Source organism: Watersipora subatra, chromosome 10, assembly GCF_963576615.1.
Source record: "Watersipora subatra chromosome 10, tzWatSuba1.1, whole genome shotgun sequence".
Lineage (NCBI taxonomy): Eukaryota > Metazoa > Bryozoa > Gymnolaemata > Cheilostomatida > Watersiporidae > Watersipora > Watersipora subatra.
Genome location: NC_088717.1, coordinates 52,111,747 through 52,333,405, shown reverse-complemented (window position 1 = coordinate 52,333,405; position 221,659 = coordinate 52,111,747). Strand labels below are relative to the sequence as shown.

The following is a 221,659-nucleotide window of genomic DNA, read 5'->3' as shown; positions in this document are numbered from 1 at the left end:
CTGAGGCATGTGATATCATCCATACTGAGTCATGTGATATCCTTCATACTGAGTCATGCGATATCATCCATACTGAGTCATGTGATGTCATCCATAATGAGTCATGGAATATCATACATACTGAGTCATGTAACCCCGGGCATACTTAATTCTAGTATATTTATTAATACAGATATTCTTCACACTGACCACCGTACTTTAATGCTATAATGATCTGTATATCCTCTATAGATAATTTTTTAGCTGTCATAGCTTTGGCAATGAGCTTTCCTTGACGCAAAATAACTTTTTTAGTTTTTTGAATTTATTCTTGCAGTGTTATTATTGTTTTCATCGTTAGCAGCTTCAAATTACCGTTTGCCTTACATAATAACCTAAAATAAGTTACTGCTTTCTCAAACAAAATTAGTTTAGTCACACTTATGGTATGTGTCATCATTTGTATCCAATGTGTTATGCAAATGAAGGTTTATAAAAAATTTCAACATAGCATGATGCGCAAAATATTGTTTCATACATATGCAAAAGTTATATAATGTTTGTTTGCTTCCAAAAAAATAGAATTCTAGTCAAAACCTTTGTAAGAAATTTAGTCAACAAATCAAAATCTACACAATTTTTCACGAGTTGTTATGAATTGTAGCGCTAATAATATAAAGAATTGCAAATGAAGAAGTTTGAAGACATGTTCTCTGTAGGTGCTATCAGCTGCGAATATCTCTGCACTTTTATATCAAGCAGAACGCACATCTCATTAATCCAATACGATGAGAAACAATGCAGGCTAACTAATTTGACATGGTATGAGGCTGGCTAGCTAATTGTTTGCTGCTGAAGAAAATGAAGTTACATCTTGTATTATAGATGATCGATGGTCATACGCCGCTTGAGAAGATGATGAGATGCTAGAGCTATGCTGTCTAGTATTCCCAGTATCGTAGGTATGAATAACTAATAAGACCACTTAGTTGCTTTGAGCAGACACTCTATGAAAGTGTCCATGGTGATTTACACTTGCAAATTCTATTATAGTCTCGCAGTGTCTTGACTCTAACGATCATAGTGGCTGATGACTCTGCATGAGGTAAGTTGAGAAAAAGATGGAAAGCTTTGGTAACATTTAATTTAAATATACATGTATACTAAGAATGAGAAAGAGAGCATAAAACAGAGGGAGAGAGAAGGGTGGGACAAAGAGAGGTTTGGAGAAGAGAGAGAGAGAGAGAGAGAGAGAGAGAGAGAGAGAGAGAGAAAGGAGAGAGAAGGGTGGAACAAAGAGAGGTTTGGAGAAGAGAGAGAGAGAGAGAGAGAGAGAGAGAGAGAGAGAAAGGAAGAGAGAGAAGGGTGGGACAAAGAGAGGTTTGGAGAAGAGAGAGGAGAGAGAGAGAGAGAAGGATAGAGGGTGAAAGGAAGTGAGAGGAAGAGAAAGAGAGAGAGAGGGGGGGAGAGAGAGAGAGAGAGAGAGAGAGAGAGAGAGAGAGAGAGAGAGAGAGAGAGAGAGAGAGAGAGAGAGAAGGGGGAGAGAGAGAGAGAAGGGGGGAGAGAGAGAGAGAGTGAGAGTGAGAGAGAGAGAGAGAGAGAGAGAGAGAGAGGGAGAGAGAGAGAAGATAGAGGGAGAGTGAAAGAATCCTGTACTTGACTGTTTATAGTTATCTTTAAGCATGCTAGCATAGTAAATGAAGTAAAATATTTGAAACTTGATTTGCTCTGAACGTAAACAAATGTTAAAACCAACTAATTTACAGCACTTGAGCACTTGAGCAGTGTATATACATGTACATCAGGCAACTTGTAAATGCATGTATCAGCTGACCTTGAGCTTCCAGATCATCAGTGTGTCCAAACAGCTAAGACGTTTCATTTCTCTACTTCCAAACCTGATCAAAGGCACCTGGCACATATTCCAACTATAGCACTAGTAGAACTACCTAGTCTGAGAATAATCTTAATGCTGCTCAGCAACCAGGAAAGTGTTTAACTTTCCCTTCTTTTAGAAGTACATGAGTAAAATTATCACACCCAAATTTAAAGTTTGATGGCCCACCTGTTTTTATATTACCTAAATCACAGCTATTTTATGTTTTATTATTTACATTGCGTATAGGAATAGATCTTTGCTTGAAACACTGTTAAATGTCTGTTTATAAATAAGGGAAGTGAGCAGTGCTATAGTAGATCTTACAACTATCATGGGTAGACCATACAACCATCATGGGTAGATCATACAACCATCATGGGTAGATCATACAACCATCATGGGTAGATCATACACTATCATCGATCGCTTTTTTGGCTATCAAATGATAGTGCCAGGTATGTTTGTACTTAATACCTGTAGAACATTTTTTCTCTATTTTGATACAACTGGTACTATATACACTGTATGAAACTTAAATTAATTTTAATGAAAAAAATATGTGCTGGCATTATTTATTTCTACAAAAAACATAACTTTTTTGAAAATCAGGTGTTACGGTAACTAGTTTTACAAATCAGATTATGGTCACATGCAATTTTGAAAAATAGGTATAAAAATAATACATTATTTATTATTATATTCTACCTACACAAAGAGAAGTGAATGTACATGTGCATATGCTGTGCATTGCGCAGCTACTTGTGTTTCTTTCTTTGTACTTGGTTATGTGCATGTAAACACATGTTTTAGGTGAGTTTAGGCCGTGAGCTTGTATGTGAACATTCGTATGTTTTTGATACACATGTAAGATTTAATTGCTATACGCATGAATGCCGTGTTATCATATTACAATTAAAATATGAAGACAACAAATCTATTTTGAAGGCGTCAATGAGCACTCCACTTACAAACAGTACACCATGTATAGAGCTGGGTCACACCTGCAGCAAATTTTGTAGAACCGTAATTGGTTGAAAGGGAAGGCATTAGAAACTCGAGTCATTTTCACATGATGACTTTTGTTTACTTTTCATTTATCTGGCAGCGTGTAACTATCATTCATAAAGTTCCTCGAGAGCTTAACTTTGTTGAATGAAAAAATTTCCTTCAAATTTGTTATAAACCTAACAAAATGCTATTGTCATAGCTATAGTTATTACAGCTAAAGTTACTAAAACTATAACGTTAAAGCTATAGTTATCAAAGCTATAGACATGAACGCTATAGTTATTCAAACTATAACATTAAAGCTATAGTTGTTAAAACTATAATTATTGAAGCTATAGTTATTATACAGTGTTTAGCATATTCAACAACTGACAGAATTTAGGTAAGCACTTCAGACCGGACCCATTACTCTGTTTAGAAGCTCTCATCAAAGAAAATATTCAAGTGTTGTTTTATTTAAATGTTCGCAATGTGAAGAACACCATGTCATGTGACATGGAAGTGTATCTAGCAAAACTCTCAGCACAATAAAATTGTGCAAGTATTTGTTTATATAAATGATCAAATTGTGAGGAATCCATAAAAATACTATAACACATAAAGTATATAAATATATAATATACTTTAATATTTAAAAGTTATAATTTATTGAAGCAGTAATAAAGGAGCTTTAACTCAGCGATTGAGTTAGTCAAATATTACAGCAAATAAATCGTCTTATCATTTACTCATTTACTAAAATAAAACATTCAGAATAAATGAACAAATATAATTTAACAAAACACTCAGACACGATTGAGATTATTTGTTTAGGTTCAATATCATACTAGACAAGGAGAGGTTGTGGTAGGTTCAGTATCTTCAAAGTAAAAATGGGTGCTAGTAAACTGCTATCAACAGAGGACAGCTACAAATACCAGGAAGTAAAGAGGTCAAAAGGGTAACACTACTTTCACGTAGAGACAACTACTCTCCTTTGTGCACTAGTTTGTCATGGAACGCGGCGTGTTCAAATTATTTTTTTACTCTTGCCAATACTTACTTACACTTACCATATGTGTCAAATTGTGACACTCTGACACTTACACTTACCGGTATGTGTCAAATTGTGACACTGACAAACAGGTATGTGTCAAACTGTGACACTCTAACAAACAATACAGAGTTGAATAGAATCACTAGCTAACAGTGACATACACGTATGAGTTCAGCATAAAGGCAAACACCACTTGTTACCCATATTGCTGACTACTTCATCAAGATAAACCATTAAAAACTGTCTAGCAACATGTAAACAAACCAACACACAACAGTATAAGGTAGGGATAGATATGACACTAGAGAATCGATATGATGCTGCTGATTTCAGTCATGAGATTGCAAAGCTTTGGCTAGCAAAATGTAAAAAGCTTTCTTACAACCAAATAGCAAAACATACCAACTACCAGGGTATTTCAGCATTGACTGTTTTATGATAGGAGTACCCTAGCCGGCTCTTAAGCAAAGTAGTCTCTCGCCTGCAGAGCTGACCACACAACAGCCAAAGTGATGCCTTTGAAGTCAGATGGTAGAAGTAGTTAAAGTTCCTGGTTCATAATACCGTGTAATCAAAAGGCTTGAGTCAAGCTCATTTTTTTTTAATCAAACGAGACTGAAGCTTGCATGTGATTGAACAAACTGACAACAAATACATTATTAAAGTTATTTCTTCACAAATGAATAATTCTGTGATGATTCAAGATTCATTAGATGACCATAAAACAAAAGATTAGCTGAGGCGGCATTAGTTTTGTGATTTGTGAGTTCGCTTTTATCTAGTGTGACAACTCCTCACAATGATAACTGGCTAAAATTGCTTTTTATGAGGCGGCAACAGTTTATTTTAATTTTGTCTATCGGAATTTTAAACACTAACACTGCTCCTTAGACAAAAGGTAGCAGGTATTCAATAATGTTAAAAACCCTCATAAATACGTTAACAAAATAACTGTTTTAAAATGAAAAATTCGTGTACTTTGACTTGAGCAGTGACTTTTTACTCATCAAATCTAAATAAAAATTTAAAGGTTCAGGTCATAGCATGATAAATCTAAAGCTCTAAAGCTACAGCAAACTATTTATAACTATACTACGAATAACAGAATAAAAAGAAAAAAACAATGATTTAAGATTGCTACCGAAGTTCAGTTAATGTATAACATTCTGTATTGTTTTGTTATAACAAATTCTTGTCATTACAATAAATATTGGTAGATTTTGTGTTGGTTTGCTGAATTCTAGAGGTAAAAAAACTTAAATATATCTCTACAAGCTGCCTATGTAGTTGTGAAACTATGTGTGATAAGTTGTGAAACCCTCATAACAGGCTTAACTTAGTTCTAGTTGACTTAGCAAGACTTGACTCAGCTCTACTAGTTGTTTCAACATAGATTAGTATATGGTATCCCTAAAAGAATTTCAGTGTGGTTGGATCGCTTCTGGTTTTTCTTCTTACCATTGAGATTTCATTTTACGAGTGTAGTGTTGGAATCAGTGTTTACTTTGACTAGAAGGATGGTGTTGGCACGGATCTACATTGCAGTCAATCAGAGTGTTAAGTTCATGGGCTATCAGAGTGTTAAGTTCACTATCATTTTCATCAACCCAATCTTGAAGTTTTCGCATCGTTTTTTGCAAAAGCTCATATGCTGTTTTGTAGATTAATCTCTTCAACATTTTCGATCTCTCGTCTTTATTGGTCTTTTCAATGCAAATCTAATCAATTTTCAATCTAATCAATTTTCATATCCATCTTTTTCTGTAAACCCTGACAGAACCCATAATTTTTTTTAACTTGTTTGTAATTAATATGGGCATTAGCTTTCCTTTGCGTTTCTTTCTTTGGGATCTCACATTAAACACATGCTTTGAAGAACCATTAGAGAGTTTCTGTGTGGTGATCCTGCTAGTATGTTGAGTCCTACAAATGACTCTGAAAAAGCAACAAATCAATGATCATTAACATGAGCATTATTGATTATTTCGTACAACTAGTTGTATCATTCTCTTGTTACAAATAAACTGTAAACAACAACATTATTAATGCACATCTTTAAACAGATAATTTTTATATATGTACATGCGTACAATACGTGTATGCATACGTATATGTGTATACGTACATGCACACAATACATGTATGCGTACGCATATGTGTATATGTACATGCACACAATACGTGTATGCGTGTGCATATGTTTATATGTACATGCACACAATACGTGTATGCGTACGCATATGTGTATATGTACATGCACACAATACGTGTATGCGTACGCATATGTGTATGTACATGCACACAATACGTGTATGCGTACGCATATGTTTATATGTACATGCACACAATACGTGTATGCATACGCATATGTGTATATGTACATGCACACAATACGTGTATGCGTACGCATATGTGTATATGTACATGCACACAATATGTGTATGCGTACGCATATGTGTATGTACATGCACACAATACGTGTATGCGTACGCATATGTTTATATGTACATGCACACAATACGTGTATGCATATGCATACGTGTATATGTACATGCACACAATACGTGTATGCGTACGCACATGTGTATATGTATGCATACATATACATGTGTATACATATATAAATGTACACTTATATATACATGTACACATGTATGTAAATGTACACATATACACATACATGTACACATAGCAGTATATATACAAATCAGTTTACATAGTGCACAAACATAAAAACATGCTTGCGCCTATCTGTATGAATGTACAAATGCCCAGGTTCAAATTTATGAAGATATACATGAATGTATAAATATATGCTCATACATTCATTCCCAGTTGCTGATCAATGAACCATCTACAGCAGGATCCACAACAAGCTCAAGATGTGTCTTTTTTCTTTTTTACCAAATAAAAGCTTGCAATTATTTTTGTATATCTTAAAACAAGGCATAAAATATAATTTTGAAAAAGATTGTTAATATACATAGTTTGACTGAAAATCAGTGAGTGAATGTGCTGTAATAAATATGTCTGATATCAATGAAAAAAATTATGAGTAGGCTTTGATTTCACAATACTATCAAAACGCGGCTTCCTGCTACTTACAGTAACTCTTACAAGGTCATGAAAAAGAGTATTTGTAAATCGAGTTCTACGATTGTTTTTCACAAACTTCATTGCTGGAAACAACGATTCACATAAATAATTTGAATCAAAGCAAGTGAGTAGCTGTCTAGCTAAACTGGTAGTTATTGGGTACTTTTTTAAGCATCCAGGTGATGACCAAATAAATGACCAGACAAATTTCCAAAAAACTTTTCTAAACCAAATTTTACAATAAATATTTCAAAAAAAATTTTGACAGCCATCTTGAAAGATCCACTAAAAAGCTAGAAAGATTTGGATCCGGATCTAGATCCACCATTTGGCCAAAGCTGATCTGCAGCATTCATAAAAATATCTTTAAAAGTTCCTTTTCATTGCTACGCAAACTTACAGAGCCAAAAAATTAGTATGATTAACACTAACAGGGTATTACAACATGAGAAACTTGAAAGTTATTTGCTGAAAACTTATTTTTACTAAATGTTGGTCTCAGATGTTATGAGTATCATGGAAAGATCGAAAACATAAAATACAATTGTTCTCCACAGGGAAACGAGTGAGGATAATAATAATAATAATAATAATAATGGTGCCTTTTTGTGTTGGCACAAAAAGTAAATCAAATTAAATTTAATCAAATTAAATCAGCATTAAATCAAAGATTAATTTTACAGCAGAATATTCACAGGAGTCATGTCTTCTGTCAGCATTCCAAGAATTGTTGTAAGTGACACTCATCAGATTCAGAGAAGCAGCCATCTTGCAGATGCTGAAGATGAGATAGAAGACGTTTCTATAAAGAGGGGAAGGAAGTCACCAAGGCAACTCTGGAGTCAATCACGTCGGCTCTTGCAGGTGGGCTTGTTAATGCCTAACTTTATAGTAAGTTGTGGTTTACACTATTGAGACTTGGAAATATCGGACTTACCAGCAAAAGTATTTTATACTAGAGTGACCTGGCAACCCTAAGCTTTGTAATAAAAGTGCTTCCTAAAAGTGTTGCTTGGTAAGGCCAAACTTATTAGCTATGGAAACTTACTCTAGTGCCGTTTGGTAACGCCAGGAAAAGTAAGAAATGAAGCTAATAACACTGATGGTCTTTCACACTCGACAGAAAGGCTATACGATATATTCGCTGAAGTAATAAACATAATAATGCTTAATTTATGGCACTACTGCTTTATTGCAGCATTAATACATTTATTATGGCACTAAATAATTCATTAAAGATATGATATGTTTGCTGCCACACTAACATATTAATTGCAACACTAACATATTATATTGCAGTGCAGCACTAATGTATTTATTGCAGCAAAAGCCTATTTATTGCAGCAATAACATTTTTACTGCAACACTAACTATTTTATTGCAGTACCAATGTTTTTATTACAACAATAACCTATTTATTGCAGCACTAACATATTTATTTACAAAATCACAAAAAAACTTAGAGCTATATGTAGTATTTTTAATTTTTAGGTAGTTTCATTGCACACATTTTAGCGAACACGAGTGAAAATATGTACATGCATCTTTTCTATAGCTGTTCGAAACAGCAGCTTACCAACATGCATACATAAGATCACTCTATGCTGCTTTAGCTTACCGCTTGGCACTGACTTAGAAAACAGACAGTTAAAATTTTTTGTCAGTTACTAGAGAAATTGTTGAGTAAAAAGATTCTAATACAAGTGCTGAACAGTTTTTAGAACTTCGTTGAACTTTTAGGCAGTTCGTGCTTGGCTGCCAGGAAACAGGTTTGTACAGCCACGAAGGCGCCATTCTTTCCTGGAACGAATTGGCATGGCCAACACCAGGCAGTCACCTCGCAGTCCAAGTAAACAACAGCAGCAACAAAAAACTGGTATCATGAGGTAAGCAGAGGTGACATTCTTTGATGTAATTTAGAAGAGCTGGAGTCTATTTTAAGACACCAAGGCGACATAGTTCTAAAAGAACTGCATCTCCTAGATGTAATTTATTAATATTAATTAATTAAATTAATATTACAGAAAATGGCTTGAATATTTTTCAGTTTATTGATAACCACAGTAGGAAGATAGGTGTCAACAGGTGGTTGGATGACCAGATGCCATAAAAGATTGTAATAGTAACGGAGGAGTTATTGCGTACACTTATTTATCAGTATGGGTTAGAAGTTCTAGTAGAAGTGTTACCACTAGTTGGTGATAGCTCTAGCAAGTGTGTCTGGTGCACACATGAAGGAGCAGCCACTTAAGTTAAGGCAGTTAAGCGCTGTTAAGGCTCTGACTTGCAATCAGTAAGTCAGTGGTTTGAGTCACACAAGAACCATTAGTGGTGTTAGGAACACATCTAACCACAAATGCTCCGCTGCCAAATCTTTAGAGCAAATGGTCCTAAACGGAACGTTGGCTGCTTTTGAGACAATTCGCTATTGAGACTTGGCAGAAAAGCAACTGTAGTTGGATGCCTTCAGTTGAATGCACCGCCATTGGTACTTGCCTAAATTCTTCTATCCGAATAAAAACTCTGCCATGACATGAAGCAGGGTTTCTAACTGATAGCACTCACATATCTCTATCTTTTAATATTTAGAAGGAAGCTGTCATCAGCAATAGACTCAACCAAAGTGCCTTATTACCTCTGGCTGTTTGTCATATCTCTCGCTGTTCTCTACAACTTTACCATCATCATTGCTCGATGTGTTTTCGATGAACTACAGCAGCGATACACTAGCCTATGGCTGACTCTCGATTACATCTGTGATACTATCTATATTTGTGATATAGTTGTTAGATTTCGGACAGGTAAGTGCTGTCTTATAAATCTTGTTCTTTATAATCGGTTTTCTAGTTGTTTGACATAAGAATATTCGACAACTTGTGAATGACTAATTCTATTAATTAATAATTAACTTACATAACTTAGTTCTTATAGTGCATAAATCCTACTATGAAGGGTTCTATATATTAGTTGTCATCATTATTACTTGAAAATAACAGTTATCAATTTGGCCTAATTCGACATCTTTAACTTCTCTCTATCCCCTCTCTTTGTCTCTGTCTCTGTTTCTGTTTCTACCTCTCCCTTTCTCTTTCTCTGCATCTCCCTCTCCCTCTCTATCTCCCTCTCTCCCTCTCTCTCTCCCTCTCTCTCTTTCTCTCCCTCTCCCTTTCTCTCTCTCCCTCTTTCTCTCCCTCTTTCTCTCCCTCTCTCCCTTCTTTCTCTCTTCTTCTTTTTGTACGTTCAAACTTTTAAGGCTTGTGCACACTATTACTTAACCCAACGTTTAGCTGTGCGATTGACTGCAACGATTAGCTGCTAGGATGTCATTTTGCGATGTGCGCTCAACGTAATCATTGCCAGCAGCGATACGATGAACTCGCAACATGTTGCATTTAGACACTGATGAAGGTAACTGTTAGCATCTTGATTGGCTGTTTGTTGACAGCATCGGATCCGTATTCAACATTTATGAAAATGTGTGATTTTGGAAAGAGTGTTCTGTAAAGATACCAGACTCGCGATATCAGAAATGGAAATTTGTAATTTCTATTGGTGGTTGGTTTGCAGTCACTGACAGTTAATTGATCGTAGTGTGTACTCTTTTTTGTTGGTAAGGATGTCAAAACACGTAATTATTGCGGTCCATCAGACAGCTAAACATTAGCTTTCAACTGTCAAGTTCTGCCAGCTTCCAGAACATTAAGAAGGAGCATGAATATTGCATGCGAATTTCTTTTCTGATGGAATCAAATGTAAAATTGATTTTTGCCATTGTAGGATATCTAGAAGAAGGCTTGCAGGTTGATGACCGAAAAAAGCTTGCGAGAAGTTACATGTCAACTGGCACATTTTTATTAGACATCGTTAGTGTGTTGCCCACCGATATTGGATACGCTATTATGAGAAAGTTCGATGTTCCATACTTACGACTCAATCGCATTTTGAGACTGCCTCGTCTCTTTGAGTTTTTTGGCAAAAGCATGTCTCGAACCAACTACCCAAATGCACTAAGAGTGCTGCAGTTGACTCTCTACATTGTAATCATTATACACTGGAATGCGTGCACCTATTTTGCCATTTCAGATTGGATAGGTTTTGGCACCGACAGTTGGGTCTATCCTAACATCTCCATTCCAAATAACAAACGTCTTGCAAGGAAGTACATCTACAGCTTTTATTGGTCAACGCTGACATTGACTACGATAGGTGAAACCCCGGCTCCGCAAACAGATATCGAACACATTTTTGTTGTCTGTGACTTCCTTGTTGGAGTTCTTATATTCGCTACGATCGTCGGAAATGTTGGATCTATGATTACAAAAATGAACAGAGAACAGACAGAGTTTCAACAGAAAATGGATAGCATTAAAAGATACATGAAACTTAGAAAAGTTGACAAATCTCTCGAACGTCGAGTATTGGAATGGTAAGTACCAGCAAACTAAAACTGAAAAGTGCCATTGATACAAAAGTTTACAAAAAATACTTCTTTATCTTTTCTTTATTTTATTTTAATTTTGCTCTATTTTTTGCCTCATTGTCTAATTTGCTTTAAACGACATTGACAATTAATAAACTAGCTTGCATCTATCTGTCTATCTATTTCTATCTATCTGTCTATCTATCTGTCTATCTATCTGTCTATCTATCTGTCTATCTATCTGTCTATCTATCTGTCTATCTATCTGTCTATCTATCTGTCTATCTATCTGTCTATTTATCTATCTATCTATCTGTCTATCTATCTGTCTGTCTATCTATCTGTCTATCTATCTGTCTATCTATCTGTCTATATATCTGTCTATCTATCTGCCTATCTATCTGTCTATCTATTTGTCTATCTATCTGTCTATCTATCTGTCTATCTATCTGTCTGTCTATCTGTCTATCTGTCTATCTATCTGTCTGTCTATCTGTCTATCTATCTGTCTATCTATCTGTCTATCTATCTGTCTATCTATCTATCTATCTATCTATCTGTCTATCTATCTGTCTATCTATCTGTCTATCTATCTGTCTATCTATCTATCTATCTGTCTATCTATCTGTCTATCTATCTGTCTATCTATCTGTCTATCTATCTATCTGTCTATCTATCTGTCTATCTCTCTGTTTGTTTATCTGTCTTTCTGTTTGTCTGTCTATCTATCTGTCTATCTGTCTGTTGATCGGTCTATCTGTCTGTTTGTCGGTCTATCTGTCTATTTGTCGGTCTATCTATCTATCCATCTATCTATTGTAAAGGTTTTGTGCGCTGCCCTTTACTACTCCACCAACATAAGACTCAGTGTGAAGAGTATATACATGTAATCCGCTTTGTTTGTAAGTGGTTACAGTGAAAAGCATGCAACAAGCAATGATAGAGTCGCAGACAGCGCTGCCCTCTGCTGCAAATACCCCCCCCCCCTCTTGTTTCACTTTGTTGAACTGGACTCGGCTCAGCTTGGCTCAGCTTGGCTCGGCTCAGTTCAGCACACACACAGTCTATCACAGATTTAATTCAAGCAAGACTAAATTTGCTTTCTTTTTTAAATATAATTTTGACTACAAATATAATCTGATACACTTTTTATTGTTGAAAGATTTGGCTTATTGCTATTAGTTTTATATTGCCGAAAACATAGTAATCTATATTCATTAAACATAGAATACTAATGTAGAGTTTTGAAACAAAAATCGTGTCTCTGCAATTAATCAGATGCAACAAATATGTCTTATGATAGAAAAAACTAGAAATAAGCTTTACTGTGTTTGTAAAAATCTTTTTTTAGACAAGTCTATAAATTTACATCTCATGCTATTCTAGCATTATGTTCTTTTGACGAAAATCAGACTTTCGATGATTTGTAAAGGTTTTGTGCGCTGCCCTTTACTACTCCACCAACATAAGACTCAGTGTGAAGAGTATATACATATATTCTGATTTGTTCGTAAGTAGTTACAGTCAAAAGCATGCAACAAGCAATGAAACAGACGCAGAACAGTTCTGCCTTCTACTGCAAACATCCGTGATTATACGGTGAGGAGCCCCGCCTTCTGTTCCACTTGGTTGGACTGGAGTCGGCTGGGCTCAGCTCGGCTTGGCTCGGTTTGACTCAGCTTGGTTCGGCACACTCACACACGCGCACGCACGCACACACACAGTCCATTACACTATCTATCTATTTATCTATCTATTTAACCTCTCTAGCTGTTAAGATATTTAGTGAGAAGTGTTTATGCATGCAAATATGAGAAATTTAGTTTACTGTTTTAATTTAATTTTAATTCACGGTGGCAATGGCCCGTTTTAGTTTTGATCTTAAAAAGTTTCACATTAAATATGTTGGAAGGGGTTAGACAATCAGCTGACCTGTCATTTGCTTACAGGCTAAACTACATCTGGACGAGTAGAACCTTGCTAAATGAAGAGTCAGCCATTGGTTCACTACCTGAGAAACTAAAAGCAGAGATAGCAATCAATGTTCATCTGGAGACACTTAGCCGAGTTTCCATATTTCAAGACTGTGAACCTGGGTTGCTGGTGCAGCTGGTGCTTAAACTCCGTCTGCAGGTGTGTTATATCTAATTCGTACTCCGACAGTCTAGTGTGCTGAGAAAAAATGTCACATTTGCTAAAAAAACACAGATTATAAGTATCTCGACAATTACCTTGATAAACTGTAAGGTAGATGATTGGTGCAGGTGTTAAAGTATTGGTCAACCAAGTTGAAACTCATGGGTTCGAGACCCATAGCAAGCAGTACTTTATCCCAGCCTCTAACTGTGGCTTTGCATGGATGTGGCTCTTTTAATAGTAAAGTCTAGCCAAAAGCCCGGTGTTGCACGGGTAATAAATAATTACCTACTGAATTTGAGTATCTTACCTGCAAAACTAGATTTTTACTAAACTATTTACTTAGCCAACACTCACTCAGTTTTGGGCCAGCCTAACAATCGTTACGTGTAACAGTCGACAGTGCTAGTTATTAACCCTAAACATCGAAACAACCTAAATCTTATTCGATATAATGACTGTTTGCCTAATGAAACCATTGTATTCTGAGTAGCTTAATGGTTAAGTTTACCGCATCTAGATCTAGAGGTCTTGAGAGGAAATACTGTGCCAAACGAAGTTTCCATTGCTAGATTTTAATTGCTATAACTAGGCACCAGAGTTAACTAAATGACAAACACTGAGATTGTCTTTCATATATATATATATATATATATATATATATATATATATATATATATAAATTGTTTCCTCACCCCGGATACCCCGTATGGGTGGTAAATTCTGCTCTAACTCGGGTCTCCTACCAGAGACCTGGGAGTTTGAACACTCGCCTCAAGATCTTAGCTGTTCCCAATAGCGCACTTTTCTGCAACTCACCTGAGTTGATTGTTGTTGGTATTTGGGCAAGCCACATTTTATGCGCTGGTGTTATTGCGCCCAGTGCCCCAATGACTATTGGGATTACAGTTGTTCTTACATTCCAGCATTTTTCAATTTCTTCTCCAAGAGGGAGATATTTCTCTACCTTTTCTTTTTCTTTGCTGGCTATATTGTAGTCATTGGGTACTGCTATATCTATTATAGTAGCCCTCTTGTTCTCCTTGTCTACCACCACTATATCTGGTTGGTTTGCTAGGACATGCTTGTCAGTTCGGATGTAGAAGTCCCAGAGGATCTTAGCGCGGTCATTTTCATTGACCTTACCAGGAGCTTCCCTCCAGTGTTGTGGTTTATTAAGGCCATACTCCTCACATAGACTTCTATACACAACACCTGCGACATGATTATGCCGCTCAGTGTATGCGTTCCCTGCTAGCTGCTTGCATCCACTGATGATGTGTTGGATGATCTCAGGTGCATCTTTGCACAGTCTGCATCTAGGATCGTCTCTAGTGTGATAGATTTTCGTTTGGAGTTGCCTTGTTGGGAGCACTTGCTCCTGGGCTGCCATGATTAGCGACTCTGTATTGGCCGTTAGGTTTCCTTTGTTCAGCCACATATATGTCTGGTGAAGATTGCCAACCTTAGATATTTGTTGGTGGTAAGCTTCATGAAGAGGTTTCGTGTGCCAGTCAATTTCCTCATCATCAGGGCGTAGGTCTGTTGTAAGAGCAGCCGATTGAAATTCAGCTAGCAACTTATCTGAGATGGCCATGGAGGCTGCATATGCTTTGATGCTTTGCTCCTCCTCTTTCACTGTCTGCTGTACACTTTTGAGTCCCTACCGCCATCTTTCCTATCAAGATACAATCTAGTAGTATCAGATTTTGGGTGGAGTGCTCCATGTATGGTCAGCAGTTTACGAGTTGCTATACCTGTTTCTTTGATGGCTTCCTCAGTCCACTTTATTATGCCTGCTGGATATCTTATTACTGGCAGTGCGTAGGTATTTATTGCCATGACTTGGTTCTTGGCATTGAGCTGGCTCCGTAAGACCTGTCGAAGGCATTTCTTGTATTCGGTCATGGCTTTGTGACGTTCCTTGGCTTCGTGGTTGATGTTGCTTTGCATAATCTCCAAGTACTTGTACCCTTCTTCTATATCTTTGATGGTATCATTTGGCATTCTTAGGCCATCTGTGAGCATAGAATGGCCTTTCTCAAGAATTAGCCTTCCACATTTCTCAATACCGAAGGTCATTCCGATGTCCTTGCTGTATACCTGAGTGAGGTGTATTAGCGAATCAATGTCCCTTTCTTTGTTAGCGTACAGCTTGATGTCATCCATGTAAAAGAGGTGGTTTATCTTGGTGCCACTCTTAAACTGGTACCCATATTGAGTCTCCTCCAGCATATTGCTTAGAGGGTTTAGGCATATGCAGAAAAGCAGCGGTGATAAGGAGTCACCTTGATAGATGCCTCGCTTAATTTGTACACTCGCCAGCTTTTTGCCATTAGCCTCCAGTTTCGTCTTCCATTTGGTCATTGACATCTTGATGAATGCCACAAGAGCAGGGTGAACATTGTACATACTGAGGCACTCAAGTATCCAACTATGGGGAATGGAGTCATAGGCCTTTTTGTAGTCAATCCAAGCCATGGCAAGATTGGTATGCCTTCTCCTGCTGTCTTGACAGACCGTCCGATCCACCAGTAACTGATGTTTAGCTCCTCGGGTGTTGCGCCCAATTCTTTTCTGAGCACTTGTCATATAGTGACTCATGTGCTCTTCCAGTTTGTCTGCAACTATTCCTGAGAGCAGTTTCCAAGTGGTGGGCAAGCAGGTTATTGGTCGATAGTTTTTGGGAATCGGCCCCTGCTTTAGATCTTTTATCAGAAGTACAGTTCGTCCTTTGGTCAGCCATTCTGGATGGTCACATTGTTCTATTAGGCATTCCATCTGCTTAGCCATTCTAGTGTGAAGTGATGTCAATTTCTTCAACCAGAAGGCTTGAATCATGTCATGGCCAGGTGCTGCCCAGTTCTTCATACGCTGCACTCTGCACTTGATGTCCTCTTTGCTGATGGCGAGTCCTTGCTGAGCCACAGTGTGTTGATGGCTCTCTTTAAGCCTCTTCAGCCAATTTGCAGTGGTGTTATAAGTAGTCTCTTTCTCCCAGATGTCCTTCCAGAACTTTGAAGTGCTAGATCGAGGAGGCTCAGACATTGGCCTCTGCAGTTCACCTTTGAACTGGGAATACACTCTAGATGGATTATTGATGAACAGTTTGTTCATTCTCTTGTTATCCCACTCTTTGGTGTACCGCTTCAGTCGTGCCGAGAGTGCTACTAGCTGCTGTTTGGCAGATTCTAGAGCTTCTATTGTGGCTTCCCTTTTTGGATGCTCCAAACTGTGGTTAGATCTCTTACTGAGCCTACTAACTTTCTTGCGCAAGTCCTTGATCTTATTTTGTAGCCTCAGCTGCCAGGGTGGAATGGCTTGAAGCCTTGTTGGCAGTGGCTTAATATCCATCTCCTCCAAGATGACGGTTGCTGTACTGTAGATTAAGGCATTAGTCTCACTGATTGATCTTGTTGAGATCGACTCCATTGCCAAGTTAATGTCTTCTAACAGCTTCTTAGGTATGGCCTTGCTAACTCTTTGTAGTGGTACTCTGCTACCATAATCATTAGCTGCTGACATCTTGTTGATGATATTTTTCGCAAGCTCTCTCACCCTTGGGTGAGAGAGCTTGCGGAAAATACATGCATATGGATATGGAAGAAGACATGCACTTGGACCTTGGGTCAAGGTCCAAGTGCATGTCTTCTTCAACCCGTGAGTCAACACATGATTGTGTATGCGTGACAGTGTGTGTTGATATGCACTCCTCGTTAGTTGAGGTTACTTGGGTGAACTGTTCCTTTATTTCATCTACCTCAAGTTCCGATATGAGGTGCCGCTTGATTATGTTACTCCTCTGAGCTACAAGTTGCTTAGCGGTTAGTGGCAATTCAGGGCGCATGTTTATCCACAGTTGACGCATCCTTCTCATGTAGCCCCACTTTTGAGGTTCACTCATAAAGTAGCACTGCATGAGGTCCGTGTTATCAGTCCGAGTCCATTTCATCCGTTTTGAACCAGTAGCCCATTTTTCATTGCCCTGTCCTGGTTCAGCTAAAGGCAGCGCGGACCTTGTTTGACCGGGCGACGTCCGAGCCGGCATGGCTTTGGTTATTGCACTCATCATGGAGGTTGTAGACGTTATACAAGCAAGGGTCTTGTCCAAGGACCACCAGAAAAGTGCAGTTGTTGGGGTTTGAACCGAGAACCTAATGATTATGGGCACGATACCTTACCAACTGCACTATCTGTCCTGTATATATATATATATATATATATACTAGCTGTGCTACCTGGCGTTGCCCGAGTATTAAAAATTAGCTTATAAACAATGAGAAGTAATGAGAGTTGCTTGCCGCTTGCTATTAGCCTGGCAGATTGCCAATGGAAAATCTTAGTAAGCTAACTAATGACAATCACTTATGCAATCACCCTGCGTGGTATGCAAAGCTGCTAAGTATATACTCTCATATGCGACGTATATTGGCAAGTTATCAACTCGTTTTCTGTGGCATATTGGGTAGAGCGTCTGACTGGTGAGCGGTAGGGTCAGGAATCAAATCTTCTTTGGTACCAATAATCTTCTTGGATTGTTTATTCCAAGATTTAGCTATGCCAAAATGCATACCTCCGGACATTCTTTGAGAAACATATATATATATATAAATTGTTTCCTCACCTCGGTTAACCCATATGGGTGGTAATTTCTGCTCTAACTTGGGTCTCCTATCAGAGACTGGAGATTTGAGCACTCACCTCAAGATCTTAGCTGTTCTCAATAGCGCACTTTTTCTGCAACTCACTTGAGTTGATTGCTGCCAGTGTCTGGGCAAGCCACATTTTATGCGCAGGTGTTATTACGCCTAGTGGCCAACGACTACTGGAATTACAGTTGTTCTTACCTCCCAGCATTTTTCAATCTTTTGTCCAAAAAGGAAACATTTGTCAACTTTTTCTTTCTCTTTGCTGGTTATATTGTAATCATTTGGTACTGCTATATCTATTATAGTAGCCCTTTGTTTTCCTTGTCCACCTCTACTATATTTGGTTGGTTTGCTAGAACATGCTTGTCAGTCCAAATGTAAAAGTCCCAAAGGATCTTAGCGCAATCATTCTCATTGACCTTACCCAGAGCTTCCCACTAGTGTTGTAGTTTATTAAGGCCATATTCATCACATAGACTTCTGTACAAAACAACTGCAACATGATTATGCCGCTCAGTGAATGCGTTTCCGGCTAGTTGCTTGCATCCACTGATGATGTGTTGGATGATCTTAGGTGCATCTTTGCACAGTCTGCATCTAGGATCGTTTCTAGTGTGATAGATTTTCGTTTGGAGTTGCCTTGTTGAAAGCACTTGCTCCTGGGCTGCCATGAGTAGCGACTCTGTATTGGCCATTAGGTTTTCTTTGTTCAGCCACATATATGTCTGGTGAAGAACGCCAACCTCAGATATTTGTCAGTGGAAGCACCATGAAGAGGTTTCATGTGCCAGTCAAGTTCCTCATCATTATTGCGAATCTCCATTGTCAGAGCAGTCAATTGAAACTCAGCTAGCAACTCATCTGTGGTGGTCATGGAGGCTGCATAGGCTTTAATGCTCTGTTCTTCCTCTTTCATTGTCTGCTGCACACTTTTGATTCCCCTAGCCCCATCTTTCCGATCGAGATACTATTTAGTAGCGTCAGATTTGGGTGGCGTGCTCCATGAATCGGAAGCAGTTTGCGAGTTGCTATAGCTGTTTCCTTGATGGCTTCCTCAGTCCACTTTATTATGCCTGCTGGCTATTTTATTACTAGCAGTGCGTAGGTATTTATTGCCATGACTTGGTTCTTGGCATTGAGCTGGCTCCGTAGGACCTGCCGAAGGCATTTCTGGTATTCGGTAATGGCTTTGTGACGTACCTCGGCTTTGTGGTTGATGTTGCTTTGCATAATTCCCAAGTACTTGTACCCTTCTTCTATATCTTTGATGGTACCATTTGGTGTTCTTAGGCCATCTGTGAGCATAGAATGGCCTTTCTCAAGAGTTAGCCTTCCACATTTCTCAATACCAAAGGTCCTTTCAATTTCCTTGCTGTATATTTGAGTCAGATGTATTGGTGAATCAATGTCCCGTTCCTCTTTGGCATACAGCTTGATGTCATCTATGTAGAAGAGGTGATTTATCTTGGTGCCACTCTTAAACTATTAGCCATATTGAGTCTTCTCTAGCATATTGCTTAGAGGGTTTAGGCATATGCAGAAGAGCAGCGTTGATAAGGGGTCACTTTGATAGATGACTCGCTTGATTTTGTCACTAGCCAGATTTTTGCCTTTAGCCTCCAATTCTGTCTTTTGTTTGGTCATTTACATCTTGATGAACGCCACAAAGGCAGGGTGAACATTGTGCAACCTTAGGCACTCAAGTATCCAACTATGGGGAGTTGAGTCATAGGCCTTTTTGTAGTCAATCCAAGCCATGTAAAGATTGGTATGCCTTCTCCTGCTGTCTTGACAAACCATTCGACCCACTAGCAACCGACGTTTGGCTCCTCGAGTGTGGAATCCAATTGCTTTCTGAGCACTGGTCATATAATGGCTCATGTGCTCATCCACTTTGTCTGCAACTATTTCTGAAAGCAGTTTGCAGGTGATGGGCAAGCAAGTTATTGGCCAATAGCTCTTGGGAATCGGTTCCTGCTTTGGGTCTTCCATCAGAAGTACAATTCATCCTTTGGTCAGCCATTCTGGATGGTCACCTTCTTCTATTAGGCATTTTATATGCTTTGCCATTATAGTGTGAAGTGATGTCAGTTTTTTCAACCAGAAGGCTTAAATCATGTCAGACCCAGGTGCTGCTCAGTTCTTCATTAGCTGCATTCTGCACTTGATATTCTCTTTGCTGATGGTGAATCCTTGCTGAGCCACAGTATGTTGGTGGCTCTCTTTGAGTCTCTTCAGCCAATATGCAATAGTGTTATAAGTAGTCTCTTTCTCCCAGATGTTCTTCCAGAACTTTGAGGTGCTGGATTTGGAAGGATCTGGCATTGGCCTCTGTAGTTCACCTTTGAATTGGGAACACACTCTCGATGGATTATTGGTGAGCAGTTTGTTCATTCTCTTGTTATCCCACTCTATGGTGTACCGCTTCAGTCGTGCCAAGAGTGCTACTAGCTGCTGTTTGGCAGATTCTAGAGCTTCCATTGTGGCTTCCCTTATTGGATGCTCCAAACTGTGGTTAAATCTCTCACTGAGCCCTCTGACTTTCTTGCGCAAGTCCTTGATCTTATTTTGCAGCTTCATCTGCCAAGACGGAATGGCTTGACGCCTTGTTGATAGTGGCTTAATACCCATCTCCTCTAAGACGATGGTTGCTGTACTGTAGATTAGGGCATTAGTCTCATTGATTGATCTCGTTGAGATCTTGTTGAGATCGACTCCATTGCCAAGTTAATGTCTTCTAACAGCTTCTTAGGTATGGCCTTGCTAGCTCTCCGTATTGGTATCTTGCTTTCATAATCACTATCAGCGGGCATCTTATTGATGATATTGTTCGCAAGTTCTTTTACCCTTGGGTCAAGGTCATAGTGCATGTCTTCTTCAACTCGTGAGCCAACGCAAGATGGTGTATTTGCTACGTAGCTGCGATACGTGTGTTGATATGCACTGCTCGTTGGTTGAGGTTACTTGGGTGAACTGTTACCTAATATATAACATAGATGTCTAAAGCATTATCGCATTGTTTGAAAAAGTGCTCAATAGTAAAACTAAAGCCGACTAAAATCAAATTTGAGTAAAATGTACCAAAATAGTTAAAGCATTTTACTACTAAATAGTTTCATGCATAGTAGGTGCACTCTTCAGGTAAAATGACCAAAGGTTGGTAAAATATATAAACGCAAGCTAAGCAATTATAGTTTTAAAATAAATAGAATTAAAGAACACTATAAACGAATGTTGTACGGTAACAGAATTCATGTACTGTGACCCAGTCTGTGCTTTCGTGCTTGTCTACATGTCGATATCATTTCTACTCTGTTGTCTAATGTTGATAGCTGTGGCTCGTGAACTATATATAATTTTTTCCTTGACAAAGGTTGCAGAGTTTTGTAGACCGATTAAAAAAAGATGCATGCTTGAGAATTTTCCATCATTCTAGCAAACTATTTAGTAGTAAAATGCTTTAACCAGCTTAGTAACTTTTACTCAAATTTGATTTTAATATAGTTATTTATGTATATTATATATTCATAAATCTATATTATATATCTATGTATATATAATATATATATTATATATAGATTACATCACTTCTAAAAAGATTTATAGCAAAGAGGTGAGACCTTATTTGTATATGCACTCTGTACAAAAGTATAATAACTTTCTGAAGTTCGCTGCAAGCAAAGTCAACACACGTTATAGACTAATGTTAGCTTTAGCCTTGCTGCAGTAAATAGTGGTAATTGTCTACTCAACATACAGTTGTCTTCCCTGTTAATAAAGAAGTTAAATAAGAAAAAAACATATCAAGCATTTACAGCAGCCTTTCATGATTAAGAAAAGAAATAGTGGGTGGTTTGTAAAAGTATTCATAGAATATAACTTTAAGTTATTTTAAACATATTTGCAGGAAATAATTTAAAACTTTAAGTTGTATGGCATAATTTGAAAAACATTTCTGCTTGAAATAAAACTGTTGCCAATAAAGTAATATATATTTAAAACTGTGTTAGTTAAAGAATATAAAAACATTTAATCCAACTGGGCAATCAAATCAACTATCTGCTAACTTCTCATCAACCTATTTTATCGAAACATCTTTAAATATTGCCAGGGTTAAAACCTGTTCGGTTTCCAAATAGCCATCTACTGAAGTTTAGTGTAAACCTTCACACTCATTCATAGTTTATGAATAAAAATAAAACTAAATGTTTAGAAGAAAAGTTAACTTTAAGTCAAGTAATGAATTCAGCCTTCCTAATATTTCCCTTTTAAATTCTGTTCTACTCTGTACTGTGCTTTATGGTAACCTCTCATGCTAAGGTTTAGTCTAACAACATGTCAACTAGATGTCTGCAACTTAAACTCAATCTTGTGAAAAAATAAAGAAAACTTTCCCAGTTCTTCAGTGTACGCTTAGACTATCTGCATGGTTAGGCCACTTGACTACCACCTTATCAGACTTGCTAATATATCGTTAGTATCGAAACCTATTACAGTGTTAAAAAATAAAGCAGAAAGAAATGAGCTATTGCCACTTTTTTTACGCCATTCTGCTAATGATAAATAATTCTACAACTTGACAGAGTGTGATGTATATTGTGTATGCCAGACTAATAACAATTGGCAAGCAACTCTCATTACCTCTATCCGTTTATAAGCTGATTTTTAACACCCATGCAACGCCTGGTAGCACAGCTAGTTATATTTTATGTATCAATGTTCATAGTGAATAGCATCAGATGATTAGTTACTGCTAGAGGCCATTGATTACGTTTACACTATTAATACATACTGTAGTACAATACATACGGTATATATGGTATACCGTATATACATACGGTACATCAGTTTTATACATACAATACACATATCAGCAATATAAATACACATAACAGTATTATACGTATCAGTATTATAAATAACAGTATTATACATATACATAACGACCTTATATTCCTTTTTGCAGTTAATGTATCAATAACTTGTGATGTACGTAAATGTAAAAGAGCTGCCGTTTACCAGTTAGTCATAAGCATTCAACAAGCATTATATGTATATATGATAATATCATATATACAACTTATATATACAACAATATATATATCAACTTATTAAGTTGATAGGGTAAAAGCGGAACTAGGAAGTATTTATCAAAGTGATGAGTTCCACCAATTTATCTGTTGAAGCTTATATGAATAACCTTAGTGTTACCTGCAGGTGTTTAGCCCAGGAGACTACATATGCAGAAAAGGAGACATAGGTAGAGAGATGTACATTGTGAAGAAGGGCTATCTTTGCGTAGTGGGAGATGATGGTACTGAGGTAAACTATTCACACTAAAGCTGCTGTTGGGCAGCTGCCTGTCAGAGTGCAGACTAGAGAGAGAAGAAGAGGGTGAGAGAAGGAGATAAGGAAAGAGATAGTGTGAGAGGGAGAAAGAGGAAACGAGAGGGAGAGAAAGTAAGAGAAAAAAGGAGAGAGAAAGTGAGAGAGAGAAAAAAAAGAAAGGGAGTGAGAGTTGGAGAAAGAGAGAGATAGAGAGAGAGAGGGAGAGAGGGAGAGAGAGAAGGGCAAGAGAGGGGAGGGAGATGTGAGAGAGAAAGAGAGGGGGAGAGTGAGAGTGAGAGAAGGGAAAAAAGGGAGAGAGAGGGGTGAGAGAGAGAGGGCGTGAGAGTTGGGGAAAGAGAGCGATAGAAAGAAAAGAGAAAAAGAGGAAAGAGAGAGGGAGAGGGGAGAGAGACAGATAGAGGGAGAGAGGGAGAGAGATAGATAGAGGGAGAGAGAGAGGGAGAAGTGAGAGAGAAAGAGAAAGGAGAGAGAGGTGGTAATTTAAAGTTGGATACTTTTTTCTGTCACCTCTAGTGTTCATTTCTGTAAATTGAACCCCAAGCCACTGCTTGCGGGTAGTGTGCCCTGAACCTCTAAGCCACGGCTAGCGTAAACCACACAAAAGAAAACAGTGTTTACTCCTTACTTTAACGATTCCAAGTTTTCGTCATTAGTGAACATTCGCTCCCATTATGAGAATGCGTTTTAATAAATGCTGGCGTAGCCCTAAAGGAACTAAGTTCTCAAAGTTATAAGAAATAAGAAGACCTGTTATGTCAAAGTGTGCAGCATCGAGCGCCCATAACAGTTTTTTGAGAAAGTGCTCAACTTTACACCAAAAAATCTTGCAGTCTTACTGGGGGTATCGAAAAGATCGCCTAATGTTTACGTATTTGCATGTGAGCTGTAAAAAGTTTACTTCTCTTAATATTTTGTTAGATCATAGCGTAGAGAGTCTGCTTTAGTCACTTTATTAAAAAGCTAAATAGCCAAGCAGGGAGAAAGGTAGGAATTGCTATTCACCCCAACTTTTCCAATGAAATTAAGCTACATAAAAGCTGGTGAACAACAGCAAAAGTACTGAGCTTGTAAAAATACATGGATAGACAGATAATTATCATCACCATGTCTCACATTATGGTGAGAAGAGCAAAGATGTTGAGACAAGTGTGTGTCTGTGACTGATGACCTATGACCTGTGACCTATGGGTTTGTGCACAACACTATTAAACTATTTTAGGATATTTCTAGACAATTTTAATTATAAAAATAATTAGTTTTCATCTCTGATAGGAAATACTATAGATTTTTGATTGTATTTCTTAAAACACATACGTATGTAGTGCTGCCAAGTCATGCAGAGACACGTGCTAAGTAGATCTGTTGCACTGCCTGTAGATCCAAATATGGAGAAAATAATTTCTCCGTAGAAAAATTTTAACTTTAGTATTCCAGAGACATTGTTCTCTTTATATGGCTTGTTTTTAGGTATTTGCAACACTGAGTGATGGGAGTGTCTTTGGAGAGCTTAGCATACTAAACATCAAGGGGTGTAAGTCTGGCAACAGACGAACTGCCAATGTAAGGAGCATGGGCTACAGCGACCTATTTGTTTTGTCCAAGAGTGATCTTTGGGATGCACTAGCTGAGTACCCAGAAGCTAAAGATGTTCTTATAGGTGAGAGGTTCTGGCCTCGCAATCATTCTTTTGTGAAGAAGCACAGGCTAAGATTTATACTCGACTGCTTTACGTACCTTGACAATAATGCAAAATAGACAATTTTATTTCGCTGCTTTAAAAAACTATTCAAAAGCTGCATATGCTTATCTTTTTCCTTACGTATTTATTTTTAGCTGGAGAGTAATTAATTTTCTGAAGCTTGGCTATTTTGGACAAAGGCCGGCATTTTTTTACCATAATTTGAAAAGTATTGATCCGATTGGCAAAAAATAAAAATGAGATTGAGCTGCATATATTTTTCTACAACATTTTACAAAGTTCAAATAACAGCAATATAATATTTTCAATTTTTTTTCTCAAATTCAAGATAAACAATTTCAAAATCTGGCGTGAAATATTTTTTACATTCTATTTTCCTCAGAAACAATAACTTGAATAAAATTACAGCCATTATCTGAATCATCATATTTACTGCCACTTTTACTACCGAATGTGGACTCAGAGTCGCAAGGAGATAAAATATTTGCGCCATCTTCTGCACAAAGTCGAGATGCGCTTTCTTCATAATTCAGAATTTATAAATTCTTGTGTAGATAAAGGACGCCAGGTGCTGCTCAAAGACAAACTGATAGATGAAGTTGACAACCTAAAGCTCAGTTCTCCACATTCCTTTGAGGAAAAATGTCTAGAATCAGAAAGGAAGATTGCTACACTCAGGGCCAGGTACTTCTATATTCCATGTTTGAATATAAAAATAATAAAATAATAATATAATAAAAATGGCGTCATTAGCTACAGATGACTTAAGCCAGCCAGCTTATGAATAAACTAAAATCTATACTGATAGCTGTTTAAAATTTAATTGAAATTAAAGTTTTAGAGATTTCATTTCAACAAAGAATCTTATACAAAAATAGATGTCAGCTTGAAATATGAAAAAATAGACTTTTTATAAAACCGAAAATTTTTATATTTCTTAATTAATGCAATTCTTATTAATAAATATAACTACTTAATTTATGGTAGCACCATGTAAACTAAAAATATTCTGTTTAATTACCATTCATACTACCAATCCTTGTGTTTTATGAATTTAATGACAGGCATACAAGCTTAGTGAAAGTGAAAAGGTTGCAGCTCTGCTAACACAGCATAGGATTGAATTCTTGTTGTTTTTATCAAGTCTCTAGGTTGCTAAGCAACTGCAAAAAGTAGTAGTTTGCAGGTTTAGTACAACAGAATCATTAACACAGCCTATTTTTTAGTTGAAAAGTCAAAATATTGACTAATAAGTCTTGTTAATAATTTACAGTTTTTAATTTTGCAAAAATCAAAAAGAATTTTTAAGTAGCGTTATTCTCAAGGTAAATCTTGGTAAAAAGGAACTTTTACGAAGTTGATTTTAAGATAACTTCTGTTAAACTGTCTGTGGTTACAAACAACCAACTGTGTATTAGTTGTTGATGTTGTTAAATCAAGTTTGAATCCGACAGATTTCTATGTAAAACCATAAGTCTAGACAAAATGAGTGACTAAATATTTTCCAATGTACCAGGAACAGTACATTATTAAAAATACAAAGTGAAATTCTTCTTTTTTATTCAGATCACACCATTATTAATAAGAAATTTCAAATTAGAGTATCACAGTCACTATAAACTGCTCAAACTTGATAATAGAAAAGCTTTGTGAACAAGATTTGTCTAATCATGAAAATCTTTAGCGCTATGGAATTTCATGATTAGGCAAATGCTATCTATCTAACTATCTATCTATCTATCTATCTATCTATCTATCTATCTATCTATCTATCTATCTATCTATCTATCTATCTATCTATCTATCTATCTATCTATCTATTTATCTATCTATCTACCTACCTATCTATCTATCTGTCTGTCTATCTGTCTGTCTGTCTATCTATCTATCTATCTATCTATCTATCTATCTATCTATCTATCTATCTATCTATCTATCTATCTATCTATATCAATGATTTAACTATATAACTTTTCCTATAATCTTTAGAAAAAATTGTATAGATAAATTGTTCCTATGAACACAATGAAATTCACTCACACAATTGTTTTGCTGGGGTATTACCTAGCTGATCCTATTGCTTATAAACAAGTGAAAGAGAATTGTGGGTAATGTCCATGTACAGTTGTACAGTCAACTTGAATTTGTACGTTAGTGTTTGTATGCAATGCTGTATTGAAGTATCTTGACTAAATCAAATGCAAGAGGGGATTTATACGATAAATATATGTGCAACTTTCATTTCTCATACTGCACTACATTCAATGGCAAACTATAATAGTAATAATAATAAAAATACAATAGTATTATTTGCCAGTAGATGATCAGAGCTACAATAATAAAAGTGATAAATTATCTTTATATTAATAATACAATTTGTAATCTTACTATCAAAAAATAATAAAAAGATTAAAATAATGCTGCATAATAAGTGTTTGTCATATAATGCTGCCAACATTTGTATATGCGTTATTTTTAGTTTCAACAACAAATTTTTTTTACAATTGTCAACATCGATAGCTGTGTTACGAATTCGCCAAAGTAGTTTTACTGCCATTGCCAAGGAGTTAATTAATCGTCTAAAATTCTCTTGATATTTTAAATCAAAGTTTTTTACAAAGAATCAATCTATAATTACAAATCTCTCAAACAGTGCAGTAGTTTGCGTGAGTGTTATACTTGTGATCATTAGCATACCTTATTCAGAGTTCTCACCAGCAAGAGAAGACAACTAGGTAGACACAGAGCAAGCCGATGTTACTAAAACTCATATAAGTTCAAAGACAGAGTGAGAATTTTTTATTTAAAAGCTCTTGTAAAATTTTGCACTCCCTAATCACTTGTCCTTATAAACTTTTAGGCAAATTCAATCCTGTCAGGGCGGAGTTGAAATTGCCCAATTGTATTATTTTTCTAATGTTTTGGTTGTGAAGTTGGTGCCTAGGAGCTTTCCACAACTTGTACTGTTTGTATTCTGCCAATGAGACATGACCTAGTCATGGATTTTAGAGCCAACCATTTTTAAGGTGTTGTCTGCTCATTTAGTCTAGCTCAACTACTGCACTTCTATCAACGAGATATTTCTATGTTGCTATGGTGAGTAGGTTTTAAAAACTGACTATAAATAGAATGGTTTGTTATCATCAAATTTAATTGCCCAAACTAAATGTCAAGGATATGAAATGTGCGCAGTTCTACTAGCCACCAACAAACAAATACTATGATGTAGTAGAACTAACACGCTGACCAAACCCATTAAAGACTGAAACGAAATTCTGAATGTAATAAATACTTTTATCCTTGTATAGTCCACCAGCTAACTTGACACCAAGACCCGCTTGTATTCTAATGACACAATAATGGGTATGGTATGACATAACGAATGACATAACCACTAGGTAATAAACACAGAGACAGCAATCCATGAGACAGCAATACTTGTACACAGAAATGAGTAATAGTATTACATGTAGGACGCAAGAGTGAATGATATAGGCTTATAAAATAATACATGCAGGCGTAGGTTACTATATATACATAGACTACACTGAATTAGAATTAGTGAGTGCGACATGATGAGCTAAATCACATAAAAACAGCTTTTAGGCTTTCCTCTCATTGGACGCTGCAATACAGATTGACAAGTGCTAAGGATATCAAGACCATAAGCTATTTGATAGGAGCGGTTCCTTTAAAAATGTAGCCTACTACCTTTGACCTGTAAAATTATACAAAAATATCGATTGTGGTAGTCTAGCTGGTCTCAACTAGACGGTCATCACGACTGATTCATAATATAGAATGATTTGTGCGGATATGAACTCTCACAACCTGCTTGTAGATGAAACAGTTGGAACAAATAATGAGCTGAATTTCCAAAATCAATAGTGCAAAACTTGTTAACACTAAGAGTTATTTTCTTTGTCAACCGTGACATAGCAACTCCCAAAAAAGCAAGTTTTTCAAAGCATATTTTTGTAGCTTGCAACCCTGTAGAAGTTATACTTTTGCTCTAAGTGAATATCATGCCGATGTTCCTATGGGCGAAATTTAAAGTTTCTTTGTGTTCAAGCAAATTTTTAACTATGTTAGTTCTGAAGTTATTGCTGCCATCACTGTTACACATTCAGTCAGATAAAGGCTAAATGTTCACATTATTCATGTCCAAATAAGGACTTTTATTAGCTTGAACTTTTTGGAGTTGGAATTTTTTAGGTTTGATGAGGTGATAAGTGAACACGAGTCGGAACAAAAAAGGCTCCAGGCAAGATTGCTCCACCTTGAGAAGCACTGCATAGACCATATTCACCATAGCAACGCTTGAACCACCATAATGGTACTCTCTCAGAGCAGATGCTTGTTAGCCAAGGCTGTACCGAGTAACAATCACTGTAGGGCTCCTACTACTACAGATGAGTTTCATCACAGAAATAGCTCTCTGATTTACCAACAACCAATGAAATACCTGCAAACAATTAACCATGCTGCCAATTTTTGCCTCAATTTTTAGGATTACATCGTTGCTAGGTGACATGTAATTAGGCACCTAGCCCCTGACACCTCTTAGCCTTAGAACTGCCTAAATTTTAAAAGCTATCTTATAAATTCTTACCTTCTTTCTTAGAGAAGTTGAAACGGCTCATTTTATAAAAACCTAACATCATAATAAGCATTCGATTAAATAGCACTGTGAAGGCTAGCAAATTTTAACTCTGTGATTTTTGTTTTTTTCTTGTACTTTTATAACCAATAAATATTCCACTGCTTCTACACTAGTTCCGCGCCAAATAAAACCCGTGAAGTCAAAAAGATAAATGAAGAACAGACCCAGTATTCACCACTTTATTTCTTATTCTACATCTGTGTAAACTATTGATAATAATGTAAAAATAACAGAGCATGGAGCTCGCTTATAAATTCCTACAAAACTTAACAGTTCAGCAAAAAAACACATATTGGCAGCGCGACCGCTCATATATTGGTTAAGCGTAAATGCAATAAAATAAAAACCTTTATTAACCAGCCAATAATTCCAATAGACATTTTTGTTTTAAGGGATAGACACCAGACATAGAAGCACCGAGAGTAAGTAAATATAAAAACAATAAAATGCGCATCTGGAGTATAATAAGACAAAGTCTAAAATTCAATAAAATATAATGCAAAGGAAGTAACTGTAAAAACATATATTTAAAAAAAAGCTTGCTGTAAAAGCGATAGAGATAATAGAAAAAATAACAATAGAGATAAGACTAGAGATAATAGTAGAGCTGACAAATCACGCTGACGTAATGAGGCAGCTTAGCAGCGTGACTAGATAGAGGAGCGAACCACACGCCAGTCTGAAACTGACCTATCCGTGTACATGCTTGTGCAGTGGTATGATAAAATGCTGGACTAGTGTTGGAGACGGTAAGGACGAATAGCTAGGACAGATATCTAAAAGAATGTGTCAGTACTAGTACATATCTAACATAATAGCTGTGTCTAACATACGGAACAGAGTTAGACACTAGAGTATACTCCTGTGTAACAAATATATCTACATAACCCATATATAACAGCAAATTAAGTAGAGTATAGCGAGAGAGCAATACCTTGCACCATCATGTTAACCTTAACCAAATAGTTTATCAAGTTAAGATAACGCTTACCATATAACGTGTATCTTCCAGGTTACCATATAATGTGTATCTTCCAGGTTACCAGATAATGTGTATTTAATAGGTTACCATATAATGTATATCTGCTAGGTTACCATATAATGTATATATCCACTAAATTACAAAATAATGTGTATCTGCTCGGTTACCAGATAATGCATATTTGCTTGGTTACCGTATAACGTATATATCTGCTAGATTACCAAATAATATTAATCCGCTAGGCTAGCAGATAACTCATAGCCAACAGATATCACAAAGCTAATAAACATCTATGAGACAACTCTGTGTATATGGGTTGCTCTCAGGTCATGGGATCTGCTTCTTCCATCACCAGAACTTCGTACACGAAGTTTTTTATCATTACTACACTCGCTTCTAGCCCCCCGGTTCCTGATCTTTCTGCGCGTGTTGAGTTTGGGGTCTCTTTCCTAAAAAACCAAATAACTGAACAGTTTAGGGGGTTACCCCAACAAATATAGCAATGTGCTACTGCAAACTGTGAACGCACCAACGGCTGTCATTGCTAAGACAGGTTATTGAAACATACCAAGCCTATAGAATCAACTTTTTAAACCAGGGCCTTTTCTGATTCCCTAGTCGTATCATAAAGGAGTATGAGCAACAGAATGTTAAAACGAAACCTACTTTGAAATCGGGTACGCGATAAGCGTTTAGCTTATGTATCTTTAGTATACACAGATTTTATGAATCTAATAGAATCTCTATTGCACGCAGCAAACATTGTAAAGTAAGCATTTGGTTACAACCTATGACATCACAAAGCTATGACATCGCAGTACAATGACATCAGACCTCTGGACAACTGCTCTGTGGTGAATATTATATAAAATATTTCAATGCCAAGTCACAATTTTACTGTATAACACTACTGAGAAAGTTTATGTAACACAAACATCCCAATGAACAGCTAAACTGGATAACTTAATACAAAATGTGAATGATTCCCAAACTGCAGCCTTCTATTCTTATACCCTATTATTTGGTGATACATAAAAAATGAAAACCTCAGAATACATGTCCTGATCAAGAAAGTAAAAAAAAAACTAAATGAGTTTCAGATGGTGACGTTTTCAAAAAACAACAGCGACGGAGAAGAGGACATGGACATACCTCTGAAGAATGGACAGTCGAAAACAGTCTAAAATCTCTCGAAGGCTCAAGAATACTCTCTGTCCTGTCGATCTTAAAACGCCTGCTGTACCCAGATGAGCTACGGCTGCAGTCTGAACCCAATGTTCTCTCAAAGGTCTGACTGACTGCAGAGCGACTAATAATACAGAAGAATGAGAGTCTTGAGAAATACCTACCAACTTCTCATTAACCAATTAATGCTTAATATTTTCACTACCAGCCATGGCTAGCAGATTTATCAGTTAGGGGTGCTTGCAAAGTCCATTAACAGTGGTAACCTTCTGTATACTGCCTTAAACTGTCCAATCAAAGATATATTCGCTACATAAGATGAGTAGATATAACAAAAAAGGAACACATGGAAGAATCTTATCTCACAAAAAGCCTGCTGTTAGAAGACTTCTGGCGCACAAATACAAATATACCACATACACTACAGGCTCTGTATTAATCTCTACACATTTAAACCGATACATGTGTTACCTAAACTTATATGTATGTGTTGAACATCCTAGCAGATTATCGAACAATTAGAATTAGTTATTGGTTTACACTAACTGATTTTATCAGTGATTGAATTATGTTGCTGTCAACAAGACCAAGTGTGTTTAAAGATGTGGTTGCGTCAAAAAATTCAATTTAATGAAATTAAGACCCATAAAAGGCTAAAACATCAGCTACAATTTGATGCCATTTTTGTCTTTGTAGACCAACCCTGTCCAGAGATATATGCGTTTGAATGAGGCCCTCTTTTAAAAAGCTCACGTTCCAGCGGGTGCTTCTTTCGTGACGTCACAAGCAAGGTATCTGAAACGAAACCACGAGCGATAAATATGAGGTCGCTACGTTAGCCAATCATGAGCGCGAAATTTTTATATAGGCCGTAATAAATGTTATCACTCGTAAAACGTGTTGTCTGTGATCTCAAATTTAGGGATTTTACTCTCTTATTAAATCGCATGGACATCGATATTTACTAAATTAATCAACATCGTTACTTTAATGAATTACTCGATCGACACGTTTTATTGGCGAACAACATACGTACATGTAATAATGTTATTGTAAAATTGCTGTAAAGTTACTGCGAAGGTGACTCTGAGTTTTCTTGGCATCAGGTAGTTAAAGTTCTACGGAGGAAGCTCGGAGAATGGAGGTAAATTTATCTTTTACTTTGAGTCTCCTATAGAGTTTCTTGTTGAGTTTACATTCAGATTATATTTCCCTGTTTGAGGCTAAAATGTAATTTCCTGCGTGTGCGAGATACGTATGTACAGTAAGTTCTTGACGGTTTTTTTTAATCTTTAGCATCTAGCTATACAATGGCTTAGATTGATGAATATACTAAAGGTAATATTTTAGTACTCATTAATACATGTACTAATTAATAAAATTGTAACTTTTTGCTATCACTAATCATCGTTTTATATTTTTTATCGGTTCACCTAGCTACATTCGCTTCAAATTTTCTGTGGCATCTTTATCTAGTAAATTAGATTTATGATTTGACATTAGATGTTCACTTTTTCACTTGTAGAAAGTGAAGAAAATCGATTGATCAATGCAAATCTTTAATTTCCAGAACCAAAGCTTCGAATCGTTGGCTTGGCGTACTTGTGCCTTTGTCAAACGTTTATTCGTTTTTAAAATTACACTCGCAATCTATTTAACTCGCAATTTGGAAGCTGTCAATAGATACGCTTTAGAATGACATATCTATGAATGACATATATTTATTGCATTTGTTTTACTGATTACAGAATGTTTATGTCGTCCCACCAGCCGAAGAAACTTTGTCAGTGTGGAAACTGCCATAAAGGGGAAAGAGAGACTTGAATGTGTGCTGCATAAGCCATGATGTTTTGTTTGAGTTTGTTGCAGTAGATGAATTTGTCTTATTGTATCAGCTAATACTATGTGAGTGGCCACGACTTGATGAATATTTTTAATAAAAGCTTTATGCCGAGATGAAAATATTTTTGCTTGTAAAAAATATATAATAAAATAATATTGTTGGAAGATAATGCAAAACATGATTTGCAGAATATTGTAGTGAATTGGATATGGTATATGGATGTCCGCAGAACTGGAGAATGTGAGTTCAAATCCAGTTTGCAGCAGACTTCTCATCCTTAAAACTCTATCCCTATCTATATTCTTTTCAAAGACGTGGCTTGCTTATTTCACTTCGGTAGTATTCGGTAAGAATACTACTAGTAAGAAACTAGTACGTAGACGGTGTGGGCAATGATATACAGCCCCGCCCCAAGGATAGGTGACAGACATAATGTGGGCAGGACTTATGGGAGGCTGTATATCGTTAGTATGGGTAGCTGCAGAACTGTGCTGATACAAAGACCTCGTTCTACATAGTTGGCTTGACAGAATTACCGTAGACCGGTAGAATTGGTAGTCGGTACCCAAATGTTTACACAACATTTGGAGAAAGTGAGTAGAACAAATTTTCAATTTTCGTTATTTGAGGCCTTTGAAACATTCATAATAAGGCATCTGTAGCAGGATTTAAAATTTTATTCTAGCCAACATGAGCAAATACAAAATAAGATATATGCCAATAGAGCCGCGTAGGACTAGACTTTTATCGCAAATAGCCGATGTGAATACGAGAGATAGAGACAGGTTGTCTAACGCGTGACATCATTTTGGTCAAGTCTGGACACGTTTTTGTGGCCTGAGCGTTTTTACGGCGATCAGATTTTTTCGGTTTTAATCTTCAAATATCTTGGCAATGCGATCGCGTAACACAACAACATATCAACTGATAGAGAAAAAAAATGCTTTCTTTTAAGATCAACTTAAATTTGACGCAACCACATCTTTAATAAACTGTCATATTAAAGTAGTGAAGCAGGTTTTCCATATATTAACATTTCCCGAATAGTAAGTGAACCGTCGTGCTAGAACATACAATACTATCCAATACGCCTAGCTATGAGACATAATGATATATAGATTTTGTTCAGGACTAATTAGGACTTCAAAATGTATACGAAATTTTTAGATGCACTCTGTTACTAATAGTATTCTGAATTTGATCAGTTAAGTTACAATGAATTAGTCAATATATGAAAACTCATACATTTAAAATTCATTTGCAACATTCCAATAGAATGTATTACCTCTCAATTAGGTAAAGTATCATTAACCCTTTACAAATGTCGTCTAAAATATTTAAAATTCAGTTTAAATTGACTAATGGAATATATAACCTCTCACAAAAGTGCCAGTCAAAGTCACCAATGTTCAGACAAGTCCACAAGTATGCAAAAGTGTATCTAGGTAAACAATTCCTGACTGCAACGCACTGCACTAATGTTCACAATAACATCCCACCAGTAATGCATCCAAATAACCATCATAGATGACCAGGCCAAATGACCGTAAGACTGATCTTCAAAATACTACCAGACTAAATTTAGTATATATAATCATTTTATGAAAACAAACCCCCAGAATTTTGATGACAGAAACACCTACATTGCCCTAACTAAATGAGCACCGTCCGAAGACAGTCAGAATACCAAAAAGGATGATGAGTCTGAACAAAAATGTTGTATGGTCTGTTTAACCAGGAAAAACTCTCATATCTGTAGGACTTTTCAGCTCTTGCTCATTGTAGCTGTCTACTCCGCTATAACTTAAAACACTTGTAAAATACAGGAGCTGAAAGACTTCATTGACTACTTGTAAATTATGGCCAATAATAGCTGTGACTGGATTTGCATCGAGGTCGAAAAATAAACAAGAACGGATAGCCGGTAGACAGTAACTTGTTGCAAAATACACCATCTAACGACGATAATAACCAAGGCTACACAGACTATGCGCATAGAGAAACAGTCACCAAGCTGCTGGTCATGACCTTACCTTGACCTTTCCACAGGAAAGGTTACTTTGTTAACTTGAACTTGTAAAGACCCAGGTGAGTGATTTTTCTCAACAACAGACTGTTCCTGAGCTTCAGCTTTTCGTAACAACTGTTTTCGTCTAAAAGTGCCATGGGAAAAATAGATATAAGCTTCCATGATGTGATGGTTCTCGGTACAACTCAAAACACAAATAAACACGATATAATCTAGAGTTATGAATTAAAAACCGCACAACCTCATGATATTTCACAAGCAATGAAGGGCAAATGCAACACGGCCTACAAAACAATTCTTGGTGCCCCATAAGATAGGCTTGACAAGTAAAATGAGATTCACATAAGACTGACAGCCTTATAATGGTAAGACAACTCCAGACTGCTTGGCACTATCCATAAGAACCTGTTATAACCACCCAACTGAACACATTGCAACCTCAAAGCTCGATCTCCTCCTCACTTCAGAGCTCAACCAAAAAAATTCAAGTAGGAAATGCTTCTGAATTCAAACAAATTTCTAGTGGTCGGATTAGTTGAGTTGAACGATGCCGACTGAGAATAAAAAGGGCCGAGCGAAACCGAACGCAATCCTCAACCCGGTAAACTTCTATTCAACTGAGACTGTAAGCGAAGTAAGACGCGCACAATTTGTTCGAGTATTTCTTGCCTGTTTGATATTTTTCTGTTGCCTTAGCCCTTAGTAATGAGTTCAAAGACCCATGTTCGTTTCTTTTAATATTTTAAGTATTTTTCTTGGTGGTGCGGTGAACACGGATTGAAGTGCTTACCACTATTTCTTATACAAAAATGGGTTTCAGCTTACAAACAAACTCGTGCTCGACTACCAAACTGGAACAAAATATGGCCGAGCACTGAAGTTTCACTGCACTTTTATGAATCTCTACTCATACAACTTTTACCAAAGAAAAGAATTTAAAGGAAGTTTAAGATAGACTATCAAATAACGCCTCGATGATATAGGTTAAAGACAGCCTACTTGCGTTCCTGTCTTGCTATTGTCTGCTGACTGATGACTCCGGCAGCGGATGCTTTTGCTCTCTCCTTCTGTCTCTGCAATCTAAAAATTTTCATGAAACCTTGAATATCGTGATTTGATTTTATGCAAATAACGCGACACGCACTGGACATGGCAATGCATGATCAGATGTCAGGACCACAAGCAGTAGATAGAGCTTTAACTGCATATCTCAAAGACAGTCCATTATATTAAGACACCTTACAACAGCATTGTTCTAATCTTTTAGATTGCAAACATTTTATATTACAGAACTAGCTGTGCTACCCGGCGTTGCCCGGGTAATAAAAAGGTCCTTGGTCAGAAAATTGATTTGTATTTAACATATAACAACATTTACCATTCTAACTTTCCAACTACATATCATGAAAATAAGGTTTTGTGTAATTGAAATAAATTAAGAGAGGAAATAAAAACAACTGTAAAGGTTTTCAAACTTTGTTAAACAACTTTTAAACTCATATTTCCTCTCATCATAAGGAAAATGTTTCGTGAAGGTCAAATAAATTAGAAAAAAATAAAACGAATATAAAAAGGTTTAGATGTAAATGTGAAATAATTAGCAAGTAATAGCTAGATTAAGTCGGTTTTGCTATGATTACAATAACATATTATTCGGTAATGATACAATTAATATGAATTGAGAAAACAAAATAAATATCCTGAACATATAAAACTAATAATAAAAATTATTGCATAGAAGTGTGTGTATAAAAAAGGTTACTGTTCCACCAGAAGCTATCCATCAAAACTTTGAATACGACGATACAAAAACAATATACATGTAATTATTTGTGCGAGAAGAATTGGCTTTGATCCCAGATATAGTAATCAAACCTTACGAAAAATATTTCTTAACAGGGTCATCGCAACGCGTGGCTGCAAGGGTAAAATAATCAGCGTGCGCTATAGCTGGACGCACCTACAGATGATATACGACCAACTTTGAGAAATATATATATAGATATAGAGAATTAGCAATAGTACACCTGATTTTTAACATAAATTAATGCCAGATATAAATAAAACTAATAACAAATACATATGAAGATTCTCTTGAAAATGTTAATGTGAATGAATTTTTTAAGAATTACATACTTGTAAACTTTTAAAACATGAATTGAAAAATAAAAATTGAACTCATGTCCAGGTAGTTTAAGAAAAACTGTTCAAATGAGATTTTGCCTGGAAAACTGTGGCAAAATCAAAATTCTTAAAAAAATTATAAGACTATTTCCAACTAAACAGGCCTGCCTGCAGTCAACCATCTCACGTATGTACAGTGAAACATCAGTGCTCGGCCTTATCCTTACCTGAACAACTTAGTGCTGAAACAAATATTTCGCGCAAAAAAATGAATCAGAAGTCGAACAAATTTTTTGTGGTCGAACTAGAAACTTGTCAAATAACAACTAATTATTGACTAAATTACGATACGGTCCGGTATTGCTATCTTAACACCAATATTTGTGCTTAGCGTGCATGTGCAAACTATATATACGTGGCTAAAATTCTTTTACTTTACATGAAAAGTATTCAAAATGGCTACATGTAACAGTTGTTGATCAGCTTAGAATTTGTTTGGACACTAGACTGGTTGAGCAGTTAGGAAGAAGACATCGAGTCAAAAAACTCTGAAGAAAATAACATCTGGACAACCGAATGCTGAAGTAAATGAAAACAAAAGCAGCAATCAAATTGCAACTGGGAGCTGAGGCCAAGCAAACGATGCTTCATATTTCTAAAATGTTTCATTTTGGTTTCTGCATCAAAATGGTTACTTTTTATGTCACTTGTTTTGGAACATATATGTGTAGAATTAGATAGATTACTATTATATAACTTATAAATTTTCAAATTTGTCGCATATTACTTGATACCGCTAAAGCCCTTATCTAAACTGGGCAAAGGATGGATCTTCCCTGGTCAAAGGATAACATCTTCTATTGCACATAAAAGGCCAGTTATTGCTGCAAATTGTAGCAGACATATCAATGAATGCAATGAGCCTTTATACAACACTAGTACGCTTGCCAAATACACATTGAAAAATCGCCATGAGTAATCAGTACGTGAATAATTATCCCGTGAAGTGGTGAAGAGACCGAGTGGTGTATTAGTAGTGTGCTAGTCTGTGAATCTGACACCCCGGGTTTGATTTTGTGCAAGGCAATCTTTTTTCCTAGCGCTCTTACCGTGGCTTCAGACAGACAGACGCTACTCTTATTATAGTAAAGATTGTTAAACAAATTTATAAAACTCAAGTATAGTAATTAGGTATTTAGCTTAAAGGTTGACTTAGAACAAAATTCACATTACAGTTATTTGGTATCAAAAGATTCACCATGTCTTACTTTGCTGTGTTATAGTTGCAAAATACGTGAAAATGGGATTACAAGCGCTTAAAAGCTAAGAAACGAACAGAGGATCGCCGTCATCTAGATACTGCCGTAGATCGGAATCAGTTTATTTCTCTGACTAGGTCAATCCACTTGGTTATTGTTTTGAAACGTGATGTTCTCAAGTGAATTGAAAGTACAATATAAGTCTCAATATAAAACTTCTCATAGCACTAGTTTATGACAAACACTTCGGGTTTTACAGAAGAGCCCGTATCAAATATAGATGCTCGCTACTCTACAGTTTCGTTTCGGCTTGATCTAATTGTCTAGTCGTAATCTGATCATGTGAACCATACTTTCAGCCAAACAGCGCGAACAATTTCTGCAGCATTTTTCGATTATCACAGGTGACCAACAGGCTCATCATGTTTATCAGAGAATGACATGCACTCCTTCGAGCTAAGGTTAAAAAATTAAACAAATTTTCATGGTACGTTATAAGATATCAGTACTGAAAGTGACAGTATTACAATGATGATGAAATAGACGTGTAAGGACAATAGACACGGTTTTATTAAATGCGTGAAGTATATTTGTGAGAATATTTTAACGAATGAGGTTGCATGAAAGTGTAAAAAGAAGCCATCTTGTACATCTACGTCACATTTGAGCCATTTTGGAAAGAGATTCTAATCTACAGCAGTTTCGTGATGACGGCGATTAACTGTTCGTTTTTGAGCGTTTAAGAGCTTGTAATCACATTTCCACATATTTTGCACCTACAACACAGGAGAGTAAGACACGGTGAATTTTTTGATACTAAATAACTGTAATGTGAATTTTGTTGCCAGTCAACCTTTAAGGAAGAAGGAAGGACACCGATCAAAATACTTATCATTCTTATCATTTCTATAATAAAAGTTTAGTAGTAAAGTAAGTTTTTGAACAAACAAATTATAGTCAAGCAAAAAAAATTTCAAAATTTCAAAAATGGTCAAGCACAGAAGTTTCACTATATAAAAGTTTCACCGTATAAGGTTTCACCATATAATGTTTCACTGTATAAGGGTTGCTGAAGAATGTTAATATGAAATAAAAAGTATCTTGTCACAAATTGAATGTTGTGGTAAGCAAATAATAACTAACCTCCTCTTAATATTTTGTTTCCTTTGCCCAGTTATTCGTGATTCTTTTGCATACTTGAATGGCTCGACCTTGACTGTCAGTTCTGTGACCTTTGAAGAACTAGCTAGACGTGAAGGTCTACTATAAAAGTGAAACAAATCCAATATCGCAATGATACTGCACAGCTCCAAATTTTGTCAGAAGTAAAATACAGAAACTATAGAATGAGATCAGCTAGCATAGCAACTAGCTATGCGATTCAATGTACAATGGGGAAACCATGCAGAAGCTAAAAGTGAACAGCGTAAATAAAACAGGAAAAAATTCAGAGAAAGAACTAGTGGCTAGTCAGGCCCTTTTCACACTACTAACATAATACTCCAACATGCCTTTTATGTAACTTATTGGTGTTTAAACTCGATCATTAATCAACCAAAGTCCATAATATCTCTAACTGAAGATCACAACAGTCTGAATTAATCGAAAACCTAAAATGCTTTTCTCCGAAGCATTTTTGATTGTTGTAAGCGGCGCTCACGGATTATGTAGGCTACTTTGGTGGGTTACTGATTAAGTCTAAACACCAATAAGTTACCTACAAAGTTACTTACGCATGTTAGCGTATTCTCAGAAAACTACCAACACAGATAACAAAACAAGGAAGCTACACAAATGACATGTGAACTGCTTCTGGTTGATTGCAAGCAGATACTGGGATACTATATTTCAATGCAAGTTTTGAAACATTCGTAAATATACTGTATATTGTGCTAAATGATAAGCTATATTGTATATATATATATATAGCTTTTATTATATACAGTATTGTACCCGTATGCACATGCTAAATGTTCAATTGCTAAATCCGGTAAAGGCCTATACTTTTCACATGACTAATGTAGAGTTTGACATGACTTTGACATGACTCACGAGTAGGAAATGCCTCTACAGTCTAAATTTGTGAAGAGTGTAGAGACAGTTAGACACTTGCCTATACAAGGCATGTGTCTTGTATTGGCATGCAAGACACTTGTATGCACATACATGTGTATAGGCACACATGTGTATGCCTATTAACACATGTATGCATACACATACACATGTATGTATAGGCATACATACAGTGTATGCCTATATACAACAATAATCCCACGACCAAAAGAGCGGAGCGAAGTTTGGGAGTTTTTATGATAAATTCATGTGCACACAACTTACGAAAATTATTCATCAACAACGTCGCAAACCCTCGTTTCGAAATCTCATCAACAAATTTAATCATCGCTTTGTAGAGTCGTTTAAGTATAATAACGATACAAAACACATATAAACCTATTCAAATATATTACCAAGTCTTTGATAAGTGTCGACAGTATCTTAAAACTTACCCATCTGAACGAATTATACGCAAATAGACATATTTATTTGGCCGGAAATCGTTATTAAAACTTGCTAAGCCTAACTTTTATCAAAATTGAGACCGGAAATTGAGACGCCGAGCGTCAGAGAATAGAACGATTAAGTCGTGTGCATTTCACACAAAAAAATGTGCACATTTCACCAGTCTATAGCATTGTCTAATTGCCGAAGGTTTCTGTAATTAATGTAGGAGTACTGAAATCGTTTCATTTTTGCCAATTTCAAAGTAACTGACATTTTAGACACTTTTGAGTACTTTGGTATTCTAACTGATGTCCAACGCAGTGTAAGTAAAGGAAATGACGATGATGTTTTTTCTAACGATTCTTATGAGATTATTACAAGTTATAAGTTTGAATGACTACAGAACAATGACTACGTAGTACAGATTTTCTAAAAATCTATATAAATATCACAACTTCGTGATAATGTTAGCTATGACGTTTTGAAATGTAAACAAGATTGTGCATTGGTTTTATATTATTACTATATTAATAATATTGGTTATTCTAATAATATCAGTGCATTTTACTTCTAATATTGGCCAATATTGCATTTCTCGTACTGCAGGGGGAGAGATATAGACATATAATCTTTTCTTTTCATTATTGCTATTTGTTGTATATAATAAGACCCACACCCAGTAAATTACAGCTACCATTGCAGTTACCCTATGGCACTGCAGCGCCATTTGACTGCTAATATTGCATTTCTCAACCATCAGTACCCTTCTTTTTTTCCAATATCACTTTGGTCGTGGGCTGTATGACAGTGGAATTTCTAGTTTATCAAATGATACAAATATATATTGATGAACAAGTGACATAAACGAACAAAACTTATATTACATGCAGGAATAAAAATTAACGTTTTTAAAACAAAAAAATATTCCCATCGTTTGCTCGGATAGCTGCGTTGCGATTGTTGCTTTTGATGGAATGAACATCTTCTAGTTGTCCAATACCTTCCACAATATCTTCTGGCTTCAATTCTTCTTCTGCACAGCTGAACCAGTCGATATTAGCATCCAAACAATTTTTTGGCAAAGCAAAGCTTTTACGTGCTGCATTTAGTATTAGATGCAGAGCTAAAAGTTTGCTCGCTAAACGTGTAACCTTTGATCCGAAACTTGCAAAGCGGTTTTTATATACATGTTCTTCGAAGTATTAGGACCACGTTAAACAAGAAACTACTATTAGCCTGAGATAGTTAGTAGTTATTTCTTTGACGTTGCTTTCCAAGCTCCATCTACCATCATAAATTTAAGTCATTTTTTTTTATATATGTAGGCTAATTCGAAGTAGAAAAGCCGGGTGAAACAGAGAGCTACTACTAGCCTGAGACCGTGATGGATTATTGCTACGATGTTGCTTTCAAAGTTTTAACGAAAAAAACGAAAATCTTTGGAATTGGGCAACGAGAGAATTAACTATTATCGATATAAACGATACATTGTTAATACGATTTTGTGTACACTTTTTTACTGATCAGTTGATAACATGGGCTTGAAAAGATCAAATAATGTCAAAGGGGCGGCCAAATGGAAGTGGCTTTCAATTGGAGAGTGGCGGTCTATTTTTCCACCCTTCTCTCAGGGTGGCGGTCAATTGGAGGTGGCGTTCAAATAGAGGTGGCGTTCAATTAGAGGTTTTACGGTATATTACCGCTAGCTCAAGTCACTAGCTCAAATTACTAGCTTAACTTACTCAAATTCATTGGGTAAAGAAAATTAGCAAAATAAAACTACATTACCTGCCACTGTTTATAACCTATCTTTATCACCTGTGCAATGCTGGACATTCAGCAAGTATTTACTAGAGCATCAAAGTGAGATCAGAACAGCAAAACTTACTTTCTTTGTCGCCTCATCGCTGCCTCCTGACTGACACCCCCAACAGGTTTATCCACGGCCTGCTCCTTTGATCTTTGCACCCTAAAAACAATGTTTGTTAAAAGAATTGCTTAAAAAAAGTGCACGGAATCAAAAGGAAAAAGACTGCAATCTGTTCAACAGTGATGATATCAACTTCAAAAAGCAGTATAGTGACTGGACAACCTTTCAAGTCTCTGCTTCCCCTGCTGAGGGATTCTTGATTTATTCGCATACTTGCACGAGTCAACTTTAGCCCTCAGATCAGAAACATTCAGAGAGTCCCCCTCTGACCTATAAACCAATGAGTTAAATATAGGACAAATATAGGCCGCTACGACAAAAAACTCGGGCTATGCATTACTTATCTTACATCTGAATGTATGATACTACCACATTTAGTGGTTGAGTTAGCAGCAAACAATTTGTCTACTGTTAAAAGTTTTCAAATTAACCTGCCATGAGTTGTTAGAAGTTTGCAAGCTTTGAACGTTGAAAAGAGTGAGTGTGTTCTGAGCTTTTTTCATGTTAATACAGAAGTAGAGTCATACCTCGACATTCAAAAGCATACGGAAATATAGAAAAGCGTTGAGGCAAAATTTTGAGCAAGTTTTTACAATGAGTTACGAAAAGACTGAGGTGCACGCATGCAAACTGTTCTCTATGCGACCATAAAGTGGCCAAGTATGCGAGAGCTTTGATTTCAAGAACGTCAAAGCTCATCTTTCTCATCGAATCATTTTGAAATTTTTTTAAAAAGGTCGACCAAAAGTTATAGTGAATGCGAGGGAGAAGGTACCAAACTGAAAAATGATAATAAAACATTGAAGCGAAGACAAAATTAGAGTTTAGTGAAAGATTAAAATTTAGCTTTAAGTGTGTGTAAGTTAAATTCATTTAAATTAAATTCAAAGTTCATGTGATGTTACGTAGCGCCACAAGCATGTACCGAACGCGTTGCTGTCAAGTATCTCTCACTCACCGTTAACAGGTACCCTCTGTCTTGAAGGTAATAACTCCATACTGTACTGTAGATAGTAATGTTACATTTTATTGCAAAACATGATCCCTAAATAGGCATTGTTACTTTGTGAGAGTAGGTAGAAAATTACATCAATTAAAAACCTATTTTTTCAAAGTAATATAATGTTTTTAGGCATTTCCTCGTATGGCAAATAATTTATTTATATTTAGTTATTTTATATAGGAATTGTTACCTAGAGATACAAGAAAATTGACATGCAAACTCAGTCCTAGAACACATTAAGCTCCTGTCGAGGCATGACTGTACCACCTTGTCAAAAAATGAAATATGAATATTCCCAGCTAAACAAAACTAGGGAACAACAGACAAAAATAAATTTCCTGAAAATGAAGAAAACATTTAATAGATGGTGAGATCAAACCTTGAACCTCTGTAGCGGACTCTCTCATCACGTATGAAAGTCTCCTGTCTCACCCCATCATCCTCCTCTACCTTATCCACATGCGTTGTATTCAGTCGGCTCTTTGCAGACCGCTTACCTTCACTTCGCTGATTGGACCTGCTGCCAACAGAGCTTCCTTGACTAGACTTTCCTACACCAGTACACTGCGAAGACATGGAAATTATTTTCAAATTTCAGAGAACTTTGAAGAAAATCTATTAAAAGTTATTCCTCTACAGCCCTCTGCTTATCATTTGCACTGGAAATTGTTCTATAGTCATCATTCAGTTATATTAAAATCTCAAGCTAAAATTTCCATCTTTATTAAATCTTGTTCTATTGCAGAAAAACCTGCATAAATCACTTAGAGAGTTGAACTTTTACCATAGCCTCTAATATTAACATGATGTTCTCTGAGACTAGGTCATTTTGTGAACACCTTTACACAAACTCTATTTTTCTACCTGTCAAGTCCTGTTTTAGAGTCAACATCATCACTGAACTAAGTCTACAATCACTTCTAGTAATCTGGCATCTCCAGAGTATAAAAATATTTTTGCGAGATTTATTACACATAAACGCTAAGCTTTCACAGTGTACTTGCATCGAGAGTACTAGCTAGCAATAACCCAAATTATTCAAAACGTTGGGTTTCACCTTGAGTTGACCCACGGAGTGGAGCACACAGCATAAGTGATGACAATTGCTTACTAAAAAAGCAAGTACTTAGTAATAAATATACTCAGTGAAAACACTTCAACACAGAGACTGACAACAAGTATTCTAACTGCTTAAACAGGTGCATTGCTTCTATATATCAAATAGAATATTCAGCTCAGCTAGCAGTGCTTCAACTTTCAATGAGTAGAACATGTGAGCTTTTATATTACTGACACAAAGACTCTGATGACACAATGACACTGACTACACAATGACACTGACAACACAATGACACGGATGACACAATGACACTGCCGACACAATGACACTGACAACACAATGATACTGACGACACAATGACACGGACGACACAATGACACTGATGACTCTGCTGTTGAATGACTTGATTGGTGCCGTTAAAAGAAGGCCAACTTTGTAATAGTTTAGTCTTAGGGACTACAGCTAAAGATGAACTTGCATAAAACATTAGTAGATTTTATCAGAAAGTATCAGTATTTTTATATCATTTGCAGTTATTTTTGATGTTTGAGATGATCTTACTGCCAGGATATTTCAAGATTGAAATTGAAAAAACTTGATCGCGGTTGAAATGCTCAAATCAAGGGAAAGTACGATTATGATGCCTGTACTTGCAAAAAGACCGACAGAATAGAGATGGGTAATGTTGTAATTTGATCGCAACAACTGATATCAACTATAGCAGCGAAAGCAATTAGTGACGTTATTTCGCACTAATTTCTTCTGAGCTTTTTAATCACAATCAAGTTTGGTCAAGTTTAATCTTGAAACATACTTGCAGTCAGATCACCTCAGACATCAAAAACAATCACGAATGATAGAAACACACCAATAGTTTTCGATAGAATCTACTAAAATTTTGTGTAAATTTATCTTTAATAACATCAACTTAAAAAACACTCATCTGGTTTGTACTCTGCGTATTACCAACCTTTTCCTGAAAGCCTCTGCGGCGGTTACGAACAAGCTCTCGTGTTTGCTGCCTCCTTGCATACAAAGACCTGTTGAGCTGGTCTCGAGCCCTAGTGATCGATCGCTGACTTCTATTACCATGATACAAGCGACCTTGAGCACCTGAGGTCATGCTTGGCTGTCAGAAAAAAGGTTAGATCAGTGAAAATACATGAGTTGCCCAAAACTCAACAAGCCCTCTTGACATTAATATTGAACCATGGGCAAATGGAGTTAACATTCAAACACATAGTCTCAAGGCTAACATTTCATAGAGTTAACATTTTATATAGCTAAATAGCAACATTCCGTTAAACATTTTATCCGTTAATGCTCAATCTGGAACAATCAAGTTCTAGACCATTTCGGTATTTGACAACAGCAATGATTGTCTTACATTAACATTTATCTAAATTAAACACAACCCACCATCGATTGTAATTTTTATGCGCAGAATTTCAACTAAAATAAAACCTTGCTAATTATTTACTTGATCGAAAAAAAATTTTAAGTCAATAGTTCACATTAGTAGACCCTTTTTAATGTCCGATATAAAATTAAAATTGCAGATAAATTAAATAAAATCTACATTTCTTATTTTAATCAATTTTAATCTAGCCACTTCACACTGTATATTAATCTACACCAACATAATAATATATTAACAATATATACATAAAACCAAAAAGAAATAATACACACAAACATACATATTTACTAAAGTACAGCAACATACAAACTAAAGGGTGAGGAAATGCGGTGTAAAGTGTGAAAAACATAGCTTCTGATCTACTGGTAGAGTCAATTAACATATTTAAATGAATATCATAACATATGATTAATCAGTTTTTATGGTAAAGCTGAACATGGATGCAATACTATTATGGCTATAATGATAAGCCAACTAGTGTATTTACCTTATGAGACCTGTTCAGAAGTTTGCTTCCAGTACTGCTCGGGTTATCTAGAAAAAAGGAGTTACAAATTAGACAATACATAGACTGATAGATTACAAGTCATGTTTTTGAAGATGGCCAATGACACTACAAAGAGGCAACTAAAATAACTTGAACTCACCTGCAGAGTTAGATGAAACAACACGAAAACTTCGTGCTTTTTTCTCTTGTTCTGCCTTTTCTTTGTCCAACTTGATAATTTCATCTGTAAACATATGAAGTATGTAGGTTATCATACATCTTATGGACTACAAGCACAACAAACATGTAATGTCTTACCCTAAAATATAATTATAACACTACTGTACTGTTACTCAATGAGTCAATAACAATATATTGTTAGCTTGCGATGTTAAGTTGGCCTAAAATTTTTATTCCATGTTCTGCAAAGCGAGTTTGTGATGTTTTTTGTTGTGCTAGTATTTTATACAACCAGTGACAATCGTGAACAGAACTAGTAGTGAACAGCAGCTGAGTTATATACAGCCTACTGGTCTAGTAATAATAAAGCTAGCACACTGGTGATGATTACGTAACAGAGCTAGAAAATAAGTAGTGATCACATAAAACTAGTGTGTGAGTACCTAACGACTATGCAACACAAGGAGTGTTCCAGAACTAGTTGTAACATGTCCCTGTTTGAAAAAAAGTTTAAAACTTGAAAAATTGATGACGAGTCAATACAGTATGAGCATTTTATGTCATCCACTATTCGACCCAATCTTGCAGCATGCATTGTTGGTGGCTCCTCTTTTATGGGTACGAACCTTTCGCTTGCTATGTAGTCTGTCATACAGGCATAGCAGGCATCTGTAAATCTGAAGCAGTGATGTGTACTTGTAGCTCAAGTAGCCAATTAGGAGGCAATGAATCAGAAAGTGGTTAATTATGAGGCGGTGCATCAGGCTGTGGGGTACAAGGTGCTGGTAGAGGGTTGGCAAGATATAGCCACGTATTAATCCTGGTTTCAACATAGAACCTTCAGTTGTACAGCTCCGTGCTTTGTTAGCTTAGCTTTTTCAAAGTTGGTCATTACTAACGATGGCGCACACATGAGGCCAAAACGTTTGTTTATCACTTTTGCCATAAACAGTTCTGCAGGGCTTGATAAGGGATCACTGATTGGAGTGTCATGATATGTAAACAATCAACATGTGCTATCAAAGTTTGGCTTTGACCTTTTCAGAATCCGGGCATGGAGAATAGAACCAGTCAAAGTTTCAGCCCAAAATAATTACAAACAGTAGGAGCAAGTTCCAACACTTGAGCTGCAGTAACATTAAGTCTTGGTAGCACTGCGGTTTAACAAGACACAATAGTGTGTCCACAAGTAGAATGATTTTAGAAGCTACATACTTGACATCTTGATTGTACTTGAACAGACAAAGTAGCATCCGTTGAAGATGGCTAAGTGTTAATCTGAAAAACTTTTACAATAGTGATACCTATGGTTTGTAATTTGTGTGCACAGCAAATTGACAACCAAGTGTATGTACGCAGTTTTTCACAAGCAAACAGAATGTCTAAAAGTCCTCTTTATATGTTAGCATAATCAGCTTCAGCTTTCATGAGCGATATACTGAGAAAACCTCATGGCCTGCTGTCTTGTATTAAAATGACACCAAATCCTTTAGGGGATGCGTTAATTTAAATCGTGACAGGGTTGTTAGGGTCGTAGCAGACTAGCTTTGTAGCAGTTGCAATATCATCCTTGATGTTTTAAAAATCTTGCTGCACATCATTGGTTCAAACAAAACGGACATATTTTTAGAACACCTCACATCAAATGTGTTTTCTTTGGAAAGTTAGGTATGAATGTTGACATTAATAAACACTGACCAAAAAGGTCTATAGTTCCGGTTTGTCTGTAAAAGAAGCTATGTTGATGATAGCTTGCACCTTACAAAAGCATGAGCTGAAGCCTTGAGGAAAGATCACTGGTCCCTAATATTCAATTTGGGGTCTCGTCATTGAACATTTTTATGCATTCAATTTTAGTCCAGAAGCATGAGCTTTATAACTGTTTCAAGCAAGTTGATGTCATGATGTTCTTCAGTGGGTTCGTGAACTTTGACATCAGTACAAGGGTATGGTCCAAGTATGCTTTATAGTGCATGATCCATGTGCTCACAAGAGATTTCAGTGGGCGCTGAAACTCCAAATAGCAGCCGAACAAAGCAGTATTTTCGGAAGGGCGTATTGAAAGCTGTGAGAAGATGGCTTTCTTTTTTACAAACTTTTGTCCAACAGCCTGATTTTATATTGAACGTTGAAAAAGTAATCCATGCTTGAAGTAATGTTGTGTATTTTCCATGATGTTGTATAGTGCACATTTTTGATAAGATATTTATTAAGATTTCTTCAAAAATTTGAAATATTTAAAGCATTATCTGAGGGTTCGATTCTGCTTGACACCAGTGACGAGGTTGTGAGCCTATTCTGTAGTTTCAGGACAACATCTGATGATTCCATTGTCTTCCATTTATGGGTTGAGATATAGGTTGAGCTAAGATGATCTGTGGCAATGCTCTTAGAGAAAGATGTACTGGTCTAGCATTCACAGAAAAATTTAGAAATAACTCACTGTTAAAGATGTGGTTGCGTCAAAAAATTTGATTAAATGAAATTAAGACCCATAAAAGGCTAAAACATCAGCTACAATTTGATGCCATTTTTGTCTTTGTAGACCAACCCTGTCCAGAGATATATGCGTTTGAATGAGGCCCTCTTTTAAAAAGCTCACATTCCAGCGGGTGCTTCTTTCGTGACGTCACGAGCAAAATATCTGAAAAGAAACCACGAGTGATAAATATGAGGTCGCTTCCTTAACCAATCATCAGCGCGAAATTTTTATATAGGCCGTAATAAATGTTATCACTCGTAAAACGTGTTGTCGGTGATCTCAAATTTAGGGATTTTACTCTATTATTAAATCGCATGGACATCGATATTTACTAAATTAATTAACATCGTTACTTTAATGAATTACTCGATCGACACGTTTTATTGGCGAACAACATACATGTAATTGTAAAATTGCTGTAAAGTTACTGCGAAGGTGACTCCGAGTTTTCTTGGCATCAGATAGTTAAAGTTCTACGGAGGAAGATCGGAGAATGGAGGTAAATTTATCTTTTACTTTGAGTCTCCTATAGAGTTTCCTGTTGAGTTTACATTCAGATTATATTTCCTTGTTTGAGGCTAAAATGTAACTTCCTGCGTGTGCGAGATACGTATGTACAGTACTGTATTTACTATGTAGTACGTATGTACTTTTTAATCTTTAGCATCTAGCTATACAATGGCTTAGATTGAAGAATATACTTAAGGTAATATTTTAGTACTCATTAATAGATGTACTAATTAATAAAATTATAACTTTTGCTATCACTAATCATCGCTTTATATTTTTTTATCGGTTCACCTAGCTACATTTGCTTCAATCTTTCTGTGGCAGCTTTATCTAGTAAATTAGATTTATGATTTGACATTAGATGTTCACTTTTCACTTGTATAAAGTGAAGAAAATCGATTGATCAATGCCAATCTTTAATTTCCAGAACCGAAGCTCCGAATCGTTGGCTTGGCGCACTTGTGCCTTTGTTAAACGTTTATTCGTTTTTAAAATTACACTCGCAATCTATTTAACTCCCAATTTGAAAGCTTTCAATAGATACATTTTAGAATGACATATCTATGAATGACATATACTTATTGCATTTGTTTTACTGATGTTACAGAATGTTTATGTTGTCCCACCAGCCGAAGCAGCTTTATCAGTGTGGAAACTGACATAAAGGGGAAAGAGAGACTTGAATGTGTGCTGCATAAACCATGATGTTTTGTTTGAGTTTGTTGCAGTAGATGAATTTGTTTTATTGTATTAGCTAAAACTATGTGAGTAGCCACGACTTGACGAATATTTTTAATAAAGGCTTTATTCCGAGATGAAAATATTTTTGCTTGTAAAAATTATATCATAAAATAATATTGTTGAAGATAATGCAAAACATGATTTGCAGAATATTGTAGTGGATTGGATATGGATGTCCGCAGAACTGGAGAATGTGAGTTCAAATTCAGTTTGCAGCAGACTTGTCATCCTTAAAACTCTATCCCTATGTATATTCTTTCCAAAGACGCGGCTTACTTACGGTAGTAAGAAACTAGTACTGTAGTCGGAGTAGGCAATAATATTCAGCCCCGCCCCAAGGATAGGCGACGGACATAAGGTGGGCGGGACTTATGGGAGGCTGTATATCGTTAGTATGGGTAGCAGCGGAACTGTGCTGATACAAAGATGTTATTCAACATAGTTAGCTTGACAGAATTACCGTAGACCGTTAGAATTGGTAGTCGGTACCCAAATTTTTACACAACATTTGGAGAAATTGAGTAGAACAAATTTTCAATTTTCGTTATTTGATGCCTTTGAAACATTCATAATAATGCATCTGTAGCTGGATTTAAAATTTTATTCTAGCCAACATGAGCAAATACAAAATAAGATATATGCCAATAGAGCCGCGTAGGACTAGACTTTTATCGCAAATAGCCGATGTGAATACGAGAGATAAAGACAGGTTGTATAACACGTGACATCATTTTGGGCAAGTCTGGGCACGTTTTTGTGGCCTGAGCGTTTTTACGGCGATCAGATTTTTTTGGTTTTAATTTTCAAATATCTTGGCAATGCGATCGCGTAACACAACAAACAACATATTAACTGATAGAGAAAAAAAATGCTTTCTTTTAAGATCAACTCAAATTTGACGCAACCACATCTTTAAACTTTCCAACCTTTACGTCAAATGTAGGAAAAATGAGTTGGAGATCTTTTTGCGCATCTCCCGTTCTTTCCAACAGGTAGATGTCTTTGTCACCTTTTTTGGAGTTTAGAATAGTCAACATCTGACTCATCCGTAATGTGAACAGCGTTAAAGTTATTTGGCTTAGCAGTAACTTTTCGTATTATGCAAGATGAAGCATAACTCACAAGTTGAAACATTTAAAAAAACTTGATTCCGAGGAGTTGATGACTAAAATTCAAGACAAAGACCCTAGCTCTGTCAGGAATGTCATTACGCGTGATCATTGCATCAATGAATCTAAGGTTTTCAAGGTCATTGCCTGCACCACTTTCAAGTGTAACCTTACTGCGTCAGGTGCTTTTCAGAGAGCCCGAGAGGCGATAGAATGGATAGCGGCATACAAAAAACTATAGCTCCTGTATCCACATTACTTTTTTGTACTTTGGCCACTGCTGTTGCCAAATCGCTGAGGGAACAATGTCACATAAATATCTCCATTGAATCAGTTGTTTCACTGTAGAGTTACAATGTACACAGAATCCAGATTAAGCCCATGCTCACGATCATCAGAATGACCAGTAATGACAGCCTCCTGGCGCATGACATCACTGCGCTGTTGGGTATTATGTTTCCTTTACAAGCTCTTCCAAAGTGGTCTCTTGTGTCTCAAACTTTGCATGTGGTGTCATTGAGCCGAGCATTCATCTTTAGAATGTGATGGTTTATCATACCAGTGGCAGCTCTTTTTAGCATAATAATCTAAAAAGTTGTTTTACTTTTTTAGGCAGATGTTGACGAATTTTCATTCCCACTAGTTCTCTGTGATGCCTTGGTGAGAATCTTGGAGTAAGTTGCGGGGACCGCAGAAGCAGATAGATCAAGCCCCCACAATACCTCAGTCGTATTGATAGCTTAAAATGTATCTATATAGCAAAACATTGTTTGACCATGATATCCTGAGGTTTAGCCATGCGCTTGTGTCTACACTTCATAATGTTGCATCCATGGATAAGTTTGTCAAAAATTAGGATGCCATTGTGATGTAAAAACTCGTTTGTATAAAACTGTTTAAGAATAGATGATAGTTGTGTTTTTATTTAGTTTTTGCTTCATGTTGTGGCAATTTGTGCGATTCTCTGAATGAAGTCTTGTTTGTTAAACAGGTAGCCTGTCCATTCAAAAACCTTTTTGCTGTATCTAGATTGATTGACACACGGGACCTCATTTTTTTCTAAATGAGCGATTCAGCATGAGCACCTAACCAAACGTAGGTGATTCACCTCACCTGTAACAAATTTATGTAACACCAATAACTCTTTTCACTTTTTCTACCTTAATGTAAATCGTGAGTAAGCCTCGCTGGAAGCTCAGTCAACAATGGTTTGCGATCTGCAGGCATCAGCCATGATGAGTATCTCTGGTGTTGTAAAGCAGAAGCAACCAGAGCAGACAATCTGCACCAAAAAGCAGATGCAGACGAAAATGTCTAATATAAGCAGCAGCAGATCAGAAGCAATCCGGTACATTGTCAAGGGTTCCCTTGTTTTTTTTTTGTGTTTGCATTTCATACAATCAGTGACAATGAGGAACTGAGCTCAAAGTGAACAGCAGCTGAGTTTACACTGGTGATACTTGTATAATAAAACTAGCACAGGAGTAGTGATTACATAAAACTAGCACAAGAGTAGTGATTACATAAAGCTAGTACATCGGTAGTGATTATATAAAGCTGAGTTTTTAATGATCAGGCAACAAAAGCAGTGTTTCAAAATTAGTTGTAACAGTATCTTCAAGTAAATTTTGAAAGCATAATGAGAAAAATACTGTTGTGGAAGTCTGCGCAGACTAGCCACTTGCAAATGGGTTCTACGCACAAATTGTCTTACATGAGTAATAGCTCTCATGCGCAACTGTAATTGTTGCAAGCAAAGCGACTGGTTAATGAATATGACTCTTTATTACGCAAACTATAAGCATGAAAAGACAGAACCATTAGACACAATTCAATCAAGCGTAATGCTGAAATGAGTTTACAAATAATAAATACTCAAACAGTTACACTGGTAAATGTGAGAATGTCAAAATATATATGTACACACAAAGCTGCACAGAAGTGAGTCAATGTTACCACACTGCTCTTAATTATGATTAACAACTTAATTCGCAGTCTTGTAGTTTTGACGCTCGTAGTTCGTATCTCCGGTTCTGTGCTCTTTGTTCTTCTGTCTCACTAGGGTATCTTCTCTTGTTGCATATTCTTACCCCTCCTCTAGAACTCTGACTTACAGCTCCTTATATATGGAGTTATGTGATAGTTCATTGGCTTTTCATGAAAGCTGGCTTGCGTATTACTACGCTAATTCCAGGATAGCTTGAAGCAAATGGCTACCAGAAATAGTTGAGCTTAGTAAATCCATTACATTACAAAGATTTATAAACGAAACTCGAACAATTAACTGTCTTAATAATTAGTACTTGTTTGAGAGTTCTATTACATACCCAGTGACATATCAAGTTTGTCTTTATCAGGCATATCTGAATGTAGGACTGCTCAAAAATGGAAAGAAATTGATATACTAGAAAAGTTAGCCCCGCGAAGAGCGTTTTAGGTTATAAGCAAATCGCCGATTAATCAACTAATATGGTAGTGTCACAGAAAACTCGCCCTCTCGAAACAGAAATGACAGCGAACGCAACCACCTAGCCTGTCTTGACAAACTATTGTTTTTGGCGAAGCTGTCTTCCGTCAAGCGGGCGCACAGCAACAGCTTATCGTAAGAGGTACTGCACCTGATTCATCAGCTGCCCTTATAGAGAGTTGTTCTCTTCCGTCTACGCGGCTTGGCCGCGATATTATGTCGGTCGCTCCATTGGTAATCATAACGGATTTCACGCACAAATTTATGCAGAAAAATTGTTGTTGCTCGCCCGCTCGACGGGGGACAACTCCGCAAAACAACAGTTTGTCAAGCCAGGCTAGCAATCACCTGGAACAACAGAAGATGTGATTTTATTTACAAGCACAAATGCGTTAAAAAATTTTGAGCAAGTGCAAGGTTTTTAAAATTTTTAAAAAAATTTACATACATCAACCAATTTAAAATGAACGTTTTCTCATAGCATATCCGTAAACAAATTGCCAAGTTTATATGCATGGTACTTGTAATCGCCCTATTCTCTTGGGCTGGAATAGGTATCGGACGGGAACGAATCACCCGGCTACGTTCCATGTACCGGTATGTATTTTGCACAATACGTGCACGTAGATTGTTTTTGACTCAATCCTTATGGACGTATCTTTCGGCGCAGCGAATAGGAAGCAGTTTGGCACTACACGTCGATCAACTAGTGCTATACGCTGGAGCTCATGCGTTTAGCCCAGGGGTTTCACTCTCTTTTATTCATCCTCAAAAGCTAGTCTGAGATGTTATAAAATGCACCCTTTCCACTGACATAGACATTAATAAAAGACAACCCCTTATCACTTCATCACCACAGACTAATTGCCCCTTTTTTGCTCATAAATACCCCTTTCCACTATGTGGAAAGGGGTATTCATGGGGTATTCAAAGGGGTATATTTTCTTCAGAGTTTTATAGAATGGGTTGTCTGTACTTGCATCAGAATTTGAAGCATGAAGGCTTGAAAAACTTCAAGAATTTGATTTTATGCATTTCATTTTCCTGGTTCATAAGTAGCTATATTATATATTAATCAATAGGAATAAAATAGATACATGATAGATGGTATGTATCATGGGACAGCTGTGGCTCTGTGGTTAGTGCAGTGGCATATAATTGGTAAACCAGTGGTTCTCATCACAAAAGAATCATTGATGTTGTTAAAAGTGCAGCCAACCACAATTGCTCCGGTGCAAAACCCCATGCGCATATAGTCACTGAATTTAGTTAGTCAAGGTATTTAGTTCTGGGATAAATCTAATTCAGAGTAATGTGCCATACATGCATCAGAGAGGGAACAAATCTTGATGTTGAAATTAAATTAAAAAAGATAAAAACTTTATAACTATTCAATGACGTTGAAAGCAAATTACATCATGAGATAATATATAAATATAAAGACTACAATATAAAACAAAAAGAAATAAAACAAAGAACAATAAAGTTATGTGTAGATAATGAAGAATAAATTTATTGAATTATAAACTAAGACTGAGGTATTGCAGGTATTGGTTTGGGTTCTTTCTAACAGGTTTGTCCTTGTGATCATATTTGCTGTGATAAATAGACAAGAGAGCAAGGAACGCTCTTCTTATTATATTTATTTTGCAACTACTTTAGTTTTTTGCATATAAACTAAAATTATAAACTGATTATTTATGTATGGAATTATAAATTAAAATATAAACAATGATTATCAACTATAATTTTATGATTATAAAGTTATAATTATGGAGTTATAAAAATAAGATGATATTTTCTACTATTGAATGTTGATTTGTTAGTAACTCACCCGTTTTACTAGGAGTGGATGGTCCCCTTTACTAGGAGTGGATGGTCCCCTTTACTAGGAGTGGATGGTCCCCTTTACTAGGAGTGGATGGTCCCCTTTACTAGGAGTGGATGGTCCCCTTTACTAGGAGTGGATGGTCCCCTTTACTAGGAGTGGATGGTCCCCTTCTAGTGGCCAAGCAGGGTAAAATTAGAATGCTTTCAAATTGTGATTATGTCAATGTCATCGATAGGCCTACACTAGATACCCAGGCAATTGGATGATTATTTGGTGGAAAAAATTAAAAGCTCATTGGGGCTGAAAACTCATTTGCGGTGAGCAGACAATTCTATGCAATTAAGTTAGTAGCGGTAGTTTACTAGCAAATGATACAATTTTCCAGGAACAATGTTCAAGTATGTGGTCAGTGTTTATCTGCGTATACTAAACCTTGACATTATTAGATTAATAACTCTGACTAACAATGTTAAGACTATCATTTTTATAGAAATCGCTCTCCATAGATATAGTAAACCTTATATCTATATTTAGGGTTTACTATATTTATGTCGCTCTCATTTGAGTACGCAATAACTAACACCACTACCAAATTTGGGGTTACTTAACAATAAGAGAAAACAACTCCAAACTGTTATACCTAAGTACCTGGGCTACATTAGCATTGAGCATTAGAATGCAGACAAGTTGGTAATGAACTGAGTTTTGAAGCAATTAACATCTTAAAACTTTAACTAACCAGCATCAAGACCGTCCCCCAGGATTTCCATCACTTTGAATCTGATTAAATTTATATCATGGAGATTTTTAATACAAATTACTTCACTGCTTTCACGGTAGAAATCTCTGAATGCGTTCATTGAGAGCAATTGTCCTTAACCCTTTCACTGCCATCCATGTTAAGATTTAGCTTCCGGTCTACTGCCAGCCATTTTACTGAAAGTTGCCAATTTATCTGTGTGATATGTATACAATTATTTTTCACTTCAAACCTTATTTAGAACTTTTTTGTAGTATATTTTATGCTGGCAACATGTTAACAAATAGAGCTATGTAAAAAATACAATGTGTCTATACTATGTGCATTGCTAAAGCTATGCGAAGCTATGATGGCTACTATGATACTATGATATGATACCCTTACAAAACTATTACTTTCACCACCATCAGAGTCAGCGCTGTCACTTTCATTATCAGAGTATTTAATTAATACTGAATCTTGTAGAAGCCATATTACAACTAAAAAATTCGATCACCAGAAAGAAAATGCTCATTTTTGACTTCGAATTTTATGATCAAAGATTATAATTTGCTTGGCGAATATAGGCTAATTTTTCAAAGAGTTATTCGAACAACACTCTTAACATCTTAGCAATACTAATGATGTTGGTTATCTTGTCACGAATCATTAATATTCAGTTACTACGTAACGAGAGTTAAATTCGCAGAAATATGTCCACGGCAGACAACCTTATAGTTCGCATAAACTCGCGTCGAGCAGTGAAAGGGTTACTACATGTGAAAGTGCATTCTTGAGTTGCTTATTAGATGTTTGCGAGGTTGACTTTTAGGAACCATACGAAGCTTTGAAACTAAATATCTTTGGTGACCGATCAGAAGGCTTGAAGCATAGCCTATGTGTATGAAGTTTGAATGAAAACAGCCAAAAATGTGGAAACACATGGAGTTGGCACAGACAAATATGTTTGCACACACACACACATGCATGCACGCACACACACACACACACGCGCACGCGCACGCACGCACGCACACACACACAAGCGCATGCAGAGACAAGCGCCTGTGGTCACATGCGCACACAAAAAGTGGAGTTTATTATTAGCATTTTGGATCGACACTAAATAGAATAGAGAATTAACAATTGGTAAATTTCTAAATATTAGCTAACACATGCTCACAAAATTCCTCTTTTACCCTCATTTTCCGTAAACTTCAATTTTCTGTTGCACATTAATTTGTGCATCAATAGTATATACGTATATAAATGGGAATAATACCTGAATGGTGTGAAACAATAATATTTAAACCTGATGAAATAGACTTAATCTAGTAATCATAGGTTTATGCCTACAGCAATAATATTATTATAAAAATTATTAAAATATTTCTTTAGTTCAATTAGTCACAAATAGATCCTTATAAACTTGGAAATACTAGCTTAAGAAAATAAGATCCCAACTCAGTCATCGTAAGCTTGCATATGTACACAGGAACAATAGTGAGCTCTAATGCATATATATATATTCACTGAGCCAGGGCTATTATAGTAACGTAATCACTATATTGTCATCATATATAGCATATCAGGTTAACCAGTACAGCTGCAGGAGCACCCGGTTGAATTGTTGTCATTCGACATCTAAGATAGCAAGCCCTTCTAGAGCTGGCCATATAACACTTGTATACACGTGCCATGTTCGAAGCTCAAATCTGAATGAATTGCGTACTCTTCCATCGCATTTGCACCCACTAAATCTTGAGCTAAAACTCTCAAACAACATAAAAAAAGACGCAACGTCTAACGTAATGTTGTGAAAGATGTTTCATACCATTAATGTTACTTATCGTAACAAAATCATTCGGACAGATTAGCAGTATTGAACTGAGCAGATTTATAAATTGGCCCATCATATCACCTTATTTTGACCTTATCACCTTATTATCACCTTCACCTTAGTGGATTACAAGCCTACCTAAGGTTTGTTTGTATGTAGTTAGTAACATAGCACAGAATCTCAGCTTTCAGATGCTATATGGAATGGGTATTTTACTCAGATAAATAACAAATTATTGTTGATGCAATGCGACTATATACACACTTATGTTGAACAGGCCAAATTCCTCGCAGCGTGAACACTTTGGATCATGGCTGTATATATTTAAACCATGCCTGGGGCAGATAACGTAGTAGGCTGCTTCCTGCCTATATTGAAGTGTGTAACACAGTTTAAAAATCGATACATTAGTAACTTATTTAAAATGAGCCCTCAAATTTACCAACAACAACCAAAGTTTTTTTTATTAGTTAGTAGCGCCATCATAAAATGTGTCATAAAATCTCTCACTCGGCCATCACTCAAAGCAGCTAAGGCTGTTTATGGTTGTGCCTTGTATATAATAACAGATCTGAGCTCTACTAGAAGTCCGCCACAAGTCTGTATTGGTCTGCCTCCTTTTCGTTTCCTTACAGACTTTACTTTGAACAGTATCTAATACGGCAAACAGCTTTATCTAATATTTTGAATAGAGTCTGGATTAGGCAGGACGTTGACATATTTTGGGCAACAAAATCTATAATCGCTGAATTGGATGTGAATTCGAGTCAATTGTATGTCATCTTCTTCGAGGTAGACTAACCTGATATGCTGTCCCTAATGCTTTCGCTTTCAAAGAGGGACATTGTGATTTGTCTCTAACAGTAAGCTAATACCTAAGTCCGCATTTGATAATCTTTCACTTTGTGTATTTTCAAATCTAGTTGTTTATGTCAACCGCTTTCAATTTTAGTAATAACGTTCAAAACTTACACCTATATACTAATGTATATTGTTAGCTATATGTTCCTTTGTATTTGTGTGAAATATAACCAAACATTTAATTTACATTTTGATTCAAAATACTTGCATTCCCATTACTTCCTGTATTGATATTTGCATGTATTACTATAAAGTACTTCTTGTATCGATATATACAAGTGTATAATAATATACACTACTTCCTGTATTAATATTTACAAATATGTAAAAATTTACACTACTTCCTGTATTGATATTTACAAATATGTATTAATATACACTACTTCCTTCATTGATATTTACAAATATGTATTAATATACACTACTTCCTGCATTGATATTTACAAATATGTATTAATATACAGTACTTCCTGTATTAATATATACATGTGCATATTGATTTATACTACTTCCGGTAATGATGCGTAAAAGTATGCATAGATACAATAAAAGCTGTAATAGAAGTTTTGAAACTCCCCTCAAGTATTCTAAAAATCTAGTACTGTATATTGATGACGAAATCAAAATGTATACAAACCCAATGATAAAATATTACTTAGAAAAAAGGCATACTTGCAAGTAATCACTAATTAATTAGATGCGCATAGGGGTCAGTTGACTTACCAAACTCCTACACTGTTTTTAGCTCTTATGTAGGATGCCATGGCTGCTAATCACCTAATTTGCTGGTTTTTGCAAACAAGTTGTGGTAATATTAAATTTTGCCAAACGGTACTTTTCAGATGTGTTTAAAGTGTTTTAATGTAGGAGCTTTGGATACATTACACACTAGTAAACCGGCAGTCTTGCCTGCTGAGAAATCCTCAGGTGTAATAAGTATGAGCATAATTATTATGGAGAGCAGTAAAGTGATCCGATTATCTGTGGTTCGATTTTTGTGTGGTGCCATATTTTTTCTTAGCACTCTTAGGGTGGCTTCGGACAGTTGGATGGATGAAAATGAGTCTTATAACGATTACCTTATTTTATAGAAATACTAGCTGAATGCCCGGTGTTGCCCGGGTAATAAAAAAGTCTTTGCGCAGAAAATCTGTTTTTATTTAACGAATGACAAGATTTACCATTCTAACTTTCAAACTTGATATCATGAGAAAAGTGTTTTGCGCACTTTAAATAAATTAGGAGAAAAAATAAAACGACTGTAAAAGTTTTCAAACTTTTTCACATGACTGTAACTTTCAAACTTCATATCATGAGAAAAGTGTTTTGTGCCGGTCAAATAAACTAAGAAACAAAATAAAACAACTATAAAAGTGTTTAAATGCAACTGTGAAATAATTAGCAAGTAATAGCTAAATTAGGTCTGTTTTGCTACCATTACAATAAAAGATGATTTGGTAATGATACAATTAATACGAACTGAGAAAACAAAATAAAATTCTGAATGTGTTGAATTACTAATAGCAATTCTTGCATAGAAGTGTGTGTGTAAAAACAGATTACCGGTGCAGCAGAAGCTATCCATTAAAACTTTGAATTTGATGATACTGGTACTTCTCGATACTGGTACAAATGTAAAAATGAAATACTGGACTGTCTTTGTCAGGTACTTAGGCTGACTGATCAAAGAGAGAATGTAGAGACCATTCCTATCGGAAATAAAAAATACAATTGTCCATGTGAAAAGTGCTAAGCCTTTACAGATTTAGCTGTCGAACCTTGGGAAAAACTAGAAATAGGAGTGCAAAAGCAGATTTGAAATTGAAACGGTGCATTTGTTCTGAAAAGTGCCAATTAAAAAATAGGTAATGAGTAACAATAAAAAGAATCTTTTAAAACTATTTAAAAAAAGCTTTAAAAATTGGAAATTTAAATTAACAATTGAGCAATTAACAATATTATTGTAATATTGTGAATAAGAACTATCTAGATCGCTTGATTATATCTGCTTCTTCTGCGAATGCACAAGTTTGTTCAATATTTTTAATCCTCCTGCACTGCTCGCTAAATATAATCTGCTTTAGAAGTTAATTGGCTGGTTTGTGCATGCAAAGGGCCATCAGTGAAGCATGTTAGTGGATATAAGGTTTTATGTGAGCCGACTGGAGGAGCTATTTACCTTGTAATCGTTGAACTGTTTCAAACTGGTTTCATTACCTATGTACATGTATTTGCAAATCACATGCACTAACTGGTAGAGTCAGTCATATAACTAGACTTACATACTTGACCGACTTCCTCGCTCCCTCGCGCTGTCTTCTGCCTGCATTCATGTTCGTAACAATTGTCATGCACCCAATTGTCAATGAATACAATAAAAATGCAAACAGTTTGCTCAGCTCTATTGTTGAAGGCCCAGTTATTGAGTTAAAGCATTTCTGCTCATGTATCGGAGTTATTCTATAGCTTCAGCCCAGCTCGGGTAGTTGCTCTATTCGTGTGAGTTTTTGCAATAGACACAAGAGCTTCGACTCATGACAGCTCTAACTTCACAATATTTATGAATTAAGTTGTTGCGAGATGACTGGAGTCAGATACTCTCTCTGCTTGCTGACTTTCCTCACCGTCATTTTCTTACCAACTTACATCGGTGCACAAGGTTGGTTGGTTGCTTTTGGCACTTCTTACCTCATGCTTCTAGATACAGGCTGAAGGATAAACTGGAGAAACCATGTTAGCTGAGATTGTTTTCAACGAGTTTGAAATATATCTGGGAGCTCTTTTGTTTCTTGATGAGTTGTGAGAAACAGAATCTTGAGAACCTTTTTTTTGCTAATGCAGGTACAAGTTATGAATTTTGCTTAATATCATGATTGGCTCCACATTTTATTAAGCACTGCCAGGATACAGCAACTGGGTAAAGCTTAAAATTCAATGACTTACTGTACCACGATAGTATGGCTCTTTGACACGTCAGTTACAGCATGAACACAACATAATGGGAAAGTTAAACAGGGAGTTTTGAACTAAAGAGTCATGTCATTTTGGCAAAAGTTTTTTTTAGAAAACTTCTGGCTTTTGAAGAGCAACAGAAACTGATAAGACCATTTTGAAAATCTTCTATTGACCTTTTGCAAAAGGTCGTTCTTAGCCGCAATCATTTCATAATTAATTTCTTACTAACCATTGTAAAGTAAAAACTGAAACTTTTTTTGTAAATTAGCTTTTCAAATGTAGTTGGTGCTTACTTTCAATGAATGCTTTATCACAGTTGCTGAAAAGTGCCCCAATCATAGAATGACTCATCGTTAGAATAGAGAAAAGAGCTATTATTTCAGTAAACTATTGAATAGCTAGATATATTAAGTGTGATACTATTATTATTTTTCATACAGAACACACTATAAGGGATGAATCTTCTTTGCATACCCATCAGAATAAACTGCAGATCTATCAAAATAGATGTTGAGGTTAAGACTATTATCTTTCCAACTTTCAGCGTGTCTTTTTTTAGAAAAATGTAATGCTAGATGTCCGTCAGGATACAGTCGCTGTGCTACATGCCCACCAGGCACCTTTCCGTGCTATCCGACAGCATACACTTGTGACCTTATTTCTGACTGCAGTGATGGCAGCGATGAACGCAATTGCAGTAAGTAAAACCTCTTTATGACTGTTCAATATCACTGCTTTTCACAAAATTTTTGCACTACTAGTAGTTCCTTGTAGGACAATGTTTTTATTGCTGTTAATTCAGTCATTTCTCAAGTAAAAATGAAACAGTGCCAAGCAACTGATGTGCCATGATATATCTGTGTTAATTAGTTCTATGCCATTCAATAGATAAAACCAGTAAGCACCTTTAAACCAATTGTTTCAGATCATGTGTCAGTCTCCCAAAAGTGAAAAATTTGACAAAACTGGATAGGGCCGTTTCACCAAAAAAGAGAAATACATTGCATACTTGACACTTATGTAACACTGCTACCGTGCCATGCAGTAAGCTGCTACTAAGAGTTTAAAAGAAACAAATTGTGAAATGTTAACTTGGCTCGACACAAACTTTTAATTTAAGGCCGATAGTTAGAGGTCGTGACAGACTGTCGAATACTTTAGAAAGTGAGGAGAGGTGCGTTTAGATTGAGTGGCCAGGCACTTTTTTATGGCTGTTATGAAACTGCATCGTCATACTGCTAGGCAGCCCGGTCCTTTAGGGCTTGCAAACCTCATTGTTTGACTGGCTAACAATAAAGCAAATAGATTGCCTTTCTTCGATAAACAATATTTGCTCTAGCCGATTAGCAAGCAGGCGCTCCAACTTGACCGCATTTATTCTTAAAGATGGGTGAAACTACTGATGACTAGCTTTTTTACTTTAATTACTTATAAACAGCTTTTGTGTATCGAAGCTGGGAATATTTAAAACTAGTGGAATGCTTGGTGTTGCACTAGTATTAAAAACAGCTTATAAAACAGTGATAGGTAATGTATTGGCCTTGGCACTTGCCATTAGATTGAGTTTGAGTAATTGAGAATTTGAGTAAGCTAGTATTACTAACCTTACTAATAAGATCCGTGAGAGCAAGCATAAAATGACGCTGCACAATAACACAGAGCAGTATTTTCACCCACATAGTGACATATATCATCCAATGAATCTATCAATCTCAAATAGCTCAATGCTTTAGCATATCTTCTGGGGCATGGGACGTTCTGAGATCAAATCTTCTAGGATAGGGATTCTTCATTCCAATATTTTAATAACTATAGTAATAGCTACAGCTGGACAAACTAAACACACATGTACGCGCATGCACACACAGTCTTGGAGATTAATTTATATATATATACATGTATATATATAAATTCCATAAAATAAGTTAACCATCTTTGCTAGCTATGAGTGTGATTCAACAAGTACAGACACTTTCCACTCTAAAAGTTTTTATTTGAATCATATCACATTGTACAGTACCTTATTTTTTTACATAAGCTCCTTTCATTTCAATACACTTGTGCCAACGCTTTACTAGCTTTTTGACGCCACTAGAATAGAAAGTTTTTGGAGCTATGCGCAGCCAGTTTTGCGCGTACTCTTTGCCACCTTTTACAGTTGAAAACTGATAGCCACCCAAAGCATCCTTCATGGGACTAAACAGACAATAGTTGGATAATGCTCAAAGTATTATTGTCTTGTCAGAATAAAACTTTTATTAAAGTGCACAGTGTTTTCACTTATGAGTCATTTATGATGACTAACTTATCATATGAATCGCCCTCGTATAAATGAGAGATTTTTTGCTGTTATTTTTAATTTTATTGAGCTCATTAAAGCACAAGAAAGAAGCTATTCTGCTGTGATACAAGGAGTACACTGTGCTGCTAATGTCATGCGTTGTCTTTGAATTAACTGGTTCTGTCTTTCTTTTCATCCTAATCTCTGGAAGCTTCTGAACGATTTCTATTTCTTAATCTAAAGCTCTGAGGTTTACAGCTAATAAATTTATCATCATCGTTGCTGAAAATGAAAAACCACAAAACTCAATGAAATGAAATGAAAGCAGCCCCAAAATGCATCAAATGAAATTAGTGTAATGTTATCCATCTGCTTGTGGAGGGGCTTCATATCAAGTCTTTTACACGTGGAATGAAAAGTACGTAATGACCAGAAGATGATGATCCTTTCAAACAGCAAATATTAACTCAGTTGTTAAATAGAATGCTTTCCTGCGCTTGTTGAGTTTCATCATTATTGGCGGGAACCTCAATCATTTCAAAATAGGTCCTGAGGCTTAGCTATTATATACTAGTTGTTTATTTACTATAATGACTGCTATTGCAGGATATCACTCCTATTTTATCTATTGCTTTCTTCTACACAGAACTTTATAAAAGATTTGAATATGAATGATATGATATACAAAGACTCTTCCAGCTAGGGTTTCACTAATCTCCTTGACTGACAGCAGCGCCCATTCAAGTAGACACACAAGCACTATATACTGAGAATCTCCAAACTGTTTATCTTTTGATTGTATTTGTAGCCTATGTTCCCTGCATGAATAATGAGTTCCGATGTCTCTCTGGCCAATGTATTGACCAATCCCTAGTCTGTAATGCTGTGGCGGATTGCTTGGATGGGAGTGACGAAACAGAGCACCGGTATGTCTCCAAGTAAAAATAATCATATTACTTTCTCTTGTAAATATCTACAAAAATATTAAATACTTTAAGGTTTACTTTTTAAGTACAATCTTGAAATATTAAAGAATTCTATATTGACATTTTTATATGCTACTAATCAGTGCCCAGCTGCATTAGTACTGGCCAGGATGTGACTGGAATAACAAGATCTACGTTCAGTCAATTATTTTTATTGTAGTTGGGTAATTTGTAAGCCAACTTCTTTTGTTAGTTACAATACGTTTTCATGCCATTAGACTGCATCAATACCCCATGCAGAAGTGAGCTTCAATTTACTCTCTCGTTTATCAATAGCTCTAAAAAATTCCTATCTACTTAAAATCTGCATTTGCTTCTGCATTTCATTGGCTGGAGTTGATTAAAACCTGCTTCGTTATCCTGATAACTTTCTTATCCTGATAACTTTCTTAGTTGGTTTTTAAATGTATAAATTAATATAAACTACTTCCTGCAACGAGTCACTGATATACAAATATATAAGCCTACCGATATAAACTACTTCCTGTATTAATAATTTTACATAAATCTCAAAATTCGTCTTTCACTTGTCTGTCCGTTTAGCTATAGCGACAATGCTTTAGAAATCAAAAGTCTGCTATGCACTGGATTTGAACTTGGACTGTCCAGTTCTGCAGTTCTATACTATGGAATAAACTGTGAACATACTCATTACACATGTCAATCTTTCATGGCTTCAAGCTAAATATGTTAGCTAGCATTATGCTAGAACTATTAGCCAGGAAAAAAATGCTTAAACTCAAATGGGCAGCAAGACTATTGCGATCAGTATAGAGCTATAGTAGGCACTGCAGTCGATACTGTACGAATTGCCAATAAATAAACACAGTATACAGAAATAACCAAACACCTTTAATTAAGTTAGAACGGTAGATGTGTGTTGATTAAAAGTACATTTTCATTGCAAAAACCTTTTATTGTGCATGCAATGCTGGACATTCGCCTAGTACAAGTATATACTGATATATAGTAAATCTTGTATTGATATATACCTATATATATATATATATATATATATATATATATATATATATATGTACATATTGATATAAGCTCTTTCCTGTATTGATATACAGGAAATATATTCTGGTATAAACTGCTTCCTTCACTGATATATAAATGCATATAATGATGTAAACAGCTTTCTGTACTGATATATAAATGCATGTAATGATATAAACTACTCTCTGTACTGATATATAAATGCATATAATGATATAAACTACCTCCTGTACTGATATGTAAATGCATATAATGATATAAACTACCTTCTGTACTAATATATAAATGCATATAATGATATAACTACCTTCTGTACTGATATATAAATGCATATAATGATATAAACTACTCTCTGTACTGATATATAAATGCATATAATGATATAAACTACCTTCTGTACTGATATATAAATGCATATAATGATATAAACTACCTCCTGTGCTGATATATAAATGCATATAATGATATAAACTGCTTTCTGTACTGATATATAAATGCATATAAGGATATAAACTGCTTTCTGTACTGATATATAAATGCATTTAATGATATAAACTACTCTCTGTACTGATATATAAATGCATATAGTGATATAAACTGCTTCCTGTACTGATATATAAATGCATGTATTGGTAAACAATGCTATCATGGCTAGTTTACACATGCATATACTGATATACATCACTTCATTGACTGATATATATATATATATATGTAATATATGTACATATTTATGTATGCTAATACTATGATTAATATATACAGGCACATATATGTATAACAGTACATCTAGTAATTATGTACATGCATGTATAACCTTTTATTGGCATTGGTAATCATCAACAAAACAATGTATTTTATTACTTGCCAAAATAAAAAAAACTAATAAAAAGACAGAAATCAGGAATTATTGAGTGAGTTGAACAAACATTGTATAAAAGTTGATAATCTAATAGTATTGCGGAAAAGTCAGAATAATGAAATGAAAGTTGTAGTAACAGAAAGTTCATAAGCTGACAAGTACGATGGTGAATGTAGGATGTTGGTGTCACGAAATAGAAAATGATGTTTGTCGTATGTTTGATCTACATATGTGGGTCACATATGTAGGTCGCACATTCAACCCTGACCTACAAGGTTGAATCTCGACTCCAAAATATCTTGAGTATAACCTGAAAATTCATAATTTGAAATATACGACGGTGGATAATGTATGTTGAACGTAGTATGTACGTACTAAAATATTGATGAATAAGACATCTGCTGTATGAATTAGTTATGAGTTTTAAACATATAAATATTAATGCAGCTGCAGCTATTCTCCTATTCTACTTGTGTCAGTTGTTAAGCACTATGTTCAGCAATGAGCTCAACTTATACTCTGGTTTGTTCCCTCTTTTAATATACCGTAAAACCTCTATTTGCTTGCCATCTCTATTTGCCTGCCACTATAATAGAGGAAGGTTTGAAGGATAGAGTGCCATGACGTTCAATTAGAGGTTTTACGGTATACCAGCATACAACAGCAAGTGCAACATATACCATAGTTCCAGGATTGCTTAGCAGGCGTTGAACAACAGCTCATGTAACACCCACTTTATGCTAAGGCTCTCCACGCATGAAACTATGATATAATCAAACGAAAATATGTTTGTAGATGTTACAGCTATGTATGTGGGGCCAATAAGTATGCCTGTAGCATTGCAGGCTCCTGCATTGACATCGAGAAAGCTTGTGATGCAACCAATGACTGTCTAGGCAGCGAGGATGAGGTAATTACAAGTACATTATTTATCATACTTCAAACGTGTAAACATATTTGAGCTATACTCAGTTTTGATTGGATAATCCAGTCTTCTTTGGCTATTGTTCTACAAAAAGTTGGTAGAGACCAGAAACTCTACCAACTTGTTGTAGAATGTGTTCTGATTGCGCGTTCATGAGCCTACAATTCGGCTAGTTTACTGCTGGCTACTGTTTGAGAATTCTACCAATATAATCTACCAGAAAACCTTTAAGTGAACGCCACTATAAAGGAAATATTGAAAAATAGAATGCCATGACATTCAATTAGAGGGTTTATGGTAGCTGTGGGCTTGCTCAGGAAACTATAAGATACTTCAACTAAGTAAGATGCAATGATGCCAGGAGTGGCATTATAAAACGCAGGCAATGATCAGAGTCGAAGTTTTCTCTTGCTAGGTTTTAAAATATATCATGCTAAAATACATTTGTATGTGAAAATATAGTTAAACATGATTTGCTAAAAACATCTTTCTCATTACTTTACAAACATTTTTGATGGTTGTAAATATGCAAAATGTTTTGCTTCAAGTTACACTAGCTGGTGAAATAAGCATATATGTATTACTTCTAGTTTTAAACAAGTGGTAAGCCAAGAGATGCTCGCAAATTTTTTCCATTTCAATTCAGATAGCCAGCAAATGGGTGTTTAAGAAGCTGGGTCTTAGCAACCAGACCAAGTTTGAAGCCAAATACTTTTAACAACCTGACGAAAGATATGGAGCATATGCGGGTGAAGTGTAGACGAAATCAGCCAAATACCATGGAATCATATAACGTTTACGTGGCATAATAGAGGCATAGTGTTCACATTGACTAACAGACACATGTACAAAAACAACAAAGCGGATTTATTCATATACGCGTTGATATCAACGACATGAAATTTTTTTCAAGAAGTTCCATCAGTATAGAGCCTATCAGGAAAAACTGATTTTAGTAAACATGTTGACAACGAGTAGCACATGATAATCAGTCATTGGATCGTGACTTATCGATTAGCCTATAAGAATGCACTCTATTGACACGCTAGAGCTCTCTATTAAACTTCTGTTTGCTCTAAAAACTAAAAGCTGTTCAACACTAAAATACTATTCAACAACCAACAACGTCTTATTTCTTTAGCTTTGTAAAGGAGAGTGTAACAGCCGTGTTCCTCATCTTTTCTTTAAAGCTGATGAATCCAGTTTCAATAGCTCCGTCTATCATAGCGATGCAAATCGTCCCTTTTGCTCCATCATTTACGTTATATAACTTTCACAACTCTTCTGTTCACTCGGTGTCGTGTTACGTTGGCAGGTATGAGCAGGTTAACTAGTTATGTCACACTAAATGGTCTGAGCGTTAAAAATTATTTGATATGGAAACGCTCAGAAGAAAGTGCGAAGGAAATGACATCACTAGTTGCTATAGTTGATATCGACTATTGCATTCAACTTGCAGCAACTTTATTCTGCTGGTCTCTTTGCAACTATGAATGTCATAATCACACTATCGCTTGATCTGACTGTTTTAACTGCGATCAAGTTTTGTCGATTTTAATATTAAAATATCCTGGCAGTCAGACCACTTCAAACATCAAAAGCAATTACAAATGATAAAAAATGCCGATACTTTCTGCTACAATCTTGTAAAGTTTATCATTAACCACTGCGTGTATCTCTGGTTTGCATATTTACATATTATATGGCTATGGTGTTTGCAGGGTGGCTCTTGTTCAGTTTACAAGTGTGCGGAGCTAAACTGTGAGCATAGATGCCAAATGACTCCTGAGGGTGGGGAGTGCTACTGCCCACCCGGTTATGCAATAGACACAACTCGTGATCTACTGAATACATGCGTAGGTCAGTCGTTTATTTGTTCCTAAATTTCAACTAAATTGATAACTAAAGCAGCTTTGGCCGATATAACGAAACAAAAGACATGTTTGTTACATCTCTGATCGGTTAAAAGACAAACATGCACTCTCTGAGAATAATTTCTGTCAGCAAAATTTTCTCCAAGCTTTGCCAATACATTCACACATTGCATATTTTAACACCATAATCTTTTTTTACAATAATTCCACGATAAAATGTATGCCACTTTACTCCTTTTGAGTCTCTGGTTGTTTTTGCTTTAGATTTTGATGAATGCAACAGTCTCTGGCCCTTCTGTGAACAGTCATGTGAGAATACTATTGGTTCATTCATGTGCTCTTGTAACCCAGGCTATAGGCTAGTCGATGGATCCTGTGAGTTCCTAACAGAAGGTAGGAGCTGGTTTTTTTGGCAGTTTTGTTTATCAATTTGGCTACTTCTGATGAAATTTCATAGAAAAACGACTCTGTTATAAAAATCTGTGGTGAAATAATAAAAATCGTTTACTGTTTCTCTGCTTGTTTACCGGCCTCCTGATCTAAAGAACTTTAGGATTTCTTATGCAGCATGAGTATAGTTTTTGGGTATAGCATTCAAACTCGAATCATTTTACAGTTGTGGAAAAATTACAGCATTCGAATCACTTTACATTTGTTGCAGAATTGAAGTAGTTTTGGTCGTGATTAAATACAAATGTATTTAGTTTCCATAGAGTGATAGTTTCCATAGAGTGATAGTGTTATGACACCTGAGTGTGCCAGTGCTAAAGCGTCATGCTGCGTCAACAAACAGATCATGTTTCCATAGGGCGATACAGCAGAGTGATTGTTGTGTGGCGCCCTATGACAAGGCATATGTCGGCGTAGGAAGAAACAGGGAAGCAGGACCTGTCCGCATGCACAAGTGTAACAATAACGCCATTGGTCACTAAGGTCATTTCTATGGCACAAAGATGGCTGTTTCAGTTCCAAGCAGGAACAATGACGCAAGACAGAATGAGGGCGACACGGCTGTTTCTACGACGGCATTGCAGCTCATATGAGGATGTGTCGCTATGTTGTTACTGAATGGAAACTTAGTATTGATATGCAAGAACTAAATCACCGTCGCCTCATCGGCGGTAGAAAATGTACACCTCTTCTCGCATCATCAATGATGCGAGAAGAGGTGTGCATTTCTACACCCGTGTTAACTTCTCGCATCATTAAATATCCTTGCTTAGGTGAAATCTTCTTGAATGTTTAGTGGTATTAGGTTATGGTATCTGACTGCTCATTTGATAACAAAAAAGTTCAATGTTAAAACACATTTATTGAGTTCATCTGTTGTTCTATAATTAATAAAGCAGTTGTATATTGTTATAAGTGGCTTGTAAAATTGGCATAAACCTATTGCTTGTTGGGCACCTCAAATGATCAGATGCGTGCATTAAACAACTTGGTGCCGATACTGGTATCTGCGTCCCTGTAAAGCACTTCTGCGTTGATGCCATTAAGGATATGTTTTTAGCGAATGATAAGTGGCAGTAGGTTTGTTCAGTAATGTTCAACCAGTGTGCCGAGGCACACTAGGCTGCCATGAGAGATCATCATGTGTGCCTTGGGAAATTATAAATAAAAGCCATTTTTCGGAACTTTTTCTATATTATAATTGGCCAATGATTATACTGGCCAGTTATTGGCCGATTATTGGCCAAATGTTCTTTATTATTTTCATACAGTAGCACTCAGGACTCCAGCTGTTTTGAATGTTCAATGATTTTACGGAACTATGAAGAATTGAATTGAAGAAAAGGTTACGAATGGGCTCATCATGTGAGCCAACTTCCTTAGAAAACATTAATAGGGGTTAATGGTCTTTTATCCTACTTTTTCTGACTAGGAGTGAATGGTCCGCTGCTGGTTGCCAGGGAAGGTGAAATTAGTATGCTTTCGAATAGTGACTATGTCAAAGTCATCGACACACTAGATGCCCAAGCGATTGGATCATTAGTTGATGGAGCAAATTACAAGCTCATTTGGGCTGACAACTCATCTACGGTAAGCAGAAATTTCTTTGCAAGTAAACTAGAAAAAATATATCTGAATATGTTTCTGTATGATATATATAGCTATATTATATATAATGTATATATATTATGTATATCTATATTATACATATCTATATTATATATAGATATATATATTATTTAAAATCTATATTATATATATCTATATATAAAACATGTTTATATAATATATACAAGGAATATCTATGCAATATATATCTACGTAGTATATGTATTTATATAATGTTTATATACATGTATGTATAATATATATCTATATTATATTTATGTACTATATACGTATCGGTATAATATATATCTACATATATAGTATTTAGCATGTATTTAAAGTTATAAGATAATTAAGAACCCTGTTTGACTTTGGTTAAATGTAGTCTTTGCCGGTTTTCAATATCTTAACTTGAACGTTGCTTGGCTAAATATTTTTATGAAGTGTATCTTTTGACAATGCGTGTAACTTTCTTAATTTCTTAATTTCTGTATTTCTTTAGTTACCCTGCTTTGCTATCAATTACTCGACTCCAGAGCTTTCATACAACACATTGAATAAACTAATTAGCTTTTTTTATATAAAGACTACTGTGCTGCCGGCGTTGCCCGGGTATTAAAAATCAGCTTATAAACAATGATAAGTAATGAGAGTTGCAAGAGTCCCGATTAGCGAGATCAAATCCTCTGCTTTACGGATTATTTATTTCAAAATTTTAATATAGCTGGACATGTACAGCAGCGTCAAAATTTGAAAAAGAAATATATACATAAATAGAAGAAGTTGACATGCACCAGTAGAGCAGCAGAGGTGGTTAAATCTCTCAGTATCTGGCTTGCTGTCTACATTATGTTTTCATAGAGTAGTGTTGTCTTTTAGCATTATATAGCGTGTTCACGGAACATCATTTAATCAAAAAGTTTAAATTTACTGGAGAACTTATTGAGCATGTGATAGTAGTCACAGCTTTTTAATGTTATGGAACGTGATTTCACAGTTGTTCTACTTAACAGCTCAAAGAACTTCAAACTATGTTTATGTTTGTTGTGAATGCCTTGTTTGTGATGAATATTATTTGAATATCAAGTATTAGGACTATTAGATATTCAGATAACTCCTCTTGTACTAAAATTCTTTTAAAAGTAATGTATTATTCAGGCTAGGAGATCTGTTATAAAAAACAAATAAGAACATTAGACGTCATTCAGATAACTAACATCTTAATAATATTTGGTGTGGCTGCTTTTATTTTGCTATGAATTGTTCACTATGACCTTCATTAATATTTTGCATCTCCAGTGAATAATAAATTGCAAAAAATATATTTAAAACATGTTTTTTTAGCTCAAAATTAAGGAGATGAGTACATCTGGACAAGGAGTAGATCTGCCAGGGATTACTGAAATGCCTCTTGGACAGAGTTACAATAGAATCGCTTCCTTGGCAGTAGACTGGATAGCTCAACACGTATATCTACTTCAAAATGAGCTTCTCAGAAGTAGGTGCCCATATGAGCTTGTATAGAATTGAATTGTCTGCCTGAATTCGGGGACTACAGAAATAAAATGTCATTCATTTCATATCCAAATATGAAACCTGACAAGCTAATTCTATGCTCAAGTGCAAATCAATTCACAATAGTAATTTACTACTTTTTATGTTTGCAACTTACATGTATATCAGCATGGTCTCACCGTATTACTTTTCACTTACCTATCAGCCTCTAATAGTCTGCCAATATTGCTTCTGTAGGTTCAGACCAAGCCGTCAAACCTGAACCCATTAACTATGGACAACTACTAGTTCTAGATCTGAAAACTGGAAGAAAAAAGACTCTAGTTGGAGGCGGTCTATCAAAGTCCCAAGATATAGCCTTGGATCCAAATGTCGGGTATAATCTTATGACGATTTCCTTATAGACTTTGCAAAAATCAGACTTTGTTTCAACTTTCTCTTAGTACTATTGAAATAAGTCAGATATGTTATTGAAATTCAACTCCTAGATACAGCGAGTTTTGCTCTTTTCATCAGGTTTTCTCTCAGCTTTGTATCCTTTTTTACTTTTGAGTTCATACCTAAGGAATAGTTCACTGGCATTCTTCGAAGTGCACAGGCTATGTTTTGGGCTGATTTATCAAATGCATGTGTGATTAGTAGCTCAAACTTTTTGCTTGAAAGCATTTTGAAATCTGAAACATTTTGCACTGAAACTCTGATTAGCTCAAGTGTCTGGCAAATGCCTCCTGTTTTGCTAAAAAAGGTAATACAATTTTTACTATCAATACGTTTCCATGATGCGGTTAATCATTCAAACCTAACACTAGGCCGCATAGGTGACGTTTTCATATTGATTACAGAAAAATCATTGTCAGGGCAGACAAAGGACTTTTTTGACTTGCATCGCCCTTGACCATTTCTAAAAAACAATTTTTCAAAGAATTTGTAAACTTCTAACAGGCACAAAACTCTACCGATGTGTTGGGCGGAGTTTCTTGTTAAAGGTTTAATTCAGCAATTAAACTTTTAATTAAATTAAACAATTTAATTAATTAAATTAAATTAATTTAATTTAATTTATTTACAGTAGTTTAAAAGCCTTTTAAAATGAATTAAGTAGTATTATCCTTCATTTCTCAGTATCTGCAACAACGTGTAGAAGTTATAATGAAAGACCACCATCTCAACTCAAGCTTGTTTCCCTTCCAGGTACATGTTTATTACGGACTCAATTACCCAATCGGACAGCAAGGCTCAAGGTAGGATTTATCGGTATGCAATGGATGGTACAGATAAGATGATAATAGTGTCAGAGGACCTGATGTCTCCCCAAGGAATAGTAACAGACATCGTTAACCAGAGGCTATACTGGATTGATTCTTCCACGGACAAGCTTGAAATGTCCGATTACAATGGGCTAGGCAGGTCAGTTTCTTAGCAAGAAGTCATCTTGTCCAACCGTGTCTGTCTGATATACATGTCTAACTACAACGAGTGATTGCCATGGGTTTTATAATCTTAGAAAAAATACAAATATATGTATTTTTTCTAAGATACATATATTTAAGATGTCATATATACCTAAGTATCATATAAATATCATATACGATAAATATATACAATATTTTTTCTAATGTACATACATATAGTTGCATATGTTTACATATATATCTGCATGAGCTGCATGGATTTGTGCATACAAACATTTCTCTCAAGTAATAAAACATCGACCGTGGATATCATCAAAGCGTGCCACTTAAAATAGAGTTAATATAGTAATGACTGTACCTATCTAACCTATCTACTGTACTATCTAACCTATCTACTGTACTATCTAACCTATCTACTGTACTATCTAACATATCTATTGTACTATCTAACATATCTACTGTACTATCTAACATATCTACTGTACTATCTAACATATCTACTGTACTATCTAACCTATCTACTGTACTATCTAACATATCTACTGTACTATCTAACATATCTACTGTACTATCTAACCTATCTACTGTACTATCTAACATATCTATTGTACTATCTAACATATCTACTGTACTATCTAACCTATCTACTGTACCTATCTAACCTATCTGCTGTACCTATCTAACCTATCTACTGTACTATCTAACCTATCTACTGTACTATCTAACCTATCTACTGTACTATCTAACATATCTATTGTACTATCTGACATATCTACTGTACTATCTAACCTATCTACTGTACCTATCTAACCTATTTACTGTACTATCTAACATATCTACTGCACTATCTAACATATCTACTGTACTATCTAACATGTCTACTGTACTATCTAACCTATCTACTGTACTATCTAACCTATCTACTGTACTATCTAACATATCTATTGTACTATCTGACATATCTACTGTACTATCTAACCTATCTACTGTACCTATCTAACCTATCTACTGTACTATCTAACATATCTACTGCACTATCTAACATATCTACTGCACTATCTAATATATCTACTGTACTATCTAACATATCTACTGTACTATCTAACATATCTACTGTACTATCTAACATATCTACTGTACTATCTAACATATCTACTGTACTATCTAACATATCTACTGTACTATCTAACATATCTACTGTACTATCAAACATATCTACTGTACTATCTAACCTATCTACTGTACCTATCTAACCTATCTACTGTACCTATCTAACCTATCTACTGTACTATCTAACATATCTACTGTACTATCTAACATATCTACTGTACTATCTAACATATCTACTGTACTATCTAACCTATCTACTGTACTATCTAACATATCTACTGTACTATCTAACATATCTACTGTACTATCTAACCTATCTACTGTACTATCTAACATATCTATTGTACTATCTAACATATCTACTGTACTATCTAACATATCTACTGTACTATCTAACATATCTACTGTACTATCTAACCTATCTACTGTACTATCTAACATATCTACTGTACTATCTAACATATCTACTGTACTATCTAACCTATCTACTGTACTATCTAACATATCTATTGTACTATCTAACATATCTACTGTACTATCTAACCTATCTACTGTACCTATCTAACCTATCTGCTGTACCTATCTAACCTATCTACTGTACTATCTAACCTATCTACTGTACTATCTAACCTATCTACTGTACTATCTAACATATCTATTGTACTATCTGACATATCTACTGTACTATCTAACCTATCTACTGTACCTATCTAACCTATTTACTGTACTATCTAACATATCTACTGCACTATCTAACATATCTACTGTACTATCTAACATGTCTACTGTACTATCTAACCTATCTACTGTACTATCTAACCTATCTACTGTACTATCTAACATATCTATTGTACTATCTGACATATCTACTGTACTATCTAACCTATCTACTGTACCTATCTAACCTATCTACTGTACTATCTAACATATCTACTGCACTATCTAACATATCTACTGCACTATCTAATATATCTACTGTACTATCTAACATATCTACTGTACTATCTAACATATCTACTGTACTATCTAACATATCTACTGTACTATCTAACATATCTACTGTACTATCTAACATATCTACTGTACTATCTAACATATCTACTGTACTATCAAACATATCTACTGTACTATCTAACCTATCTACTGTACCTATCTAACCTATCTACTGTACCTATCTAACCTATCTACTGTACTATCTAACATATCTACTGTACTATCTAACATATCTACTGTACTATCTAACCTATCTACTGTACTATCTAACCTATCTACTGTACTATCTAACCTATCTATTGTACTATCTAACATATCTACTGTACTATCTAACATATCTACTGCACTATCTAACATATCTACTGTACTATCTAACATATCTACTGTACTATCTAACATATCTACTGTACTATCTAACATATCTACTGTACTATCTAACATATCTACTGTACTATCTAACATATCTACTGTACTATCTAACATATCTACTGTACTATCTAACATATCTACTGTACTATCAAACATATCTACTGTACTATCTAACCTATCTACTGTACCTATCTAACCTATCTACTGTACCTATCTAACCTATCTACTGTACTATCTAACATATCTACTGTACTATCTAACATATCTACTGTACTATCTAACATGTCTACTGTACTATCTAACCTATCTACTGTACTATCTAACCTATCTACTGTACTATCTAACATATCTACTGTACTATCTAACATATCTACTGTACTATCTAACCTATCTACTGTACTATCTAACCTATCTACTGTACTATTTGCTTGTGTAGATTTGCTTACATTTGTTTCTTTGTAATAGAGATTATAACATTTTACATAGATCCTCATACCTCCATTCTCAACTAACTTGATGCAAACTACCACTCATAGTCATTTAAAACAAACTTTCAGCCACAGTGTAGAACCTGACCATCAAGTTTATCCCTTGTGTTTTATTCATGGTAAAAACCTCCATGTCATCATTTAAAAGAACCTCACACCAACTTGCCAAAATGTAATAAAAAATGACAATGACCTGGTATTTTTTAAGAGATACATGTAAGTTCTTTAAGCAAAAACACATTTTCATTTGAAAGCAAAAGCTTTAGAAAAAGTTTTTGTTAGCCTGAGTGATACATTTTTTAAATCTGACTTTGTTTGTTTGAACATGACATTAACTGAATGCTCTGTGATAACTAAAATAGATCACAAAAACTACAGCTATATAATATGCTGTAAACATTAGCTGATATTTTATGTGTTATTTCTGCACATATTGCTGTGGTTTACACAGTGTACATTTCCAACTTGAATTAACTTTTGAATATTAAATTTTATATGTAGATGCAGGCTGTCATTTAGTACCAAAAACTAGCTAGCGGTATTAAGTAATGGGACCATACTAACATAGTAGATACAATGTGTTAGTACAGTGATATACTGCTACGAATTACAGAGACTAGCAAGCTAGTAGTTGATATTGTGGCTTGTGAACTGCAGGAAAATTCTGTTGAATGGTGGCCAAACTATCCCCCACCCGTATGACCTGACCATTAACGGCCACATGCTCTACATTACGGATAAGACAAAACTCGGTGTATTCACGTTAGATGTCCTTGACCCTCGTAACACACTCCAACTCACACAGCAACCTAGTAACTCCCTGAAAACTGTTTATCAAATTGACTACGCATCATTGGCTAAACAGACTACTACAAGTAAGTGTTTGTTTGCAAACTAAGACAGTGTTATTCTAATGTGTTAAAACACTAGAATAACACAACCTTAACACATTAGAATAAAACATTCTTAACACACTAGTACAACATAGCCTTAACACACTAGTATAACACATTCTTAACACACTAGTTAGTATAACACAGCCCTAAGACTGTGTTATACTAGTGTGTTAAAAATGTTATACTAGTGTGTTAAGGCTATGTTATACTAGTGTGTTAAGACTGTTTTACCAAATTATGTTCCAACAAAATTTATGGCTAGTAATTGTTAATGGTTTGTTTACTTTTTATACTTGTTGCAGCTTTTTTGTTATTTATTAGTTTTTATTATTTTGTTATTGCATCCAATATTTGATTTGGCTTGTAAACTTTTACACATTTCCTAACATCTGAGTGTTTAGGAAGTGAATGTATGGTATGCAACCATTTTGTTATTTCAAAACAGTTACATACTCACCATGAACTGTTGGCCCAGTAGTTTACATTATCATTAACTTCCTGACTATCTATGTAGTAAAACTTTGAAATGTATTCTACTCATTCTTTTCTAATCTGCTGCATATTATACTCATTCTATGCTGATCTACAGCATATTCCACTCATTCTATGCAAATCTGCATTAATATTTGCAGTTTCTAACCCTTGTAAGGAAGCTAGCTGTGAGCACTTATGTGTGCTGAGGCCTGACCCACTGGCACTCACCTATGAATGTCTGTGCGAAGATGGTTACTTGAAGGATGTGAAGAACAACAGCAAGTGTGTTAAGGTCGTTGGCTCCCCCACTCAACTGTTGCTGTATCTCGACACAGACTCGGTGAGAGAACATTTCCAAACACACAGAATAGGTTTACATACCACTGCGTTTCTATGCTTCAAATGGCTTGAGAGTCGCCTGCTGCTGCCATATTTGCGCCATACTGTTTCAGTGATCTGGGGTTCTACTATAGACTTTTTTCAAAAATTGGTAATGCTTCCCTCAAAACAAATCTTGTTAAAGCAGGCTGACTTTTGAGTCACAGTCACTTTTTAATTCAATTTAAATCAACTATTTGCACTAAAAAGTAGTTCATCATCCTCTTACGAGCAACCCATCCTTGGCTTGTAAATGTTAATGTAAAAGGAAAAATCAAACAGAAACGTTAGTGAGTAGCAGTAGAACATTTTCGTAGCAGAGACCCTTATGGTTGTGTGTTGAACTTTTTTTACCTTCAATGGGGAGAGCTTAGCCGAGTATTATTGATTCGGATCTATCTGCAGTGAGCATTTCCATGATGTATAGTTACTCAAACAGCAAATATCTTTGCACAAATTTATGACAATGAATTGGCATCCAATACATTAAGGTTTTACCAATTCTATGGTTTGAATTGGAAGCAACTCCGAACCCATTCAAAGCATAGAAACACAGTTTATGATTGACATGATACAAGTGCTATGCAAACTTTACAGGCCTAATATAACCACCACATCGGCATTACTACTGATAACCAGTTAAAACTCGTTCTTAATAGTTCTCTGACACAGTAGCTGTTGCGACTGACTCCATTAGCACTATGATGTTGTCTTATGTCTGAAAACTTTGATCTTTTCTCCTCGTGATTATTTCTATCATAACAATACAGGCTTATACAATCTGATGATCAACCTATATTTTGCACCCTATTGTTATTGCTATAGCTGACCTCAGATATATAATGCTGTATATATAATACCTATTTGCTCAGCTAAACTCTGTAGCTATGAAATTGAAACTATTTTTATGGGCTCATTTGCTTCCTTGTAATCGACAAGCAGACATTAAAGAGGAACTTGCACAAAATTGTAGGAGATTTTATCAGAAAGTATGAGTAATTTTCTACTATTTGTGATTGCTTTTAATGTTTGAGGTGATCTGAGTGCAAGGATGTTTCAAGATTATAATTGACAAAACTTGATTACGATTAAAACACTCAGAAAAAAAGACGTGCTAAAATGGCGTCACTAGTTGCCTTTGTTGCTATAGTTGACATCAATTATTGTGTTCGAGTTGCATTGTAATGCGCTTGTATTCTGTCAGTCTCTTTGCAGTTATAGAGGTCATAATAGCACTTTTGCTTGATCGGAGTATTTTAACTGCGATCAAGCTTTGTCGAATTTAATCTTGAAACACTCACCTTAAACATCAAAGACAATTAAAATGATAAAAAATAGCGATACTTTCTAATAAAATCTACTTAAAATTTTCGCTAGCCCATCTTTAACATATACAAAAGGTGTTCAGCTTTGCAATGAAAGCATATACGCAGCAGCAGGTAAAATTGCAAGCTAACTTCTTAATGATCCTTCATGTGTGGTGGCAGAGTGCCGAGACTAGCCGACTCAGCCACTGGCCTCACGACTGGGTCGAGTGTCGGCACAGCAGGAGACTCGGTCACAGGCAAGGGGACTCGGCCTACCGAGTCAAGCCAACAAAAAGCCGAATGAAGCAAACAAAAAGCCGACGTACTGATATGATAATGAGCCGAGCCAAACGATAACGCACGCATATACAGAGAGAAGAAAATAATAGGAAGACAGAAATAGCGGAGTCTCTCTGCATGTTGTTCACATGTACCCATATATAGTTGTGAAATATATATGTACATGTATTTATATTGCAGCTCAGTGTATTTATTCTTGTGAAATAGTAAAGAGAACAAACAGTTTCCATTACACCTGCTTAAAAACTCAGTGTTTTCTGACAATTAGATGAAAGGAAAAGGTAATATTTTCAAATAACACTGCTGATAGCATTGCTGATTTAGTTCACTAGTAGCCTTTTGCTAGTGATATTTGCTAGTAATTTAAAAGTATTTATTGTTGGTACTACATGTTTGTGTCTTTAAAGAAGTCTGAATATACATTGATAATGAAAATAACAAAATTATATGTTTGGGCTGAATAAACATCAGTAGCTCCAGCATCTATATGCTGCTATAACCCCGGTTCCCATATCGAATGCGAGACCCCAGCGGTAATCTTGCGCAGCAAAACACTTGTAGCGCTAGGCTCGGCGGCTACGTTCACATAAAGCTGCATCACTGTTGATCGCATAAACATGGTCGCTAGCCAAACTGTTTCAAATGTGCTGACCTTCACCTGTACCGTGCATTTTGGGGAGGTTCAGCCTGTGGGTCCTTACAAAAGTTGAACAGCGTTGAACTCTTGGGTTGACCGCCGGCAACTACCAGCTGTACTCGGTGCACAGGTGCACACTTCACCGCTGATAGCCATGCGATGCTGTTACCTGCGTATATAGGAACCAGGCTATAACAGCTCTTGTGGCAAATCTCAAAACCTGTTAGACATTCACAGCTTATCATATTTCGTTCTTCACTGCAGCCTATGATGACATTTTTTCAGGTTCATGGAAGAACTTTGGATTCAGTACCAGCTGATAATAACGAGGCCATCCAAGTCATCTATAACAAAGATTTTCTGGATGTCTCTTGTGTAGAGGCAGACACACTCAGGGGAGTAATATACTTTAGCGACAGCATTCAAGGAACTGTGAGGATGAGAAATTTATCCAGTGGTAAGATTAGTAGACATCTGGATAAAGTCTCTGTATATAGAAGATGGTCTTCAATTCATAAGACACGCAAAACTTCCCAGCACTTACCTGCTTATAATGCCCACAGTACTCGAGACTGTGAAATGACTCTATAAGTGTTTTACCCAAATGACACTGAATGTGTAAGTTTGGCTACCTAGAACCTCGCCAAGGCTGGTTCAAAACCATATCGCCATATGTCAGTGTTAATCTCTCAATACTTCGGTGATCGACTGTTATAGCAAAACTCGCACAAACCCATCCATGTTTGCACCAGCGAGTAGTCCGTGGCATAGTGTTCTTGTTGTGGTGGGGGAAAGGATGAAATTCTAGTCTCACAGTAACTATCATGTAATGAACTATCTATCGAGCAATCCGCAACAGCCAATCACCATCACCGATGTGGTGCACATGGTACAGGTTGTCGTGGATCCGCAACGAGCTATCGGGAAAGTTTGACAGCTTCAATCTTTTCCGTTGTATCTGCTTTGCCTTTGCGATGCCTTTGGTTTACGCTGCACGTAGTCGATACATGATTGCCAAGAAGACAATGTTGACATATGGCCATATAGCCTGAACTAGCCCTTGGTGCACAAATGGTTTGATCAACCACTCAAGGCACTGGTCTAGAACATAGTGGGTCAGCCAAACTCAATTTTACTGGTAGAAAGTAGAGTGGTGTGCAAAATAAACTGGACCCTTTATTAGAAAACTAAAATTCTTTTTTACAACACTGTTACGCGCTGTGAATTCAATCAATAACTATAAAAATATATATCAAATTAATCTTTATTTTGTTCTGCTTTCAATTGTGTAGACCAAATAGCTGTAAAATTATGTTTTCACATGATTATATAAGCTAAATTTTATTTTCTTAATGACTGAAGATAACAATCTGTATGAATATGATCACACCTCATATAATCCTATTTGTTTATTTCATGTATATAACTAAAAATAAGCAAGTATTTTACTGTAGTTTTTATTGCAGACTACAGCATTCTAGGAAATAAATTGGTGTTTAGCATTTAGTTGTGCTGACCTATAGTCATAGTCCAAGCAACATGACACTAAGCCTTTGGAAGAGTTGGGTTTGGTAGAGGTTAACCACCTGGCATTGCGTTCATCCTCAATGAATGTACACAGTGTAACCTGGTACAGTAGCCTTGACCTTCATTCTCTCAGTTTACAGCTACTTAAAGATTTACCAGTTTATAATCTTATTGTTCTTGTTGTACTAATTGATATTTCACAGGGTTTTGTAATCACTTTGTTTCAGTGCTTTGACTATATTCTTCATCATCATCTATTTAAAAAGTCTAATAGACATTTTCAGAGACATTTTTAATAAACATATAATAGAGGTGCGTAACGCTGCGACTTGAACGCAATAGTCAATATTAACAATAGCAACAATAGCAATTAGTGATGTCATTTAAGCATGTATTTTTCTTCTGAGCGTTTTAACCGTGATCAAGTTTTGTTGGCTTAATCGTAAAATATCCTGGCAGTCAGATCACCTCAAACATTAAAAGCAATCACTAAAAGTAGAAAATTACTCATACTTTCAGATAAAATCTCCTACAATTTTGTGCAAGTTCCTCTTTAATGTCTGCTTGTCAACTAGAAGGAAGCGAATGAGTCCATAACAATAGTTTCCATTTCATAGCTACAGAGTATAGCTGAGCAAATAGCTATTATATATACAGGATTATATATCTGAGGACAGCTATAGCGATGACAATAAGGTACAATATAGGTTGATCAGAAAATTATTGCTGACAAGATATCATGAGGTAGCCACAGCTCATAGCTTTTTGCTGATCACTTTGACAAAATAACTTCAGATTTTTTGATGGATAAGCTACTGAGTAAATTTTACATAGTATTTGACTTACTTGCTTCTGTAGCACTGTTGACTTACTGTAGCTGTTTTTTATGTGAGTTGAAAAAATATTTTTTGGTGTTAAGCTAAAAAATGTTAAATTAGCTAATATAAATATTTTGATAAAAAAATTTTGTTTCAAGCCAAGCTAGATGTTGCTCATACCATTTAAAGTTTTCAAAAACTACTGTTTCCACTTGTAATAGAATTTTTTGTCATGTTCATACTTTCCATAAGTTAATTCAATTATAAACATTGTCTCCAAAGTAAATTACAAGTATTGAATTTTTGCAAATGATTGGAAATGTGCAGCATTGTATCTCTTACCCCTTATGTTTTTTCTTGCAGGCGAGACAACTGACATGGCTACTTTATACGGCCAAGTAGAGTCGCTCGCCTTCGACTTTCTCACTGGATGGCTCTATGCAGCAGACGTAGAGTACCAGCTAATTTACGCCATCGATACAAAAGCTGATGAACAAGGAAAACATGTAGTTCTTACCATAGCCCAGGCTCCTTATATTACATCTGTTGCTGTTCATCCTTACAGAGGGTAAGGTAGAATTCTTACAGCAAAGTCTATGAATTAATTTTCTGTTTTGACATAAATGTTAATCTCTTGAATTGGAAAATCAAAAGTATACTAGAAGAAACAAGATAAAAATTTTGCACTAACTGAGACTATGGCTGGACACTGGTGAGCAACAACATACCAGCTTTATAAATTTGGTAATGATTTCATCATGATTGACTTGCTAATGTTCAATAGAAAGCAATTTTGAACAAAAAGCTGTTTCTATAAGTTAAACACCTACAAAATCGAATCTCCTGACTGCCATAATCACACTAACAGATTCAGAGATTAAAAATGGCAACTGCAAACACTTTACACACTAGCATAGCCGCTATTGTGTTTCATAAAGTCATCTAGGGAAGACTTAGGTCAATTTATGTCTTGCAGCAACTACCACTTTGTCATTGGACGGTTGCAAATTATGTCATAACCCTTTCACTTTAAAATACAACTGCCTTTGTATTGCTGTGCATGTACGCTTTTGAGATATACATAATGAATTATCCATTGCTGAGTAAGGGTAAGCTATAAGCTATCAATTAGCCTTTAGCGCATTCTCAAACTTGGAGTTATCTCCTATTTACCACTTTCACCATCATATGATCGATTGGGTAATTACCCTTATATTATAATTAGCTGATAGCTAAGGATAAATCTGTTAAAACCATTTTAGAATTTACTATACACGTTTGTTATACAGCAAGGTATCAGCTATTGTAGCCTGGAGCATTCACAATTCACCAAGGTCTCAAGCAAAATTGTTGTGTGGCTATATCGAGAGGTATATATCATACCTACTGCAAACAAGTACGCTATGACCTGGCCATTGCACCCATTATTTACCATTTTTAGCAAAATATTTTACGATTTCTTTAAAGCTGTGGGGTGTAGAGGGTCCACTACAATCTTGTTCACTGCTTCACGCTTGATAGAGCCAGCCACTTCGAGTTGAGAATGAAAGTGTATATAGGCAATAAGAATAAAGAGTTACAACAGAAAGTGTATTACACCAAAGCAGTTCTGCCCTAGCACGCTTGCCAATGTGGGATGTGTGAGACTCCACCATGCCCTTTTTTACTAAAGGGGATTGCCTCTGCAGATCAGTGAGTGGTGGCTGGTCCTTCCTCTTTTAGCTAGCTTCTTCTGCCTGCCCCGCTGTTGTTGGCTTCTAAGTCAGGCTGGCTCGAGTTGTCGGCCAGCCGATTTTTTCTCTAGAGCCCAGCTGGATAAAAAGCTGGCCAGCGCCCACCAAAGAGATCTAAGTGATTACAGCACACCCAGAAATTCACCACACACAAATCTCAAAATCTGTCGTTCAGTTTGTCCAGCTATAGCTATTAAAATCTAGGAAATAAAGATTTACTCGGTGCTAGGTTTGATCACGGAACCTCCCATTCACTAGGCAATAACCTAACCAATTAAGCTACACGATACGCAATGAATTCATTTGGCGAAGAGTCGCTATTTTGATTAAAATATGCATAGCACTCTGTATTAACAAGGTCACTAAAGCTTGCTTCCATGACTCTTATTAGTGAGTGGCAATGTGCAATTAGTCATTGGCAATGTGCCAGGCTAATGGCAAGTGGTAGGCAACTACATTACCTGTTTCTGTTTATAGGCCGTTTCTTAATATCTGTGCAACGTAGGCATTTAGCTACTAGTCTTATCATATGCTTGCAGTCAGCTGTTCTGGACCACTGGTGACGCGTTTGTTAAAACCTCCGCTCAGAAAAAGATCAGTGTTCAGAGGAGTAACTGCGATGGATCAGACGTGAATACTATTCTTACAACTGAATACCTGTACAGCCCCAGAGGTGAGTCTCTAACATCACACCAACCATATCACAGGATTCATATATTGGCTCTTGTATAGGTTAGATCTTTAGACAGAGCTTGTTTAAATTTCACCTGCTTCTGTGCTTCTGTTAAGTGCACTAGTACCCAGGTAGTCCTACGCACCATGAAAGATTGTCATGTGTAATAAGTGTGTACACAATTATTCCGCGCTGCAGCAAGCGGTGCGAATCCAAATATTAATGCACGATTCCTGTGGGATGCAATCTCTTTTCCTAACGCTCTCTGCGTGGCTTCAGACAAAGCTTCTCAGAGCTAAACTAAATTATTTTCATGAAATTAGTTTTGTTCCATGGCTATATTAGAATTTAAGAGTAATATCATATATATCTCCAAGTGTGAATACATTTGTACATATTTGTGCTCAGTTTAGAAAGTTATTGGTTTGTTTGTAGAATGAATAGATATACACGCTTTTATTGTAGTTTATGCTTTTCGGCACTTTTTTGTTTAAGTAAAAAACAGAGCAAGACTAAATTAATTTCATGACACTAGTTTTGTTTTATGACTATATTAAGATTCAAGCTTGTTAGAGACTGAAGAATTTTTAATACAGGAATTGCTGTTGACACGCAGAGAAGTCGTGTGTTTGTCGCTGACGCAAACCGAGCTTTCGTACTTAACTGCAGCCTGGATGGTGACGAGTGCAAGACTATAGAAGTTGAGAAGGCTTTCCATGCTGTCGCCGTGCATGTGAGAACAGGTAATGCTCTACCCCATTGTGTAGCGCTGCAGGTGGTGCAACAGGCTGCACTATGCTTGCTTGTAGACCTTTCATATTTATGTATTTTTTCACAGTTTAATTATCAAATGATTTTCAAATAATGCTCAGTATGCACAAACGGATATGAAGTCCATAGCGGGTGTCAGAAGTAAACTCCTCAAGCCATCAGTTGAATGGCAATACAATGACATCTCAACTGCAGTTTTATAAAAGTATCTCTTGTTGGTGTGCTGGTTGGTGTGCTGTAAGGGTATTGTTGGTTGGCTGATTGGCGAATTGTCTTGGTAGTTTTGATTGGCTGATTGATGTGCTGTCACGGTATTGCTGGTTGGCATATTGTTACAATATTGTTGGTTGGCTAGTTGATATGGTTCATTAGCTGGTTGATGTGTTGTAATGGTATTGTTGGTTGGCTGGTAGGTGTGCTGTCACGATATTTTTAAACCGTTGTTTAAAAGTCAAAAATAAATATAAAATATTAGCAAGTGATCTACGAAATGATCAAACTAATATTTTTAGTGATCATTTGAAACTTAAACAATTCTTTAGTTAATTAAAAACTGCCATTTTTTCTAGCAATGGTGCCTTTTTTACGCTTAGAATATAATATGGTATAATATAAGATAATACAATAAAATTGTAAAATATGGTACAGTTTGATATAGCATAATATAATACCACATAATTTAATACAATACAAAACAATATAATTTAACACAGTTTTTGTCACAAAATAATGATTTCTTCATCTACCCAGCAGCTAAATGGTGTCTGTTAAACATGCAGAGTAGAGAAGCCAACAATATTCTTAATGCCACAATTGTTATTAAAACACCTCTATGCGTGCTGTAAAGAAATGGTCAATAAGATTCTCTCCATCACAAAGATTATGTTACATTAATAGAGTCGCGTTTTGTCACACATCACCTTGTCAACTGCTTTGGCATTGCTTCATTCTTTAAACTATCCTCGAGAAAAGGTTACCAGACTGCTATTATTTCTGTTATACACAATTCATGGCCGTGTGGTGTCTACGGACTGGGCCACATAGACCTATTAACTATACGTATAGTTAACTACTAACTATACGTATAACCTATTAACTATACGTAACTATACATAGACCTATTAAGTATAGTTAATAGGTCTATGCCCGGCCATATGATTTTTAGGTGACTTGTATATCAGCAATGCTCAGGACATTAAGCAAGTGACCTTGGACCTGAGGGCGAGCATATACTCTGTCAAGCTAGTATTACAAGACTTGGACCAAAGGATGGGCGACTCCCTTAAAATATTTGACAGGAGTGACCAAGATAACTCGAGTGAAGGTTAGTTAACGCGATGTGCTGCCACAGCGCTGACTTTACCACGTTGGTAACATAATCATGGATAGGATAGGTCTTTACAAGTATTTACATCTTATTACTCTAAATGTGTGTTTTATATCAGTTAAAGGTTTTGAGATCTTTCACGCTTTCTGTCTTCAATTTTCATGTGACAATTAGAGGTTTTCAGCTCAATTCAACTGATGTGATGAGTACAAATTTCATATTACAACCTCTAACAGTTATTTGGAAAATAGTATCACTACCTAATGTTCTAATGTACCTAAGATGTACTAATGCAAAATTTTTATTGAATACATCAGAAAGTATGGGTATTATTCTATCATTTGCGATTGTTTTTAATGTTTGAGGTGATCTGAATGCTAAGATGTTTCAAGATTAAAATCGACAAAACTTTGTCGGGGTTAAAGCGCTCATAAAAAATAGATGTGCTCAGAGTTGCCCAAAATCATGCACATAGCCACGAAGCTGGCTGTCTCTTGCTCATATTCACATCGGCTATTGCTATTAAAATCGAGTGCTACGCGGCTCTATAATTTGGCATATATTTTAATTTATATTTTAATCTTTTCTCTTATTATGCCATTTATTTGATTTGATTGAGTAGTTGTCAGGGTTGTTATGATTTTTGGTATGATATACATGTAATTTGGAAAACAATTCTGTCTAAAATGAAATAACTGTCATTAAAGTGATAAAAATTTATGTAAATATGCCACTCACTAGCCATTGTGTGTCAGAAAAGACCATGTCAAAGGATGTAGCTTTGCTTGAGCCTTCAGCATCTATTCAAACCGAAGTGACAGGCATATTCTTGCTCAAATATTGCTTTCTTCAGCAACAGTTCAGTAATTGGGTCAAGCGTATATCATCAACTACTGCAGAGGACTGCTTGTTAAAAATGAAGTTAAGGACTCGCTTCTTATTCACACTATACTGCATTAAAATACAAAGCATACAACTCCTTATGCAATATTTTTTGCAGCATTTCTTCAAGTCCATATGAACATTAGTCTGAACAAATATTTTGTTAATTGTTTGATTCAAGTGCTGCAAAGTTTTTTATTGCCGTCTGACCCTCATATTTTTGATTGATGTTTTGATGAGCTAAGGCTATATTTTTGCAGGTTGGCATCCATGTACACGCCTCAATGATTGCTCTCACTATTGTTTCTCTGGATGGGATTTAGACAGCTCCTTGCTGGTTCGCCGATGTGCCTGTCCCAAAGGCTACTCTCTTCAGACTGTCACTCAGTGCGTCAAGAATGACACATCGATTCCTAGCAGGTGTCTAGGCTATGAGTGTCCTATACAAAACCTGCCCGGTAAGCTTGCTATAGCAAAATAATTTGGCTGTAGAAAAGTCATAATCATACATCGAGTATCAGTTTTTAACTTCGCAGAAAATTAAAATAAAACTGTCTTTCCCTGTAGACCAATTTTGTATGAATATACTACTTTTACAGGGCCCTGTCTGTCGGCCCATTGGGTTTGTGACACTTTCAAGGATTGCACTGATGGGGCTGATGAGCAGGATTGCCAGGCTCCTCGATCATGTTTTTCGGATGAGTTCAACTGCACGTCTGGCCAGTGCGTATCCATGGATTACCGCTGCAGTGGAGAGGAAGACTGCAGAGATGGATCGGATGAACAGGATTGCCAAAGTATGTCAACTGACAACCTTCTCTACGTTTCAAGTAGTCAAATCAATATTGAGATATATGAAAATGCTGCTTCTTTACAGATTTAGGATGTTCTGCCTTTCAATTTGAGTGCTCTAATGGAAATTGCATTGCTCAAAAGAAAGTGTGTGACACTGTCAACGATTGCGGAGATGGTTCTGATGAAACCGCAGAGGCTTGTCGTAAGTTTCTTTTTCTCCAGCTGCCTCTGGCATAGGACACTGTTTTACAGTATACAGTTTATGGTTTACTTACTCTAATACCTACTGATCTATAATAGCCCTTATTCGAATTTATCTTTCAAAAGTATACTAAAGATTACTGATCAAATATAGCCTTAAAATATTGTACAAACCGTATCTAGCAGGTAAAGAATAGGCGCCATACAGCTTGAATACTACTTCGGCTTTGAGATCAACTTTAAATTGATATTGCTATATATACATACGTATATTTATATATATATATATTTATATGTATATATATGTATACATATATACTCATACATGTATATATATTTATATACGTATATAAATATATGACTATACAAGTGGAAGTTCAGATCAATTTTCAGTAATTACAAGTTATTTTGTCACAAATCAAGATTGAAACTAAGAATTCAAATATATTCACTTTTCATGTTTTCATGGAACCAAATAAAATAGTTGGTTTTTTGCTTTCATTTTAGATTAGGCTCAGCAAGGCTATTCAAAGTTAGCTTAATCATTCTGATTAATTTAAATGGAATCTAGCAATATGTTTAAGTCGTACGTCAACATACGAGCTTAATGCTTCCGTGGACTGAGCTCTCATGTCAATTTTCTCTTGTCTTCATCCAATATTTTCTATATAAAATTACTAAACACAAATTAATCCACTCTCATACTATAAAAATCAAAATATTGCAATGAAAAATGTTCTTTTATTTGTTGTAATTCACAAAGTAACAAGTACCTATTTAGTGGTTATGATCTGCAATACAATGTAACATTACTATGTACAGTACTGTATGGAGTTGTTACCTTATAGACGGCTGTAGTGGCTAACAAAACTGTGAGAGGGACTCAACAGCAACGCTTTCAGTACATTAAAAATTTTTGTGACGCTACGTAACATAACATAAACTTAGCTAAACTAAAGTTAAGTTTTAATATTTTACTAATCATGACTCTAATTTTTCTTCGTATTAATTTGTTTATTATTTTTTGCCGGCTTGGCACTTTTGCCTCACTTTCACTATAATTTTTAGCTGGTGTTTTTAAAACTTTTTTAAACTCATCAAAAAAGGCTGAGTTATGCTGTTCTTGAAATCGGCATTTTGCATAATTAACTGCATACTCCGACATACATGTACTTAGTGGTCACATAGAAAACTGGCTTGTATGCTCATATCTCCAGGTTTATACATATTTGAAGGTAGAAACCTGCTCAAAACTTTGCTCGTTTCTCGATTTGTTTATATGTTGGGGCACTTGTATGTCTAAGTATGACTGTAGCCTTACTGAAACAGTTCTCTTTTAATAGGTTGAAAAACCTCTCAGACTTAATTTTAAATTTTAAAATTTTAATGGAGTTAAATTTTAAAAAGAACTTTGTTAAGGGTATTTCGGCTAAATAATATATTTTTATGGTGTTCTAAAACAGTTCTCTGATAATAGGTGTTTGTGTTTCAGTCATTACAGTTTGGTTCATTTTGCTATTCTCTATGATGGCAGATTATTTTCATCTGTTGTTCATGAAAGTGTTAGAATGCTGCCAAAGGCTGATCGTTGTATATGGCAGCAATACGCTAAACCCTGTTTAGTAGAATAATGCATAACATATAACTGTTTGTGAAAATATAGTCTAGCAACTCTGTAGTGGTATGAAACAGGAGAGAAACATTTAAAACTCTACAAGCACCCTATTACATGTTCTACCACCATTTCAAACGTCAATATCCTAAAAATGAGTGTTATTGATATTCTTCAAAGTTTTTGCGTTAAAACTTTGTTTCAGATTATATGGTTTAAAATAAAGAAAAAGCTCATTGTTGTTGAAAAAACTTTCACTACATTTTACAGGCTTTTGTGGTTACCTACACTAAACCGGTTTCTTAGACTTTTGCCACAACAAGAACAGCTCGTTTATTTGCAGCTGGTATGAAAGTGCAGTGCGTGCTATTGCATGCAAAACATTTTTTACTAACTGTATCTAACGCTGAAATACGACCAGCAACCTTTTTATATTTTTTAAACTGATAATTTATTGTACAAAATTGAAATAAGTTAGCAAAGTATAATTTTATTTAATCAACTGTTAATAGCAAAGTTTCTTTAAAATTTTTTACTAGCGAGTAACACTTTTCATGGAAACTTTCAATTTAAGCTGTCTTTTTAAATTATTAGGTGATGAGAAGCGTTATTAAGCTTGCTAGCACTTTGAAACTTTCTAAATATTTATAGAAAGAATCCTAATATTTATGAAATTAAAACTTGATTTGTTTTGTAGCTCCAGTGGTATGTCACTCGGACACACAGTTCAAGTGCGACAATGAGCGATGCATGGATAACTCGGATCGATGCAATGGCATCACGGACTGTCGAGATGGCATGGATGAAGCTTCCTGTAAGGAAATGCAGTGCAGTGGCAGCAGGGTATCATGCAAGTATGTCTTGCTGCTGACTCTAGCATCTACTTGTATTTTACTAGTAGTGAATAAGTTGTAAAGCATAAAAATAGGCAGTGCCAAATCAGAATTGAAATTTAATGATTATTGTAAAAGTTATGTTAACAACTATGTCAACTGTTATCAATTATATGGTTAACAACTATGTCAACTGTTATCAATTATATGGTTAACAACTATGTCAACTGTTATCAATTAAATGGTTAACAGCTGTGCCAGCTGTTGTCAGCTATATGGTTAACAGCTGTGCCAGCTGTTGTCAGTTATATGGTTAACAGGTGTGCCAGCTGTTGTCAGCTATATGGTTAACAGCTGTGCCAGCTGTTGTCAGTTATATGGTTAACAGGTGTGCCAGCTGTTGTCAGCTATATGGTTAACAGCTGTGCCAGCCGTTGTCAGCTATATGGTGAACAACTGTGCCAACTGGTATCAGTTATTTGATTACCAACTATAACAGCTGTTATATTACTAGCTATAATGTTAGCAACTATAACAGCTCGCTAATAAATCTAGTAGACTGGGCTAGTATATATATATTTTATTGTAGTGAGAAAAGTGACTATAATGATTTATATATTACTATAGTGAATCAATACCTTTTTGTTGTTTCTCACCATATTCTCTGGCATTCACATCTTTGTTCTCTTACCCATCAATGAAAATTTAAAAAAGTTACTCGCTGCTTTATGTAAATTTCTTTATATAAATGCTTTATGTAATTTCTTTATATAAATGTATATGCTTTATGTATCGCAAACTATAATTGCTTTATCTGAAACAAACTATAAATACTTCATGTAATGCAAACTATAAATACTTCATGTAATACAAACTATAAATACTTCATGTAATGCAAACTATAAATACTTCATGTAATACAAACTATAAATATTTCATGTAATGCAAAATGTAAATACTTCATATAATGCAAACTATAAATACTTCATGTACTGCAAACTATAAATACTTTATGTAATCCAAACTACAAATACTTCCTGTAATGCAAACTATAAATACTTCATGTACTACAAACTATAAATACTTCATGTAATGCAAACTATAAATACTTCATGTAATACAAACTATAAATACTTCATGTAATGCAAAATGTAAATACTTCATACAGTATAATGCAAACTATAAACACTTTATGTAATGCAAAATATAGATACTTTCTGTACTGCAAACTATAAATACTTTATGTAATCCAAACTACAAATATTTTATGTAATGCAAACTATAAACACTTGATGTAATGCAAACTATAAATACTTTATGTAATGCAAACTATAAATACTTTACGTAATGCAAACTATAAATACTTTATGTAATGTAAACTACGAAGAGATGAAATACAAAGCTAGTCTCGGTGTCTTCACTCATTTACTAATGCATGCTTTTGACATATTACATGTGGTGCTTGCAGTGTTTAACCAGAGTGACAGTTCTTTACCTATCCTCAATGACAGCGTATCTTAGTTGCATACACAACTGCGACAGTACACTTTACGTAGACTGTAATAACTAGGTCAAACCTGCTTTTGTATCTTAAATCTTATATACCTTGGTGTACTTTTGCACACCTAGTAAGATCTGACGGAAGTACCATAAAAATGAGCTGCTTCTAAAAACAATATCTCTGCAACATATTTTTGCATGCCTTGATAGCAAGAGTAATAAATTTCGAAGTGAAATTCAGAGATAATAATTCTAAAACTAAATGATTGCAAGGCAACACAATAAATATAGAAAATGGCTGCATCCGGTTTATATTTAATGCTTGCTGCTATTCTACATGTATCTCTTAAGTTGTGCTGACCTAAAACTCTGCTCAAATTTATTCTATTAAAACTCCATAGATTATAAATAACACAAATTATTTTTACATTATTTTTCTTAAAAGGATCCTTTAATCTGTCTGTTGTCAGTTATAGTTTAACACTCAATGTATAGTGTTGACTTCTTTGGGCCAGCTAAAAGCTAAAACATGTTCTTGACAGTACAGATTGTTAGGAGCTGACAATCGCTGTTCACTACATTTTTGCAGTGCTTCTAATCAGTTCTCTGGTGACAGATGTTCGTGTTTCAACCGTTGCAGTTTAGTTACCCTTGCTTTACTCTATGGTAGATGGTTTTGTTTATCCTTGTTATATCATTTTTGATATTCCTGGTGTTCTTATAGGCAGTTGAAAAAGGTATTTACAACTTTGTTTAGTGAATGTGAATTTTTTAAAAATAAAACGCATGAGCTCAGTTATGCAGTAGACCAGAATAAAGACCGATGCATGTACCATTTTCTTGGTAATTGAACAAATGCAATGAAAAAGCAGTAATCGTGTTGACCAGTTTAGAAAATTCAATCTGCTTCATGTTTCATAGGAGCAATGATGAATGCTATCGACTCTCTCTCAAGTGCAATGGCGAGTGCAACTGTAACGACTGCTCTGACGAAGACGATTGTCCTGAGGTGCCTAGCAATACTTGTGTACCTGGCAGCGAGTTTAACTGCACAGTTTCCAACCTCTGTATGCCATATGAGTGGCTGTGTGATGGCCAGGTAGACTGCCCTGATGGCAGCGATGAATCAGACATCTGCGGCACAGGTGCAAATCAAATTATTTTCTTGAGTAATAATTTCAATGCTTCAGGGCATTTTTATAACAACTTTTTACATTGAAATCTATTAAATTTTTGTTATCCTCAGCAGACTTAGTTGTCAAATAGTAAAAGGGGGCCAGGCTCATACTATATAAATACGCGTACCATAATCTAAATGGTCTTTATACCGGCTATTGCATTTCACAATTATTATGAACCATTTACGCAAAACAGGTTGAGATCTTCAGATAAAGAATTGTCATAATGGCAGAACATTAAATTGAAAAACTGATTGGTTGGCATGCAAATTTACTTTCGTCATTTTACCATGGAATGTACTAAGAAATATTACAATGTACTTTGTGATCCTTATTTTTAAAGGTTGACTTGCAACAAAATTCACATTACAGTTACTTGGTATCAAAAGATTCACCATGTATTACTCTGTTGTGTTGTGGATGCGAAATATGTGGAAAGGTGATTACAAGCTCTTAAAAGCTAAAAAACAAACAGTTAATTGCAGCCATTGTTGAGACCGCCGTTGTTTAGATTCTCTTTCCAAAACGGCTCAAATGTGATGTAGTTGTGCGAGATGGTTTCTGTTTACACTTTCTTGCAACCTTATTCGTTGAAATATTTTCACAAATATATTTCACGCATTTAATAAAACCATGTCTATTGTTCTTACGCGCCTGTTTTATCGTCATTGTAATGCTGTCACTTTTAGCACTGATATCTTATAACTTACAGTAAAAAATCGTTAAAATTTTTAACTTTAGCTTGAAGGATTACATATCATTGTCTGATAATCATGACGAGCCTGTTGGTCACCTGTGATAATCGAAAATGGCTGCAAAAATTATTTGCGAAGTATTGGGTCACATGATCAGATTATGACTTGACGATTGAATAATGCCGAAACAAAACTGTCAAGTAGCGAGCATCTATATTTAATACAGGGCCTTCGGTAAAACCCAAAATGTTTGTCATAAACTAGTACTACGATAAATTTTATATTGATCTTTGTATTGGCCTTTCAATTCACGTGAGAACATACGTGGCAAGACGATAACCAAATTTTGTGGTTATGTCATCAAAATAAAGAGATTCCAATATACGGCGGCTTTTCGTTTTTGAGCTTTTAAGAGCTTGTAATCACACTTCCACATATTTGGCACTTACAACACAACAGAGTAAGACATGGTGAATCTTTTGATACCAAATAACTGTAATGTGAATTTTGTTGCAAGTCTACTTTTAACTAATCTTTAGTTTTATTACCCATTGTCTGTCCATCTGTCCGTCCTTCTGTCCATCCGTCTGTCCATCAGTCTGTCCATCTGTCTGTCCCTCTGTCCATCCATCTATCTGTTTGTCTATCTGTCTGTCCATCTGTCTGTTCGTCTGTCTGTCCATCTGTCCATCTGTCTGTCCATCCATCCATCTGTCCATCTGTCCATCCATCTGTCGGTCCATCTGTCCGTTTATTTTTTTTCTTTTACAAAACAATATTTATTCTTCAATTGGAAAATTTTTTCTGAGCCTTCGATGGCTGATTAACTTAGTTTGTTATAGCATCAGTCTAATAAGCTGAATTTCATGGGTTTGGAACTCATACTGAACAAAATTTTAGTCGTTTTCTTAGTTGCAAGTTTAGAATTTTGTGACTACGTTAAAGTTGTCACATTTATAACGACCGCTATTGTCAAATTAAAATAAAAGGCTTTGACATCCGTAACTCTCTTTATCATTTCTGAAAATTTTAAATTTATTCATTAGTTGCCTTTTATTAATGACGAATTTGTGAGTCCTTTTAAATGAACTTCAAATATAGATGATTTTAAATAAAAAGAATTACAGTGGAATTTGCAGTTTACCTAATAAGGACTATATGTTTCAAAAATCCAGCAAACATGTTGTAGTTGTCCTTTGTCAATTACACAGGCTTTTGAATGAAAAAATGTGGTAATTATCATTTAAAACGACCAATAGTAACTAAGAAAAACACTTGGGATAATCCTTTCTGCTTTAACTCTATTTATTAACAAACTGTATCTTATTAAAGCAAATAAAAACCTTAAATACTATATGAACTTAAAATATAATTGTTTACAAGGTTCGAGTTGACAAAACAAAGCAAGGATTTTCTTTCGTTCCTGTCCAGTAGTTGTCTATCGTGTAATCTAAGTCATGTGATCTCTGACTCATTAGTAAACTCATGCCTGACGACCTTCAGTGTCTCACGACTTAGTAATACATGTGTGGCCAGCAAGTTATGCATTCAAATTAATTCTAATTGTTTGGTGGCGATTTAAAAGGTAGGCGATTTGAAAATCACTTCCATTTAAAGAAATATTGCCATTCGTACAAACGATATAATCGAGTAATGCCGACTTATCTCACACCTGATGATTTTCAGAGTGAGCGATACTGGAACCAAAATGCACAGGCTTTCTAGTCTTATAATATTAAGCTCATTTGATGACCTTCCATGCACACAGACATTCATGAAATAAATGTTTCTAATTATCATGAACACAAAACAGTTTTTTTACCGTATAACAAAAAAACATGAATAAAGATTAACAAGTATTCTGATATTAATAATAATAGTGTCGCGATATATATGACTATTAATATATATCGTGACATTGCAATCATATATTTGCAATATCGAATCGTCTGGCGATTTTCAAAAATTATGAAAGTGTAATTCAAACTCCTCAGCATGAATTTTCCGGTCAGAGTTTGAACTAGATTGCATGCATCTTTAATGGAGAGATGAACCCACTGATTGCTCATTACAAACGATAGCATTACGACATGTAATAATAATGCACTTTTCAGTCCTATGGACTTGTCATTTGTATCTGAGTCTTATGATTAAGTCCTTGTGTACCCCAACCGCTGAGCACACTGAACCGACACAGCGTTTGCGCATGGTCAGGAGCCGTGTGGTGCTGCTTTAATAAGTTTTGTAGGGAGTGCTTCTGACTAGTGAGCAGTTAATTAATCTACAGCTTCAGTATTAAAAAAAAGAAAACAATTGCCTGCTTGCATTGAGCGGATATAAACATATTTACAGCTCATGTTGGGCTGAATTTTGCATTGTCCCAAACTGATTATTTTATAGCAATTTCTTCTTCGCAATTGGCAGCCACGTTTGACCCATTACTTACAGCTACCAGGGCTTTAGAAATTGTATATCAGCGAACCCCTGATGGACTATCTGTTGAGCAATAATTCTAGCAACGGTGATTATTTTATTTTTATCAGTAATAATACCATAAGCAATAATAATAGTGAAAAATCATCTAACTCAGACTATGTTCAACTTTTTACTCATGATAGTGAAAGGGAGTCAAAAAGTGTTCAAGCTCTTTTTGCAACACGTTTTTAGCCTTTTTTATAGCATCATCTGATCTAACATTTTATATTAATCTTAGAAATAATTTTAAAACAACATTAACATTTTATATTTTATATATAAATATACATTTTATATCTAAATTTTATAAGAATATTAATTTTATATCATCTGATCTAACATTGATCTTAAGGTTTTCTTTATAGACCTGATGATTCAAAAGTTTGGACAACTTATACGCGCCATCGTTATATATTAGGTTTTACCGAACAACAAATGTCTCAGCAATAAAATAATTCGGTAGCAAAAGAGTTAGAGAATGTTGAAAACAGGGATGACTCTAAGGGGCAAAAACTGGCAGTCACTATTTATTCTGCATACACTTTTGCATACCCAAAATAATGTGTAATTGAGGGAACGAACTAAACAAATAACTAGTAGTCTTTCGCTTTTAGGCACATGCTCTCCTGACGAGTTTGCCTGTGGTGGTGGTGGATGTATATATGGCTCCTGGCAGTGCGACGGTTGGTATGACTGCAGTGATCGCTCAGATGAACTCGACTGTGGAGGTGTTGCAGAATTCTCCTGCCCGTATGACACCTATACTTGTGAAGGGGCGGTTTCTGCATCAGTATGTTCTTGCTTTACAAAACTCATGCTATATAGAACAACTTGCAATCTATAAAATTTCTCAATTAAGTTGTATTTATCTTCTAATTTTTTGATTTCTCAAGCTGTTTGTATTATCTAGATACTTAAGTTGTGAGACAAATAGGTAGATGGGGCTAGTGTGGTATTTAGATGGGCTACCGAGTTATAGGATCTAATTGTTTCTGAGAAACGACTACTTTGTCATTGATATCTTGAAAACAACTTATAGATTAATATCTATGATATATAATATGATATATATTAAAAATGTTATATTGTTGTTTTCAGATATATTATAAAACATTATTATATGTATAATATATATTATAAATAATATATCTCATTTTTTAATATTATCTTAATACCTTTAATGTATAATATACATAACATATCAAACTGTTATTTTAATGTATATTATATTTTATGTTATTATATATAAAAGTATATGATGATATTAAATATATATAATAATATAGTATAATATAATATTTATTACAATGTAACATATCTTATCTTTTAATTTTATCTTAATACCTTAAAACAACAAAGTGCGGCATGCACTTACACTTATATATAAAATTGTATGCATAGGATCAAGTTCAACGGTCATCTGGTGAAACTGTCTATCTGTGTCCACAGAAGCTGAGTACATTGCAGAGTTATGTTTATTCATATTTAAAACTTGTATTGATTTTAGCACTGTCTCGATCCTGAAAAAGTGTGTGATGAGGTTGAAGATTGTCCAAATGGTGATGACGAAGGTTACCGTTGCAGTGAGTACAACCGTATTATAATTTTATTATAATATAATTATAATAATCAGGCCTACTATAAGTTTTATCAAATGTTACTGTACTGGTTCACATTAGTAAGTTTGAAACTAATATATGGGACTTCAGATTTTTACTCTTTTTCTACCTTTTCCCCACTACTGTATGAACTTATACTAAAGTAGCTCTTCAAAAAGCTGTAGAAGTTATGCTCTTTTGCTATTAAAAATGATAGTTATGTTTGTAAAAGGTTCATGGCTGAGTTGAAAATGGTAATTAGGTAGGAAAATGTGGTTGTTATTTTGATATCCAAAATAATTGACTTTCCTGGCTATTTAGACTGAACTTGGAAAGTTTGAAGACTCAAAGAATCGTCAATGCGGTTTATTTCAATCACTATCTTGTATTTTGCTCACTAATTACTTTATTTCTGTAGTTTTGCCAAAAAGATTCTTCAAAATTGATTACTTGCTATCTACCTAATAGTTCTACCTAGTTTTTCTGGGCATTATAAGAATTGTTTCTCTCCGCGTGTATCTATGTGACCATTTAGCTACTGCACAAGATCAATGGCACCTTACTATATATGATTCACTGCATTTACCTACATGTACTACATATGATTTACCACACCTACCTACTGTATATGATTTACCACACTTACCTACTGTATATGATCTACTACATTTACCTACTGTATATGATCTACCACACTTACCTACTGTATATGATCTACCACACTTACCTACTGTATATGATCTACCACATTTACCTACTGTATAGGATCTACCACACTTACCTACTGTACATGATCTATCACAATTACCTACCATATATGGTCTACCTTACCTACTGTATATGATCTACCACATTTACCTACTGTATAGGATCTACCACACTTACTTACTGTACATGATTTACCACACTTACCTACTGTATATGGTCTACCTTACCTACTGTATATGATCTAACAAACTTACCTACAATATATGATCTACCACACTTACCTACTGTATAGGATCTACCACACTTACCTACTGTACATGATCTACCACAATTACCTACCATATATGGTCTACCTTACCTACTGTATATGATCTAACAAACTTACCTACTCTGATCTACAACGTAAGTCACTTTTTGACATTTTTAATATTTATTTTATGCGAAAATGGTCAAAAATTTAAGTCTGACTTGCAGTTAGTCTCAGTAATCAGCCAAGACTGCACACGTAACATGAAAAAACAATTTTGTCCTTTTTTTGCAAAACTCAATACCCTTGGAAAGTTTTGGCTGTGTTCAGTTGCTTGCTGAGTTGTATTTGCTTTTTCAAAATGATTAAATGTAGCAATTTAATCTGCAACAAACCCAAAAAAAATTTTTAGTGCTCTTATGAAACAAAACAAAAGTAACATGTAAAGAAGACAAGAAGCCTGAGTTAATTATTATGTATGATAGAGTTACAGCTGAGGTTCCACGGATAGATGGTTGATAAGACAATCAGGGTGCGTTGTTTCTGCTGTAGCTGAAGATTTGTGTGACGCTGACAATGGGGGCTGCAGTGACAAGTGCAAGCCAAGTCCTCATGGCGCTTGGTGTTACTGCGATGACGGTTACCAGGTTACTCCTGATGACCCCAAAGTAAGCAACAAAACAATAAAGGAAAATAATTCTTTTGATTGCCTGACATTGATACATTGATACGCTTAGTTCAACTGCTGCAGCTTTTTCAATACCTTTTTTAATTTTTACTAATTAAAATCACTATTAACATAAAAAACCACTTACCTATAACAGTTTTGCAGTTAACTTACTATATGCATGAACATGGCACGTTTGCAAAACCAACACTTTTCAAGCCTGCTATGGTGGGCTCATAAAAATTTTCTTTTACGGCAGTTATCTTCTCCTTCCTCAATAAAGTAAGGATTTTAGTAGAGCTTTGTTTCAAAAGTTATTTTTTGCTTCACATAAGTACACTCTGCATTCAGACAGACAATTACAAACTAACAAAAAATAAATATTGTAAGTATTTATTTGTTCAGTTTGATTTTGTTGTTATACCATTAAAAACTACACTAACAATATTCTTTAATAGAAAATTAGTAGATGTTTGAGTTTAAATCTTTACTTGTAATTTCCACTTTGTTAGTGTGGCTGTCTGTTTATCTGCCGAAAAACTGTATGTTTCCACATTTTATTGGCCGATTCTGTTCAAACTTCACATGCATATATTTTGTGCCTTCTGCCAGGTTACTAAAATATTTAGTTTCAAAACAACATGTGGTTCCTGAGACTCAGCTTCTTAAAAATCTATCTGCAGGCTATCTGATTGTAAATAAAAAATTTCAGTCTTGTAATAACAGTCTGGTAACTCCTAGAAAATTCTTGTCTGACTTGACTAAACCTTGTCTGACTGTGCCTCTTTACGCCTGAGCGTAGTAATAATAGCCTGAATAGGGTTAAGTGAGACTTGTCACAAATTGGAGTAGACGATCTGATGAGAGTTTAGCATTTGGTCCTACGTTTGTAGCAATGTGTGGACATAGACGAGTGTGCTGAAGATAAGTGCAGCCAGTACTGCTCAAACTTTGAAGGATCTTATAGCTGTGACTGTGACTCCAACTACGTGAATATTGTTGGATCCTGCTACGAACGACGTGAGCCTAACCATTTCTGTTGACATGTTAAAAAAATCTAAATACATTTATATAGCTGTTTCAATAACAGCGTCTTGCATACTAACAAATTGCCCACTGTTGAGTCGGCTGCTGTTGACCTTTGCTTGGAAACCAAATATTGTAGTTGTTTGGGTATAAATGAGAAAAATTTGAACTTTTACCCACGTTCTAAAAATTGCACCTAACCGAGATAATATTTGTAAACATCTAAGACTTTTCAATACTATGATGAGTAAAAGCTTTTATCACCGTGACCCTGCAATGTCAAAATATTGTCTCGTAACCACTTGTAACCCTATATTGCAGAATTGATACCATTAATTGCTGTAAACTCAAAATTATGATTAGAGAGTTAACTGATTTCCATACTGGTGTATGTTCACTTGTATACCAATGCTTGCATATTTCTGACATTCACGAGGTGTTCAATTCTCACTATTATGCTTGCTAATCCTCTGTATAATCAATAATCAAAGCAATAATACAGACTTTTTATTAAGGTCACATTTAAGTTTGTTACTCTTCTATCTTTGTTAAATAAGCTCTACTACATCCCTCCCTCTCTCCCTCTCTCCCTCCCTCTCTCTCTCTCTCTCTCCCTCTCTCCCTCTCTCTCTCCCTCCTTCTCTCCCTCTCTCTCTCCCTCTCTCTCTCCCTCTCTCCCTCCCTCCTTCCCTCCCTCTCTTGCTCCCTCCCTCTCTCCCTCCCTCCCTTTTTCCCTCCCTCTCTCCCTCCCTCTCTCCCTCCCTCTCTTTCTCCCTCTCTTTCTCCCTCTCTTTCTTCCTCTCTTTTTTCCTCTCTGCCTCTCTCCTTCCCTTTCTCCTCTCCCTCTCCCTCCTCTCCCTCTCCTCTCCCTCCCCTTTCCCTCTCACTCTCTCACTCCCTCACTCTCTTTCTAACAGTGCTATATTTGCTGCTTGCCGAACAGCAGGTAGTCTTACAGGTATGACTTCACCTAACTTTGTAGTGGGTTTATCACGAGCATCAGCTAAGGTAAACCCATCTAAGCCATCTTATGTTGTCATGGCTCATTATTGTAGCTCCACTGATAGCCTTCGTTCTCTCAAAATAACAGGTTTCAACCATTACTTCATCAGTGGGAAAAATTTGTGCAACTCTTTGTGGTTAAGCAACATATCATGTCTTATCACGTGCATGAGTGTTCAACTCGGAGTTGCGCTCTATCCTTAGAATGAACTGATACTTATAACCATTTAAAGAAGGGTAGTCCTAGTCTTAGGTTTACTTAGCATTGCATAGAGTCATTGCATAGAGTACCCCATGGAGTGAGAGATTATACTACAATCTTTTATACTTGTTCACTTGTAGAGGAGTTATGGACCGTAATGTTTATTGCTCACCAGACCTCATTGTGGTCTATAGACATGTCTGACTTGACGGCTGACGCAGAATCTATAGACCTTCCTTCAGATGTTTATGTCAATGCTGTCGATGGCAACTCACACACAGAGATTTTGTATTATACAGAGCTGTTAAGTAGAAGCATTCGTTCAGTAAAGTTCAATGGATCTGATCACAAAGTGGTAAATAATTAATTTTATGACTACATCCATGGTTATGCATTTTAGTAAACTTCAAACTTGTTACTAAAATTTTATCACTTATCTGTTTGCAAATCTATTTTTACTGTAATGAATTGCGTTGAACTCGCCATGGCAAGCAACGTATATCTTTTTATAACGAATATAGCCAGTACACAAATCGCCAAGTTTTAATTTCGAGAACATTTTTTGTTGATACTGTATGGCGAGAAAACGAATTCGCCCTAGGATGACGAAGACAAAAATCATCATGTTTTATAGAGTTGGGCAAATTTTTTTTTATAACAGGGCATCATAACCTGTAGGCGCAATATCTCAATTAATACGTCATTTACCTTGGGAAATCATAAAAAGGGTAGCACGTAGGCAGTATAAAAAGGCAGTACGTAGCAAGAGCGATCGAATAGTAAAAACCTTCGTGAACTTGTGATTAAATGATTGGATTACAAACATGCGGTTGCAATCTTCATGGATTCAAAACCAGGAAACTGTGAGCTTTTCATTTCAAGATCTTAATAGCTAAAGCTGGACACACCGACTTACAGAATCACAGAATAACAGACAAAAACACTGAGACATATATATGTAGACTAAGAGCTTGTCGACTGCTAATTAGAAAACCATGGCAGCTGCTTTGAAGCTGCGCATATTTTCTATACGCGAGTCACAAAAGCTATTTTGATTATTTGGGCCCTGTGAGTTTAACCTTTGAAATAAGCTTACAATTGAAACAACGATCTACAAAAGTTTATGTGTGCTTGTGTAGAATGAGCAGTTGGTGATTATAATTTTAGCTATTCGGGATGGGCATTGGTACGCCCGAAGACTTGGCGGTAGACTGGGTGTCAAACCTCATATACTGGACAGATTACACATTTGAGACTATAACCGTTGGCAGCTTGGATGGTGGCTACAGATCTGTTCTCTTTGGCAACAACATCACAAACCCACGCAGCATCGTTTTAGAGAACTCTCCCAGGTGAGATTGCTGACAGTAACCAGGTGCCATTGCAAATGCGGACAAGAGACAGGTGGCATTGCAAATGCTGGCCTGAGATAGGAGTCATTGTGAATTATGGCATGAGACAGGTGTCATTGCAAATGCTGGCATGAGACAAATGTCATTGTAAATGCTGACATGGGATAAAAGATCTGATATCTGCCTAAAGATACTCAGGACAAGAAACATCTAGTTTATATTAACCTTAATACGGTTAATATCTAGTGTTACCTTCTTATTACCTTTTTTAAAAACTACTAATTTTACATAGCATCAGTAAGTAAGAGGTCGATGACTGTAGTTGCCCTCTTTGGTTTTTACAGTGGCTACTGCAACCAGAAATTGCTGCTATTCTGATTAGCATTTAACATCGCAGAGCATAAGCACTTACTTTTTTTAGTTTTAAGCAATCACTTTCTGGTGCATTATTATCTAGCAGTTGTTTAATGTTACCAAGTTTGAGTCTGCTTCATTCACTCCGACCGCTGTAACTTCTATAATAGCTACTATAATACTTTGCTCTATTTAGTCCAAGTTTTAAACCTTGTCTCTACAGTAAAATACCACAACCATAGACACACAGAGGTCAATATGACTGCTGCATGCATCGGGATGTCTAAATGTATTCCAGTGATTCAGTAAATGAAACATTCAGCAAAAAATTATCCTTTTCTTTTGTTTCTTAAAAGGAAGTCAATACATTTTTGAGTTTGAAAACTGTAATAAAAATTAGCTGGCTTGTCAATTATTTATGGTTTGATTAAACTTGACTTTTCTGTCTCGCTACGCCTCTTTACAGCTGATTGTAGTGATAGCCTGAATAGGGTGAATAAGAATACCCTCACCTTGGGTGGAGCATTAAATTTTATAAGAATATAATAGCTGAAGCGAAAGAGCTGTTGTGGTTTTGTGGTTTGATATACCTGAACTGCAAGTAACAACATAAATAACTTGCAAAATCTCTATAAACAACTAATGAAGTCCAACTCAGACAGAGGACTGAGTGTAGCACAAAAAGCCCCAATCTTAAATTGCCCAAATATGGGCATATGAACAATTATATAAACATATAAAACATATAAACAAGCCTGTATATGTTTCTGCCTCCATCTATTAGCTAAACACCAGTAATTAGTTTATTTATTCAGCGTGATATAGACACAACCTTATTGTTTACAAAGCTTCCTGTCATAACATGAGAAGTGACCGCCATTAGGTGCATAGCCTTGCCATAAAAGTCTTTTTGAAAAGTTATCATAAAACCAGTCAATAGTTGTGTATACTCACTGGAAATGCATTTGTTGTAAATTGTCTGTCTGGGCACCACTTCCCAGGTAACAGCACATTTTTATACTTCCTTCTACTTCCTTTTCTTTAGCGTGCAATCCATCTGGTGGACAGATTGGGGATCACATCCTCGTGTTGAAAGAGCTAATCAAGATGGCTCTGGTCGTATCACAATTCTATCGGACAAACTTTATTGGCCAAATGGTCTAGCTATCGACCAGTACAAGAAGCGACTTTATGTCATGGACAGCAGGCTCGACTTCATCGATTACTGTGACTATGATGGGAAAAATCGGATTCGTGTCCTCTCAAATGTTGATGTAAGCTTCCTTTTGCTTTGTTAGTCCAAAAGGCATGAAATTGGATGTAACTTTTAGATTTGATAGCATTTTACATAATGAGACTCATTTTTTACATAACTAGTTAGGATAATTTATGTAATATAACATATATATGTTTTGATGTCTAAGAGATCTACTTCATCTGCGTCTTTTTAAAAACTGTAACCTTTTGTTATTTTAAAATCGACTTTTATCTTTTTTAATCTTGCTTTCTAAGAGTACTCCATATTAGTACTCTGTATCACCTTTTTAGGATTGAGGAGCAAAACTTTGAGTGTACGCATGGTCAATATTTAAATAGAGGTCATGTCATGCAGTTTTCTTAATGGCTTCAAGGCATTAATCCTACATAAATATTGTCTCATTTTTAAAGTACTAAAATAATTAAATAACTAAAATACTGTTACTGCACTTGCCGAGTTTTCACCTGTTGATGAGAAACTGCTGGATACAAAATACAAGCAAAACCTGTTATATTCTTGTGCCAAACAAAGAGTGCAATATTCTAAGAACTAAGGCTAATAGCCTTAGAGAGTTAAAGTAAAGGCTTCATCAGACTAAGTAGAAGGAATCAGCTGAGTCACCTTTTGCAGTTCTTTTGCAAGCTAGGCTGCTTTTTTTATTTGAAAATTGGTCAAAGGTAGAAATTGTCTAATCTTGATAAAAGGTTGATAGCCTGAGTTTGTTAACTAAAACCAGCTCTACATAATGGAGCACCTTTTTGACTATCACCATATTGCAATACAAGCAAAAACTAACAATCACTGGTGCAGAGCTTATCATGCATATCACAGTATATTTTCTTCTCCTTTTTTGAAAAAATGCACTTTTATTAATAAAAATATATAATTTTTATATATTCTAGCGCAATAAAAAGAGTTTTTTTCTTCATTGCAATAGTCAGCTATGGAAAATTGAGAAAGCAAAAACAACAACTATGATTTATGCCACTTTTCTGTTTAAAATAAATCTTCATTGCATATAGACAATAGATCATCCATGGCACCTTGACATGTTTGAGGACAACCTCTTCTGGACAGACTATCGGAGGCAGTCAATTGAGATGTGCAGTAAAACCGACTGTGCAAAGGGACAGAGATACGCAACAGCTGGAGATGGTCTCAGAAACTTGGCTATCGTTTCTCAAGGAAAACAGAAGCTATGTGAGTTGATACTTTGTTTGTTCAGGTAGGCCAGCCGCAGTGATTGCATAATGCTGTACGAGTTCTAGTTGGTTTTTTTGGCTTTAAAAACAGGTAGACTGTTCACTTGAGCAGCATTATGTCATAATGCATTACGCATTATGCATTACCAATGATTTAAGCATTATGCTTATGCCATTATGTCAGTGTACATTGCACATTATACATAATGCATTATGCTTATGCCATTATGTCAGTGTGCATTAAAAATCATACATTATGCATTATGCTTATGCCATTATGTCAGTGTGCATTACAAATTATACAGTATGCATTATGCTTATGCCATTATGACAAGTGTGCATTACAAATTATGCATTATGTATTATACTTATGCCAGTATGTCAGTGTGCATTACACATTATACATTACGCTTATGCCATTATGTCAGTGTGCATTACACATTACACATTATACATTATGCTTATGCCATTATGTCAGTGTGCATTACACATTATACATTATGCATTATGTTTATGCCATTATGTCAGTGTGCATTACACATTATACATTATGCATTGTGCTTATGAAATTATGTCAGTGTAAATTACATACAGTCAAACATGGACAACTCGAACTTCACGGGACCGAGCAAAAGTGTTTGAGTTATCAGAGCGTTCAAGTTATTAGAGCACTGTCACAAGTCCATGTATTTACTTATTTATTAGTAGATGCATGTATATATACAAACTATAATATAAATCAAAAGCATAAATGGCTTGTTTCAAATTAAATGCTTCTAATGTAAAGTTTAAAACTTTTTTATCAAAAAGTATAGAGATTTTTTTATCACTTGAGATTGGTTTGTTGTTTGAGGTGATGTTATTGCCAGGACGTTTTTAGATTAAAATTGGCAAAACTCGATCGTTGTTGAAATGCTCAGAAGAAAAGACATCTTTTACTTTTGAGCGTTTTAACCGAGATCACTTTTGCCGATTTTTCTTGAAGTTTATGCGAAGGTTATCTCACTTTTCCTTGCTTCCGAAGTACCACAGCTAAGCGGATGTTTGGTAAAAATCAAATTTCATCAAACCTTTAGAAAAGTCGTTGACAAAAATATTTTGCCGATGGTGGTAATAACGACGCCTGCGAATTACGAAAGGATGAGGTTTACCTCTATGGCTTGGAATAAAGTGATTTTCTAAAGCGATAACAACCGTCTCGGTAGCCGTTGGGCAAGAAAACTGTTCGAGTTAACAGAGTTGAGTTCGAGTTATCTAAAGCAATTTATCATTACATAGGAACGGACCAAATAAACCGTTCGAGTTAACCATGTGTTGGAGCTATCCGAGAGCGAGTTATCCACGTTTGACTGTATTATACATTATGTTTATGCCATTATGTCAGTTTGAATTACACATTATACATTATGCATTATGCTTATGAAGTTGTCAGTGTGAATTACATATTATACATTATATTTATGCCATTATGTCAGAGTGAATTACACATTATACATTATGCATTATGCTTATGCCATTATGTCAAGGTGCATTACAAATTATACATTATGCATTATGCTTATGCCACTATGTCAGTGTGCATTACACATTACACATTATACATTATGCATTATGCTTATGCCATTATGTCAGTATGCGTTACACATTATGCATTAAGCATTATGCTTTACTGATTATGCATTACAACATTGCGCAGTATGCATTACGATTTACGCATTATGCTAATATGCTTTACACATTATGCATTGTCAGTCTTTTGGTTGTTCATTTTAGACGCGAACCCATGTGCTTCTGCGAATTGTGCGCACATCTGCCTACCATCTCAACGAGCAGAAGGCTATGTATGTAGATGCAGCACTGGCTATACTGTTAATCCTTCAGATGAAACAAAATGTGATGAATGTGAGTGTTATGACATATTTGGAGTTATCATTCTTACTGAATGCATGAACTGCTAATTGGTTTTAGAAGTTGCAAGAGCTTTGCTAAGCAAAGGCTAGAAGTGAGATGATGACATACTTGCTTGGCTGTTTTAGCTGCTGAAGACTTCATAATGTTCAGTAGAGGAACTACGATTCTTGGACAACCTTTCAACAGCTCTGAAGAGCACTTCGATGCCTTTGCACCAATCATAGTCAATCAGACAAGTTATACCATGTTTGACTATGATTCTCGGGATAACTTTATTTACTGGGTTGAGGTAAGCACTAGCTAGGAGATGTCTTACCAATAGAGTGATTGACCAAGAGCCACCTTATTGTACCCATTGACTGATGCTGCTTGCGGGTGCAGTGTTTGAGTTATTCTCTAATCATATTACAGATGATCACATAATTAACCAGTTTTAACCAGTTTTAACCAGTTTAACAAGTTCAAATGCATGAAACAAAGTTTCCTTATCTTGGCAGTTACCACAGCACATTTTTTACACATTCTCATTGACACAGCTTGCAACAATAAATCTTTCACTAAAAGTTTCTGAATATCTAGTAAATCATGTAGTATCATGCAAAGTGTTTAAAATTGAATACAATTATTTTGTGTAGAGTTGGAGTTTTCTTAATATATCCAAAGAAATCTTATTTTGGCTTGCAGGAAAACCACACTAGACGAGCACATCTAAATGGAAGTGGCACAGAGGACTTTTTACCTCACTTGACATCAGGTCCTGAGGCTTTTGTTATTGATTGGCTGGCTAGAAACATCTACTATGCCGACTGGTAAGCAAAGAGAAGAATACTCCTATTTTAAAACTGTTCAACAAGACCCAAATTTTTTTCAAATTTCTTTTCAAAAGGGTTGGTGGCATGTGTAGTCAAGAGATATGAGCTATACATCATTGATGCTCTTTTCGCAAAGACTACCATAATGCAAGGTAGAGACAAATTAAAAAATCAAACTGCTCATATTATAGGTTACCTACCTAAAGCCGAAAGTTTTAAGATTTATCTGGTTATTATGACATTTCAACCTATGTCATTAAACATAACGCTTACCTTATCAGTTGAAAACTTAGTTACTTTGGAAACTCACTAAAACTTTTCAAATTGAATATTTTATAGCAACAATATTTTATATTGTTGGTAGCAATTTCAGAAGCCACAATGGATGCAAATTCATTAGCAATACATAATAGCATTATCGGAGATTCTCTGACTTTTCTCAATTTTAACAGTTTTACACTCAATTAGCATTTAGTAATCATGCATTCACACCAAAGTTTATGAAGTCATCCAATATGAAATTTTTTAACTGAATAAAACCTTATTTCTGTATTCAACTATATAGAATTAAAATAGGCCCTACCTCTTTCTGTCTACCATCAACCCTACCAATTGCAATGCTTCATTGAAATAGCCTCAAAACAAAAACATACTATAGCATCTGTCTTCAGTTTGACAACTTGTCACAGGTTTGTTTAATCTTAAACTAAAGTTAGTTTATGGATTTATTACTGCCAGTTACTCAGAAAAGACTCACAATTTTTTTTCTAAGATGGTCATGGAATAGAATTACTCAATTGTTTGATCTGAATTGGTAGTTCACTGTTTAAAAGTTACGCTCTCACTTGTAAATCTTTGCCATCTGCGCCTTAGCTAATAATATATTTTGCTAAATACAAAATAGCTGGCTGCACATCTACCGATAAAGTAATACATGTCAGTGCTTGTTCAAGACAGTAGGAATGTGTGTTTGATGTGGTCTCATTATATGTAACAACTTGCCGTAAGCAAACTTTGCTAAAGTGTTTTGAAATATTAAGCGTTGTTGTTCCCATATACTAGTGCTGCACGATAACACGGTAAAATTCCATATGACGATACATGTATATTTCAGGGGATGATTCTATATTTGGTCAGTTTTCAAGTCGATATGAATATCGAATTATTTAATCTGAATTTATTTTGCAAAATGGAGTTGTCTATTCTCTTCATTAGAACGAGGTGACAACTCTTATTTTTCAACTGATATTAAATAATATCCTCTCGTATCGTTTATGTTAAAGCCTAACACTATATATCGAAAGAAGACAACTCCAATGTTCGATAATTTTTGATATTCGATATATTTTGAGACCAAATAACCGAATGTACATGCAAAGATATCGTGCAGCACTACCATATACCCATAGATAAACTTATCTGAGAGAAACTTTTAGAAGTTGTTTAGTTTATAATTCCATAAACATCTAAAAATGCTTATAAAGGGCTAGAGGCCTGCCTATGTCTATTATCTACATTTGATGGCTGGTGTTTAACCATTAGAGACACAATCTCATTGTCTTTGTTTCGGTTACCGGGAAGCAGATCATATTTAATGTTTTTGCTTTTTCCTTTTATTCAGGTTCTTCAATACAGTAACAGTGATAAACCTAGACGGACCTGATTACTACAGAGCAATACTTCTTGGACACACAGGCGATATGTATGGAGTTGGTCGACCTACTTCTATGTGTGTCGATCCTACCAGAGGGTAAAAATTTAAATTTTCTTCTTCGCATGTCGATGTTTAGATTTATTTCTGACAGCACATCTGGTAATTATATGCTTCTAGTCTTTCACTCTCGGTGATTAAATACTTGCCGTTGAAAACTTACTCACTGAAACTCAAATTAGTTAGAAAACGGGCTTTTATATGTATGTGTATGCAGTAAAAAAAATCTATGTATCTATGTAATCTATTTATCACTTCTAACAGCGGGTAGGAATATTATAAATCAAGTTGACGAGATCATGTTAAGCCTCCTTTATGCTTGTAGAGAACAATTTATGATTTTACAGATTGACTAGTAAAAGTACCCTTTAAATTTTATCTTGGCGACAATTAGTAATTCATGACTCATGATATTTGACCACATTTCTTTCAAATAAAGTTAGTTTCATATTTTTGCTAGAAGGTATTTCTAAGTCTGCCTCAAAATAACCCCAGCTTTATAATAAAGCATATTGTCACCATCTGCTTGGGATAAATATAGTCATATAGTTTGTGATAAGATAATGTGCCAATATGATCAAGATAAAGTAATCAAAAGTAAGAAAATTTATTGATGCAAAATATGTGATGGTACAGTGTCAGATGTCAGATGTCAGATGTCAGATGTCTGATGTCAGATGTAAGGTTTAAATAGCCCGGACCTACCTGATGTGATAGTACAGTGTCAGATGTAAGGTTTAAATAGCCCGGACCTACCTGATGAATTCTTTAACTCCACTCTCACACATTAATGCACTACTAACAGTAAACAATATGATTAACCTGCTTCTTATCAAAAACTTTGTGGTTAGTAGCTAGTGAAGCAGTTAGCTGATTATTATTTAGCGAGCTGTTAGTTACTGAACTGTTAGTTAGTGAGCTGTTGGTTACTGAACTGTTAGTTACTGGACTGTTAGTTACTGAACTGTTAGTTAGCGAGCTGTTAGTTACTAAACGGTTAGTTAGTGAGCTGTTGGTTACTGAACTGTTAGTTACTGAACTGTTAGTTAGCGAGCTGTTAGTTACTAAACGGTTAGTTAGTGAGCTGTTGGTTACTGAACTGTTAGTTACTGAACTGTTAGTTAGTGAACTGTTAGTTACTGAACTGTTAGTTAGTGAGCTGTTAGTTAGTGAACTGTTAGTTACTTAACTGTTAGTTAGCGAACTGTTAGTTACTTAAAGGTTGACTTGCAACCAAATTCACATTACCATTATTTGATATGAAAAGATTCACCATGTTTCACTCTGTTGTGTTGTAGGTGCGAAATATGTGGAAAGGTGATTACAAGCTCTTAAAAGCTCAAAAACGAATAGAAAATCGCAGCGACACGAGACCGCCGTAGTTTGGATTCCCTATCCAAAACGGCTCAAATGTGATGTAGTTGTGTGAGATGGTTTCTGTTTACACTTTCTTGCAACCTTATTCGTCGAAATATTTTCACAAATATACTTCACGCATTGAATAAAACTATGTCTGTTGTTCTTGCACGTCTGTCTTATTGTTATCGTAATGCTGTCACTTTTAGCACTGATATCTTATAACTTACCGTAAAAATTTGTTTAATTTTTTAGCCTTAGCTTGAAGGAGTACTTATCATTGTCTGATAATCATGACGAGCCTGTCGGTCACTTGTGATAATGGAAAATTGCTGCAGAAATTATTTGCGAAGTATTGGGTCACATGATCAGATTATGACTTGACGATTGAATAATGCCGAAACAAAACTGTAAAGTAGCGAGCACCTATATTTGATACGGGGTCGTCGGTAAAACCCGAAGTGTTTGTCATAAACTAGTACTACGATAAGTTTTATATTGAGCTTTGTATTGGCCTTTCAATTCACGTGAGAACATACGTGACAAGACAATAACTAAATTTCGTGGTTATGTCATCGAAATAAAGAGATTCTAATCTACGGCGGCTTTTTGTTTTTGAGTTTTTAAGAGCTTGTAATCACATTTCCACATATTTGGCACTTACAACACAACAGAGTAAGACATGGTGAATCTTTTGATACCAAATAACTGTAATGTGAATTTTGTTGCAAGTCAACCTTTTGATGTTAGTTAGCGAACTGTTAGTTAATGAACTGTTAGTTACTGAACTGTTAGTTAGTGAACTGTTAGTTAGTGAACTGTTAGTTACTGAACTGTTAGTCACCTAACTGTTAGTTAGTGAACTGTTAGTTACTGAACTGTTATTTAGTGAACTGTTAGTTAGTGAGCTGTTAGTTACTGAACTGTTAGTTACTGAACTGTTAGTTACTGAACTGTTAGTTAGTGAGCTGTTAGTCACTGAACTGTTAGTTATTGAACTGTTATTTAGTGAACAGTTAGTTAGTCAACTGTTAACCGGTGGGCTGTTAGTCAACTGTTAGTCAGTATACTGTTAGTACTGAAGATTATGTTTACAGGAAGCTATACTGGATTGACATAGGAGCAACAGATGTTCCACAGAAAATAGCATCAATGAATCTGGATGGATCCGGAGCAGAGATTCTCTGGACTGACAGCCTGCATCATGTAGATGAGCTGACAATAGATATTGAGAGAAACCGCCTCTTCTGGACAAATGCTGGCATGCGATCCGTGAGTACACTTGTTTGTGGAAATTTTAATATTTTACATTTTACATGATTTCTGACATCTAGACGACTGAGAAATTCAGAGGTTATCAATAACTATTATCAATAACTATTCATTGATAATTATATTTTCAATGATCAGTTGAAGAGTTTTAGCATGAGCTCAATTTACAGAGATATCATGTGGTGAGTGCATTGAATAAACTGCTTTATGGTTAGACGCAGATTCTGTAGGCAGGGCTCAACTCAAACTGCTTCAATCGCAAGTCTTTCCATGTTTTTAAAAAACTGCATAAAGCGGATATATTAAAAAAGCATAACTTCTAAAGCTAGTGCCATTAAGGTTTTTGTTTTTTACTTGCAGTGATTTGAAATACAGTAATTTCTATATATTTTACAATCTCTTAATGGAGAGAAGCATAAATGAAAATAAAATGTTTTATTGCTATTTAGAGCCGTTAAAAAAGCAACAGCTAATCTCACTGTCAAGATTTTAACTTGAATTGTACCAAAACTCCCAAAATTTTGGCAGCTTCATTGTTTTACTGAGCTTTTAAGATTCAGTAGACACATTTAGAATTTACTCTTGAAAAGGTGTTTTTGAAGTTCTTTTTATGATTTATCTAATTTATACAGTTCAGCAGTTTTTTTTGTTGCCAAATATTTTTGTGTGCAAAAAGCTTTGACATTTAACAAAATTTTTTTCCAAACTCGCGCTATTATTTTTTAGTGAGAGTTTGTTTATTAATTTGCTTTGTAAATTTTAAACTTTAAGACTTCACACCCTTTATTGCTGAAAAATCATGTGTTATTAAACATATTTTATGTAGTGTTGTTACAAGAATGTATCAAAACCTGCTAAAGCCAAGTACATGTATTATATTTTATCTGACATTAAACTGCATTGAATTATGATGTTACCACAAACCACATGTTCTGTAAATGATCAAAAACTTTCGCTATTCCCACAACTTGAAAGCCTTAACAAAAATTTGCTTAGTAGGTCAAATATGACAGATTTTTTTTAATAAAAACAAACTTATGTCTCATTAAATTGTTTTTGGCAACTTGCCCAAGATCTGTCAAAAACTAACAAAGTTATAAACCCATTTAGGGTGCAAAACCTTTTTTTATCATAATGACTGCTTGATACTGGGCAAACCCTAGCAAACATGGCTACTAGGAGAATACACATAAGTAGACAACCATAGGTAAAATTACTTATTGCACTTAAAAAACTAATGGAGTTTATGAAAAAAAATAAAAAGCTCTTTGCATCTTGATCTCCTTCGCTATCACCATTTGCGTTTTATTTATAGAAGGTTACTCAAGACTTTATTGCATATTCTTTTTTATGACTATGATTTATATTATACTTTATTTAGCCCTTACATATTCACATGACCCATCTACACTTGTTGCTTATTATTTGTTTGTAGATTCAAATGTTGGATTTGAACAGACAACCTTTTCAACCTGTGAATGTAATTGACCGTATACGGAATCTTTCACATCCAATTGGAATTGCATACTATCAAGGCCGTCTTTACTACACCGACTACACTGTGCAGGTGATCTTTACTATATTGACTACACTGTGCAGGTGATCTTTACTATATTGACTACACTGTGCAGGTGATCTTTACTATATAGACTACACTGTGCAGGTGATCTTTACTATATTGACTAGACAGTGCAGGTGATCTTTATTACACTGATTATAGATAGCATACATGTGATTTTTACTACACTGACTACACTGTGCGCTTTACTTCAGTGACTACATCATGCAGGTGCTCTTTACTTCACTGACTACACCATGCAAGTGGCATTTAGTCTAATGACTATGCTATGCTGTACAGATGCTCTCTTTACTACATTGACCACTCTGTACAGATGGTCTTTATTTCAGCAACTATGCTGTGCTGGTGACCTATGCTCCTCTGACTGACTATAAGCTGCAGTGATCTTTAAAACACTGACAGCAAAAAGTAGGTGACAACCCAGATATAATCTTTACTACACTGACTACAATATGCAGGTTATGGTTGCGTTTACATAGCAAACACTCTCATAGTTTAAGCTTGTTATATGTCACCTTGTATTTTTGCAAACTTTGTAATTAAGAAAGTAGAGAATTTGTGAGTCGATTAGTTTATTTTGCATATTCCATTTTGCCTATTGTAACTGATAATCTCACCTTTTATAAAACACGTTAAAATTGTATAGTTTATTTCACAGGTTTTTAATATCAAGGAAATATCAACAATGTACAAAATTTTGATTTATTGTTAACTAGAGGTTTTTCACACTAGTCCAGCTAAGAAAGTTAGTATCAAGAGCTACGCTCAATTCATTAGTTTTGCTTCAGATTCTGGCATCGGTGTCAGCTGTAGAAAATGCCACGGACACTCAGACGATACGGTTTGGGATCACTGACCTTCACCAGATACATGTTTATGAACATGCAAGACACTTGGGTGAGTTCAAAAAACTGCATTAACCAGATAGATGCATGAAACTCAATATGAACAGACAAGCATGCACTCGTCAATGTGTGCTTTCGAGTTGCAAATACCCTGCATTCACATGATCACAAATTTTAAAATAAATTACACTCTTGTTGTATCTTCAATTGGCCAACAGGGTGCAGCCTTATAAAGTATTCTGATCACAATAGGTTCTACTAGCAGGAAGTACTCACAATAAGTTCTACTAGCATGGAGTGCTCACAATAAGTTCTACTAGTATGAAGTACTCACAATATGTTCTACTACCAGGAAGTACTCACAATAGGTCGCAGTCTAATAAAATGAGCTGAAATAGATGTGTTGCTTGATTCTTGTTAGCTTCTTTATTTCATTGATGTTAGCATTTTGTTGATCAGCTTTCACTTCACTTTTCAGCTACAGGAAGTCCTTGCGCAGAACACAACTGTGAGCATATCTGTGTATCAGATGCTCAGAATGTTTCAAAGTGTCTGTGCGGAGCTGGATACAGGCTGGTAGATGGAAAATGTGAAAGTAGGTCACATCTAACATTGGACTGCATGACATTATTTAAGGATGAAATCACAAAACTTTGAAATCTTCTGGTTGTTTATTATTTACACCGTTCAAACCGTACGAGCTAACTAGATTACAAATCAAATAACCATCAGTTTCTTTGTTGTATTTTACAGTGTATGAGAGCTTCGTTCTTGCCACACTTCAAAATGAAGTTCATGGTTACCCATTAAACAGCAGTGATCAGGGGGAGGCAATTGCTTACTTTGGCTCCGAAGGTGATGAATCCGCTGACGTCCATATTGCTCCTAATGTCAAGGAAAGGTACATACATAAAACATATATTACACATTCATAATGCTCCTAATGTTAAAGACAGGTACATACATATAACATATATTACATGTTCGTATTGATCCTAATGCTAAAGAGAAGTAAATACATATAACATATATTACATATATACTGATCCACTCTACTCTTTTTAGCAAAATAATATCTAACCATTTGTTCTGTCATATAATCTAACCTTGTTTGATGGGCTAATTTAACTTTAGACTTTAATTTTAAGATAGTTACCGTACATCATTTATAAGATTTGACTACAAAAATTTGAAAATTTTGCTGTTAGAAATGAGTTGAAATTACTATTAGTATCGTAATATTACTTATTATGAGCCCTAAATTTTACAATATACCAAAGGCTATTGCTCAAGATGCACAGCTTTAAGATTTGAACTTTTGTTCAATGTATAGGTTGGCTGAAAATTTTTTATTTTTAAACCTATAGTGTACTTGCAACAGTTAAATGGTTAATACATTGGAATAATCTTCACTATACGAGGAGCCGTGTCTGTTTGTTCGCTTGCTTGAAGCAACGCTAACAGTGTTAAAAAAAGATTTCACTGCATAAGGATCAAACCTGAATATGCGGTTTTCCAGCCAAGTGTACTACCACCTTTCTACGTACAAGATTAATTGTGCACGTAGTTATTACACATGAAAGTCTCCTACGTACAAGATAATTCATGTAGCCTGAGTGATTAAGTTATGGCTATTGCTTTGCAGGCTAGTCTACTGGACTGATCAATCCCCTAGCAGCGCTACCTACGGCATAAATGTCTTCTCTATCGACACTGCCGTGAATAAGCATCTCATTGGAACTAAACTTGGCGGAATAGCTGTGACAGGGATAGTGTATGATTGGATATCAGGTATTTCTAATAAACACCACCTCTCACTATATACTCTGCAATTTTATCGCAGCGCTGCTAGCAGCAGTAAAATTTTATGAAAGTTGGCAAAAATAAAATTAATTTACGTGACTATCTTGCTGACTGCAAATTTTGAAATTAATGCAAGATCTTGTGTATGGTGGATGTAACATAAAAACATGAATTGCGTTTAGTCGGAATGAAGCTTTTATATAGTAGTGATGTATTCTGACTAACTTATCTCTCCTAGAACTTTTTCTAGCTGGCAAACCTATTTGTAAGTGATTTAACTGCAGCCTGCCAGAAAGCCCCTACTGTATGTATATGTAAAGTGATTGGTTTTGTAACATAAACTATTAATTTACAGCTCTATATTGTAAAGGAACCTATACTCTGGCAGGTTTATGACTTGGCCATGTTGGAAGTCTAGACACTTTTCTTATTGCCACCAACTATAATAATTTAATATGCGATAATAAGTGGTTACAACTTTGACGTGTGATTTATTTTACCTATAAACAATCATAGCACAAAACGCAAGTGTAATATTCGAGTGCAGCTATGTCATTGTCCATGGGTAAGCTCGCCTTGTGTTCAAATCTTTTTCACTACGCTGGCCACTGCTGGCGTATTTGGAAATCATGTTCTGCTTGCTGACCTACCTCAGGGGTGGCTCTGCTGTTTCCACAACATTATTGTAACAAGTAGTTGTAAATAAAATGAAGAGAGATGTGAGCTCAACCATTAACTTTGTGGCATAATTGGTAAACACTGCAAGGCGTGACAACTCTAAATTTTATCCTTATTTGCTTTTTCCTTCTCTGCCAGTCACCTGTGCTCACAAACAATGTTTTATTATAAATGAGAATACGTTTTTTCTTTAGTTAACCTATTGTAATTAGAGCCATTATATTAACTTACAACTTCAATAGGGCAAGTTATTGTTATCTGCCTCGTTGATAACATTATTATTCAGTAGTGCCATTTAGACCAACAGAAAATATACCAGTGGGTCACCTCAATATTAAAATATCCACAATCTGTGGCTCTATGCATATATAAATATTTCTTCTGTTTGCGTAGTCTATTCTGTTCCAATGTCTCTTCAAACCAACCAAGATGGAAACATTACGTATTTTATTATAGACTAAATGCCTCCAGTGTTTAATTAGTATAATTTTTACCTGTTGTGTTATTTTTAATTATTTGCAGAGAAAAAATTCTCATTAATCTTACTGTCATACATTTGTAAAGCATTTTGATATAAACCCTTTTCACACAGGAACTAATCTACAGAAAAGGCGCACATACATGTATACACCTAAAAAGTGATAAGAACAGCAATATGCCTTTAAAAATACAATTTTTACAGCTGCCACAGCTTTCTAAAAATTTCTGTTACTATAAAATTTGGTGTTTCAGCTTTATTTTTTACTTTTATTACTACAATTGGCTTATAACTCCATGCTATTGGCCAATCACATTTACCCACAGAAGAGACAGAGCCATGTGTATTCTGTAAAACATGAGCATATCTCAGTGTTTCTTTTTGTAAACTACACTTACATATCGTTTTCACAGGGTACCTATACTTTGCCAACCATTTATCTGAAACGTCACTCATTGAGGTAATGAAGAAAGATGCCACACTTCGAACCATTATTTACCAGACAGTTACAGAGAGACCACACCAGCTTACAATTGACCCGATTAACCGGTAATTCTATGTCACTTTATACTAATTGTAAACTCTGGTTTGATTTCTAATTTTTGTACATCATTAGCCTTAGCCTAGTAAAGCGTAAAACCTTTCTAGCTTCTACATCTTGGTTAAATGTTGGGGCGTAATCGTTTTGGTGTTAGCACCCTGGTTTTATCACTGTGTGTACTAGAATTGTATCGCAAGCTGTGCATATACATATTTGCCTAAAGATGAATTTAAACAAATTTTTAGTAACTTTTATCAGAAAAATTTAATATTGGTATTTTCTACAATTTGCCAAAATGTTTCAAGGTTGAAATTGACAAAACTTTATCACGCAAAAGATGCTTGCAACAAAAATACTTGAGCAATGGCTTCAGTAGTAGCACGGCTGCCTGTCTCTCCCGCCATTGCTATCGGCTATTGCGGTCAAGTTGCTGCACTATACGTCTCTACTCTGTCTCTTTGCTGATGTGCAGCTATACGCCTCATAACTGCACTTTCACTTGGTCTGAGCATTTTAACTGTGATCAAGTTTTGTCTATTTTAATCTTGAAGCATCCTGACAGTCAGATCACCTCAAACATCAAAACAATCTCAAATGATAAAAAATACCGATACTTTCTGATAAATTACTAGAAGTTTGTGCAAGTTCATTGTCATTGCTGGTAATGATAGATGTACTATTAATGCATGGATATTTCAAGACATTATACTTAAAATACGGTTTCAGAAATAGAGAAAATCACTGTTTCTCTTTCTACTCAGCTCATTCCGTTAGACGCGTAAGTATATTTGTATGTGTGCCTAAATTAGAGTGTTGTCTTCTCTTCTTTAGGTATATCTATTGGACCGATATTGGCGCTTACCCTAAGATAGCCAGAATGCATCTTGATGGCTCCAATCTCACAGCCATAATCACACAGGGTATCTTCAGCCCCTCCACTGTACATTGTGACCCGTCAAGCAATAAAATATATTGGGCAGAACTCCAGTCCGGCATTATCTATAGCGCCAAGTAAGCTCTCCTACTTCTTGCTCACAACGTCTCTCCTTCTACCTCTGTTCCTCGCCCTCTTCCCTTCTCTCTTTGTCTTTCTTTTCTGTCTCTTTTATCTCCCTTCTTTGCTTTCACACTCTCTCCATCCTTTCTAACTTTTCTGTTTTTTTTCTTTCCTTTCTTTCTCTCTCTTTTCACTTGTCCCTCATACTTCTCTGTCTTTTCTTTCTCCCTCTTTTCACTTGTCCCCCATACTTTTCTGTCTTTTCTTTCTCCCTCTTTTTACTTGTCCCCCATACTTCTCTGTCTTTTCTTTCTCCCTCTTTTCACTTGTCCCCCATACTTCTCTGTCTTTTCTTTCTCCCTCTTTTCACTTGTCCCCCATACTTTTCTGTCTTTTCTTTCTCCCTCTTTTTACTTGTCCCCCATACTTCTCTGTCTTTTCTTTCTCCCTCTTTTCACTTGTCCCTCATACTTCTCTGTCTTTTCTTTCTCCCTCTTTTCACTTGTCCCCCATACTTTTCTGTCTTTTCTTTCTCCCTCTTTTTACTTGTCCCCCATACTTCTCTGTCTTTTCTTTCTCCCTCTTTTCACTTGTCCCCCATACTTTTCTGTCTTTTCTTTCTCCCTCTTTTTACTTGTCCCCCATACTTCTCTGTCTTTTCTTTCTCCCTCTTTTCACTTGTCCCCCATACTTCTCTGTCTTTTCTTTCTCCCTCTTTTCACTTGTCCCTCATACTTCTCTGTATTTTCTTTCTCCCTCTTTTCACTTGTCCCCCATACTTTTCTGTCTTTTCTTTCTCCCTCTTTTTACTTGTCCCCCATACTTCTCTGTCTTTTCTTTCTCCCTCTTTTCACTTGTCCCCCATACTTCTCTGTCTTTTCTTTCTCTCTCTTTTCACTTGTTCCCCATACTTTTCTGTCTTTTCTTTCTCCCTCTTTTCACTTGTCCCCCATACTTCTCTGTCTTTTCTTTCTCCCTCTTTTCACTTGTCCCCCATACTTCTCTGTCTTTTCTTTCTCCCTCTTTTCACTTGTCCCTCATACTTCTCTGTCTTTTCTTTCTCCCTCTTTTTACTTGTCCCCCATACTTCTCTGTCTTTTCTTTCTCCCTCTTTTCACTTGTCCCCCATACTTCTCTGTCTTTTCTTTCTCCCTCTTTTCACTTGTCCCTCATACTTCTCTGTCTTTTCTTTCTCCCTCTTTTCACTTGTCCCCCATACTTTTCTGTCTTTTCTTTCTCCCTCTTTTCACTTGTCCCCCATACTTTTCTGTCTTTTCTTTCTCTCTCTTTTCACTTGTCCCCCATACTTCTCTGTCTTTTCTTTCTCCCTCTTTTCACTTGTCCCTCATACTTCTCTGTCTTTTCTTTCTCCCTCTTTTCACTTGTCCCCCATACTTTTCTGTCTTTTCTTTCTCCCTCTTTTTACTTGTCCCCCATACTTTTCTGTCTTTTCTTTCTCCCTCTTTTCACTTGTCCCCCATACTTCTCTGTCTTTTGTTTTTCTTTTCTCTGCTTTCGGTTCTTCATTTTAGTTTTTTTCCCTCGCTTTCCATGTTGCCAATCTAATCCTTTTAACCGTCTCTTTCTTTTTTTCTTTCCTGATTTTTTTGCTCCTTTCTTCTGTTCACATTCTCTTCTCTTTACATTTCTTCTTTTTTCATTTTCTTATATCTCTTTCTTTTACTTTATTTTCTTTTGCTCTAAATTCTATTTATTTTGAATTTTATAAATAGTGTAAACTCCAATTTTTTGTTCTGTTATACCGTCAAGCTTTTTGAAAGGCTCGCTATGACCCTTCAATGCTGCTTTTGTTAAGGAGCAAAATTTGTTTCGTTACGCGTCTCTGTTTTGATTATTTACTGTTTGCTAGCAGACCAAGTTTCAATTTTAATACTTCCATTTAAAACATTTTATAATTAAAACTAATAACTTTCAAATAGTTTGATGCCCAAAAGTCATAAATTATTAGAAGATATATATTACTAGTATATATATAAATAACAAAATTATATAGAAGACTTCTTGACAAAATTTTACAACTACATTTACTAGCTAATACCGTGATCTTTATCTTTTAATGATATATTTTATATATAATTTTCTGCATTCCTGCAACAGTATTACTAGAAAAAGAGTGACTTCGTTATTTGGTTCCAAGAGTTTAGACAGTTTGGCTGTTTATTGCGAGATAGAGTAGAGCTAGATGTCCCACATTCCTCTGAACAAACAGTTTATTTACATGAGCAAAGACTGCCATCACATGACAATTGAGTCATAATTGTATGCTACAAGCAACCTGTTGCAAGCTGTCAATTGGTAAATCCACAAAGCTCATCCATCATCCATTGAAAGTTGTCTACTCTTTCTAGCTCCGATGGCACTGAAAGAGAGGAGCTCACATTTTCTTCCAGTGTTACTGGGATTACAGTTTTCAATTCACAGCTTATCTGGGCCGACTCTAACCATAGACAAATTTTATCTCTGCCACTGTCTGAACCGTCACCTGCAGCTACCGTCGTACGAGGTTGGAGAATGCAATAGTTACACTTGTTTGAAGGACCTTTATTTAGCAGCACGGAGTGTCTATACTATTAATGATGAGAGATATTGTTTATGTTTGATATGATTGTCCTAGTCGCCATAGTTGTATTCATGCATCTTGCTATTTGTAGAACTTTTTGAATTATTCTCTAACAGCGTGGTATGTAAACTACAGCTCTCTGTTTATAAAAAACTATGTGTATTCCATGTAAATATAACATATTTATATATATATTGGAATACACACAGCCAATATAAATAGGAATGTACTATATTTATATATATCATCTATATATAAATATATTATATTCCTATACATATATATATATTGTTTATGTGTATTTCAATATATAACCTAGGGTTTTGGATTGTAGTCTAATTATAGACTCGACTTTAATATCACAGAATTTCTTGTTTTTTTCTATGTCCTTGTTTGCTGCAGCTGCTGTATTGAGTTTTCAGCAGTTGAATAGACTGTATGTACTGATGATCATAGCTGCTATGTATATCTGTTGTACACTTACACTGAATATAATCTTATGACACACTATCATATGTTGCCTAAAGGTAGACTGAGAGGTCTCGTGGACATTGCCATGTTTGATGCGTCATTACAAGTAGAGGCGGCGTCTCCATGCTCAGACATGAACGGAGGCTGCGAGCAACTGTGTTTTGCTCAGCCGGGAATGCTGACTGCGCGTTGTGGCTGCAGCTCTGGCACTCTTGCTGGTGATCAAGCCACTTGTGAAGGTAAGTGCTACAGTTAAGTAAGCGACAGGAAAATGCCACATTTGCTTATCTTTTCCCTATAGCTACCTATTTACTCTCTTTAATATATATTCACTTTTCTAACCTGCTAAGTTAGTTTGGTTCTCTTTTTGCTTCTGCTGTTCTCATTTTCATAAAACATGCAAAACACAAAAAGCTTAGAATCTATAAGTAAATAGATTTTCTATTTTGATTTATGTTAAAAATAAATTGAGATTTGTCTCCACATGCACAGTAGCCCATTCAAATACAGCTGACTAAATCTTTAGAAACATGAGAGCTGTCGCAAAAGTTTGCAAATTTCTCTGTTTCATCCTTTTTGTGGAGTTTAAGGTTTTCTTGAAATAAGATAGAAAAAAAAGTTAAAACTAGTGTAATAAGAAATTTCTTTGACTATTCATATTATGCAACTATAATATAATACAATATGATGGAGCTTTTAATAGCAGAAATGCGAAACACAAATTTTTTCGCAACATGCAGTATCACACTTAATTAAACAGGATTTCATTATAGAAACTGCACAACTGTATCTCTTATTAAAAGGTTTTTTGAATCAGTATCTATGTAATTATTCTCATCAATGTTCTATTAAAACCTTTGATACAAAGAAATATGATTTGTGCATGATAATATATATTGTAAAAAACAAAAACAAATTACCTAAAAATTTTGACAAAACTCACCAATAAGCTTTAATTCAATGTACCAAGAGATTTAGAGCATTTCCACCAAATCTGGTGCAAACATATAAGCAGCTGGGTTGGTAACAAATGGTTATAATAATAGCAATTTTCCTCTCAACAATCCTTTCTTCATTCCCCCTCACCCTATAGCAAAGGATGCCTACGGAACACCTTTACTAGCTCTGCGCCTAATCTAGCAAAAACTACCCACTTGGTTTCAAATTAGTATATATTTACTTTACTTGAAATACAGAAGGGAACATGCATAATCATGAAGCAGTGAAACAACTGCGCCTATCTGTGTCTTTGTTTGGTCTTTATATAGCTGGTCGAGGGCTCTGACTCCGCCTCCTTCCGAGTCGATCCTGGATTGGTTATTGGGCTGTGCTGCCCCGCGTTGTATCGATCGTCAGTGTGTGAACTGACCTACCTTCCCCCACACTATTGTATTGATTGATATAAAACTACCTATTAAGTGATCGTTTTATAAAATACACAGATTTGATAACCACTAAATTTTCTTTTCTGTAACACACAGTAGAAATGCCGATCTTTCTCATCTCTATTTATAGATCCCCTTTGTCATTGTGCATGTCTGTGTCTGTTAGTTGTCATACACACTGCGTTTTGCAGTTGTTCCCCAAGAAATCACCCAAGAAATGGAAAAAAACCAACGTTTTTGCATGATTTCACCCAAACTTCATACGCATATGATCATTGCTTTCCACCAGGAGGCTAAAATATTTGGTCTCAAACCTCTGCCTGGTTCTTGATCACCTTTTAAAGTCCTTTTAAACACTTGATTAAAAACTCAAAAATGCACCTTTGCGTGCATCAAGGACAACTGCCTTCAGTAAACAGGTTCATGGGTTGCTATCATGAAAGCGGTGTAGCAATTTGCTTTGAGAACCTACATGCTTGCTGCCGGCTCTCTGATTGAAAATGAAAGAACTCATGGGCAGCGCTGGAATTACTGTCAGTCGGCGATAAAATTACGCGAATTCAATTGTTTTGTTATTCATCATATTATATATACTATAAATGTATTATATAATATATATATATATAGTATATATAATAAAAGTATGATTATATATAAATATATATACATGTATATTTATATATAATCATACTTATAAATCTCATATATAGTATATATATTTATATATAGTATGTATATAAATATATATACTATATATTATATTATTATATACCATAAAAAGGAAATCAAAAGGAGTCAATAAAAAGGAATCAATGTATTTTAAAAATATACTTGGGTCTGTCAAAATAGGAGAAATCATCTCCTCTTACAAATCATCAGTTTCATATTGTTTCAGATGTTGGAGAATACCTACTCTACTCTACTATGGAGGGAATACATAGCTTGAGTCTAACAGGAGACCTTTCTACGCCCACTCCGTATATTGAAAGGAATTTTGTACATGCTTTTGACATTGACTACAAAAGAGATCAGATATACTTCATAGAGTCGTCTTCCCCTGAGGGTATTTTGGCCGTTGGTCTAGAAGGCACAGGACTAAAGAACATTTCAACTAATTGTAAGCATTTAGAATGTTTATAGAAGTAGCTCGCTCTAAAATATGTAAATGATCCTTCTATTATGGTCGGGTAAGCTCTATAACTGCTAGCAGGGAGCTAAGACTAAGGGAGTTGAAGGAAGCCAGAAAGACGCCTTTGTGGCACCACACCACTCTTAGAATAACTGTTCAGTGGTAACCAAGATACATATATGTATTTCTATATAAGAGACATACAGGAATACACATATTTACCTTTGTGGCACTACACCGATTTCAAAATAACTGTACAGTGGTAGTCAAAATACATATATGTATTTGTATATGAGAGATATACAGGGATGCACATAGATAAAGAAGACACAATGGTGCTGTGATTCTCTCTCCCGTTGTTTCTCCTTATATGGGTACCATGGCCAAGTAAGCTCTGCCTTATTTCACAAACTGCTGGGCTGGTTCCTTTGTTCTTCGTAGCTTGAGTAGGGCCGAGTTGTCTTGGAGAGCTGGTCAATGCACTAGGCCAGCTCTCCAAAACAATACTTTCAGCCATTAGTCAAGCATTACTTGATAATAAATGTGGAAATGTTTACAGTTTTAATGACGACGTTGAAAAGCTTTATATATTTTAAAGACTGCTACACAATGCTATTCACAGCTGATCTACTTTTGTCAAAGTTTAAGGAATAAGTTTTTACTTATTGTCTTTAGCTAGTGAAGTAATGTATTCACCAAAGGTTTGGTGAATACATTTTGTGAGACTTATAATAGAAACCTTTTCATGATGAAATAAAGAATTTATAGAGTACAATTTTATTGCTGTACAGCAGCTGGATAAAGGTTTTTATATACAGTAACGCAAGAACTTTTCTTTAAGCATTATCTGCCGTTTACAACCAAAAACTTAATCTAAAGCAAAAGTTTAGTTTATATTTAAAATCAGAGCGGATTAATTTGCTGGTATTATTATCAGTTTTATAATATTGCCAGCATATTATTTTATATTTTGAGAGCTTTTTAATAGCTATTGTTTCGGTAGCAACAACTTGGTTAATCAAGCCAGAATTTTATCAACTTGATTGCCAGCTAGTTTTCAATTGCAGTGAAAATTTCGGGTAACTTTAATTAATGTATGCGTTATTTTAATTCATTCATGTGTTATTCAAAGCAATGCAGAGTGCACAAATGTGTAATGTTAATGTCTCTGATCTGTAAAATAAATAAATCTTCCACTTTGTTAAATTTTAAAATATGTTTTAACTTATTGTCAAATGAAACTTCATTAATTTTTTGTTTGGAACAGAAATTTAAGTTTCAATCAAGTAAATATTTAGAACCAAGGTATACATACATAAGCACCGCAACCTATGCAGCTTTAAAACACATAATAGTAAATGTGCATATCTCCAAAGCCTCAGCTCCAACTTTATTATATTATATTTGATAACTGGCAGCACGCCTGTCAAGTGTTTTATGAAGCATTTTAGTATTCAGCTTTAGAGTGTGATTATAAAAGCTAACACAATAGATAAAAATAGTTTAAAGTGAAAATATTCTAAAAATCTTAGGTATTCAGTTTTTTAGCAGGTGTTGCAAAAGAGGGAATTTTAAATATTTGGAATAGAAACTCGTTGGCGTTCTTTTAGTTGGCCGCTACTTTCTTTTGTCAGCGCATCTGTACGCGAGTCTTACGTATGACTGGCTCCATGACAGAATCTATTACTCAGTACTGGGCGATGATAAGGGCATCTTCATCATTGACTCGGATGGCAGCAATATTCACAAAATCTCCTCTTCCAATGCCTATGACATCGTTGTACATCCTTGTGAGAGGTCAGTCCAGTTATCTCTATGCTTTTTATTGCGTTTGATCTGTCGCCTGTATACTTACGCTATGATGTATTACAGCGAACAGATTATAGAAATTGGCTGTGAGTTTAAGTTATGACTCATTGTGAAAAGCTCACATCACCAAATGCTAATGAAAATAATGCCTGTAACAATAAAAGTAATGGCTTAACAATTTTTTTAGTTCTGGTACAGAATTGTTTTTAAAATTATTATTTTTTAAATTTTTGTAAAAGATTTCGAGTCGAGTCTTTACTCGAGGCTGGTTCACAATATATCCGCGTATGTCAGTGTAAATCACACAATACTTTGGTGATCGTCTATGATAACAAAACTCGTACTATCACAAACCCATCCATGTATACATCAGCAAATATTCCATAGTATAGCACTCATTATACAATGTGGTTGCTGATTCGATGAAGTACCAGTCTCACAGCAACGGTCAGGAAAGAAACTATAGATTGAACTATGCACGAGTCCAACCAGCATCGCTGAAATGGTACACAATGCACAGGCTGTTGGGAATGCTCGGCCAACTATTGAGAAATTTTGTGACAGCTGCCGACTTTTCAGACGCACATGTATCTGCGTTGTCTCGACGATGCCTTCGGTTCACAGTGCGCATAGTCGATAGATAATTGCCGAGAGAACAACGCCGACATACCGCGATATAGTGAGAACCAAAATTTAACCAAACCGACTGTTGCAACCCTCAAAGTGATATCAAACAGTTGTGGTAATATCAAGACACCTGTAATCAGTAGCTAGGTGTGTTTACAATAAATACATGCAGCCTTTAATTTTTCTCTTCCTGAATCTTTTCTCCTAGTATCAGAATAGTGAACTGTTATATTACAAGTGGAAGCAATAAGCTCTTCGCATTATTTCAGGCCATCTGGTTGGGCCGTTTTAGTCCTGCCAGCTGAATAGATTAAGCCCGCTTCCTAACCAAGCTGTCTTCCGTCACACTCTACCAAAGCGGCATTACTCAATTTTCTGCTGCAGGTACATATTTTGGAGCTTTCAAGTCATACGAAGAGCAAATTTAGCGGGCAATGAAGTTAACCAAATTGTCACGGATACTTGGTTTGTATATGGCCTCACCATAGACTGGATAGAGGAGAAACTATACTATGTGGACTACATTCAGGAGATCATGGCTAGAGTTGACTACACAGGCTGGTTTTGCAAATGAGTTTATGTAGCATGTTGCACCTCTGCAGCGTGTCATCTCTCCCTAGCATGTTACATTCCTATCATCTGTGCTGTCTTCGTATCATGCCATATGAGTTCGGTGATTTACATTTGTCTAGTACGCTACATCTCTGTCCTTATGTTGCATGTCTGCAACTCACTATCTTTTTAAAGCGTAACATATTACTGTAGTATGCGCTATCTCTGTAGGGTCACATCTTAATTGCTTGCCATATCTCTGTGACGTAGGTTATTTATGCATGGTACATTGTAGCAGGAAAACGCAATTCATTCTACTTGATTACGACAATTTTGTGCCTGTTTATAGTACTTAAAATGACTTTCTTCTAATAGAAAGGGAAATGAAAGCCTTTTGGAAATATCAGTAGTTACGAAGTATAATACTCAGAACAAATGCAGCTTTAATCTGCTGCAAACACTTGGCTTTAGATAGGCTCCAATCAGGTGTGATGAAGTAAGAAATCAGCATAGTAGCCATTCGAAGAAAACTTAGTAAATATATTGATTTTAAAGGATGTTAACTGAATCAATAACTCTGAATATCTCAATGATTTGTGTTTTGTTGATGTTGGCATTGGTATCGTACATCCAAAAGTACAAGCTGTGTGAGTTCACTGAGCTAGTAAGCAATGTCATTTTGTTTGCAGGTTTGAATAAGGAGATCATAATGACTAATCTGATGGTCCCATATCGGCTGGCTGTGTATAACGAACTTGTCTATTGGTCGGATGACTGGTTTGAGTCAGTGAACGTGGCTAACAAGTTTACAGGAAGTGGTAGGCAAACTTTGTATGAGAATAGAGATGCACCTGGTGGAAGCGCGTATGATGTACAAGTCTTTGATCGAAATCAGACCAGATGTAAGTGCTTCCTTCAGCATATACCATTACTCTCCTAGTAGCAGCCTTATTTAGTATAGTGGTAAAATCTCATAGTTGTTAAGTTTCCTACTCAGTAGAAGTTAATAGCTAGCAATAGGCTACAGTCGGTAAGCTGGAGCATTGGTTGACAACATTGGAAGGCAGAAAATAGTTTTTTAAATATTCAACGTAATTTTTCACTTTTCCAAAATGGCTTTTTTCATAAATGCAATGAAGTATTTGTGTGTTATAGTTTATAAAGCTTCTTAATAAGTGTAGCTTCTGGAAACTTTGGTTGGTTCCATCATCAATAGGGTTGAATTAATTGGTAAGAACGCGTCCCAACCCCAAACAACCAACACATCTATAAATTACAGACTACTTAACAACTCTGAGTGATTAACTAAATGGTTTTGCTTTTATATCGTTTTTCCGAAAGTTTCCAGATGCCTTCAAACCACTTTTATGTATATAAAGTTTTTACTGTGTATTTACCGTCACAAACTCTTTTCATGTGTTTCAAACAATAGATTTGTTCCAGCTGTTGTATATATATAGTGTTGCATTATCTCTTGCAGGTATGGCCAAAAACCAATGCAATTTTAACAATGGCGCTGGTTGCTGTAGCGGTGGTGCCAAGTGTTATTCCAGCAGTTCTGGTGCTGCTATGTGCAGGTGTAATGCTAACCATACTCTAGTCAACAACAAGCAACAATGTGTACCTGATGATAAGGCTAAGTGTGATGCAAATGAGTTTACTTGCCCAGATGGAACGTAAGTAAACTTATCTTAGTGAATACTCTCTATAGGTAAGATGTATTGGCAGCGTTTAACAGCAGCAAAATATGTATTTGTTAGTGTCGAAATAAGCTAGAGCCAAAAGTAAGTATAAAAGACTAGTACATAGTAGTAAATATGATAGTCTATTATATGGTAGTGAATATGATAGACTTGTATACACTAGTAAATATGATAGGCTAGTATACAGTAGTAAATATGATAGACTAGTATACAGTAGTGAACATGATATACTGGTATACAGTAGTAAATATGATAGACTAGTACATAGTGGTAAATATGATAGACTAGTACACAGTAGTAAATATGACAGACTAGTATACAGTAGTAAATATGATAGACTAGTACATAGTAGTAAATATGATAGACTAGTATACAGTAGTAAATATGATGGACTAGTACACAGTAGTAAATATGATAGACTATTACACAGTAGTAGTAGTCCCAATCATTATAGGCAAGTAATTGAAATATCCATCCTGTGCCTGCCCTGTATCCTATTTACATAAGGCGATTTGCATTTAAAAACGCAAATGATTGATTTGCTTCTCAAAAAATAAAGTATTATTTGACATTGAAACGAGATTCTTAGCATTAGTTTTAAATCTGTTATAGGTGCATTTCTTGGAATCTACGATGCGATGGAATTAATGATTGTAAAAATGGAGAAGACGAAGACGAAGCATTTTGTATGTGCAATCCTTGCGAGGCGGGCGAGTTTGTTTGTGACTCAGGGGAGTGCATCCTGTCAAGTTTGGCTTGCAACAAGATTCCCAACTGCAAGGATGGATCTGATGAGAACGACGATTGTGGTGGGTTGGACTAAGCCATTTTTCTCAACTGAATAAATATGCTACCGTGATATTGCTAAAGCATACCAAGCTCAGGCTAAAAACCAAAGCTGTTAAAAATTTGTTGCTAATGTTTCTTTAAAAAAACAGTAATTAAATATAAAGACCCGATGAGCTGAAGAACTTTGTGATTCATTATAAGAGAACGAGATGAGAAATCGGCGTGACAGGTCTTTCCCTCGGTAACAATGTTAAAAGTTGGGGTAAGAATTGTATAATGCGGCAAAGGCTAAATCAAAAATAATTTTGGTCATTCTGATATCATTCATAATTTGCAGACCAGTTTAGTAAAAGAAGATATCAATACTTTTTTACAGTTTCTTAGAACACTTGTATTTTTTCCATTTCTTTTTAATCTACCTCCTCGCTATCACTGTACACTACTTTATTAGAAGGTTTAGCGGAAGGACTTATTTCCTTCAGCTTAAATACTCCAACAGAGCAAGCTAAAGATAAACTTATTTACAATTCTTGTAGATTTTATTGAAAGTATAAATAAATATTTTTCTATCATGTTGTACTAAACTGGATTGTGGTTAAAATGTTCAGATCAAGTGAAAGTGCGATTATGACGTTTATAGTTGCGAAGAGACCAACAGAATAGAAACGCTTAATTCTGTGACTTCAACTCAATAGCCGATATCATCTATAGCAACGATAACAACTAGTGACATCAATTTGCACATATTTCTCTTCAGAGCATTTTAACAGCGATCAAGATTTGTCAATTTCAATTTTAAACAACTTGGCAGTCAGATCACCTCAAATATCAAAAGCAAATACAAAGGATAAAAAAGTGTCGATACTTTTTGGTAAAATCTACTAAAGTTTTGGGCAAGTTTATCTCTAAATAGCTTGCAGAAGACTCTTCAAACACTCGTTTTTTCTCATAGTTTACGCAAAATGTCCACGAGCATCAGACTTCCAGTGTGAAGACCTAAGATGCATCTCAAACCATTCAGTGTGTGATGGAGTCCTTGACTGTTTCCCTGACCACACTGACGAGCAGAATGGATGCGAGCCAAGAGAATGTGAGACTGGTGAGTTCTGCTACATCTATGCATCTCTGAGTTATTAATCTTTACATGCCAAAAGCTATCTATCTATCTTATTATTGTTGATTCAAAGGCTTAAAAACAGTCAGACAGGTTTTTATAGAATCTTAGAAATATCGATAACATTCAGAAGGTGCATTTCTGATGGAATTACTGACAGTAAAAATGCTGAAGTCGATCATGCAGAAGCTGTGCATATTGTTAGGTAAAAAAAATGTTTTCATGTTTTACACATTGACTATTTGACTTCGCGTAAGTTTCATGCAAAGATTTCAAATCAGTTTCTTTTTCTGTATATTGTTATGACATGCGATTTTTTTATTTGTTTGTTTATAAATTGCCCCACATCTGATTTGGGTCTGTATTATTGCTTTATCTGGCATATAAAATGCATATGCAGTTTAACGATTCATTTAGCGTGTTTTCAGATTCTCCAGACATAACCAATTGAGGCATAAATAAAACAATATGTTATTGAATAGGAATATGACTAGAAGAATCTTTTAAGCCTATATGTAGCCTTAGGCCCTAGCATGCCGTGTTTAACAATATGGTTTTTATACTGTTACTAGTTTCATTTTACAGACCCACTAAAACCTTTTATCGCATTCACCAAATAAGTTTGGTATACGACAAGTGGTCGGTTATTTTAAAGTACAAACACTATCTGTTTACAACAATCAATTACTTGAATCACGATTGTTCATGATACAAAAAATTGCATACACTGTCCTATTGCTAAGGAAAGATACCTGACTTGTTTATGGTTTATCGTAAACTACTTATTGCAATTCTCGCAAAAACTACTACAATTCAGTACTCTATCCCTCTCTCTCTCTCTCTCTCTCTCTCTCTCTCTCTCCTCTCTCTCTCTCTCCTGTTTCTCTCCTGTTTCTCTCTCTCTCCTGTTTCTCTCCTGTTTCTCTCTCTCTCCTCTCTCTCTCTCTCCTGTTTCTCTCCTGTTTCTCTCTCTCTCCTGTTTCTCTCCTGTTTCTCTCTCTCTTCTCTCTCTCCTCTCTCTTCTCTCTCTTCTCTCTCCCTCTATCTCTCTCTCCTCTCCCTCTATCTCTCTCTCCCTCTTTCTCCTCTCCTCTCTCCTCTCCCTCTCTCTCTCCTCTCCCTCTATCTCTCTCTCCTCTCTCTCTATCTCTCTCTCTCCTCTCTCTCTCTCTCTCTCTCTCTCTCTCTCTCTCCTCTCTCTCTCTCTCTCTCTCTCTCTCTCTCTCTCTCTCCTCTCTCTCTCTCTCCTGTTTCTCTCCTGTTTCTCTCTCTCTCCTGTTTCTCTCCTGTTTCTCTCTCTCTCCTCTCTCTCTCCTGTTTCTCTCCTGTTTCTCTCTCTCTCCTGTTTCTCTCCTGTTTTTCTCCTGTTTCTCTCTCTCTCCTCTCTCTCCTCTCTCTCCTCTCTCTCCTCTCTCTCCTCTCTCTCCTCTCTCTCCTCTCTCTCCTCTCTCTCCTCTCTCTCCTCTCTCTCCTCTCTCTCCTCTCTCTCCTCTCTCTCTCTCTCTCTCTCCTCTCTCCTCTCTCTCCTCTCTCTCCTCTCTCTCTCCTCTCTCTCTCCTCTCTCTCCTCTCTCTCCTCTCTATCCTCTCTCTCTTCTCTTCTCTCTCTTTTCTTCTATCTCTCTCTCCTCTCCCTCTCTCTCTCTCTCTCTCTCTCTCTCTCTCTCTCTCTCTCTCTCTCCTCTCTCTCCTCTCTATCCTCTCTCTCCTCTCTTCTCTCTCTCTTCTTCTATCTCTCTCTCTCCTCTCTCTCCTCTCTCTCTTCTCTCTCCTCTCTCTCTTCTCTCTCTCCTCTCTATCCTCTCTATCCTCTCTCTCCTCTCTTCTCTCTCTCTTCTTCTATCTCTCTCTCCTCTCCCTCTATCTCTCTCTCCTCTCTCTCTCTCTCTCTCTCTCTCTCTCTCTCTCTCTCCCTCTCTCTCTTTTTGTCGTTCTCTCTCTCTCTCTCTCTCTCTCTCTCTCTCTCTCTCTCTTCCTCTCTCTCTCTTTTTGTCTTTCTCCTATATATCTTCTTCCTTTGCAACTTTTACAAGTAAAAAATGAATGGGTTTTTTGTTTAGCTGCAAGTTATCTCAGCTATTAGTCTGATCTCTCCTATCAGCACCGTTGACTTGCTTGTTTAGGGATGAGCTGTTGAAACCTGCATAATCTTTTTCTAATAATGCACACGTTATTTTGACCCCTTTATACGTTATTCACAACCATGTGTAGCACACAAATATGTAAAGTTTATGTCGGGCTGGATAAATTTCAGTCTTTGCAGCATAACTTGGTATTTCAGTGCTAACTAGAATTTACTGAATGTAGATAATATAGAAGGTGGATCTTTACGTATAAATCTTGTTAAGTTACTACAGCTACTGTAGGTGACGGGAAGGTGGAGGATATGAAACATCTGGTGAACCTATACCTACTCTACTTATTAGTCTAGTTTCCTTTTTATACCATAAACTATGCTGCAGAATGCACAGGCGTTTGTGAGCTAAAAGTAAAATGCAAATCACGTAAGCAAGGCAGAGATAAATAGAAATTGCATCCACTTGTTTTCTTCTGTATGTGTGCATGCAGTTTAAGTTGCAATCTGGATTTGATCAGGATCGCGGATTTAAGTCATTACTTGACTGGCATAACCTGCAGATGATTGGCATTAAAGAGAATTGGAAGTTATCTTCTCTAATAACAAACATGCTAACAAATGTTCAGCTTTAGGAAATCCTTATATTCAAGCAATGAAGAGTTATTCACTCCTGTTTTTGCTTCTCTTAACTCAGCTAACAGCTTATTTTGCAAGAAATGCAGCCTAAAAATGTACTTACACAGACCTTTAGCACACTTTGTCAGAAAGCATCAGTATTTTTTTTAGATTTTGCAACTGTTTTTGATGTTTGAGCTAATCTGACTGCCAAGATGTTCAAAATTAAAATTGGTAAAATTTTGCCGCCTTTAAAATGTTCAGATCAAGCGAAAGTAGGATTATGGCGTCTATACTAGCAAAAAGGCTGACAGAATAGATAAGCACAACTCTGCAATTTGGATAGAATTGCCGACACAAATTATAGCAATGATATCAACTAGTGACATCATTTCACACATATTTTCTTTTGAGCCTTTTAACCTGATCAAGTTTGGTAAATTTTAATCTTGAAACATCCTGGCAGTCGGATCACCTCAAACATCAAAAACTGAAATGATAAAATAGTACCAATAATTTTCTATAAAATCTAATAAAATCAGTATAAGTTCATCGTTAATTAATTGAACCTAGGTTTGACTTGAAGGAGCAAAGGTTGGAGTTACTTCCTCAGGTAAAAACACAAATAAGCTTGTTGTTACAGGCTACGCATCATGTGCAACTTACCCTCTCTGCATCATCAGATTCTCTCTGTGTGACAATATAGTTGACTGTGCAGATGGCAGTGACGAGAGTCCAACTCATTGTCAGAAAGTAAAAAACTGTCTGAATGGTAAGTATTGATCTTATCACGACAAGTATCTGGTTGGAAACTTCTGGAAGCTGCTACCATGTAACCATAGCACTTGCACGGGTCTGTTACCAAGGAAGTACACAGAACAAGTAGAAAAAGCGAGAAACTAGTCATAGAGCTAATTAAGTTAACTGATGCCATCCATAGAGTTATTTGAGCGTGACTAAACTATCAACAGAGTTATTTAAATATTCCTCACCGCTCAGAGAACTATTTGAGTAATACACTACTCTATCCATAGAGTTATTTGAGCATTTCTAAACTATCCATAGAGCTATTTGAGCATAGCTGCATGGCTGATAAAGTCATTTTAGTATACCTATGACACACTTGGAGTTATTCAAGAATACTTACATTGCTCATAGAATTATTTGAGCATATCTATCCTGTCATAGAGTTATTCGAGTGAACTTATACTACCCTTATAATTATATGAACATATGTTTAATGCTCACAGGGTTATTTGATCTTTGACATTCGCTCTCCATAGAGATAATTGGTAATAGCTACCTTAACTATTATTAACTACATATAAAGTTATTTGAGTGTACTTACGCTATCTATAGAGTTGCATGCACATGGTAAGTTGAACTTTAGAAAGATTTCAGCTGTCCAAGTTTTATGACATTTATCTAATTATCTTAACAACAATTTAAGCCTTGTTTGTGAAATTAAAGCAGATGATTTTATGTCGTAGCATTTTTAACAAACTTTTCTTTGTTTATCTTTTCTAGTTTTATAAAATCTTTAAAAATGCTCTATCTGCCTTTTTACAGAAGACATACAATGTGACAATCGTTGCTTGCCTGCTGCTTTCCACTGCGACGGTCAGTGTGATTGCTCAGACTGCAGTGATGAACCAAATGAGCTCTGCAATACGGATAGGTAAGACTGGTTGTTTACTACGATACAATTTCCCGCTGTCATTGCAAAAACACAAGTTGTTTAGCTCTTGTATATGTTGAAAGCATTACTAAAAAGAACATGAATAAAATAAAATATTATGTAATAGTCATTGTATCAGCATTCACTATAAGCATCTGCTACTTTCTCTGGTGACCAGCGCCGACACATCACAGCTCGTCACAAAACTACAAAAGTAGTTATAACGAAGTGTGTTAGTAAGTTTTTATACAGTGATAGCGTAGTGACACGTCCTCATATGGTACTGCAAGATCATCATGGAAACAGCCGTGTCACTTTAATTCTGTCTTGATTCAGTGTCGCTATCTGGAGTTGAAACGCCCGTGTTATGCGCCGTCCCTGTGCCATGGAAACGCTCTAGCGACTGACGGTGTTGTACTTGTGCATGCGCATAGGTTTTGCTTTCCTGCTGCTTCATATGCAGAAAATTTTTGTTGCTAAACTGGTCTAATCTATCTGTTTTTACTTGTATGGAACTAACCCAAAACTGAAATTTTCTCTGACTACCTAATAGAACATTAAGATAATAGACTTAAACAAGTAATAGAACAAATAATAGAAACACTTAGATAATAAAAGACAAAAGCTGTTGAATAACGCGTGTCATGTGCATGATGAATAGCTCCATAAAAAGTAGCTTATGTTTTTTCTTTTGATCATCCATGTTTTATTTTGTCCTTATCCTCTTAAAGATACGACCATGACCTTGACCTAACGCTGCTTGTTGGTCCGGCACAACTCTCTGACACTGGTGTGCTCAGGTCTCGCTACATCTGATATACGGATACATAGCGATAGTGTAGCTACAAACATGTACATGTTAGTATGTGTTACGGGTAAAACCATGCTGTATCAATATCCGACTTTTGTAGAGAATGCTATGGGAATCTGTTTAAGTGTAATGGAACGAGCCCTGTGAGATGTATCTCTCCAAATTATGTCTGTGACGGGGAGAATGACTGCCAAGACGGGTCTGACGAGTCATATGATGCCCCTACTGACTGCAGCAATGTTTGTGAGTTTGAATGCTTTTTCCGTTCTATAGACTTACGACCAAAATGGAAGCTTATTTGTAAAATTACTTCGTTTCTATTCTCTTCTTTTGTGGCTTGTTCCTCACCTTTTGATAAGCTCTGTTTTATTCTATTTCCATTCAGACGTATTTATTAACAAAAATATTGTTACAATATTTGCACCCGGATACACATATACAAATCTACCCAGCACAACCACAAACTCGCCCGCCATATCCTCAAACCATCAAGCACTCCCTCAAAAAGCCATCAAGCACACCTCCAAATCTACCCAGCACACCCAAGAACCCACCTAGCACACCTACAAATACACCCAACGCAGCCACAAACCTACCCAGCACACCCACAAACACACCCACAAACCAACCCAGTACACCAACAAATCTACCCAGCACACCCTCATACTCACCTGAAACATCCTCAAACCTATTAAGCACACCCCAAAAAACCCACAAACACACCTAGTTCACCTAAAAACTCAGTGTGTGTGCTTAATGAATACATGTAATACATATTGTAAATGCATACTTTACCTGGTTGCAAGCTTTACTTTTAGTGAGCAAATACTGAAAAAGGTAGGTTTATTATGAAAGACTTCAGTATGAAAATATATGATAGGTGGCATGTCCACAGCATTGTTAATGGTACGTTGATAGTTTTTTAGTGCTACGTGTCTGCTCTCATATCTTGTGTCATATTAGGAGTGGTGGTGTTGTTGGCAAACGACTTCAGTCTCCCAAATAAAGCATAAACCATAGCTTAAACAAAGATTAGACTAAATATATATTGTTATTGGTATATATACAGTAAGTTGAAAGGTCAAGGACAGATAGAATTGATGATGCATACATACAAGTCACCAAAATAGTCAAGAGCTGAGCAGGATAGCCATGACCTAGTACTTTTAATTCACAAATAAACAGCTCATATTAATCAGATTGCGACCTAAATATTCCTTCCTCTCTTATCTACCCACACTATTATTATTATTATTACTATTATCAACTAAAAAAGACTAGCTGAACTTAAGTTGATGTTATAGCAGATAGAAACATTTTGCTCACCAGCTATATGTTGTAGCTGACCGCACGTGTCCAGATGACCAGTTTAGCTGTGATAGCCAGAGGGAGGCAGGCAGGCTGCATTGTATACCCAACATCTACAAATGCGACAGGATGTGCGACTGCGACAGCTGTGAAGACGAGCAACAGGCGTGTCCACCAGTCAACTGTGCTCCACGTATGCAAAGTAGTGGCATTGCTGTGGTTGCTAGCAAAGTTGTGGCTTTGCTGTGGTTGCTAGCAAAGTAGTGGCATTGCTGTGGTTGCTAGCAAAGTAGTGGCTTTGCTGTGGTTGCTAGCAAAGTAATGGCATTGCTGTGGTTGCTAGCAAAGTAGTGGCATTGCTGTGGTTGCTAGCAAAGTTGTGGCATTTTCTCATGTCTTCTTTGGCAGCCTGATCTTATGTAGATCTTAAAAATAAACTAACATAAATTTCATTACCTTTTATCAGAAAGTATTAGCATTTTCTATAATTTGCAATGCTTTTTGATGTTTGAGTTGATCTGACTGCCAGGATTAAAGTCGACAAAAGTTGATTGCAGTTAAAATGCTCAGATTAAACGAAAGAGTGATTATGATTTCTATAGTTGCAAAGAGACTTACAGAATAGAGACTCGTATCACTACTTGTACGTAACAGCTGATATCAACTATAGCAACAATAACAACTAGTGACATTATTTTGCAAGTTCTTTCAGCGTTATCTTGAAACATCCTGGCAGTCAGATCGTTGTCAAAAACATAGGAAACAATCACAAATGACAAAACACCAATATTTTCAGATGATGCCTACAAAAAATTTTGTATAATTTTATCTTCAAAGGAATACATGGTTTGTATGCTGCCTCATGACAATGATACATTGTGGAGTTAGTATGGCTTTGATCAATGAAGATCAGTAGGATCTTTAAGCAGAACTCAACATATGAGACTTCAACTTATACTTCAGGATGGAAATTTCACTCATGTACACTTTTTACTTCAAATGTACAGTCATATTTCTGAGAAACTTTCGAATAACTTTCGAATAATCAGATTTAGCGGTCTTGCCAGAAACTAAGATATAAGCTATTTAATTTATTGTTTGCTTCTGTGCAAATTTTGGCAAGCTGGGCCTAAGGCTTAAGCTAAACTAGGTGTATTCATTTAAAAACATTATATTGAAGCATATGACAAGTTTGCATAGAATCTGTAAATAATATTTGTGGTACCAGAATAAAATAAATTTGCTCTCCCAGCTTGTAGATGTCTATGTTAGGAACGGGTTGTTTCCTTTGTAGATCAATTTACTTGCGCACATGTCCCAGTCTGTATTTCTAACCGATTTGTGTGCGACTATGAAGATGATTGCGGAGATAACTCTGATGAAGAAAATTGTCGTAAGTACTTTCTACAATATGATGTTTAAACTGTATTTTATTTTCTTAGACCTTTGCTTAGCAAGTAATAAAGAATGTTCTCTCATGCGTCATACACGAGCTGGGGTATTCTTTACCTGCGATCAAGCAGGTAAAGCCGAGGTGATTGGTGAAAAGGTTGCAGATGCTCTAAAAACATAAATAGTTCTTGCCAGCTAGTCACTAAATCTTTAACCAACTTTTTATGCCAGTACTAGACAAGTATTATAAAAAGTTTTTAAGAGCTGGCTGCTAATTTAATATCATAAAAAGTGTGGGAAACTCTTTATATCAGTAAATTGTATTTCATGACTGTTCACCACTCTTTCTTCAGTGCCTGTTTGAACCTATGCAATATATACAATTTGTGTAGGGCCTTCAGTGAACAGAGCAAGAATTCTGCTATTACTAGTTGAATTCCAGGTGTTGCACGAGTAATAAAAAGTGTTTTGCACAGAAAACTTACTTTTAATCAACATCTGCAACATTTACTATTCTAACTTTTAAATGAAGATGTGTCTACTTCGGTGCGTGTCTGGTCAATGCATAATTTAAATATTTAAAAACCTGAGGCATAGCTAAAGCCATAGATATAGTAAACCCTAGATTGGCGAATAGCTATCATTACAATGGAGCAAAAGTGAGGCCTATAATTGGCTGTTGTTTTCACGACGTTACGTCGTAGTGATGTGCATCACAGCATCAAAGCCTTCAATTGAGCAATAAGTTTAGTAGTGGAAGCACGCTTGGCATGCTAGTTTTTAAGTCATAAACGTAACAATAAGACCAAATTCTTAGTGAAATGTCATCTGAAGAGACCACAACACCCCAGGTATATCCTGAATTGCCCATAACAAGACAGAACTTCAAATCAAAACAAAAAGTTCGCAACAATATCATAAGCTATCTATGCCGATTAAAGACACCAAGCTGAAAGCTGCTAGTAGAAAATAATAGGAAAATCATCATCATTTCGTCATTGGTTTTTAGTCAGCAGCCAAATCTGTACATGGCATTGCTCAATATCTTTTCAGCAACTACCCTTAGATCAACCACTTCCTAACCTTTAAGATCAACCAGGATCACATTGAGATTCTGTTTTCCACAATACGATCTAAGGGTGGCTATAACAATAACCCGGATATGCAGTGCTTTAGATGTGCACTTCGAGCACTGTTCATAAAAGCAGATATCACACCAAGTCCCAATTTTAACTGTATTGAACTGGATGTGAGCAGGGCTAAAAAAACTGGCCAACTCCTGCTACATTCTCTGGCTAGAAAGAAAAAAAAAGAAGAGACAAAAGCTGAGAAAGGTGAAGATGAGGAGTTCGGTGATGAGGATTTTTTTCTAACTCAAATGTGATGAGTGTATCAAGTTCTTGACCAATGTAGAAGTAGTGGGAAGTAGAAATAGTGATGACGTAACCCTAATCTCAGTTAAAAACAGAGGAGGATTGGTGACCAGATTGATAGGCCTAATATGTATTGCTGCAGAAAAGTGCCTACCTTCACACATGGAGAGCTATGGTATCACACAGAGAGCTTTTAAGCAAGTAACATCACAGACAATAACATTTATGTCTTATTACATAACCTCAATCAAGGTTTTACATGTACAGTGCATGCTAACAGTCTATTCAAAACTATAGTAAATCGCTATACTAAAATCAGAATACACTATGCCGCTTCAAAGCAGGAATCTACATGTAGTTCAACCAACCTTAGACAAAAACTATCTCGTCTAGTTATTTTCAGTCATGTCTAATGGGTGTTTAATACACTGGTCCAGCTTTACTGCTTCTAAATATCATTTGATTCATTAGTTTGTTATTAGTTTAATTTCTATTTGGTCACTCTTTGTATTATCAATGATATAGAAGCTTCTAAATCATTGGTATTATTCATTACCATGTGTGTAAGATTCTTGCCTTTCTCCTCCAAAGTCATTACAGTCATACTTCAACTTACGAGCTTAATGCGTTCAGAGACTGAGCTCGTATGTCAATTTACTCGCATGTTGGTGCAATTTATTTATATATAGAACAGTTAAACATATATTGATTGGTTTCCATACTCTAAAAATGCAAATAAAACACTCAAAGCAATATATTGTAACAGAAAGAACATGTTGGTTATTGTCCTAACTTACCACATGCTTTCAAAAAGCAACAAATAAAAAATAATGCAAGGAAATGGGATTAATTAAAATGTAAAATTAAATACATACAATAGCAGCTAACGCTAGCATTTGCCAGAGAGGGAGTTATAAGTTATTCTTCATTACAGCAGTTGAATTTGATAAATTTGGATTTTATCCAAGTCTTAAAAGACAAACTTAAAAGCAAACCTAAAAGCAAACTTTAATCTTTAACTTAACGTAATTAAAATTTCTTCGGCGTTCGTAGTTTTAAGTTTCTCGCTGGTTAGCTAATTTTTCCTTTGTTTCGCTCTCACGACCAGCCGGCCGTTTTAAGATAAACCTATCTAAGGACGTTTGCCTTTGTCGCCCTTTCAACATGTTGCGATCAGTACGAACACAGGTGTCGTCACCAAGGGTTAATGCACGACCACTAGCCAACTTGTCCGAATGTCTATTTTTTATAGTCTTGATAGATAGCACCGGCCTTTTTACGTAGCACCGTTTCAGTTACGCAGTCACCGGCCAATTGTTTGTCTTTTATCCAAAGCCTGAGCAGTCTCTCCATCAGTGGTTGTGAAGATCGCTGCGTCGTTTAGAAACTATGTTTAGTTCTTTTGCAAACTAAATGCCTTGAATACAATCCTTGTGTTTGATAACTGTGGATGTATTTCTGTCATATTGCTGAGCTAGCTCAACCACGCATACATATTTTGCATATTTTTCAATAATTTTCCGTTTAATATCAATTGTTATCATTCGCTTTTTCTTTGCATTATTTATCCTTTTACTGGCAAACTTTCGGTCTATGCACGGTACTTTCAATTCACATAATTCTGCACTGAAAATCGTGCACAAAAAATATGGTACAAAAGTATAATCTGAGCAGTTGAAAAATACAGAGTGATGCTGTTCTCATAAAACACCTCCGACATACATGTACTTGGCAACTGACTCATGTGCTCGTATCTCAAACATGGCTCATATGTTAGACCTAAAACTTGCTTAAAAGCTGGCTCGTACCTCAAGTTTCTTGTATGTCAGGGCACTCGTAAGTTGAGATATTACTTTATATAAGTTTTACATATTTTCAATAAAATATGCAGTCTCAGATGCACAAACTATGGAAAAATTGAGCAGTTTTTAGTGCTAACTCAATAGGAGTTAATAGATCAGCTGATTCGCTTTGCACATCACCATGACGTTGCGTCATGCTAATTATAGGCCTCACTTGTTTTGATTATTCGCATATCTAGGGTTTACTATATCTATGGCTAAAGCAGATTGGTGATAAAAACCTTTTTACTTTTTACGCTACACATTCGTTCAAGATGTAAAACAGCTTATAAACAGTGGCAAGTAACATAATTGCCTTTGGTTAAGTTTATCAACCCAATGAATTTAAGTACCTTAAGCTAGTCTAAATATGTACTATAATAAGAGTCGTGTTCGTTCTTCTGTACAATTCAGTAATAAGCTTTTTACAGGTTAGAATAATTGCAGTTATAATCGTTACACATCATTGTCTCTCAGGCAATCATGATCTTTAACTTAGATAACTGGCATTATTCCCTAGTATTGCAAGTAGGTCATGCTGTGTAATGGATTGCACACCTGTCTGCAACAACAGGGTTTGTGAGTTCAATTTGTGCGTGAAACAGTCTTGTTAATGCCTAAAACTTTATCACTCTGTCTGGACATACAAATGATGGAGCAACAAACGACAAACAGACACTCACATTCTCATATATACAGTAGATAGAGCAACATAAGTAGGCGGTGTAATGAGCTTCCAAAGAATAACTTGTTTACTGTAATTTTAGCCCTGGTCTACTTTTTAGACACATCACAGAGTTTTGCTTTGAATAGCGTGAAATTTTGTATTTATAGTTCATGTGCAAGATTTTATTACAGAGCTAATTACCAATTTACCTATGCTTGCTATTAGCATGAAACTATGTATGGGAATCATTGCAGCGCCAGATGCGGAGTGCCCCATATCTAAATACAAGTGTAACACTACTAATGAGTGTTTAGACATGGCCTATGTTTGTGATGGAATCATAGACTGTAGTGACAGTTCTGACGAAGAGGAAGCGCAGTGTAACCCGCCCTCACTGTTGTGTGACACTGGGTGAGTTCTTGGGCAGCGTTTGTCTTCACTAAACTAAAAAACTAGTTTTCAGGATGAGGAGATTATTGTGTTAAATTGAGAGAAACCAGACTGGAGTAAGTAAACTAAGTTTGGCCCGACATTTGGCTAAGTTTGTATGTAAGCTAGCCAAATGTCAGGCGTTACATGGGTATCAAAAACAGCTTATAAACAGTGGCAGGTAATGTAGTTGCCTCCCACTTGCCATTAGCCTGGCACATTGCCAATAGTTAATTTGAGTGAGCTACTATCCGTATTGCTAAACTTACTAATAAAAACCGGGAGAGCAAGCTTTATGACGTCGCATAATTCCAAGTGCTATTTCAACCGGGATAATGACTCAGATTGCCTTATGAATCTGTTGCATTTTGCGTAGCTTAATATATTAAGTTATCGCCAGGTGATTGGGAGGTACTGAGATCTAATCCAGCATGAAGCAGATCGTTCATTCTTAGATTTCAATAGCTATAGCTGGACATACCTAACAATGGTGTTTGAGATTTATATATATATAGATTGATATAGTTGTTAGTAGATGGCTTAGATATCATCTAACTCGTTTATTATTTTCATAAGCCAGTGCTACTCAAAATCTGTAACTTGCTTTGACAAGTTAACATAAGAATTTAAGCAAAATTGAAAGTCTATTACTAAATGTCCTATCAAACGTGAAATCCCTCTTTTCTAAAAGTTCAGGTATTATGACCTGCTCTGCATACCCAAAGATAAAAAATAAATATGAAATTTGCCGACAGGCAGCAACTCCTAGAATACTGTGGCTACTGATGCTCTACCGATACTGTTTTAGGGAATTTCAATGTGACAATGGAGAGTGTATAGACTGGAAGACTGTGTGTAACAGTGAACATGATTGCAGTGATGGCTCTGATGAACTTGCATGCAGTAAGTACCAGCTATAGCAAACATATTCTTTAGTAGTCATAGCTTGTGGTTATTAGAACTCAAAGCAAGCATAGCCAAAAGTATAGTATGTAGTTGGTATAGCCTAATGTAAGTCTAGGATAGCTATAGCATACTGTAAATGTACCCAACAGGGAGTATAGTGTATAGATGGTATGGCTAGTGCAAGTATGACTGGTGGTAGGTATAGCCTTATAAAATTGTAACAAGAAGTATATAAAAAATAATATTGTATTTGGCGTATATTTCCTCGAGACCGTATAGCTTCATGGATACATTTTGGCGGTTTTTAAATTAAATTTAATTCAAAATATTTTGTAACTATCAAAGAACATGCCTTCTAGCTAGCTATGAGTAATCATTGTTCTTGAGATATTAATCTAAAAACTACTAAATTTACGATAAATAATTAAACATTAAGTACATGTAGGATTATAAATTTTCTAAAACTGATCTGTAAGTAGCAATCATTTGCAAGAGATATCAATGGCTGAGAATTTCAACAATATCCTTTACAAGTTAGAACTTTTATTTTACCATATTTGTACTAAAATGCATTTTACTCACACGTTTGGACCCATACTACCTGAGCTACATACTTGTATGTCTAAGTATTCTTCATGTTTTGATTAGTTCATCAAAATCCTCAAAAAACTTTATATGGGTTATTTTTGATAACTAACATGGTAAATAAAATCGGTATTTGTAAATTAGTACTAGTGAACGTGTAAAGTACGCTGAATATGATGACTGCGTTGAATATGGTTATTATAGTAAACAAACTGAATATGCTGACTATGCTGACTATGCTGAATATGGTTATTATAGTAAACAGGCTGAACATGCTGAATATGCTGAATATGGTTATTATAGTAAACAGACTGAATATGCTGACTATGCTGAATATGCTGGTTATAGTTATTATAGTAAACAAACTGAATATGCTAAATATACTGACTATGCTGAATATGGTTATTATAGTAAACAGACTGAATATGCTGACTATGCTGAATATGCTGGTTATAGTTATTATAGTAAACAGACCGAATATGCTAAATATACTGACTATGCTGAATATGGTTATTATAGTAAACAGACTGAATATGCTAAATATACTGACTTTGCTGAATATGGTTATTATAGCAAACAGACTGAATATGCTGAATATACTGACTATGCTGAATATGGTTATTATAGTAAACAGACTGAATATGCTAAATATGCTGAATATGGTTATTATAGTAAACAAACTGAATATGCTGAATATGCTTATAGTAAACAGACTGACTATGCTGAATATACTGACTATGCTGAATATGCTAAGTATGTTAGAGTGTTGAATATATGACTACAGATGTGAATGAGTGTGAAGATTATTCTGTGCACCAGTGTCAGCAGATCTGTACCAACACAGCCACTTCCTATGAGTGCTCATGCAAGCTTGGCTACAAACTTGATCCCTTGGATGGCAAAGTCTGTCTCAGTAAGTTGTCTAAATTTTACTTTACTTTCCTCAGATTGTACAAACAGCCTTAAAATAAATTAGACGAAGATAAGTGAGCTTATATTAGTATATATATATTATATTATATTAGCTTTATATACTAAAATACATGAGCTTAATTTCTCATTTGACTGGCAAATACTTCTTATTGCTTTGAATTAATTACTGTTATAAACTGTCACGCCATAGCTTTTACAATAAAGATTTGTAAAATTTTAGATCGAATATTTGCGATTTTCTCGTATTTATTTTTCTGCGCTTGCTGTTTGCCAAAAAATATTAGTGCAACTATTACTTTAAAAAAGAAGTCTATTGCAATAAAAAGCATGATATTTATTTTTAAGGATTCCGTTTGTTTAGATTAGTAATGTAAATTTAATTGCAACTAATACATTTGAAGATAATGAGGTGGCTTCCAGTAGAAAGCAATATATTCTTTCTGAGGTTTTTGTATATTTAGATTAGCGATGTAAGCTAGTCCTAAAGTGACAATTGATTTTACTCTCTAGGAGTTAACGAGTGTAGAGAGAACCCAGGAGTATGCGATCAGTTATGCTATGACAGATCAGGGCCAAATGGCTACACCTGTCGATGTACCAGCGGTTGGACAATAGAACCGGACCGCAGCACTTGCAAACCTAATGATCCATCTGAGCCATACCTGATTCTTTCAAATCGATACTATCTCAGGTGAGACTCACAGACATCTGCTGCTAGATTACAACAATGCTGGTAGACTTATAACAGAACTCAAGTCTTGCTAACACATACATCTACATCTATGAACATACAGCAGTCCTTCACTTTTTGCGTTTAATGGAGACTGCGACGTCTGCTGAGATAAGTGAAAATCTCAGACAGAAACTAGTTTTTTAAAGTCAATGCATGAGCCAAAATCCAACACCAGCACATTTAAACTGCTTTCTAAACTTATGGTATTTATTTTCTATATAACAAGTAAATTGAAGCTATATTGATTGACTTTTAGTTTATATGCAAGCTTTAGTCCCCAGTATTTTAGGCCAGAGAATGTACTTGCGTAGTACGGGTGTAGTTTGGACTTCATCCGCCCTGAATATTCAAACTTGTGATTAGCTAGGCTGGTTGTGAGAAAGAATTCACAAGTTTGCATTTTATGTATTTATATTCATGTATTTTAATTTTTTAATGCTTTTCTAATTAATTTCCTTTTATTGTTTATTTTTCACCAACGTTGTTTTACCGCGGAGTACTGAAACCGCAAAAGGTGAGCCACAAAGTAGTAAAGAGTTACTGTAGCTAACAAAAAGCTGGTAGTCAGAAGCTCATATGTTTATGTCACAGCTCTGGCGTATTTGGCAGGTGGATGACATGCTAAACTTTAGTCTGTTCTGGTTAATACCTAAAATAGAGAAGATTTTGTGTATAAATGTCAAAGATGAATGACCACTTGTTTAGTTATCATAACAACTAGCAAAACACTTAGAGAGGAGGTAAATAGTTTTATTGGTTGCTTATAGAGGAGTAGCAATCGCTGGTCTTTATCTAAGTTAATTGAGTGAAGTATAGAGAAGGTCACGACTACAGCTAGTACAAACTAGGATGTTTATTGTACAGCTACTTGAGCATTTTAAGACTCTCGCAGACTACAAAAAGCTGTAGAATTAAGATGCTGACAACTGCAAAACCGGGTTTGTTCGCTAGTCTTCAAAAATTAGAAAAATAGTGCAACAGTTATTATTATAACTACTGCATGAGAAATTTATGAGCACATTTATTCCTAATTTAATAGTTACATATTCTGTACCACCACCATAGCTTTTGTTTAGAAGTATCTTTGTCTACAGTAGACGTCACTTTGTCTCCTGTCACTGAACTCTGTTAAACTGAAAGTGGTGAATTTTTTAGTTCAGGTTCTTACAATGCCAAGAAATGTTCAGCCAATGGTAAGACAGTGTTTGTTGTAGAACACTCGACATTGATGGGGGAGATTACTCTATTCTAACTGACAACCATCTCAGTGCCACTTATATGAATGTTCATATTCCTCGCAACAAGTGAGTATTTTTCCAGATGAGGTTTCTAGCAAAATTTCAATTCCAGTAAGTATTATGTTATTTTATCCTTTTTTTTAATTATATTTGCTAATTTTCTTAGTCAAGCTTTTGGTCGAAATTTTCATTTCTAATCAGACCCCTTTACTATATCCATGAACACAAGCCGCTAAACTTTACCGACTTGGTGATGCTAGTTCCAATAAATTCTGACACATGTTTCTAAATATGATGCTGATTTAAATATGGCCAATTTAACTAAGCCATCTAAAATAATTTTGTAAAAGAAAGTTTATAGCAGCATACATATCTTGGCCTTTTTTGACAAAAGTAATATGAGCCGTAATGTTGGTTAAAATATGCGTAGCACTCTGCGTTATGCGACGTCACTAAAGCTTGCTCTCACGACTCTTATTAGTAAATTTAGCAATACGAATAGCAACTTACTCAAATTAGTCATTGGCAATGTGCCAGGCTAATGGCAAGTGGCAGGGAAATTCATAACCTGCCATTGCTTAAAAGTTGTTTTTCAATACCCATGCAAGGCCAAGCATTCCCCTAGTATTTATATATATACAAATTTTTATGTACACTATGTATACATTATTTCATTACAATCTTTGGGCTAATACATGTACATACATATGAAGTGCATCATGTTGAGAGGAAAGACCGCATATCTTAAACTGACAGTAACATATACACACATATGATGTATGTAATAACTTACTGAAGGCACTCAATAATGTTGTCTAAAATCACTTGCGGTTGAGAGTGGCAAAGATTCAAGTCATTCAATAACTTATACTTTATTAATGTAAGTTGCTCAGGCATGTTTTTGTTACTCAGAGTGCCGCCTATGACTCATTAAATAAGGCTTTTTATCATAAATGAAAATGACAAATTTTTAGCAATGCAACCATAATGAAATATATATCATATTCAAAATATTGCAAATTTTAATTTTTGAAATTTATTCAATAGGTTTCAATTAGCATTGAATACTAAAATTAGAAAACCTCTGCACATTCTAATCAAACAAATACTGGTGATGAAAAATATAATTTTATGCATATTAGAGGTTACCATTTTTTTTGTCAGAATTTGATGGACAGATTTTTGGAAAGCATTTTAAAAGTAACTAAAGTATTTCTTTTAAAAAGTAGCAAATATATTTTTACTATCTTCAAGTCAACACCGTTTAATCTGTTTTCTACAAGATGCCACCATCTGTTTTTGTAGGATCTTCTACTATGACTCGATACAGCAAACGATTGACAGCTTGAATATCGATGGCAGTGAACGAGAAGTGATTGTTAATCACACATTGAGTGGAGTGAGAGGCATCGCTGTTGACTGGATTGCTGACAAGCTCTATTGGACTGACTGGCAAGTCATTTTACACTTTTTGCTTTTTAAATCATAGCTTTTGATCAACCGAGATTTCAACACTAATAAAAAATTGTTGTATTATGTTATAAGTTATATAGAACTAAGTAAAGCTAGTCCATCACTTTGTGAAACTGGTTTTAGATTCAACTCTCATAAGATGATTTCATCTTTACAACCAAAAGTACCAGAATCAATTTTGTTTTATAAATTATTGTTATTGTAAATCATTCTGGTGTTACAACATTTAGCCTGAAAAATAACAAATCTAGCTAGCGGTTCAAAAATGAAACAGATGAGACTTGGGCCAATGTTGCTAAATAAATAAATATCAATAATTTTGCTACAATGATAAAAATCTATGTGATAAGTGATGAAAAATTAGACAAAAACGGAAGAAACTTATATTAATTTTACATTTTCAAATAATTGAATGTGGTTTTATATAGACGAGTAGAATACTTTTAAATAACATACTGTGTAGAGCCAGTTTTTTAAAGCTAACTTTAATTCTTGGTGATATGATAACCAAAACATGCAGCAGTGCCAGCCAGGATCTACCATGTTGTAAAAGAACTGAGAAGTCAATTTACTGTGAGAATGATATTTGCTGCAAAAAATCTAAAGGTCAACAATGTAGCAGTTTGATCAAAATTTAATTCCATAATAGTAATGCATGTTATGGGTAACAGTTTAATTATTTTCAACATCCACGGTTGTTCAGATTTAAAAACAAGCATTTAAATTTTCTAAACAAACAATAAATTGGATTTTTTAAAATGCTGTTTATTTCAATTGTACAAGCGCTATTTTAATAGGATTTTTCATTAAATTGCTCTCTTTATTGTGTTACACAAATAGCGTGATTAATTACTGATATCTTATCATCTCTCATCAATGAAGTTTTATGCATAATTCTTATGTTGTAATATTTACAATACTAAATATTTCAATAACATCTTCTTGTTTGCTTTTGGATAACTTTGCTTCGCTGTTGACAGGAGTCTCGAAGAGATCATTGTGTCTGAGTTGAATGGCACTAATCGACGAACATTCATAGCAAATGACCAAAATATTAGCTTGCCATATGCCCTAGCGTCAGATTCTACCTCAAGGTAATGCTAGTCTGCAATTTACCATGAACGTGTGTTGTTGTATGCCAGTCAGTCAAGACATAAAATTTTTATGCCTGATTAATTTTTTTCCATACCAAAGTCATAGTTCTGCTGATGTATATCAATTTTATTTTAGTAAGCATTTTTTTATTGTTATAATAGTATGGTGTCAACTTTTATTATAATAGATAGTGGATTGTAGAACAATCTTGTTTCTTGCAGTAAAACCAGTAAAATCACAAAGATCGCTACTATATACACATACTACATGTATGTCTATGTTGCATGCAGTTATATCGCGAGCAACATAGACATACATATACTACATGTATCTCTATGTTGGTTGCAGTTATATTGTAAGCAACATAGAAATACATATACTACATATATGTCTATATTGCATGCAGTTATATCGCAAGCAACATAGACATACATATACTACATGTATGTCTATGTTGGTTGCAGTTATATTGTAAGCAACATAGAAATACATATACTACATATATGTCTATATTGCATGCAGTTATATTGCAAGCAGCATAGACATACATATACTACATGTATCTCTATGTTGGTTGCAGTTATATTGCAAGCAAAATAGACATACATATACTACATATATGTCTATATTGCATGCAGTTATATTGCAAGCAACATAGACATACATATACTACATGTATGTCTATGTTGGTTGCAGTTATATTGCAAGCAACATAGACATGGAAAGAACCACATTTTAGTCAAGTCACTAATGCATCTGATGAATATACTGATATTTTAGGTGAATTATAAGTTTCAATTTGAGGCATAGTTACAAACTGCTGCGAGAGAGAAGCTAACCTGCCCTACATTGTCATGTCAGCAAAAATGAATACCTTTCATGTCAAAATAAATCATGTTTGTTATAATAAATATGTTGTATTTTATTTTACCAGCTCTCTGTTGAAATAAATATGTTGTATTTATTTTACCAGCTCTCTGTTGAAATAAATATGTTGTATTTATTTTACCAGCCATCTGTTGAAATAAATATGTTGTATTTTATTTTAATAGCCTCCTGTTAAAATAAGCATTCTTTTGTTTTTATACTAACATGGTGTCACTTTTTATTGTAGTAAGTAGTACATTGTAGAACCATTTTTCTTATTGCGGTAAAACCAGTAAACTCACAAAGATCATTGCTATACAAATATACTTACAGAAGTCTATATGTATGTCTGTACAGCCGTCTGTTAAAATAAATATGTTGTATTTATGTTAACAGAACTCTATAGACTTTCTCTTTCTAGTGTATACTGGCTATTTATACATATAGAACTACAGCAGCTGTTGAACTGCTCACACAGGTACCTGTACTGGACTGATGTTGGACTGAATGCTTACGTAGCCAAGATTGGATTTGATGGATCAAAAAGACGCATGATCATAAGTGATCGGGTGGTCATGCCTATCTCCCTATCTGTCGATGTCAGCACAAAAAGAATTTGGTGGGCTGACGGGCATCTCAACTACATCGGGTAAGATCTGAGTGAAATTAAACTCTTTTTGGTAACTTCATCAATATGGTTAAATTTATTCATTTTCTGAACAAAGAGATATAATGTACATATATATAATCTACTGCATAGCTGCTTAAACAAACTGAGCTATTGTAACGACGCAAATAAAAATATGGAACTAAATTTATTTGCAACTTTCTGTAAAGTTCAGTTTTACAAACTTGCACATAAAAATATAATAAATAATAAATATAATAAATAATAAATATAATAAATAATAAATATAATAAATATTAAATTTTCTAAAAAGATGAACACCCTGAAGAAGATTCTTGTAAGAAATTGTTTACTTGGAGGGTACAAATAATTATTTGGTGAAAATGTACCGAAGCATATCCTTTATTTTGTGATGAAATAATTCATTTGATTGTTAATATATTATTACGTCTCATGAATAAAGTTTTTATGCAAAGCGCTCTAATATTAACAATATTAAATAATTTGATAAGTTATGCTTTTGCAGTTTACTTTTTGATAACTTTGCATTTTATAAAGATTTTATTAAACATATTAAATATTTAAATAACATATTAAATATATTAAACATGTTTAATATATTTTCAAATAGCTGATTTAAAAAACTATGCTCTTTTGCTTTGCTTTTAATTGTAAAGTAAACCATAAAAAAGGAAGATATATGTTTTGCTACCTAAAACCTATTCTTCATAGCGATTGTCAAAAAAGAAACGGTTTTTGTGTTTATGTAACGAAATTGCGTATAAACTTGGATCATTACTTGATTCTTTAAAAACGATTTACTTTGTCAGTTTTACTTGTAAAAAAATTCAATTATTGCACCTTTCATTCATAAATGCTGCTGTTTGCTTCTGTAGGTATGTCAGCGATGATGGCACCGAGCGTCACATCATAGAAGCAGAAGCAACAACCTTTGTACACTCTCTAGACGCGTTTGGTAAATGGATCTACTGGACAGACGGTGACAAAAAGTCTGTAGAGAAAGCAAACAGATTCGATGGTGGGAATCTGACTCTCCTCCGAACGACCCTTCAGTTTCCATTTGATATACGAGTCTGGCACCCACAAAAGCAGCCCACTGATGGTTGGTGTTCTAAAGTGCACACTTGATATAGCATTTGCGTTGATTTATTATACTGAAAAAACATAATGAAAAATTGTTTAATAAAGTAAAAGATGCAAAATTTTTTATTTGTTTCGTAACATTGAATTTTTCTTAAAGGTTTAGTTGCAACAAAATGCAAATTACAGTTATTTGGTATCAAAACATTCACCATGTCTTACTCTTCTGTGTTGTAGGTGTGACATATGTGGAAATGTGACTACAAGCTTTTAAAAGGTCAAAAACTAATCGCAGCCATCACGAAAGTGCCGTAGTTTAGAATCTTTTTATTTTGATGACGTTCTCAAACATTTTGGTTATCGTTTTGACACGGGGTGTTATTACATGAATTAAAAGGCCAATGAAAGGCTCAAGATAAAACGACTCGTAGCACTAGGTTAAGACAAACACTTCGGGTTTTACCGAAAAGCCCGTTTCAAATATAGATGCTCGCTACTTTCCAGGTTCGTTTTGGCTTGGTCTAATTGTCTAGTCGTAATCTGATCATGTGACCCACACTTCCTGCCAAACAGCGCAGGTAATTTCTGTAGCAATTTTCGGCTATCACAGGTGACAAACAGGCTCATCATGTTTATCAGAGTATGACGTGCACTCCTTCGAGCTAAGGTTAAAAAATTCAATGAATTATTTACGGTAGATTTTAACATATCAGTGCTCAAAGTGACAGCATTATGAGTATGATGTAGTAGACGCGTAATGACAATAAGCATGGTTTTATTGAATGCGTGAAGTATATTTGTGAAAATATTTTGATGAATGAGGTTGCATGAGAGTGTAAACAGAAGCCATCGTGTTCATTTACGCCACATTTGAGCCATTTTGAAAAAGGATTCCGATCTGCAGCGTTTTCATGATGGCTGCGGTGGACTGTTAGTTTTTGAGCTTTTAGGAGCTTGTAAGCACATTTTCACATATTTTGCAGCTACAAAACAGTAGAGTAAGACATGGTAACTTTTTTGGTACTAAATAACTGTAACTTGAATTTTGTTGCGAATCAACCTCTAATAAAAATGTTTAATGTTTGTTAGCAAAATAGCAATAATAATTTATCAATAACTAAAAATAATTATAAAGATTATGTTACAAAAACCTGACCATATAATCTAGTTTCTGTATCTAACTTGGATACTTTGGCTGAAGGGCAGATTAGAAACCTAAAAATTATTGGAAATTTGCTGAGTCTCCATTCTTGTTCGCTCATCTCTGAGTTAAAGTAACACAAGACCTTTTACTTGACTTAAGTATCTTGTAAATAATTTGAATCTTGAAAATTATGTTTTATGATGCATTCGTTTTAACCCTATCTGTAATTACTTTAAATATTTCTATTGGTTTTTATGCTCTAGAAAAAATTGGAAAAATAGCATTTATTGTTTTAAAAATATTTACATTAATACATTATAGTTTTAACATTCAACACAAATATCGGAGTGGATCAATTTCACTGCAAGGTTTATGAGTTCTTACAACCTGCTTTTTGAATTGTTATAAAATATATTAAATATAAATTCCTTAAATTGTCGAGCTATGAAATTATAAATTTCTAACTATATTGAAAATCTGTTTTCCTTTCTTTTTAATTTGAATTCTATTAAGGGCTAGTAACAAGTGCAATTTATTTAAAATGAATATAATTTTAATACGGAATATGCAAACAGTTGTCATCCCCTTACAGGTGTAAATGAGTGTAAAATAAACAATGGTGGTTGCTCCCATCTCTGCTTGCTCTCACCTGATGGAGGTAGGAAGTGCGACTGTCCTAACAGCTTTCAATTACAGCCTGATAACATGACATGTCTGAGTCAGTGTCATTCGTCTGAGTTCCAATGCGGCAGGTAAGCAACACTATAGTTATTAGGAGTCTCCAGGAAGTGTTTGCAAGGATCAACTGGTGGCAGTTTATTAAATTTGTACGGCATTCTCTTCAGTTGTAAACTTCTAAACTCTTGAAGCAAAGTTAACAAGTAATGGTTAGCAATAAACCGTTTAGTGTGTTGCTAAGAAACATGCTTTTACCATTTATCAGAAACTAGATGAATGTTTGGTGTTGCGCAGGTAATAAAAAATTCTTTGCACAGAAAATTTATTTTTATTTAACGTATACAGCTTTACTATCATAACTTTTAAACTTCGTATCATAAGTTTAAAGTAAAGTAAAGTATGACTCAAAGAATTTAATAGCAAGGGTAGTAAAATCAGCTACGAAACTTAGTGAAATTTCAGAGTAGGAGTCTGTCCAACAACTATATTACTGCCGCCTAGCCAGTAAAAGCTTAAGGCTAATTACATCAGAAGCCACACCAATCTTAGTTTTGATAAACTACCCTCAGAATGTCTGTCTATGATAAAATTTAGAGTGAATCTATTCAAACACTGTTTTAAGTCTAAGTGTGTAATGTATCTTAATCACATTATGTCCAAGTAGTATCTTTTTTATGGTTTCACATTTTTATTTTATTTATGTATTTTTCAGTCTGTATCAGTTTTTAATGAGCATAAATACAAACATAGCCAGTAGTTGTTACAAAAATTATTAGTTACAATGAAAAGTGAACTGATACAATTACAACGAACAGACAAAAAACAAAATCAAAGTCACCAATATATTGAATTAATAATAAAAAAAGTTCGTAGAAGTGTGTTTGTAAAACAGTTATACTCTCTGCAAATGCAGTTGATCAAAATTTTGAATATGTTGGCATTGGTACCCCTCGATACTGGTGCAAATGTAAAAATGAAATATCGAAATAAAATACATCAGTGAAGCGCATGACAGCACTTTGTTTGCCCACCGAGACAGTTTGTAAAGGCAATTCCTACTTGAGGTTGTCCATGGAAACATTTTCTAGTTGGCGCTAACTGGAAATTGAAGATTGAAATTGTGCGGTTATAGTTGCACTACGACAAAACATTTAAAATTAAAATGGCACAATTGAAAATTACAAATAAAGAAAAATGAATAATGTATTTTAAATTGGCTTTTAAAACAATTTCAAAAGAAAAACAAATGCAAAAGGTATTATTAGTTCATAATAAAATGTACATATTTGGCTTTAATCAGGGTAAGGATACCGTAGATGAGCTAAATAAAACAGGAACGACTCAGCCTTGTGGTTAGGTGTGTGTTTGTATACTTGCAATTGCAATGGTCGCGAATTCAATTCCAGTAGGCTACAGTGGAGAATTTTCATTGCTAGATAATAGCTATAGCTGGACACACCGACAACAGAAAACAAAAGACCAACAAAAGACAAAAGACAAAACATTGAGATATATATATAGATTAAAAACTGAGCATCATTATAAGAACTCAAGAAAAGCTCTTTCCTTAAATCATTGTAATCACATCGATTTTCCTAGGTTTTGTAGTCAACTTTAATAGAGTTAATGATTATATGCTATTACTGACTGAGTAATCCTTTATTCTATGCCATCTGATTAGTCATAGTATTCCTTTTTAGTACTTTTAAAGAAATTTGTTGAAGTAATAAAAATAATTGGTTATAACACTGGCTGATTAACCGAATTTTTCAAAATATTGGAATTTTTTCTCCAATTTAGCTCGTTGGTACTATTTTGACATTTACACAAAGCCTAAACGCTTTAGCCTTAGGAAAATAATGAAATGTGGTTTGGTAAGAGAGCACTCACACTTTGAACCACTTGAACAGTTAGAAACTTGACTAACGTTAGGTAATCACAGACAATTCACTGGTTATGTGAGCAAGAAGTATGCATATATATGTGGTCACAATCCGGCTATAATATATTAGTTGAAAGACTAATTATACTGGCTTCTTATAAGAACGGAATATGTAGTATCAGTTATAACTCTAGCTTTACTCACTGCAAACTGTACTGAGTAGTATTCATAACATCAGGTAAACTCAAAGGTGACCCAAAGTATCACCATGGAGTTACCTGGTGGACACTGTGAGTACTTTGTAGAGCTCACCATGATTTATGCTCACAGCATCAATCAGTGCTCACAGCTCACTGATTGATGCTGTAAGCTCTACAAAGTGACACACTGATGACGGAATGGGTGGAACAACACCTGACATTTGGTGAATTACACAATGATACCAGACCTACTCTATTGTAAACTTGCAACTTGCTTTGCTAATGTTGCTGCTTTTATAGCAAATAGGGTCATCAAATGACATGCACATATAAGTAATCATAAAGATATGAGCAAGAACGTGACACCGAGTGACACCAGATGAGTAGTTGCTGCAAGTGCTTGTTTTGCAGGAGCGACGACAAGTGTATTCCTCGATACTGGATGTGTGATGGCGAGTACGATTGTAAGGATGGAAGTGATGAACCTCGAGACTGTCCTAAAGTTGTTTGTCCTATCTCTCAGTTCCAGTGTGACAACTCCAATTGTGTCTACCCATGGGAGTTGTGTGATGGCAACGATAATTGTGGCGACAATTCTGATGAAGGAGACTTCTGTACTGGCTGCACCACTTTGCAATTCCAGTATGTTGTATACACTATTGTTGGTTGCTATTGCAGCTTGTTACTTTATTGAAGAATTAAAGCCTCAGTTGCTAAAAGCATAACTCTTTCTTGAGTGAGATTAGCTGCATCTGCCCCATCTTAAAACAAAGTGACTGAAAGTCTAAATAGCCAAAATGCAATTTGTCTTTATAAATGGCCCTAAAATTGACAATTTTTTAAGCATAACACTAGTAAACTGTTTGATATTATATTATTATATTATTTTAATTTTTACGATCTCAGTAAAAATCAATTTTTAGAAATTGACAAATTTAAAAATTAGGTAAAGTAGTTAGGTTTGTCTATTGAAATGTTGCAGCTACATATTCCTTTAGATGCACACCCTAAAGATTCTTTTTGTACTTGCTCCTAGCCACATGTTCCTATGAAACTTCACCTGTCATTCATGCCACATGTCATGTCTGTAGGTGTACCAGCTGCCTGTTTATATCTGAGATCAGATGTCCTTCATGTCACATGTCATGTCTGTAGGTGCCTCAGCGACGACACATGTATTCCTGAGAGTTACCAATGTGATGGGGAAAACGACTGCTCTGATGGCTCAGATGAAAATGACTGTAACCCAACTTGCTCTGCTGAAGAGTTCACTTGTAACAATGGGGCCTGTGTTCCTCAGACCTGGGTTTGTGACTTGGATGATGACTGCGGAGATGGTAGCGATGAAAATGACGCAGTACTTAATTGCAGTAAGCTTTTGTTTTTATTCTACTAACTCATGGCTATAACGTAAATCATGAAAATGTGATTATTATAAAAAACATCGACTCTAACGTTCTTAGAAGTCTTCTCAACTCCATACTAGTTAAGTATTTCGTTCTATGTGTGACCACTTTTAGTTTGCAACCTGCTAGATAGTAGACTAAAATTAGCTGCCTATACAGCCAACAAAAAGTGTCAGAGTGGTGTGAAATAAACTGGACCCTTTGTTCAAAATCAAAAAGTTTATTTACAACATTGTTACTCATTTTGCATTTAGTCAATAGCCATAAATTTTATAGTAAACTACTGAATGCCCTTCGTTGCCCGAGTAATAAAAAAGTCTTTGAACAGAAAATTAAGTTTTATTCAACATATACAACATTTACCATTTTAACTTTCAAATTTCATATCATGATAAAAGCGCTTTTGCGCAGTTCCAAGAAATTAAGAGAAAAAAGGAAACAACTGAAAAAGTTTTCAAACTTTTTCAAAAAATACTACAGATTTTAAATTCTATATCATGAAAGAAGTGTTTTGTTGAAGTAAATTTGAAGAAAAAATAAAACTGTAAAGGAGTTTAAATGTGAAATCATTAGCAATTAATGACTAATATAGTCTGTTTTGCTACGATTACAATGAAAAATATTTGGTAAACGATTATACAATTTTAGTGCGTTTCAGTGTTTGCATCACGTTAAACAAACATATTGTTTAGACATATAGAGTGGTATAAAAACCCATAGTAATTACCTAATGCATTCAATGCCTGGTGAATATTATCAAAACCGTAATCGTTAAAAAATAGTACCAAAACAATATGTTAACCTTAGTAAATATAGTTACCTATACACTAACTTTATTGCTTTTGATGGTTTTGATCTTCAAAACAATGTAATATTACAATGTACTACATAGAGAGTTCTTACCTTTGAGACAAGCGTGTAACATAATTGCTGAATCTAACTTATATGACTTGAGTTTACTAAATACATACTTGAAAGAAGTTTCTTTATGTATTTTAGTAAACTTTTAACTAAAATTCTATTACTTATTTGTTTACGAACCTGTTTTTACCACATGTGTCTTAGCACTTACCGAACTTATTTAACAAATAGGGGCTCAATTGAAACTCTACGAGATGAATAACCAAAATCCTGGACTGTAGTTACAAAAATTTGCCAAAGAGAAAAGAGTGTTAAATATATAAACATATACATGTATAAGATAGATAGTCGGGCACTGTAGTATTATGTAGAGGTTTTATGAAAAGCACATGTTTTTGGCCAATAGTTTTCTGCAGTGAATCTACATATATACGCATTAGGTATCTATTATTCTTCTTCTACTCAACCTCTATGTCAGTATACGTTACCTCTATGTCAGTATACGTTACCTCTGTGTCAGTATAAATTACCTCAATGTCAGTATACGTTACCTCTATGTCAGTATACATTACCTTTATGTCAGTACAAGTTACCTCTATGTCAGTATATGGTACCTCTATGCCAGTATACGTTACCTCTATGTCAGTATACACTACCTCAATGTCAGTATATGTTACCTCTATGTCAGTATATGTTACCTCTATGTCAGTATACATTACCTCAATGTCAGTACAAGTTACCTCTATGTCAGTACATGGTACCTTTATGTCAATATTTGTTACCTCTATATCAGTATATGGTACCTCTATGTCAGTATATGTTACCTCTATGTCAGTATAAGTTACCTCTATGTCAGTATATGTTATCTCTATGTCAGTATATGGTACTTCTATGTCAGTATATGTTACCTCTATTTCAGTATATGTTACCTCTATGTCAGTATATGTTACCTCTATGTGGGTATATGTTGCCTCTATGTCGATATATGTTGAACAAATATTAACCTTTTACAATATTGCTCCACAATTTCAGAGTCTCAAGAATGTCCCTTTCGTTGGTTCTCTTGCGAGTCCAACTATAGGTGCATTCCAGAATGGCAAGTCTGCAATGGAATAGACAACTGCAGAGATAACTCAGATGAGACAACCAAGTGTCCTGAGTGCCATCCGGTGGGAGACTTTACGTGTAACAATGGACAGTGTATTAGAGCCAGGTAAGTGCGCTCGCTGTATTCACCAGGTAAATTTATTTACTTTGTTTGCTAGATGAGTGCAGTCACTCTATTCGATAGGTAAGTATATTTTTAATAGTAGTTAGATATGTGAAACCGCTACATTGGCTACGTAATTTCATTTGCTACATGGGTTGGATAGATGAGTAAATTTGCATACAGTGGTTAGGTGAGTACATTTATTATGTTGGATAAGTAAGTAAACTCAATACATTGTTAAGTAGTTACATTTATTTTTTTGATAAGTAACTACGTTTACTATATTGGTTAGGTAAGTGTATCAAACCCCTCACCCATAAATATATACAAAACTTTTAGTAAATCAAAGCGTATTTATGCATTTGTATTTGTTTTGACCAAGTTTGTATGTCACTGAGGGCTGCCATGCAAGTATGATCATATTGTATTTTATTTTGCTAGGTGTGGGTGTTTTTGTTAAACAAATAAAAAAACTGCATTAATCTGACAAGTACCAGTGCTATATTTGCATTGTTTAAATTTTGTTCTTCTGCAAGCAACATGGCTGCACAGAAAAAGTTGATACATTTACTCGATAAATTAAAGTACACGTGTAAGTATCCTTCCTAATGTAGGCTAGTTTAGTACTTACACTATTTTGGCTAAGTAAGTAATTACACTATGCAGGCTGTATAAGTAAACTTACTGTATATGTTGAGTTACCTACAGCACTAGACAAGTGCATGAACAATATTGATTAAGTAATATCTTGATTCTGATTGATTGGGTACTGTACGTGTATGAACTATACTAATTGGGTAAGTGCAAGCTGCGTAAATTATATGTATATTTTTAATGAGAGACTTTTATGACCGCTTTTAGGTACTTGTGAACAATTGTGTGTCTGTGTTCTCAGTGCTTTATCGGCACACCTGACAACTTCCCACGGCGGCTGGACTATCTGGCTACATATCGTTTTTTGTGATGTCATCAAGCCGTTTGCACATGCGTTTATTCACAAAAAAGCCACTATATTTGTAAAAAACAATTGTAATTCTCTTATTTAATAGTATTGTTTGGTGTTGTTTTGATATCATAATAAAAATTGCAAACAAAAGCATCATTTTCAAAAAATAATTGCAGAAGTTTTGTGTTTATAACGATAAAAGTTGTTTACAAAGATGGCCAACAACGATAGAATGACGTCACAAAGAAAACAAAAGATAGAAATACCCATATCCTTCATTCCATTCCTTCCCACTCCATCTCCGCCAAATGCATCGAGATAGAAAACAATGTTCTTAAGGCTAAATATGTGAATCTGATTATTCAAATCAAGTTTGCAAACTTGCATCGACTTGATGCTTTACGTTATATAAAATTTCTTACGTAATACGAAACAAAAGCTTTACATACGTTCTTTATGTCAAATAGAATTTGTGTTATAAGAGGTTTATGTTACAGGAGCATCTACTGTATTTAATCATTAGTTAATGAAAGACTTGATAGATTTACGTAAAGATATTTGTGGTGTACAAAGGTAGAGAGAAACTCTATTAAAAACTATAAAAAAATGTTATAAAAACTAAGACTAGAACTATAACTACTGTTATAAAATTAAAGCTAAAAAATACATTTTATTATGTTTTCCTTTTTCTCCAGCTATGAGTGCGACTTTGATACTGATTGTACAGATGGATCAGATGAGTTTCTTGATCACTGTTGTAAGTCTCTATTACTCTATTTCTCCTTTTATTTCATATTTTATTTTGACCAGCTGTTTCCAATTAATTAGTTGTTGAACAATCATTGTGTAAGCTGCATCATTTTAAAATGTGAAATATTAAATGCATTTGGGAGTTTTTTAGTTTAAACTGTACTGACTGAATATCTTTATTTTTGTTTGCATTCTCTATTGCGCTGTTGACTGAGTGCTACCCTAATCAGTGTAATATCTGCGGTTAAACGCAGTCACAAAGTACATCATGCTTTGAAAATTGCTGTTATTACTCCGTGTCTATCGTGAAGATCTGTGGCTAGTAGTCAGCGGTCAGCCAGAGTTGATAGCACCAGACAGTTTCTATATGTGTATAACAAGAACAAGATTGCCTGAGATACTGCTAAATTTTTTAAAAAGATTAGTAACAAAGAGTTTTAAACCACTTCAATGGGTCCTTGTCTTTGATCGGTAGAAGCAACGTTGAACATTGTCTGATTCTACTGCTTCTTTATTTTGAATAAAACATTTTGTTCAAGTTTTTGGGGTTCTGCTAAAAGCTAGTTTCTGCATCACTCAAACTATTGTATCACAGTAGTTCAATCATGAAAAAATGTATTTCATAGCCGTTTTGTTAGAAAATCAATTGCGGTCAATTTGAAATTTTATAAATTGCTGTTTCAGTGTAAATTCCAATGCTTCGAAACATCTTCTTGAACAAATAAAAAATTATCTCACAGTTCGTTTTTTGAAACAAATCATAGCTAAGAGCACTTACCGTAAATTAATATTAACAAAATATTATCTATAAATATTAAAAATAACTACAATAATTGTTATCAGTGTTATTAAACAGCTTCTCTGTCTTAGACGTGCTTAACCAAGTGTTCTCAAGTCTGGTCTGCCAGGTTTAGCTGTTTCTTGAATCTTCCTTTCACGACTGGAACAAAAGACTTGCTTTCACTTAACTTTCAGTTACTACTTCATCCATTACAATATTTTCATCAGCTGGTTATTTTTATTAAAAGTTTGTTAGCTTTTTTTATACTAATACACCTGAACATAAAAAAACTATTTTCAAGTGAATTTTGGCAAAACATGATATTTGTTCCAATAAACTCACTAGAAGTGGCAGCATAAAACGGCATCTAGGAGGACTTTATGAACTTGGTGAGGTCAAGTCTCGTCTTATCTCTTGACCAATAGTATTGTACCTACATGTTAACATTAATCTCTGTTACTGCTACTTCAGCCACCCGCTACAGGAACTGTTCAGAATCAGAGTTCCGATGTACCAAAGGACTCTGCATTTCCAAAAAGTGGGTGTGTGATTATGACAACGATTGCGGAGATCTTTCGGATGAGAATCTTGACATATGTCGTAAGTTGTCCGCCATTTCATTCTAGTAGAATTGAAAAAAAGAGCCCCTGTTAATCAGCCAAGTCTAAATAGCTTTTGCTGTTATGTGGTCTCATACTATGAAGAGCGTTTAGTGGTTGGGCAGTGGGTAGTAAACCCAAAGGATTGTCAGTTCAAGTGCAAAAGGAAAAAATAAACAAAATCTACTAGCTATGGGTGACATAAGCATTTTTATAGCAAATATCTTGAAAAAGATACTGATTGACCTCTTGAATTGTTAGGTACAAGTAAGTTATGCCAGACTAGACTTTGCCTTAGTTTATTCAGGCTGTAAAATTAATAACTAGTATCATCATTAATATTTAATTAATAAATACTAATCATCATTAATACTTAATTAATGGCATTATTGTGTTTTACCATCAAATATTTGACGACATATAGCTACTTTGCTATATTTGGCAACATGCTACTATTTTGCTATATTTGGAAACATGCCAGTTACTTTGCCATATTTACCAACATGCCAGTTACTTTCCCAAATTTGGTAGCTCGCGGCTTTGCGATGTTCGGAAGAATGTTCAAGAAGATAACGTATCATCATTAGGGAGACTTTCGATTTTTTTAGAAAGTACCTCTTGCCCATCTGGCCTCTTCCGCTGCCACAAGGGTCCTTGCATTTCCGAAGACTTGCGCTGCAATCGTATCTGGGACTGCGCTGATGGAAGTGATGAGACTATCGATGCTAACTGTCAACCCATAGCCTGTGAGCCGAATGAGTTTAGCTGTCAAAATGGGGTAAGTTGGCACATGATTTGTTTTAATAGTTGCAAAGTTAATTTATTTAAGTTTTAGAAAAATGACTGCAACTTTCAGCTGATTACACATTCTTTACATATTATTAGTTAGATATGTCTAGAACATTTTTGGGTAGAAAAATAGTACAAAAATATGAGCTTGATTATTTTGGGCCTAGCAGCTAGTCGCTTAGACTAAATTTTAAAATTATCATCAGCAAAACTAAAGAGTTTTATTGAATGGGTTTTAATGAAGTTGCTTGTTTTGAACAAGCCCAACGCCATGATTAGCTATGCTATTGCGTATTATGGGCTTCATCACTCTTCCAGCTTTTTTCTTTTGCTTAACTAATTTTTTGATGAAAATAAATCTCAAATCACAAAAATTATATTTGTTTACGTTTGCGAATTAAAAAACAATTCTTAGAGGAATCTTTATATTTTTTTATATGCTAAATAAGCTATCAGACTTCAAGCTTTTATTTCTTTGGGTCTTTCCCGAGACAATCTCTAAAACCTCCCAAACCTTTCTGAGAATGATTTTTTTGCACATATAAAGGACAAATATTGTAATCAGCTTTAATTTCATCATTTGAGGTTTACAAAAATCGAATGAAAAGTAAATGCTCAAGAAGTTTGTATTAGATGTACATGTAGATGTTTATCAATGTTCACACTTTGATAGGATCAACATAAAACCCTTCTTTCTTTGCTTGCTCCAAAATTTTGTAATTGTTCATGTATTATTTTAATGATCCTGAGTGCAGATGTTTGTATTTATTTTGGATTATCCAAACCGGAACACTTGCCATGGTGTTATCGTTTTTATATCTTTGTATGGTGATATAGAAGTTATAATATTTAGGTGATATATAATATTATATACATATTATACGCAGTTGATGAGCCAGAAACACCAGACTTAGATGAGGATGAAATTATGAGAATGAATGTTTTGATTTTTTTTTGTTTTTACTGTTAGCAACGCTGATTTTGCAAAACATCATAGTTTACTACAGATTAGTCTACACCTGCTAGGTGATTAGACAAAGTTAGAGAATTTTCAGATGTATATTAATAGTGGTCTATACCATTTTTCTCCTAGATCACTAAGCAGGTCTTCCAGTCATTGCCTCATCTGCAACCCACTATTTATCAATCCAATAACGGGAGTTTGACCTATAATTTTAGCTCTGCATCAGCAGTAACTTCCGATGTGATGGCCAAGATGACTGCGGTGACAACTCAGATGAGTTCTGGCAAATCTGTCCAAACTGTACAAACAAGTATGATTTAATATATCTGTCTGAACTGTACAAACAACTGATTTAATGTAAAGCTCATGTATGTAAAGATCCTTTAAAGGTTGACTTGCAACAAAATTCACATTACAGTTCTTTGGTATCACAACATTCACCATGTCTTACTCTGTTGTGTTGTAGATGCCAAATATGTGGAAATGTGATTAAAAGCTCTTAAAAGCTCAAAAACGAACATTTAATCGCAGTCACGCGAGAACGCCATTGTTTGGATTCTTTTTCCAAAACGGCTCAAATGTGACGCATTTGTGAGAAATGGTTTCTGTTTACACTTTCATGGAACCTTATTCGCTGAAATATTTTCACAAATATACTTCACGCATTCAATAAAATTATGTCTATTGTTCTTACGCGTCTGTTTTATTGTCATTGTAATGCTGTCACTTTTAGCAGTGATATCTTATAACTTACAGTAAAAATTCATTTAACTTTTTAACCTTAGCTCAAAGGAGTGCATATCATTGTCTGATAATCATGACGAGCCTGTTGGTCACCTGTGATAATCGAAAAGTGCTGCAAAAACTATTTGCGAAGTATTGGGTCACATGATCAGATTACGACTTGCCGATTAGACCAAGCTGAAACAAAACTGTAAAGTAGCGAGCATCTATATTTGATACGGGGTCTTCGGTAAAACCCGAAGTGTTTGTCATAAACTAGTACTATGATAAGTTTTATATCGAGCTTTGTATTGGCCTTTCAATTCACGTGAGAACAACATGACAAGACGATAACCGAATTTCGTGGCTACGTCATCAAAATAAAGAGATTCCAATCTACGGCGGCTTTTCGTTTTTGAGCCTTTAAGAGCTTGTAATCACATTTCCACATATTTGGCACTTACAACACAACAGAGTAAGACATGGTGAATCTTTTGATACCAATTAACTGTAATGTGAATTTTGTTGCAAGTCAACTTTTAATGTAAAGATACGATTTTGATTGGTTCTAGGGTTGGCATCGTGTGGTGAAACAATCGTATGCAGGGATATAAAAACCATAGTAACTATATACGGCAAACATCCCCTGATAAAAATCGTCAAAACTTTGTATAAATGCTGTACATATTAAAAATTAGCTACAAAATAGTACTTAAACCTTGGCAACTATAATTACCTACAATAACTTTATTGTATTTAGTGTATTTAGTGGTTATGATCAGCAATAAAGTGCACAATTATAATGTACCATCTGCAATACATATCGTAGGGAAATTTTACCTTCAATACAGAGGTAAGTATAACATAAACTTTGAAATCACTTCAAATAAGTTTACAGCAATACTTCAACTTACGAGTGCTCCAACGTACGAGAAACTTGAGATACGAGCCAGCTTTTAAACAAGTTTTAACACTAACATACGAGCCATGTTTGAGATACAAGCACGTGAGTCAGTTGCCAAGTATGCCAGAGGTGTTTTATGAGAACAGCTTCACTCTGTATTTTTCAACTGCTCAGGTTATACTTTAGTACCATGTTTTTTGTGTGAGCGATTTTCAGTGCAGAATTATGTGAATTAAAAGTACTGTGCATAGACCGAAAGTTTGCCAGTAAAATGAAAGATGAAATGCAAAGAAAAAGCAAATGATAACAATTATTAAACGGAAAATTATTGAAAAATGTGCGAAGTGTGTATGCGTGATTGAGCTAGCTCAGCAATATGACAGAAATACATTCACAATTGTCAAACAGAAGGATTATATTATGGGCATTTATTTAGTTCGCAAAAAATCTAACAATAGTTTCTAAACGGCGCAGCGATCTTCACGACCGCTGATGAAGAGACTGCTCAGGCATTGGATAAAAAATCAACAATTGGCCGGTGACAGCGTAACTGAACGATGCTATGTGAAAAGGCCGGTGCTATCTATCAAAACTATAAACATTCGGACAAGTTGGCTAGTGGTCATACTTTAACCGTTTGTGACGACACCTGTGTTCGTCCTAATCGCAACATGTTGAAAGGGCGACAAAGGCAAACGTCCTTAGATAGGTTTTTTAAAACGGCTGGCTAGTCGTGAAAGCGAAACAAAGGAAAAATTAGCTAACCAGCGAGAAACTTCAAACTACCGTATGAGCGCCGAAGAAATTTTAATTGCGTTAAGTTAAAAATGAAAGTCTGCTTTTAGGTTTGCTTCTATGTTTGTCTTTTAAGACTTTGATAAAATCCAAATTTATCAAAGTCAACTGTTGTAATGAAGGATAACTTTCTATAACTCCCTAGGATATCTCCCTCTCTGGCAAATGCTAGCGTTAGCTGCTATTGTATGTATTTAATTTTAAATTTTAATTAAGCACATTTCCTTGCATTAATTATTATTTGTTGCTTTTTAAAAGCTTATGGTAAGTTAGGACAATAACCAACATGTTCTTTCTGTTACAATATCTTGTTTTGAGTGTTTTATTTGCATTTTTTAGAGTATGGAAACCAATCAATATATTTTTAATTGTTCTATATATAAATAAATTGCACCAACATGCGAGTAAATTGACATACGGGCTCAGTCTCGGAACGCATTAAGCTCGTAAGTCGAAGTATGACTGTAGTTTACTAAACTCACACACTTGTAACTAAGTTTTAGAATGTATTTTTAACTATTTTACCAAATTTCAACTTTTTATCACTAAAATCTTATCAAATATCAGTTTCTGGCTTTGCTTTTACCATAAATTTTAGCGAACCTGTTTAAAACCTTTTTAATATAATTTTGACTAGAAAGCCAAAACGATGCTTTTTTGTAGTGAAGTGGAGCTTTGTTAGCAGGTTATGGGAAGTTGTCGGACACCTAACCTTCTGTTTAAAGGGATTGCAACTCCAACTTTGCTACAAATTTTAAAGAGAAAATATTCCCATTTTACACATGAGAGTTGCTGAACTGAGAAATTTGGTCATTGTGTCCTTTTCAGGCATTGTGAAAATATTTTCGATGAACAGCAATTCAGCGTCTTTGTTATTTTGGTGTACGTAATATGCACACCGACTGCCAAATTGGAACTCGAGTACAAATTTTGTTGAATTCATATGGTAAAATAAGGTTTAAATGGTGAGGTGAAACAATCATTGTGTCCCACTTTGTAAGGGAAAAAAATCGTATATCAGGGTAATCATATTCTGAGGGTGTACTGTATCTGTCCAAACTGTACAAACAATTGTGATTCAATATATCTGTTCAAACTGTACAAACAAATATGATTTAATATATTTCTGAGAACAACAGGTTATAAATTAATTATTAGTTGTGAGATTTGGTAACCAAATCAAGCTTTTGGAAATGTGGTTTTAATGTTTTCAGCACACAGTTTTTAAAAAGTAAAAGGGTTTTCTGCGGTAACACAGGTTGAGCCTGTTGTCGGAAATCTTGCTGTTGGGCGAAAATGACAGATCTTAATCATAACACATTCGTTAAGTTACTTTTTCAGTGAACCATTAACTGATACTTCTGTACTAAAACACAGAAACTAGCCAATCATTAACCAGGGAATACATAATGTACTCAGTTCTTAGGCTAACCTGAATTTTCTCTATACAGCCTTAGCTTTTTCAACATAAACTTTTATCAATTATGCATTACTTTAACTTCTTCAGCAGTGCCACCTCAGGCTTCCACCCTTGCTCCTCACCTTCAGAGACACTCTATGGTGTCTATATGTGTCACAAATATGCATTCACCATTAGCTAGACCACATGTCCGTGAGTGCTCATATCTCACTGATGTCGCACCTTACTATTGAACCTGTCTTGAAACACTATGGTTGAAATCTATATACCTATACATGTAAGTTTAGCATGGTTATGCAGAGATGCAATAAAAAATAGTATGCGTCTGAGACATAAACAATGAAGATGAATTTAGGTTTTATATTTAATTCAGCTCAATCTTTTTTAGTCATAACAACTTTAGTATAATCAAACATTTATTTCTAATGCTATTTTAGATATCAGTGTGATAATAGAATTTGCATCAGTGAGTCACAGAAGTGTGATGGCATAGACAATTGTGGAGATGGCAGTGATGAAACCTCTTCACTCTGTAAGTTGTCTCTATGTTAATGACCGTTTGTAAGGGTACCTCGACGCAATGCCAGATTGCAACTCTACAAGAGTTGTCCAGAATCTCAGACAAATTGGGTTTTGCCATTGCTGGTATTCTTCCAACAACTTATACTTCTAGTTTATATGCAAATTGTGTAGAGCTGTTACTTTGAAATAAGTGAATGCTTGTACGGCAGATTTCAGCGAGTCACATGAAAAATTTAGATATTTTTTGCAGGGTATCATCTTGCTGTTCGTATTGCTAAAATAGTGGTGAACTCTCCGTAATATGCACAAAATCATATTAATATAACTTATTTTACAGAGAAGTGAGAAAACAAAACATATAGAAAGTTGATAGAAAGTTGATAGAGTTCTCACTGCGTGCTGCATAATGTTTGAATCTTGTTGTTGTGCATTGAACTTGGGTGTGACATGGCTGTGGAGTTGGTTCAATTCTTAATCTGATTGCTTACTTGTTGGTACACACAATCTACTCAAAAATTTCTGACAAAAGATCTCGAGGGGGAAGGAGGTCATCAACATAATCTTTTAATATTTTGATAGACTCTTTGCTAATTGCGCAATGCGCTTTTTTGTAAACCAGCGCTGCCTATTGCTAAAATCGTATTTTTAATTTCAACTGAACATCAACAGTCAGAAATATAATGTGCTTTGTGTAAGAGCTTTATCTAGTGTTATATTATTAGAAATTTTGAATTAAGATGATTCAGGTTAAACAGGAAATATCAAAACTGATCGCTGTTTTTTAATCATTTTACAACAAAATACCTAATGCTTTATGTACATTGGCTTAAATACTTTCATTATTTGATTTACTTAAGCTATGATAATCTCGCTTAGAGCAAGCGATAAACAAACCCTTATTTACTAGATAAATAAGAGTTATTTAATTCTTTATTAATATCACTTGGGTTATATGAAACTGCAATGGAGATCTTGAAAGACAAGTTTAGACACGTGCTCTAAGTGTCTTTTTAAATAGTATACCTTCCATAGTTAGCATGCTATAGTTTGTCTGAGCAATACCCAGCCAAATCTGCAAGCAGGCCCATTGTGACTACTAGCTTTTGTTTGCCTAAAGGTAACACTCAAGAAACGTGTGATCCAGCCACTGAGTTCAAGTGTGACAACCTCAAATGTATTAACAAAGAGCTCGTCTGTAAAGGAGGGAATGACTGCGGAGATATGTCTGATCAAAAGGGCTGTCGTAAGTAGAAGCTATTATCTTTTGCATTTCTCAAAGCTAAGGGATGGTAACTCCCAAGTGCAAACCACAGATTATTAAGCTATTTCAAGTATGTAGTTTAGCCATGCCATAGGTAGCAGTTAAGAATAAAAAATCATCTTTTCTTCATGTTTTTTTAAGTTGTCTTGGTATGAACTTTTACAAATTTCAAATATTGAGCGACCAGAAACCTACAGATTGTGGAACCGGTAGAGAATTTGCTACAGCCAAAATATTGTGACTTTACTAAGTTCTAGTATTCCTCTCTACTTGCTCTGCTTTCTATATCTTTTGGCCTAAATCTAATTCCGTCAACTTTGGTTGAAACTGTCTAATGACGACTGGACAGTGTAAGCACTATTGAAAGATTTTAGAAACTTACCCTCTTTTTTCCAGGATCTATGATACCAATATTATATGGTTTGCCACATTAATCTGTTAGGTTATATTTAAAAAATAATAAGCAAGGTGAAGTACATTTTTCCACCAAGTTGTTGATGTGCTCCTTGACTTCTCTGGAGGCCAGTTAAAATTAAATAAGATATTAAATATTTTAAGAAGCTATAAAAATTAGTTTTAAACAGCTATTCAATAATACGCTGTTGCTTTCTAAAATTGCAAGAATCTAATGAAGATGCAACAGATTGGCTGACAGCAAAGATTTAAAATGTCATCCATCCTATTACACATAAATGACGTACTATGTCCAGCCATGGTCATAAATATAAAACTATATTATTATGTGGATAGCAAAATACTGGCCCTCTGCCAGCTCGCTGCAATTAATAATTGTCATACGGAAAACGTAATAATAAAGAATGTCATTTACCTATGTTGCAGGGATATCATGTTCAGTTAACACTGGTGGCTGCTCTACCAACTGCACTTCTTCTCCTGGAGGAGAGTCCTGGTGCGAGTGTCCTCCAGGATTACAGATTAGTCTTAATGATTTTTACTCATGTGTCGGTAAGTAGTAGCTTCTGTTTTTATCTAGACTTTCGGACAGGTAACCATTCCTGCATATTTACTACATTGGTTTTTTTGTGGCTTTGGCTAAGTTAGTGAATATTAGCATTATTGTCTGTATACTCCTTCAACTTACACTAGAATTACAATAGACAAAATGAGGATAACTTTTCTAGATGAATCTTGAGTGAGAACTCCTTAGAAGAATTCTGTATGAAATTCACTTGTTTATGATAGAGCAACTTATATTGAATGCTTTTAAGTGCTTGGAGAGTGTTTTTTTATTACTAGCATTATTACTATTATTTCCATAGTCAATGAGAATAAATGAGAGACCATTCAGTAAGTCTTTTGATGTAAATTAACTTTGGTAGGTTTAGGAACCTAAAGACAGGTTCATATTGGCAGCACTCTAACCTGCCTGCTGGTTATGCCTTCAGGTGGTTACTCTTACGCATGTGAATAGGAATGTTTCTCTTGACTATCTAAGTTATGAGAAATATAGACCCTGTTTATAACAGCAGGCTTAAAGCAACATCTGTGAAGGTTAAGATCATCTCATCATCTGGTGTGTGGAGCTAATAGTTTCAGTAGTAGCTTTAGGAAGGTGGTAAGAGTACTTTTAAGATGAAATAGACAGTTTTAGTAGATATAGCCAGCTATGAGCCCTTATGAGAGATAAACCTTTTGGTGTATATCCGCAAAATGTGCATGAATATTGGTTTTCCAGATGTACTCTTATACTGATGCCATTCTACCTTTAAATTGCTTGTATAATCTGTTGTGTTAGTAAGTTATGAATTGTAGAAATATTGGTTGTTGAAAAAAAGTGATAATTTCTGAATGTATTTTAAAGTGTCTGGAATGATTAGCATTATTTTTAAAATATTAAATACAGCAATAATTTTTTTACTGAAACAAGGATCGACATCTTTTTGACGCTCATTGGTCAAGTACAGCAAATAAGTTTGATCAAGTCACACTTTCCCAATTCCCAACACATTTTGCTGCTGTGTTCACATAACAATCCTGTCAGTCTTTGTCAGCATCAAGTGTTAACTTTGACCAATGCTGGCTACCCATAATCCATCACACTGATTTGAGAAGCTTACCTTTTATCAATAGAGCATTTATTGTTTGTGAAGTAGAACGACAAACAGAAACAAAGGTGACCGCTGTAGAGAGTGCAGCAACAAACACTCGACTAAATTATTGTGTAATCAGCGCACCAAAAGTTTTTAAACTAAAAATGTGGACAAAAGTCAAAGTAGCATTCACTATTCACATCGCATGCCATTTGTCGATATTCATAGACTCACCAGCTTTATCAATGTTTATGTTGTTTTTACCTAGATGAATATTTCGGGACTGACGGAGATGAGAGTGGTAGTAGAAAAGTTTGTTTTCATCACGATAGCGTATCATATCAATATTAACATTATCTGTTGCTGTTCAATATCAAATTTATCACCTGTTATCATGAATGATTAAAATTTTTTCTTTATCTGTGCATGACGACTCATACTGCCATCGAAATAATAACATAATTGTTTCGTTAGTCTACCAATCACTGACTACGCTTGATCTCTAGTTCCCATGTCCGTTGCTATTGACGTCTGTGACCTAATGCATTCTTCTATAGAAAATGCTTTCCTATTACATCATTCCTTTTATGGCCAGCTTTGTCATTAAGATACTGTGAGCTGGTGCCAACAGTATTTTGAGATCTGGTAAGAAAGATCTATTGGTAATTAATTTTAAATAAATTTTGCGTAAAAAATCTATTGTTCAAATAAATTTGATTACTCGCATTCACAACCAAAGAGTATACACATAAGAATAATGGTTGTATTACTAATTAAAATTACAATAAAATTGTTTTTACTATAATAAAACCTAATTAGACCATAACTCCATATTTGCTTAAATCATACAATACCTTGTTTCTGAATTTTGCTCGCTTAGTAAATGCTCATTGTTGTCTATAGAACCAAATACCACCTGCTTTTTCAGAAACTAAGTATGATCATAGTGTAAAGCATTTGCAATACGTAAACTTTCTATAGACTTAGTCATTTACATTCCGTATAATTTACATTATTTTTGCAGATATCAACGAGTGTCTTCAATGGAGCACAAACAAGTGCCCTCAGACATGCAAGAACATAAAAGGAAGCTATGAGTGCACGTGTGCCGAATCTTTTATGCTTCAGAATTTGCCGGGCAAAACTACCTGTGCACCTGCTAATAATGAAGGTATATTTAAGTGTAGGAACACCAAATGTTATCAAAGTCATCGGGTTTAACAAATACTTGGACGAAGAATATCATTTACTAATTCTATAGTCAGTTTTTCTAATATAATTCTCACGCCATCAGGAGAAGCTGTTGAATAAAAACTAAAGATTCCAATCTGTGACCATGTACTTTTCTATTCTTTGGTTAAAATGAGTCTGTTTTGTCTAAACTGGCTGAGTAAAACTTTGATTAGGCATAATAAACAAATAATAAACGAAAAGCGTCTATATATATATATATATATATATATATATATATATATAAAACTTAAAGTTTGTCGTTCAGTCTTTTCAGCTATAGCTGATTAGTATCTAGCAATAAGGAATCCGTAACGTGGAAGGTTTGATCTTAGAACCTCTTGTTTACTATAGGCGATAAATCAACCAATTATGCTATGCAAGATGCAATGAATTCCATTGGCAATACAGTGGAACCTCGGTTCTCGAACACGATTTGTTCCAGAAGGTTGGTCGAAAACCGAGTTGTTTGAGATCCGAAACAGGTTTTCCCATTAGAATTAATATATATAAGTTTTAATCCGTTCCAACACCCTGAATGTTTACCTTTATAGTATTTTATACATTATTTTATGCATGAAATTGCACATTAAAATGCTGACCAACACATAAAAAGCAATGTATATCTCAGAAAATGTTAAGCAAAATGGCAAAGACACAAATAACATAAACATAAATGTAACCCAGGCTAATCATACGTTCGCGTTGTCGTAATCTTCCATACAAAAGATTACGCTAACATGAACGTGTAAAAATAAAAAAGGATAAAGAAAAGAATTATGAATAAGATTTTTTACTCGGCTACAAGATGTTCTTTTTTTTTAAATATCTATCCAATGACACTTGCTTCTGCCTTTTTTTATCCCTTTTCGGAAGTGGTTCATGATAGTGTCGTTAAAGTCATTGATGACTCTGGTGGCTGCAGCTTTATTGGGGTGGTGGAGTTCGACGAAATTCTGTAACTCGGCCCATTTGCTACACATTTGTTTAATCTCAGACAATGCGAAAACAGTTGGTCATGGAGAGAGCGATCTACACCCGTACGCCGCTCAGCATCCCACCCTCACGTACGCACTCACGCGTCGTACCGCCGTTCAAACTCCGATTTTTATTTGAACTACGAAGCAAGAAATTATCGAATTTTTTGTTCGGACTCCGATTTGTTCGAACTGCTAGTCGTTCAAAAATCGAGGTTCCACTGCATGAGCTGTTATCTCGGTTATAATATGGATGGCACTCCGAGCCTTGCAACGTCAGCAAAGCTTGCTCTCACGGCTCTTATTAGTAAATTTAGCAATATAAATATTAGCATACTCAAATTAGCCATTGACAATGTTCAAGGCTAATGACAAGTGGCAGGCAACTACGCTACCTGCCACTGTTTATAAGCTGTTTTTAATACCCATGCAATGCCGGTATTTTGACTAGTAGTCAAAGAGCAAAGGTTGCGTACAGCATCTTAGCTTAGTAGTATATTATATTTAATATAGCGGTTAAAGTGAAAATCAGCCACACAAACAATTTTACAAGTGAAATTTTATTTGCTGCAATAATTTGAATGCTGTTATGGCTTACAGTACAAACACAGATTTCTAATTCTAATGAAAGGGAAAGTAAAAAGTTTTTAGTGAATTTTACTGGCAGTTTTTCTTTAACAATGCCCTTATTGGAATTAGCAATCTATGTTTGTGCTGTAATAATAACATGCAAGCAGTTGCTGTGACAAAAATTTAATTCTAACTTGTTTGTGTTGCTTCTAGACTTCAAGTTATGTTAAACTTACATGTAAATTGTTAGCCATTTATTTACAGAATTCAGATTCTTCATTTCACTAGCCAATGAAATTCGAATGTTTGTTCCAAACCAGCAGAAACAATCCTACAGTGAGGTGCAGCAGTCAGGTGGTAGTATTGGGGTGAGTGTTTCAATTATTTTGTTTGTAAAAATATAAAAACATCTAATAATAATAATAATGATTACTTCTACGATGTTTTAAAGGTAACAAAAAATTTCATTTTCCAGTAAATTCTACACTAACCACCGATTAACATAAGGATTTATTATAAAATCACTAGAGCATTGTGTATTTACTCAATGTATAAAGCTCTGTCTCATATTTTGTACTAATCTGTGCCGGTTGTAAATTAGTTTTGCTGTGATCCGTATTTTAGATTTTTAAGGATTTTAAAATCCGTAAAAGATTTTACCCACAAGTAACATAGGAGAAGAAATTACACATTACATGATGAAATGTATAAAGTAAACACCAAATACGCGAGTGGACAATTAAAAAGAGAAAAAAACGACAATATAAAATTTATTTTATAAAATATGCAGCATCCTGAATTCTTTTACACCTTGCGTCTTATCAAGTTAAATTTTATAAAATCTATGAATATGTTCTTACAACTCAAAGTTAAGCTGAGTTTTATTGATTTGCAGCTCAAAGATTAGTTTAATGCAAGTTTTAACCATATATAGCATTTTACTTGTAAATACAGCTGCTCCTGATAGCCAGAAAATGTGAAAAACCAATTTGCATTGGTTGCCATGAAACAGTAATTCTTCAACTTGCACAAAATGCTTTCATCCAAAACCAAATTTAAATTGGAACAAGCTCAACTGCCAAGATGTTTTTAAAGAAAGTCATAGATTCCAATGAATATATGTGGACAATGAACAATGGAGCTTTGTAAGTAACTTATGAGCTGATCTGAGGCTAAACTGATAGCATGAATGTGTTCATACTATAAGACAAAGCTTTGATTCTTAACTCATTCCACAGTTTCTGGCGCTCTCACTCATACTGCGACTTTAATAAGTTCCCAAATTATAACCCACTTACCCGCTTGCCAGCTACATAAACTAAACTTGAAACTTGGATGTTGGAAATCTGGTGTCTAGAAGCTAAAGCTGTTTGCATTTACTTGTTACAAGTAATCAACAGCATTATTTTTCAAGTTTTCAAGACTTTTTTAGCAGAGCATTGAAAATATGAAATGATGCCATAAAATTTTCTTGATGCTCTTATGCATTCTCACACATCACCCTATCACTGAGTTTGATATCTTTGGAAAGATTTTTAGCATGTATGCATTTTAGCATTAGATTGCATGAAATTTACAGTCTTATTATTTGTAGGCAATATATTTGTACTTTCTCAGTATAGGTTTGTTTATAGATAAACAAGTCAAGTATACTTAATCTTGTAGAATTATGTTCATCTATGAACTAAATAATGTAGAATCTGTTGTGTATTTTGTGTGTAGAATTTGTGATAGTTTCTATCACAAATTACCGTAAAACCTCTATTTGAACGCCATGGTTCTCTATTACTCAACCCTTTCCCCTATTGTGGTTTACCCTTACCCCTATTGAGGTTACGTTCAAATAGAGGGTGCTTCTGTATTGTTCAGATAGCTTGTCAGAATTTTGGGAAGACAAATATAACCTTTTTTGGGCGAAGCGTATGCTGCCTATATTTTGATTTTTTTTAGGTGGAGCAACATTAACCCTTTTGAATGCAAGAAAGTTAGTAACTCACCTCAAACTTGTACACTTTTGAATAAATATGCATCAGGGAAGCTGAGTAATATATCTACCAGTTGATATCTATTGCTTGCAATTAAACTATGAGGATCTTATAGCCTTCGTTTTAATTTGTTAAAACTTTCAATTTTTTTCATTCTAAATTTGAAGGCATGTTTTTAATTTATATCTATATTTAACAATGCTGCATAAAAGCTCATTGCATTCATTGATATGCTTGCTACAGTTTGCAGCTCAAACTGGCTTTTCATGTGTAATAGAAATGGAGTTATGAGCGTCGATCCATTATAAGCTTTATGTTACCGCAATGATGACATCAAATTATATGCTGTGAATGTGCAAAGTTGTAAGTTAAATATCTACCAAAACTACAAAATATATATTGAATAACAAATAACATAAGCAAATCAAATTTATAATACATGCAAAAACAAAAATTAACATTTTTGAAACAAAAATATTAGCATCGTTTGCTTGGCCAGTAGTGTTGGAATTGTTGCTTTTGTTTGGAATCAGTTCAACGTCGATTAGATGCTCTATACTTTCCACAATGTCTTCTTACTTCAACTCTTTTTCTGCTCTGATGAACTAGTCGATATCAGTGTCCAAACAATCTTTTTTAGCTGAGAAAACTTTTACGCATTACCATTTAGAATACACTCATCGCCTAAACTCCTATAATTCGTTGCCTCAAAAAAGTAGTACAGACTCCATCGCAAATTTTAAACAGATTTTCACATACGCGAAAATGTCAAGACCGCATTAAACAAGAAACTACTATTAGCCTGGTACAGTTGATAATTATTTTTATGGTGCTGCTTTCAAAGTATTAACAAAGCACCATAAAGCAATTGAGTTAAAAAAGAACTTTGATATGAACAGAAACAATGAAAGTGTTAATTGTTATTAATGTAACCGAGTCGTTATTAGTATGACTTTGTGGACAATGTTTGTGATCACTTGCTATTATGGGTTCGTAAAGATCAAAGAATGTCAAAGTGGCACTCAAATGGAGGCGGTGTTCAATTAAAGGGTGGCACTTTATTTTCAATCATTCACCTATAGTGGCGTTCAAATATGGGGGGACGTTCAAATAGAGGTTTTACACTAATTTACGTTTTCCTCTTTTCAACTTTATTTCAAACTTTTTGTTTTTCAATAAAATCTTTTATGGTATATTTTTACTTTCTTCCGCTTAGTTATTTGATATTCCTGGTATGTTTCAATTCAGTTAATTCTACAAAACTGTTTTGCCGGTTTCATTTTATTTGTTTTTTGAAGTTACAGTCATAAGTCTAAGTAGAGATTGAAATTTGATTGATCTGCTAGAGTCAGTTATCCTGACTCATCTTTATAGACATTGTTTTTAGTTTTGTTACTGTTATTAATATCATACTCATTCCCATAAGCATGTGTTCAAAAATTGATGTTACATTACTAACTAGATCATTCACCCATCGGCAAGACTCGCAAAACCATCGTATCAAATTCTATATATTTTTTGATAGCCAATGACAGTGGACGCTAAACTAAATGGTTACCGTATGCTCTACTGGGCTGACTTGACAGCCCAAACCATCTACAGAGCTGCAATACCAGATAGTATTGGTACCCAAGGACACCCCCAACCTGTGCTGAAGAACGTCGCTCGGGTAGAGAGTATCGCCTATGACTGGATAAATGAGTAAATCACTTATATTCACCTTTTGTTGCAGTAGTTACACCTTAAAAGGAATCCATCATGTATGGTGCTACACTTACCATAAAATGTAGCTACCTGCTCATCATTCAAGGCACACAATGCTACTTGTCAATTTTTGTAGACTTCGAGGTACCAATAGTGGCTTCAACAATTCATGTTGACTACTTGGTGATGCCTATTGAATTAAGTATGCTTCCCATTCATTTTTTTTCTGTTTTTTCGGTTTTTCTATTTTGAAGCTTAACCTTTAAGTTAGATGCAACTTCCTTCATGTTAAAATCACCTCAAGTCATGTATAATTAGTATCTTTGCTAATGGTGATAACAGTTGAACTTTGTTATGAGTAAAAAAGCAATGATGCTACCGATATGATCAAATCTTATGTAGAGAAAATAGTTCATATTATGCATAGCTAACAGACAATTACTATTGTTGGCCGTACTGTTTTTTTACAGCCTTCTGTACTACAGCACCAGCGCTGCCGACAGCAAGATTGTGGCGGTCAGTTTTTCACCTTTTTATACAAAAACGGTTCATCAGAGGCAGCCAGATGAGCCTGGGCTCATAGCCGTTAACCCTCTTATCGGGTGAGTTAGGTGGGAGGTGTACTTACTACCTATTTCTAAAGTTTCTATTCTTTTCTTAGATTTCCGTACTTTGTTTAGCTTGGAACATCAAAATTTGCACTTTTAACTTAAAGTACAAGCAGTGTTACTCTGCATACTGTCAATCAACTACCATTCCTGTAACCTTACCTACGTTCTACTAAATATAGAAATTGGACCATCCTTCATTTCCATATACGACCGCTGTGTTCTCACCATCTGCCTATCAAGTATAACCTCTGTATTCCTTCCTGCTATCGCAATCAAATATTATTTAGTTACTGATAGATCTTTCAGCAACATTCAATATATAAATTAAATCTCTGCAAGTATAAAGGTCTGTTTTACCTGCGTTACATTTCTCCAACCTAATACCGTAGCAAAGCCCTAACTGCTGATCAATGTCCTACATATGCTTACTTCTATAATACTACCCTTAAGGCAGCTGGATGTTGGTACTCATATTCTGTTAATGAATAGTTAGGCTGAAAGTTAGCTCAGGTGCTTTGAAGGAAATACATTCATTGATCTTTGCTTGCAGGTACTTCTATGTCGTCTACAAGAATTATGCAAAAGGGCCAACTATCGAGAAAATATCTTTAAATGGCACAAATGCAACTGTCTTGGTTGATCAAGCGGAAGTTTTCACTCCTACTGGTATCCCTTATTTCTTGTACTTACTAAGTGTTCATTATTTGAATGTTTGGGAGTTGTCTTCACTAGTTCAGTTTATATTATTATTTATTTTTTGTTTCCCTATTCGCTGCATTAATAAAGGTTTACTATGACTTACAGCTGATAACCATGATGCAGATATATCTGTTAACCTATTACAATTGTACAAGAGTAAAATCTCAACACGGTATTGGTAAATCTACAATTTTTGTAATGTTGATTTGCTCATAACAGAAGTTATTTCTGTCACAGGTTTGACTATAGACTACTACAAAGACAACAGAGTGTTTTGGTGCGACAGAAAAACTAACCAAATATGGACAATGGGAGCTAATGGAGAAGATATTGTTAGGATAATTGCATCAATCTGTGAGTAAAACTGCTTTTGGGTTTTGTTATGAAACACTAGAACTGACCTCGATAGTGCAAGGTTCCTAATTATGTATAACACAATGCCCTAACTAGGTGAATGCCCGGCGTTTCCGGGTAAGAAAAGTCTGCACGGCAAATTTATTTTTATTTAAGATATAACAACAGTTACCATTCTAACTTTTAAACTTCGTATCATGAAGAAAATGTTTTTGCAGGTCAAATAAATTAAGAAGCACAATAAAACAACTATAGAAGTGATTAAATGTAAATGTGAAATAGTTGGCAAGTAATAGCTAAATTAAGTCTGTTTTGCTGCTATTACAATAAAAGATGATTTAGTAATGATACAATTAATACGAACCGAGAAAACAACATAAAAACCCTGAATATGTTGAAATAATAATAAGAATTTATGCATAGAAGTGAAGTGTGTGTGTCTGTGTGTATAAAAAGAGTTACTGTTCCAGCACAAAATATCCATCAAAACTCTGGATATAACGATGCTGGTACCTCTCGATACTGGTACAAATGTTAAAATGTCATAGTTCATGCAATAAACTATGACTGTGTATCATATAACATGATTTCCTCTTATCACACTATATGACACCAGTTACATATTACTAGCTAGCATTAAACTTGGAGATGCCCAGGTTTTTCATCTTTACTGAGATAGCCTGCAGGTGGGTATATAAAAAGCTGTCCTCATGAGCCAGATAGATTTTTGAAACCAAATACTCTTAGCGACCTGGGTGAAGGGACGGCAACATGTGCGTGTAAAGTTTAGATGAATTCAGTCAAAAAATGTAGAAAAACCTATCAGTTACCTTTGAGGTAGAACAGTTTTTGTCACTGTTGGTGTAGTGAGAGTGCCTCATAGGTTTAACAGTCTGCTGTAATATATTTGGCCTGAGGTTTAGTACAATACTGCTGATCATGCTTAGCTGTCAGCTGGGCTTAGCTGTCAGCTTCATTTTGCGTATAAAGTGGTGTTCGCATCTGGAGTTCACAGAAACTGGTGTTGGCTCACCATGAGGTGCTTATCTTATAGTAATTTTCGTCATTGTATGATCGCCTACTACTGTATCTTATAGGTAGATGAGAGTGCACTGTGAGTGTCCTCTGTTTGCATTACATGGGTCCGCAAATTCAACCTATAATTTTTTGTCACTTTTAGTGCGTTTGCAAGTCGAGCAACGTCCGTGCGTCACTTACACTTTCCCTTGCCTTAAGTCTTGCTGAGCGTATTATACTGCTGTTCTGTACCATCTCTGTGTCGTGTACAGCGCTCAGTACTAAGTATTAGTACTATGCACTAGTATTAGTACTAGTATTTAGTACTAATACTAGTACTACATTAGTACATTAGTACATTTAGTACTAAGTATATGTACTAAGTATTAGTGAGTTGTTGTCGTAGCAACACACAATTGTACAATTGCCTTAATTAATGCTTGCTGCTATGTAAACACAATTTGGAATTTTCATCAATTCTGGGTTGGTCATTTCTGGTATGGCAGCTCTCCATCTTTTGTTCTTAAACAGGTAACTTTCTCAGGAAAGTTTGCTTTAACTAGGGGTTCGGACTTACGTTTCAAACTGCATTGGCATGTAACAGTGTTTCAAAAACATATTGTGTCTTGTCGACACTCCAGGCAACATATTCACCTTGACTTTCAACAGTTTTTCAAATACAACTTTAATATTATTTAACTACTGTAAACAATTGAAATTTTTTTAATGTTAGCCAGTGCACCATGAGTGTAGGCCTTGTTGGAATTTGTGTTTACAAAACAAAGGTTTGAAATGCTGTTGAATGTCTTCTGCTATGACTCATAAATCTATTGCTCATTCTTGGCACTTCCTTAAGGGTGCATAGAAGTTGGTTCAAACAGACCTCAGATGTCTAACGATCTTCTGCCTGACTTGTCTAGTTAGACTTTTGTAATCCCACGAACAAACAGAGCGGAGCGAGTGTTTGAGAGTTTTATGATAAATGCATGTGCACACAACTCATGAAAATTATTCATCTTCAACATCGCAAACCCTTGTACCGAAATCTCATCAACAAATTTAACCATTTTTCTGTGGAGTCGTTTAAGTATAATAACGATACAAAACACATATAAACCTATTTAAATATATTACCAAGTTTTTGAAAAGTGTCGAGAGTATCTTAAAACTTTCTCATCTGAACGGATTATACACAAATAGACGGATTAATTTGGCCGAAAATCGTTATTAAAACTTGCCAAGCCTTACTTTTATCAAAATGAAGACCAGCAATTGAAACGCTGAGCGACAGAGAATAGAACCATTAAGTCGTGCGCATTTCATGAAAGAATAACATGCACACTTCACCAGTCTATAGCATTGTCAAATTGCCGAAGATTTCTGTTATTAATGTAGGAGTACTGAAATATAATCGTTTCTTTTTTGCCGATTTCAAAATAACTGACATTTTAGACACTTTTGAGTACTTTGGTATTCTAACTGATGTCCAAAGCACTGAAAGTAAAGGAAATGACGATGATATTTTTTTCTAACGATTCTTATGAGATTATTACAATATTTAATTATAAGTTTTGATGACTATTGAAGTGTTATAGTCACACTAACAACATCAATGATGGGCAATATGTTACTGTTATTATTTTTTCTGAATAGTTTTGTTAAATAGATTTTCTAAAAATCTATATAAATATCACAACTTCTTGATATTGTTAGCTATGACGTTTTGAAATGTAAACAAAATTGTGCATTGGTTTTCTATTATTACTGTATTACTATATTAATAATATTGGTTATTCTAATAATATCAGTGCATTTTGCTTCTAATATTGCATTTCTCCTATTGCAGGGGGAGAAATATAAACATAGAAACCTTTCCTTTCATTATTGCTGTTTGTTGTACATAATAACACCCACACCCAGTACATTACAGCTACCATTGCAGTTATCCTATTGCACTGCAGTGCTATTTGACTGCTAATATTGCATTTCTCAACCATCAGTACCCTTTCTTTTTTCCAATATCACTTTGGTCGTGGGCTTTATGAGTGGGGAATTTCTAGTAGTATTCTGAATAGTCAGTGGATATACGAAATTTGCTCACCAGTAAATTTGTTAATCAAGTTTTAAAGTTTCTTTATTTAGTCTATTGCAATGAAGACTTAAATTAAATGATATTAATGCTATCAAACGTTTACTACAGCATCTGGCATTAAAACCATAGTTTCAAATCTCTACATCATTTTATGACCACTTTTTTACATAGAGAAAGCTCACTAGGAAAGTTACTCATGTGAATAGCCTAATAAAAATATTGTTCTATTCAGTCATGTACTATTTGTATAATATTTCTGTGGTTAAAAACTACCTTATTTTATATACTCATGCTTGTAGCTCTTGGAGCACCGGTTGGGTTAGAGGTCTTCGCTGGCTACCTATATTTCCTCTCGGAGGCCAATGGCTCTCTTTACAAGATGGATATGTTTGATCCAACGAACAGGACGGTATCCATGCTTACAGGCCTGCCAAAGACTAACTCTCTTAAACTGGACCACCGCTATAAATTACCAACAGGTATGTTTCTTGCCTTTTCTGATATGAAAGCTCCAATATAGTTACGCCTTGTTGAAAGTTTCTTCGGTCACTCAGTAATGGCTGCTACACATAATTTTGGATGATTCATACAGGTAGTAAGAATAATTCATGCACTGAGAACATGTGTGAACATATGTGCCTTGGTTCCATGGCAGGCCCAGTCTGTGTTTGCCCTGATTACGACAGAGTCGAAACACCAGAATGTGATCCACGTGAGTTGGTATCTTTCTTCCTCATTCCTTGTTTAATTTATACATCGTAATTTCTTGTTACTACATGGTTCATTCTTTCTGGCTTCAGTACTTAGTGTGGCAAAAAATGTTCGTTGAAAGTTAAAATTTTGCAAAAATGTATAAAAGAAAAAAACAAAGAAAATAAAATACATACGTCCCTTTCATACTCTGATCCAGTGAGATCTCTCTGCGAGCATCACTAGACTAGAAGCCGATGCAGATCGCAATTTTCGTGTGATGTTTTGTGAAGTGTACAAGGGCAATGCCCTTTTGATGCCCTTAATCGTATGTCTTAAAGATGAGCCAGCACAAGATTTTAGTAGATTTTATCAGAAAGTATCAGTAGTTTTCTATCATTTGCGCTTGCTATTGATGCTTGAGGTGATCTGACTGTCAGAATGTTTCAAGATTCAAATCCACAAAACTCGATTTTTTAAAAACACTCAGATCAAGTAAAAGTGTTATTATGAAGTCTATAGTTGCAAAGAAACTGATAAAATAAAGACTCGTAATGCTCCGCAATAGACGATTTCAACAATCGCAACGATGGCAACTAGTGACATCATTTTGCATGTATCTTTCTTCTAAGCATTTAACCGCAATCAAGTTTGGTTGATTTTAATCTTGAAACATCCCGCCAATCAGATCACCTCAAACATCAATAACAACCGCAAGTGATAAAAAAGTATCCTAAATTTTCGAGCAAGTTCATTTAAAAAAAAATTAAAATGCTTACGATTAGCAAAACGTGATTTTATTGTCAGTTTACTAGTTTTTATTTTACAAAATTTCACCTAATTGAGACCGGCATTTCCTCGTGTGAAATGCTGGTCTCAATTAACCTCGTAAAGTGAGAGACTACTGTGCTCTATGAACTGCAGTTTCAAGTTTAGTTTCGGTATTTCAGCAATACTTAACCCTATTGATGAGTTACCTCCACCTGCGTGCTACTGCCACAATGGAGGATCCTGTGTTACCAACACCCAGACTGGTGCTATCGACTGCCGCTGTGTAACTGGTTAGTTGCTGTCTTACTCAAATCCTTCCTGCAGTTGACTTGATTTGCTAGTAGTATATTCATATAAATAAATACTACTATAATCATGCCTACACCGTATCTTGACAACTATGTACATGTATGCATCTGTATGATACCTGCTTGATACTAAACATTGTTCAAATCTCATTCAAGGTTATGTTTGCATATGCTGCTCTTCTATTGACCTTCTAAACAGGGAAAAATTAAAATGTAGTTGAGTGGTCACCAGGTTGTGTTAGTCAACGCTGTCTAGAGGACAAAGGGGACGAGAACAGCAGCCTTTATGGTAAAACACACGGATGATTTCCTTAGTTTTTCAAATGGTTGAACAATTTTTAGGGTTTTACTATAACATAATACCATCATATAATATATTTAAAAACATTTAGAATGTTTGACATTTAATTTGAAAATTTGCATTGTAATTTCATTTATATAGACACTGTCAAGTTTCACGTTGATAAAGCGACCAATATGAAGCTCAAGGTTGCGTGAATGTTGGTCAAGCTACAAAGTTTGATCAAAACGAGCATTCCAGTTTGCGCTTTATGAAAGGCATCCGTGTGTTACGCCTTATTTCACATTCAGGTCTCCTTAGCTTTTTGCCAACACTCTACTTATGTGACACTTATTGTAAGCCAGGCTTAGCCCAGCGCACAAATACTTAACTCAACATACAAATAGTTAACTCAACATACAAATAATTAACTCAACATACAAATACTTAACTCAACATACAAGTACTTAACTCAACATACAAATACTTAACCCAACGTACAAATTTTTCTGATTAATCATAAATTTGTGGGTTTGATATTTTGTTTATAAATATTTTTATTTTGTATCTATATTATATATATATTTTATTTATATTTATTATGCCCAAATCATGTTTTAGCTACAGTGCCTTTTAATATACAACAACCTATGTGGAAATCAGCTAATTTTGTGTAGCATATAGCAAATTTAAACTAGCGTTAAAGACAGAAACAAGATGGCTGAAATATCAACGATTGTATTTGCTGCTTGAAGCTATATGCTTTAAGTTCCTTTCAGCTGACTTGACTTTGTTTTGCTCAAGCCTAAAATTTTATCAACTATTATTACATGTATATCCATTCTATTCCATCTATTTTCAGCAGATGGTCGTCAAAATCTGGTGATAGAGATATACGTTAGATGCATATACCACCATAGGGAGTTTTGCATTAAAGTAAAGAAATAGCAGCTTTGCATAACTTGTTAACCGCAAGACAAAATGATGGGCAATGCCTTTTTTTATTTTGTGTTGTTTTAAGTAAAGCTAGTAAGTTTACTATGCATTCATTTTTATTAACGACTGAGAAAAGGCCAAAAACTAAGAATTCTGTTGAACTTTTCATGGTAGTGTGTTTAGCTGCAGGAATTAGGGAAGCAAATGTGCCTGAATGAGTTTAAACAAAATGGCAGAGCAGCCTCAAACCATCTACTCTTAAGGTCCCACGTGTCAGCAACAAACATCAAGTTACAGCAGCTGAGCTGATATGCGCCAGCAGCCACATAATGCTGCATTAGCCATTTATGACTGACAACTCAGCAATAACAGAATACCATCGCTTTTTAGAAGTTCATATACTTTTTCAATTATTATCACTCTTATAAGAAAATATTTAGTAGCCTATATATCATGGTTAAAAGCAGACGATTAAGTTGAATTGTTAATATCATTTGCTCTTATGTTAAATCTTTTTACCAGAAACAAAGGACATTCTTAAAGTTCTTGGTGTAAATGAATTTATAACTTGCTGGTCGTCGTAGGAGCTTTAAAAGTATTCGTTATGGTACTACATGTATTTATTGAAAAAGAATTATGCATACTTAATAATAATTTTTTATTTCTATTAGCTATGAGATTAAAAGAGATCTTTGAGTAAAAAAAAGAGTGTAGTGTATTACTTACTAGATGCCCGATAAGCTACTATTCTACTGTAAAACTTGTTAATCAATGTTACAAGGCATGGATTTGAGCTGGACCAATTATTTTGTAGAATACAAAACTCACTTTCTAACTTCAGGTTATATTGGTGAGAGATGTAATGAGACGGTGACCACAGGTGAAACACCCACGAAACAACCTGGAGCTGTAAAGGCCACTCCTAACACCACAGCTGTTGTTGTGCCAATTGTAGTAATATTGCTTGTGATTGTGATTGTTGCAATTGTTGGGGCCATCTACTTCTACAAGAAAAGGTTAGCTTTTTAAACATTGAATACTGTTCATAACTACGGTGCACAAATAGTGAGTGTAAAGGTTTCTTAAATGAGACCGAGTTTATCATGCCCAATAGATTAACATGTGTGTTGTTAAACGGTGTGGATTGTGAGATTAAAAATATTTTACAGAAAAGCTATTCCAATCACTAGCGGAGGAGCAGAATTTCGTGCTGGTGTCTCTGACAGTCCACCTGTGCAGTATGAGTCCAAACATGGTGGAATAATCACCATGCATGTAAATATAATAGCAAATTTTATTATACTATTATTTCTTATCCCTATCAGACTTCAATTTGACATTCCGATATCTCTATACTCTATCACAATCTGCTGCAGAGAAATGTCGACCCATATCCTGATGGGAACCCTCCACCTTCTGCTCAGCATGACTCAGCCTTTGGCAATCCTATCTATTTAGCCGCTGATGAGGTGATGGGAGATGAAAACCTGGCAGAAGTGTCAGAAGTCAAGGTTGATATACCAGACAATCCGGCTGCCGGTGTATCTTCTCTTTAATCAATACTTCACACACTTTACACATTCATTTACTATGACTGTGATATTACATGACTTATGTATGTTTTTTAGCAAACATTCCTATTTCTTTGGTGTTCTTTCAATCCCTTACTTTACCGGTTTATTACAGAATATATATATAAACGGCTTTTTGATTGAAACTGATTTGAATATTCACTTCTCTTTTTACTTGAGTTTCTTTTTATATTTGGATTATTCCATGTGCAGCTGTTTAAGAAAACATGTTCGAGGCAAAATAAATAGTTATATCTGAAAATGAAAGTATTATAAAAATTTTATGAATGCTAACCAATTTTAGAGATAGTTCTGGTAACCTCATCGCAGAAAAAATAGTTTTAAGCATCTAATTTAGCAAAATCTGAAGTTTCACGCATTTAAAAGTTTTAATACCAATTATTTTTCATCCAAAACTTGGTGTGATAACAAGAAGATGTAATTTAGAGTTAACCAAAAGGTCATTTTTTGACAGCTAGCTTTTACAAGGAGATGCAAGCTGTAGCTAATTATCATTATGTACAAAGAGGAACACGAATGACCAACTGAACTTCAAATTTTACAGTAATGTATCGCTATTGGTCAAGTTTGACTTTCTCACTTTAAATCACTATCATACTTTCTATTGTTTACGAAGTGATAAATCTATTTTTCTGACAAAAGCTCTGTTTTTTATATTGCAAAACCCACAAAAAAAATTAAAAATTTTTCTTTCTGCTATGAAATAATATATTGAAAATTGAAATGCACGTTACAGTTTGAAATATCTTACCATCCGTATTAATTATTCAACCACACTGAAAATACTGGTTTGCCCAATTTTTGTTCTTTTATTGGTAACAATACTCTGGCAGTCTGATGTGCCAATAGAGCAAAGAATAACTACAGGTACCACTATTCATCACTACGTAAATATGATTGACTGGCAGTGACAGGTGTTAACATGTCCGCTACTACGATGAGTGTCATGAGTTCAAATCCCATACAAAGTAATCCTTTTTTCAATCTCTAACAAGGCTTTAGACAGATGACAAGCATATCCCTGGCTATTATTATGGTAAAGATTTGATCTGTTTAGATAGTGATAGCTGTTAGGCAGATGCAATCATGAAGGACTTATCAATTTTTACTGATATTTTTATTAATCATTTATAGCGTTAATAGAATTTAAATGACCTTAGAGTTTTTTATTTGACCTTCTAATCCTATAAGTCTTTTGAAACAATTATTTATTATTTGAAACATATAATATATAATATATGTATAGTGCAACCGATAGGTCTAAATATTATGTTGTAAGAAGTAGGGTGAGGTCCCACAAAAGCCCTTGCATCGGTACATATTTTTTCTCTCATGGCCCATCCACAGATCTATTGTATGAGAAACCTGGCTGATCAAAAGTAGACCATTTACTTTATTATCATTTAAATGCCTGTATGACATATTCCAGAACAAATACTTAAATTGTGCAAGATTCAAAATTGTCTGCATTACAAAAAAGCATAAATTTATATTTTGAGACTATATTATCAAAATTTACGTATTCCATGTCTTTGTGCAACTGTTAACTAGCTCCGACCACATTCTACATGTTTATGACTAACAAAATAGCCTATATACAGTAGAATCTCTGGGTTGTGAGTTTCCTCTTAAATAGATTGACTGAGAATAACCTTTATATAGCCATAATATCGACTCATACCTTAGCGAGGATACAAATCTAAGTTTGGCACTGTTATTAGTGATAGGGTACATCTAACGGCGAGGATTGCTATAGTTAGTATCAAAATGACATTTTCATGTAAAACTCAGCTTAAGAATATATGCTCTTTTAACTTTCTGAAGAAAAGATAGCATAAACATCTGGGTGTGCAAACACTATACTGGGTCTGAGTGTCTGCCAATTTTTAATTATACTGCTATTTATCTAATAAGTCTGTATTGGAGATCAAACCCTTGGTCACAAACAGTCAATCATAGCTACTTTAACATGCAAAATAATAAAGCTATAAGTATAGTTTTTATATGGTAGACTTAAAGTCCTGTTGCTATAGGTCTGTCTAAGTTTTAGGGCAACTAGCTATCTTGGTATTTTAATACTTGTTAACACTTTTTTTGGCATTAGTTAATTATCACCAAAAAGGATGTTTTTCATTACATTCTGAAAATGAAAATCTTTGTTATCAAATACATTTGCTTTTCCTTAAGTATGAATGTCTAAAGAAGTCCGAGATACAGATTTAATAATGCCTTGATGAAATTTATGATAAACTTGCAAAACTACGTTAATTTTCCCTCAATGGTCTGTTTAAAATATTCAATCGATGTGATTGAGACACAAGTCATACAAAGTCCTGTTTATACTAAAAATTACTCACCAGCTTAGCGGGACTTGTCGATGAGACAGTGTAGGCGACTTGTTTGTTTTGTTTAGGATTCACAGTCTAAGTTCACTTCCCACTGTATGGACTTTTTACCGTCGCAATTGTCACTGTAAAATTGCGACTTGGCATGCATTTCGGAATGCTACAATTTATGGAATGCATTAATTGACTACATCATCATATCATTACTGCAGCAACAAGTGGCAGCTGCGTGTATAAGCCTGAACAGAGCAAGTTGGAATAAAGCCGTTTTTCACCGTCAGCTGGCAAACTAGCTTGCCATCACATATTATCTGGTAGCGTTCTCCGAGGACCATTTTCATTTTACTCGGTTAGTTTTTTATATTGATTTGCTGTGATCCTAACTTTGTTTCACTGACCAATGCTGGCAAAGGCAACTCAAGCCAAGTAAAAAAAACGTCGTAGGATGTGTGATAGAAAAAGTATGTGATGATTAGTTGTTTGTATCATTATAATAAGTGTTATTGGTCAATACAAACTTACTTAAAACGGTATAACAATCTTGTTATGAAACTGAATTTAACCACTCTTTGCCAACTTGATGTACTTAGTAAATCATGCGATGTACTTCAAACATTTAATATGTAAAAACATTAAATGCCTTTGCATTGATCAAATTTTGATCAAAAACATCTCCTTTACTTCAGCTCGTGGTGCTCTAGGGCTACAAATCATATACAATACAATACTGCATGGCAGCTTGATGACTATCAAGTGAAGTACGCGTAGAACAGCACTCAGCAATGATTGCTTTTACTGCCTGAATAGATTTTATATGCAAGCATGATACTTGTAACAGGTCAAAAATTAATTCATAAATCTCTAAATAGCAAAAAGTTTGTTTAAACTGTAAATTTAGGATGCTAGGCTGTTTGATTTTACCAAAGTAAATGCTTCATATACATGTACATCTATAACACATCTACATTTGTTTAAGTCTCTGACATTGATATGCATACGGCGTAATAAATAATATGTATCAAACGGCTTCAAATCTTGAGTCAACAAACTTACCATTGCCTCTTAGACTAATCTATACTAGACTGGTCACCTTTGCATATCTGAACAACTGTTGATTTGAAAAGTCATTAATAAAAAGTTCAATGTTCATTTGGTTAAACATCAATTAACTTAAATTCTAACAACTTTTTTATATAATGATATATTTTACAGAAAATATTATTAACTCTTTTGGCTTGTTGGTAATTTATAGTTTCTGTTCATTTCTCATTATATAGAGGCTTCTTTACCTCTCGCATAACACTTTAAAATAGCAACTCATCAAGCAAGGTAGAATATTGTTATTTTTGTAAAAATTACACATTCTTCAGAAATAAGCGTCTGATGTGAGATTTATCAAACGCAAGGTGACTGCTTAACGAGAATTTGTTAGATTTCATGATTTTTCTGTTTGTGTGATTAAAAAAGGGTGCATGTCTCCATATTTGATTAAATGTAGCATATCAAGGAAGCCATTTGATTTTAAAAGAAGCATGTTAGCGTAAGCACCATTGAAGTTTTGAATACTTCTCTTTAGAGTAAATAATTTTTGTTAGAATATGAAGTTACTGTTAGCAGTGACACCCTCAGCTTCAAGGATGCTTCTCGTGATTTAGGTGAGACAAACTACTGTCACTTACAGATAGAAGTGAAAGTGGTTTGAGCCCTACGAGACCAACAGCTGAATAATGAATTTAATGAAATAAAGTAAAGTGTATTTTTGGATACATGATATGGCGAAGAGCCAAGCGAATCATCATCAATGTCCCATCTCCCCAGCAACATGGATGGTTTATGGAAAGTGGAGAGCTTAAAGCTGAATGGATGACACAACAACCAGTACCTACTTATGTGCTCATAGACATATTTTGTCAATGCAAAACTGGGTGCCAGTCTCGTTGCTGTCAGTTCAACAATACAGATCTCAAGTGTACGAACATGCGCAGGTGCAGCTGCTGTAGCAATAGAAATAAAGGGGATGGAGATTAAAGTAGCGATGCAAAAGACTCAGATGACTGTGAATTAGAAGGTTATTATTTGAGTGGTCTCGTAACCAGAGGTGTGCTTCATGTTTGATTAGAATTAACATATGTGTCATACAGTATAAAAGACTGACTAATTGCGATTTCACTTGCATAATAAAATACACGGTTCAACATAATAAGCATTAATGATGAATATATGTATATTAAAATATTATATATACATGGTCTTAGCATTTAAAAACACTTTTCATTTTGTTTTGCAGATCTGTAATGGTATAGGATTTGCGGAATAACAAGGAGAAACTGTAAAGTTGCCACAATATCAACCAAACTGGGAATACATAATATTATATAATATGCCTCTAATATTATTCTAATATTTGAATAATAAATATTTTAGTGTTATTAGAATTGATTTCAACTTAGGTTATTGCTAATTATTTAGTATTTATATGCCATTTTCATTATCACATTATTGGCAGAAGCAAATAAAACATTACAGACAATTATTTAATTGAAATAATATATTAATTATATTGCTCAAAAATGAACAATCTGAGAGGTGTAGAAACCAAATATTTGAAATCAGCTCAAAATTCTGATCTAGATGCCACTCTTATTACATAGCCCACCTTCAAAAGGAATAAATCACTTTTTTTGACAGCTTTTTGATGCCCTCCTGCTCTACTAATAACCATGCCTCTAATTGAACCAGGCAAACTAGTGATCAATGGAAGTCCTCCATGGACAATTCTTTATCACACCCAACAGACAGTTGTTTCTCATGTGAGTCAACATGGAATGGCCATATCCGTCCGGACCAATACTACCATGTCCTTTCTAGTCATCCCTTGCGCAGCAGCAGGTGTCTGTAACTATTGGTACCTTTTAGCGACCTTCCATTTGCCACTTCCATTAGCTGCTAAAACTTCATAAAGCTCTGGCAAGCTACCAGAAATGGCATCTTTAGATTGGCACCCTTGCTCTCTTTTTACGTTATGCATCATGATAAGATTAAGTCATGGACTAACAGTTTAGTCCTATAGGATAGCAAGCCATAGTTGTTTTTTTGATATAGTTTGGCACTGTCCGGAAAACTGGTCAAATTCTTGCTCAGCAAATAGGTGGTGCATTTAGTGACCAAGAGGAACTAGATAGACCGACCCTATAACTTTCTTGTTAAGAAATAACTAGTGGAATGGAGCAAATCTAAAACTTGTACTTCGGTTGGCTCAACGCCGTCTCTGTCCTGGGAGGTCCCTGAATCATTACGTTTGGCTCAGGCAATCTTGACCCTGCCATTTTTAAGGCAGGCGTATGGTTCACCTTGTTGGCTGGTTCGCTGAGAATGATTGGCTGATTCTGCTACTTGATGGCAAGCATCCAGCAAACCGTGGGTTCAGTCGTGCGTGTCTATGGAAGCGGTCTGCGTTAGGCATTGCAGGTAGTTGTACCTTACTCCTCCCCTTGATCCAATCGGATCCTAACTGCTGTGCTGGAAGCAAACTGAGGAACGTCTGGCGTACTCTCCTTTTCAATAAGGGCTGTGTGCATGGGGTTGAACTCAAGCTTCCCTAAAGCTTCGTGAAAAATTTGTGTTGCAAGGGAAGCTCCTTTCTCCTGGTTATACTTTGTGTATTCACTGTCTTCTTGTATAGAATCTGCGTTAGCCTCTCTGGTTTGACTGCTTGACCAGTCCCTTTAGTCAATTTAGTTTGTGGTTCTAAATTGTGCAGCCTTTGGTCATTTTTCTGGTCCAGGTGCTTTTTATTTGGTTAGTCCCAGCAGTACAGAGGAGGGTTTTTGGTGAAGCTGTCTTCTTCGGAACCCCATGCTGGTTCGGCTGCTGCTGAACTACCTCCATCAGCTGCTGCACAAAAAACAAACAGCTAGCTGTCAGACCGTTCCCCTACCACTAACACCTATTCAATCGACTGGTTCCTCAGTTTTCATCTAAAAATACTCACTTTCAGCATGCACCAAATCGGCCAGCTTGGGCATCGCCATGTAATGTCAGTGCAGACGAGGGTTGTTTAGCATACTGTGAAACATTTCCTTGGCCCTACTCTACTGACTCTGTGCAGGTTTGGCAGATTGCCCTACACCCCTTGGACCAGCTGCTCCATTTTCACAGCATGCTTCTGAAGGGTAGTAACGGACACTCCTCTACAGGGATGGCTTGATTTGGTTACTGTCAGTTTCTCGATCCTTCTGGACCAGGTCTTTGATTTCTCACTCTGAATGGACTGAACCGTCAGTGTCTTGTGTAATGTTCTTCTATCGATATTGTACCAGTTTATGTGTTAACAAGATTCAAGTGTATTCTCTGTTCTCTAGCACAAAACTGAATACTACGGTAAAAACTACAGAATTAAATGCAAGCATAGTCGAGGCTAATGTTAGTATAATAGCACTATAAACATAGATGTGGGAAATTCATTGTTTATACAAACATTGAGTAGTATGGTATTGCTATGAGAAAATAACATCAGCAATGTCAACATACAACATCTTGGTCTAACTCGGCCAAGCTGTTGGTCTCTCAATTTCCCTCCTTCTCGATTGGCTAGTGGCTAGCGTACTCCAAAAGAAGTCTTTTTCCTCAACAAAATCCTTTTCTATTTTACAATGCCAACTGGATACCTCACTACAAGTATGACATGCGAGTTGACACCCTTGACTTGATGTTCAGCCAAAAACCTTTGGATAAAGCTACAAAACATAATTTGCTCTACTTTGAGTAATTCCCAAATAATTTCACCCTTCTTTGATACCATTGATGTTTCTTTAGGTAGATGAAGACTATCTGCCATAACTATACTGTCTTTTAAAATATAAAAATTTTCAATGCCAATGTCAATAATTATCTTAATTATATTGCTGAAGATTGTTGTACAATAAATATATAAAAACTAAATTTACAAATATTAACAAAATTGAACATGTGCATGTATAAAACATTATAAACAAAATATTTCTCATCATTGAAATTAGTGTGAATATAGCAATGGTTCATAGTGAGATCAATACTTAGCAATCGGTAACCAGGATTACGTTTGTTGTTTTATTTAATACTTTGCGAGTTTGATTAAGTGACATTTTTATCTGTCATAAAATTAATCAGATAATTCAATGTATTTATTTGTTATTTATAGCCTTGATGGTTAGTTTGTTAATCAGTTTAATGGTTAAAGTCTTAAAATAATTGTGGCATCTTTGAACTAAATAAACTAGTTAAGATCAATGACAAAAAGTTCCAGTTTGCTATACCAACAATCAACCAAAGAGGCATTTCTAATATGTTATATTGGATAAATCAAATCAACAAATCTGTTTGTTTCCAAAAGAGCTACTAACTACATAGTTATTTTTTCGCACATCAATAAACACTTTTTTTGATATCAGACATTTTAACATATCGTAACAGCAGTATGTGTGATCAGCAAAAGCTTAACATTTACTATGTCTTTGTTGAATGACCGATGAAATTAATTATTTGCCAAATTAAACACATGTGGTTTGTTTGTTAAATGGATATTTCAAGTTTTTGTGTACTGATTAGCTATTTTCTCTACAGTTTATCCACAAGTCGCTGGTTCATGTGTAGCAAGAACCTAAAGTATCCCAATACTGAAACCAGTTTAAAAGACCTGCTGTGACCCTTTTTTCAACATTAGTAGTATGTAATTGATAAATATATTTATACAATATAATGTTACAGTAAAAGTATTTACAGCTTCAGAAGTAAATGAATTAGCTACGCTCTTGCTGGTCTTCACATCCGATTTGAAGACCAGCTAGGCCTTGCTCTTTTAGTTGACCACCAGTCAGCTTGGTTCAGTGGGTGTTGGTCTTTTGGTCTAGCTGGGCAGGGCCATTATCCTCTCAGTCCAACTGAACCCAGCCATTGGCCAGTCGATTTGGTTTCGCCAAGTAGTTGGTTTGCTAGAGTCCTTCTTGCTGAGCTGCAGCCTGACAATACTTGGCTAGAAGTTCCAATGCTATGTACCCTTTCTTGATAGCATCTTTTTTTCCTTTGTGATGCTAGCTGGCTACCTCACTTCAGGTATAGCATACTAGTTGATGGCCTTGACCTGATGTTTGGCCAGAGCTTTTTGATAGAACCCAGAAAGCTAGCGTGTTCTACTTTGAGCAATACCCAAATACTTCTACTCTTCATCAATATCATTGATGTTCCTGTAAGTAGGTCAAGATCATCTGTTTTGACGATAACACTTTTTAACTTTTTAACCTGTTAACCTTTTCAACCTTTTAACCTTTCAACATTTTAACCTAAAAAACCCTTCAATGCCAATAGTGATCCCCATGTAATTAGTAAAGACTGTTGTAGAATAAATAAATAAAATAAATATGCGTTTATCAACTAATTTCTATGTGAATATAAGAAATTGAAAGCTTGAAATACTTATCATTAATGATAACATCTCATTATCAACAAACTTAAGCTGCATACCCTCGATAGCAAAAGGGTTAATGTAAACATGGCAAAATGGACAGCCAGTCAATTCTGAGTAAGGATGTCAGTTGATTCTACAGTTGATTAAAAACATTTCTGATATGTTATGTTGAATCAACCTAATCAAAAAATATGTTTTTTTCAAAATAAGCGACTAACTGCATTGTTACCTTTTCTTTCATCAATAAACAGTGCTTTCAATATCAGCCATTTTAACATATTGTAAAAGCTGTTTACATGACCAGCAAAAGTTACAAATTTGCTTTTTTTTATTGAATGACAGATTACACTAAGTATCTGCATATTAAACTACATGAGGTTCTTTTGATTAATGGCTATTCTCAGTTTTTTGTTTACTGAGTAGCTGTCCACTCATTGGTTATTGCTTGATTGGCTATTTCTTACCTGTTTACTCAGTGATTGGCCATTTATGCTTGGCACATATATTAATAAGTAGTAGGAGGCAGGCACACTATTATAAGTCACTCACAGACAGTTGTATTCAAGTTGGTAGACATAACTGCTTTACAAAAAGTCTTTTGTTGGCCTCTTAACTATGTTCAAAGGGTCAAATTTAAGTTAATTTCAAAACTGAAAATTATTTTAGTTTTTATGCTCAATTTTTTATGCTGATATTTTGACATGTTACTTTGGAGCTTTCAGGGCAGCAATGAGACTTGAAATTTTAACCCTATTCCTTGTTTCTATTGTCATCCTTTCTTGTAAGTTTAATGATCAATTATAGCTGTCAGTTTCAATAATTTCGTATATTTTCGTTATTAGATGTCAAGGACGTTACTCATTTATTTTTTCTAGATACTGTAAAACTTCAACAATTGGTTTATTGTTAGATACATACTTAAATTAACATACAGTTGTTTTAATGTTTAAAGTTATTGCACAAAATCCGATTAGCTAAATGCTAGTTACTGTCAGCTACTAACAAGCCCCTCGCAGTTTTGTCATTTACCCAATCGCAAACCTTTTAGGTATCAACGAGTCTGAAGCACAGCCATGCTCATCTGATGATGACTCCGGCGGGATTGACTGTAAAAGCTGTGAACATCCTGTGTTCTGTTGAGATCTGTGGGTGTGTTCCATGCTCACATCTCTGCAATAATTTAGGTTGTGAACTAACTAAGTGCCCGATAGCTCCTAACAGATTGTGAAAGTGTAAAAAGTGTCCGTTTTCCTGTGCGGATTTTGATACACCATATTAATATCACAATCCAACAGCTGCAAGAGAGCAGTCTGTATTTTTGGTCAATGCAATTGCAAATGGTGAAAATACATGATATGATACAATTGACATATTCATCACCGCTCTTGCATAACGTAATGATCACAGAGCTTTTTATAACAAAAGCAAATAAGCTTTAGGTAGGCGCATTGATATAATGACTGATTAGTAATGATTTAAATTTTGTCAAATTCCATTATTATGTTTGAGATGAATAACTTGTGAAAATATAATAGTCATGCAAAACTAACGCTTTTCATGTTTTGCTAGTATGTGAAACAAGAAGTTATTTGAGCTTGGCAATTATAAAACTTATTAATATGTTGTAACAGTCACTCATTATAGCCTTCCTAACAAGCTATGTATCTATATAGAATACACCACTCTAACGTAAAACCCCTTTTATATAAATTCCACTGAATTTAAAAATCAATGTAAAGTTTTTCCTTCATGATACACTAGAAATTTGATATAACGTAAATGTAAAGTCTCTGTAAGTCCTAAAATTTGATCTGAAAAACAAGAGTCACATACTTAGGCTAAAAACATCGTTATCTCCCATGCAGTACCTAAGATAGAAAATGACCCATAAATGTATCTATGATACATATATATATATATAAATATATATACATATATATATATACATATATATACATACATATATATATATATATATATATATATATATATATATATTTGTACTATACATGTATGTAAGACACATACCTTTCATTTATTTGCGACGGTGACCTTGATATGGAGCAAAAAAAGGGAAAAAGTGATTCAATGATCAAGTAAGTAAGTGTGTGCACCTTTTAACTGTAAACTCACTGTAATCATGGGTTTTGAACTAAGTAAATGTGATTAGAAGAAAGTTGTCAATACAAATTGATAATACCACAGATACCATAAAGTTAGTAATTTGAAAGGTTAGATTTAAATATATTCATTTTGAGCTGCCAAATGAGTGAGTTGGTAAGATTATAGAACAGACTATGCTATCTACAAGTATGTATGAGTGTAACATAAATGTTGTCGAAACAGATTATTTACGTGTTAGGGCATCTACTGTAGTTGAATTTCAAGAACATACAATGTGAACTACCCTAGGACATTTATCATCCTCCTCTCATCATCTTTCCCGAAAATTTCATGAGCGAAACTAAACTATCATAACGAACGTCCGAAAACGCGAAACTAAATAGATTAGTTCATTGATATCCACAATAAAATCGTTATATAAAGGGACCTAGACGTCATTGATAGTCCAAGAAACAAATAGCAGCGAGCGATCAAATTGAATTATCGATCTTGCCTACACGTTTCTACCTGCGGTTTACAAATTCAAACTAGTCTCAAATTAAAAATCTTTTCTTACTAGCGAACTGAACTTGAGGAATCTAATCTGTTTGTTCCACTGCATTTATTTTCACATCCCTATATTTTTGTACTCATCAGAGCCGCGAAATTAAGTTGCAGCGGAATTTTACCCACGAAACTAAATACTTGCGAAATAAAAGTGTTCTAAGGGGGGGGGAGTTAATATTCTAGTAGCCTGATGCTATTATGAAGGTTTTGATTTAAAAGATGGTTTAGTTGTTTGGTAAGTAATTTATTTTATTACTTATTATATCTCATGAACCAAAAGATAAATGATAAAGCTGTATGGGTTATACGCTACAAGGTACAAAATGTGCTATAAAGTTTATTAGTGTTCAGCAACAAGAGAACACAGTAGATTAGAAAACTTCTTTACAGCATTATTTCTTGCCATGTTATGCATGACAAGTTTAGTGCCATAACTCACCTGTTAAAATATACGGTTAGTAAACAACTTAACCAAATTAATGGTCCAAGAGCAAAGAGTGCGTGCAGGTGCCTGTAAAAGAGTTGCATAGCATTTTGACAACTGTACTACTTGGTTTTGAAATAAAGTTAGCAAATCTGATTGTTTTTAAAATACAGGGTGACCAGATTTAATAACAAGGCAATCTTATTCTACACTAAGTCGCAATAACAAAACTGATAGCCATCTTGCTGAGCTTAGTTATTTTTAATTAAATTATTCTCAGTTTTATGCTGACCGAGGTTACAAACTAATAGAGTTACAAACTAATAAACATGAACAAAGCAGTCTATAAGTAACCGGTCAGTAAATCATTGGGTGGAGTATCCTATAGCAAACTAATATATCTTAACACAGATAACAGTTCAGTGTAGAATAACTTGACTGAAAAGTATACAAAGGAAAATTGGAAACATAAATGTTAGCCTATACTAACTGAGTTAGGGCCATACCTTGAATGAAAATGACTTGGACGAAGGCTCTGAACAAGGAGTGGGAAGAGCAACAGAAAAAAATGATGCTTAAAGGTAAACATGGAAGACAGTTATCAAAAGGATAGACAGTAGTAACACCGTGAGGGTAAAGTGAGAGAGTGTATAAACGGGGGGTATAAACGAAAGTTGGCAGGCTCTTGAGAAAGACATTTAGCTTCATGGTTCGGTTGGTATTCTATTTGATGCATCACCAAACGCAAGCCATCTTGCATTCACCAATGTCATGCAAGTAGGTGCAGTTAGCCAGAATTCTATTATTAGTAATCAGTATTATTAGAAATCCTGTAGCAAAACACAATTACTCCTTCCCTCAATGTGACAAGATTGGTTGTTCTTGGATTGAACCCACCAGCAAGCTGAGATTACATTAACAAGCAGACATCATAATCGTAAATAAAAAGATTGAAGATGATGATGAGCGCTTTTATGCTGTAGCTGTAAAGATAATAAACACATCCTACATCTGCAATGTTAAAAGTGAAGCTAGCAATGCTGGTACCGATATAACTGCAGACGTCGTTGACTATAAAGAGAGATAATTGCTAGTCCCATGATAGGAATAGATGGCTCTGGTACCGAATAATCAAGACAGACTAGAGAATCAAAATCATTTATATAGGTCATTTGCAAGCGAAGTGCACAGATTCAGCAATTCAGCATCTACATGTACTTGCTTATTCCAGAGTACTTAAAACTCAGTTCACAGTCAAAGGATCTGTTTTTAGGGATCTTTCGAAGCATCTCATTGAGTACTTGTGATCACCAATATTTTAGACGGTAAATTATTCTAACATTTGCATAAGCCAGAGTTGTTTGTGCATTACTTTTGCAGTAAGTATTTTGTGGTGCGATAATTCTCCAAAAGTCACTGGAATTTAACGTCACAGGTTGCAGCGATTCAAATTACAAGTCTTTTCTACTTTTGTATTATTGATGGCTGATCTAATAAAACTAATGGTTTTTTTGTTGAGATTGTCTCACACAAAGCCAAAGAAGACAAACTTTCTTGGCTTCAAGCCAGTTTAACGTAAATTAAAAGAGAATGATAGTTCTGTCACACATTTTTAAATGACAGAATACTGAACTGCAAAAACACCCATATATTAAAATCTTATTTTGTACATCAGGCTAGGTTTTTGTTTTTTAAAAGTAGAAAAGTGTGTGAAAGCACAAGGCTTCCCTTAAGTACAGCCCAACAATACTAGGAAAAATGGCTCTCATAGACTAGCCATTTGAACAAAAATTATGTTTCAGCGACCATCAGATGAACCGCTACGACCGACTCTCTTCGTCTACAGCTAAACTTACTTTTTTAAGTTGAAGTCATATTTTAAGCAGCTCAACAAGCATCAAATGAGAAACACAGAATTTAGTAATTAAAAATAAAAATGAAAACCATACAACCAAAAATATAAACAACTTATGTTTATTTTAAATTCACATACTCGTAGTTTGAGTAGTTTTTTTATCTTTATAATAACCTTTATCTATGTTACATAAATCTCTTGTTTTATTAACACTGTACCTCAATTTACTCCGACGCTAACAGAAAAACTAAGAGACAATAAAACATGTAGAATTAAATTCAGTCAGAGTTAAACCAATAAATGATCAGAAAGCCTGAGCACAGGTCTCCTTATCATCTTTTCAAGAAATCTACAAAATCGTATTTTGGTGATCAAGAAGAGCAAAGGGAAATGATGCAAAGTAAAACAGTTTGGAGCAAATAAAAAGTGTAGATTATAAGAATGATAATAATCATAATGACAATAAATTGTATTCAAGGACGTTCAATGTTGAATACTAAATATAGCATTTGTTTATGCATTTCCTTTTAGAGTTTATGGTTTTTGTTCGAGACATTACTACCTCTAGTTGGCTAGCTCAGAGAAATTCAAATGCAAACCTTGCCAAGAATGTAGGTAATGGTTGTTTTTTAAGTAGGCTCTTTACATAATGAAACTTTCATTAAGCACTAGCTGTAATGTAATGATGCAAACCTAGGCAGGTGCCAACAAAATTGTGGCTTAAATGCTTTGAAGAAGACATAGCTACTCCTGTTTGGTTGGCTCAAATAAATCAGTTTTTTAAATGTTTCCAAAAATATAGGTAATGTTTATTTGCTAAGTACGATTCTTATATAAATGTAATTACTTTTCATTAAGTAATGGTGTAAAAATTTCTGTGAAATTAATGCTTTGAGATCATTCTCATGAGATGAGAAACTCAGCTGTAACCACTGGTGACTTTTACACTTTTGGTAGGATGAGATTTGTGTTAAACTCAATTGTTCTTGGATTTAGAAAACTTATCAACAGTTTTCATCAATCCATTTGCGACTAATCACTGCGAAGTACTATCCACCACAAGGAATTACTATTGACCCCTGTGAAGTAACTACTTATTATCAAAACTTGTACCATCAACAATTGAATGTTGATAGTACAAGTTTGATAAGAAGTATATGATAAGTAATAAAAAATTGGTTCTGTAGAATAGCACAATATATAAAAAAAGTAACTTATCCTGTCAAGCATATTGGTTCTATTGTCAATAGGCATTATAAGTCTTTGATGGTAAGTAGAAAGTTAGTGCCAAAGCTAGCACAATGTAGTAATTTACTATGATGACATACTTTAAATTTTCACTTAAGGTTAAGTAAATGCGGCTAAACTATTGAGCTTTTATTTTTATTATGTTCAACAACAGAGTCTTTACTGATCATAACCAATGCGGTGAAAGATGAGCTCATTAAGCATCAGCCGTTAGGAATACAGAGTTTACCTCATCTTAGCGTTCAACTTGGTTAGAGTACTTAATCTAAACAATATTAACTGCTCGACTTTATATGGAATAATATAGTCTTATTGTAGCTTGCTGCGGTTGATGTATATATTTACATAAAAAACATGTTTTCTGCCCCTTTTTAACTCAAATGGGTGACAAGATCTACTCAAGCTCAGGTCTCCTATCAAATTCCTGAGAGTTTAAGAACTCACCTCAAGATCATACCCACGCCTAATAACATGCTTTTCTGCAACTAATTTGTATGGGTTGTTTCTGATATGTGGGAAAGCCAAATTTGATGGGCAGATGTTATTGCACCGGATTCTCTAACTTTCTGATTCTCTAAAATTACCGTTGCTCTTACATGCCATCACTTTTCAATCTCTAATCCGAGCGGGAGATAGTTCTCCACTTCTTCAGTTCTCTTCTTCTTTGCTGACTATCTCTGGCTTGATTTTATTTGGAGCTTTCAACCAGCGATGTGGTTCATTAAGGCTATACTCATTCATAGACTTATGTACACTAAACCTGCATCATGATTCTGCCAAACAGTGCATGCATTGCCTTAGCTGTTTGCACCCACTTAGGATGCAATGGCGGTCTCTGGCGCATGTTTCCACAATCAGCATCTAAGATCATTTTTAGTATGAAAGATCTGTGTTTGAAGTGGCCTAGTTCGAAGCACCTGTTCTTGTGCTTCAATGATGAGCGATTCTGTTCTGGTCATTAAATTCAAGTACAAATGTGTGACGGAGGTTTCTATCTCCAGGTACCTACCAGCTGTAAGCACCATGGAAAGATTTTTATAGCGCTTTGAATGGATGCAAATGCGTAAACAGGTGGTGCTATTTGCCATGTTTGAGTAAGTAATTGCGTGAATGTTTACTTTAAAATGTTAGTTTGCTTGTGCTGCTTAGCGAGCACAACTTCAGTTTGCAAACCATCATAAGGTTTTAGTTCATGCATAAGTTGCAATCTGTTGAAAATTTAGAATACAATTCATATTTTTTCAGCATTTTTTGTTTCCTGTTGAAGCCTAGTTTAATTGTCCTTCGCAACTTTCATGCATATTTTTGTGTTCTTTTTAGTGTTTCTTTCACTATGTTTCCATGGTGCGCAGTACTGCGAAGCAGCCCCTTCCGAAGTCGAGAGGATTGTACGTTTCCATGCTGCGCAGTGGCTTTCAGCAAATACCGCAAATTAGCCAGAGAAGAGAAATTGTATAAATCGAATCGCCTGATGGAGAAATAGAATCGATCACGGATACCGAACGTCATAAACGGTCTTTTTATGATTCTGTCGTCATTATGCTTTTATTTACAATACACATTCACAAGATTTTACAAACCTTAACACACTTTTTACATAGTAATATATTTTTAATAAAGTATTTTCAAGTAATATATTATTTAAACGTTAATTTAGGACTAGCCACCTATTTTTCGAAAAGTGTTGGCATCGATAACAAATTCCAGGAAAGTAATCACCTCATCATTCTCGTGAATGCAGACCATAATTAAATTTAGGTCAAAGAAGATGGAAGAACAGTAAAAAAACAAAATTAGCAGGACAACCTTTGTACTAGTTTATGGCCCTCGAAGAATCCGTCTCAACGGCATGAGAGCTATGCGCAGCCACTGCGCAGTCACCGTTTCCTTGCTGCGAATTTGCACTGGCTTCGCACTGATCAGTGCGCAGTGATTTCAGTGCGAAGACGCCGTTTCCATGATTCGGAGATAGCGCAACTCTAAAGCACTGCGCATCATGGAAACATAGTGTTTGTGAGCTACCTTAAATGGAGATCTGTGACTGGTAAATTTTATTTAAAAATTTAGAAAGACATGTTTCATTGAATTGGTTTGTGTCTTCTGTAACTGTTGCCTGGTACACTCGAATTTCTTGTAACTAATTGTTGTCAAGTTAGCCTTCTTTCTTAGTGTAGAAGTAGCAAAACCTTTTAGTTGGTTTGCTTTTTGTGTTCATTATTCTTTCATTGCATGCGTTTATGCTATGGTTGAAATTAGGTTATGCCAAAATAGCTAATTTTTAGTATTCGGCAATTAAACATTTTCTTCATAGCTGATCATTGTTGAAGCTGCCTTTCACTGATTTTAATTTTATTATTTTTTGTCCCTTTAGCTTTTATACCAAATAGTGGTTTTATTAGGCGACGTTCCTTGGTCTGTTTCATTGTACATTGTGTAGATTGATTTGGTAGTTTAGCTTAGAGAATTTATGAATGACTAGAATGACTTTATTTTCTGGCATTTTGAGATTTGTTCGTTGCAAGGTAATGTGGCAGATGCAAAGCTGCAGTCCAACCAGATTAAAACTCATATGCGAGATTATTGTACAGAGTATTTGAAATTCTATGTCTTGCAGTGTTATCATAGCATATTTTAACCTTTGCCAGCATTGTCAGAACTTCAAAGTTACTGCTTTACTTGCAACAAAATTCACATTACAGTTATTTGGTATCAAAAAGGTTCTCCATGTTTTACTACGCTGCGTAGTAAGTGCAAAAAATGTGGAAACGTGATTAAAAGCTTTTCAACGCTCAAAAACGAACAGTTAATCACAGCCATCATAAAAATTCCGTAGTTTGGAATATCTTTATATCGATGACGTTCTCAAATATTGTGGTTTTTGTTATGACACGTGATATTATCACGCAAAGTTAAAGGCCAATTAAAGGCTCGACATAAAACGTCCCGTAGCAATAGTTTATGACAAACACCTTGGATTCTACCAAAAAGCCCTTATCAAATATAAATGCTCGCTACTTTACAGTTTTGTTTCAGTCTGGTCTGATTATCTAGTTGTAATCTGATCATGTGACCCATGCTTCCTGCAAAATGGTGCGAAAAATTTCTGAAATATTTTTTGACTATCACAGGTGACCAACAGGCTTTTCATGTTTATCAGAGGATGATATGAGCTTTTTAGAGCTAATGTTAACAAATTAAACAATTTTTCATGGTAGGTTTTGAGATATCAGTGTTGAAAGTGACAGCATTACATTGGCGATGAAATAGATAATAGATATGGTTTTATTGAATGGGCGAAGTATATTTGTGAAAATATTTTGACGAATGAGGTTGAATAAAAGTTTAAACAGAAGCCATCGTGTTCAATTACGTACTATTTGAGCCGTTTTGGAAAGGAATTCCGACCTATGAGGTTTTTGTGATGGCTGTGATTAACTGTTCGTTTTTTAGCTTTTAAGAGCTTGTAATCACATTTCCACATATTTTGCACCTACAACACGACAGAGTAAGACATGGTGAATATTTTGATACTAAATAACTGTAATGTGAATTTTGTTGCAAGTCAACCTTTAAGGTATGGATATTTTAGTGGCTGTAGTTATGTTACCAGGTCTGCTGTATACCAGCTATTACAGAAGTGCCATTGCTTTTCTTAAGATGTTGGTGGATCCCAGACTTCAAACTTGGCAGTCGAAAAAGAGTATAGCTAAATTTTATGTATTCAACAATTCATTTTGGGGGCTTTGTACTTTTTATTACCGTAGTGTCCATTAAAACTATGTATTGCTAGAAAATGTTGTCAATAACTTTAATAATAATAAACTTATTAAATAATTTTAATAAATAATAAATAAATACTAATAATATTTTATAAGTTTTGTTAAATCGTTACTGACAATTAAACTGAGTTTTCCGCAAACGATTAAAAGGACAGCAAAATGTTATTTGCTGTGTGCAGTCTCTGAAGTTTTACATTTAGGGTTTCTCTTCCTTTATTAGATGTTATTGCTTTTTCGAAATACCATAATTGTTCCTTCTTTTTGGATGAAAACATTGCAGTGACTATAATATATTGTTCTAAACTTAATCCAAAACTCCTGCAAAACATAATAACAGAGCTCTCGTATTATTTTTAGCGTAACAATCGGTAGATCAGCAGTCATTTATTGTATTCCCCAGGAATGTTGCATCGGCCCTTTTAAAGATAGCAAGATAGTACTATTGATACACTGTACACTCAGTGGTGAGAGTAATAAAGTGAGATGCCTATAATATAATCTATAAAAGCCTCATCAACAGTTAGTCACTCATCATCTCAATGTTTCATTTATTTAAATGAGCAGATTTTTGAGCTAAAACTCTATTAAGCTACCTTTACAGCAAAATTATTTAAAAAATACATATTAATTCTACAAGATTATTTTGTTGATTCAAATAATGAATTTAATAATTGCTCAAACAAAAAGTAGTGCATAAAATTGATTTTTTTATACCATACACTTCATAAAAGAATTATGCCTAAACAGAAAAAAACCCTAATTAGAAAATGATAAAAGTCTTGAACTTCAGCCTTAGAATTTGCTTTTTACAAGCAGTTGCATGCCTTTTCAGGCTCTTTTCAGTTGCAGGCTTTTTTAGACTCTTCTCACTACATTTTGCTATATGTAAATGTCCAGAGTAAAGTATGCAACAAACTGTCTTTTGATAACAGCTTTACAGTCAAACTAATAAATTGGTAAATATATCAACACCAGCCAGTTTGTTTGGATGGCAACAAATAGCAGTTTTTATTTGTACAGCAAATGATATATTTAACTAAGCATTTCTTAGCTAAAGAAGGTGCAATATAAAGGTGACAACTCTATTATTCTATATGGTTATTTGATTGTTATTGTACAGTATGAGTAAAGAAAACACTTTAAAGAAGCCAATTTTTAGACATGCTTTTAATGACCAAAATCATCTAAATCTACAAATATCAACAAATTACTATTTTAGTTTGACCAATCAACAGTATAGGCTGAAAACCTTAGCAATAGAAATGTTCAACCGGGAATTACTTACACAGACCCTACCAAGCATTGTTCGTACATTGTATGTTTAAACATAAGATTTGGAATCAATTAATTATAGTCAGATCAGAAAGTCAGTGTGCACTTGGTTTACTGTCTGAGAGCGTCTACTGTATAGGGAATCATGTGGTGTATACTCACTGCAGTCAACACAAAGTTCTGTTTATTTGACAATGTGTACATGACTTGTTCTGCTGCTGATTCTATGTGGAGGTAGAGTGAAGTTTTTTACTCATCTGTTGGTTTAGCTGTGCCAAAGGAAAGGCCTGTTCTAGTATAAAAATCAGCCAAACATAACAATCAATGCTGCTATGATAGGTCCAGTAGTCAGCCTTGCACTCAGCAAGCTAGAAAATTGCCATACAGTGTAGGTACATATTTCTCTTCACTCAGTATGTTACCTCCACGTATGATCAAGTACTCACTGTGGCAGCAAAGGATTTTACACCAAACTAACCTAACAGAGCAAATATGTCATGACTAACAGCAGGTCACAACAAAACTCTAGTTTGAATAGTTTGGGCAGAAAGTCTAAATCTGCAAAAAAAATGATTACGAACACCATCTAACAGTATTTATGTATTGTAAGAAAATGTACAGTATTTTAGCATACAAATTTATTTTAGTTTGATACTCAAAACAAACTAAGAGTTTCAACGAAAGATCTAAGAAAAAATATTGCAAGTTTACCAAGTAGGTACACTAAATCATTTTGAGGTAAAGTCAATTTATGATTTGGAGTTACACGCTCAATGAAAGAAAGTCAAAATATTTGTTACTAATGTTATTACTATAGTTTTTGTTTCATTGATGGATTGCTAGTATTTTCCATCAAAATGCATTTTAAATGCGTGAAATTTATGACAAAATACACCACTGACTAGCGTAACAAATTTTACTGGCAAATCAGAACAGTATGACCAAAATATGCACCAACACTATTTAGAACATGTTTCAAAAATACTTTTTATTCTCAACAGAAATCTTTGTTACAGCCAATGCTCAAAACCTATTACACAAGAGCTCAACAACATAAGATTATTACCTGGAAGTGTGATGAGGAGGTCTTGAAGAACAGGCTGTTAATCGTTATGTTGTTTTGTTTCGTCTTGTTTTGTCTTGCCTTGTCTTGATTTTTCTTGTTTTGTTTTGTGATGTATTGTCTTGTCATGTTATTTTTTGTCTTTTCCTGTCTTTTCTTATCTTATCTTGTCCTGTGATGGTTTTTCTCACCTTATCTAGTCTTTTTTTGCAGTTTTCTGTCTTTTTGTCTTGTCTCCTTTTGTCTGCTGTAACATCAAGACTGTGTATGCATTCCTACTTAGAGTGATTTAATTATCACTTGTGACTATACCACGTTATAATCGGTGTATAGGATTTTAAGGCAGTGAGTTGACAAGTTGGAACAAGTTGAATTTTAAAGTTTGAGTCTTAAACCACAACAGACAGAATTATTTGTACTAATTTATTCAAAAATATGTAACATTTGCATCATTATCAAGCAGAACTGAAAACACATTATAAAAAGATCTAACACTATGTAATTACAAAGTGAGATACATGCAAGTGTCCACATTAAAAATAAAAGTTAAAAAAATTTTTATTTGTTGCTGTAATGTGTAAACAACTCTCACAACAATGACCAAAAAAATTTAATTTTAAAAGTTATGAGACAACCAAAGTTGAATTTATACAAGATAAATAATTATTGTTGCTCTCTAATTTTTCTACTAAAGTTAGCTAACTCTCAGCTAACTAGAATTAGATATATTCAGACAAGCTTATGTTCTTTTATTTTTAAGATTTGATAAGTAAAGTGGGTCTAATGTCTAAAAAATACTAGTTTCTTTTAGTGCTAAAAACCATTTAAGTCATCGACAAATTTTAGTCCAAGCATGCTCTTCAATATTTTGTTTACTCTAATTAGATAGATATCTCATGTCTTCATTCTGTTAGTGGTTAATTTCTCATAGTAGACTTGAATTCTTCTATTAGACTCATTGCTGAACTGTCTAACTTATGTATAAACTAAAAACTCCAAGGTTGGACACATGCAGGTGGTTCAAAATAGATTCAAAAATCATTCATAATTGAAAGTTGAATTTGTTTTATCAGACCACAAGTGATGCATACTTGTATCACATTTATGCAATATATATTTTGATGTTACATTTTTCAGCCTATAAGAACAGTTTGAGTTGATGTTTAAAAATTACAGTGCTGCCTATGTGCGCCTATCAACCTTGTCATGAGTGAGCAGATGACTTGATGAAATTTTACAATGTCTAGTTCATCAGTGTGAGATTTTACTGAATCATCTGCTCATTTATGCAATTATTATTTGCTGTACTATTTTTACAATTCAATAACTTCAGCATGCAAGTATAAGTTACCTCTGCTTTTTTATACACTTTGGAATTTTTTGCTTTACGTTTTTCTTAGACTCTTTTTAAAGGTTTTTGCACATTTTACCTATATTTCACTTAATCTCTCATAAGCTAACCTGAATATATTATTATGGTTATTAATTCTAATTGTAAACATTGTTTTGCATAGCTCTTAATCTGCCACTTTTAATTTAGTTGCTGCCTTTGTACTTTTTACTTGGCGTGATGATTTTTGCCACACGAATAATAGTTCAATAAGCAAACAATTCTTTTTATTTGACAACATACATAATGTGATTTAGTTCAATCATACTTGGTTTATCTTGAGAATACCCAGACTGATACAGCAAAACTCTACTATTAGTAATCCAAAAGTATTTCAGGTTTGACAGGAGGAAGACAACTTCAGCTTCTCAATTTGTTTAATTTGTTAGCTTCTGCGTGAGGCAAGTATATGAGTAAAAATAAAAATTACCGCTTAGCATGGGGAATATTTCTGAACTGTGTGAGAAGCATCAAAATAGTTTTGCCTTTGACTATCATTGGTTCATTTGACAAACTAAAATAAAAAATAGCCATGTGCAATGATCCTGTAGTCAGCAGCATTGTTAATTCCTTCTAAAAATATTTGTATTAGTGTAAACTGGTTTACAAAGATTGTCTAACAAGTAGCTAGTGAAATGAAAAGCAGAAATTCGGTGTTTAAACAAGTATAAACAGATTAGTATTAGCTATTGTGTTAATGGCTATTTAATTTAACAAAGATTATACATAATTCGCCATTTGCAGTACCTCGATTTTTAGTATGATATCTGCTAGCATACGTTAATAGACTCACAGATGCATTGTGAGTCTAATATACAGAAAGGGCAAATGTCGTTACATAGATGACTGTAATAGCTCTGTTCTGCAGTCCTAAAAAAGCTCTGAATAGCTCTTTAAGCAATTCTTTTCTGCTCTCTCTTTTCTCATCTATTTTTTTCAAAGATTTTTACACCCCTATGTACACCCCTATGTACACCCCTATGTACACCCCTATGTACACCCCTATGTACACCTCTATGTACACCCCTATGTACACCCCTATGTACACCTCTACAAACACCTCTATGTACACCCCTATGTACACCTCTACAAACACCTCTATGTACACCCCTATGTACACCTCTACAAACACCTTCATGATGTTATTATCGTTATTGCTGTTAATTCCTGCTATTGGCTATTGCGTTCAAGTTGCAGCGTTACACGTCTCTATTATGTCAGTCTCTTTGCATCTATAGATATAATAATTATACTTTGGAACTATAGATATAATAATTATACTTTGGAACCATAGATATAATAATTATACTTTGGAACCATAGATATAATAATTATACTTTGGAACTATAGATATAATAATTATACTTTGGAACTATAGATATAATAATTATACTTTGGAACTATAGATGTAATAGTTATACTTTGGAACTATAGATATAATAATTATACTTTTGAACTGTAGATATAATAATTATACTTTGAAACTATAGATATAATAATTATACTTTGAAACTATAGATATAATAATTATACTTTGGAACTATAGATATAATAATTATACTTTGGAACTATAGATATACTAATTATACTTTGGAACTATAGACACAATAATTATACATTAGAACTATAGATATAATAATTATACTTTTGAACTATAGATATAATAATTATACTTTGGAACTATAGATATAATAATTATACTTTGGAACTATAAATATAATAATTATACTTTGGAACTATAAATATAATAATTATACTTTCGCTTGATCTGAATGTTTTAACTGCGATAAAATTAAAAAAAAAAAATTATAACATAAATTATACTGTTTATAAATATAGTTTATTTATGTTATAATTAAATTATATTTATAATATAACTTTTGTTTATAAAATAAACATAAATTATTGAAGTATTAAACATAAAAATTAATTGCAAATTGTAAAAAAATATTGATTATTTCTGATAAAATCTAGTAAAATTTTGTTCAAGTATATTTTAAAGCAGTGAATCATTTGTTCATACTTTTCTATTACAAGATAAATAAATAAATCTCTGTAGGCTAACAGCCAATAGAGTAACGTAAGCCACCACACTATTAGTTTTTGTAAAAACTATATATTGAATTTGCTCTATTACCCATTGTTTTAGCAACTTGGTGTATTTTCAACTTTTGGACAAAAATGAGCAAATATTTTTGTTGGCTTTTTTTAGCTAAACTTAGACAGAGAGCTTAAAGGGTGCGTTATGACAAGCCTTAATCTTGCCATACAGTAGATATAGGTGAGAGATAGATTCCCCCCTAAAGTTCTAGCTATGAAAATTTTTATACGTTGTCAAAATGCCGGCTCCCTACAAAGTATTTACCTCATCCTGCAGTCTTAGTGACATTACTTCGATTCATTTGGCGGCTAGATATTAAAACTATTACATAGCAAATGGTCAATGCATATGAGTAGCTTCATTCTCAAAAAAGCTGCAAAGCCAACAAATTTTAGTCAAAATATAAAAGCTTTTAGGTATTTCAGCTAACTCTTTTCTTAGCAAATCCACTACAAGTTTACAACTATCAAAAGTATAATAAAGCTATAGAGTTGAACACTTCTAATGGAGCTTACAAAAAGCCTGAATGGTTATTTTATGTAACCCAGTCAGATCAGATGGCGACTACATAAAACATATCTCGAAATTTAAAAAATCTTCTTAAGAAAAAAAATAAATTATTGCTTTGAAATACAAGGTGTTGCTTTCTCTAGCAATTCGGGTGAAGTAGTTTAAAACTGAACTATAAAAATATGCAGCCTTAAAAAGAGGTCATTAGGGTAGATCTTCTACTAGTTCTGCTTCTACTCCTTAACCGATCAATCTAAGTAGAAGAGTAGACAACGTATAAACATAAATTTTTATTGTTGAAAAAGTGCTTAAGTTAATTTAAAAAAATTAATACTCTTTCCTATAAACAACCATATTCTATAACAGAAGTTTCATAACTATAACAGATAAATAGCAGGCAAATAGCAAGTAAATCCTTGATTAAAATAAATCATTGATTAAAATAATAATGCTGCCATACCTTAAATTGTTTTTATAAATTAATAAAGAGATAGCATACCTGCTATACAATTATATAGCATAATAACATAATGTAGATATATATATTTCATTTTAGTAAGTTTTGTATCACCATATTTGAATGTGGTTGACTTTCAGCAAAGAAATTTGGATACAGTTGACATAAAGCTAAGTTGCCATTGCAGAATTTGTGAAACATTTTAAGATAAAGGGTGTCTTAAAATTTGCTAGTGAACTAACCTAAGGATATTCAGTGACTTTCTTTTTTAGAAATCAAACTTGTTTCTTTAAAGAATTGATGTGACTGTTGAAACAGCGACTTGAGCTCAGAATCAAACTTTTTATAAAATTGGGGCTTTTTAAAACTTCTTTAGGTTTTTAAGAATTTAGAAAAGATACACCATGCTAAAGCCAAGCGTAACTGCATGTTAGCATACTTTTTGCAATAAATAGCCATAATTTTTTTTTACAACAAGAGTAGTCTAACCATGACACATAGTTCTTACCAAATAGAAGTTGTTCTCTCTTAATTATTTATAGAACTCTTTATTACCTTTACATAGAAGCGGCTGTGAATTAGAAGCGAGTTAAAATATTGTGCGAAAAATTAGTTATGGATTTGTAAATTTGCATTAAAAAAACATTTAGAGCACTTTTTACACATCATGCCGATAAGTTTAACAGATTTAATGTCATAGGCATGCTAGGACTAAACAACTCAAACAACTCAAAATAATATTTTGTTAAGCTACATCTACTCAGGTCGCAAGAGAGTAGAGTGAACGTCGTACTTCCCAAATTGCAACAAAAGGGATACAATAATCCAACTTGAAAGAGATTATCTCACCTCATTAAAAATACTATACAGCAAGCCTAGTGAGGCCAAAGATTTACTTCCTAATCGTTCAAAAAGTCGGTACAGTGATGCGTAATAGGTAATACTTATACTGATTATGATTCATAATACTTAATGATAATTAAATGCCATAATCCCTTTTAAGACCCCACAAAACTTGGGCATAATTATCATATAATTTATAAGTACATTCAATGATTAAGATCTCCAACAAATAAATTTTAGAATTACATTACTACATAATAAATAGAAGAAATATGCACAGAAAAAATAAAAAAAACAGAGAAATAATGAAAAAAACTATGCACGATCTGTTTGTTTACCTTTGACGTTAGCCTTTTAAAAGAGGCTAAGGAAAGAATACTGAAAGTGAGAACACAATGATCAGAAGAAGTGGGTGTTGATTTATAGTCCTTTTTTTGTTTTGAATAAATATTTTAATAATGTAAGCGGAAAGTTAATTTACATCAGCACAAATCGAAAAACTATGCTATCATAACATTCAAAACACAAAACTTGAATTGTTTGGAACAAAAGTTATGTTATTCTGCATGTAATATATGATAACTACAAACTGAATAAGGAATAAAAACGAAACACTCTTTGTTTACTGGCTTTTGCTAGCCAATGAAATTGCGTTAGACTTGTTCATCATATCCGCGGAAAACAAGCGAGCCAATACGGGAAGCACACAAATGGGCCAAATCATGAAAGGCTGTTTGACCTTCTGTATCTAAAAATGCCTTTTGTACATAAGTCAAAGCAAAATTTCTAATAAAAGACGTTTTTTATCTCAAAAATGCTGTATGTAGAGTCTTTCACAAGTAGAGCTTCCACTCTATTTTCGATACCATTTTTTGCAGCTTCTAAATAGAGCTTCAATGTTGTTTGAGGTATATTTAAGTCTTTTGATACCTGTTTTTCTGATCCACTTTTTTAAACGCTTTGTTCAGCAGTAATCATCAATTTAAATGTCTTTTCTGTCTACCGGTGTTCAGCTACATTTTCTAACCATTGTCATTCATTTTGTTTTAGAGCTACTAATAACCAGATAAAACAAGCATATCTATTTTTAATAATTTAAAAACAGCTTTACAACTAGATGATAGTTAATAATTTGCTATACTACGGTTAATAAGTTATAAACTATAATCTAGGCTTGCTATAAAAATCAGTTATAAAAATCAAAACTATTGATAAAAACAATTAATGAAACATTTTACTATTAAAACAGTTTAAACTATGGTTCACGCTGCCTTGGTGCAGATGATCCACGGTACTCCATCATGCAAAGCTGAGAGTTTTTGACAATATTGTGGTGGCCAATTGCCGGGACCGAAAACGAGAGGACTGCCCACACCAAAGTGACCAACGCCAGAACTGAGCTGAGCCTCGACTCTGTAAAAAAGCACGGCCCTTGGTAATGTTTTCTGCCAGTTGAAGGTCGACTTCCAAATTTGCCTTTCAATCGAGGAGCAGAGCCAAACTAAACCAAAAGACGATATAAGAAGCCGCAGAGGCGACAGACCAGAGCATATGGTAGCCTCACACTGTGCAGTTAGTTACATATTCTTGGAAAGAAAGTAGCAAAACTTGGTCAGTTCCTTTACAATATGTGCCAGTAGTTGCCAAAATAATTATTCTGCGACTGTACTGGCACCAGGGTAAAAATACAGGTCTAAATTATTCCTCTAA

The 221,659-nt window shown here is 34.9% G+C and overlaps 5 protein-coding genes across 5 annotated transcripts; 4 read left to right on the top strand and 1 right to left on the bottom strand.

Moving 5' to 3' along the window:
• The first annotated feature begins 7,700 nt into the window (after positions 1 to 7,700).
• On the top strand, positions 7,701 to 29,575 carry LOC137407196 (cyclic nucleotide-gated channel alpha-3-like). The gene is made up of 9 exons (XM_068093799.1): positions 7,701 to 7,862; positions 8,739 to 8,884; positions 9,588 to 9,799; positions 10,776 to 11,424; positions 13,368 to 13,551; positions 23,421 to 23,525; positions 25,020 to 25,209; positions 25,806 to 25,935; positions 29,467 to 29,575. The coding sequence occupies exons 1-9, from the start codon at positions 7,701 to 7,703 to the stop codon at positions 29,573 to 29,575; spliced, it is 1,887 nt and encodes a 628-aa protein (XP_067949900.1).
• Positions 29,576 to 30,948: 1,373 nt separating this feature from the next.
• On the bottom strand, positions 30,949 to 55,197 carry LOC137406250 (surfeit locus protein 6-like). Its single transcript, XM_068092789.1, has 12 exons — positions 55,088 to 55,197; positions 47,899 to 47,982; positions 47,739 to 47,785; positions 46,802 to 46,960; positions 45,151 to 45,335; positions 43,931 to 44,038; positions 43,727 to 43,807; positions 40,480 to 40,599; positions 36,953 to 37,033; positions 35,958 to 36,077; positions 32,049 to 32,205; positions 30,949 to 31,345 (listed from the first exon to the last, which is right to left on the bottom strand). The coding sequence occupies exons 1-12, from the start codon at positions 55,119 to 55,121 to the stop codon at positions 31,187 to 31,189; spliced, it is 1,335 nt and encodes a 444-aa protein (XP_067948890.1). The 5' UTR covers positions 55,122 to 55,197; the 3' UTR covers positions 30,949 to 31,186.
• A 7,881-nt stretch (positions 55,198 to 63,078) lies between these two features.
• Positions 63,079 to 99,084, top strand: LOC137407195 (low-density lipoprotein receptor-related protein 2-like). The gene is made up of 24 exons (XM_068093798.1): positions 63,079 to 63,157; positions 64,013 to 64,150; positions 66,543 to 66,660; positions 69,380 to 69,494; positions 71,231 to 71,369; positions 71,648 to 71,776; positions 73,266 to 73,423; positions 74,786 to 74,939; positions 75,194 to 75,332; positions 76,148 to 76,363; positions 79,986 to 80,203; positions 80,857 to 81,038; positions 82,564 to 82,662; positions 83,606 to 83,777; positions 86,029 to 86,233; positions 87,938 to 88,071; positions 88,668 to 88,814; positions 90,008 to 90,166; positions 91,312 to 91,509; positions 91,651 to 91,848; positions 91,929 to 92,048; positions 94,357 to 94,513; positions 96,914 to 97,137; positions 99,077 to 99,084. The coding sequence occupies exons 1-24, from the start codon at positions 63,079 to 63,081 to the stop codon at positions 99,082 to 99,084; spliced, it is 3,606 nt and encodes a 1,201-aa protein (XP_067949899.1).
• Positions 99,085 to 99,518: 434 nt separating this feature from the next.
• Positions 99,519 to 112,680, top strand: LOC137407194 (low-density lipoprotein receptor-related protein 2-like). The gene is made up of 12 exons (XM_068093797.1): positions 99,519 to 99,552; positions 100,955 to 101,130; positions 101,848 to 101,923; positions 103,446 to 103,561; positions 104,454 to 104,580; positions 105,931 to 106,145; positions 106,958 to 107,142; positions 108,542 to 108,770; positions 109,777 to 109,954; positions 111,730 to 111,858; positions 111,993 to 112,156; positions 112,552 to 112,680. Exons 1-12 carry the CDS (start codon positions 99,519 to 99,521, stop codon positions 112,678 to 112,680), a joined length of 1,758 nt encoding a protein of 585 aa, XP_067949898.1.
• A 1,188-nt stretch (positions 112,681 to 113,868) lies between these two features.
• LOC137407193 (low-density lipoprotein receptor-related protein 2-like) lies at positions 113,869 to 193,738 on the top strand. The gene is made up of 57 exons (XM_068093795.1): positions 113,869 to 113,900; positions 114,301 to 114,429; positions 116,844 to 117,018; positions 118,454 to 118,585; positions 119,386 to 119,494; positions 119,921 to 120,037; positions 120,196 to 120,343; positions 121,088 to 121,233; positions 122,815 to 122,950; positions 123,774 to 123,953; positions 126,309 to 126,463; positions 127,048 to 127,230; positions 129,272 to 129,493; positions 131,116 to 131,302; positions 132,326 to 132,498; positions 133,183 to 133,395; positions 133,974 to 134,169; positions 134,809 to 135,005; positions 135,938 to 136,084; positions 139,434 to 139,562; positions 140,360 to 140,468; positions 141,200 to 141,268; positions 141,380 to 141,522; positions 142,622 to 142,780; positions 143,882 to 143,980; positions 148,115 to 148,271; positions 149,098 to 149,192; positions 150,565 to 150,693; positions 151,224 to 151,404; positions 152,661 to 152,750; positions 153,990 to 154,136; positions 155,138 to 155,251; positions 156,598 to 156,768; positions 157,644 to 157,870; positions 159,585 to 159,744; positions 162,164 to 162,394; positions 162,908 to 163,122; positions 165,052 to 165,232; positions 166,871 to 166,932; positions 168,178 to 168,306; positions 168,914 to 169,083; positions 170,274 to 170,368; positions 174,338 to 174,432; positions 175,540 to 175,665; positions 176,524 to 176,649; positions 178,759 to 178,905; positions 180,776 to 180,879; positions 184,022 to 184,197; positions 184,671 to 184,802; positions 185,362 to 185,477; positions 185,748 to 185,864; positions 189,273 to 189,452; positions 189,566 to 189,685; positions 190,614 to 190,724; positions 192,800 to 192,974; positions 193,128 to 193,233; positions 193,335 to 193,738. Exons 1-57 carry the CDS (start codon positions 113,869 to 113,871, stop codon positions 193,512 to 193,514), a joined length of 8,250 nt encoding a protein of 2,749 aa, XP_067949896.1. The 3' UTR covers positions 193,515 to 193,738.
• Positions 193,739 to 221,659: the final 27,921 nt, after the last annotated feature.

Bases quoted from the DNA above. Each gene is read 5' to 3' on its own strand.
- LOC137407194 (XM_068093797.1), top strand. From the start codon at position 99,519: ATGCCGACTTATCTCACACCTGATGATTTTCAGA. The intron at 101,924-103,445 runs GTGAGTACAACC...TTTCTGCTGTAG, and splicing joins TGACGAAGGTTACCGTTGCA to CTGAAGATTTGTGTGACGCT. The intron at 108,771-109,776 runs GTAAGCTTCCTT...CATTGCATATAG, and splicing joins GTGTCCTCTCAAATGTTGAT to ACAATAGATCATCCATGGCA.
- LOC137407195 (XM_068093798.1), top strand. From the start codon at position 63,079: ATGACTGGAGTCAGATACTCTCTCTGCTTGCTGACTTTCCTCACCGTC. The intron at 63,158-64,012 runs GTTGGTTGGTTG...GTCTTTTTTTAG, and splicing joins AACTTACATCGGTGCACAAG to AAAAATGTAATGCTAGATGT. The intron at 90,167-91,311 runs GTTAGTTAACGC...ATATTTTTGCAG, and splicing joins CCAAGATAACTCGAGTGAAG to GTTGGCATCCATGTACACGC.
- LOC137406250 (XM_068092789.1), bottom strand. From the start codon at position 55,121: ATGCCTGATAAAGACAAACTTGATATGTCACTGG. The intron at 40,600-43,726 runs GTAAGTTTTGCT...TCACTTTTATAG, and splicing joins GCGATGAGGCGACAAAGAAA to TAGACCTTCACGTCTAGCTA. The intron at 36,078-36,952 runs GTAGGCTGTCTT...TGGCACTTTTAG, and splicing joins ATAGCAAGACAGGAACGCAA to ACGAAAACAGTTGTTACGAA.
- LOC137407196 (XM_068093799.1), top strand. From the start codon at position 7,701: ATGTCTTCTGTCAGCATTCCAAGAATTGTTGTAAGTGACACTCATCAG. The intron at 25,210-25,805 runs GTGAGAGGTTCT...ATTCTTGTGTAG, and splicing joins AGCTAAAGATGTTCTTATAG to ATAAAGGACGCCAGGTGCTG. The intron at 25,936-29,466 runs GTACTTCTATAT...GGAATTTTTTAG, and splicing joins ATTGCTACACTCAGGGCCAG to GTTTGATGAGGTGATAAGTG.
- LOC137407193 (XM_068093795.1), top strand. From the start codon at position 113,869: ATGGAGTTGTCTATTCTCTTCATTAGAACGAG. The intron at 127,231-129,271 runs GTAAGTGCTACA...ATATTGTTTCAG, and splicing joins TGATCAAGCCACTTGTGAAG to ATGTTGGAGAATACCTACTC. The intron at 170,369-174,337 runs GTATGATTTAAT...ATGCTATTTTAG, and splicing joins TGTCCAAACTGTACAAACAA to ATATCAGTGTGATAATAGAA.